Source organism: Rhamphochromis longiceps, linkage group LG15 (assembly GCF_057381845.1).
Source record: "Rhamphochromis longiceps isolate RC_006_pf linkage group LG15, R_longiceps_female_GT1.1, whole genome shotgun sequence".
Classification (NCBI taxonomy): domain Eukaryota; kingdom Metazoa; phylum Chordata; class Actinopteri; order Cichliformes; family Cichlidae; genus Rhamphochromis; species Rhamphochromis longiceps.
In genome coordinates, this window is record NC_140571.1 from 16,312,492 (window position 1) to 16,570,004 (window position 257,513).

General features: G+C 39.3%; 3 protein-coding genes across 11 annotated transcripts; 2 read left to right on the top strand and 1 right to left on the bottom strand.

Moving 5' to 3' along the window:
• Positions 1-74,667: 74,667 nt before the first annotated feature.
• Positions 74,668-120,755, top strand: LOC146652462 (disks large-associated protein 2-like). The gene is made up of 12 exons (XM_085382704.1): positions 74,668-75,864; positions 83,032-83,249; positions 85,263-85,416; positions 87,519-87,738; positions 95,773-95,817; positions 102,156-102,212; positions 111,019-111,377; positions 112,760-112,845; positions 112,932-113,338; positions 113,648-113,739; positions 115,125-115,277; positions 117,002-120,755. The coding sequence occupies exons 1-12, from the start codon at positions 74,668-74,670 to the stop codon at positions 117,215-117,217; spliced, it is 3,204 nt and encodes a 1,067-aa protein (XP_085238830.1). The 3' UTR covers positions 117,218-120,755.
• Positions 90,040-93,968, top strand: LOC146652463 (uncharacterized). The gene has a single exon (XM_085382423.1). It carries the CDS (start codon positions 90,748-90,750, stop codon positions 91,597-91,599), a length of 852 nt encoding a protein of 283 aa, XP_085238549.1. The 5' UTR covers positions 90,040-90,747; the 3' UTR covers positions 91,600-93,968.
• A 5,850-nt stretch (positions 120,756-126,605) lies between the features above and the next one.
• On the bottom strand, positions 126,606-233,214 carry ptprk (protein tyrosine phosphatase receptor type K). Of its 9 annotated transcripts, none has more exons than XM_085382848.1 (39): positions 232,893-233,214; positions 226,458-226,481; positions 189,405-189,527; positions 183,527-183,687; positions 182,225-182,276; positions 182,068-182,126; positions 177,096-177,177; positions 175,541-175,656; positions 174,448-174,622; positions 167,585-167,697; positions 166,780-166,960; positions 157,886-158,068; positions 156,967-157,086; positions 156,580-156,689; positions 156,269-156,470; positions 156,053-156,158; positions 155,840-155,912; positions 155,516-155,638; positions 155,114-155,188; positions 154,895-154,931; positions 149,062-149,197; positions 146,059-146,088; positions 143,188-143,348; positions 142,590-142,625; positions 139,574-139,761; positions 139,038-139,125; positions 138,089-138,165; positions 136,255-136,291; positions 136,018-136,115; positions 135,544-135,660; positions 135,125-135,279; positions 134,865-135,000; positions 133,582-133,731; positions 132,708-132,881; positions 131,075-131,206; positions 130,644-130,769; positions 130,019-130,182; positions 129,733-129,868; positions 126,606-129,565 (listed from the first exon to the last, which is right to left on the bottom strand). In XM_085382848.1, exons 1-39 carry the CDS (start codon positions 232,972-232,974, stop codon positions 129,512-129,514), a joined length of 4,392 nt encoding a protein of 1,463 aa, XP_085238974.1. In that variant the 5' UTR covers positions 232,975-233,214; the 3' UTR covers positions 126,606-129,511. The 9 variants fall into 9 exon arrangements, with proteins under 9 accessions (XP_085238974.1, XP_085238972.1, XP_085238973.1 ...); XM_085382846.1 differs by having other exon boundaries at positions 139,038-139,137; XM_085382847.1 differs by having other exon boundaries at positions 139,038-139,132; positions 139,572-139,761.
• Between the last annotated feature and the right edge of the window lie 24,299 nt (positions 233,215-257,513).

Consider the following 257,513-nt stretch of genomic DNA (forward strand, 5'->3'; position numbering starts at 1 on the left):
AAAATGGGATCCCATCAAACCTGAGAGCAACGAAATTACATGTGGCGAACGTGGTTAAAGTGCTGTTTTTTCGAGCAGTTTTAATTATGTTAAATAAGAACTTACGCAAATTTTAGATGAGATATCCGGGGCAGAGGTTGTGCAGTGATCCTTAAAGTATATATATATTTTTAAAGAACATAACCACGCACTATATTTAATTTAAGATGCCCCAGTGTGAAAAAAAACATGAGAAATTTAGTCTAAGATGCATTATCTTTCTGCACACCCCACAGAACCATCAACATCGAGAAAGAGAAATAAAGAAGCCAAAAACAATGAAGGTCTTCACTAACCAATAGTTTTGTAATGTAAGGTTAAATGCAGAAGCGCAAAAGGCAGAATAGAGGATTTTTTTTATGATTAGTGTTATTATTGTTGTTGTTATAGAGTCTGATTAGAAATATAGCGAACCCGCTAGAATTTCAGCACCATGGACAGGGCTCAATGAAGCCAATCGTCTCTGGCGTCCTCCAGTGTCCACATTTAGGAATGACAGGAGGAATTATTTTAAAAAGGCGATTAAGAGTGTTTTGACTCATGCCAGAGGGCCTTTTAAACTTTATAGGTATAAAAAAATTGGCTGAATTGGATTTGCTTAGTAAGAGTATGCAAGGACTTGAACAACGTGTGTTTTGTTTTAGCATAGTTATTATCTATGGGCCCACGGGGAGCTAATAATTTAGAGTAATCATGCCATATATGAAATATATACAAATTATCCTACTTTTTAATAAGTGTTGCAGTGTTTGTGGGGTTTTGTCATGATCTGTTACTCCTTAGACATCGATTGCTCCCATCTGCCACAAAATCTATGTTGAACAGATGTAACTTCTGTTCATTGTTTGAGTTGAGGCTGATTTGAAATGTGAGCATCAGTGAAATCATGCTGATCGTTGCAGAGTGCAAAGAGATTAAGAGACGCTCTTTGTAAATATATTCTGTCTGCCAGAGAAGTTAACTTGAAGGCTGGCGAAAGCAGAACTTTATAGATCTTTGGCTATAAGAGCTGATATGATATCTTACATCCCAGGAAGCGGCGAAATTAATAAGAAAGAAAGAAAGAAAGAAAGAAAGAGGTAAATGTGAGCGTGCTGAGAGATACCGACTATAAAGGTAAGGCTCAGGTGTGGATTGACTCCTGAATGTCAGTTTTGAGATGTTTTTAAGAGGAGATAAATGCTGAGTTTGAGCTTTGGCTCCACACTAGTGATAACAACCCCCTTCATGCAGTGTTGCCCAGTGACACAGCAGTCTCCCTGCAGGAGTTTGATTCACACCCAGTAACTTAAAGTTACCGTAGGAATGCACCTTCTTTTGAATTCCTCTCTCCTTAATTTATTTTTTATCTTTTGACTTAACCCTTTTCCCTTTAAAACCTTTTAAGCCTTTGCATTTTACAAAGTTTTGATGATCCAATAACCACAATAAAGAAATAAAACGACAGAGTAAAAAAATATGAAAATGATGCTACTCTCTTTTTCTTTGCGTCACACATATTTTAAACTACACAACACAATAAATAATTGGATTCCACAAACTATTTGGTTACTTATCATCAGTAATTTTGAACACTCCCCCCTTTGTATATACATTTTCTTTAAATGTGATATGACTGTCTACGTGTCTGGTGCATTTTACTTTTAAGTTTGCATTTAAAGTTTCGTGTCATTTCCCTCACATTAGAGGAAGACAAGAAGGCTTTTGTGGGTGCAGACTTTGTAAAAAATGGCGTCTGATATAGGCTGCCTCCATAAGAGCAGCTGCGCTTTCAGTGACCACAACATCAGTGCATTATAAGTCATCTCCCAAGAATGAATTCTGCCACCGCATCGGGACTTGCGTCGGACAAGAAAACACACAGCACAAGCCGCCTTCATCATGGGAAACTACGACAGATTCGCTGCAGATGTTTCCAACGAACAAGGCAATGAACATTTTCACGGATACCAGGGGACATGATCGCCGTCCACTTATTTATCTCCCGTTTACTATCGAAGAAGAAGTGACCTTCTCTGAGGCGGAAGATGTCAGCGCTGAAAAAGGTAAGAAGGAAGACGCGCATTGTCGTGTTTGTGCACGAACAGAGCCTGCCACGCAGCTTGTTTTTCTTCTTGTTCTTGTTGTTACTGAATGTGATTTCAGGTGCATCTAATGGAGGTTTTGGGGTTGTTGTTTTTTTTTGATCGTCTGAAGCCAGAGTGCCGCACCTGGCCGCGCAGACTGAAAGTGTACATTTCAGAAACTGCCAGAAGTTCTGCAAGGCGCGAATGAGTCACTGTGTGAGGGGTGTTTAACTTGTTAGGGTGTTCCTCTTTCCTACACCGATCAGTCAGTGGCACTCAATGATGCACCTTGTGGGTGAGGTGGTGTGGGAATTAGTATGTATGTGTTTGGAGGTGGTGGGAGGAGGGTGATGAGGGTGGGGTGGTGTTAGGGTGGATTTTATTCCCTTGGTGAAAAGCCATTGTGAATGGAGGGGACCCACAGCTCCTTCCTTCAAGTTTCTTCTGTCTATGTATGCCCACATGTTCCCATTGCTCCCCTCCATTCAGTCAATGTGTGTGCGTGGAGTGACTCAGCTGTAGTGTACTATATCTGTCATCCATCTTTTCATCTGTCACAGGTGTTACCATGGCTACTACAGACTCACTGCTGTCTTTTCTTTGAGAAGGACTCAGGTAAGTGGTGGGAGGGGTGATTAAGTCAGACCTAATGAGTACATGTCATCCACACTAAAAGGCAGTGCTTTTCATTTAACATGATGTACACTGGGTGTGTCTGAAGGTATGATACAGTAGTATAGTGCTCAAAGCTTCCTTGTTCTGTTCCTTTTTTGGCGGTATTCTTCATGTCAGCACCCCTTTATTCAAAAGATTGTTATTTACGTCTGCAGTGACATATTTGGAGGTATGAATCTGTTCTGGGACCCCTTTGCACTTCTAAGACACGAGAAGGAGTCATGGAGAGCAGCAGGAAGACCTCAGCACAGAACAGAGGAAGCATCAATAACAATAGACATGCAACTGATTAGGTTAGAAACACAAATGTCACTTGATAACAAACTGAAAGAGTGAACACATGTTACAGAAGGCCTGTCTGTTCAAACTTTCATCTCACACAAGCTCATACATCCACCCTCGTACACTCTCCAGAGTGTTAACACGCCATTTACAAGCAGTTAGATCATCATTGTGGCTCCACATAGAGCCAAAACATTCAGTGTCATTAGCAGACAGTGGTCACTAGGGATCCACTAAGACATTTTTTTTCACAATTTCCCAAATAGTGAGATCTCCTAGTTTGGCTTATAGCTGGAGTTGATCCCGGGTGTATGGTGGCTCACCAGTTCTTCTGCTTAGGTAGAGTTAAATGCAGAGAATGGGCTTTCCCTACGGTGATCAAAGATGGATATATTATCTAATTAACCATGTAATCAAATTCTTTTAATATATTTCCACTAATGTTCAAACATAGGCAATAAAATTCAGACCCCAGAGTTAACAGTTAATGTCAGTTTAGAGTAGTTTGCATTGTTGAGTGACCTGAGGTAGAAAAGTCCCAACTGGCTGCCACTACATCTCCAAGTTTTTTTTTTTTTCCAAGTTCAACTTTATTGTCACTTCAACCATATACAGTTTAAAAATACACAGTGAGGCGAAACAACGTTCCTCCAGGAACCAAGGTGCTACAAGACAAGTTAGTGCAAAAAAAAAAAAAAATATATATATATCTAGTAATAATATTGTGCAAAAGAGCATTTACAGGTTGGTGTGTGCGATGGTTTGGTGGTGTAGGTCAGTGTGTTTGCGCTTTGTGTTGGTTAGTCAGTCCAGTCTCAATGTTTTGAGGTATTTGAGTTAAGCTGAGTGATAATGTTAGTGTATGTGTGTGTGTGCGTGTTTATCAGTCAGTCCCTTTTTGCTGAGGAGACGGATGGCTTGTGGAAAAAAGCTGTTGCACAGTCTGGATGTGCGTGCCCGAATGCTTCGGTACCTTTTTCCAGATGGCAGGAGTGTAAAGAGTGTGTGAGAGGGGTGTGTCCGATCAGCCACAATGCTGGTGGCTTTGCGAATGCAGCGTGTGGTGTAGATGTCCTCAATAGAGGGTAGAGAGACCCCGATGATCTTCTCTGCTGTTCCCACTATCCGCTGTAGGGTCTTGCGGTCTGATATGGCACAGCTCCCAAACCAGACAGTGATGCAGCCGCTCAGGATGCTCTCAATAGTTCCTCTATAGAAGGTGGTCAAGATCGGTGGTGGAAGCCGGGCCTTTCTCAGTCTTCTCAGAAAGAAGAGACGCTGTTGGGCTTTCTTGTGCAGGGAGCTGGTGTTGAGGGACCAGCCGAGGTCCTTCTCCAGGTGTACACCCAGGAATTTGGTGCTGTCAACGATCTCCACAGAGGAGCCGTTGATGCTCAGCGGTGAGTGGTCGCCTCGTGTCCTCCTAAAGTCAACAACCATCTCTTTTGTCTTGTCAACATTCAGAGACAGGTTGTTGTCCTTACACCAGTCCGTTAGTCTCTGCACTTCCTCTCTGTACGCTGACTCGTCGTTCTTGCTAATGAGACCCACCACGGTCGTGTCATCAGCGAATTTAATGATGTGATTTGAACTGTGTGTTGCTACACAGTCATGAGTCAGCAGTGTGAACAGCAGAGGACTGAGCACACAGCCTTGTGGGGCCCCAGTGCTCAGTGTGGTGGTGCTGGAGGTGCAGTTCCCGATCCGTACTGACTGAGGCCTTCCGGTCAGAAAGTCCAGGATCCAGTTGCAGAGGGAGGTGTTCAGGCCTAACAGGCTCAGCTTTCCGATCAGTTGTTGGGGGATGATCGTGTTAAATGCTGAGCTGAAATCTATGTACAGCATTCGGACGTGTGAGTCCTTCTTGTCCAAGTGTGTCAGGGCAAGATGGAGTGCAGTGGAGATGGCGTCGTCCGTTGAGCGGTTATGGCGGTATGCAAATTGCATTGGGTCCAGTGAGGGGGGCAGCAGGGTCTTGATGTGTCTCATGACGAGCCGTTCGAAGCACTTCATGATGGTGGGTGTAAGTGCGATAGGGCGGTAGTCATTGAGACAGGACACAGAAGACTTCTTGGGCACGGGGACGATGGTGGTGGCCTTGAAGCACGTGGGGACAACGGCACTGCTCAGAGAGATGTTGAAGATGTCGGTGAGAACATTTGCCAGCTGATCAGCACATTCTCTGAGCACTCTGCCTGGGATGTTGTCTGGTCCATCTCAGCTAACAGAGGTTGAAAGGTCTTATAATGAAGCATTTTTTGTTTTCAATTTGAGAAAATCGCAGGAGAACCAAGGTTTGATTTTCTTCAAGGCAAACACAGAGGTAGATTGTCAGAGGGCAGTGGAAGGTAGAAAATTAGAGGTGGGTGTCATCAGCATCACAATGGAAACTGAGCTTAAATTTATAGAAAATAAAACCAATAGAAAGTAAATATTTGATAAATAGGAGAGTCCTCAGCATGTACGACAGAAAATTAAGAAAAACATTTAATGACCTTTTTAAATCCAACTTCTTTGTCAAGAAAACAAAGTTTAAGTTTGTGAATTAACTACTTGTTTTACTATTAGTATACAGGGTGGGCCATTTATATGGATACACCGTAATAAAATGGGAATGGTTGGTGATATTAAAGTCCTGTTTGTGGCACATTAGTATATGTGAGCGGGCAAACTCCTCAAGATGGGTGGTGACCATGGTGGCCATTTAGAAGTCGGCCATCTTGGATACAACTTTTGTTTTTTCAATAGGAAGAGGGCCATGTGACACATCAAACTTATTGGTAATGTCACAACAAAAACAATGGTGTGCTTGGTTTCAACGTAACTTTATTCTTTCATGAGTTATTTACAAGTTTCTCTTTGTTCACAGCCATTGACATGTTGAAGAGGTTAACATGTGAGGAGCGGATCGAAATTGTGTTGATATCTGGTGAACGCAGTAACCGGGTCATTGCAGCAGATTTCAATGCAAGACACCCTACGAGACCACCCATCTCCCAGGCTACAGTTAGCAAACTGCTTGCTAAGTTTCGTGAAACTGGTTCAGTGTTGGATTTGCCAAAATGTGGACGCAAGAAAACTGTCACTAATGAAGAAACATCAGTGGCTGTCCTAGCTTCATTCAGCAAGAGCCTACAGCGTAGCACTTGCCGCAGTCACTGGAGAGCGACATTAGTCGTTCGACGGATATTAGCTACTCACAAATGGCACCCTTACAAACTCCAGCTACTTTAGCATCTCAACGAGGATGACCCAGATCAGCGCACAGAATTCGCAGAATGAGCAAAACATAAATTGGAACAGGACCCTCAGTTCACGCAGAAGATTCTGTTCAGTGATGAGGCAAACTTTTATGTGAACGGTGAAGTTAACAAACAAAACCACCGCTATTGGTCTGACACTAACCCACATTGGATGTATCCCTCCAAGACTGTTGGAACAACAAAAGTGATGGTTTGGTGTGGTATATGGGGTACAATGATAGTGGGTCCATTCTTCATCAATGGAAACCTCAAGGCCACTGGATATTTGAAACTGCTACATGATGTGTTTCCCTCTTTATGCACTGAAGCTGGCACGTTCCCTGAGTTTTTCCAGCAGGATGGTGCACCACCACATTATGGGTGCCAGGTCCGAGCATTCCTAGATGAACTGTTTCCTGGAAAGTGGATTGGTCGTTGTGGGCCAGTTGAATGGCCCCCAAGGTCTCCCGATCTGACCCCCTTAGACTTTTATCTTTGGGGTCATCTGAAGGCAATTGTCTATGCTGTGAAGATACGAGATGGGCAGCACCTGAAACTACGGATACTGGACGCCTGTGCTGGCATTTCTCCTGCGGTGTTGCTATCAGTGTGGGAAGAGTGGGAGAAGAGGGTTGCACTGACAATCCAACACAATGGGCAGCACATTGAACACATTTTATAACTGGTCAGAAACTTGTAAATAACTCATGAAAGAATAAAGTTACGTTGAAACCAAGCACACCATTGTTTTTGTTGTGACATTACCAATAAGTTTGATGTGTCACATGGCCCTCTTCCTATTGAAAAAACAAAAGTTGTATCCAAGATGGCCGACTTCTAAATGGCCACCATGGTCACCACCCATCTTGAGGAGTTTGCCCCCTCACATATACTAATGTGCCACAAACAGGACTTTAATATCACCAACCATTCCCATTTTATTACAGTGTATCCATACAGGGAGTGCAGAATTATTAGGCAAGTTGCATTTTTGAGGAATAATTTTATTATTGAACAACAACCATGTTCTCAATGAACCCAAAAAACTCATTAATATCAAAGCTGAATGTTTTTGGAAGTAGTTTTTAGTTTGTTTTTAGTTTTAGCTATTTTAGGGGGATATCTGTGTGTGCAGGTGACTATTACTGTGCATAATTATTAGGCAACTTAACAAAAAACAAATATATACCCATTTCAATTATTTATTTTTACCAGTGAAACCAATATAACATCTCCACATTCACAAATATACATTTCTGACATTCAAAAACAAAACAAAAACAAATCAGCGACCAATATAGCCACCTTTCTTTGCAAGGACACTCAAAAGCCTGCCATCCATGGATTCTGTCAGTGTTTTGATCTGTTCACCATCAACATTGCGTGCAGCAGCAACCACAGCCTCCCAGACACTGTTCAGAGAGGTGTACTGTTTTCCCTCCTTGTAAATCTCACATTTGATGATGGACCATAGGTTCTCAATGGGGTTCAGATCAGGTGAACAAGGTGGCCATGTCATTAGTTTTCTTCTTTTATACCCTTTCTTGCCAGCCACGCTGTGGAGTACTTGGACGCGTGTGATGGAGCATTGTCCTGCATGAAAATCATGTTTTTCTTGAAGGATGCAGACTTCTTCCTGTACCACTGCTTGAAGAAGGTGTCTTCCAGGAACTGGCAGTAGGACTGGGAGTTCAGCTTGACTCCATCCTCAACCCGAAAAAGCCCCACAAGCTCATCTTTGATGATACCAACCCAAACCAGTACTCCACCTCCACCTTGCTGGCGTCTGAGTCGGACTGGAGCTCTCTGCCCTTTACCAATCCAGCCACGGGCCCATCCATCTGGCACATCAAGACTCACTCTCATTTCATCAGTCCATAAAACCTTAGAAAAACCAGTCTTGAGATATTTCTTGGCCCAGTCTTGACGTTTCAGCTTGTGTGTCTTGTTCAGTTGTGGTCGTCTTTCAGCCTTTCTTACCTTGGCCATGTCTCTGAGTATTGCACACCTTGTGCTTTTGGGCACTCCAGTGATGTTGCAGCTCTGAAATATGGCCAAACTGGTGGCAAGTGGCATCTTGGCAGCTGCACGCTTGACTTTTCTCAGTTCATGGGCAGTTATTTGGCGCCTTGGTTTTTCCACACGCTTCTTGCGACCCTGTTGACTATTTTGAATGAAACGCTTGATTGTTCGATGATCACGCTTCAGAAGCTTTGCAATTTTGAGACTGCTGCATCCCTCTGCAAGATATCTCACTATTTTTGACTTTTCTGAGCCTGTCAAGTCCTTCTTTTGACCCATTTTGCCAAAGGAAAGGAAGTTGCCTAATAATTATGCACACCTGATATAGGGTGTTGATGTCATTAGACCACACCCCTTCTCATTACAGAGATGCACATCACCTAATATGCTCAATTGGTAGTAGGCTTTCGAGCCTATACAGCTTGGAGTAAGACAACATGCATGAAGAGGATGATGTGGACAAAATACTCATTTGCCTAATAATTCTGTACTCCCTGTATAAATGGCCCACCCTGTAGTTCTTAACTAGTTCCAAAACTGTCCTGTGGTTCTAGTGCACACATGTGCATGCTGTTGTAAAATACAACCTCTGTCTGCATCCCACAATGACCTAATACCAAACATCTTCAATCATTCTAAAAGCGATTCTTCAAAGGGGATTTGTGTCTCCAGCTGGAATTGCACCAGCAACCAAATGAGCATGTGAACCACAACACATCTTTCATGAAAATAAAAATATTTGGCGTGGGAGCCCTAGCACAGTACAGAATGACTGAAAATCCCTGGTTTTACTCTCACCATTAGTAAACCATATAGAAATATATTGGTGCACACTCTATGGAGATCTGACTTGTTTTGCTTGCCACAAAACCGATATATTATCACTTAAAGTTTATATGGTGAGTTTATTAGCAAGGAGATGCCATTTTACAAATGCAGCAGACTGGAAGAAACATCTGTTTAGAAACACAATATCGACTTCATTAGTTCCACCAACAGAGATATATCCGTGTGTTTTATTGAAATTTTCTATGCTACATTCACAAGACTGGTGGTAATTGGTGCTTGGTTGGCAGGAGTTGGTCTACCATGGTTTTCTTTCTTGTTTTTTTTCTGAACCACAGTTGGGGATTGTGCTGATGAGCAAGGGAGACTGTTTAAAAACAGCAATGATCGCGCAATCAACTCAAAACAGTTAACTGAAAGACTGAAGTGGTGCGTTTGACACCAGGAGGATCACCTTCCACATTACATGAAACCATTTCATCCTTTCTTTTTGTAAAAATATCACTTTTTAAACCAAAATTGAATTCAAATGGCTCTTAAATGAGCTCAGTTGTTAGAACGGTCACCGCAAGTGACAAGGATTAATTGCTGCTTTCCTTTCTGTGTGCTGAGCCGACCTATTCTATTCCCATGGCGTCAAATACTGCCATTTCGTCAATGCCACCGGTGTCTCAGAGATGGGCACAAAGTGTCCTCTGGTGTATGTGCCAAGCCTCCCAAGACGTGCAACCAGCAGGCAGCGGTTTATGTCCTGCTTGAAAGCTTTGTTTGATTTACATGTTTTATTTTCAGTCGCTTTTTGGTTGCATTTATTTACATCATGAAAAATAAAACACCAAGGGCTCCTGACCATGCGTCTGTATGTGACATGCGCTTGAGCCAACTGCATATGCACCAAGGTCCTTAAAAAGAAGAGGCAGGAGGTAAAGACAACCAGCAAACCCTGGATAGTGTGGGGGAGGCGCTGAGAATTTGAAGATGGAGCAAAAAGGAGCTGGTTGTTAATTAGCTAAACTCTGCACGACTCCTTAAGTCGGCAGAGGTCAGGCACAGAGCACCATCCAAGGAAAAAGCACTCCAGGGGTCCTCTGCCTTTCTCTTGGATTTTGTTTTTTTTGGTATTGCAGATGATCAAATGTTGGCTCACATCAGCACAAATTTCAAATACTGTCACTACCCCTTCCTTTGATGCGTTTGAAGCCAAAGGCCAAGATGAAATTATTTATTTTTCACAGTGAGAGAAAGAAGATCATACTGAAGAAATGAGTTTGAGTATATTTATAGATTATAGACAAAGAATAAATTAGATGGCGTGTGAGTACAGTTCCTCTGGCCGTGGTCACGGCTGCTCTCACAGACTGAATAGAAAAGATGGCCTGATCAACACAGAGAGCACCTATTTGGTTGTGATGCTTCAACACTAACAATGCTACAAGTCCACACTGGTCAGTATGTGGCTGCCATACACAACAAATGGTACGTTACAGTAGCTTTAGATGGTGGGAACAAAGATATCTGTTTTGACTTTATTCTCAAAAAGATCAATAATATTTTTCTCAATGTGGCTCTAACACTGCTTCATATAGGATAATACGCTGACTGATTTATTTATTTTTAATTGAATGACCCAGGTGACACTTCCATCAGTGCTGTGCTGGTGTCAGTTTTACCTTGGTCTCTGTTTGCGAACAAGCCCACATTTTGACATAGCATCATGAAGTTTTCATAGTAGGAAAATCATGGCAGAATCTTGGGACTGCATCTCTAAACCATTAGTTATACGCTGTCCCATTGCCTCTGATGGCAGTGGTTCCACCTTTTGGCCCTTGGTACCTTTGACACCTTTGTGGTTTTTGTGTGCGGTGCTAGCATTGGCTATTCTGCACCTGCACCTTTCTTTTTTTTTTTGGTGGAACTGCAGGAAGCAGGTTATAGATTAGTCAGGTGGACCAACACCTCAATAATAATAAAAAAAGATTTGAACATTAGTTAAGTTGCTGCACAAAATTATTTACCGACCTAATGTCTGTTCTATGAGAGGACTAAATACAGAAGTTTAAATCTTTGTCAGTAGGGTAAAGCAGCAGGCACTGAGTGTCATACTACAGGTTAAGGAACCTTTTGTCTCATTTTAATCACACCTGACGGTCACACATATTGTTTTTAGGAAATGAACAGTCAGCCAGGATGGATTTCTACTCTTTTTTGAACTGTACTGGTCCTTTTTTTTATTATAGACTTCACGCAAAACATGCCCATCTGCTCTAAACAGCTGGTTATGCCAAATGGTGCGAATACTACTCAATGTGAATTTTAAATTGTTGGTTATAAATACAGCATATTAATAAAAAGGAAAGTGTTCTCATAATTCCCACGACACCACTATAAAAGTTCAGCACGTTTGTTGGCGTGTAACGGCCGGTGAGTGATCATTTTGAGGTCGGGTTTGACTGCTTTTACATGGAGTCGTTACCTTTTGTTTTCCTCATTAATACCGCAGGTGCAATTTGCTATAGTAGGTGTTCTCCTAATGTTTCAAATCATAAATGCTCTCATAGGAAAAAAAACACAAAGAAAAACAGAAAAAAAAATTAATGTATGAAGTTTTATTGCATTTAAAATACTTGAAAAATGATCAGGTATGTGTTAACCATCTTCTCAAATAGTCCTTTTACGTTACAAATGAGCTGACAGCGGAGTTTCAGCACAGCCACACATCAGAGATTATCTGCGAGTTAATCATGTGTAGGATCTTGCTGTGATGTTACAGGCTTTGTCAGCACAAAAGCTTGTGATGAAGGGAGTACAGATTCGAGGACATCTCTGCCTCTGTTTGATGTGCGTAACTTAAAGAACTGTTAAAGGATTTAAAACCTTTTTTGTTTCGTCTTTTTCTTCCTTTATCAGCCACCTGCAGAACTGGCTCTTGATCATGCCTTGGTCATCATTTTTTCAAGGTTGAGGCAGACTGTTAATGACTGTGCGCACCACATCGTTTTAAGGAATGTAAAGCAAGCAAGGGACCCATCGTGGGCAGTGATGCTGTTTATGACTTCTGGTCAGACAAAGAGCTCGTGCTTTAAAAATGAGCATGTTGAACATTTAACGTGTCTCTTTTAGTTCTGTGAGTCAGAACGGGATTAAACCACTAGGTGGGACTGTTTACTTTGATAAAATGCCCGACTACTGCTTTGACATGACTGCTGGTGTATTTCAAAAACCGTCCATTCCCACAATCCAGTGCAGACAGTGAGTGTTTTCTGTGTAAGCATAATCCCATATGCATGAGTAAATTTGTTAGTGCAAATGTGTTACTGTGTCTCTCTTTTATAAGTCGTCTACAAGCTGTAATAATCATTTAACTAAAGCAGCAGTTCCTTACAGTTGGGGTGAAATCACCACAGGAAAAAGTGTTTAATGCTTTTAGAAGCAAACTTATGACTTTATCAACCTGATGAATTAAGTTTTATGGCTTTTGCTGGTTTGCAGCATTAACCTCGGGGGTAAAAGCTAAAGGTTTGGGGTGCGTTATAATGCAGGGAACATTCCTCGTTAGATTTACTTTCATATTGCTCAGTTTGTTTCATCTAAGGGTTCCCTGTAATTGTAACTAATTTAGGTCTTTGTGTACACACTGATTTGGCAAACACTAATCTGTTTCAATTTGATTTTATGAATAAAACCACAGGTTTCGTAACTTGAGCGTGTTGGAATACTTAACATCTAACATTTCTAAATATACTGTAATAAGCATGTGGCCAGATTCAGCCTTGTTTGAGTTGCTGTCAGTCTGCACACACATGGAAAACTTTTTATCACAGCATTTTTGATTGAGCTCATAATTAGGGTTTTACATCTTTGTGTATTAAGCTTGCCTTTTTTTCTATCTGCACTGCTGCTTACATGTAATTTTTCATATGCATTGTGCGATCATGTTTATCTTGAGCGGCAGTTGGGCCTAAAATCAAGCTCATCCTTCCTCAGTCTGGATTTATTCATCTCTAAGGTTGTCTCTCAACCTTTGAAGCTACACTGTGCTGTAGGACAGAGAAAAGGCTGGCGAAGGAGGGAGGACGTGAGGGGAATGTGAGGGCGGCTGAACTTGGAGACGAAGTGCTCTGCTGGTTTTCAGAATGTGCAGCTTCAGTTCGGAACAGAGGTGAAGTCAGGACTTTGAAATGTGTGAGGCTGAGGTAATTTGGTCGGAGCTGGTGTCGCGTTGGCCTGAAGTGAAACCTTTAGTTTTGGCGTGTACCTCTCTGCAGCCTGTTCGCTTCCCTCTAACTTTCTCAATGGAGGGGATGCCAACTGAACACCTGCACATGGCATGAGAAACGTGTCTGATCTTCATGACGTATGCAGGGCCCCGGCAAGACCAGGAAACGACTCCCTCCTTTTTGGTCGGAAGAGTGATGTCATCGCAGGGAGAGCGTGAGGTTGGCTGCGGCTTTATTGAGCTTGGCATTTTATTACCAAGAGTACCAGACGTGTGACCACATGCACCAGTCCATGCGAGGACACAGACCTGGGAAGCTGAGAGCTTGATATCATGGCATTTGTGAACCGATATAAAGCCCTTTCAGAGGGAAAAGGAGAGTGAAGCAAAACCATAAAACAGAGAAACGCAGACAGATACCCAGAGGGGAAGAGGGACAGCATGAGTGTGAATGCTGATGGGGATAGCAACGCGTGGAGCAACAGAGCTGCAGAATCCTGAATCCAGCAGATGGAGACTCCGTGTCCTTGTTTTGTGGTGATCTGTGGAAGCAACATGCAGCTCGCGCCTCTGCCTCGCACTGCTGCAGTGGAGGAGTAAATGCGGAGCCCAGCACTGCTCCAGGTGATCCACAGCAGCCCAGCCCGGCAGACTGCTCCCTCCTCAGCCTTCCCTCTCCTCCTCCTTTTCCTCCTTCTCCTTTTCCACCTCCTCATCCTCTTCCTCCTCCACCACCTCCTCTTTTTCCTCCTCCTCCTCCTCTTCTTCCTCCTATGTCACTGCTCCATTCCTCTGAGGGCTTTGGAAAGAGATAAGAAAGGATCAGAAAAGCAGAGGAGAAATCCTGCTGTCCCCCCCTCCGTTCTCAGATGTGACACACCTCTGCCCGACTGTCCGCCGCTTCCCTGTCATCGTGTGAAGACGCGCCGCATATGTGCTCAAATGTCTCCGGAACATAGACTCACTACTAGGTAAGAAGACTGAGACTCATCCAGAGAAATGTTTCTTGCCCAATGTTTTCCTTTTGGTTTTTTTTGTTTTGCTTTTTCTCGAGACGTTTTCTGTGGAACTGTTCCAGCCCCGAGTGAGAGTGTGAATTTAACAGGTAGATGAGAAGTTATCACATCAGATCGGACAGAAAAGAAATCAAACGAGGCTCTCAAAGACAAATACATTTGTCTTCAGGTTTTAGGAAAAGCACCTCTTCCCCTCAGCAGTCACAGGGATCCATGCAGGTGTGTGTGTGTGTGTGTGTGTGTGTGTGTGTGTGTGTGTGTGTGTGTGTGTGTGTGTGTGTGTGTGTGTGTGTGTGTGTGTGTGTGTGTGTGTGTGTGTGTGTGTGTGTGTGTGTGACAGAATCCAACAGGGTGGCAGGGATTGCTCTTCAACCAGAGCCTTCTCGATGGGTAACAGGGGGATTATCATCTTTACAGTGTGGCCAAAAAGCTTTCTATCGATCTCCTTATGGCCACAAATGTCAGTAGAATCTGTGGCTTCAGCATAACTGACAGACTGTCTTTTTCAGTGGTACCAATAGTTGATCATTATGTAATCATTTTTATGGATACAGTTTGGCGATAGAGAGGGAAAAAAATCTCGTCATTTTCTGCATGTCTTAATCCCCCGTTTTTCATGGATGGGGATGAATTTCAGATGAAGAAAGCACTGAAAGGGGGAATTAGGGTACTGACAGGAGGGTGGAAGAGGACAGGAGGGGGGTGGAGGAGAATTTACTCCATCACTCTTTGATTTGGAAAAACTGCTGGCCAACAGCTGAATGGTGCAAGTCTTCAGTCTCTCAGTAACATGCTAGGTCTTACTCTGCAAAGCCCGAACCTGGAAGTGACCAAACAAGGCTTCATCGCATTCACCTTTCAAACACAGTGTCTTTGTAATATCATAATAAGAGATGGAGACCAGGTGATTCTGCAGCAATGTGTCCAAAACCTGCATTCTGCTGTGAGACAGAGCATCAGGACTCTGTGTGTGCGTGTCTGTGTGTTTGCGAGCTAAAACCTCTCACAGTGTCCTGCAGAAAACCTGTTTTGGATAAAAATACATGTGCATTTATTGCTAATTTATTTTTGGATGCAGAATCAAATCTTTCATCGCTGCATTTGGCACCATGAAACATCCTGTGCGGACATCTGTAGTCACACACATGTGCACAATCTGTACATATTATGTGCTCTCTTGCAATAAGCTCTCATTTCTCACACACTGTACACAGAGATAAACCTGTCGGCGCACTCCGACAGCTGTGCAGGATGAATCAGGTTGCTTTCTGGTGTAGCGAGGTGTCTGGCTGGCCATTTGTCATGCGTGGCATTGGGAGGATCCCAAAGGAGCAGAGTCTGAGCTTCTCTCAGCTCCCAAGCGGCTTTTCCCCCTCCTTTTGATTCTCCAGGAGATACACTAGCATCCTGAAATGCTTCATTTAGCCATAATAAGAGTGTCAAGCTCCACCAGCAGCCCCCAGAGGCTATAATGTAAATTACACATGTGAATATGAAAGTCTTGGACAGTCTCTGCCAGTTACTTCTTGATGGTAGAAGGAGTACTTTGACATTTTGGTTAATGGTTTTTTGGCTCTTGGTTATGAGTAAGTAGAAGATTGATCACTATAATGTCTTAACAGCAAATGTACAGATGAAGCTCACAGTCTATTGGCTTAGCTGAGCATAAGGACTGGAACCAACACATAAAAACTGACTGTTCCCTGGGCTGGACATGTAATAGTTATACCGGCCTCCTGCCAATTTGTCTCAGCCTTTCCCAACATCAGAAAATTTTCAGTTCCGTACATTAGCGGGCTTCACAGATGCTGTTAGGTTTACTTTGTTACTGCTGGACAGAGCCACACTAGAAGTTTTCCCATTTACTGCCTTTGCACTAAGCCAAAGTAACTAACTTCTCACTGTGGCGTTGGCATTTTAGATTGACCCTAGTGACATGAAAGTGAAAAAGTACTTTACCACAAAGTATAAAACTCAGGGTTTAGCACTCTGAGAGCATGGATGTGCTCACGAAATTTCTAATCCTGCTTGATAATGATACTGTTATGCAAGACTGAATTACAGATTCAGGTCAGGCGGTCAAAACATTAAAATTAATCCTATGTAGACCTCTTTTACAACTTTAGTCAGATTTCAAGGAAATTAAACTATTAAATGTGGAGATTCTTGAGTTTCATGTAGAATTTTGACTTTTGACCCAACAGCGTTGTTAAATCAGTTCTCATGTGATTACAAAAATGATTCGGAGTCTTTTTTGAAGACCAAAAATTTCCACGAATTTTGACATCGGGGGTTTTTGAGTTAGGAAACAAACACCTGGATGGGAAGACTGATTTTTCAATCATTTCAACCATAATCGGTTTAACAGTGCTCTTGACTGCTGACACCGGATGGTAATTCATATTTGGAGTGTTGAAACATCCTCTGAAGTCTCGTTTTTTTTTTTGTATTGCAAAGGCTTTTTGTAGCCTGGAAAGATTTTTTTTTTCTAAATTCTTGATTTAGGAGTTTTCTCCTACTCTTCTCTGCCGAGCACTTTCAGTTCTGAGCTATTTTAGGCTGTCTTGCAGGCACAATATGTTTAAGATTTACCCACACAGTTTTAATGGTGTTCAGATCAGGGGAACTGTGAGGGCTTTTCCAAAAGCTTCAGTTTGCTCTGCTCCATGATGGATTTTAGACGGACATTTTCACGTCTCTTTCTCTTTCAGCCACGGTTTCTTGGCCGACTGCACGACATTTGGATCCAGAATTTGTCAATATTTATTCTTCTTCTATACATGTAATGTTTCCAGTTCACCTGGTTTCCACACGTGTTATAGCTGACATGATATTCTTTTACTTCAAAGAATTCTGAATTCAAAATTAGTTTTGACTTGTTTTAAATGGGACCATCCAGAGCTTGCTTTGTGCAGAAGAAGACAATGGGGAGCAAAGGTTTCATGTAGGCCAGGGGTGTCGAGTTCTATTTCAGTAAAGGTCAAATTTGGGAAAGGGGGATTTCCCAATGTCAGATGATGTCAGATGTGGTGAGTTTAAGGGCCAGATATACAGCCAAGTGAAAAGGGAATTTTTTCTTAGCACTCTGTGTAGTTCTGTGAAAAACTAACTACATTCCGTAGCTTGTAGAATCACTTTTAGGAGCAATAATGTAAAGTAATTGTTTTCTCTACGATTTTATCAGTCTCTCACATCGAATTTAGGCCCACTCTTCTATACAGCATTACCTCAGTTCATTGAGGTTTGGGGGCATTTGTCTGGACTTTGTCTGCACCATTGCAGCACCTTCATTCTTTACTTTTTCAACCATTCTGCTGGAGATCTGCTGCTGTGCTTGGGATTGCTGTCCCGTTGCATGACCCAGTTCCAAACAAGTTTTAGCTGGCAGACGGACAGGGGTCACGTTTTGCTCTAGAATACTTCGGTACAGAGAGGAATTCATGGTTGACTCAAAAACAAGTTGCTCAGGTCCAGCAGCTGCAAAACAAGCCGAAATGATCACCTCCTCAGCACCTTTTCTCTTGACAGTTGCAATGAGGTATTTGTGCTGATGTGCTGGACTTGATTTTCTCCAAACTAAGCATTGTGCACTATTGCCAGACAGCTCATGTTTGGTCTTGTCTGTCCAAAGGACATTGTTCCAGAAGTCTTGGAATTTTATATAACTTTGCAAACTTAAATCTAACTGTCATGTTCTTTTTAGAAAGAGCATGTTAGCATTCTTACATTCATTTTGGTCCACATAAATAATTCAACAAGTCACCTAGCCATCATAAGGCCTAGACAAAAAACGAACTACAGTCATAGTTTTACTGGTAGGCTGAATGTCGACTATTGGCAGTATGAGGAAATTTAAAATGCATGATAAAGCATAAATACATAAAGGCAAAGTGATAAATCTTTCATCTTGTTCTTGCATTAATTTTTGAAAGTGTCACTGAATGTGTTTTACAGTCCTGAACATGACAAGTCAGTGTTTGTGTGAGGCAAAAAGTAAAAAAGCTTTGATCGTGTAATTTAGTACACAGTCTAGCCTTCTGGTGTAAAATCTGATCAACAAAATCTATGAACAAAAAAAAGCTGTTATTTGTTTTTGGGGGTTTTTGGAACCTGTCCTCTGATTTGCCAACGTGACTTTTCATCTTCATCACTTTAAGGGTTGGCTCATACGTCTTTTTTTTTTTTTTTTTTATAATGTAGCTGCATGCTGCTTATCAGTTCAGCGATTTTCAGTCTCTGTCTCTGCTGCTGTGTGGCTTCAAAATGATGATGCAAAGTATGTGAAATTGCTTCACGGTAAATGGATGCATTGGCCTTTCTTGCCTCTTCTTATACTCAATGAAGAAGTAGTAAGTTTAACACCTCTAGTTGATACTGCCTTCAGGATCAACATACTTCTTTTTCTGCCAAGTTTAGGTTCAGATACACATAACTGTTTAGTTTGGTGTATGCACAGGTTGTGTGGCTCTATACGAATTTGTCGAGGACTGAATTTAGCTCTGACCCTTGAGTTAGACACATAATGGTAGTTTGGACAGTGCAAATGACATGTTTTTATTGCCTTTCTCTGTTTTATATCAATCATTCCTTAGTAAATTCAAAAGAAGAGCCCATGGTTGCTGAGTCAGATGATTTATCAGCTCTCAGTCATCATCAGGTGACAATTATTCTGCTTCCAATTAAAAATCAATTAAGACTTAATGAGCTAATAAGTCGTGAGACTCCGCTTTTTCTCCAACTTTTGCAGCTATCACAATAAAGTTTTATTTTTCTGTTTGTGTAACAAAGTTTAACAAACAAAAACTGCACGTCAAAAATTCATTTTTAAAGTGTGTTTGGGTGCTGCGATTGCTCTTCAGTAAATTTCCCAAGTTGTGCCAAAAATATTGCGCACAACTGAATGGCTAATTTGTTTATCTACCCTCTTAGCTAGACGCACAGATCATGTTTTGTTTTTGGATTAAGCCGCAGTACATCTGGCAGTTGATGGTATCTTTTCTCTCGGTTTTGCTGCGGAGGTTTGGAGGTCAGAATGGAAAGATTAACCACCCATTAACTGACAAGCTGATTCATTGCTGGGTGCAGAGCAGGACAGCAACAAAAACACCGGCAAATTCTGTTAAATTTAAAGTGACAAGCTGCACATTCATTTTAAATTGATCTTTTATGTCTTCTTATCGGTGCTGCTGAACAGTCATTTCTGTGGCGCATCTGCATCGGCTGCATGATCGAGACATGACACGAGAGTCAAACTGGGATAGCTTAGATGACGCCACTTGAATTATTTTAACCTGCACAGCTTGATGTTTCTCTTGGTGACACAATTTACTTTGTTCATGGTGGTAAATCGAGTGTGTATTTAGACCCCATAGAGGCAATGTGAGTATATAAAAAACGCTGACAAGCCCTGCCACAACCTGTCCAGGTCCAGTTACAGATTGCCCTATGACAGCTGGGATAGGCTCCAGCCCCCCCGCTTCACTGAATTGGATAAGTGGGAGAAAATGGCAACAACAATATCATAGTTCCCTGAGTGGTTATCCCATTGTCCCCATTTCGAAACGCCTTTAAACTTGCACTGCAGTTTGCTTCGTAAGCATTTCCAGGCACTGACTTTAAGCAACGAGAGTAATTGCTGTTCTCAAGCCATGTGTTGTTAAACCTGCATCTGCCCATTTCTCTATATTAATGAGAGTGCTAGCTAGCAAGTCCCATTTTCTTCATCATCATCTTCAGGCTCTCCACCAGTGTACTGCAAACATGGCAGCTTGCCAGGGCTGAGCCTTGAGATTTCTTTTAATATTTTTAAGATGTTAACTGTTAAGTTAGTTAATGCATCCTAGCTGCTCTTTACCTCTTATAAAAACACAAACAATTGACAGCATTAATAATCGAAGCAAAAACAGCACCACTGTGCTGGAAAGTATTTAATATCCATCCACACAATAAATACATGTAACCCTCCTCCCACCCGCTAATATTTGGATACCAAATTAGCTTGATTACTTGGAGAATAAAGAGTATCTTCAGCACGTTTGTAACCATAGCTGTCCAAAACTACAAGTTCCCCTTGACTTTTGCTTAGTTTTAGCAACGGAAATTGTTCTTTTCTTCTTTTACTTTCTTTAGCAGTAAGAAGTGATTGTGCTGTTGACAACCACCTCAGGGAATAACACTTCCCCAGATTCACCAATTAACTTACTTCTTGATGACTCAGGATCAGGGTTCTTTTAGCAGCTTACCTATTTTAGAGCTCAGGCTGTTACAACACATCGTTCCTTTGTCTTGTGTCTTGTAGCACCTTGGTATTTTCTTCCAAATCATGTCTTCAGTGTAGTTGTAAAGTCCATCGTAACTAGACTGTTATCAAGATCTCTTTAACTGTCTGAGCAGCTGATATCAAGAGGAAACAGATGAAATGCAAAGAGGAAATAACTGTAAACCCAGGGTTTAAAATGATTGAATGCATGTGATTATCCACCCATATGAACATGCATTGCACATTTGTTAATAATAATACTCAATATGTGTGATTTAAAATGATATTGCCATGCAACATATATTTAAATTCATTGTGTTTAACTCATTAATCAATATGTGTTCTGTAATGTGACAGCATATTCAGAATGTTTATTATCAGAAAATAATAGACGATAGCAGAACTGTTTTAAGTGAGTAGAGTTCAGCAGCACACAATGGGAAGGCTAGAAGGAGTTGCAGATGGAGGAAGCAGTAAAAATGTATGGTCATATGTAGTTTCATCCAACTTCGAGCCCCAAACTCAAACAAAGAAAAGTAAAATGTCTTTGAGAAGGTGAAGCTGTCTTTTTTTAGCAGTCTTGCTCCAAAATTGACTTTTTCTCACCATCTTTTGTTTTATCTGTTGAACTCATGTCTGTCTTTACTCTTTTGCTGCTGTGGTGACCAACGACTGCCCTCGGGCATGATTAAAGTTTAATGTCAACTCTTTTTATCTTAACAGTTTCTGGGTACCGTGATGTGCAGTGCTGCAGTTAAACGAGGAGAGCCCAGGATGGAAATAACTAGAATCCAAGATCCCAGTTTTAATCCCTTCAAGTGGTGCCTGGTACAATACCATGTTAGGTAGCAAGTGAAGCTGCGTGGGCGTGTGAGTGAGTGGAAGAGTGAATATAGAGAGCGTTCAGAGGAGTGAGCTCGATATTAGCGGCAGAGATTGATACCATTGTTCTGAGAACGTGGAAATATGTAATTTCTTGGCCAGTTTTGACACAAAAATCAGGCATTTTCACGTCATAATAGGTCCCAATGCTTAGTATGCTGTCGTTTCATAAGCCCTGTGGCAAAAGATTGAATTTCCCTTTGCAGTTTTTGCCTAAATCTTGGTTTGCTCTTATTGAAGGCCTTCTCTGACCTAAAGTGAGAGCCAGTTTGACCCACTCTCAAGTTTTTTTTTTTTCTGTGTATTTTGGAGGCAGTAAATCATTAGAAATTCATTGTGTTTATGCGAATCGAGTCTCTCGTTTCTCGGTATTTTTAATGAGTGAGTCATCAATGCTTTTTGGATCTGGCTAAAAAATAATTTCCTTCCCTTTTCCATTTCAGCTGTCAGTGGCTGCACCAAATGCAGAAAGTAAAACGGTAAATATGAGCTGGTTGGAGGAGAAAATAAAATCAATTGGAAGCAATAATGACGGTAAACTAGAGTGAAAATCACATTATGTATCGATCAGCTTGAGGAGAAAATCTTTTGTTGAAGTCGAGTAAGAAATCCTCACATTTAGCAGGAGGAAACCCCTTCATTCAGGTGTGTGTTTTATTTAAAAGATGTTGCAATTAACAATTGAGTCATCCACCTGGTGTGTGTTGTGTGGTTTGGCTTCCATAATGAGGACTGGATTCATCTTCAGTCTCTGACAGTACGCCGAGCGGGATATGCTGCTCTCCAGCCTGTTTCCATGGAGATATTCGGGAGCTGTAGCTTCCCCCTCTTTTGCTGTACATTCCTCCAAACGGTGCTGCTTTATAAGAGGGATCTGGGCCAGTGTGTGTGTGTGTGTGGGATTTAACAGTGTGTTAACAGGCACACAGACACGTATGGTGCCATTGATGGATATACTTACGCTATTGTGGTAGTATTGAGTGTGTGTGTTTGTGTGTGTGTTGGTACCTCCAACAGTGTCATTGTACAGTGTGTCTGCAGGAGTTGTACTCTCTCTCCTGGTGTGTCATGCTAGTAGTAGCTGCTGTAGCGAATGTTCAAGTGTGTGTGTGTATGTCATAGTGAGTTATGGAGGCTGAATTATTCGACTTGCGTGTGTGTGTGTGTGTGTGTGTGTGTGTGTGTGTGTGTGAGAGAGAGAGAGAGTGACACTGTAGTGACTCAGACTGGTAGAAAGGGTGAGAGAGAAGAGTTGGATCAGTGGAGCGAGAGGGCAGAAGAGGTTAGCGAGAGAGAGAGAGAGACGGAGAAACAGAAGGTGAAAAGCTTTGCTGATCTAATGAATGCAGAAAATAATATATAGCCTCATTGACATAATCGTGCTGCAGTGTCTCGTTACTGTATGTGTAGGGCTGTAGGGCTGTTAAAGCCAGAAAAAACAAGGTGACAAAGGTGACAAGCGATTCCTGGCCAGACAAAGAGGCCACCACAGGGACAGAGCGTGTCGAAAATAGCTGCGAAAAGGATCTTTGTGTTTTGGCAGAATGATGCAGTGCAGACCTGAACAGAGAGTCCCTGCCGTATGGAGGCCAGGGCAATCCCTGTAACAACAGGATTTTTAATCCCGAAGCTCTGCCCTGTCAATGCTCTGCATGTGTCTCTTGGAGTAGTACGATCCACTCACTGATTCTTCGACCGTATCTGATAGTTTTTGCACGTTACCAATTAGTTTTGTGAGAAGAGCACTTACATAATCTGGCTTGGTTCTGTGTTAACTTGATTTTTTTTTTTTTATTAACAAGCTTGATCAGTTTCCTTGTGAAGCACTTGGTTGCAGCAGAACAATTAATTTCTTGTTTAACTGTTAGGTCTACACAGAGGGGGAAATAATTATTTGACCCCCTGCTGAATTTGTAAGTTTGCTCACTTATTGATATTCTGTCTCTCCATATTAAATTTTAACCCTAACAGTAAGATCACATCATTATTTGCCCCATCCCATAAGGTGCAATCAAAAAGGTTAGAAACAGACCAGGGACACACATTATTTGTATGGGACCTGTTGCGTGTTTCTTTTTTTTCTTGTCAAACAAACACATCATGGTCACTTTATTAGTTACTTACTAATACCAGGTTGGACCCCTTACATCGTAATTCTTCGTGGCGTGGATTTAACAAGGTGCTGTAAATGTTCCTCTTAGATTCTGGTTCACATTGAAATGCTGGAATCTCACAGTTCCCACAGATTTGTTTGCTGCACATCCAAGAAGTGAGTCTCCTGATCAACCACATGCCAAAGGTGCTCTACTGGATTGAGATCCGATGACTGGGCAAGCCATTTAAGTACAGTGAACTCACCACTATGTTCAAGAAAGCAGCTTGAGATGATAAGCACTGTGACATGGTGCATTATCTTGGTGACAATGTTGTGGTCATAAAGTGCTGGACAATACTCAGGTAGGTTGGTACTAAAGGGCCCAAGGTTTGAATCATTGATGTAAGGCAGCATGGAACTGTTCTCATCCTACTATCCAAATGTTGCATTGAGACTCATCAGACCAGGCAACATTTTTCTTCTTTTTATCAGTTTTTTTTTTTTCTTTGATCTTCTGTTGTCCAGTTTTGGTGAGCCTGTGCAAATTGCAGCCTGCTTCCTCTTCTTAGCTGGCAGGATTAGTACTCGGTGTGGTCTTATGGTGCTGTAGCCCATCTGCTTCAAAATTTGATGTAATCTCCCAATCAGAGATGCTCTTCTGCATACTTTGGTTATAATAAGGGATTATTGGAGTTATTGCTCCATTCTTATCACCTTGAGACACTTGGAAATTCTCTGATTTCTGGTATTAGCGAGGCTCAGATAACTGCCACTCAGTAGATAGTTTCCCTTTTCTGGACCATTCTCCGTAAATCCTATAGATGGTTGTGTATAAAAAAAAATGGATACATGAAGCAAATGTCCTCAATTTAATTTTTTTCTCTTATCAAAACGAAGCAGAATCAAATTGATTGACCTGTGTAATTTTAAACAATCTGCTTTCATGCATGAAACGGATCTGTGTGTTCCCCCTTGTATACACTCGCAGTCCCTGTGCATAGCATAATAGGATATGATGTGTGCAGGGATTGCCTGTAGAGTAGCCGGGTGGTAGCAGTGATCTTAGTCTATTACACTCAGGGGAACTCTTATAGGATCAGTTCGAGTCGGGCAAGAGAAAAGCTCTATGCGTGCGCGGACACTGCTGCTCACTGTGGCTCGATCCTTGCCAGTGCTGTGTTACCTGCCATGCGTTAATGGCCAGAGTGCTCTGACTCACGCTGGGCAGCGGAGCCTGCCAGGTGGTACTTGTCCACGCAGGGAATTTAGAGTGCTAATACTAATGTGCTAAGCCAGCGTCCGGTCAGGCCAAGGGGGAATCTGAGTGCCACAGATGATATAAAACACCGACAGGGCATGGCTAGGTGCACCGTTGAGATGGTTTACTCAGCTGGAAGCTCACATGCTTCCTGTCATGCTCGCTTTCTGCATCCTGTTCAGGAACATGTGAGCATATCTACAGGGACTCATTCACAGAACCACTCCACCTGCGTTCAGCTGTAACACCTGTGAAATGCATCTGCTTGTATAGAAAACAAAACGTTCGCCTTCATCCAAATGACTCTACTTTGCTGCCCAAACTTTATTTCTTCACTGATGAAGGGAAGTGTTTTCCTTGTGGACAGAAAGAAGAGATCCACAGTTTTTTTTTTCCTTTGAGCCTTACACACAAACACTTCTTCTTTTATTAAAATTGATTTCGAACGAAAAACATTCTTTTAGCTTTCAAATCCCTGAACAGTCACTAATCAGAGGGTTCTGCTCACTTGGAAAGAGTCTATGTAAGACGTATTTTGCTTGACTCTTGCGGGCTGCTGGCATGCAGCACCCACAGCTTGGCCTGATCAGCAGACCCTTGGCTCATCAGCACAACTTAAGCGTGGAAGTGGATTATTAATGGCGTTGAATATTCCACTTATAAGGGATCCATCAAGTGTCTTAAACATAATCTTTGAGTCCATTTAATCCTAGATACTTATTATTAAGATACAAATCTTTTGGTAGATCGTTTTGGGAGAAAAACATTTGAGCATGTTTGTGTGTCAGACTGCTTCATCTGCTCTTTAAAAGTCATTAATCAACAACAACAAAACATAAGCAGCAAACGTTTCCCATATGTGTGGGGGCATATGAAATAAACCCAATAATTTAGTTTAAAGCCTTTTAGCAGCATCAGCATTTGCTAATCATTTTAATTGCATGGGATTAGGAGATCTGTTTGTCACTGCAGAAAAGCAAAACAAAACACAAGAGACTTAAAGATTGTGGCCTGCGCTCTGATCTGTGGTGGCACACAAAGGTGAGAACACTGACAGCAAAGTCTAGCACCCCGCTGGTGGTGACAGTTTAATTTGAAACTAATTATGGAAAATTCTGGAGCTTGTCTTATTTTCTTTTTTTTTTCCCTTCCACATCAGCCCCGCTCAGGGAGTGAAAGTGTTGACATATGCCGTTCAAGGGTTTGGATCAGAAAGAAGACGAGTCTTAGTTTAGACATCTCTAAGCAGATTTTTAAAATATCGTTATAGACGCTGTAGAGATTGTCAGCGAGATCAGTGACGGCAAGGCTTCACTGTAGCACTGCAAAAAAAAAAGTTCTAAACACCAATCAAAGTGTCACTGGCGCTTTAATGTTTCAAAAGAGCCACAGATCTCTTTTGTTAAGTAAAAAAAGAGAGTTGAGATACCACCAGAGGGCAACTCCACCTCTGTCTTTGTGAAAATCGAGCAAAAATTCTCACATATTCCTAAAGAAAGGGTATAGATTTAGTCACAGAGGAGATTTGGCTGCCTACAGGGATTTTAAATTGACCACTTTGGAAATTAGTAGTGATGTGACGTTCTGTATCGAGGCTTCGAAGCGTGTGTCGAGTAATGGAGGGGGCGTTTCCGCGAAGCGCGTATCGAGGCTTGCTTCATTTATGGGAGGAGCTGAAAATGATGACGTCCGAAGCCTCGCTGCCCGGCTGTACCACGTGACTGGTTCAGGAAGCGGTTCGAACTTTGCCGCAAATAATCATTTTCCATACTGCCAGCATAAATATACACAGTATACTGCCATCACTACAATATAGATGTTTTACACACTCCTTTTGTTGTTGACATTTACAGGCTGTGTGCAAAATGCCACACTCTTCAAATTCATGCCAACTAATATTTTTACGTCCAGTAGGTGTCCTGCTAGAGCAAATGAAGCTTCAAGAAGCTTCGCGTTGGGGTGAACCAATTGGATGAAAAGCTTCAGTGCTTCATGAGGCTTCATCTGCCCATCACTAGAAATTAGGTGTGTGTGCTGAGAAGAGGGAGAGACGAGTGCACCTCTGCTCTTCATATCAATATTCTTTCAGCCCATTAAAAATAAAAATAAAAGCTCTCTGTTGTTCCGAATAAACAGAGAGTTTCTAAACTGGGATATAAAAGATGAATGTAGTCACTGTGGTGTTACCCACTGCTTAGTGCTGTTAAGTTATGAAGCCACAAGCGGAGTGCGATCGCCAACATCATTGCGGCGATGAAACCGGATGTGACGGGTGAATTAGAAACCGAAGGAGAGGACGCAGTTATGTGGCAGTGACTGGTCATTAAAAGGCAGGCATGGCTTACAGTACAGTACTGTGCAAAAGTCTTGCTATTAGTTTGAAACTTGGTATATCTTGGTACGGTGTGCAGTGCGTCCCCAAAAACTGTGTCACGGTCTGCGATGCAGACTGTGTGGAGGTGAGCATAAACCAGACGCGTGGAACAGAACTCGGTTTAAACAGATAGCGAGCCATTTTAAATGTCTAGTAGAAAAATACAAATCAAACAGGAGAAGGCCAACTAAGGAAAAGCAAACAAAACCTTGAACTGGATAAGTTAAACATGAAAACACAGTGAACATGAACCCTGGATTTGAGATGCATGGATTCCTGGAACATAAAACATGAAAAACAGAAGACCTGACAATGAACAAAGGGAGGCACAGGACTTAAATACACAGAAGGGTAACGAGGGAAGTGGAAACACATGGTGAACACAGCTGACACAACTGGACTTGACACAACAGGGTAGGCAAAACTTAGCAGACTGAACATGGAACATGAGACTGTCAAAATAAAACAGGAAACATAGCGAGACGTAGACTCTGACAACTTGGGAGAGGGAGACAAAGACATGACTAAGACACGCAAGGGACGACACTGGGGACACAACATAGACAACATAGTAGGGAAACAAGGACAGGGCAGGAGCCTAAACTGACAAGCACTAAACAGGGAAACAGAGAACTCAAAACATAGAACCAGCTGAATCCTAAACGATATAATTATATAAGTTAGAACATAATACAAAAAAAGGTACAACACCTCAAAATGCTGGGTCAAAATGATCCAGAACCATGACAATCAGTCATGGATCGGACTCCCCAGAGCCCACTCAACATTATTAAATCACTGCAGAATTCTGATCCTGCACTAATCCAGTACTTATGCCTGACTATTCTTTGTTAAGCCACTTAACACTGACCTGTGAATCATTTAAGCATGAAAAAGGTATCTAACTTAATGGTTAGCTGAGTTAAGTACGTGTCCATACACAACAGAGAACTTGGAAAAACATAGCAAAAAAACAATTTTAAGTTGAATCTTTGTTCTTGCTGCATGTCACAAAAACAAAATCAACTGTTCCTATTTCTTCAGTTGAAACTATTAAAAATGCCAAAGATAACAGTTTGATGTGCATAAAACAGTATTGCACCAACAAGGTGATTCTCAAAGATCTATTAGCCAAAAGCTTGTTATATCTCAGCATGGCATGCAGTTTGTCTTTAAAGAAGGCAAAAGAAAACGTGTCAGGCCTAAAAAACTATCTACAACCAATGAACTGGAAGTCAGGGACTTAAGAAATAGGAGAAAAATCCAGCAAAGACCTGATATAGGTTCTTTGGTTGATTCATCTACTGTTACAACTACTGTTAGTGGCTGTCGAGAAGCCATTCTTAAGGAAGGGAATATACAGTGCAGCATTATAAGCAATGGACCGGCCTCCTTAGAGCCCAGAGCTAAACATTATTTAGGGAGTGTGGAACAAAAGGTAGCCAACATTCAAAGAAAAGCTTTGCAATATCCTTGAAGAAGCCTGGAGAACTATTCTTGAATAACAATCACAGAAATGATTATAAAGCTTGATTAAGAGAATTCAGGAATCATGGTGGTCATACCAAATATTGACTTTCATGCTGGTTATAGTTGTAAAACCTCAGTTTTTGCATACTTTTTGTATAATGCATGCTTGAATATGTTACAATAGGTTGCTGCATCTGTTTCCTATTTTCCTATTAAAATGCAAATAAGTAAGGGGTGCTCAAGACTTTTCTAAATACTGTATATTCTACTTTAGCCTCCCTTTTGATTCCAAAGTGGGAATAATTTACTAAATGAACAGTGTTATAGTTTACTAAGTGAACCAACAAGCACAGTCATTTTCTCATAGGGTTGTACATTTTGGAACCACTGCAGCTGCCACCTACTGGCTATAAGACGTAATGCAGATCCAAGATCTTTTGCATTCACTTCACTAGTTAGACCTGGAAGCTATATCCATCTTTGAAAGCATTCAGTTTATTACCTCTGCCAACTAGGTAATTTTTTTTTTCAATCTCATTAGTTTTTCATCTCCAAAATTACAGAGCTCTTAAACACACAGTGGAGCCACGGACAAAGACGAGATCAACCATGCACTTAATTTATTGGCGGTTAATAGCAGATCAAGCAGGCTTTTTGCCCAATATTCAAATAAAATTACATTACAGTGTCACAGAAATCCATGGCTTTTTAAAAACTTTTTGTTTCTGAAAGATATTCCAATTGATGTTTGAAACGAGGTTTAGGAATTGTGTGAAAATTGTGATTTTTAAAAAAGTGTTATTGTACACACTGTAAAAGCAGGTTTTCTGAAATATATCAGCGAAGAACATGTTGGATCTCTGTATACAGGATCATCATACAGTGAGACCAGAAGCACTGAAGCACACTGAAACAAAGTTTTTATCTTTTGTTTTGTAAACTTCTTCATTAAAAAAATCTCCATAATTTAGTACAAGAACATTTTGTGTTGAGCCTAAAAATACGTTTTTGAATGTTTCCCCATTGTATCCTATCATTGTAGCCTTTTTATAATGCTGACAGGTAGTGCCACAGTAACATTAGACGTTTAAATGTTTCTCTTTCTTTTTATTTTGATAGGTATTGTTAAATGATGCAGGTACATGTAAGCTAACCAGCATGACATCAGGAGGTTCGTTCAGTCTCTGAGTGCTTTCCGCTAATGAGCTTCTCTCCAAGAAGCACAAAAACTGTCCAGTATGTTGAGCGCATATTCAGCCAGACACTGGTTCTATCTATTGTTTTTTGTGGCTCAGTTCCTGTGCCAGTATTCATTTGTTTAAAAAAAATAAAGAAAAGAAATGAAAATGCATGAGCAGGTGAACATAATAAAGTCTGAATCCATCATGTGAGCTGCTGCTGAAAACAAAGCCAACAGTGCTGTGGAATTGCTTTGGATGCTTTCACTCCACATCACATTACAGATAAGTTTTTCTTTTCTTTTTACAAGCATCAAAACAAATAAAAAATAATTTAAATGAATATCAAAGTTCCCTCAAGGCTTCTGATTTGACATTCACTCAGCCCATTGTGATGGGTTTTGTTCAGGCACAGCAGCAGCGCTAAAACCCAAGGCCCTCAGAAAATCAGGACAAAAGCTTGCCATTATGATTGCAGATGGGCATAATAAGAAATACTGTACTGTGGAAATGCCCAGTTTGTGCTTGTGTAATCTCCCACAGCAGCTTCTTTATTAAAATATTCTGTCACTGCAGTCTGTGCTCAGTGTCCTAAGAAGAAACAGCTTCTGTTGAATGTCAGACGGCTTTGACAAATTGCACTTGAGTGTGAGACCCACACTGATACTGGTGTGAGGCAAAAACACGGCCCATGGAAGCCTCTCAGCGGGGACGTCAAAGTGGACGCAAATATAGAACAAAGCGAAAGGAAGTAAAAGGGGTCAAGCTGCTTGAATGTTTTGAAAAAATGTCAAAGGAACACGAAGAATTATGTCCAATGCAGTTGGAATTACATGAAAGTTAAAAGCCAATTCAAAAGACTTGAGCTATATAGGTTGTATCCTCTTGTGATAACAACTCAACCTTTGTATGGTTGGGTTTAAATGATGGACAGTATGCCAGATTCCTTCTCTTTCACTAACAAGTTCCTACCTTAAAAACCACGTTTGAAATACTCAATTGTAGCCAGCAGCGACCTATCTAAAAATAAAACTGGTAATAGCCTATCACTGCAGAACGCAGTCTGGAGCCGAGGAGGGAATAAAATCATAGCTCATAGTGGAGAGTGGAAGACTACAGCTGGAACAACAAATTGGAGAGCAGAATTTCTTGTTGGATCCATGTGCTAATAATTAGATCTTACAGAGAGGATGTCTTGCAGCACAGTGGAAGTTATAAAAATTACAAATCTGAGCACCTGGCTAAGTCACTATCCATAATCCTATCATTTCCCTGTAGAATTATCCCCTGTAGATAATTCTGTGCACTGTGGGTCAAAATACGTTTTCTTCATTGTCCCTTTAAAAAAAGACGGTGGTCATTATCTGGGACGAATAAAATATGACTACATCTACTTGGAAATATTATTTTTATTATTATTGTTATTGTTCCCATTTTCCAGCTTGCAGAGCAGGCAACATGAGTGACTCACAGCAGTTCAAAAGCATGTTGTTATACCTAATCATTATCTGTACAATTGGTTTCAGTATGACACATTAAACTGCATGATCAGAGCTCTATGTGGGCTTACACAACAACTGCGCATACACACAGGCAGAAACACACTTGATCACTGACGGGCTGTAGATATTTGAGGAAGACAAATGTGGCTGAAGAAGACATCTTGTGCACATGAGCAGACACATTTGTTTTTAGATACTGATTAAGTCATGAGTAAGTACAGCAACAGTCATTTGGTAGCATGACTAACAGCATCACTTGGTAGCCTGTTTGATGTAGCCTGGTTAACTTTATTATTCATGCAATGTGCTTGGCAGGTGCAAACAAGTAGGAACGTCTATGGTGTTTGGACACTATTTTTTAACAGTGTCCAGTTACTTGTGAGCCTCTGACAAAGGAGAGACTACAAAAATGGCTGTTAATTCTAAGCAGTTAATGCAGCAACCTGAAAATACACATTTTAATCACATCTTGATTGCTTTGTTTGGTGGTTTACATGGTTACATTTGCAGAATATAAACCACCAGGATGTATCCCTGACCAACTGTAATTCAATGAAAACATTCGTATTTATAAAGGTGATTTCACAGTGTAAACCAAGTGCAAACAGACACATGTCAAAATACAGCACGTCCAGGTATGCTATAAAAATATCCAGGTATGCTTTTACTCTATTGGCAGTGTGCTTGGGATCATTATCGTGCTGAAAAATGACCCTATTTCAGATTCACAGTGGATCAAAATCTGATGGTAATTTACTGCATTTGTAATTTCATCATTTTTGACAAGATCCCCAACACCACCGGCTGAAATGTAGCTCCAAACCATGACAGAGCCTCCATTGTATTTTGCTTCCATACATATTGACGATGATTTGCACCAAATATTTCCTTAACAATGCCTTTGTGAGAGCCACTCTAAAGAAGGCTTTAGCAAACAGTAGATTGGTCAACTGAAGGGACAGATGCATCTCTCAGGTTTTGTGTCAGGTCTTTGCTTATATTTTAGGCCTGCTAATTCTTCTGTCCTCCACTTGTCTACTTTCCTCAATTTTTTTGAGGACACAGTGCACATCATGTCGAGAAATACCAGGTTTTCAGCTAACAGCTCATTGGGAATCACCTTGGCACACCTTGTTGGTGCAAAAATACAATTTAATGCCTGTCAAACTGTGTTAACTTTGGTATTCTTAATGAATTTAACTAATCAAATAAGAAAAATTGTGATTGTTGCGACAGGCCTGAAGATACAGTTTAAAACTTTGCTTTTATTTGCAGACTCAGTGGTGGTTCATCCCTTAAGATACGTGCTTTTTTATCACTGAATGATTCATATGTCACGATGAGTGGAAAAAATAGCCAATGCCAAGAAAAAAATCTATGAAAGACTTTCAGAACGAATGCCCACTATTGTTCAAAAACGAAAGTTCAAGTGCCAGAGGTGACTCAAGACTTTTGCACATCTTTAAGTTTGATACAGTGGTGGAATAGCACAATCCTTTTATGGATGTGGAAGAGGATGAACGGGTGGATGCTCTAACCTGTCAGTTAAAGCACCAGTGAAGCAGTGATACTAAGCTCTTTGGTTTTTCAAGCTTATTCGCTCACATACTGTATCTGTGTCCATCATGAATTCTGTATTTTATCGTGTCTCGCTCCACTTGACCTGTAAATTCTTCAGTCCTCCAATTTAAACATCTTCCCAAAGCTCTCATTTCTTCTTTGAGGAGCAAAGAGTGAGGATGCATACAGTAAATCATACAATTTATTGGCAACTTTAAACAACACGACAAACCACACTTTATTTACTTTGCATTTTTACTCAATACATTTTATTACTCAAGCTTTAGCAGGGACCACTGTTAGACTAAATTGCATTTTTCTGTGTGAATGTGCTCCCTGTGTCTTCCTGTGCTCTCTCTGGGTACTCTGGTATCCTCCCACAGTCCAAAAATATGCATGTTAGGTTAACAGGTGATTCTAAATTGGTGTGAATGTGAGTGTGAATGGTTGTCTGTCTCTCCATGTTAGCTCTGTGATAGACTGGTGACCCGTCCACCTTTCACCTTATAATAGCAGGGATTGGCTGCAGCCCACCTGTAACCATAAATTGGACAAGCTGTTGAGAAAATGGATCGGATGGATGGATGTCCTAAATCTAAGTTTAATGAAACAAGTGTTGTCTTCTGTACAAGCCATTAACCGTGCTTCTGTGATTTTTACATGAGAGTTTATTAGACTTTCTGGTCTAACTAGACCCCAAATAACCACTAGTTTAATAAATGAAGTCATTTGTGTTCATTTGCGTATACGTATATAGATTAAATAAAAATCTAAAAAATAAAGAAAAGTAGGTTTTTACTTACTGAATATGAAATGCCAGACTGTTTGCGCAGGTTAAACATGTGTTATGTTGGTGAATGTAACTACAGTAATTCACCGGTAGAAGTAATTCTACTATTAGGATTATCTGTACAAACACAAATGGTAATATACACAAGCATATAAGAACTGAGCATCGGTATCTGACGTCGTTTGAGATGACGTGTCGGAGGAAATTATATCTCATTTCTCACATTTGTTAAGATGTGGATAGCCTCCTCTGCCCTCTTTTCGGTGAAAATGTGAAGCCCCCTTTGCTCTCACTCACTGCTTGCTAAGCTGAGCTAAGTGCTGCTTTGAGATTAATACATCCGAGGCCTCTTTGCCAGATGATGTAATAATCGTGGTGGTTTGCTGTTGCCTAGATACACAGAAATAAAAAAAAAACTCAGCCAGGTCTTGCTGACTCTGTTACCAAGACCCCAAGGACCATTTTTGTGTATCAGCATAAAAGTGTCTCAGAATACCTGCCGCTCACTTTTGGAGCCCATGTAGGGAAACCATTTTTATAGTTAATAAAAAAGTCTGCTTTAATATGTTTGTGTCTAACAAAAGAAAAAGTATTTGTCTGTCTTCATATAATTTTCTTGAACTTGGAGTGTCAGTAGTAAAGTAGTAAACTCCCTAACCCTTTAGACACTTCTGTATTCCTCTCATATTCCCTTCACTCGCGCAGACGTCCCAGGGAGAGGGAACTCCAACAGCCTGCTGAGATGCAGGTCAGATAGTTTGTCTCAGTGTTTGTGTATGTGAGTGAGCTCGCACTACAGATCGAGGTGGTGACTAAGCCTTTGCTTCTGTAACAGTGTTGCATTAAGTGCATCTTCATTCTGTTTTTAGCTCAGCAGAGCCAAAGCTAATCCACTGGTTGCTATAGCGATAAAGTCTTTCAACACTGAAACTTTTTTTGTGCCTTCAAGCTACATGAAGATGATCTGATTGCCCTGGTTATTTAGCAGGAAAATGGAGTGTTGGATTTTGAGATGGATGACAAAAGAAAATGATTTTGTACTCTCTGGGCATTTCTCCACCTGCATTCTTGTTTGTACGTGCAGACCGACATGCCATGGGTTACAAAGCAGCTTAATCAAGGGTGCATTGCATGCTGGTTTGGAGGGAATCGGGGCTTGTATTGCAGCTGCAGCACACATTTCTACATGTACATCCTTAACAAAACTGAATTTTTTGGGGGTGAAGTGGTATAGTGATATACTCGCTAAAAATGAATAATTACATATACCTTAGAGCTTAGATTATTATACATAACTTACCATTTCTCTTTCTAAATAATAAATGTGAGAGTGACAATTTAATAAACTATAAATCCGTGCCTTCATTTAGCGATATTGACTACAAACTATATTTTTTTGCCTACTTAAAAAGCATAAATGGACCAGATTAGTACACCAATATCTTTATTTTGAGTCTGTTTTTTGGTATTTTACAAAGGTTTACCCATTTACTGTAAACTATAGTTCCAAAACGTTTAAAAAACAATTTCATTAAAAAAAAATGTACTTACAGAAATTATTCATAGCAGTAAAATTGCCTTCCTGATATATTTTAGGCCTCCCTTGTGCTGCCAAAACAGCTCTGACCCTTGGACACAGACCTCTGGGGGTGTTTGTGGGTTGTGGGATGAAGAACAGAAGAACATTGCTCAATCAGACAAGTATCTCTGGAGTTTAAGGGTCAGGTCATTCCGACTCCTTGTGATATTCCTTGATCTGTTCCTGAGGAGTTTTGGATGTTGGTTTGATGAAACAACTTCTATGAACATATTTGGGTCTTTAGAAAACTGTCATAGACATTAAATTGTTCTTGATAATAACTGGTATCTGCTTGTTGTGAAAGAGGGAAAAATAACACTAGGAGCACAACCACAGCCATGGAAACATTCCTATACAGCAAATTTCCATAATCCTTTTTCAACAAAGGACCACCCTCTTTTCTGCTGGATGAGTAATGATAGACCATCATTTTTCTACCATCTGCTGCTCTGGTGCCAGAGCTCTATGAGAGACTGGCTGTGACCTTGGGGAAAGGCTGGGCTGCGTGGGCCTGTCTGCATGACATGGACTCTCACTGCCAGCTGTCCATTAGCTCTGGAGAAACTGTGTGATGAGTCACTGATGCCTTGCCTACATCGCTGTAGATCTGGATGCTAGATTGGCTATCATTATGGATTTTAGTGGCTTAAAAAAGGCATTTCAAGTGGTTTCTGTCTCATTAGGCGGTGTGCGGCACTGAGAATGTGACATGGAGACGATTAGCTGTGATGTCAAAAAGGCCCAGCTGATGGCTCAGTCTCCAGTGGACTTTCAAAATTTAGCCATTGTCAGTGTGACAGCAGCAAAGTCTGACATTTTCAACACTGTCATGTGAAGAAGAGCTGAGCTGGTTTCTAAACTAAAAGTAGACAAATGCACTGCTATTTTTTCTATTTTCCTCACGCAGTAAAGCCAAAATCTTTCATTGCAAACTGCCACCCAGTTAAAAAAAGATATATAGCAGATGGGTATTATGAGGTGCTCCATGTATCAGTGCTGCATTCTTAAATTATGAAGCCACCTTCCTTCTGCTGTAGCTGCAATAATGTTTCACCGAGTGACCTTCATATCACATCATGTTTACAGAGGTTGAGTGGATTGGTCACACATGGATCCCATTCTGCCTTGATGCACTGGAGGTGATTAAAACTTGAATGTTATTCAAAAGCAGGCAGTTTAGAGCGTCGTAAACTAATCAAGCTACCTCCATTAGACCTGTGGGAATTGTGACAGCACTGGCAGAGCATTACCCTTAGTCTTGACAGAAGCCTTTCATGCCAATCCTGCAGCTTTCCACTCAGCTGCTGTGTCCTTTTCAGAACAATAGGGTCAATTCAAAATTGTACAACACTGGTGAGTAAGAAAGATAATTACAGAACATCAAAACAACCACTCATAAGGTATCACGTGACTGTGACAAACACTCGATGAATGAAACTTATTAGCCCTTGTGATTGAATTGCATTCCTGATCATACAGTCATGATGAACAGTTAATTTCCAACTCCATAGTTTTATTCTTGGACTACACGTAATTTACATTTATTACAGAATTATAGTTATTTATTATTATTATAGTTCTTGTCATTATACTGGGCCCTGTATGCAGCCCGTCCCCCTGTTCATCCACTCTCTGTAAATGAACCATTTTAGCTCCTATCCCTTTAAGTCAGCTTACTTTTGACCGGCTGCTTCTCGCAAACAAAATATTTGAGTTACAGGTGAGTGGGATATTTGTGTCCTTAGTACAAACATCGAGCGAAGATAAAAAAAAAAAAACAACATACCTGAAACTGAGCATTTATAGCTATCTGAAGCTTGAGCTTTATGCTCACAGTAACACTGACATCATTAATTGAGGTGTTGATTAAAGCAGTTTTGAGGGGACCTATCTATATCTTCCCTCTCAGTTAATGGATATTTTTATCATGAGATAGGTAAATGTCACTTTGAAGATAACATTTTCTTGAAGATGAAATCTATTTTGGATAACATTTGTTTCATTGGCAAACTAAAGTGCTGTGCGAAAGTCTTAGGCCTAATTTTTTCTTTCTTTTTATTTCCTAAAGCAGGGGTGCCCAATCCTAGTCCTCAAGAGCTACTGTCCTGCAGTTTTTAGATGCATCCCTAATGGTTTGATTACCTCTTAAGCATGCCATCAAGTTTGGCAAAGGCCTGATAACAAGCCATTCATTTGATTCAGGTGTGTCAAAACAAGGATGCATCTAAAACCTGCAGGACGGTAGCTCTAGAGGACTGGGATTGGACACCCCTGTCCTAAAGTATAAAGTGCTTTTGAGCAATTGTTAAGAACTACGACCTGAGAGATACATCTGGACCTTCAGCGGATCCATTTACTGTTCACTGAAGATTTCTCAGAATTGATCTCTGGCTGAAGGGTGGCTGTCAAGAAGCCGTTCTTAAGAAAGGGAAACAGAGAAAAAGCTGAGATATGTCAGATTACACAGGACCTGCACTGAAAATAGGTGTCAATAGGTCTGAATCCAAATTTTTTTAGTTCAAATCGCAAATAGTATGCATGAAGGAGGTCAGGAGATACAAAAGAGAGAGCCTAGAGCCATCTGGCAAACATGGTGGAGGCCGTGTCATCATCTGGGGAGCATTTCAGCCATTTGTGTTGAGAATCTTATGACATTATGAATGCAGTAAAGTACTGTCAGATTGGTGTTATGGTAAAAATATAGAGCATGCAAGCCCCATGGCTATATGTAGGCAGGTGTGACTTCATGTACCTAAGTGTGTTTTGATTTATTTACTGCCTGGGGTCAAAGTCTTATATTACATACTGCCTGAAGGCATATTTCATCCACTAGAGACTGAGATGGTTGTTTTCAGCAGTCGAACGCACACTGTGGTCACACTGACAGTCCAGACCCACACAAACAGTCTTATTCTTTCCACTTCTCACCTTTTGTTCTTGTCACTGTACAATCCAATATGGTGGAAACACCTTAAAAAAACAACAGGTGCCACCTTTAGAAAACAGTTGCATAACATCGATGTGGTTGTGATAGCGCTGTGTGTAATCTTATTGTCCAGTGCTGCCGTCTTCAAGCTTCCACGGTGTCTATTTTTCTTTTCTCAGGGGGAGAGGAGGGCTTCTCAGCTGACAGCCGGGGTCATCACACTTGTTCTTTTGCACTTTTATCTGGGTTGTTTCTGTGACAGGCTTGTATTTTCAAAATCTTGAAGATGAAGCCTACAGAGTAACACAGAGGGAAAAGACCCACACACACTACTGCTTTGCCCTTTGGGGTACGGGCAAATCTCAAACTTTTACACGTAAAGAAATGCTGTTTGATGTTTGAAGAAAAGAGATGTACGTTTATTTTTTCTGACAAATTCTAGTATGACGGTTTTAAGACAGTTGGAAGGATAAATGAAAATACAATGTAGAGCAAGGTGTGTTTGATCCTAAATGACTGCGCCACCCTTTATGGCACATTTAGCATGCTCTTATGGCTCATTAATGTGCCAGACAGCTCAGTGAACACCACAGCAGCATGTGGTTTAATTATCAGGGCGACCAGGATAATCTGTCAAGATGATTGATTTAGAAATGTGCTCCTCTTGCTGAATATATTTTGGTATTTGCGAGCTGTGAAATTTACAGTTAAATGTGCTGCTCCAGTATGCGTTGAGTTGCATTCATCCCTTCATATAATTTTCTCTGTCACACTTTCTGAAGTTACGGGTGCTTCGTTTTCCTTTTAAGGAGAAATGCAAAGTTGTGAGTGAGTCTTAAACTGTCTCCTGATCTGGTGTTGCTTGGCAACCACTCAGCATTTTAAAAAATACCCGTATCAAGAAAAGAAAAAAAAAAAAAAAAAAAAAAAAAGAGGTACGGTGAAGGCTAAGTTCCCTGAACTCCTGGTGTGGGTGTTTGAATACTGAATACATTATGCCTCTTACCACACACACAATGCAGCCCATCAGAGTCCTATTCTTGAGCCAATAACTGTGCCTCAGCTAGTCCGAGAAGAACTTCCTTTATACTGGCTGCAGAGACGAGAAGAAAAGAGCTTACGCACAGTTATAGTTTATCTTTTTTTGAGAAATTAATAGGCCAAGAGTTAGAATGTGTTGGCTTAAAAGTACAAGGGAGAAAAGCAACCTAGAGACCCATTGGTTATCGTCTGATGGTTCAGTCCCTGGGTAGAGATGGGCAATATTTTGGGGGTTTTCTTGTGGCCAGTGGAAATCCTGGCCATAACTGTGTTTATGTTTTTTTTTAATATATATATATATATATATATATATATATATATATATATATATATAAAAAAACACCCAGCACGCCCCTGCGGGCGGTTTATCCTTCAAGCTCGGGTCCTCTACCAGAGGCCTGGGAGCTTGAGGGTCCTGCGCAGTATCTTAGCTGTTCCCAGGACTGCGCTCTTCTGGACAGAGATCTCCGATGTTGTTCCTGGGATCTGCTGGAGCCACTCGCCTAGCTTGGGAGTCACCGCACCTAGTGCTCCGATTACCACGGGGACCACCGTTACCTTCACCCTCCACATCCTCTCGAGCTCTTCTCTGAGCCCTTGGTATTTCTCCAGCTTCTCGTGTTCCTTCTTCCTGATATTGCTGTCATTCGGAACCGCTACATCGATCACTACGGCCGTCTTCTTCTGTTTGTCTACCACCACTATGTCCGGTTGGTTAGCCACCACCATTTTGTCCGTCTGTATCTGGAAGTCCCACAGGATCTTAGCTCGGTCATTCTCCACCACCCTTGGGGGCATCTCCCATTTTGACCTCGGGACTTCCAGGTTATACTCGGCACAGATGTTCCTGTACACTATGCCGGCCACTTGGTTATGGCGTTCCATGTATGCCTTGCCTGCTAGCATCTTGCACCCTGCTGTTATGTGCTGGATTGTCTCTGGGGCATCTTTACACAGCCTGCACCTGGGGTCTTGCCTGGTGTGATAGACCCCAGCCTCTATGGATCTTGTGCTCAGAGCTTGTTCTTGTGCTGCCATGATTAGTGCCTCTGTGCTGTCTTTCAGTCCAGCTTTGTCCAGCCACTGGTAGGATTTCTGGATATCAGCCACCTCCTCTATCTGCCGGTGGTACATACCGTGCAGGGGCCTGTCCTTCCATGATGGTTCCTCGTCTCCCTCCTCTTTCTTGGGTTTCTGCTGCCTGAGGTATTCACTGAGCACTCGGTCAGTTGGGGCCATCTTCCCAATGTATTCTTGGATGTTCCTTGTCTCATCCTGGACTGTGGTGCTGACACTCACCAGGCCCCCCTCCTTCCGCTTAGCGTACAGCCTCAGGGTGCTGGACTTGGGGTGAAACCCTCCATGCATGGTAAGGAGCTTTCTTGTCTTTATGTCAGTGGCTTCTATCTCCTCCTTTGGCCAGCCTATTACCCCAGCAGGGTACCTGATCACGGGCAGGGCGTACGTGTTGATGGCCCGGATCTTGTTCTTACCATTCAGCTGACTCCTCAGGACTTGCCTGACCCTCTGCAGGTACTTGGTGGTTGCAGCCTTTCTAGCGGCCTCTTCATGGTTCCCATTTGCCTGCGGGATCCCCAGGTACTTGTAACTGTCCTCTATGTCTGCAATGTTGCCTTCTGGTAGTTCAATTCCCTCAGTTCTGACTACCTTCCCTCTCTTTGATACCATCCGACTACACTTCTCCAGTCCGAACGACATTCCAATGTCATTGCTGTATAGCCTGGTAATGGCTATTTTATTTATTTTTATATATATATATATATATATATATATATATATATATATATATATATATATATATATATATATATATATATATATATATATATATATATATTTTTTTTTTTTTTTTTTTTTTTTTTACAGGACTGCATAGAGTCGAGTGAAAACCTCCGTCTGACAACACAAGGCAACCCTTCTAGACCAGCCATACTTGTTCAGTCTTTTTCTAACTGTGCTGTTATGAACCATATAACATGCTGACTGAGGCCTGTGGAGTCTGACATGTGGCTCTTGGGTTTTTTGCAGTTTCTCTGAGTATCAGACAGTTTGACCTTGGGGGTGAATTTTCTGGGACATCCACTTCTGGAAAGACTCTGGCACTAACACATACCTCAATTTTCTTGACCAGTAAAAATCCTAAAACCTATTTTCTTTCACACAGGTGCTCGCACTTGCTGATAATCAGTTAATCAAGTGCATCTGATTAGCAGCACCTGGCTGCCACTTGGCCTCATAATTCCTCATTCTTGACAGGACTGCACAGTTTCCTGTGAAAATGTTCTTTCTCACAGGACTGCGAACCGTCTACCTACTTGAATCCAGTGCCTGTTCAAACATGATTGATTAATACCACTCAGTACAAACTGGCTGCAAAAAGAAATCAGAAAACTTCTGGTACAAAAATATTCTGCATATCTGTAGACAGATATCTATTTGAGAAGAAAAATGAAAAGATAAAAAATTACTAAAGAGAATCATTTAAACGCTGGATAGTATTGTACTGTATTAATATTTTGTTGATATTTCTAAGCACTTTGATAATCCTTTGATAAGTATGCCTGGGATTGGTTTTCTAAATAGTTGTGACTAACACATGTAGAGTGTGGGACCGAATGTATATTTAGCAGCTTGTATTTGACAAAGTGGATTAAGTAATTTATGTAAAAATTAGTATTCTTTATCCCAAGTCAATTTCATGGCTTTTTACTTAGATTTTAAGGAAGTAGCAAGTAAGTCAGCTCAGTGAGAAAGCTCCCATTTGGAATGATTGATTTGTCACATTTGGACACTTAGATATTGGCAGCTTGGCTCTGAGACTATCCCTCCTTGCACATAAGTTACATACAGAGCAATGAGTAAATTTTCCCCTGAGCCTACAAGATGGTGGGATGGTAGATGGGTAGAAACAGGAGGCAGTGATTCAGGGCAGCAGTGGCGTCAACAATGGGGGAGAGCTGGTAAATCTGCACCTTAAATAGAGCAACAAATTGGGAGGATGTGTTTGGTATATGACGTGAGGAGAGTGAGACATGTTGGTGTGCAGCTTGTGTTGACTGCCTGAATTAGTTTCCAAGCTTTAACTCCACTTATGCCAGCAAACTGCTTAACACGAGTGTTTAGGATACAGAATTCCTAAATATATAGCTGAACTTTACTTGGTCTTAATGGGTCCCATCCAGCGGACTACTGTCTTAGTTTTTCTTAAGTATTACGTGATGTAATTAAAAGGAGGACACCTATTTTGACTGTCCATAAAATATGGCTGCATTATTGATAACTTTGTTATTTGTCGTGAGGGAAATTTGCAAGAAGTCTCCATCAAAGCCAAATAACATGGTAATGGATTCAGAACAGCAGTCGATCTGCGTGTAACTGTAATTATCTCCACATCCTGCTTTTACTTTCATTAGCAGCCTGACTCCATAGTGTGCTGACTGTGAGACAGCCAAATGAGAACAAATTAATAAGACTCTGGAACTGTCCCAGCTCTACAGCTTACTGTGGAAAGGCACAGTTTAAATAGTGGAAAAAAATCATGCAACTGTGTTGTGTTTCTCTTCTCTGAAACACAATATTGAAGGATATGAGAAGCCTTTAATTAGAAGTTATTGGTAGAATTTCCCACTGTGCGTAGCTAGATCCACTGACAGGCAACAAAAAGGTATAATGTCAGCCTGGTAGAATGGTTTTAATTTGGCTTATACACCATTGTGATTCAATATCTAGGACTTGAAAGAAAACAAATAGCTTTTAGACATGCGTACTACATCCCACTCATTAAAAGGGCATGAAGGAACACCAGCACATTTTTACATTTTCTTTCAGCAGCTTAGTTTAACTAAGCTAAGTTTAACTGTTTATTTAATGATACAATTACAAAGAAAAAGTCAGCATTCTTTTGGATTTAAACCAAGAGACCTAGGCTACTGCAGAGGACTTTTTCTCCTCAATTAGAAACCCATTATTGTTTTTTTGTTTTTCTAAACAGCTGATTTAAAAACAACAACAACAACAGCAAAATGCCATTCAGTTTATATTGGTCTGTATTTCTTGGCTTCTTTATACCTTATTTCTAGACTTTATGCGTGTGTGTGAAAGAGTAAAGGGAAACGTGCAAGGACAGGAGTGTCACTCAGGTGTACTGTCAGTGAGAGAGTGCATATGCAGTCTTAAGCAGAGGGGAATTACCCAATTAAATAAGCGCTGTGGTGCCTTAATATTTATGCACATGGTGTCCAGCATCCTTGAGTAATTCTGATAAATCACTTGCCCTGCAGGAAAATCAATGTGCAACACAGACAACCCGTTAGCCCATAACAAATCCAGATATGGAAGTGGTGTTTTCCCTGTCAAAACCTGAGATGCAGAGTATCAATAATGCACGAGGCTCCTGTTTGTTTGTTTAATTCTGTAATTAAGTTAGCATTAACCTCACAGTATGGTGTCAATTAAGCATTTAATAGAACATGACATTCTAACTGACTTAGGTCAGCATGTAACACTGTAAAGACCAGGTATAATCAGGGGATTTAAAACAGCGCTCACTCATAATTGAACGAGAAAATGCCAAGACACCTGAGAAACAGCTTAAAGCTCCGCAAAAGCTTGCAGTGCAAGTCAGAACTGGGGCAGCAATAGAAGAATAGAAGAAATACAAAAAACAAGGTGAGACTTGGAAGCGTCAGATCTGCTGCTGTTCTAATTTTTTTTAAAACACAGGTATAATTATCCTGCTGCAGTGATGTGTAATTGTGGTTTTAGGCTACATTCTGCTGAAGATACTTTTATGAAATCTTCTTCATTGGTTAGAAAAAAAAAAAAAAACTGTGCAAAAATCTTGATCATCGATTATTTATTTATATTTTGCCAGAAAAATAGGAAATAGCTGCAGTAATATAAGATATAATTATTAATGTCAATGTTAAGTAGCAAATAAAAAAGTAAAATTTTCTGTAAATGGTGAAGTACAAGGACTGGACTAAAGCCTCAAGACATCTTTAACTTATAATAAAGCCTCACTAGTTGGAATCAAAATGTAAACAAATGAGAGGTGGCTCAAGCTCTAGTGGAAAATGAATTCTCCAAAAGGACTGTAAACATTGTTTTTCTAACACATTTTTGTCTTTAAAATTACATTTTTTGATACTTTGATCACTCCCTACCTTGTAAAGCGAGGTTGCAAGTGGATGAATGAAATCTGGCTATCTGCACGGTAAATGCAACTAAAGCATGCATTACGCAATCTTGGCCTTGTGTAGTTTCTGCCACTGAAAAAAGACAGATCGTGTACTAAGAATGAGAGCAAGGCTAGTTTTCATTCACATCTGAATTTCTCTCTAAAATGATGACACTTGGAAAGGTGCATCCATCACCCTTAGTAACATATTTCTGGTCTTTCTTTTTTCAGTGCCTATACACTGTGATATTTTACAAGTTTATGGGAGGTGGGTGCAATAAAATGTTTGACGTTTGAAGTGTGTGAGCTGATATGATAACTGGATGGTAAATTATAATGCTATTGCTGGTGTAACGATGCCTATGTGGAATACCAGTTGCAGGATTTAGCTGTTTTATGAGAGTTTGTATTGTGTTCCACATGTGCTACTTTGCGTCAGCAGAAACGTTGTTCTCACTGGATTTTGTTGCATTTCTGACCCAATTTTGAGAAGTGTCAAACTAGTTGTCTTGCAACAATGTTACCTTTTTCAGTCTAATAGCCAATTTATGCTTCAGTGGCAAATCTACATCATAACCTACAAAGTAATCACAAACCCTTCTAGCCTTATACCCTACCACGTAACCAAGAAATGTAACCACACGTCAGGTCGACACAGCCCTTAACTGCTCTGATTGGCCTGTTCAGTAACGTCATACCTGCTGTGCATTTCTGGCTGCTTTTTCGCCGCATTTTTTTAATTATCAGTCAGAGAATAACAGTCATGGCCTTAATATGAGGACTCACAAAAGTCTCCCGGCTCATGGAAGGAGAATGTTTAAATGACTATAATTTATGTGAGGGAATACACAAAGAAGTGGAAAATCCCGAGGGACAAAAACTGACCAGAACAAAGCACATGAAACATCGGGACATGATCGCCGTTAACAACATGATTGCAACAGCCCAAACATGAATGTGGACAGCAAAATAGGGTACGTCATAGATTCTACAAAGGTTCCACTGAAGTCTATATCAAGCATAAACCTACCATAATTTATGTTTTTACATGCAATGTTACCATGATTTTCCTGTTAGTGATAATTTGTTTGGGGCAACCCAAAAATGCGTAGCGAATTCTCCTCTTCATTAGTAAACCTCCTGTGGGATGAGACTTAAAATCAGAATTGATACATTTATATTCAGCGTGCTTATTTGAAATGCAAAATACTGGTTGCCACACCCTGTTTGTACTGAGATGTGTGCGCTTTGCTCCATGTGCCTTGATTAATGACAGCAATGTGTGTTTTTGCATATATTTACATTTAAAAAGAAACACCCTGATACACCACTCTAACTCATTAAACATTTAGGATAGTTGTAAGCAGTTCGTATTACTACTGTCTCTGTGTAATCTAACAGTGTGTATGTTCTGTAAATGCTTTTAGTTGAAAATGTCACGGTGATCGAGTGCTTTCTATTTGTGGATATTGCAATGAAGAATATCAGGAGTGAGATAGGACAGTCTGATGTGCGAGACTTCGTGTACATGTCCCACATGAGGCAGACTGCCAGCAAATTATTGTCGCCTGAACTCAGGATAAATCCCTCGATGATGCGCTCTTGTTGACTCCGCTGCACCATAGTAGCGAAAGTGCTATTCAGGGTATTCCCCAGTATCTAAGTATGTCACATGTTTAGGAGTTGGAGTTTATCTGCAGCATCGCATTGTCACAACCTGGAATGCAATCCAAAGAAATGTTTCAAGCAATTTCACCCTCACCCCCTCAGTCTCTTGCGTCACAGCCTTGAGAAAGGGACTCAAACAGAAAACGAATGTGTGATGTGATCAAACGAACTACAAGCGAAACCCCACTCGAAGAGCTTTTCCTTGCATTTGTCACATCTCAAATATTCCTTTTGCTTTCATGTCAGGAACAAGTGGGAATAGCTGCGTGACAAATAAATACAGTAATGCAAATAAATAATCTACAAGCTCTCTTTGCAAGACAACTGGAAAAGCATTGCAGTGAAAATAAAAACAGTGTTTCGGATTCATCCCGACCAAATAGTTTTAAAAACACACACACACACAACTTTAATCTGCTAAAAGAAAATGAAAAAGCAGGGAATTCATATTTTCTTCACTCTAAACTTTTCATAAAACTACGACACACTTGAGCAGAAAGACGATTAATTAGAGGTAATTAAACCTAATCAGCAGAGAAGCTCAAGCCTCCTTCCTGGTTGTAAGGTCCCTGGAAAATTGGTGGTGGTGGTGGTGGTGGTGGGGGGGGAAGCAGCATGATACATGTAAGCAAGAAAAAACATGGCAGCCATCAGAAGTCCTGAGTCCTATTTTAGCATAGCAAGTTTATGCAGTGCAATAGTTTAAAATAGATGTACTTTTAACTAGTGGCCATATTTGCACAGCATCAATATAAACATGTGACCATGCACTATATATATATATTGACAATTTAATCCCCTAGAAAGGTAATTTAAAAGGGGGCCAAGACACTTCTCTAAAATGATGGCACTTGTATTTTCTATTACTGAGCACCTTTTTAAAATTCATTATGAGGCTGTATTACCCAGAAAGTGGCGTACTATAATGATCTATAATGATTACTGCTAATTTATCTAATGATCTGAAGTGAACACCCCTTTGGAGCTCCAAAAAGAGTAACAAAAATGTGTTTTAGCAACTTTACTGATAATCATTTTTCCTTCCGCACTGATAAATAATTTTGTCTATTAAATGTCTGACATTTAATAAAACCAAATTCATCCAAGTAAAGATCCAAGTAAACGACTGAAACCACCACGTTTTCCTGTGCTGCAGGTATTTCTGCCAACTGATTCAGAGAAAATGAAAATCTGCATTGTAAATTATTTTTTACTTACAGTGTGACTCATCTATCTTGATCTTTTACATCCTGGGTGACGGACGGTAGCATGTTCTTCGTGGCTGTCAAATCGAGTCAGCCCTTAGAGCGATTAAAAGCGTTTGGGTCCTTTGAGTAGAATGGATAACGCTGAAGGTTTAAAGCCAACATGCAAGTCAAAGGACAACAGCCTCGAGCTCGATTCCCAGCTTATTTTTGCTATTTTTTTGGAGACTCCAGCTTAAAAAAAAAAAAGCACATTGCCTCTTACATAACAATGGAGATGGGCATTATGGTTTGCCAATTGCCATTATAAATGAAGTGCTTCTACAACCTCTTTAAAGCTTTTTCATTACTCGATTGGATTTTATTAATCTGCAGTGATATTTCTTGAAATACTCTCATTGCTGAGGACACTTAAAGCTGAATGCTGTGACTCACAGACATCCATGTAAGGCCAGTTTGAGGATTTTTATCGACCATTTCAAAATAAAAGACCAAAAAAACCTAAATTTTATTCTCTAACACGAGAAATTCAAAAGGACGTCAGAATAAAAGCAACACATCATCAAATGCAACTCAGTATGACAGACTGGTATGAACTGATTTACCTCTGTTCTGCGTCTTGGACACTTAAATGTTAAATCAATGCAAGACTTCTACCTCGTATAGAAAATGCATATTTATCCCAGCTTGACACTGAAAATCAATACATTACTTTCTCTACTAGCAGGCTGTGCACTGTGATGCTAATAATAGCAGGACCTAACAGCAGCATATTTGGCTTACTAAGCATAAAGTTGAATGTAATAATGTTTCTTGGTTAACAAATAAGTAAAAATAAATACATGCATAAATAACATAAAACCTGTTGCTATTGACTGTTAGAGGTTGATATGTCAGCATAGGTGAATCTGGAATCCACTGATGGACGTGTGAATAATTCCAAGAGACTAAATAAACTAACAGACAACAATAACACGGAACAGTACATTTTACTGCAGCTCGGCACAGTTTGTGTCAAATGCCCTGGAGCTATTACTCTTTACTGGATGCTGAAAGACTAAAGGGTAGCATCTGTGATTCTGGTGCTTATTTTATTGCCTGAGATTTAGGCTGTGATGAACCATGACACCCAAAAAATGTGGTTATAGTGGGGTTTCTCTCAAGGGGGCTCTCTTGTTTAGAGATTTGTAGTTTATTTTTTTTCAGTTGGTGGAAAGGGAAATTTGGGCAACAGTAAGAGAGATGAGGAGGAAATATAAAAGTGTTTTAATCAACAGACAAACCCTGAAAAATAGCTGCAGATAACCATAATTCCTAAACGTTAAAATTGGCTAATTAGTGCAAAATAAGTATGTGTTTTTCAAGACAAGAGCAGTCACAAAGTGCTTCATAGATGTGCAGCCACTTGCATCATATAATCTATGAATAGCCCTCCTCTACGGGGGGGAACTATCCATAGAGCATATCGTGTGAGGCTTTTTAATGCTGTTAAGTTGAGCATTTTAACATGGGACTCTATAGAGAAGGAGCAATTACTCGGCTCGAGGAAGAAAATGGATACGTATAATCTTACATTTACAAAGTATAGCAAAAAGACATTTGCAGGACAGGCTGGCCGGACACACCAATGAATCTTTTTGGATTCTTAAGTTACAGGCTCCCAAATACCATGTTTGTATTTTTTTAATGCATAGATATTCTCTGTGGTTGATGTTGCTGTTTATTTAACTTTTAATCAAATTTGATAAATATTGTAGGCTTTACTGTGTCGATGTCCCTTTGGACTCCTACAGCTCTCCAAGATTCCTCCTGTTGCTGGAGAATCACTTGTCGAAGATCCTAATCTTAATCTAAGTGGAAGCTTGCCATTGGTAGAATACCACTCTCATGCAATGAGAATAAAGTCATTAAAAATTTTATTTAAAAAGGTGGCGCAGTTGTCACTGTTCCCTACATTGTTACCAGGCAGAAAGTCCTGGGTTCTAATCTAATCTGCAGTCTTTCTTTGTTTGCTTGTTCTTCCCGTGTCCGTGTCGGTTCTCTCTGGGTACTCCAGTTTCCTCCCAAAGACAAGAACTGGGTTAGGTTAGTTGGTGATTGTAAACTAACCATAGTTGTGAATGTGATTGTGAATGTGTAAGTGTCTATGTAAGCACTGCAACTGATTGATGACCTATCCAGGGTTTACTACGTCTCTTGACCTAAAAAAAACTGGGATAGGCTATGGATGGAAGGAAGAGAGTGCCTTGGATTTCTTTGATGGGAATTATCTTGGTTTTGGAGCCATCCTTAAGTGGCCACCAGAGGAACTGCAGTATGTGACCTTTGTTTGTTTTGTACGTTGTTGTTTGATCTAAAGGCTAAAGGTTGACACTGAATATGCAGTCTGGCTGTGAATTGCAGACATTGTTGCGGTCCTGTTGCTTGCTATCTGTCTTCTCTATATCTATTCATATCTATATGGCTATCTAGCCCACAGCTTCCTCACCTCTTCTGTCAGGTCAACACCAATGGCAAACATGTATTTGAGTATATATGTTGGCAGCTACAGTGTGTGTGTTTTACCTCATGTACATCAAGGTATATCCACTTTGACGGCCACAGCAGAGCATCTGTCACAAAACCTGGGAGTCACAAGTTCCCATCAGCCAGCACTGTGACAGTTTGAACTGGCACCAGACTGACAGATGGAGCGACATGCAGAACAGCATTTTACTGCTTTGTACTAACAGAAAAGAGCTGAGATAAGATGGGTATATACAGGTTGTTTGAGCATAAGAAGAAATGATGAATGAAGGCAAATTTAGTGTTGGGATTAAGATTCCCATTCTGCTCCTTGGTTGCTGTACTTAGGAAATACATATTTGGGTTAGAATTAAAGTTAAGAGATAAAGAGTGTCTTTAGCAGTGATTCCTTTTCTCTAATTCTTTTTAGAGAATACTCACACTTTACATTCATGTAAATGCAATACACTGGTGTTAAATAATCAGAATAATAGCACAGATCGACAAATATGTCACTTTACATTTACTTTGATAGAATAATCACTAATTTACTAGTTAGTTCTATGTTAAGACTTTTTCTCTTGAATGTATATCAAATGAAAGTTTTTGTGCGTCTGGTTTTAAAAATAGAAAATATTAAACACAAATGTTTCTCAGGCTCGCTGTGCAGGCATCTTAACCACTGAGCATCTAGGTTGTCAAATTCATTTTTTTCATCCATTTTCTGCTGCTTATTGGAGTCTGTCTTACCGGGCTGGGTCTAAACAGAGATTCTCAGACTCCACCTCTCCTAGCTCCGTTTAAGGGTCATTGAGCAGCCAGCATAATCTCTCCAACATGTCCTAGATCAGTCCTGGGGTCTCCTCCCAGATGGACATGCTCGATACATTCCTCAGTCCTCCTCAGGAATATGCAGGCTGCCCAGATGTCAGAGTTTTCCACTCGCACTTGAAAGCAGCTTACATTTGTGAAACTACGCGGAAAAAGTTTCAAAACCACACACGCACACATGACTTTTTCTGTGCATATCAGCCAAACCATGCACAGCTTGTATAGTTGAGCAAAAAATATCTTTATTTCAATTCAATTCCGTTTTAATTGTTTAGCGCTAAATCACCACAAAGACCACATCAGGACATTTGTTCACACATCAAGTTTTTTTTACTGTGAAAATGATCAGTGATTATTCAGGTTTGGATGCGTTTATAGAATGGCTTTGTTCTCATATTGCTTTGTATAAGTATGTGGTTTGGAGCATGCATTTGTTAGTACTAAAAGATTACACACAAATAATTGCACACATTGGTAAATCTTCGTTTAACCTTATGGGTCATATCATACACATTTGCAACACTTGTGAGATCATTTTCACTCTATAGGGGAGAAAAAAACATTTTATTGATATATTATGTTGTTTTTATTATTCTGCTGTGTACAGTTTCCTTGAGTGTTCTGAAAGGCGCTTTCAGATAAAATGTATTATTATTATTATTATTATTAGTTGATGTTTTTAATATATTTTATGATATAAATATTAATTTATTTTCTCTTGTCTCTGTCTAAAATTGTTTTCAATGGATCCAAACATTCCTATTTGTAAGAAAAAAACCCCAGAACAATTACATTTTTTCTGTCTCCCCAAAAAACAAGTTCCCTCTTTGATTAGTCAGTGCTAAAAGATAAAAAGTACCCTTGCCCCTCGACAGGTTTTTCTACTAATTGGTGGCCATGTTCCCTGAAAATCTATTAAATTAAAAGGAAATAAACAATTTGAGATTACTCTTAAAGTTAATTCATCATTTGTCAAAATGTTAACCCTTCAGTATTTTTAAATTTCATCTAAATTCTTCCCTTTTAAATCACTCTGTTTGACTACACAAAGAGCCCTTCATCCCTGTGTCAAGAGATAGGTGGTTTCCACAGCAACGAGCTTTTATCCTAGCATCTCTAGAGCGGTAGATAAATGGTGCGACCTGGCCTGGACATCTCAACAACACCCTGCTGCGACCTTCACGACCTGATTGTAAATCTTTATTCTAATTAATTTAACACTAATGAGAATACTTATTACACTTTGAATAATTTAACCGCCATTAAAAGAAGAGTGCACACAATATGCTGTTTTGTTTATGGTTGTATGTTTGTAGCGATGAAGCACTAAAAGCTTTGAGCCACAAAAGTGTTTTTTGTTGCTAATCTACACTGCTATCATTATGTGAACAATCTGCCCTCTTAGGAAATGCTTTTGGGTTTCAACAGCCACTTCTTCCATTGTCAAATTTAAGAAGCACTGCTAGAGGGGCAGTCCAGCTGTTTAGTTTGCAGCACTTGCTCCTTTCATTATACAGTAGCTTAATTTTTCGTGGTATTGCTGCAGCATTATTTAATCTGTCTTCAGCCCAGACATGAGGAGGAGGGTCTGTCCTCCATATTTTATGTGCCTTGGATCTGGTTAGCCATCATGAAAGCTCAACTTTTCACACTGGCTGCTTGACAATCTGGTGCAGGCTGTACAGGTATCGGGGAGGAGTTGTCCCCCACTCCACACTTCATCCTTTCTCTTCCTCTCTCTCTCTGCTGCAGTAGACTCAAGACAGATGGAGCAGTACATGACAAACCAGCCTAATTAAGAGAGTGGTGGACCTTTGAATTCCCATACGTGGAAACCCTTTTCAGAACCGTGACAGAACAAGTTGGCAGCGGGGAAAGACGGAAAAAACATTTTTCAATTTGCATCACTCGTCTTTGTCCTCAGTGTGCTTGGCTTTAATGCAACCTAGAGGCCTTGAAAAACAGAGCTTGTAACAAATAGACCATTAAAATGTGTGCTTTCGATGGCACAGCGACTCAGGTCAATGCAGGACGGCAACATTAAAAACCTGATGAGCAACACGGTTGAATGCATTTACAAACACATGATTATTTATTATATCAACTTCCTTTTTTTAGTTGTTGGATTCAACAGCTCCTACAGATGGATAACATTTCATTAAGTAATCAAGTAAAATAGGGTGGAAAATAACACCCCATTTAAAATTCTGTGTAGCATTTATGTAAATTCTTTAAGGAAAAATGTGGAATTTTGTTACTGTGCCTTGTTTTAGGACAGACACAACAATACCTGAAATAAAATGCCAATTAAATTGATCATGAAAACACTCAGCTGATGAATCTTTAATGATAATTAGTTGTAGCCCTAGAAGAGTGTGTGTTGAGTAAAAATGTGTAGTGAAAATAGGGAAAGAATGAGTCTTTTATTTAACTGCATTTTCCTTCATTTTAATGCCCATGGCAAAAGTAAGGAACTTAAAGGCTTATTAAGTTCTTTCTTATGGCAATAACAACAGTTTGATCCCCACAGCCCAATAGTAAATTTTAATACATGAAAAGATTTGCTGTCAAGTTAGAGCAACACATCCTGTTGCATGAAATTCTGTATTAGTGTCACAGCACTAACAAATAGGAGATTGTTGTAAGGAGGTGCTTTATGAAGCTGGCATTTAAAACTGTCTTGTGTTCAATGTACTTATGGACATTTTTTTTAATATAGCTACTGGAAACAAAGAATATTGTCAAAATCCTTAGCAAAGTAGTTTTATGGATGACAATCAATTAGTTGGTCCTTCATAAAGCACATAAAACATCATGGAGTGATTTAATAATGCGATGAATTGTTAGGAATTGGAATAATATTTACAGATCATATTATTTCTTATTAATGTTAGACATAATCATAATGGATTGCATTTATATAGCGCTTTTCAAGACCCTCAAAGCGCTTTACAATTCCACTATTCATTCACTCACACATTCACACACTGGTGAAGCCAAGCTACAGTTGTAGCCACAGCTGCCTTGTACCCTGTGCCATATCGCGCCATCGGCCCCTATGGCCAGCACCAGTAGGCGGTAGGTGAAGTGTCTTTCCCAAGGACACAATGACTGAGACTGTCCGAGCTGGGGCTCGAACCAGCAACCTTCCGATTACAAGACGAACTGTCAACTCTTGAGCCACGATCGCTGACGATTAATATCGCTATGTCTCTTTTCGCTTTATGTGTGGGAAGACTGGATGACTACCTCAGCTGTGCCAGCTGTGTCAATCATTGTAAGCAATGCTGCTGTGGAGTAAATGTGAAAGGCTTACAGAGTGTTCTCACTTTGGTGCACACATGTGGCCACAAAGACCAGTGAGTGACACTGAGGGATAATATGCTCCTGTGTAGATGTACATGCTTCAGGCCAGAGTGAGCTGCAGCAAACGGATGCCTTTTACACACTGCACTGCACATCACTCACACGGATACTCTTTATTCAAGGCATATGCATGAAAAATGCTGTAAAAGCACTGCTGTTCTGTCACTGTAATGATACCAGACAAAGTGCGGTTTGGTCTAAGCAGGCATTGTGAATTAAACATTAAGGATGAAGATATATCTTGTGCTTTAATATTACCGTCCCTGCAGATATGATCACTGCAGTTTTCAGAGGGAACTCCATTTCCAGAATTCAATTTCTGGAAATGGAGTTCCATTTGTCCTGTCTTGCTGTGTTCTGTGTTGAGTTGTTGCTGTCAAACTGAGCCTGATATCCTCATCTTAGGTGTTTATTGGAGCTGAAACAGATGGTATATTTTTGAAAATGTCACAAAAGCTGGAGCAATTTCATGTGACGTGGGTAATTTAGGCATTTAGACGGTGACAAATATAAATCATAAAATTTAAGGTACTGCTACTATCTACTTTAGTGAACCGGGGAGAATGTCTAGGTGCTTTCTGACCAAAGGAAGGTTGTCTTAGTTTTTATAACCTTATTGCATGTTGACTTCATGGATAAAGGACACAGTGAACCATGGAGCAGTGAGTTAAAACTTTTAGCCTCATTAAAGAAGAATACTGATAAAAGTAAAGACATGTACTGTAATTGGTACTGTTTAGTATTATATTCTATCTTTACCCATTCCTAGATGTCACTGTGAGACCCTGCACATGAGAATGTAAAAAGAGCTGTGCCAGCCTTCAGGGTTATAGGTCCTCAATGAAAAATAAAGTTAGATAGCACTGATACTCTGAGTTAAGTCATTTGGACCTCCCGGGTGAATCACTGGGTACAGTCACCACAGCAAGTGTCAGGGCTCTGTGTGCGGGCAGGCGGAGAGGAGGATCCAAACGCAGGACTCAGACACAAACGTGAAACTCAAAACCTCAGCTTTATTGCTAGTATGAAAACAAAACCTGAAGTGAACACAGAATATGGAGAACAGAAACACACAGGCATAATCTGAGGGTACGACGCGACACTGAGCACAGGAAAACACAGGGCTAATATACACAGGGTGGTAATCAGCGAATGGGCAACAGGAGGGAGACACAGCTGGGAGAGATCAGGGTTAACGAGACGGGGGGAACCAAGCTGCACACACTAACATAAGACAAAGACTTTCACAATAAAACAGGACACATGAATTACTAAACAAGCATGCAGACTTTACACTGAGAGACAGACAGAGAATGACACATGGAACCTGAACTAAACTAAACGTGAGATATAACTGAGAACAAATCCTTAAGCACGGATAAATAGAAACAAGAAATAATCATCATCACTACGAGAATAAGAAAACAATCCATGAAGCAGAATTAAACCGAAATATAATAAACTCAAAATACTGGGTCCAACGGACCCAGAACCGTGACAGCAAGTACAGTTTTTTTCTTGGTCTTCAGCTTTCTCATTTCAGGGGATCACTGAATCCTCCAGTGTCCTCAGACTGGCCAACAATTACATTTCCCCTTTCTTTAATCTAGGAAACAATGACCTGAGTCAGTATTTAAGATCTTTGTTATACATTTTTTTAGTCAAATGAGAATAAAGCAATATTCCATTTGAATCTATTTCTGACTAACTGATTAAGGAGAAACTTTTGCTAAAGTCTATCAAATGTCTCAATATTCAAAACTCATATTCTTTTACACGGGGAAACTTCTGTATTAGTTACATACTGTAGTTTCCATGAAGATGTGTCAACATTTGGTATAAGACCTGAATGAGAACAGGCGTAATGCCAAACCTAAGCCTCCTACGCCATGTTTTGTTTTCTTTATCAGCTATAACTGGCCACTTCATTAGGTACACATATTCAACAGCTTGTTCCAGCAAATAACTAATCAGCCAATCACATACCTGCAGTTCATTACATTTAGGCATGTACATGTGGTCCAGATGGTCTGCTGCAGGTCAAAAACAAGTAACAGAATGAGAAAGAAAGACAAAGGTGGTTGTTGGTGCGAGGCAGACTGGTCTGAGTATGTCAGAAACAGTTACTGAGAATATACCAGAGTACATTTTTACAATATAAAAGTCTCACATTATAATACATGTTACAGCACACGCTAAACACACTTTTGGCACCTTAGAACCGATTGAGCATTGTTTTCACACACAGCCTGTATGAGTATTATTGCCAACCATGTCAACCCCTTTATGGCCATAGTGTACCAATCTTCTGGTGGTTGCTTCTAGCAGGATATCACTCCATGTCTCAAAGTTGATCATCTCAAGCTGGTTTCTTGAAATCAAAGGACTGTTTACCAGATCTCAATCCAGTAGAGCTCCTTTGGGATGTGGCGGTACAAGCGATTCGCTTTATGAGTACTCAGCCAGGAGTCCAGTCAAATACTGGCAAGGCATACAGAAAGTGGCTGGTGCAGTTTTATATTGCTTAAACGATGGGTTAGTACTTTATGTGAAAGGCATTCAGTCACTTATGCTATCTCACATGGCTATCTTAATCTGTTATTTATTTAATGTTGTTATATTTATAGCATACCTCAGACTGAAAAAGAGACTGTACCCAGAGGTGTGGACTCGAGTCACATGACTTGGACTCGAGTCAGACTCGAGTCATTAATTTTATGACTTTAGACTTGACTTGAAAAAATGTTCTAAGACTTGTGACTTGACTTAGACTTTTACACCAATGACTTGGGACTTGAATTGGACTTGAACCGGTTTACTTGAAAAGACTTGATATTTCACCCCAAATATAAAATTTAACATGCATATTATATAGAGATTGAAAATGTGACGTCATTCAGGGGTAAAACCGCAAAGGATTCTGGGAACTCGTGGCAAGCGGTACTAGCGCACGCAGGCTTTCAATTAAAATCAGTTATACAGCGATAAAAAGAAACACAAAAATGTCAAGAAGCTGTTGTATTATTAACTGCAATAGCCGGTCACATGACAGCCACGGGAAGCCGACGGGTAAAGAGATCGGTTGTTATCGGATTACGTCGTTGAAGAGAAATTGTTCGAGCCATGTTTCCGAAGTAACAAAGAGGCGACGGATGGCCTGGATTGCAGCCATTCAAAGATCAAATATAACGTCCCAGAACACCAGCTCACAGGTTAGTCTGCTCCAAGCATTTACACAAAGGTCAGTCTGCTGTTGTAGTTAACACGTCATTTTCACAACATAATTGGTGATATAGGTTACAAGCAAGTCTGGCGCTGAACAGAAATTGTCGCGCTATGCTCCTTTATTTATTGTGCATAAATAGTGAATTGTCCTGACACAATATTGCGTTTCGCTTCTGTTATTATGGTACATTGACAAAAACATATACTTTTATTCACAGGATAAAACAGGTTTTTTGTATCACTAATTGCCCAGTACGATTACAGCATACAGTATTATTGTCACTGCTACATTTCTGTAACTCGTACCAGAAATTATTTCCACTACTAATTAATTACCGTTGAGCTCAAAGGTCCTATTAATAAACGGTTAACGAATGTGTATTTATGACGACAATTTGTGAGACTGGTAAACTTATGATACGTACGATGGTCTTTACTTTCTACACGGTGCATTTCAAGGTCCTGCACCCATCCGTCGGTAAACTGTACCTGGGCTTGTTGCAGTGACCTGAAGTTACTAAACTTCATGAGTGTATGCGCTCACTCCAAGAACCGTATGATTATAAATATGCATATAAATATGCTAAGATGAGATAGCTGACTTCATCTAACTAGCAAATGTTGTCCAGGCTACGTTGGTGATACAGTTTTTTTTTAATGTGTATGATATTTTTGTCATGCGATTTTAAAGCTGGTCCTACAACCGCATCCAAGAATAACATGCAGCTTATCTCAGAACTGTCGGTGAAAATTATTCTTGGAGCTAGGTTTAATTGAGCTGCATTTTAAAGAGGTGCAATTTCACAATTTGTGTATATTTTCTAAGTTCACTATTTTGTCATGTGTTGAGAAAAACACAGATTTTAAAATTACATGGTCTAATATTTACATTTAGCATAACTGCAACATTATTTTTTCGTTGTTTTTTTTTAAAGACTCGAAAGGACTTGAAATTCAAAGTTTCAGACTTGTGACTTGACTCGGACTTTTACACCAGTGACTTGAGACTCGACTGTGACTTGCCTGACATTACTTGAGACTTGACTTGAGACTTGAGGATAAAGACTTGAGACTTACTTGAGACTTGCAAAACAATGACTTGGTCCCACCTCTGACTGTACCAGTGAATCTGACCTAATATAATGAGTTCTTTAAATGAATAATTTATATAATTTCTTCATTCATGTGGATAACTTATTACATTCCCAGTATACTGCATGTCTGTATGTATAAGAAAGTATTCAGAAGCACAGATGAACACTGAAAGAACAGTATGTTTCAGTTCCAAATAAGACCATATCTTTTGTGGCAAATCAAAGTAGTGTGGGAGGCTTTACAAGCTGCTGCACAGTGAGCAGTTATGGACTTTATATCCCTATTTGGCGTTTTCTTCCGTTTAAGAGTGTAGGGAAGAGACAGAGGCTGCGTCCAGGGTGTGTGGCATCACTACAACATCAGCCAGTGTCTGCCAGCTGAGGAGAGAACAGCAGCAGTGGGAGGGAGTGGGCGGATATCAAAAGGTGAAATGCAGACTCTGCTGCAAAGCTACATCAAGCTGAATACGATCTTATCTCACTTGCAAGCTTTAACACTCTTTACACTTAAATAATGTTCACTGTTATCCTCACATGTATTAGTAAAAGCACAATACTTTTATTTGCCGTATCGGTAAGAATGCAGGATTTAGTTTGGTAGTAATTTTTCATTTAGCTACAACTTCCTGGTGTAGAATTTAATTTACTCTTACAACTTTCTTCTTCATGATGAAAATTAAAATATTGCCAGGATATGAAAACTTGACAAAAAATCTCCTCACACAAAAAAATCATTATTTTTAAGGTTTGGTTTGTGTCAGCAGATGAGCTTGGAAGTTAGTAAGTTTATATGACGGATGTATAATATCTAAGCTCAAAGTATTTGTCCTTTCACATGATTTACAAAATCTGTATCTGACCAAATGTCAACTATCGTCTAGAAGTACTTTTCCAGGACTTTATGTTACAGTAATAAATTTGACATCTTTAATATGCTAGAAAAAAGTGCATAGCCATCTTATAATAATCATACTAATACTACTGCTGCTACTAATAATAATAATGATAATAATAATAAGAAGAAGAATAGCACGGAGCAGAATTTGGGCTTGTTCAGGTAATTTTAAGGTTAACCCTGGGTTTTTTGCATCACAAAGACAATTAGCTTCCTGGTACATTACCATGGTAACTTGGTGAAGACCTAACCAACACACATTCATACAGCACTTTTGGTGCTTTGGCCACCAAATATCTTGTCACTTGCCTAATAAGGCAATTAATTAAGCTATCAATTAATCTAGAGCTCTTAGTCTGAATTCTTTACAAGTTTATATATATATCAACTTGTGTATTTTGAAATACATATGTTTTCAAGATGGCTGTAATCAAACCACTATTTAAAAGCATTTAAAAAGCCTTAAAGACCAATTTTCCACTTATTTTTAAAGAGTAGTTGTAAAACAGTTCAGGTGATCTATATTTTTATACAATGATTGGAACACATAGTAGGTATTATAAGAACTGTGCTGCAATGGTTTGAATCATATCTATGCTACATTGCCTTGTGGGAAGGTGGCCTCCTATAATGGTGCCATACATTAACAAATGTTTGTAGAAACATGCCTACATGCTTGATTTTATATACATGTGGCTTTAGAAGTTATTGGAACACCTTAATTCAATGATCCGGATGGGTGAGTGAATACTTTTGGTAATATAGTGTATGACTTAATGTAGGGTCTTTACATTACAATATCAAGTCCCTTGAAAAGACTGTTGTTGTGATTTGGTGCCGTATAACTAAGGGCCAGTACCAGATAGTGCTAGATAAAGAAAGATTGTGTTAACAACAGAGTACAAGCTCATGTAGTAGAAGACAAAACTCGAGAGCTGTAAATACACCTCGATGTGACTACTGTTGCCTATTGGTGCCATATAAATGAAACTGAATTGAATTGATTGAACATAATAAGTCGACTATAAGCTTTAGCTTAACCTTTTTTTTTAACTAGATTTAAACACCAGTATTTTATGTTTCCTATTGTATTACTTGGCTGGACTGAGCTGTGTAATCTTACTGAGATCTGCCTGTTTGTGTGTTTGCTTTTTTGTCCACAAACTCCTCCAAGGGTTTTAGGGCTTGAGCAACCATAGCTGACACGCAGACACATTTTAGGCAAGGTTCCTGTCTTTGTCAGATATTATGACGTCATCATGTCGCCTATTAACTACCTGAGCGGCTTTTAATATTAATGCACCTAATACACCTTTTACACCTCATTGTGTCACTTTTATTTCAACAACATAACATCCAATATATCTACAAAAATCTGAATTATGCATGACATATTATTATGCCATCATCTTGCCCGGCAACCACGTAGTAACGGGCTGGAATAAACCTAATCTACATTTCCCTGTACAGTCACCCCAGGATTTAGATTTTATAAACTCTCTTGACGTTGTTTGATTGCTCTGTAATTAGCTGTTTAGAAACGAATCTTTCCCCCCAGATTAGTCTATCCAGTGATCAACTAATTCATTTCAAGTAGAGTCAATTCATAAGTCAGTTTTTTTTTAAAAAGGGACTATCGAGAAGCTATTCGAGTTTTCTCTTTCATTAGTGAGTAAGTGGTTAATTACAATGTCAGCGTAATGATATAAATGTACTTTAAGCTATCTTTACTGGATATATAGAAAGATCCAGGGTTATTTTTCTTATGTCCAGTATAACACTGATGTGGTATGGCCACAATAAAAATGCTTACTAGTCCACAAAGTAAAGGCAGGCACCAATTAAAGAAAGGGCATATACTGTCATTCCAAACAAACAATGTTTTCACAGTGTTATCCTGCGTTTATCAAGACTTGGCAGGTTGCTTGTTTTGCCTGAGAACAGACTGGCAACATCCTGAATATTTTTGAAAAACATGTCCTTTGGGGGCTATTTGTGAATGAGCCTAAAATGTGCAAGCAGCCGTTCTAAAAATGTAGAAGAAAAGTGTGCACCAACTAAAGTTTTGTGTTAAATTCACTCCAAGTGACTTTCAGCTCTACAAAACTCTAATCTTCATACTGAAAGTGGGTAACCTATTGAAGACTCCCAGGCAGACTGGGAGGTCAGTGACATGTGCCACCAATCTGTGAAGGTAGTACAGTTAAGTTAAGGAGTTCACATATCGCATAGCAACTTGGTGTAGTCAGACAACACAAACACAAATCTGCCCAAGGAGGCTTGTGTCATCCAATGTTTGCATCAGACTGCTCTGCAAGTTTTACTAATACATACTGTAGTGCCCAGTGCAGTTTTCTTTGTGCGGGGGAGGTGACATCAAGGCTGGGGATGCCGGCAGGCTCAAAAAACTGGTAAAGACAAAAAAAGTAGCTGTGTCATAGGGCTGACTCTAGATAGCCTACAGGCAGCAGCAAGGAGGAGGATCACTTCCTCAGGTTTATCTCGGACAATACCTCCCACTCACCATACAATGAGCTGATGCAGCATTGGAGCACCTTTAGCTTCCAGCTCTTTTGCCTCAGGTGAACGATGGGGTGTTTCAAGTGCTCATTTGATGACCACGCAATGCAGATTTCACAATAGCACCAATTTCAGGCACTAATTGAGTCCTGAAGCTTGGCCAAAAGCTAAACTCTTGGTGCTTATCTGGACTTTTTTACCCTATATGTTCTGTATTCTGTATTTTTTCCCCTTGTTTGTTATTTTCTGTCTCAACACATTCTGACATTTCTACACAGATTCTATCTTTAGATCTGCAGAACCCCTATTAAAGTTTTGCAGGCAGAATAAGTCAGGACAGGAGGTAAAGGAGCAATGTGGAGAAAACCAGCTGATTTAAAGTCATAGTATTTATAGTCACGGTATAAATGTCACTGAAACTGTTTTAATGTCATCAAAAATCATAGATCCAAATAAAAGCAGGGTGTCAGTTTTACATAGCTGACATACAAAGTACGAATACTTCAGGTAGTCATTGATTATTTTTTCATCCTCAATAGTACAGTAGGTTCCAAAAAATGCAAATACTCCCTCTTGGCTCTTTAAGAGCTTACAAGTCTATGAAACATTGATGAGAGCTTCCCTGTTTCACAGCTTATGCAACAGCTATTGTGCTGCATGATCAACAGGCAATTTCCTCTGTGCTTCTGTCAGCACCTGATGCAGCCTGTATTATCTTTTGTTTTTGTTTTTTTGAAAAAGATGCCACACATTGAGGGGGAAGATATTGGGGCCAGTGTGTAAGAGAATAACGGAGAGGGGAATGCCTCTGTGTTTTCTCTGCTCTCTGGGAAAGCATTGTGTTGCTGGTTAAAGCTCTGCTGCTATGCTGCAGTCAGCGCCTGGCCAGCATTTTTCCCAAGATGGTTGCATAACTTGGAATAAATGAGGCCTTCCTCCTCCACACCAATGCACAGCTAGCTAATGCCACAGGGAGAAACAAGGAGCAACAAGGAGTCAAACTGTAGAGTATGATTCATGGGCTATATATAATGTCACTAATACTTTATTAATCACTGCTGACCAGTTGCAGGAACCAAAATCTGATAAGAATTGCGCTGGGAGACACTTAAAAGAAGTGGAGGATCTATCGGTTTTGTGAGGAAAGAAAAGATGAGAGGTAAGTGTGTTAGCCTAACTATAGCCTAAAAATCCTCCATTAGTATTATATGAATCATGAGATTAAAACACAGTTACCTAGAATATTTTGGTTCCTGCAACTGGTCCGTCGGGTTATTGTCTCCCCAGAAACACTTGTGCTTTTGGAAATCTTTTATTTTCCTATTTCTGTTTTCGTTTTTCCTATTTCAGTTGTGTTTTGTGTGCTTTTGCAGTGTTTTTTTTTTTTTTTTGTTATTATTTGTTTGTTTTTATCTAACTGCCGTCAATAAATAATTAACAGAATATTTATTCTTACCTTACAAGTCCTCACCATGGCTAAAACAACCTCCAAAGGAAAAATAATGAAAGTAAGCACCCCTTTTCTGAGCCACCATTCTCTCCATGCATTACTCAAATTCTTGCGTATGTAATGTACAAATCCTCTTCTGGCTATTCCCTTCAGGGGAACCCAACACATCGAATGCCTCCATCAGACCCCATGTCATGAAATTCTTTTCTGTCAAACCAACTCTCTGCATATCCTTCTTCACTACATCCATGAATCTCCTAGGTCGTCTTCTTTCCCCTCTGCATAGCAACTCGATATTCCACATCCTTTGTACAATACTGTCACTATTGAAGAACAGAAAAAAAAGCAGCACAATCTAAAGCCTGAAACGTTGGCTCTTGATTTGGATCACCTGCATATACACTTACCTCATTATATGAAACTTTGGCCATGCTTAACGTCACCATTTACAACTGTACATAACAAGAATAATGAAATACATACTGGGTCCACATCAAGTCACTGTTGTTGATGAACGCAAAGTATGCAAAAAGCATATTTTTTAAGCACTTTGTCAACTCAGCAACCAATCGATATCGTCAACTTCAATGTACTGAATTCAGGAGATAGTGAGAGGGAACTTAAGGGGGACAACAGAGAGTTTTGATGGTGAAAATGAGAAAGAGAGAAACAGGAGAAGAGAGCGCTTTAACCACTACAGAGTAATTATTACATTAAAGTTGTACAGCGCTACATCTGCTGTTTTCTGTAGTCAACTCACCAAGCAGTGTATAACCTGTGCTGAAACACAGCATGAAAATAAAATATAAAAATAAATTGCATAACATGGCTGATTACACCCTCTGATGAATGGGAATGTTTTAGTGTTTTTCACTGTAGTTAGACCAATATTTAGAGCAAGGAAAGAACATAAATTGAATTATTTTAAAGTGTAATTTTATCCATTTATTGCTCTGCAACATTAAAATGGAGTTATTGGTACAAACATGCAGCGCAACAAATCCCAAGTCATGTAGTCCTGGGTATCCCTGGGCGAAAGGCATTTAAATTCTCAAAGCCTTACTATCCGGTTGTTCAGTGATGACGCGATGAATCCTACTTCCGGGTCTAAAGTAGTCTGCGTTTAATATGGCTTTTGTGTTGTTAACATGTTTAATGTTATGTATTTTCTTCTATTTGATCTCAAAAAGCTCCTAAAACAGTCAGTGATCCCTGTTGACCTCCCTCGGCTTTTATTACCGCTAATCATTTATTTAAGCTCAGTTTTTAAAACCTTAGGATGTAACTACAGCCCAGCCCATGCAGCAGTATATGAATGACTAACCTCGTATTGTGGATGGATTATCTCAGTTGTTCTCCTGGCTGAAGTTTGGTCCTTTTACAGCATCCTGCCATGCGATTACATTTGTTTCTGACCACCGAGAAAACTCACGTTAACTTTTATCGAGTGGGAAAAAAAGTTAGCTTGTTTATATTATGCTAACATAGCTATGTCGCTAGCGGTCACGTAGCACATCATTATATCAGAATCAGAATCAGAATCAGAATACTTTATTGATCCCTGGGGGAAATTATTTTTTGTTACAGTGCTCCATTTTAAACCAACATTAAGACAAGACAGACAATACGCTAACTAAGAATAGTACAATATATACATATATATACATACATACATACATAAGTCACTTATAAATAAATATTTGGAAAAGAAACATGTGTAGTTGTAGCAGCAAACAGTGTGTTAAGTGGATGCGTTGTACAGGGAGATGGCCACAGGCAGGAATGATTTCCTGTGTCGTTCAGTGGTGCTTTTCGGTAATCTCAGTCTCTCGCTGAATGAGCTCCTGTGACTGACCAACATGTCATGGAGTGGGTGGGAGGTGTTATCCAACATTGTCTTTATCTTGGACAGCATCCGCCTCTCCGACACCACCTTGAGGGAGTCCAGCTCCATCCCCACAACATTGCTGGCCTTACGGATCAGTTTATTAAGTCTGTTGGCATCTGCGACCCTCAGCCTGCTCCCCCAGCATGCAACAGCATAGAGGATCGCACTGGCCACCACAGACTCATAGAAAATCCTCAGCATTTTCTGGCAGATGTTGAAGGACCTCAGTCGCCTCAAAAAATAGAGACGACTCTGGCCCTTCCTGTAAAGTGCTGTGGTGTTTTTAGCCCAGTCCAGTTTATTGTCAATGTGTACTCCAAGGTATTTATAGTCCTCCACAATGTCAACACTGACCCCCTGGATTGAAACAGGGGTCAAGTGTTTCCTGGTCTTCCTGAAGTCCACGATCAGTTCCTTGGTCTTTGCCACGTTGAGCTGCAGATGATTCTGCTCACACCATGTGACAAAGGAGTCGACCACAGCCCGGTACTCTGTCTCATCATATAACAGCTAGCCCAACTTCAGTAACCCTACAAACGTCACTGCTGTTTAGTTTTCTGTCTTCATTTATGCTGGAAGTGATAAGAAAGCTGTACGTTTTAATTTGTTTCCAAAATCCCGCAGTCAGGACATGCTATATTGTATTTAGATAGAAGCTAGCGAGCTAACTCCCTGCTAACTTCTAACTCCGTTAAATGTCATAAATGCCGTTTTCATGGATGCCTGGATGTTAAACTCAATTGTTACACCTGGTAGAGCAGAACGCTGATCATTTTATTAAAGATGAAAGACTTTAGACAGTTTTTCAACTCTCAGTAATGCCATAGTGATCGTTTGATATATGGACCTGCAGCGGAGTTTAGACCCAGACACGGCTAGTGACGTCAGACTGAACAACCGGATAATGTGCAGTTCATTTTTTGTCTTTAAATGTGTGATTAAATTCATAGTTTAGTTTTTATTGCTAAACAAAACCAAACCACCCCAACTTGTAACAGAACACTGAACATAGTAGCCCACATGGCAAATCAAGTCGTAGAGTCACGCATCAAGAGTCTGTATCGCATTACATAGTAGGTCTTTTCCCCCCTCCTTGTGAGACTGGGATACACCCCAAACAACCTTGAAAATCCTATTACAGTTCCTGGGATTTTCAGCAGTGGTTGCCATGACAACTGTGCATTTTATTTCTGGCTCCTTTGAAATGGTGTGTGCGATCAGAGATCCCAAACGTTATGTAAGGCGATGTGCACTGTTCCAGACTGGGGTTTTCTGCTGCAGAGAAGTGTAAGTAATTAATTACAGGGGACTTGCATGCACTCAAGACATCGCCTCCCTGTTTACCTTACAGTTTTCAAATCGCACTGGTAAGATGTAGGCTGTAATTGTTATGCAGGAAGATAAGCTGAGGATGGAGACTATTAATAATGGTGCCCATTCTGACACAATTCGTGGAAGGTTTTGTACATTTAAGATGTCTTCCTGCAAGTTGATGGACTACAGCGCCATAAAAATTGTGAAGATCAAGATTTATGTGAATATTGGTAATGCCTTTGATGATAAAAGTTCTATAATTAACAGGGCAGAAAATAATAAATTATAATTTATGGTTTTACATGACCTCTTTTGCATTATGTTTGCATATAAACAAGTTGCTAATCACTTCAAGGAAGCAATTTTCTCGTCAATCTCACAAATATCAGCAGTGCACACATTTGCAAATGAAGGTTGAAGATAGACACTGGATATTTTGCAAATCACTCCATAGTAATTACCGGTTTATGAGCTTTATAACACTATCATATTCTGAACTGATCTTTTTTACTCTCAGATGCTAATCATCAGTGTTGGGCAAGTTACTTTGAAAAAGTAATTAATTATAGTTACTAGTTACTTCTTCAAAAAAGTAACTGAGTTAGTAACTGAGTTACAATATTCTAAAAGTCATTAATTACCGTATTTTCACAACCATAAGGCGCACTTAAAAGTCTTAGATTTTCTTCAAAAAGTGCGGCGCGCCCTATAGCGCAGTGCGCCCTGTGTGTTGTAAGGAGGACGTAGTAGAGAACACCATGAGAACGCTAAAGGGTGAAGTGTGTGCGTTGACTTTATTGCACATACCTGTATAAAAGAACAGGTATGTGCGTTATGCAGGACATCGTTGTTTTAACAACCCTGAAAATGGCAAAGAGACACGCTTACGAAGCACAGTTTAAACTGAAGGCCATCAGCTACGCGGAGGAACATGGAAATCGAGCAGCGGCGAGAGAATTTAAGATTAATGAATCGATGGTTCGCAAGTGGAGGAAGCTGGAAAACAAGCTCCGGCAGGTCAAGAAGACGCAGCTGAGTTTCCGCGGACATAAGGCGATCATCGAGCAAAGAACGAGCGGGAGAAGCGTTTCGACGGTCACCATTCGGCTAAAAGCAGTTTCACTTTCACTTTTTATGAAACGGTGCCATTTTTCCATCCGGACCAGAACTACGGTAGCGCAGCAACTTCCAGCGGATTATAAGGAAAAGCTGGCCATCTTCCGCTCCTACTGCAGCAAACACATCCAGCGATGGATGACCGATGGAGACCACAGTTTAACCAAGAGTGGAAACCAGCGCCGGGCGAGTTACGCCACAATTTGCCAATGGATTGTAGATGCTTGGGCTAACATGTCTGCTGGCACTGTTGTTCGAGCTTTCGCGAAAGCCGGCATCATTTCCGAGGAGCCGCACGGCACGGAAAGTGACTCTGACAGTGAAGAAAGTGAACCTGGCATGTTTGATGAAGATTTAGCGCAGCTGTTCAATTCAGACACAGAGGATGAGGACTTCGATGGGTTTGATTGATGATAAAAATGTGAGTACCAAACTTTGTTTTGCTCCTGCTTTATTTTTAAATACGCACACTTGTATGCTTGTGTGTTGTTGATGATGACGATTACTGGTAATAAAAATGTGAGTAAGGTACCGAACTCAGGTTTGCTCCCGCTTTATTTTTAAATACGCATACGGTACTTGTATGCGCCCTATGATCCAGTGCGCCTTATGTGTGTGTTAAATACAGTAATGGCACACATAACTGAGACTGCGCCTTTTAGCACAGTGCGTCTTATGGTCGTGAAAATACGGTACTTGAAAAGTAACTATTGCGTTACTTTAAAAAAACGTTTAACCCTCTGAGGTCCAGGGTATAATTGGCCATTTTTAACTACTTTTGATTTTCCCTCCACAGTTCACCTTTAAAAACTATTTACTTTGTCTTGTTTGGTATCATCCTTTTCAGCACAACCTCATGTGTCTGAATTTACAGTTATGTTTTCATTTTGACATACTGTATTAACACAATTGATCTAAAATCAGACAAAAAAACAAAATCAGAGTAGAAAAAGTTGTATTTTTTACTGTAACAACCACAAAAATATTTAATGAATCATATTTCATAACTTTAAATACAAATATAAATTGTCAATTTTAAAATCCTATGCACAAGTTTTGCAAACAGCAAAGTTATTTGCATCCATTTACCTTTTACCTTGATTTTTTAAATAAACATTTCAAACTATTTACAGAACAATCAGCTGTTCTGCATTCAATAAGATGCCACACAAATTATTTGTGCCACTCCAAAAAAGAATTTCTGTTCACTATAAAGGAAAACATCACAGCCTGATACCTGCAGGTCTGACAGCAGCAGGTGTATCACTCCTTTTTCTACCTGGAGACAGCAGTTGCCTCATTGTTCGGACACACAACACAAAACCAGAGGTGTGGACTCGAGTCACATGACTTGGACTCGAGTCAGACTCGAGTCATTAATTTTATGACTTTAGACTTGACTTGAAAAAATGTTCTAAGACTTGTGACTTGACTTGGACTTTTACACCAATGACCTGGGACTTGAATTGGACTTGAACCGGTTTACTTGAAAAGACTTGATATTTCACCCCAAATATAAAATTTAACATGCATATTATATAGAGATTGAAAATGTGACGTCATTCAGGGGTAAAACCGCAAAGGATTCTGGGAACTCGTGGCAAGAGGTACTAGCGCGCGCAGGCTTTCAATTGAAATCAGTTATACAGCGATAAAAAGAAACACAAAAATGTCAAGAAGCTGTTGTATTATTAACTGCAATAGCCGGTCACATGACAGCCACGGGAAGCCGACGGGTAAAGAGATCGGTTGTTATCGGATTACGTCGTTGAAGAGAAATTGTTCGAGCCATGTTTCCGAAGTAACAAAGAGGCGACTGGATTGCAGCCATTCAAAGATCAAATATAACGTCCCAGAACCCTCCAGCTCACAGGTTAGTCTGCTCCAAGCATTTACACGAAGGTCAGTCTGCTGTTGTAGTTAATGCGTCATTTTCATAACATAATTGGTGATATAGGTTACAAGCAAGTCTGGCGCTGAACAGAAATTGTCGCGCTATGCTCCTTTATTTATTGTGCATAAATAGTGAATTGTCCTGACACAATATTGCGTTTCGCTTCTGTTATTATGGTACATTGACAAAAACATATACTTTTATTCACAGGATAAAACAGTTTTTTTGTATCACTAATTGTCCAGTACAATTACAGCATACAGTATTATTGTCACTGCTACATTTCTGTAATGAACCAGAAATTATTTCCACTACTAATTAATTACCGTTGAGCTCAAAGGTTATATTAATAAACGGTTAAGGAATGTGTATTTATGACGACGATTTGTGAGAGTGGTAAACTTATGATACGTACGATGGTCTTTACTTTCTACACGGTGCATTTCAAGGTCCTGCACCCATCCGTCGGTAAACTGTACCTGGGCTTGTTGCAGTGACCTGAAGTTACTAAACTTCATGAGTGTATGCACTCACTCCAAGAACCGTATGATTATAAATATGCATATAAATATGCTACGATGAGATAGCTGACTTCATCTAACTAGCAAATGTTGGCCAGGCTACGTTGGTGATGCAGTTTTTTTTTTTAATATGTATGATATTTTTGTCATGCGATTTTAAAGCTGGTCCTACAACCGCATCCAAGAATAACATGCAGCTTATCTCAGAACTGTCGGTGAAAATTATTCTTGGAGCTAGGTTTAATTGAGCTGCATTTTAAAGAGGTACAATTTCACAATTTGTGTGTATTTTCTAAGTTCACTATTTTGTCATGTGTTGAGAAAAACACAGATTTAAAAATTACATGGTCTAACATTTACATTTAGCATAACTGCAACATGCTTTTTTCGTTGTTTTTTTTTTTAAAAGACTCGAAAGGACTTGAAATTCAAAATTTCAGACTTGTGACTTTACTCGGACTTTTACACCAGTGACTTGAGACTCGACTCTGACTTGCCTGACATTACTTGAGACTTGACTTGAGACTTGAGGATAAAGACTTGAGACTTACTTGAGACTTGCAAAACAATGACTTGGTCCCACCTCTGCACAAAACTATCCACAACACTACACACTAACTACACAAGACAACACATTAACTACACACTCCAAACACGCTAAACGTCACAAATCTCTCACATCTCAAAACTCGTTCTCTCTCTTTTTCTGCTGTCTTTCTCTCTCTCTCTCGCTCGCCGTCACTCCTAAAACTTCCCCTGTTGTTTTTTTATTTTTATTTTTTGCTCATACGCAGAGAGTGCTTACTGCGCTGTCGTTAGACAGTAAACATGGCGAAACAATTCATGAAAAAACACGAGTATATATTGTTTATCATGACTCTGGTTTTACGTGGCCTATCAACACAATTTAAAAACTGGTAAATCATCACCTTGTTGCTTTGTCTTTACGTGGTCATGTGATCGGCTTACCACGACTACTTTATTCTTCCTCAGTCAAACAGCAGCACTCATGCGATTGTTTTGCCCCCTTAGCTCCAGGTGTTTTGCCAAAAAGTAATCGTGATTACCGTCCGCAGGAGCGCGCGCAGCTGCTTAAAGCTGTAGCGCCCAGCTTACTTAGTAGTCAGCTACTTCCGTGCTTCTGTTTGTTGAAAAATAGTAACGGACCGTATTTTCTTGTTAGTAACTGTAACAGTGTTGTAACGATAGGAATAGTGATTAGTTAGATTACTCGTTACTGGAAAAAGTAACGCAGTTAGTAACACCAGTGGCGGTCCTAGCCAGTTTGGCGCCCTGGGCGAACACTCCCTCTGCCGCCCCCCCACCACCACCACCACCACACACACACACACAAAACGTATTAAGGATTGTACATTAACATAAAATTGTTGTACACACACACACACACACACACACACACACACACATATGAAGAGAGAGAGAGTATGCATAGTATGCAAACGGCTACCAAACAGCCATCATAATTTGTCATACAATGAGAACAGTACGCATCAACAACTGACAATGACTAATTAATATTAAAATCTGTAACATAATGTATTGTTTGGAGTTTAGTCTGTTACTGTTGCTATTTTTACCATTTCTTCTGTAACTCACATAATTTCCTTGGGGATTAATAAAGTGTTCTGATTCTGATTGTTTCAGGATGACCTGCCATTATCCAATGACACATCTGCTTACCTGCATCTTTTGCTCGTTTCTCTTCCTCTTCTTTTCTCTTTTTCTAAACTGAGGACCTGATGGCTTTGAACTTTTCTTGTCCATCTTCCATTGGTTTTAATTTTGCACTCCAGTATGAACACCCATCTCAACCCAAGGATCACCACAACATGATCTAACACACCTACACCTTAGTTCACAGATTCACTTTGTCTAGGGTGCATTTCTGAGATTTCACACAACCCAGGATTCAAATCATGAATACATAATGGGCTTGGATTTACAAGATTATAAATGAAATGTGCTCTATTTGGAAGCAGCAAGCCCCCCGTCCCCTTTTGACGGCTTGTGTGTGAGACTTTAAATCATCAAACTGTAAATTGTTATTGATCCCTTTACCCCTGGTCCTAAAGTGTATATTTATTTTCTGACTCTTCTTACATATATTTTTTGTTTGCTTGCACTGCTGTAACTGGAGCCTTGTCGTCTCGTCTCTCTATATCAGGGGTCCCCAATCCCAGTCCACGAGGGCCGGTGTCCCTGCAGGTTTTAGATCTCACCCTGGGTCAACACGCCTGAATCACATGATTAGTTCATTACCAGGCCTCTGGAGAACTGAAGACATGTTGAGAAGGTAATTTATCCATTTAAATCAGCTGTGATGGATCAAGGACACATCTAAAACCTGCAGGGACACCGGCCCTTGTGGACTCGGATTGGGGACCCCTGCTCTATATACTGGACTGTATGTAGCAGAGATGACAATAAAGTTTACTTTGACTTCAGCAGCAAGCAGGCGCACCGAGGGCTCTCGCGCTCACTTTTCGTGTATAGAATTTCGAAAAAAACATTAGTGCAGATTATAAGTCTGTATCATAATGTCTGGTGTTTTCGTGTTTGTTGGTTTATTTTTATTTTGTTTTACTTTGCGGGTTGTTTATTAGATGCTGCTCCAGCCGGTCAGAAAATCCCCCGCCGCCCTGCCCTCTCCTCTCTGCGCCGCAAGCAGCAGGTGCACCTCGTAAACGAAGGGCGCCCTTACTCCCAGCAAATTGGCGATAGAAAACCGATCGGTGTCTATGCCATTCCCAATATGCGCTGGCTGACGTCGGGGCAGCATGAGTACAAGCATTTTTTTTTTTTTTTTTTGTCGATGCCCGTGATGCCGCCCCCCACCAAGATGCCGCCCCGGGCAACCGCCCGTATCTAAAACCGCTACTGGCTGTTACTTGTAACGCCGTTATTCCCATCACCGCTAATCATATTATATTAACTACAGTGCAACATACAAACATTGTGTCCTCAAAGCTTTATCACTGAAAGAGTCTGTAAAACTATATTACGTACAGATTTACAAACAAAGTCTGAAAGTATAGCTGCAGAGAAAATTTGAGGGTTAAAACTTCAGAAACCTCTTAAAGTTAGGTTCAATCAGCCAGAATTAAAGCTGTGGATTTCAGGCTTGAGGAAAGTCTGTTTAAAAAAGCCAGACCAAAAATCTGCAAACTCTTTGATGAATATGGAATTTGGCATCATTACAATCAAAATTCAAAAGTAGTTGTTGCATTGCTTTTTCATGCAATGCAAATTCTAAAAATCCAATCTGTCTGTAAAAGGTCTGCACTTTTATTAACCTGAGCTACGTTTTACAAAGCACTTTATAATATGTTCTCATTCACCTACCTGTCATCCAGAGTAACCGGTGGTTCAGTGTCTTATCAAAGGATACTGTTAAACTGCTGAGCATCAAAAACCTTTGATGAATGGATAACCTGGTCTCACCCCTGAGCCTTTATTATACTTCTTTTACATTTTTTTGACTGTTGTACTACCAGTGGGATGATTTTGATCATTTTGCGGTTAAAGCAGTGATGCTGTGTAGACCCAGTTTAGTTCTAACTTTTTCTGTGTTTATGTATGGACCATGTGACCCACCTCCAACCTTATATATTGACTTAAGACCAAGCAAGACCAAGTTCTTGGAGGTATTTTATATTTTCTAAATCTGTCATAGAGACTGGGGACAAAACCACGAGACAGGAATTAGGATCTTGGACACTGTATGTGGACTTCTGAACTATTCCTGAGGTTCATATTATTATTTGACCAATGATAGAAGTGCAATAATCACTAACACTTTCTTTGATTAATTTATTTTTTGTGACAACAACCCTGCTTTTAACAGTGAATCAGCCCAAGCAGTTGCAGGAAGGATATGGGATGAGTTTAGGAACATAGTCTTCTTTTACAGACAAGTATTATATTGGATTAAATGAAGCAAGCTAGGTTTTTAACTTGACAACTTGACAATAATATCTAGTAAGGGATTACATTTGCTTTAGATTTCTTCACAATTTTTGTAAAAAACATTTTGAGAAAACAACTGGAGCCTTGATTCTGTAGAGTATAGTTATATAGAAGGAAACATCTGGTTAGTGCAGAAAATCTCTACTGTAATTTATGGTTATCTATCCATAAACCGTGTATTATTGAGTCTTCAGGTCCAACTGATAACAATGTCTCTGAAATAAATGCTTGTTCTCTTTATATATTCTAAAAAGCGAAACTCCTTTACTGACATCTACCTTTACGATGAAGAATAAAATCAGTTGCAAAAAAGGAGTGTATTTCAACATATATGCAGGAGATAATCAGTCATTTATGATGAATTATACATCACAAGTACATTTCCTATTTTTAAGCTTCAAAACCTCCAGGGTATTTTGTCATCTGTTCTTTTCAGATGCGATGAAATTTGACACACAAGTGCAACTTTTCATGTAGAACAAAAATATTTCATTAGCTTTTCTACTATATTAAAAGCAGTCATTACTGAGGTTAACTTAGGTTAGCGTCACATTACTGAAAGTGTCAATCAGTGTAAAAGTGTAAAAACCTATTGTGTAACATGGTCTGGCCTTTGTAGGAGTATTTACTTAATTAGAAGTGTTTTGGTACGGACTGGTCTAGATGTAAATTAGAATTGCAGGATGGTTGTGAAGCACCCCGTGAGAGTATTCGTCTGTCAGGTGTCACTATGCTCTCTCAATCTGACAGAATCTTTCTCTTCTTTTTCTCCTTCTCTGAAACAGACCAGAAGACTTCATCTTGGTCTCTGTCTCGAAAGTTCAATGAAGGCAGACGCCTCCCTCCATCCAGGAACATGAAGGGCTTATCGGGCAGCCGCTCCCAACATCAGATTCCTCTACCCCACGGCTTGGACTATGATCCCCACGTCCATGACATCCACACTCACCATGGCGCTGACTCCCGCCACCCATCCTACCTGCTCAGCCCCACAGAGAGCTGCCCTATGGACTTCCACCACCGCTACTCACCACGCAGCTCCATCCACTCCGACTGCATGATGATGTCCCCTGTCATGATGCCCCCAGCTGCTGCATCTGACCACATCTCCAGTAGCACCTTCCCCAGAATGCACTACAGCTCTCAGTATTATGACTCAGCCACACGGGACGACTGCGCTGCCATCACAGCCTCCGCCACATCCCCAGCTGTTGCGGCTGCAGCAGCTGCAGCAGCTGCCTCTTCCCACCATGCTGGCACCAAGAGCAACCGCCTTCCTGCTAATCTCCTGGACCAGTTTGAGAAACAACTGCCACTGCACCGTGACGGCTTCCACACTCTACAATACCAGCGCACCTCCACCACCACCGAGCAACGCAGTGAGAGTCCCGGCCGCATTCGACACCTTGTTCATTCAGTCCAAAAGCTCTTCACCAAGTCCCACTCCCTGGAGGGATCGTCCAAGATGAATGGCACAAAAGGTGACATTGTAGGAGGGGGTTATCACCATCATGGCCACCACTCCACAAAACACGGTAGCAAGAGGAGCAAGAGCAAAGAACGTAAGCACCGCTCTGGTGGCTGGTGGAGCTCAGATGACAACCTGGATAGTGACAGCACCTATCGCACACCCAGTGTCATGTCACGGCACCATGGGGAACATGTCGGCCACTACCACCCAGATTCCATGCACAGCCACCACTTTGGAGACCTGTCACTCAAGACCTCAAAGAGTAACAATGACGTCAAGTGCTCAGCGTGTGAGAGTATGGCCATGGGACCCGAGGGCAAGTTCATGAAGAGGAGCTCCTGGTCGACTCTAACAGTCAGCCAGGCCAAAGAGGCCTACAGGAAGTCATCGCTTAATTTAGAGAAACCCATGATGTACACGGACCTCAAGTCATCGCGGACATGTCATTACCTGCAGGTTAGTAGTACCTTTTTTTGGAAATATATGTCCTTAAAGTACAGACAAATTTGATTAGTGGCGTATTGTACTGAGCTACTGAAATACATGTTTTTGTGTGCATCGGTGTATATGCTATGGCTGGTACACAAACACTGATTTCATTCCATACCATGCAAACAATTCTGACTGGCATTGATCAGCTGCTAGTTTATGTCCACGTATAAGTCATCCTTTGCTTTCAGAATTAATGAAATCACAGAAGTTGTTTAATTTAGTTTGAAGCAATAACAGGATGTTTCCTTCCAAGTTTTGTGTTCTTCTAAATGTTTAATACTCAACTCTTTGGAAAAGGCCCACAAAAAATGTCTGAATATAGACTGAAAGGCCATTAAATGTGGAGATATTTGAAACGCCAACTATCAGATAATACAACAAACAATAACTAAGATCAATATCCACTCATCTCCGACACTGCCCTTCTCGATAAAATGCATTGATCGATTAGGAATCTAGACAGCAGGGTATTTGGAGTCTGCCTTTCTTTCTGTCATCCTCCAGAGGGCAATTACAGTGTCCACAAGTGTGAGAAGTCAATATATTTAACCAGGATTCCCTTTTGTGTGCTCACCTCAGGGAGCTATTGTCTATTAAGATATAGAGCTCGCCTGACTGAATCAATGTCATGGTGGAAAGCACTGAGAAGAACCACTGAGCTGAACTCCAGTGTAGGAAACACAAAGGCTGTGGTGTCTGCAAAAACAGCATATAGTGTGGCTTGAGTTGCTGTAGGAGCTGGTTCACCAGATTGGAAAGAGACATTACTTTATTCACAGATTTTATGCCCCATGCTTGCCTGTAACACTGTCACGAGTCACGAGACTAAAGTAAAGCAGTTAAGCTACAGATAGTGACTTCTTCTAAAACGGTCAAAAGTCAAGTATTCAGTGTTTCAGCGATCTTTGAGTTTCTTTTAATTTTTAATACTAAGCACTTAGCTAATGCTCTCATCCACAGTGACTCACAGGCTACAGCATTAGAATATTAAGCTCAAAGTCCTGCTTTAAGTAGCTTTTAATGAAGGTGACTTAAGAATTGGAAATAATGATAAAAACAGTGACATGGGTAACAGTTGTTTCTGAAATGCCAAACAGATTTCCAATGGGTCGTCATTAGCATTACGATGCTTGTTGTATGCACATCTTGGGAAAAGCTGGCCTGGACTTTGATCAATCATGTTATGAAATGCTTGACTGTAATGTGAAAGAGAACAGCTGAAGTGATTGGCCATTATTAAAGCTATGCTTCCATATTACAGTTGTGCTTGTATATCACTCAATCTTGAAAATAGACAACTCCTTTAAGCCACTTTCAATGACAGCCATTATGAGAAAGTTGCAAACTGAAATATGTGCTTGCACTATAATCAACAATTACCCATGTTTTTTTACTCATGACATCAAATTTGAAGCGGCACTCATATAAACCCATAAATAGTTCTACCGAGTACCATATGCATCCCCTTCATTCATTTTGATGCTGTGTGAAATGCACAGTTACACACAGATACGCAAACTGCAGTTATTTGTGTGTAATGGGTAGTCTCTGTCAATAGAGGGGCTCTCTCACTGGCATTTAACAAGCTTATATGTCAGCAGGCAGAGACCCTGCAGCTGCCACATGGGCACATTCAGCACTGAGCATGTCCATAATGAGAGCCTTATTCAGTGGAATCAATGAGCGGAGATCTGTAAAGGCGTTGTGGTGAATGCTCTTGGTGCCCATCTGATTTTATCTCTTTGATGTCTGGGTCCTTTAGGTCAATGTTCACTTGTGAGGAGGAGGACAGGCCTGCCTTAGGGAAGCTGACATAATCTTGTTTTAGCAAGTGTCACGTCTTCAGTCTGACCATCTAAGCCAACAAGGGTAGGGTGAAGCATATGTCAAAGAATATTAGAGGTTGAATCTACATATCATTTTAAGCCATTAAGAAAAATGCATACAGTGCTGTGCAAAAGTCTTGATTCACCTCTAGTTTCTTTACACTTCTTGTAATTTTTAAAAACAGTCTCGAGCAATAGATCTCCAGGTTTTCTTAAGGTCTTTGGAAAGTTTTCTTTGGACGTTGGTGGTTTTTTCACTCATTTTCAGTCCTGTCCTTGTAACTGACCACTTAACACTGACCTATGAATCGCTGAGACATAAAATGGACACCCGATTCCCGATGATGTGCCCTTAAAAACCTAATGAAACTGGAAAAGTGTAACGAAACAAGAAGTAGAAGGCAACAGAACAGTATCTGAAGGGCATGTCCTTAAGAAATAAGAAGAAATTCAGCAAAGACCTGACACAGGACCTGAGCGATGGACCCGGTCCTTCAATCTACTACTAACCATAGCCTCATCAGAAATGGTCTCAGTACAAGAAGGGCTCCTTCCCACCATATTTTTTAAAATCATAGTTATCCTGCTACCTTTGCATTTAAAAACCTTCAAATAGACTGCGTCCACTCTCACCATTTCAAAAGCCAAAAAATAACTGGCTTACTCAGGCACAAAATTACAGGACCCGCACATTTACGAGCTAGAAATTGTTCTACCACATCCAACAGGTCAGTGTTGTTTTTCACTAGATGCAGTTTCACATCTGGTACATGGCGTTATGGAATTACTTTCTGCATTGAGAAGATGTTTTATCCCAGGGTTATTTTTGTACAAAGTGCCCACAGTGTAGTAGTAACTAATGATGGTGTAAAGCAGCTCATCTGTCTAGCTGCCTCAGAGGCACAGCTGAACAAGTTCTTTCAGGTATGGCATCAAATGAACACAGAAATAAGGTAATGCTAATGAGGTAGTGCACTGCTTCCATGAGTGATGACTGCCTTGTTAACAGCAGCCCCAGACGATCAATGGTTGTGCATTAGGAGGAAAATGAATCTTTTACTTTATTGCTGTCTTTAAGGCTGATTAATTTAGTTTCCAGGCATTTTATTCTATGCATGTGGGAATGGAAAATGTATTAGCCTGTGTTACACTTTTTGCTGATGGGTCTTTTTTTTTTCCCATGTTAACTTATGAGGTTACGCAGGTTTGCAACGTACCTACTGCCTTCATTTTTTTAGATGATAATGCACAAAATGTTATCTTATATCACAATATTAGGTAACCGAACAATCATCTCTCGTTTTCCTACGTGCTGTTGTGGAGTTTAGTGCTGAGGCAGTGAGACATGCTGCGCAAAAGAAATTCATTGTGTTTTGGCTTCAAATCGTAGCATATGGTTTAAAAGATTCAGAACGCGTTTTATGTTGACTGCAAAAACAGTTGAGGAATACATCTGAGCAGAATACTTTACACTAAGGATGATGAAGCCCAGTTGGTTCTGCTTTTTACTATGTGCCACCTTCCATACAGAAGAAAAAAGCTTTATTTAAGTGCCTTATGCTGTTGAGTCCCTCACCTGTCGCCACTGAGCACAAGGGCTGTCGAGTAAGAGAGGATATTGGGTGCTAAAGAAAAAGATTATGAGGGGAAGAGATGAAGAGATGGGCAGCGAGAACAGACAGCGAGAATGGAAGTGATAGAGAAAGCATTATTCCACCTCCAGGAGAAAAAAAGGGGTGTGAGCCACTTTCTTTTCTGTGAGAGCAGTTCAGCACTTGTGGCAGAGAAACAGCCACACTGTATGACTGGCTAAAGTGAGTAACTGGCAGAGCATGAAGAACAGTCCTGCGCCTGGGCTTGTTGTTCCAGGAGCTAAGACTGGCCTGTCCACTGGGACTACTGCTAGCTGCACCACACACTAACACTGCTGTACTTGCTACATGCCTGATCAATACGCTGTTAGCAGAATCAGTGTGTGACACACAGAGATGGTAATGTGTTACTGTAATCCGATTACTTTTTCAAGTAACGAGTAAAGTAAGGGATTACTATTGCAAAAACGGTAATTAGATTACCGTTACTTTCCCGTAGGAACGCTGCGTTACTGCGTTACTAAAACCGTGATTTTTTTTTTGCGAGAATGTCTCATGACAGTGACGTACGCGAGTGCGACGGTCGTGACAACAGCTGTGTGCAGATCAACAATGGATCATATATCGAGTACGGGAGAGAGTATGAGCGTGCAGCGTTTAAAGCGTGGAAGTACTGACCTTATTTTGAGTTTGATTCCATAAAAAGTGACAAAAACATTAGCGTCCATTAGCATTGTGCGTGGGAAGTAAACATCTTTTTACAGCGAAAAAAACCCCTAAACTTCCAAGCAAGCTCCGAGTGCTACCACGTAATGGGAAATTCACAGATAAACTGCCGTATCCTTCCACTGACCGCTGCGGCACACCTGCACCAGGGTAAACCTCCGCCTACCCAACTCCTGCTTTACAGGTGAAAATAGAGCAAAAGGACCGCTAGTCTTTGATTTTATTTATTTTCTGCTGTGTTTTACTTGCATCTATTTGAAAGAGTGAGTGTAAACACAAAAAAAAATATTTTATGTGCTGGAATGTGCAGAAAATAGGTTTAAATGTTAAACAAATTTCTTCCAGTCAGAGAATGTTGCATATAATTAAATTTTTGCTTGATGCATAAAGTTAAAAGATTAAAATTAATAAAATTATAAAAGTTTTAAAATGAGACTTTTCCATTTGATTACATTTTGTATGATGGATTATGCAGAAAAAGTAGAATTGGGCTGAAAGATCTATCGCTTTATCACCTCTTCAGGTTGTAAATCGTGTTTTTAAAAAGTAACTAAGTAACTAAGTAATTAATTACTTTTGAAAATAAGTAATCAGTAAAGTAACGGGATTACTTTTTGGGGGAAGTAATCAGTAATTAGTTACTGAGTACTTTTTTCAAGTAACTTGACCAACACTGGTGACACATGGCCACTGTAGCTGTCCATCTTCATAAGAATTAAACCAGGGTGCAATTGAAGAACCCATGAACCTTGTTTTTAATAGTATCAATCTGATACTGTAAGCTCAAACATACACTGTGTATTCAACCCAACAATAACAGATAATCATTTTTGAAGAGTTGAACTCTATAATTTCTGTTCTATCAAAATCACTAAATCAGCGCAATTATTATGTGTAGACATCTGCAGCACTGCACAGCACAGTGTAGAGTAATTAGAACGGAATCACTTACTCACTATGCTAATCTTGATGCTGCTGTGTTAAGCAAAGTCCCTGTTTATTGTACTTATAATTGAAACACTGAAACCAATTTATGCTACATATATATAATGTTATGGCTATGAGCATCTAATACATACAGTCACATGAAAGAGTACAGCCTTGCTGCTTCCATAGAAATCAGGGGTGTACGGTAAGTAGCAGCCAAGTGCTGCTAATCGAATGCACTTAATTAACTGATCATCAGCAAGTGGGACCACCTTTGTTAAAGCAGAAGTTCTGCTGGTCTGGAGCATTCAGGTGTGTGTTAACACAATGGCATAATATTCCTAGCGGTGGATGTCCCCATGTTCCCAAGTGCACCAGCAAATCTACAGCATAATGATGGAAAAAGAAAAGAAACAAGGTGTTGCAATATTCTGGTTAAAATCCAGACCTCAGTCTGATTGAAATGCGGTGGCGGGACATTAAGAGAGCTGTACATAAGCATTTGCTTGCACTGAAGCAAAACTGTAAAGATGCGTCGGCCAAAATTCCTTCACAACGATGTGAGAGACTGATAAAGTCATACAGAATACAATTACTTCACCGATTACTGCTGCTAACGGTGGTGCCACAAGCTACTGGTTCATAGGGTGTAGTTTGTTTTTCACAGGACTGCATAGAATACTGTCAGCCTTTCTTTTTCACATGACTGTACATGAGTGTTCATTATTTTTGTCGTTTTTAATCACATTTGCCTTACAACTTATTCTGAGCTGCAGTATGCCAAAAGCTTATTTTGTGTTTATTTGGCTGACAGTCAAAGCTAATTGAAGAGCATGTATGTTTTTGTATTAGTAATACTACAGTGATGACAGTATGCTGACTTAAAAGTTACAGCCCAAGCCTCAGGGGTATGATTGGCTGCCTTTTCTGTGCGTGCATAAAAATACATACTGATTCCTTGCCAAATGTGTTCATTTGCTTCCCAAAAATCCTTTAAATATGGCCACATTTTGATTTGCATTATGAGCGATTTGCTAAAAAGGATGCTGAACCCTGTCCATTCAACTGAATGTTGACCGTGCGGATGTAAAGTGCCATTTTACTTTACTTCTAAGAAATGTGATAATGAATTTCACTCCGTAATTTAGTGATGGGCTGGGGAGTTTTGGGCTACCTAAACATTTATGAATGGAAAAAAAGCAGTGTGAACAAGCGTTTGCCCTCTTCCTGATTTCCTAGTTTTATTTGTCACACTTATGTGTTTCAGATCAAACAAACACATTTTAATATTAGACAAAGATAACCAGAGTAAATACAAAATGCAGTTTTTATGATTTAATTGATTAAGGGAAAAAAGTTGGTCCTGTGTGTAAAAGTAATTGCCCTTCTTGTTAAATCATGACTATTTCTCATATCTCTATATATGTTTATGTGGGGAAAAAATCCCAATATATGACCATGTTCAATGTCACTTAAATCACCTTTCTTCCTGAAGCTCAGTTTGAACTCCAATAGGACATTTCATGCCTAAATACACCGAACTGCACTGAGTTGGCTGATTGTATTTTTATGTTAACAAGCAGTTGAACAAGTCCACGTAACAAAGTAACCAGTTATTATTTCTTAATCAGCCCAAAATTAGGTACAGGTGGAGACCAACGTTTGTACACTGCTGTGAAACCACTTGGATAAATCTTTATAATTATTAAAAAATTTGCTTTATGTTACGGTCTCACAACTTTATATTTTCAATGATAACATCCTTGGCATCACTGTGATACACAATTCCTTTACTTGATTTTTCCATTTAGGTTAAAAAACACATAGCTGATACACTTTTCACACTTATATGGGTAATTTTCAAGCTGTATTTGCGAATATCTTTCATTTACACAACCCTGTCAAAGCTGTATATTTTGTACATGGCTAAATATTGCTATAGTACTCATCATCGTTTTATCACAGACTTGCAGGAATAACAAGTAATATCCTGGACTACTTCGACCTAATTGTTATAAATGTCTGTATTGTATTAAATGTAGGTGTGCCATCTTCCACAGGTGCCCCAAGATGAGTGGAGTGGATACCCAGGTGAGAAGGATGACGAGATCCCATGTCGGCGGATGCGAAGCAGTAGCTATGTTAAAGCAATGGGAGAGGTGGATGATGAAAGTGGGGACTCTGACACCAGCCCTAAGACCTCTCCACAAAAGACCATTCGGTCAGATGCTCTTGTCCTCAAATCAGCCATGCAGAGACCCCATTTAGACTCCCACAGGTAGGCCTGGTTGCCTAACGTATTGACTTAGTGTGCCCACGGCAATGCTGTGTATTCATTTAAATATTCCAGTTTTTATCATGGGTTCACTAAGGTCTTACTCAAAAAAAGGTAAGATGATGCACTGTGATTCATTTCCCTTTTATTTCACAAGTTTCAAATATTTACATGACAAAACCAACGCTCATCAATAGCAGTATCTCTGGTGTTGCTTCAGGGTCAACCAGTTGAGCTGCTTGGATTTCAGTGTTAATTGTTGCTTGGCTAGAATTTATTGGAGTCAACGCTGAGGACACAAGTTGTTTTTTTTTTCATACTTTTTTTCATACTTCAATACAAGTGGAAAGTTGGGAGTTTGCTGCTAACAAAATGTTGCTGCATGCTGTGTTTAGTTGGTGCTCAAAGCAAGAACATTCAGAGTCGTCTATATAAATAAACAGTCTCACTGCTCTGCCTACATGCTGTCAAAGTAAAATTGCTGTTTGTTAATGCTGCTTTTTGTTAAGCTGTCCCTGAGAGATATGACTAAATTGAACAGTCAGGTGATTTCAAGTGAAGTTACTTTGGAAAACAATAGTACCTTTGTTGGCTTGTATGGTTGGTGTGGTTGGCTCTTTTTTGGTCTTAGGCATTGCCTGCCAAGCACTGTATTTCTACAACTGTTTCATGGGTCAGCTGCAGCCGTGCTCTGGTGATTGCTGTGGCACCAACTGGTTTTGAGTTTGATATAAATTTCTGATATACCATACACAAACACTGCATCGCCGCATCACGCTATTGCTGACAATTCTGTCAAAAGAAGAAAGAAAGAGAGCCGGTTCAAATGCAGGAGAGGTGACACATGGAAGGGCATACGTTAAAGTTAACACTGCTTGATGAAAAGCCTTGGGGGAAGTGACGGGTTTGTTCTGTAACCCAGCCAAGTGTGGAGTATATATGTCTGTGTTTTGATCCTAGACAGACTTTGACAAAGGGAGAGCATGCAATCTCCACATAGAAAGGCCCCAGTCGACCTGTGGAGCCAAACCCAAGACCCTCCTGCACTACTGTGTTGCCTTCACAATTACAACAAACCTTAATTATTGACAGTTTTACCATTCACTTTCACTCTAATGTGATCTACTCATTAATATAAATGTGGTAAATAGTATTTTGTTAATTATTCTAATCAGGGTTAACATACAAATAACATGTTGCAAAAGGTTCTGCACTGGACAAATTGAGATTAATTATCCAGATGATTTGTGTGATGTTACTTTTTAAAGCACAGTGTACATCAGTTGGCTGTTTTAGAACAGATAGATTTCGCTTCTCAGGATCTTACCACCTCCATTTAATGATTTCCTAATGATCTCTCGCTGGTAAATGGTGACCATGTGTATCTTTTTCATGCTAAACCAGAACAACATACAGAGTGTTTTTTAATTGGCGTATTCGTGATGTCATTGCTCTACCTAAGCTAAAACACAGCTTTTCCCCCCAATTTATTGTTCTCTGTGACTGTTTGTTTTCAGGCACTGTGACTTTCAAACGCAGCCAAATTCTTGAAGCTAGGGAGCAGTCGTGAATCCGTCATCTCTACTGCCACTGAGTGCTAATTTTGTTACCATCATCTCAGTGGGGAACTGATCACTTTTGCTTTTGTCCACAAACAAAACAGCTCTTATGTTTTGTTTATCCTCTGGTGGAGAATGTAATAATCTCTTACTGTAACTCCATGCTGTCACTGTTTCCCTAATAAGAGCCACAGCCTAGCTATGCATGCTCTCTATGATTTTGGGATGAATGAACTACTGTTTTATCATGGAACTAGAGGATATTTAAAAATGAGAGGGGTGAGGGGGTATCATGTAGAAGTGAGAGGGTAGAAGTTCATTTTCATTTAATCACAAACAAGGCCGTGCCAACAGATGCTAACCAGCGGATTTATAAACTACAGTGTGTTCCAGATGTTACCTTTGTGGCTTTTGAACTGTGAAATCGTGTCTGTCCCTGCCCCCTGTCCTTGTTCAGCCAGGGCTACCACTTGCAAACCACAAGAGATATACAGCCCCACCCTAGTGTCACGCTGGACCCCGCCACCTTTCATCCCCCGCCCTTCCGCTCTCGCAACCAGAGCTACATGCGCGCCGTCAGCACCCTCAGTCAGGCTAGCTGCGTCAGCCAGGTGAGTCTCAAACACATGCATTACACAGAGGCAACACCTGGACACATCACTGAGAGCTTATATCAGTTTGTATGTAGTAGCACTGTGCTGAGGACAGCACAGAGGCACTAAGCACCCAAGGGAGGTCCCCTGATTATTAGATTGCAGAGCAGGGGTGTCAAACATAAGGCCCAGGAGCCAGAATCAGCTGGGCAAAGACTCCAATCCGGCCTACTAGATGTCTTTGGAAAATATGAAGGAGGGCTTGAATTATGGACTTTTCACTGTACTTTCATAAGTGTTACTACTACAATTAAGACCTCCCACTTGGTCATTAATACCACACTAAAGTCAATAAGTTGTAGATAAAAAAATAAACTTACATTCGCTATCTACTATTTACTGTAGACTAATGGGTCTATAGTGAGTTAACAAGAAACTTCTGTTTTATATTTACAGGGAAGTCTGGGAAATTAACTACTAGAATTTTTCCTGTGATTTCTTTCATTAACTACAGCACAATTTCTTTATTATGTACAAAAAGACACATGCTGTTGAATTAGACTTCTTTATCTAATATTAAGATACCTCAGGGATTAAATGTGTTGTTAAATCTCTTTACAATGACAGAAAGGGGCATTTCACTGGTCTGGCCCAATTAAGTTCAAAGTGGGCTTTGTGTGGCCCACAATGTAAAGCGAGTTTGACATCCCTGTTGTAGACAAAGCCTTGGCTATATCAGTCAAACGAAATTGGAATAACTTATTGCTTTTACTGTTTGGGTACAGATGATTTATCTGAAAGCTTATGTCCAGGCACAGTCCAACATGGTTTACAGTTTGTTTCTGAAGTGTTATCTGCTCATAAAAAAAATGTGAAATTACACATAATTATTAAATTAGGACATCAGTGTCACATCAGCAAGTTTGCATCTTGATATCTGGAACAGGCTACTGATACACAGTTAATGAGCCTAGTGTTGTTTTAGCATGCCAACTCGTTTGTTTTGGTTGACAGGGCTTTTTTGTCACCCTCGAGCAATACACTACAGTACTAGTGTAGGCCTGGAGATGAAATAAATACACGTTTTTGAACCAACATCATCATTCAAATAAATTCAAATTCAAATACCTTCTTCTCCTATGAATCTATACATTTGGATAAATTAAGTCCGTTTGGACCTCCATGGTGGCTTAAGATGTGGTTACTGCTGCAAGATCTGAGACACATCCACCATTGGACCTTCAATACGTACATGGAGTAACAATGAGGAGAGATTTTGGCTAAAACACAGGTTGAAAAATCAGTTTACACCCTTACGTGCTAACACCTAGTTTTCCATTACTGGAAAAGGTCTAATTAATAGCAAATCATTCCCGTTTTTAAATAGTAAAGGCTAAAGTAATAATGAAAAGGCAATATTATCTCAATAGTACATCAACATTTACAAAAAGTGTTAAATAATTCAAATATAAACAAAAGTATGCAGCCAACACAATTTGTATCACTAAAAGAAGAAGCTATTTTTATCTCTTCCCTCGTTCACAAGGAGTTTCCACAACAGGTAAACTCCACATGTTTGATTTGGCAGAGTTTTCGTGCCAGATGTCCTTCCTGACGCAGCCCCAAAGGGATTTGTGTCTCCTCGTAGGATTGAACTGGGGATCTATTGGTGGTTAGGCAAATGCTTTAACTACTACACTACAGAGACACGTTCAGCACTTAGCTGTAAAATAACATTTCCCTTTGATGAGTACATGATTTTCACATTAACAAATGAATCTTGTTACACAGAGCAGTTTATTGTACTTCTAAGCTCTTCCACGACTTATGAGATATCTTCCATCTGTTAGCATTCAGTATACTGTATAGAACATCTTTTGTGATCAATTTATTGCTTTATAACTCAAACTGGCTATTTTTCTTATTGTTTTTTTGTTGTCATCTGAATTTTTTTTCCCCCATTTGATCTGACATTTATTCAGTTTAAGGTCGAAACTGACAGCGGCGTTTCCTTATGCTAACACTCCTTCATATTTGCTGTGCAAAGGGGAAGAATCAAAGTGAGAAAGAGAAAGGAAGAGGAAAAATTAAGGACTGCTATTCCTGTTTTTGTCTCTCAGGTGAGTGAGACTGAGATCAATGGCCAGTTTGAGTCAGTTTGCGAGTCCGTTTTTAGTGAAGTAGAATCCCAGGCCATGGAGGCCTTGGACCTGCCTGGTTCGTTCCGCACTCGAAGCCACAGTTACCTCCGTGCAATTCAGGCTGGTTATTCCCAAGATGACGACTGCTTGCCTTCAATGACATCCTCCACTGTCACTTCAACTCTCAGATCCACAACAGGTAAAACAATCCCCCCCCTGAATAAGAGAGGGCTTAGATTACATATCTTCATATATCCTATACATGCGCACAAACTTGACATACCTAAATATGTACAGTGGGGAACCCTTGAGCTTCAGAGATGCCGGGCTGAATGATTCCAGTTATTTTCTTTGGAAGCTATGGTGTACGTGTGTTTGTTTTTTTGCCACTGCATACTCCCAGTTGTTTAGATGGACCTGCTTGTGTGTTACGTTGCATGAGTCATGCATCATTAGCCAAGCTTCTGATTGGTCAGTTGTGGTGTTGCCGAGCTTTAATCTAGGATAGGGGTGGGAGAGCTACATTTTAAACATTAAGATGGCAACACATGGCCATAGTACACAGTATAATAACACAGCACAGCCGCATTACATGGCATGCCTAAAAGGAACAGACCCGAACCAAAGCATGTTAAAGTGTGGTGTTATTTATGTATTATGAAAAGCGTGTGAGTTACTTAGGGAGGGGTGAAAAACAAAATGGGGCAGGGGAGCAGTAGGTCACTGATATACTTGTTTGAGAGGACACACTGGACAAAGCATTCACCTGTACTCCCCATTAGCACAAACTTTGTAACGGACATTGCAATTGGCTACATAAAATAAAAAAAATGTTAAAAAAAACCCCAAAACAAACAATTTAAGGTAAGTCAACAAGCTTTAGCAGCTAGTACATATGCACACCTACATGCTGGTTGCACAAAGAAACTACACTACACATGTTAGAGTTTGAAAGAAAAAAACTTTACTAACAGTATTGTTGTACTGTGTTGCATGAAACTTGAGTTAATGCTAACAAGTGTCCCAATGAATGATATGTCAATGTAAAAATGCAATAATTTCAAGGTTTTTTGTGACACAGTTCAAACAATATGTCCCTTTATTTAGCATTTCAGGTTCTTTGTGCAAGCACAGTCTTTCCGGTAACTCCCTCACTGAGTGTATTTGGTGTTTGCCTGCAAGAGTAAAGCTATGAACCCTATTGAAACATTTTTTTTCTCTAATTACATGCATTTTTTTAATATTATGGATTACCTGGATTTTTACTGTTTTTGTACACTTTTCTGTCAATTTAATATTGGAGACATTTGCAGTTTTATTCATTTTGTTGCCTTTGTTTTCTTGTTGAATCTGGACTTTTGTTTTTGTTTTTTATCCTTTCATTCTCAATTGGGTTTCCATCTACGATTTCTACGATGTGACAGAAGTACTGAGGACAAAGGAGTGTTCTCCAATCCCACCGTCTTATTTGCTTAACGCTATTCATTTAACTCTGCTCCAAATCTGTCAGCTCAACATGGGCGAAAACAAGCAGTTGACTGTACATTATGTTCTGAAATTGTATTACCAAGATTAGCATAATGCATCGATTACAACATGCAATATAAGACTGTAGCAGTTCAGAGAAAGGACTCCCTGGATGCTGATAAAATATACAGTACTGCCACCTCCCATACAACCCGTACTGTAAATATTACTTGTTTTTGGGATGCACTATAATTATGCGTGAATAGTGGCCATAAAATAAAATAAAATAAGAGAGAATCGCTTATTCATGGAATCCTGTTTTTATGTTAGTCTTCAGTACTAGATTATTACTATTATTATTAAACTGTAAGCAACTTATGACCCAAACCCTGAGGCTAGTGGGCCATTGAGTGGGGAAGGGACCCCATGGTGCTCCGTAGGGCAGACGAACAGCAAACCCCTCTCCATTTGACCATCCACCTCTTGAAGGATAACCAAGGGGAAAGAACAACTGGAGGCATCAGTGATGATTGTTGCAGGTATTTTAATGTTGACACGCATACATATATCTATGTATATGTGTGTTTTTGCACTGCCTTCTCAGTAAAAAATAGCAGATAAAGTTTATATGTAGTTGGTAGAAATATCGCCTTATGTTATCCCAAGTAGCAAACATGGTGTCAAACAACTCATAAAACCTCAGACATGTTGATTTATTTTTAGAGCACTGGTAATGCTGAATATTGATTACAGTGATGAATGTGATGCTGGCTTTTGTGAGTTGTTTACCACGTCTCTATTTTAAGTGTTCTTAGACCACATTGTAAGTGTAAATGTATGCGGTATGTTCTGCCCAGACTCTTCAGAATGTTTTCATGCTTCAGCATAAAATAGCAGTGAATGTTATCGCATTGCCACTGTCTCCAATCATTTGTGAGCGCAGCATCTACCTGTTGTACATGTGTGAACTTTTTTTCTTTTCTTTCATGAAAATCTGGCTTCTTTTCAAAAGGCCACTTGTGGCAGAGTCTAACTCTTGGCAGTGATTTTGTCAACTGTCTTGGACTGTGGGATTGCAGCCTCTCCCTGGTGCAGCCCTCACCGGGTTTGAATATTTCACATGGTCTAAATCAGCCACCTTGGACCTGATATGTTCAATAGGGTTCATATCTGCTTCTTGTGATTCTTCTACTCCCTTTGCATCTTTTCTTTTGCACAAAATTGCACAAATTTTAAGTAAGTCAGAAACATTTGACATGGTTTGAGAAAGGGTTCTCAGAAAAAAAATGAATCTATGATTTGATAATGATTGATGTATTTCATGTTTAATTCCACTCTTTGTTGTGCTGTGCAGTGAAAAGATGGAAAGAAGCCTTGAGATGACTGAGAAGGCAGTGTAAAAACATTGTGAAAAGCCTGCAGTATGTGAGTTAGGTCATAATCGTTGCCTTTGTGGAGTAAGAGAACTGAAAAGCACATTTCAGTAAAGGTGCATTTTTAAGCAGGTTTTGGCTGACCGATATTCACCTACATCTTAGCCGTGCACATTTCTAATGCTTGTGGTGGGTGCAGACGCGTTACTTAACGTTAAACCTGTCAAACCAAATGGGAAATCAATAGATCAGAGCTTGTACATCTTTGGAACTTTCCACTCACATACTGTATGTTTTCCATAGATATGTGTTATACTGTAGATCAGAATCCCAGTCAAATCCCACTCCAGCTGTTCTTTTCACCCTGAATGTCCTTCTGTTTGCATATTCACATTTTTCTTCCAGAGGGATATGATGTATTGGATGGAACATCCTTACTAAATGATGACATGATCGAGGATGATGATGGTGCTAGCTCCTCTGCCTATGCGGAGCTCGAGAGGCTAGAGAGAGAAACTGCTGCTGCACGCAGCCAGCACAGTACTAGCTCCACGGTAACAGCCATCTCGATCCCACCGGCACCTCCACCTTCATACAGGGTCCCTACCGCCTCACCAATAGCCACCTCTGAGCAACCGGTTCCTCAGGCCATTCAGGCCTTTAAGGAGTCTGCTAACATGGTCGCTGCCTTCAACATGCAGTGGAAGGATGAAATCTCTGCAATGCGCTACGAACTAGCAGAGCTGCGCAGAGATGTCTGTGGGGAATTAAAAACTTTCAACAGCAACTTCTTCAACTTTACTCAGTGCTACAACATGTGGACTTTGTGCCGGGAGCCCTGCAGCGACAGCACCACACAAACAGATGACAGAGTTTCCATAGGAATTCAAGCAGGCTCAAGCTGGTCTGTACGACAAAACACAGAGGACAAGTCAGTGATGTGCCAACCCGAGCCAGCACCCTTCAGTATCATGGATTTGATGGACCCACCTCGAATTGAGATTATAGAGGGAACTCCTGAAAGCACGCCAGAGGGGTCAGGCAGCCCCGCCAGCCCACTTCCAATAGAGGATTTCCCATGGGAGATCAACAAAAAGCAAAAGGCTCATAAGCAGCCAGACACAACTGGCCACACAGGTGGTCACAGAAGCGCCAGTCTAGAACTGTGGAGCAGGAAGTACACCAGTGGGCCCATGTCATACCTTTCTATGTCATTTTAGCCATACATACATGTAATTGGAAAATGAAATAAGGAAAACGGGCTGAAAACCTGAAAATTCAGAAAAGGGGAGCAGAACCATGCTGTTATTAGATGTCCCTTTACGCTATGCAGACACAGAGTCTGTCATCTCTTGAACAGGTTTCACTATTGTTCAAGCAATCTTTTAACAAGTGTCTTGCTTAGCCATCGAACAAAGTAATTATTTTGTTTCACACCAGAATGAGGTGACATCATAATCTGAGGGAGAATGTGACTGATATTCAGATCCTCAAGTGCCAACGAGTGCAGCATCATCTTCCCTCCGCTGTCTTAAATACTCAAAAAAGCCAATTTAAGTAATCATGATTGGAAATTTGAGGTATATTTAACTATATAACTCAACTATCAGCCAATGTGAGGTGACTCATATCTCAGTCTGTTTCTGCACATGAATTTGAATAGCTCATGTTCATTCCAGTTTCTCTTCATGTAGAAACATTCTCTTAAGCACCTGAAAAAATACTGTGAATAACTTTATAAACCCTAGTTTTTTAATGAATGCATTAAAGATGAATACATTATTTAAGGATATATTGATATATAATTTATGTTTCAGTTATCGTGATCAAAGCATTCCTTTGCCATTGCCTTCTTCCATTTTGTAGCCAGTTCCAGTTGAAATGGGCATTTTTCTTTTTAATTTCCAACATATGAGCATATTTTCAGTGGTGAACTGATGAACCACGCAGCATAAAGATCAAACAGTAGTTTAGGAAACAGCAGGTAGTGGTGAAAACAATCTGTCATAACCCTCATAAATTGTTTAAAAGTCCTATTCTCTGGAACACTGTATGGATTGCACTGTCTCAAAGCTCTGAGGACCTAGTCCCTGACCAGAATTGTTTACGATAAATTATTCTGATTGACTATGAAGTCAAACAGCCAGCAAAGCGTAAAACAGTAAAGGGGAATTCACAGAAATTATCAAGTTTGAATGTACTGGCTTCAACTCATTCCTGCACAAACTGCATTTATGTTGAAACTCTGTATATGTATATAAATGTATCATTTTGTAAATAGAGAAACTTATATTCAATACTTGTACTGTTTGCAGTTACAAACATACTGTGTTCTGAAAGCGCTGAGAGGGGTTAAAGTAGTAACTGGGTTTCTAAACCAAACACACGTTTACCAGTCTTCAATGTCCATCTTTATTTGTTTCATCCTGTTCATCACCCCACTGTTTTTTGCACATCATGATGAAGTCAGAAGTTCATAACAGTGTTTCACCTGTTGTTTTAAGTGAATGTTCTTCAACTGTTATGAAAAATGTCTTAACTAGTCACATTTATTTTATTTTAGCTCTAAAAAAACATATATTTGATCTAAATCCTATCATATTTCTCCAGTGATAAAATGCTGAGGCTGTTCATCACTATAACAGAGAAACACTGGTCCCTGTAAGTAGACAATCAGAGCCACTGAGGGCCTCTACCTCTTCGATATGTCCCCAGAGGTGCAGTATAGTGCCACTGAATGTACTAACACCGCCTCACTAGTGATGGCTTAGCTGGGCTCCTGTCAAGCCCTAATGGGTGGGAGCCCAGAATCATCTGCTCTATTTGGCTAACTGCTCATTCTGCCTCTTACTTATAAAATAATAGTTGCTCATTAGCCACTGATATTGCCCTCATCCCCTCCATTGTCACATTATACCTGCAAGGCATACCAAAGTTAATACTGAAAGGTGTGGAAAAAGAGTCCAACAGCAAACAAGTTTGACAGGACTTATCTTTGGACTGCAGCACAGGACCACCGGAAGCCTATATGTATCAAACCCCGACTGAAATGTGAACCTTCAGCAAGGACTTTAAATAAAGAAGAGGCATCATCTCTCAATTTATAAAGAGAGTGGTTCTTCTTCCTGTTTTGCACGACCCACAAAATCAATATTCACAGAATAAAGCGGCATTTTGATAAGCTGACAGTTGTACAAAGGTGAATCAGAATTAATGTTGAAGCCACAAAAGGAGGAAGGCAGACATTTCCTTTTGAGTTTCTGCTGTAGGAGTATCCTACACCTGTTTCAGCAAGCTGTTAAACCTGAGCTCAAACACCTGACTAAATTTCAATCTGTAGATGGGGATGTTTGACAACAAGTCCAAAGTTGTGGTTTTATTAGGACATATACGGATAAGCTCAAGTGTATTGCTATGATTGTCTACTATTTGCAATACTGATTATACATTTTAAAACATTGTAACTTATTTAATTTAGCTTTAACCTAAACATAAGACGTTGAAATTTTCATTACAGACCATTACAGGTTGGGTTAGCATAATTAAATCATAAAATCATAAAAGATTACAGTGAAAGGCTTATGACTGTGACAACATTTAGCCTATAATCATTTTAGTATGAAGTGTATATATATATATATATATATATATATATATATATATATATATATATATATATATATATATATATATATATATAATGTGTATATATATGCATGCTTTTGAATGCTTAAGAGGGGACTGCAGTGGCATTCTCTTACATTGTTTCCCATTGTTTGGGGAATGTAAACTAATTTAAAAGGTGCTGAAGACTGGCCAATCGTGACGTCTCCAATCTGCGTTCATTCATTCTATGCAAGTCCTTTGTTTCTTGTTGTATGTAGCTACATTTTAACAGTTTTAGATATGAACGTTTATGTTGAGCCTTCATGCCGGTCATCAATTTCGGAAATGGAATCACATTTTCAGAAAATATTGGTGACTCTTTGGAAAAAAAAACGTTCTTATTTCTGCATGAGCCATGGGCAACGCTAAGGTTTCCTTAAGTGTTGGCTGCAAAAAAGTTGTTTCATCCACATTTCTACTAATTTAGCCTGTATGTACCTAAGAATCTACGATTTTTGGGGGGGAGGGGATGAGATTCCAGCTATGTAGTAGCATCTACATGTTTTGTGACACTGCATACAAAAAACTGAATAATCATATAACAATTTTACCAAATACAGCCAAATTAGAAAATAGGCCTCCAATAATATATTTGGAAATGCTGTACAAATGCTTAACATTCTTCTCGATCTATATACAACTAAACTGCAAACTCATGACTGATTGATGCCAGGGAATGCACCAAATTTTTTTAAATATAAGTTTAATCCAGTCATTCATTTTCATTTTATTACTTTGCTCAAAGATATTACCCTTCCCTTGAAGCAAGTTGAAATGTAGCAAAAATACAGATCTAAATAATATTTTCAAATCATATATGTGAAGGATATACATATTAAAAAAACAGACTGAAGATGAAATAGACAAAGGGTATTTGCAATTATTTTTTATCATGCAACCATATTTTCTGTAATGAAATATATAACTATTTGTAAGAAATTCTGTCTACAGTATCTAATATGTTTCAATATGTAGTCAATTTTGCCATTAGTTTTTGTTTACATTTCCTTGTCATCCAGAGATATGATGCAACAACTGTGCCAACTCTGTGAAGTCCAGTTAATGGGACAGGGGTTTTTGGATGGAATCTGATCTCACCTGAACCTGTAACACTGCTTCAATATAAATCTTTTTCTATCCCTGTGTTCTCTTCCTGCATTTATTTATGGTGTCTTGGAGAAAACAAGCTAATTTTCAGGGATCTCAGACTGCATTGTTAAGTGAATACGATTTTGTCAAATTAAAAAAGAAAAAAAAGAAAGCATTCTTTTTAAATGATAGTTTAGCCTGCACTTGTTAGCTTATGCTTATTTTGTTAAATGAATGAAAACTGTGTGATACGTTTTTTCCTCTTTTATTTTTGCTTATTGTGGTGTTTCTTGTGATTATTTATTTCAAACTTTTATTGGCCTTATGTATTTTTCATAAATTGATATAAAACAATGGATTGAAATGTTTATGATGTTTATGATAATTCAAAATGGAAAAATAGGGATCATAGCTTTACAGTGGCGTTCAAAGATGCGACTGACCTCACGGCACTGATAGCATTTTTTTGTGTCCAAAATCTATATACTCTTCAACACACTGCAAATACACAACACAAGCCTGGCACAGTGTCTTTTACTTTGACCCTCTCAATATGTCTTGCTTTTCTACTAAGCTATCACCTTTTTTGTTTTTGTTTGTTTGTTTGTTTTCCTTTTTTGTCGTTTCCCCCATTTTAGGCCTCCGTAGCTTAGCTGGGGGGCGTAGAGAGTACGGTAGGTCTGGTAGGGAACCGCTTTATTCTATCTTTTTTGTATGTTTTTCATACATTTTGTCTGTCATTAACATTTTCACTTGATAAAAATGAGATATCATAAGTTAAATATGCCATCATGTATAAGTATGTATAATACATTTCATTGTTTTCATCTGTTTCAAAATTGAGTTCAATTTTATATTAAGATTTTATAGCAGTTCTGGATCTTTTTCAAAAAAAGAAAAAAAGTTTGACATATAACAAAAAATACCCACATGTTGGCCTAGTGTTAGCCACTGGCAATTTTGAACAATATACTTTTAAAATCTTTTCTGCACAACTGCCTCCTAATTTAACTGAGATGTGCATGAAGCCTTTTAACAAAGACCATAATTAATTTTTTGTTCATTTCTTTTAATATTATAGTTCTGTTTAAATTCATTAGTTTTAGCAGTGATTCACCCTCTTGCTTTAACCATTGTATATATTTTTCTTTATGAAAACCGAGGGGAGTAAAATCAGCACACACTGTGTTTAAGGCAGGTTCTGACCAGCATAACAGCTTTCTTCTACAAACCACCACAAATCAATGCTTAATATACCTTTGTTAATGTGTAGTAAAGTCACTTGTTTTTAGCAGTTGCTTTAGGATTAGTTTTAAGAGAAAGATAGACACTATTTCCATTTTAAATGGGGTGGTGTAAATGGTATTTTATAGCATTCTACCGTCTCACATCATGGTAGAAGATTTGGGTATTTTGGACACTGATATGTTTATTTTTAAATATACCAGAAAGTGGATTTTTTTTCAAGCAGGCTACAAATCATGTAAAACTTGTAATCGGGGGCTCTCAGTAGATAAATTAACTTATGAGTAATCTTAAACTCTCTGTTCGTAGTGAGATGACTAGATATACTGTAGCAAACCTAGAACATGTTAGCCCACTAACAGTCATATCCTATAGTTACTTCTCAGTTTCTGTGAAACAAATCTTTTGATAAACCACAGGCCTGTACTACAAAGCAGGATTTGGACTTATCCAGGTAGCTTCTGAGTTAACCCTGGGTTTCTGCTATTATAAAGTTAGGGGTATATCCCCATGGTAACTAATTCTGCAGACCTAAGATGCTCTGGAGCAGGTTCTGTTTAAGATTACAGATTAAAAGCTATGAAGTCACCACTAACCAATAACCAAGGAACTTTATTCCTTGCTTTTTCCGGTTTGGGTCAAATTATTTTCTTTTTTTTAAACTTTTGTTCTATAAGCATTAATATGCAATCCGATAACAGGGTGCATTTTTGGACTCATGGATTTATTATAACAGAATTAATACTGTATATAGTCTAAGCCTATGCTTGAATTGCATAATGTCAAGCCTTTACTCCTATAGTTGAACCTCATCAGGACTGCAGCTGAAAAAATGCATATTTGCAGACTTTCCTTATTGGGTTCAGATAGATAACCTATATTGATATAGCCAATTAGACTCTCATACTGGTCATTTGTCTGCAATAACTTTGTTACTTTAGATCTATTTGTGTATTTAACCTCTTCATATTTTTCCAATAATAGTGTTATCTTCTTTTGAAAAGTCTGTTGTTCTGCTGCCAGTTTACCTAGCCATGTTTATCACTGGTCATATATACAATTGTAGCTAGACTGATAAACCCTGGGTCAACTTATTGACCTTTTTACTGATGTTAGGGTAAGTGAAGCCAGCTAACATACCCTGGGTATGTTTATCTTGCTTCATAGTACAGCGTCCAGGATAGGCCTACTTACGTTTTAGATGGAGTGCTATTGAATTCCCAACATTAGTCCAGCATGTTGTCTTTGCACACTCAAAATATACTAACCTAATCTCAGGAAACCCTTTTCTAATTTTTATCATGTTGGTCTTTGTTTTTGACAACACCTTTGAGCTTACAGTGTACAAGTAACTTTACTTTGGTTTTAACAGCCGGGGGTGTGTGTGTTTATTACACTGAAAAAAAGTGGTAGTTTAGGCCATTGATTTGTATTGGTTTGTTCTGAAATACTCATACATACAAGGTTAATCCACCTTGCATCCATGGGGGCATCACCACTGTATGTATATATGTATGTGGCAATGAACAACATGTTTGTTTTATTGTAAAAGAAAGGGCTACACAAATTTAAATTTAAACATTTTGTAAACCCAATAGAATCATCTGCAATTGACCTCTACACACCGTCAGGTATAACTAGTTGTCCTATGTCAAATCATCCATTCAGTCATCCATTTACCAATCAATCCACTCCATCTTTTCAAAACACCAGTGTCATATTCAGGTTTAAACACAGGACAAGAGTATAGGGCCTGAATAGGAACAAGGAAAAGAAAATTCTCTATTTCTCTTTTTCCTTGTTGCTTTTGCCAGACACAGTTATTTATTTTGGCTCAGTCAAAGTTTAGGGAACAAACTTTAGGGAAAAAAAGTTGTATACTACATGCTATATGTATGCTGTTACGTAAAACAGAAAATACTTTTTGCTAGTTTTCCATATAAAGTATGCGCTTGTCTCTAATTTCTTAGGAAATCTTTTTGATTGCAACAAAATTACTCAGATAACAGAAACACCAAAGTTCCATTTTTATCATTATCCTTGTCAAACTGAAGTGAAACTAGACATTAACTCTCTCTATAGCTAGAGTTAAATAAAACACAGCAACACGGAAGATTTCACCTTCATTTTGTTACATCCGCAGCCCCCATGCTCATGTACACAGCTCGTCAGTCATTGCATATCATTAACCCACAACCCTGATCTGAGTAAGAACAGCATCTTACCAGCCTCTTTGCCAGTCTGAGTCCACAACTATGGCAAGAACAGCCTCTGGCACAAATGGCGGGAGTCGGACGGAGCGGAGACACTGTCAGAACTTTTCCCAACGGTTTTTCTGAAATTTAAGTGTTGAACACAAAGAAGCAAAAGGTTTGAGAGGTCTGGCTGAAAAGCACGAGAGTGGAGGTCTGTTATATTTTTTGCACCAAAATTATTGTTATGGAATAGTATTGGGTTGCACTTTACATAAAGTCCATGTAAGTACAAAAGGTTTCTCTTTTATTTTCCCTAATTGTGCCGATATAATCAATTGGGAATCTGCACCACATATGCAAAATATGCTAATTTCAAATGTTTTAATTTAATTGTAATTGTAAAGTAGTGATAAGTGTTTTTTATGTGTGCCCATGTACTTGCACTTCATGTAAAGTGTGACTAAAACTCATGAGATCAAATGCAAACAGAAACGCATTTGGTCATAGGGTGATCGTAACCATTTCGTGTGAAATTTTAAAAATGCCAAAAGTGAAACTTCAAAAAGATCCATATGCTGAAATACAACATGCAATGTTTTTTACTACATCAGTCAAAGCCAGTCTTCACATTAAGAATGAGAATAGGAGACTGCTTTACTTTTTAGTCTAAACATGTTCTTTGTCTGGCTGTCTCAGCACATCTCATCTTACTTCCTTACTGTCTAAACATCATTTTGGTAGTGTAAGTAAATAGTCTGGATTGGCTAATTCAGCAGTCTAATTTCAATTTGCTGACCTTACAGAAAGAACTACTTCAATATGAAATAATATGAAAACCATTAACTGAAATAATCCAAAAATATTTGACTGCATCCTGGATTTTTTAATATGGCTTGCTTATTCATATTTATGGTGATGATTTATGCTCTGTGTGTCTTCTAATTATGTGTAATATGAAAAGGTAGAGATTTAGATAATGCATGTTACAGTGAATGTTTTTATGCATTAATAACTTGCCTACTGACTTAAAAGTTAACGCAGACCTGATAAGTACCAGAGGTGTGGACTCGAGTCACATGACTTGGACTCGAGTCAGACTCGAGTCATTAATTTTATGACTTTAGACTTGACTTGAAAAAATGTTCTAAGACTTGTGACTTGACTTGGACTTTTACACCAATGACCTGGGACTTGAATTGGACTTGAACCGGTTTACTTGAAAAGACTTGATATTTCACCCCAAATATAAAATTTAACATGCATATTATATAGAGATTGAAAATGTGACGTCATTCAGGGGTAAAACCGCAAAGGATTCTGGGAACTCGTGGCAAGAGGTACTAGCGCGCGCAGGCTTTCAATTGAAATCAGTTATACAGCGATAAAAAGAAACACAAAAATGTCAAGAAGCTGTTGTATTATTAACTGCAATAGCCGGTCGCATGACAGCCACGGGAAGCCGACGGGTAAAGAGATCGGTTGTTATTGGATTACGTCGTTGAAGAGAAATTGTTCAAGCCATGTTTCCGAAGTAACAAAGAGGCGACGGATGGCCTGGATTGCAGCCATTCAAAGACCAAATATAACGTCCCAGAACACTCCAGCTCACAGGTTAATCTGCTCCAAGCATTTACACAAAGGTCAGTCTGCTGTTGTAGTTAACACGTCATTTTCATAACATAATTGGTGATATAGGTTACAAGCAAGTCTGGTGCTGAACAGAAATTGTCGCGCTATGCTCCTTTATTTATTGTGCATAAATAGTGAATTGTCCTGACACAATATTGCGTTTCGCTTCTGTTATTATGGTACATTGACAAAAACATATACTTTTATTCACAGGATAAAACAGTTTTTTTGTATCACTAATTGCCCAGTACGATTACAGCATACAGTATTATTGTCACTGCTACATTTCTGTAATGAACCAGAAATTATTTCCACTACTAATTAATTACCGTTGAGCTCAAAGGTTATATTAATAAACGGTTAACGAATGTGTATTTATGAAGACGATTTGTGAGACTGGTAAACTTACCTTTGTTCGTACGATGGTCTTTACTTTCTACACGGTGCATTTCAAGGTCCTGCACCCATCCGTCGGTAAACTGTACCTGGGCTTGTTGCAGTGACCTGAAGTTACTAAACTTCATGAGTGTATGCACTCACTCCAAGAACCGTATGATTATAAATATGCATATAAATATGCTACGATGAGATAGCTGACTTCATCTAACTAGCAAATGTTGGCCAGGCTACGTTGGTGATGCAGTTTTTTTTAATATGTATGATATTTTTGTCATGCGATTTTAAAGCTGGTCCTACAACCGCATCCAAGAATAACATGCAGCTTATCTCAGAACTGTCGGTGAAAATTATTCTTGGAGCTAGGTTTAATTGAGCTGCATTTTAAAGAGGTACAATTTCACAATTTGTGTGTATTTTCTAAGTTCACTATTTTGTCATGTGTTGAGAAAAACACAGATTTAAAAATTACATGGTCTAACATTTACATTTAGCATAACTGCAACATGCTTTTTTCGTGTTTTTTTTTTTAAAAGACTCGAAAGGACTTGAAATTCAAAATTTCAGACTTGTGACTTTACTCGGACTTTTACACCAGTGACTTGAGACTCGACTCTGACTTGCCTGACATTACTTGAGACTTGACTTGAGACTTGAGGATAAAGACTTGAGACTTACTTGAGACTTGCAAAACAATGACTTGGTCCCACCTCTGATAAGTACTGACAGATCACGAGATCCTGAGAAATGGTTAGGATATTCAGGCAACACTGATGGGCAAAATTCCTAATAGCCTAGATATTTATTGACTCTTTGAAAGTTTTTCAGCCTAATTTTACTAAAATAAATATAGCTTAATGGCTTTTTGTTTAGCCTCGTCAGATCATCATTTGCCATTCTTTTTTCATTTTAAAATGTACAAAGATGTTTTTATAAAATATTGGCAGATGGAACAGAACAAAGTCTATCCTAATATACTCTCACTCTTCTCTGACAATAAAAGCCTTGTTATCAGACACAAGGTTTTGACTCCTCAAAGGAATACTGCCTATGAGCATTGCCCATTAAACTGTGTTTAAGTTGTGCCAGTGTCATTAGAACGTCTGCATTTTGAGACAGAAACACAGTCAGTGTCTTAGAGTTGAGCAAATATGAGCATTTAAATGTGTTTTCTTTATAATGTGAAGCGTTAAGTTCATTACAGCAGGACTGTTAATGTAAATTACTCATAAGAAATGATTGCAAAACAAATGCATTTAGATCTATTGGGAAAAACAAAAGCACTGATGTAAACTGAGCATACCTGTGTTTCTCTCTCTTATCACCTGTAAATGATTGAATTAAGGATTGCATAAACTAAGACAATATATCCTGTAAACAATTTTCAATAATTCTTAGTCTGTTATGGTAGATATATATATATATATATATATATATATATATATATATATATATATATATATATATATATATATCTAAGATGATTTACTGTTGAGCATTACTGTGTTCCTACCCTGCATCTTTTCTGCCTAACCAGTGTTGCTTGCTCCTTACAGGGATTCAGTTTCGTCTCCCTACTTCCTGCAGCGTGGATCGTGCTCAGCCACCTCCAGGTACCAGTCCATCTCCATACTCTTCTTTCCCTCCATACTAACACTTATTTTTGCAGACATGCATTTCAGTCGCAGCCATAAATCCATGGGCAAAGCAAAGGAGTGATGTCATTTTTGCGAAAAAAAAAAAAAAAAGGAAAATCAGGTGAGGACCAGGTATCTGAAACAGGCTGAGAAACACAGCAGTACATCATCAAAAGGGTTGAGCAGTGTGAGACACGGTCAACTGTCAACATCCACAGGAGGTTTAAAATATGAATGAAAAAAAAAAGTGGAGTGTTGGCAAAACAGCTGCTTCACTCTCACAGATGCTAATCTGAAAGTGCTGCTGAGCCTGCATCTGCTAAACTTGCCTGTTTTATAAGACCAGACATGGTTAGAGCTGCCATACCCTCTTAATCACGGCAAGGGCGCCTCCAGAATTTTTTCACAGTGGTGGCTATATGGGGGCCACTAAAAATATTGGGGTAGCACCGGACGCAGCAGTAGGGGTGACAATGGGAAATCGTTAGGGACATAATGACAAAAATTGTATACATAGGAATAAAGCACAAGTTCATGTTGAAACTCTTTGAAAGGTGTCTTCCTCTCTTGTGCTCACATTTATTAAAATCATTACCAACACAGGACAGTCTTGCCGCGGGGGGCACTGGGAGGGAGGCAGCAAATTTTGGGGGTGGCCAGTTTATTTTTAATGTTAAAGTGACACATTAGAGCCATGAAACTTTAAACTGGCTGCGCTTCATTTGTGATGTTAGTAAGGTACAGCTTGGACAAACATATTTCCCAGCGCAGAATCAATATGGCACAAAAAAGGGCTCCAAATATAATATATATTTTTTTTAAATGATTAGAACGTGGTAGCCTAAGATGATTTTAAATCAAAACCCTGAACATAACCTGCTTCGACCAGGTTGTGTGTTCAGCTTGAATTTACCACACACTGATTTAGCCAGGTAAAAATAGAGATACTTTCAGGACACAGGGAAATCTGATTATCTCCAACCCATTAATCTCACTTTGTAGTATTGCACTCTGGTCTGCAACCCTGTAAATGTCATGATAGTAGCAGAGGTTTCAGAGGTTAGGGATTGATTCACTTTTCAGACCTACATTTCATGAGTGCTAACAATGAAAAATAACCTCAGTCAGCCTTGAAGTAAATGAATAAATAATCAGTCCCTATCCATGATTTTTAACATTCAAAAAACTGTTGGCATGGACTATGATCGAAAACAAATATTTCCATTATATTGCATTAAATAACCTAACAAACGCATTCCTAATTTTGTATTAAAAGTATAACTAAATGTAATATTTTGTTCAGGCCTGAATTTGTTACTTATTTAAATTGTTAATTATCAATAATCAGGTATGTAGTATTGTACAGGTTATGCTTATGATCACTACTTTGAATCTAGAATTCAAATATGTCGGTCCTTTCTGATTCATTTGCAACTTATTTAATTAATTGCACGTCAAAGCTGTTATAAATTAATTTCCCGACTGACCAATCAATTAATTAGGGGAACAGTTTTTGTAACACTGCACCTCAAGCAATCTGAGGAGCTACGTCATGCACACTGTTAATTCTCCAGTGCAGATGAAGAATTTAGAAAAGGCAATAGAAACTAACTATAGAGATTGTGGTGATGATATGTAGGCTACATTGGTTTGTTTGTGGTTAAATGCAGAGACAAATCTTTGCTGTTGATGTGTCAAAATTCCTGTTCTGAATGGAAAAGCTACCTGGGTCTTCACTGTTTATTTGTAATACTACGAATGTTGTACATTTAAGCAGAGGAGCAACACAATTTTATGCCATGGCACTCAGGTCTATTTAGTCTTGGCTGCACCTACAGCGTGTGGGTTTATTTGCTGAAGTGCCCAGTGCAGCAGTGCTGAGCCAAACAATCAAATTCAAACACAGCCAGGCACAACTGACTAAACAAAAGACATGATACTTCCCTGGACTATATTAGCCAAATTTTTAACAAAAGCTGAGTATTTAGAAGAGAAACCCACTGTCACTGCCTCTAGGTAGGGGATTTATTGTGTTCAAGGACTCCTACTGGTTCTCAGTATTACTGCGTGGGACAGAGGATAAGATTAAGTTGAGAAAAACTAAAACTCTGACTTCCTGTAGTACATAAAAAAAAAATGTGACAAGACTTGTGAATGCAGAGCCACACTGATTATTGAGGCTTCTCTGTCAGTGCCAGCCTCAGATTTCCACCCTCCTCTTCCTTAGAGCTCGAGGTTGTTCCTTCCAGCCTGTTGATGAGTCACACCAAATTCATAACTGTTCTGGAAAAGTCACAGCATAATTTTACAGTTTCCTCCATGGTTCCAACCCAAACTGCTGTGTTACAGTGAACAAGTGAATTAAACAAAGAACTTTGGTATATGTTACTGAAGGAGTTGAGATTGTTCTAACTCTGTTGAATAGTATGCTTGTGTAAGAAAAGATAAGACTTCTGTAGAGGTGTTTTATATTCAGCGCTGTCACATTTTGTCATAGTACACAATGACTCCCCACTTTAACCAGAGATTAGATCCAGAAACTCTACTGCAGTTACCTAACTTGTCAAATCACCACGCTATTATAAATGTCTTTTGTTGTGGCAGTGTCTGCACAAGGAGGGTTCCTGTTCTTACAGATTAAGAGCAGGAAGAAGTATCTAGACCCAGTATTAAGTTAAATGGCATTTGTGCTATATAAAATCGACTAACTGCAAAACAAAAAGGATCTGTAGGTTTATGCTTTTGTGTGCTTGTGATTGGAAGGACTTTGCTTAACCTCTTCAGGATCTGTAATTCCTTGATTGATGTGACGAAACTGTTAACAACAACATAAAACACAGATGTATTCACTGCAAGGGGATGAGTATGAAGGATGAGCCTGGTGTCAAAGTATATGTATAAAAAGTAGAATTTGCTATATTTTGTTTAAGAAGTCGCATATCCTGCAGGGTGATAGGGTCCTTGGGAGTATACCCAAAATGCACTTTTTGTAGTTTTCACAGTGAAATTATAAGAAAACAGATAAAACATCCAGAATGCCAATGTTTTTTACTGTTACTCCATGTCACAGACATGGAATTGGTGTGTTTCTAGTGTTGAAATGAAAAACTGCATAATAATAATGGTCAAATCTGATTAAAGAAAATATTGCCATGAACAAAAATATTTTGCCTTTAGATGGATGTCAAATTGACTTGATTGCAGTTCATGTAGACACTAACTGCAAACTGTAAATTAATGTAAGCATACCATAAAATGCAACCTTAATGTAGTACTTTAAGGTAGCATTTTATAGTATTCAGGTAAAGATTTTCAGGGCTTCATTAAATATACTAAATTAATTGCTTGTTATCAGCTCATTCTAAGGGGGCCAGGTGGGCAGGACTGTTTGACTGTTAATAGAGTGACTTCACTTGTAAATGTATTCTTATTCTGAATTCAAATTGTCAGTTCAGTTCAGTACATACAGTCCTGTGAAATGAGAGATTTTACAGGGTCTACGAAGTCTTATGAAAAACTACATCCACCCTTACTCTGTCCATAGTAATTAAGAGGGTAAGTAGCAGTCAGGTGCTGCTATTTGAATGCATTTGATTATTGCTCATCAGCAGGTGTGACCAGTTGTAAATTTTGGCAGTTTGCTGGTGTAAAGCATTGTGCTGTGTGTTAAGGCAAAGCCACAATCTGGGAATGATCATCCCAGTAAATTCACCCAAAGGTCAGACTGGGTAGAGCTCAGAAAAACACAATGCTACATCTTGAGTTGGAGATGAAAACCCTGTCTCTCTAAAAAGAACATGGCAGCGTGGATCTGGACAATCCACAGGACTTCTGGGGCAATGTCCTTCGGACAGATGTTTGGTCATAATATGCCACATTTGGCAAAAACAGCATATGAGCACACAAACCTCATACCAACTGTCAATTATGGTGGTGGAGTAGTTATAATTTAGGCTTGTTTTGCCTTGGCACCTTGCAGTCACTAAGTTGACCATAAACTCCTCTGTTGCAATGACCAGGTCAAAATTCAGACCTCAACCTGATAGAAATGCTGAGCATAAAGAGAGCTGAGTATAATCAAATCCACACAAACCTCAATGAATTGAAGCAACGTTGTTAAGAAAAGTGGGCCGAAAGTCCTCCACAACATTGTGAGAGACTGATGAAATCATACAGAAAATTATTATTTCAAGTAATTGATGTTGAAGATGACTGTAAAAGTTATTGAATCATGGGATGTACTTCGTTTTTCACAGAACTGCTAGATTCCTGTGAAAACCTTTTTTTCACATGACTGCAGGTGAAAAAAATAAGCACTTGTCAGTGGGTTTTACAGGACTATAGCATTATGCTTCACAGGTGAATGCCTCTCACAGATATTCCAACTGAAAAACAACTCTTATAATGATATTACTAAAATAAGGAAATTCATAAAACATACATACAGTACATGTCAGAGACACACGTAAAATTTCATTCATAAAATTTCCAGACTAACAGATGGAAAACATGGAAAGTACAGTACAGTCTACATTGGGGACATCTGGTGTCCAGTAGGTGTTACAGCAATATGTTGTGATTCCCCCTCCCCACACTGAAGTAGGACAATACTCTCAGAAGCCTATTAAGTGGTGACAGTGTAAGTAGAGTCAGCAAATTAAATGTCTTCACTAAACAACGTTAACCTAAGCAAATTATTCAATAATTTTGTCCAGTGCATAACTGTAAATGTGAGGGCAACAAATCTGTTTCCAAATGTCAGTTCATTCAGACAATCATGATGTACATGAATGAACTGCAGCATAGCTGTGTAGTGCTGACTCAACTTACAGGCTAATTTCTTTTTCATTACACTGTTGTGGGTGTACAGTCATTACATCTGCAGCAAACTATATGATTGCTCAGTTATTTGGTTATTCAAAAACAACACAGTGGTCATTCCTACTCTTACAAGAATGTTGGAGACTCGGTGAAGACCACCATTGGGCAAAATTAACAGCTTTGATAACTTTAAATGTACTTTTGCATTTAGAGACTGTAACACAAACAAAAATGCAGATTTATTCTAACAACTTCCTCAATGCATTAGCATTTTTTGTCTTTAGTAGGTCTGTAATAGGGTTGGGAAAATGAACATTATTCAACATATACAGTAGTATTGCTTGCTTTTGTGCTAGGTTATTGATGCAAATATTTTCTGTTACAGACAGGCAGACTCTCTCTTACAAGACTGTATGCTTTCTTTTTAATGTAAATCATTCCAAAATGAATACAGTTAAACTGAAATGAAGTTGCAATACAGCTGAAGAAACAGAAGGAAACACGATGTGAAGAACAAACCAGAGAGCTAATTGTGTTGTGAGTTAGCCGCTGATTCCTAGTCTGTACACAACAGCTGTAACAAATAAAAGAAGGTAGTTATGGTAGCTGACCTCAACTAGCAATGTAGTTAATCAATTTAATTTGAACTCCAAAAGGAGTGACTAAACCATACTTCACTAAAAATGTAGAAAATAACAACTTTCACCAAACGAGAGTAGGTTATAGGATCGTTGCTGCACATCCGCCTTTACTTGACAGGTTTTAGCTTACTAACCAAAAGCAGATGCAGTGGATTTAAATGACAAAATAAATGTCAGACACTTACATGATTTTTGCAGTTTATAATTCCAGCACAACATCCAGCATTTTCCCTTTTTCCCCTCGTCTCCATAATTTTCCTTGTTCCTTTCACTGCTATCAAGGCTGCTAGCTTGTTTACTGGCTCTTAGCTGTGGCTAGCTTTAGCTTTACCCACTTTACCTTTGTTAGCCTCTTTAAATTTCCATGTTTACTGGGGTTTTGCTGTTATGAATCTTTTCATGGTGGAGCCCTCCACCAGGAGCTGATAATGAAGAGGTGATGACGAGGTGATTGTTACATTATTTGTTTATGCATTACTTATTTATTCATCCTTTTGATTACATTTAAATGCAATGTTCCATTTTTACATTATACAATCAAACTGATCTCAAGATTCAGTCTTAAGTCAGTTTGTTTCATTGGAAATGTCTACTTTGCAGTATAGAAGAAAGAAAGTATACTTTATTGATCCCCTTGAGGAAATTCCTCTCTGCATTTAACCCATTCACTCAGTGAAGCAGTGGGCAGCCATTGGGCGCCCGGGGAGCAGTGTGTAGGGACAGTACCTTGCTCAGGGGTACCGCAGGGTAGCCGTTCAGCAGATTTGAACCACTGTATGAGTGGCCCATTTTTGCTAAATAGTTGGCCCAGTTGACTTAAACACTGCTCATATGAAATAATGTGGAAGAGCTGATGTTTCAAACAGTGTCCCTGTTAAGTGACGGCTGTGTGCAGACAGGAATAGGACCCAAGGTGCAGACTCCAGAGACAAACTTAAACCGAAACAGCTTTAATGTTGATCTCAAACATAACATAACTGGGAAAAATCAAAATAAACTAACACCGGCGGACTGACAAAACACACAGCAAAATAAACGGTAGATCACGGCACAGACACAGAGAAACACAGGGCTTAAATACACAGAGGGAGCAATCAGGGAATGAGTAACAGGAGGGAAACACAGCTGGGGCAAATCAGGCCTAACGAGACAAAGGAAGCAAAACCAGACACATTAACATGAGACATGGACTTTCAAAGTAAAACAGGAAACATAACAGAGACTGAACAAAAGACACAGACTCACATGCAGTCACTACAACAGAGGGAACAGAGACGTGGGACCAGGGCAGACAGGGGAGACAGCAACTAAGGATTACACAGACAGAAAACCAGAACACTAAAACTCTAACCAAACCCCACCCAGAGAACCTTAACTAAGAATAATCCAAAAACCCGTAAAGCAAAGCTAGAATATAATGAAATAACAAAATCAAAGAACCAAAAACACAAAACACTGGGTCAACGACCTAGGGACCCTAACAGTCCCAAGTGATTTACCAAAAAGTTACCTGTAGTAGCGCTGTATATATAAATACATACATTTAGGATTGATGTACAAGAAATAAAATGGGATTTGCTTCACATATCTTTGAAAATATCGTGAGGAAAATAAGAATTAAACATTTGACTTGGTCTAGCTGGTAATAATAGATATTATAGATGAGATTAGTGAAGACTGTTGATCTATTTAAGTTCATAGTCTTACTATTAAAGGCTACTGTGTAAACGATCTGTACTTTATATTTATTTAACTTCCTTCTAATGTAGTGTTATGTTCAGTTGTTGGATTAAAAAGAAATCTTCAAAAATAAACAGCCAATGAGCATCTTTAATATTTTATTTAAAAATCTAATTAACGAACTGACTTGAAAATGATACATTGGCGACATAATTGTGCCAGTAAACAAATACAGACAGTAGAGTAGAGACATTCAGACATTTGTATCATTCAGCTTGTTTCTGGTACCAAGCAATCTGTGACATTTTCAGCTTCTTTCAGTAAGTCAAACAAATCCAGGATGCAAAAATAGAAAGCTTTGAGTTGCATGCTGTCTGAGTCACTGTGCTCTTTATATTTTGGTACTCACCTGCTGTGTCTTACAGAACTCCAGTTGGAAGGAAGTCAAATCTGTGACTAGGTTTGGTTGAACAGGTTTCTGTGTGGCTTTTTATTACATATTGCATGTAATTACCTGCAATCAAAAGTTGATTGTGTAATTTTGCTATGTTAGAAACAGTCTGCACCTTTCTATGTCAGTGTAGAGTCAACATCTGAAGCTTGCTATGAAATTCCTGCAGTATGCTACTGAAGACTAGCATATTTTTCTATGTGTGCCTGAGTGGGAGATGTTCAAAGTGCATCAAAAGCGCTGCAGAGGTGAATGAGTGATGCTTCAAATGGGGCACAATGGCTTTTTCTCGATATAGCTTATAATTATTCAAGCTGTGATTTTCTCAGTCTTAATCTAGTCAGTGGTTGATTTAGGGCTTTGTTTGGTGGTAAAAAAAATACCAGTTTCGAGGGCCCATTAAACTCAAGCTTAATTTATGGAGCAACCTTTGGATTTAGGCTTTAATTAACTAGGGTTTTACAGATAGATGCCATTATAAAATTAAGGAACATGATTACTCTCTGGTATGTATAAAACAATATATAATTAAAGAAAGATTTCACTAATAGATCCAGTCAGGCTAAAGTAGGTAACTGTAGGGAGTTTCATAGTACTTCTACTTGAATTGTATTACTAAAACAAAAACCAGAGCATCCAATTAATAAAATGTAAAATGTATATATGCAAACAAATCGATAGTATCTACATTTACCATGGAGATCATACTTGAAAGAGGATATTATATATATTTAACTAAATTGAACTATGCTTTTTCTGCCAAGACTATTTTCCTACAAATTGAATGGCATCAAAATTTCTATGCTGAACAACTAAATCTTAGGTGTTTTAATATGCCTTTGCAAAGCAAGTGAAATTGGTATGTTTCCAATTCTGCAGTGAGGTCCATCTGGATGGATTACCATCAAATTCTCATTTGCACTTGAAAGACCAAAAATCTTCCCATAATCCTTCATTGTACTTTCCAATAAACACAGACATATTACAAAGCTGCTGATGCTTTCTACCTTAATGACATTTCCCTCCCTTTAAGTGCCCTAATGCCTAATCTCTCATCAAGCTATGAAGCTTCTCTATCACACACTCGTCAGCTTTGGCCACATTTATCATTCTCATGTTATTTTTTGTTTTTATCCTCTACCCTTGTCTTGCCTTGTCCTCGTCCTCTCATCTTGCTTGTGCTATCCAGCGGTATCATATCCTCCCAGTTACAAGAAGACTCCACCTCCTGTGCCCCCGCGCACCACCACCAAGCCTCTTATCTCTGTAACAGCCCAGAGCAGTACAGAGTCCACCCAAGATGCCTACCATGAGGGCAGGCATCCACGGGGTGGTCTGTGGACCACAGACAGTCTCGGCCGTCCCATCTACAGCTCCATGGACAGCCTGGACAGCACCAAGGCGGTTACCATGGCCATGGAGTCAGCAGCAAGCAAGAGGCATGCATCGTTAGGCAGCCACACCTCGGTCCAGACATGCGACAAAGCAGTGCTGGTGTCCAAGGCTGAGGAGTACCTCAAAACCCCACGTTCCTCTATTGGGATACAGGTAACAACATAACCGCGGGCCACTCACTTCCTCTTTCGCCTCTATTGCTAAACCCCACCTCCCTCCACTCCCCTGATTACACCAAGTGCCAGGAAGGTCCCATTTGTCTTCTTTTGTTCTGTCCTGGCTGAAAGGCTACTTCTCATTTTGATAAACAGATCGCCAATGTGAATCAGACATTCAGTATAATCTCCACTCTTTGCTCTTAATCGTATAAACTTGGGTCATGATTCAGAGAATGAAAATTACGATGGCATTTTGGCTTCTATGATTTTTGTCAAAATGTATAAATAACTGATCTTTTTTAATACATCTCTGGGCACAGAGACATTAAAATGCTGAACTGACAAACTACAAGTGTCCGCACTAGTTCAATGTGTCATTTTTCTTTCATTGTGACTAATACCCAAATGTGCATGGCTATGGAGTCTTGTTGACCTTTACATATGTCAAGACTACCGAGGGCTTATTAAAAGAACCCAGCAGCAAGGATAAATTGGTGATTTATGTTTTTCACCTCTTGAACACACCTTCACTACCGGCTGAGGTAGCTCCCATCATGTTACTGCTTAAACAAGGAGGTCTGCTGTGAGATAAAGAAGGTCTCTGTTTTATGTACTGTCTGGCTTAGCTCGCCCTGAAGGCAAGTGTCCACATTCCACTCCATTGCAAGAATTCCTTTGCAGACTGTATTTATTTTGGACCTGTGGGCATTTCCACATATTTTCTATGAAAATGTGTCTACCAGGACTCTAATGTAAACTAGATGATTTTCTATTGCATAGTTTGTTGCTCAAGAAGTGCCAAACTCCTGGATAAAATTCAACTTTTTCTGGGACCTGTGCAAATTTCTAGGGGTAACCAATTTTATCACATAGATCATGTACTGTAATTACAAACAGGTCATATATATCCCTATGGTGCTTTTTGTATCAGAAATTAGGCACATTTGAGCTCTAAGTTCTACTTATGGCACTTTTATGGCATTTATGACTCAGTTACAGTTCTGGCAAATGTTGTGTGGGTCAAATATGGCAAGAAAGTCATGGCGTGGCAGGTGTTTTGTAGGCCAGAGATATACCAAATCCCACAGCACACCTGACATTTAGATTGTGTAAAATGACTCTTAAGTCAGGCTTACACTGAGTCAATGCCATCAAGCTCAGTGTGGTAAATAGAAAACTGCAGATCTGAATCAGCCGATCAATCAATGATAATGTAAATTGATAATGTAAAGCTACTCTTACACGTAAGTTGGGTTTTTTTATACTTGGCAGTATGTAACAAACATCTCAATGTCAAACTTCTTTTAGGTGCTAAAAATGTGCATCTGTACTTTGGCGTGTCTGTAAATTTCAGTGTTCTCTTGTTGCATTTATCAGGTGGAAACTGTGACAGACTCTGAGACTGACACTAAAGGCCTTCCTCAGTTCCATTCTATAGGGATCCAGGTGGAGGATAAAAAACGGTATGTAGTAGAGATGAAGGAAAGTGTCACAGTGCATTTTTTAAAATCTCAGTTAGAGTCTTTACATTTCATTGTGTTCCTGGTAGGCATGGGAGGTTCAAGCGCTCCAACAGTGTGACCACTGCAGTGCAAGCAGACATGGAGTTGGAGGGATTTCCCTCCATGGAGGATAAAGGTTTGCAGTTCGGTGGTGCCTTCGGCCGCCACTCTGAGCCCAGCACGCCAACACAGTATGGAGCGATCCGTACGGTGCGCACACAGGGCCTTTTCAGTTACAGGGAGGACTACCGGCCTTCCAGTGGGCCACCCAGCCCGCAGCCTGAACCCTGGCTGGTTGAACCCAGCCTGGAGAGCACCGACACAGGCCGAGTAACCCCCCTCCGCAGGGACGGCAGCTGGTTTATGCAGCTCCTTCACAACGAGACCAAGCGGTTGGAGGCATGGTGCAAAGAGATGGAGGCAGAGGCAGAGGAGCATGACCTGTCAGAGGAGAGTGAGTGTACTGATGGAAAGGACACTTTTGTCAAATCCAGTGCTTTTGTTGCGGGATTTCAATGCTTTCATGACATTTACTCTTTGAATGTTCTTTTTGCAGACTTTATAGCAGTATAGCCAAGCCGAACATTCTCAGTAATAGCTGTCATTGAAAATGAGAATACTGAATCGTGACAGGCATTTTGTGAGCAGATTGGATTCTTGTGAATGACCGAAAGATATTGCTCACCATGTTGGCTTTTGCCAAGCTGTCTGTAATAAAGCACTCTCTCTTTCTCCCTCTCTCTGTGCTTGTGTACGTGTCCAGTCCTAGGAAAAATCCGAAGTGCAGTTGGGAGTGCTCAGTTATTAATGTCTCAAAAGTTTCAGCAGTTTTACTGGCTATGCCAGCAGAATCTGGTGAGTACTGCATGTCTTTCAGACAAAATCCCTGTTTCAACATGCTGTACAAAAACACGCAAAAGGTCAGGGGTAAACTTGTTGATTGGCTCCTTTTTCTCAGCGCTTTGAGAAGGCGCTTGGCCTGACGCTGCACTTGTGTGCTTTCCAGAAATAGACCACAGAGATCGATAGCGAAGCAGTCTCTCTGCAGCTATTGACCCCGCAGTAAACGAAAGGGGAATTCCAATAGGAAGCAGCACCTGTGTTGAGGCTATCCATTAATGCACAGAGACAGCAGTCTGAATGGGAACTCAGAGTTTTAGTAATGGACTGCCACGCTGTCTCACTGTTTAGCCATCATGTCACGTCTGCTGGAAACTCATACCTTTTCTAATGCAGACTTTACAGAGTCAGCATATATCAAAAGATTGCAGAATCGTAAATGGGGATGTTTCTGCAGATACACAAAGAGGCAGCCTGAAACTTAATCACCTCTTTATAAAACGTAGATAATTAAAACAAAAATGTAAATGAAATGCAAAACCTTGTGGAGGTGGCTGAAATCACCTCTCTCACTGCCTTCTGCTGGGGGGTTTTTTTGTCTCTTAACTCACTGTGTTGCTCTTCTTTAGATGATTTTGGGCCACTCTCTCTCCCTCTCTCCCCTCAGATAATAGGATGATGAATTAAGTCTAACATTGGTAGTGACAAGCTTTAGATTGCCCTGAGCTTTCAGACGTGTCTGAATGGGAGAATGGATCTGTTTCACCTGCTGGATGGAGGAAGAACTGCATTTTGTATCTATAAAAAGCTCTGAATTTGCTTTTGAAGTTTGGCTTGACAGACCTTTTCTTGATGTCAGCGCACACTCATTCTCTGTGTGGTGTCTGAAGTAATGAGGCTCTATCTGCTTAATTTTGTGAGCTGTGATGTGCAAGCAACATCCAGATGTGCATATATGTAGAAATACAGCAGCAGTGTGTACCAGGTTTCTCTTTAACATGAAATGTAATCTTCTTAGATAATAATTACATTACGGTACTGTCCGAACACAGAAACTAAATCTCTCTGGAAAAACACTCAGGCAGGCAAAATCGATGCTGTTACAAAAAGAAAAACACAACAATTTTGTAACAGTGTATCTCTTTGCTTCCGTGTCTTCAGCATTCTGCACATATGCGACTTGTTTATCACAGTAATCGCTTAAGCAAATAATGGAGAAAAAACAATTCTCAAAAACTGCCAGCTGAGGTCATGAGCCAATGTTGGTGCTATACTGCCACACAGTGGTCAAAGTGGTGAGGTTCAAGTGTAGCTTTGAGTAACGGCAAGTCCCAGAAACAAGGTGGACTTTTGAACACTGGATTTGATGCACATCTTTATAAGCCCCTCCGTCTCTTTAGGACCCCAGTGCCATGCCCAGACCCACATCTCAGGACCTGGCTGGATTCTGGGACCTTTTGCAACTTTCCATCGATGACGTCACTGCCAAGTTTGATGAGCTGCAGCAGATCAAGAGCAACCAGTGGCAGCTGGTGGAGAGCCCAGAGAAGAAGGTTAAACCATTTGCTCTTTTCCTATGCTTCCACACACTTATAATAACAAGTCATAATGGGCTCCAGATGAACTCACTCAGCTTTAGAGGAAACTACACCAACAGCATTTCTGTTCCATTTTTAGACCCTGGACCAGCAGGAGGTTACAAAGCATAACAAAGGAGGCGGCACAAGTTAGATTAGAAAGCTAGTGGCATCCTCTAAAAGTGACTTACATTTTCATATTATCACTGAGTATCTGGTTCAGGGTGTTAAAGTAAAATTGAATGGCTCTTAAGCTTTTAGTAATTTCATCCAAGTTGCTTGTGAAAAATTTATCAGCTCCTAATGTTAATGGGGAAAAACACTTGGTGTGAGTTTCCTTAATGTCAGACTAAATCACAGGCAGTTTTCACACAGCATTTAAACACACAAATTACTTTGACTTTTTATCACAACATCTGCACCGGATAGTTACTGGCTTTTTCAGGAACACGATAGATCAAAGCCACTTTTATTTTGAAAGCTCTAACACCGTCGGACAAGCATAAAGCAAAAGTTTTCCTCCGACAGGTGCACAAAGCACAGGAGCAAATATGCAAAACAAAATCCAAGGCGTGAATAATGATCGTGGTGACATAAAAGGCATTTTAGTCATTAAACCATCCAGTTAAAGCACTTTCACCACACCATAAGTGAAAGCGCACTTACACGAGTGGCGCGCTCATAGACGAAAGAGCCGCATTTGGAAGCACATTTAAATGGTAATGTGTTTTTAGAGATCGACAGCATCCTTCAGGGCACTTGGATAATTATCTTCATGCTTGCGAGGAGTTGTTTACCTCCAGCAGTTAATAGACACGTTGCAATCTCTATGACGCCGAACCCTAGCGGTGACACAGATGCTCTGCCTTTTCACCTTCGAGGCAGGCTCCATTTAAACTAACACCGGCTTCCCAAACAGCCGCAAAAAGTTCACCCTGCAATCAGACTGTGTATCAGTGCGATTAAATGTTCAAAGGTGAAGATTTTCGATGACACAATCAGTATGAGTTTCCAGATTTTGTGTATTTGTGCAGCTTATGGACCGCAAGAGGCAGATTTTTGCATTTTTAAGCATCCAGCAGCAGTGAGTAATTAATGAGTAATTCTGCTGATGAATTTTCATTTTGTAGCCAATGCTGTTGGTGTAAACGACTTCTCTTCTCGAGTTAGACAACACGCTGTGATACCGGACTCTTTCCAATTTAAATTTGCTCAGATATCAAGAGTCTATATATTAAAGCCAAATTTAGCCCGAAATCAAGTCTTCATAGTGAATAAAGGTGCTTTAAGCATTTAATTAATTGGCCCCATATTAATCAACATTTATCATCTCTGCCCAATTTCATTCTACATTTGTCCACTGTGGCAGTCTTTTATCTGCTAGTTAATATTAACTTTTCCTCATAACTCTCAATTACAAGTTCTTGCTCTGAGCTCAATAAGAAACCCCTTTGTGTTTTTCCATAATGCAATCACGTACAACAAGCAAACTAAATAAAAAGTATACATTTTCATGTTTTGGGTTGTTTTTTTTATTTATAATCTGATTTTTTTTCTGTTTTCTTTGCACAGTTTACTTCCACGTCCCAGCAGAAAATACCATAATAAATATCAGTTACTGGGCTGTTATCTTGTTTAGTACATATTAAGAAGCCTACTGTGAACCAACTTCCAGTTGTTATGTCATTCTGTGTCTTAAGGAGCGGAAGTGGCCACCCCCTCTGCCAAAAAGGTCAGCCAAGGGGCGTGGCGGTGTGATGCGGGAACGCTCTCTGGACCTTCAGGACCGCCAGCGACAGGAAGCCCGCAGACGCCTCATGGCTGCCAAAAGAGCAGCTTCTTTCAGACAGAACTCGGCCACAGAGAGGGCAGACAGCATCGAGATCTACATCCCTGAAGCCCAGACGCGGCTTTGAGGTCCACGGATTCATCCTCAGCTCCCCTCGTGCACCTCCACTCGACACCAGCACGTGGCGCCACATTCAGCCCCCTTGTGCTGTCAACTATTGTCGCTGCTCATTCATGTTTCCATCTGTTGTAATACCCTGGGTTGTCTCTACTGAATCTACACTAAGCAAATATTTCACCTGTAGAAACCAAAAGTGTCTCCAGAACAGTAAAAACTGGACAACAGATCATTTCCCTCTTGTTTTTTTGGTCATTTGTTTGGCTAATGATGATCTTGGGCCAGCTGAATTGGTGATGACAGTATGGTGTTTATGCACGGATGTGGATATTTAAAATAAGAACAACAACAGCAAAAAAAAAAAATTAAAATCAGTTACATTTCTGCCACTTGGAGCGGCTAAAACAGAAATTTGCTTAGTGTAGTTTTAAGACCACAGGGGATTTTTTTTTTCGCCCCCACGAGTTCTGCACCATGACGATTAGTTTATAAAGCCTAAAACAAACATTCATCCTTACTACACCACATCACTGTTTTTTTTTATTTTCCACACCAGCATTTTCTTATACCTCTTTTCCACTTATACAGTGCCAGTGCCAGTTCTGCCTCGGTGCCTTTTGAGAACCAGCCCACATTTTGACAGGTCTGAAAAAACGGCCACTACATCATAGAAGTCACAGCAACAGAAAAGCCTTTGTGGATTGCATATGCCAATTATTGGTGGATTTAATGCAGTAGCCCCCTCCCATAGCCACCGATGGTTCCAGCTTTGGGACAGGCAATTTTACGGCACCTCTGCTTCTTTGGAAATGGACGGAACCAGCTGAAGATTAGGCACCTGGACTGGGCGGGTGGAAAAGGGGTACTAGACTTTTCCATCGTTCCCATTCTTGCACTGTGTTGAGGGTGATGTTATACAGCACTTGCCACATTTAAAAGAAAACACAAAAGTGCAACTTTTTTCTCACCAGCAACAGTGGTCTTGGGCTAAAGCAACCTGTGCGGGGGTGGTTTCCCATAATGATGTCACTTAGCGCGATTGACGAGCCTCTGAAAATCTGTAACTGCTGAAAGAAATGCAGGGGAAGTCATTTCTTCAACGCTTCCCATTAAATTTGAAGTCGGAATAGATGGAGAGTAACAAAAGTTTTGATAGGGTGTTTGGGACCCTTCATATCGATCCAACAATACTTTTCCATGTTTAATCAGGCATGCTGCAGCTGCTGCCCAGTGTTGCTGACTGAGATCTAAAAATATGACTAAAACTCCATCATTTCCACATCCATTCATGTTCATCAAGACTAGACAATTCTACGACATGTAGGTTATTTGCTGCTGGATGCATTTCCATTGCAGAAAAAATATGAATTATTAACAAAACAGAGTTTTACATGGCCCGAAAGAGGTGACTGTATCAAAAAAAAAAAAAAAAAATGCATTTTGCACCTTATAATATACATGTTTGTATTTCCAAGGGAAATGTAGTTTATGAAGCTCATGCGATATTGTTGCAGTTGAATTGCAAGGACAGATATGGAAAATTTACTACAGAATTTCATACAGTATTACTCTATAGGTCATAGAAATTGCACCTTTTTGTCATATTGTTTCTTTTTTTTCTTCTTAATGGCATTACTGCCATCGCGTAAGGAAATATTGTAATTTTAACACTTTTACTTCTACTTGCAGTATCTATCATATGACCAACGTCACAATCTACAGTAAACATTTAGTATTTCTAGTTAAACCTGTTGTTGGTTGATTTGACAATGTATCTGTCCTAATGACTAAAAGGTGTTCTTTAGCTAACAAACCATTTCTCATAACTCACTGCATCTGACCTTTTTACCAAGTGGCGCATAATGAAAGCCCTTCTGTTCTTATTTTGATCTGCTCACATAGTCTAGGAAAGACAGGTGCAAATGACACTTTAACAATATTCAGTTACTATAGTAAATGGTGCTGCTTTTTACTCTAAAACTGTTGTCCTTTACCCAGTCCTATGTGCACGCACACACACACACACACTCAAGGACTTTTTAAACAGAGATTTATTAATATGGTGCCCACCGTCTCTCCGATGACTTGTGGTAGATTGTGACTTTAGAAACGATCATCTTTGCAATGCTCTTGCCCTCAGTGATGTAAATGTGGAGAAGGTACGATGGCTTAAGTTCCTTTCGAAACTGCAAAGAGGTCAGGGATATCTGTTTATCGCATGGGAGAGATTACAGGCTTTGACATTCCACCAACCTCAAGCTAAAATCTAATACCGTATGCCCGCCTTGAGCCAAGGGCATACTGCTATAGCTGAAAGTACATAATAATACGCGTCCATATTTTATACTCCCTGACACCTGCGATGCAAGCCCATTCATCCTCATTTGCCAATCTGAACCCCAACTAATGAATACGAATGTTGTTATGGCCACAGGAATGGCACTCAGTAGGGGAGAGCAGTCTGTGTACCATCAGTACTTCTGGGAGGCAGTGAAACATGCTTGTTGTGAGGGATTGTGGGTGTACATCAGTGCTAGAAGACCCTACCTTACCAGATGGCCTTAACCAAAACAGTCGTGAATGTACAGCCTCCGATGATGCAAAAAATAAATAAATAAATATAAAAATAAGATGAAATTCCAACTAAATTGGACAGGGCTGAAGTCACTCTCAAACCTTTTACTTTTTTATTGTATATTTGCTCATCTCAAATCGTTTTTTTTTTTCTACTTAATGTGACTGATTTAAAGACGAAACAGGGTGTGATAAAATAACAGGAGACACAGAGAGAATTACATCCTCCTACGCTTTTATCAAATTTACGATATCACAAATGTAGTTCACAGTTATTCCAGAAGTGTGAAGTATTGCTGAAAGAAAAGCGCACACTTATCTGTGAAAACTGAAATCGTAGTAGAGCCACTTCACACATGAATGAATATTATAAATTAAGTAAAATAGGATTTAATGAAAGCAGGATGTTTAAAGTAGGCAGATTTATATAGAAAGTAACTGTTTCGCATTTAAACTGAGTAATAAAGGTAATCTGCCATCCAGCTCCTTGTTATCCACATTTGAGTTCAGTGATTTAGTTGATCTAAATGCATATATGTCCCTGCAGGCTGTGTGTCCCACTGTAGAACAAAGAAGAAGGTACAGTAATTTCATCCAAAAGACGACAAGGACTTGGCTTTAATTTCCGAGGAATCAATACAATTTACAGCCAATAATAACACACAGCTTTTAGTGTATTGCAAGAGGGAGGATCCAGTACGTCCTGACTGGTCAGATTTATTTTCCCCTTTTCAAAGAGGAAATCGTTTTTTCATTCATATCCATTTATTTGGGGCTTTTCTTTTTTAATTCATACCGTTCTGTAGTGTTTTTTTTTTGGGGTTTTCAGAGCAGTTGGTTGGTGGAAAGGTGTGGTCTGTCTTTAATTTATTGATGCTATACAGGCTGCAGTTTTCATCCAGCCCGTATTATCACACAGAAACCTTTTCTTTAGCCTCCTTGCTTGGGTTGCATTTGAACATTTTGTCCATTTTTCACATAATATTACAATTTACTACTTTATAATCATTCATACAATTTACCATCTTAGCGTTCATTGCCGTATGCATATAATACACGGTTAAGCGCTTCAATGAACACGTATATTCTCAATTATTACCCCCAAATCTAAGAACTGTGGTGATTTTGTTCATCACTCTTCATTTATTTCGTCTTGGGGGGCTGTCTCCATTTCCATCCTTTAATATCATTTCCCTAGCATCTTCACTCAGTTTTGGTCTGTAGGTTTGGTCTGTTGGTTTAGAAATATGAAAGTCCTCATTTATTTCACTGGTTCCTCCCTAAGTTGCGCCCTTGGAATGATTGGCGACCGTTTCTCTGAATTATGACAACCGTTGATGGGCTATTTTAACAATCCAGCTGCTCTTCCACCTGACTGAAAGTCATGCAAATCAAGTCTACTTCCCACAGACTGAATACTGTGATACCATCTTATGTAGTACTTGATGATATTTAAAGAACTACCTATTGAAAAGAAGCTTTTTTATTTTTATTTGTTGTCCTTTTGTAGCTTTGAGTTACTGTTGCTTGCGGGCTTTTCAACCAGTAAGCTTGAGTAAAATCTACAAAATGACTTTGACGCTTTCTGAACTCGCCACCTTAAAAGAATGGCTTAAAAAAAAAAACAGGATTCAGAGTAACGGCCACACGCCATGAATGGGAGGGATGTTTTTGCACCAACTGCATGTCAGGAAGGCTAACGTCAGAAACAAAGATGTCCTCAAGAGTCGCAGGGATGTTAATATAATATATTGTGACAATAACGGCACACATGGTCAGAAATTTAGCTAAAGTGTGTGCTATTGTGGAATAATGCAGGGCTATTGTGTAAACATGGTACCATTTACCCTTCATTTGCATACCATTTCCAATGAAACACATAATATTTGTCTTTCACGTCTCCCAGTTTTTCCCATCATGCTATGAGGGGCTTAGAAGTCTGGCAACTATGTATATGACAAATCCTCAGGTGCCTTAAAGTTTGATTCACATAGGACTGAGTGAATGTTTTTGGGTTGAAGTATGGAAAAAAAGACTGCAACCTGCAAAGGACTGCACCACTAAGAGTGCAAGTTTGTCTGAAATACCTTTACAAGGGCTGGATACCGGGCTGGGTCGGGCTGCAGAATTTCAAATGGATTTACATTTATATTTGACTGATTTAGAGGTCCTATTGTAATAAACTTCAGCACAATAAAGTCTAGAGGGTATCAAAGGAGGATTTGCTATTTTGTTTTCCACATTTTCTTTGACAAAGATTCATAGTGACTCGTTTTTATGACATGAGATGAAAAACACACACAAATTGCAGAGAACCAGTGGATATGACAGTGTAAATGCTACACGTCAGAGTGTATGTCACATCCATTTCTGCTAATCATAAAAGATTACTTATTTAATAAGGTCTTTCTTTTAATTCCTCCTAGCTGTGATATTGTAATCTTGGGATGTTTCTGCCATTCTTGGCATTTACGTCTACAGAATCGGGAGACTGACAAAACTTGACCAGCCAAAAAAAAAAGGGCAATAGTGTTTTCATACAATGACAGGCAGGCTCACCTACAGCTATTTACCTCATGGTTTAGTGTTTTAGCAAACATGGTTTTAGTAGGAGTAGTTGTGATCTCCACAGGAACACTTTGTCACGCCTGTGTACTATGCAGCAGTATTTCTGTGGGGCGGCAGAGCTTGCAGGCCCTGGTGCAGATCATCTTTCCTTCGCAGAGAGCCGAAAGCACCACGTTCATTGAGCTGTGCACCGCAGGAGCTAAAACACCACGCTGTCATCGCCATCCAGATCCTTTACAGCTCACTCCTCATGACTCAGTTTAGGATTTCTTTCATGCTGATTTCAAAATAATATAGTGTAAACAGAAAGTCGACTAACTTTCAGCAACGCTCTAAAAAAAGATTCACGTGAACATGACGAGTCAGAGTTACTTTGTCGGGGTCACGTTTCCCTGTTTAGTCGCTATTCAAGATAGCTGTTATGCTTTACAGCCTCCATATTTTAGCCTGACATCATATAACAGCTGTCCTGAAGTTAAACCTCAGAGAAGTCTGTATAGGTGCTGAATCAACCAACGCTTCTCCTTGTACTTTTATTTTTCCTGAATTTGCTTTTTTATTTACTTTTTTTTTTGGTTGTTGTTTTATTCTGACAATCAGCAAACACCAAAAGCATCAAAATGCACACACGCATACACACTACAACAGCAGTGTCATTGTATATCCTCAAGATAGCGCCCTGAGTTGCCCTTCTTCATATCTTGGGGATCTTTAAAGTCTCTTTGGACTCCATTTAAAATATCGTTCAATTTTTCTTTTCTCCTTGTTTCCGATACAGTTGCACTGCAAAGATGTCTTTCTATTGCTTGCTCTCTCTTCTCGTAAAACCACGTGACTTTCGATGACATCAGAGCGTCGCCCTGTTGTCGCAAGCCAAACAACCGTCGAGTCACTGTTGAGCACGTTTCACGTCATGCTCCCACGTGTGAGAGTGTGTCTGCTCTTCAAGCAATAAGCCTTATTTAAATATTAGGGATAACTTTTCATTATCTTCTTTAGATTTTTTGACACATCTGTGGGAAGTCGTAGGGGTTTCGGTTCAGCAGCAACCGGCCTGACACTGAGGAAATACACTTTAATGTAGAAAAGTTGACCTTACCACTTTCATTCGTGTCTCCTTTGAAGATGCGAGCAGTTGCTTAGCTTGACCACATAGACTCGAAACAGAGGAAAGAACCTGTGCATGTGAAAAAATAGACTAAAACATCAAACTACAAATATTTGCTATGTTGGTTTGGAATATGACAAGATGTCTTTAGGGGTGCTTGCATTAAGATTTTATGACCTTTAGAGAGACACGGATTGTCTGTTCCCCACAGTCTTTATGCTAAGATAAGCTATCTGCTACCTTCATGCTACCTATCTGCAACTGCAACGAAATAGCTAAAACTGATTCATTCAGAGATCACTCAGAACATTGATTTAAATCCAAAGTGATATAGGTGCTCAACAACCTTGCATTTATATAAGAGCAGAATCAGAATGCAACCAGGGGAGTCGCGTTAACTCAGTGGTGTAGACTGACCTTTTATCTCGGTATTTATAAATTTCACATCAATTGTTTGCAAACCCTCCCCAATCCATCTGACAATCAGTCTGAGTCAAATTGCAGCTGTTTGGAGACTGGCTGCCTCCCGCCAGGCAATCACCTTGCGGTCAGTTGTGAGTAAGAGTGCAACTTCTTGTAGTCAATCTCCGAATACAAAAAAAGAATCAACGCAATCAGTGAGAAAACTAGGAGGATGTTGTCCTGTTTTCCTCTATAGTGACTGAGCTGTTCTACAAACTTGAGAGTGGTACCGTGCTTTTCATCAAACTCTCTTAAACAGTCTAATAATGAATGTCTAAGGCAGCCTTAAAGGTTACGTATTTCCTCTTATGTCATTCAGGTTGTTTTTATTGCTCATTTCAGTGTAACCTCAGTGCCCATCTGTATTATGGGTATGAGTCATAATAAATCATCTGATCAGCTCTAAATATAGACACTTTCAAATTTGTACATTGTCCTAATAGGGTTTTGTTTTGTTGAGTTTCTTTACATTTATGTTGTTTGTTTGTTTCTTTTTTTAGTGTCTCATGTTTTATGAGGAGAGAGAACAGTCACTTTTGTTTGCCTTTGGTGGAGAAATGTCTTGTATTGTGGCTGTGGGTAGAAAACATTTTTTTAAAAAAAGGCCTCTCATGGGTTTTTGGAAAGTGACATGAGAAAAATTTCATAGCATAAAAAGGTTTGTGGTTAGCTTAAAACTATTTTGAAATTGTTAGATATATCAATAATGAGGATAAATATAATGCCAAATATTCAGTATTTGTACAGAAATATACATATATAAATATATATAATATATGCCTAATTTAAATGGAACTATTTTCCACTCTTGACCATATTTTTGTTGTTTAATGTTTCTTTGTCAACATTATTTTATAAGCTCTTCAGATAGCATGCAGGATAGTGAAAATGAATGTATTATTTAGTGTTTCATTGCTGGTCAGTATTACAGCATTCTACAGATCAGTTTGTGTTTGTAGGATTAATTTAAGCTGAATATTTCATTTCTAGACTTTTGTTTATCTATAAATGACTTGTAAACTTTCTTTTATAAATGCAAGGTTTCGAAACAGTTTCAACAGTTTATATCATTTTATTATTTCCCTGCTTATCAATGTGGTTCAGTATACTTTGCCTCTTCTCAGTACTGCTATCAACCATCTGTTGTAAATAATTATGCAAATTAAACTTTTTGAAGAAAACAGCATAGTTGTAAGAGTGCTTTGAGATCTCTCTATGTGTATCAGATGGAGAGGGTGCAGTTGTAGCACAGGTATGTGGCATTTTAGCTCAAAAATCCCACATGGGGTTGTTTATGAAGCAATACAATACAGTTTGCTGGCTAAATATCATGGAAATACGCATCATGCTCCCAGCTTAGTCGCACCTTTTTTGGGTATTGGAAGGTTTGAGCAGTACAGCACCTGCCTGTTCCTGTGCTGCCCAAGCAGTTCCACCTTTAGCTTAAATCATAAAACTTTTTTATCTAAGAAGTATAATGAAAGAGAAGGAACAAAGCACTAAGTAATGTGGGTGGTGGATGTTGAAAAGTAAACATAAAGAATGTTTTTATACTAAATCCTCCTATGGTGCTCCAAGTTGACTTAATTTTGACATATTTTGTCTTTTGTTCATCCAGTGAAAAGTGATTTAAGCTCAAGTCATGAGTAAGTGGCTAAAAAAAAAAAAAGCAAAGTTTAACGTGCCAAAAACTGCAGTTCCTCTACTGGCCATTTGCTGCTGGCTCTAAGAGCACGTCAATTCCTATAGACTCCACACTATTTCTTTTTAGTACATGACAATGCTACAATATTTTTTGTAGATATAAACTACAGCTTACTATCAAAATAAATGATATAAAATTAAAGTGATAAGACCATAAATGCCACAAGTGAGTAATTTTAGCCCACTGGTAAGTGGCTGCTATGGGCAACATGACAACATCATAATACCTTGTATAGCTATGAGGCTTCAGGAGCTCAAGCTCATCAATGATTAGTGTGCCGTCTCTGCTGGGGTACAGCATAAAATTTTAATCACTTGGAAAACAAACAAACAAAAGAACAAGAACTGGGTGCACAAACGAGTGGCAACTTGCTAAGAGACTTTGAACCAAATAATAGTGTGCTTATGTGCCGAGTTTGATCACGTAGCAAGAGTTTACAGACAGACAGACAACAGTTTTGTGTATTATAAGTTAACTCCATCCATTTGAGTTGACCATGTTGACCAACCTCCCAACAAGAAACTGGACCTCTTGACATTATTGTGGAACAAATAATACGGCCTGCTTTGTGGTCCAAGACGTTTGTGTGTCAGTTTTGATGAACAAAATTAAGTTATTTTATTAATCTTTCATAATTTTATCAGTCTGTTTCTTAGCACTAATTAGCGGGTATGTGTATGTTCAATTTTCTGCATACAATTTATGCATGCAGCCTTCTAACAAAGCCCACTAACCACTCTGGTGGCAGCCAAAGTATGAATACTGAGGCTTCAAAAGCTGAAGTACAACAGGTGATGTCACAGTAGCCAAGTTTCTGTTTTATATTCAGGAAGAGTGTAGTCATCAAACAGGGCTAATCAAAATGGAAGGTGTGCAGGGGGACTATAAGCACTTAGGTACCTTACAGGTAATAAATGAAATGTCTACAGGTTGGTCTGAATGTATCAGAAGCTGATAATGGTTGAATAAATACAACAACTCTCCAAACACGTCACTTTTAATTAAAGAAGTGGTCTTTATTACAGCAAATAAGCCAAACATTACAGACAAGAATAATTATGAACCATGAATATCAACTCTATAGTCAGACTGGCCTCTCATCCAGACACCAGCTTCAGGGCCATTATTTCAGATTTAAAGAGGAGGAGTCATTGGCCTCTTAAGAAGATTTGTTTCTTAGTTTTCCTTTAAGTGTGTAGTTAAGAGGCTTTACATATTGTGTTCACTTTCTGCTCTCACTGATTTATGCATGTAGCAAAATCCATTGTCGCTAAACATAAAATATGACTGGATTACTATTACACCATGCTCTTCTCTCTCCCTTCTTTGGATCAGACCAAAAATCAGAAGTAACAAAACTGAAGGCTGATGTTCCACCAACAGAATAATGTTCTGTATTCAGTGAAATCTTATATCTATATCTTTATCTTTTTAAAACACCATCTGTCAATACTTGAATTTGAATCCTCCAAAACAAGAGTACAATCTGTATCTTTTTTTATCTACACCAGAACAAATGTTCTGACATTGCATCCATTATCTAAATCTCCACTGTTCACCCAACAATAGAGCCTTTTAGAGCACTCTATTTACAATAACATCCTCATGAGTAGGGCTGCTCTTGCTCCATCAAAGTGGAACATCTGACATGTTATTTACAATAAAGTTCTTTTTTTCTGACTCAGTTTGTTCACAAACAGAAATACATCTGATATTCTGTAAGCTTGTAAAGCCTCACAAAGAAGCATTCTGATGAGTAAAAACACAATGAATCATGGTCCAAAAGGTATTCGGGACACTGTTCGTTCATGAGAACGCATTCAACAAAGCCCTGGGTGCGATCTAAGATGCTGTAAAAATGCTTGTAGCGACAAGAAAATTCAAATGATTAGGCACAATAAAATTTTTTGTATCACAGTCCTGCGTGTTTCACTCACTAAGCCCGTTTATGCATCACTGAGTCAGTGTGTATCCCGGGATAATGGTGAGCAGGATACGAGGATGAAGATAAACAGCTTATCCCGACTAAGACGTTAAGAGGGATAGGCGCTATTATCCAAAATACTCTTTGCATATAAATGCACTGAATTTCTACTGACCACAGACAGCGCAATGGGCTCATACACAAATAAACCACAGTAACATCACAGAGATTCAAGAAGTGAAAACAAAGACAATACTATTGAATTCCACCTAAATACTGAAAAACTACTTCTAAAGCTTTAATATACAGCTTCAATCAGGGGTTCTTAAACTCTTCTTCATGGACCCAAATTGGGCAGATGTAATCTGTTACCTTGGGACCCATTAGGGGCCTCGATAAATCACACTAATACTCTCAAGACTCCAGAGGAAACAGACTTGCAGCCCATTTTGCGTCCCCGTGTGCGGTTTAAGAAACGCTGGTGGGCGAACATGGAATGGAAAATGATTGTTCTTACAAGCAATGCAAGTAAACAAACAATAAATACAAACAATGTGCTTTATCCGTATAGACATATTTACACAAAGTCTTTGGCTTATGAAGAAACATCAGCTACAAAATAATAATATTACAACAAAGAGAAGAGTGTTGGCCACCAGTGCACAAAACAAATGAAGCCTGGGGTCAGGTCACTTCCAATTCTATTCAAGCCATACTGTCAATGGAAACTGTCAGTTAATCTTGCCATCAAAGAATGTGTGATTTCAGTCTTTTCTATGGGCAAATAGGCAGATTTTTTGCCATGTCCAAAATCTCTTTATAATTGCAGTTTGTTTGTTTGTTTTTCCATTTATGTACAGGCTGAATTGAAAGTGCATTGGGCCCAGCCCTGAAAAGAACATGATTCCGCTAATGTCACAGTCTAATGTACAATGCAGACTGCAAAAGTCTAACCAGTAGGTAGGTACATGATACTACAAAAGAAAAGTGATACATAACACACGTTTTAAAACAAAAAGCATAACATAATGTTTGTCAAGTTGCAGCTAAATGAATATTATTTAAAAAAATCTAAAAGTCTAATAATCCCGATGTAAACTTCCTGTTTTTCTTTTGTTTCCTGGTCCTGGTTTTCTTTTGTTTCAAGACTGTGAAACAAGCCTTTCACAGTGTTGTTTTTACTTTATTTAATAAGGACAAAATTATTATTCTTTTTTTCTGTTTTCCAAAAATAATAAACTGCGTGTAACCAATGTTAATAGGTTCATACTTGTTCATAACAATGTACTGACTCAATGTTCGCTAAAGTCATTTGAAAGGTGTGCGGAGCAGAAACAGAACCATTCACAGAGTTTCTCCGGACGTTAACTTTCAGTTGTTCACTTGCTCTCATACAAAAGTGTTGGCTGTATATACTACAAATATCACCATGATGAGACGCCCAATACAGTTAAATTAGTCAGAAATTAGCACGAGAGCAGGAATGTCGGGCCACTGAAAACTTTAGCTTGCAGTTTATCAAAAGCTGCTTGCAAGGGAGCGAGCAAGCGAGAGAGAGAGAGAGACATCTACAGTAGATAGGAAGTACTGCAGCTGAAACAGCACAAAGCATCAAGTCCATGGGAGGTGGCTGTGGTGAGAGGCTAAATGTTTTAAATGGGGCCCGAAGCATACAGGGGCCCGCTGGCACTCAAAAAGCTGTACAATAAGCAGAAAGGAGTGAAAGGAGTAACATCTCCTCCTCCCCATCGCATTTCCTGTTAAAAGTCTAAGCATTTCCCTTTGTTTAACAACCTGTACAAGGAGCCCGTTTCGCTTGCGCCTTTTGTAGAGATGCAAGATGGATGCTACACAACGGCCGCCACAAAGATCGAGACCAAGCAAAGCAAAGGATCAAACACACAAGATGTGAACAGATGTTCTCCGACTCTTCTTCTCCTCATTCTGCTCTTCTGTCCTTCACTTAGGACGACTCGATGAACTCCAATGCCAGGTCGTAGCAGAACCGATACTGTTCCTGCAAACAGACACATACACACACATACACCCTTAACTAAACATATGCACTATCACACATTCACTGTTTGACTAAAGTTTGTATTATTATGTGTATAATAGTAATAACAGCATAATGCATTCATGAGCTCTTTCTCACTTTGCAGAAAGTGTTTATGGTTAACTCACCGGAGTATCCACCATGTTAGGTTTGCTATTCCTCAAGGTCTTTACAGCGTGGAAAACATCAACCACACTCTGTCTCTTTGCCATCTCGCACACGATACTGCTGGCACAGAACACTCCACTACGCCCACCTCCATTTCTACAAACAAACATAACAGAATACACGATGATACGTCGCAAAAAGCACAATTTAATATTTCATTTGGGGTTTTTCCAACTCTTGTGCAGGGCTGATGCTTTTAATTTCAATGGTAAAAGAAGAGAAACTCTTTGATTTGTGTGCACTCACAGGCAGTGCACAATGGTTCTTCCCTCTCCCTCCTCCCCTTCACGCTGCCACTGGTCAACCTGAAGGATCAGTTTGAGGAAAGAGCGTTTGGACGCGGGGACTTCTCTGTGCCCCGACCATCCCAGGTACTGGAAATGACGAACCATCAAATAGCCTTCCTGAGGCTGGAATAAGAGACAGAATCAGAAAAACTGATTAAGCCATGTCAAAAACTGCAGATCCTCAAATGGACGCTTGAGGCTAGCGCCAAAAACGAGTCAATCCTGATAGGCACCAATGTTGAAATGTCAGGCCAAACTATTAGAGGAGTTTTAAAACCTTTGGCTCAGTGTCAGACCCACAGGTGATATCACATGCTCACATCCATCTTTTACACTGTAAATAGGTATATATTTTTCCAGCTAATGTTCCCAGTATGTATTTTTTCAGGTAATTGGTTATATGAATTTTAATGACTATAGTGCGTTTTAACATGCTGTATTTTTGTATGGCTATTTAAAACAAGTCGCCTTGAAAATGACACCTTGTATGAGATTGATTCAATGAGATTTACCTGTATAAATAAAGGTGAAATAAAACAATAAATAAATAATAATAGAAACGTAGTATGATTCTGACTGCCCACCCTAGTGAGGTTGCAGACTCTGAAGAGCCGGCTGATAACATCACATTCCATTGAGCAGGACATACATTCCACCTGGACGGGACCGTAACGCAGCATGCCCTCCTCTGGCCAGTACTGAGGACAACCCTGAGAGAGAACAATTACACCATTTAGAAAAACACTGGAACAATTTCAGAAAAAATAGAGACAAATGCAAAAAACAAAAAAAAAAATCCCTGACAATTTTTTGTCCAGACAAAAAATTCTTAAAATGAAATGTGCTTACAAATTTTGGTTAAGAATGTTGGATGTGTGCAGGATTGTTTTCTTCCATCTTTCCTTTACAAGTTTATTAGCTCTAAATAAGCTAATCTTATATAATAAATCCATGATTACTGTAAAAAAGACACAATGCTATGCTAAGAAACACAGCAGAACTTTATGTAAAATACCTGAGCCAGGTCAATCTCATTTAGCATCACCAGACTGGTACATCCATAGTCGTAAACTAGGCGCCAAAAGTCTTTGACAGTGTTGGGCAAAGGATGCTGGGTAACGATGAATGCAGCAGGCTGTCTGTAGCTCTAAAGAGAAGGAGAGAGACAACAAAAGCGATCACCGACAAAGAAGACACTCTTAATGATTCAATCAAGCATTATTAAACTGTGCGTTATTGTTTTTTATTTTTTTATTTTGACTGTCCCACAGTATGTTTCTTTCTCACGTGTGCACATTAAAACACAAACAGCAGAGTAGAGCTGCACAGTATGTGAGACATGGGAAAGCAAGCATAGTTAAAAGGTGACTTTGGTTTGATGATCATGCAGTGGGTCTATTAACTGTGAGGGTTGGGAACATGCACAAGACTACACATAGAGCAAAAACTACATTTGATGGGGTCAGTTAACTTTTTTTTCAGTTAGCTCAGGAAGACAAACTTCTTCAAAGTTCACATAAAAAAAGAATCAAGAACTAACTGGTCTGAATGTGAACTGAACCCACTTTGGCTTAAATGAAAATGTACAGCCAAATGTGTGACGCAGGTGTGACTGCTTGGCGACAGAGAATCTAATGTGAGGGCCGGGCACGGGTTTAGGATTTAGGGTGTGGATGTCGTTCACAAAAATGAATCTGGTGGCAGAACAACACTGAAGCCATGAAACAAATCCAGTATTGGAGACTTGAAGTAAAATCCCATTACCTGGAACTCTTCTGACAGCTTGGTTAGAGAGAGGCCAGAGGTGAGTAACTAAACTTTAAGGTAAACGCCTAAAACTTGACTGAACTCTAGAAATTTTACAGTATTTTGTCCAACAGCTTTGTTGGAGAGAAGCCAGGTTTGTTCCCACAACATGCAAATGTTCACACATTATCAGGAAATTACTCACATACCTACAGCCCACCTCTTACTATCTTTTTCTCACTATATCTTTACTCACAAACCTGATAATAACCTTCTAATGACCTTACCTTAAAACCTTACCTCAAAATTTCTACCTACTCAATGACTTTCTTTTCAAGTCACGGTAAATGGGCAACGCGTTGAGGCAATGTCAACAGTTGCAAACATAAACAACGTTTGAATGGTGGCCAGAGAAAAGCTAGTCGTCTTTTTAGAGGCTGGATTTGTCTCTAGCCTTCTGCTGCTAAAACCACAAACACAGCATCACACAAAGAAGGAAGGGAGTCTGTGTGTGTGTGTGTGTGTGTGTGTGTGTGTGTGTGTGTGTGTGTGTGTGTGTGTGTGTGTGTGTGTGTGTGTGTGTGTGTGTGTTTTATGTTAGTAAGTTTAAGTGTTGTGTGATATTTTTATCTTCATCATCATTTCAATGTACCTTCATAAAAGTCTGTATCATTTTCAACAAAAATGTGACCGCAGTTTGGGACACCGAGTGTTAAATCTAGTCTTTATATAATTGGCATTAAATATACAGAAATTGTGGTAAGAGTAACACATCAGCCGGTTCTGCTGAAAGTCTTTTTGCACATGTACACACAGTGTGAAATGTCCCAAACTACTCTTGCTTGATGTGTTGAAAATAACACAATCTTCCAGTGTGTTCCAGTAACACATTATTGACTTACATCCATCAGAGCAGCATTGATGTAGTTGCTGCTTTCTCCATCTATTGTGATGAGGAAGGGAAGGCATCTATCTGGAGGAAGGCCATCCATAAAGCGGTTCTTATCTTGGTTTCTAGGCAACAACGCAATGCTGCAGTCTTCTGGCTGTGGCTGAGGAGTCACTGAGTTTAATGTCTGGACAGAGAGAGAAATGTATGATGTACGTTAATTAAAAGTGTCAAAAGATTCAAAGAAGGGCTCCATGAAGATAGAAATAGACCCAAAAGCCAAGCTGGTGGGAAAGAAAAACTTGTGTGCATTAAAAATATTTGGTTTCTGGAAGTCACAAGTCACAAGGTTCAGCACTGCAGAGAAAGAATTTGATGAGTTTGAGTATCCAGAAACTCCACATAATTATATTTTTTGTGTGTTAAAACCCATTCTTTACATCCAGGAGTAGCAGATGACAACAGCAAGTGGTTCCTCTTGATGTAATAATACACAGCAAATGTCTTAATGCCCATATTGTAAAAAGAATTACACAGCAGAACGGGTTAGAGGAGATTTCATTTTAGGACATGAAGTAGGAATTGTTAAAGTTTTGATTACTGAGTTCCATTTAATATTTCAGTACTAGTTTGTGGGTTTTATTAGTATGTTTTTTAACCATTAGTGAGGTGACCTTTCTTGACAGCAGCTATAATTGTCAGTGTTAGGAAGATTTAGTCTGCTGCGATGCCAGGAACAGAACAGAACAATTGTAAATGAAGAGCGCTCTCAGACTCTGAAGACTCTGAAGAGCCCTCTGTGCTGCTTTACCACAGGCTGACACTGGCCTACACGCTCCACTTTGAAAGCTCTGGGCGCAAAGTAACAGATTACAGTTTGATTTTACCTGGAACTCATCCTTCAGATGGGAAGAGTTGGTCTGGGAGTCGATGCGGATCAGCTCATAATAAGCTGCTTTGAACTCGCAGACCGGTATGGCTGTTTCTCCACAAAGACAAGCCTCTAGTATGGCGTCGTGAATGAATATGTACTGCTCCTGAAGACATATATTATAATACACATATTATCACATATTCTGCACATTCATATTTCAACATTAGAAAAATAAGAAATACAGCTTTGTATAAGACAAACAAGTGATGCACACACTGTGAGTGAGTGAAGACTGATGAGAGGTGGAGGGATGGATGACGTGATGACTCTTGGTTAGGTGTACTTCACCTGTGAGTCAGTCCATACTGGCAGTTGTGTTTTTAGATCTTTCAAGCAAGTGACGCCAACTTCAATTCAATGATGAGACACAGACTGACCTGCTTTGGTGAACGGCTGTGAATGTACTTTGTTACAATGGGTCTTATAAGCTGTTAAATTGTTACTCTGTTACCGGCCAATAGTGCAGAATACTTAAGTTGGACATGAAATGTGTCCATGAAAGATTGCATCGACCTGCATTCTGTTAGTCACCAGCCTTCAAGTATGACAAAGAATTTAATAAACTTTTAAAAGTTTGCTTTATGCTCTGACCTACAGGCTGTTCTGAACCATGAAGCTTGAAATTACTTTTGCCCCATTGTTACTGCACTGCTTGATAGTTTATATATATGATCTGAATTACTATTTGTGGTCTTTTTAATAGGAAAAACATTACAAAAATATTAATTTAAAGAATAATAACCACTAAAGTCAAAGAAGGATCCTCTTTGTTTGGATGCATATACATATATATTATCTATATTCTGTTTAGAACTAACTCATTTATGCTTCTATTATTCTGCAATTATTATTCTATGTATTAAAAAATGTTTAACAACCACAAATTCAGGCAAATCGGATACACCCATGCAGTGACAGATGAATGTGCTTCCTCAGAGAACAGTTCAACGTGATAGTGATTTTTTTTTTTACTAACACAAGAGGGCTCCAGAGTAAGCTTTAAATATGAAAATTATGTATGACTTTTACTTATTGTCAGTGTTACATTCACAGAAGTGAAAGCTGACGAATTGAACTTAATGAGGTGATATTTTCATGCATGCATGGAAAATAGGTAACTACATAAAACCTTGTCACCTCAGCCCGTACCATGCTGATGGCTGAGTTTGAAGTCAAGCTTTACCTACGTCTATATTAAAAATGTGGATGCAGATGGAGGATGGGTAATGCAGTCACCTCAGTCTGTACCATGTTGATCCTCCTGGAGCGAAGAGCCTTCACACAGTTGTAGATGTCGACCACTCCTTCTCTCTCTGCCATGTCCAACATGATGTCAATGACTATGAAACATCCTGTGCGCCCTGCTCCAGCACTGCAGACAGAAAGTGAAGCACACAAATTTTAACTTTATAGATCTTTCTCTATGTCCGTCATTGGGAGAGAAAACATTTTGTTTTGACTATGAATGTTTATTTTCTAATAATTCATTTTTATACCTGCAGTGGACCACAATTGGCCCAGCAGAAGGTGGATTAGACATTTTAACTCTGCGGATGAAGGAAAGAAGTCCTGTGGCATGATATGGAACTCCATGATCAGGCCAGCCTGTGAAGTGGAACTGCTTGACTTCGCGGACCTCATTGAAACCACGCTGAGTAAAGACAAAAAAAACATCTTTAAGTAAAATTTCATGAAATGTGTTTATTCTATAAACACCTTTTCTAGATATGTCTCAAACTTATTAACTGGTTTTGTTGAAGCTACAAGGAGGACGATAAACAAAACCAAGTCTGTGTCAACAGCTAGAGGTGCAGCTACACCTCTACCTGAGTTTTTTGCATAAATTACATCAAAGCAAAATGCAAAATGAATACAAAATATTAATTTTTGCTAGATTATAACAAGTTTTACTCACCCTCTCCAGTGTAAATGTGCGAACCACATATTCAGCGAGTGGTTCAACCTCCACAAAAGTCACCTTGAAGTCTCCATACACCTCAGCATCATCTGGCCAGTATTTATAGCACTTAACCTAGAAAGAAAAAAAGCCATGAAAAAATAAAGACAAGCTTGAATCAAGGAGCAAATATAGCTTTTTTTTGCATAATGATATTTAATATGATGCCAATATGAAAAATGCCACTTTTAAACCAAATATGTTATACATAATTTAGAGAGTATATTTTACAGGATTGTTGACAGAGACATCACACTAACATTCTTGCAATTTTCCTACCTAACTGTAAATATACAGGTATTTGCAATAGCACTGCAGTGGACATTGCTGAATTTAAAAAAAATGAGATTTGGATAGTTTTGACTAAGTAATAGTAATTTTAATAAAGTTACCAACTGAAATTAACTGAGTGTAGAAAAACGAGCAACTTACCCTTCCAACCTCCACCAGATTGGTTACCATCACAATACAGGCTGACTGTTCCTGCCAAACCATCCTCCAGAAGTCATACACTGTCTCATGAACAGGACCTACGCATAGATGCAGAGTATACTTACACTTTATTCTGCTGTAAGTACGGTTACAATTTGTGATTAAATAGTTGCTATGCTATAAAACAGCAGTAATGCAGAATTCCTGCATGTAATTGAGTGTGGTGCAGCATCTTACCCTGTGTAGCAATGTAGTGACTTGGTCTTTGGTACCCCTGCAAACAGAACACCACAGTCCTTAATATGAGCTGAAAACATAATCGTGTCAAATTCTAAAACCTTTTATCACGGCTGGAAATGATAACTTTCTACACTAAACTACCTTACTACCTCACTTTCATCTACAACAGGAGAAAACTTCTGACAGACTGATGAAATTCGTTTTTAGCTGACTCCATACTTGAGTTGCACTGCATACTGTTGAATTCATGTTAAAATGTGCAAAGTTGGTCATCTCACCATTTTTCCTTTCCACTTAAAAACTACTACTTGACATCTACAACAACTGCCAGGTGTGCCGTGGGCTATGACAACCACTTATTAAGTTGTCATTAAAGCAATTAAGACACAAGTGGTGAATATGCATATGCAAATTGACACCAAACAGTGAGATGCAAAGATGGTGGTTGGTGGCCAAGATGAAGTGCGATCAGTCATGCAAAGGATGCCCCAGCATCTCAAAATGGATACACATCATGTCTTGATGCATAAGGACTGGTTCATGGATGTACAGGTGAGCAGGTGTAATTGTTCAGGGGCATTTATGAACAAGACCACAGTGATACTTACATCCCTGTACAGCCAAATCTATAGCCCAAGCCACAGGCAGAAAGAACGAGTGGAAGAAAGAAAGAAAGAAAGAAAGAAAGCACAACAATGTCAGTGAGTGTCAATCAGAAAAAAGAAAAGCTGCATTGACATAATGGAAGTTTGATCAGGACATGCAGAAAAAAAATGTGATCTAAAACTCCAAATTAGACTAAATAGAGAGGACACTCCCTAATGGAATTTGACCATCTTCCATGGAGAGCACAATAGAACCAAAAAGACTCAGAAAGCTGGCATATCACAATCTCATTTAACCACCATCACATACTGATGTTCCAGCTTTCTCCGTCTTTTGGGTGCAGTTCAAATTGTGTGACAGCTGCCTTTGTTGTGCCAACAAAGATTAGGGAGTGCCCACTCTATTCATTCTAATTCTAGCTTAATGTGAGTGGTAGAATGCATGCAAGAGTTTTAATGACAGTAAATTATAATACAGTGGAGCTTATGATAAGCATACTAGCATTAAAAAAGCACAATGTGAGTCGTAGTGACTGGTGTGCAGATGATTGTTGAGAGATGACAGAAAATGGATGAACTGATGAAGACTGTGTCGTGGGTGAATGCAGAAACAATAGGCAAGTAATAGATGAAGCAAAAGATGGAAAATTAATTGTATATAGATGTATAAGGCAGCTGAATAGGTTTGTCGAACAGTTAAAAGTGACTCAAGTCAAGAAAAATGCTAGAAATTAAGCTACCCTTAGAATCTGATTAGCTTAGCTTAGCTTAAAAAACTACTCAAATGCACAAAACTGCTGGGTCCATCCAACAGTAACAAAACCTGCTGACCATCACCTCTAAAGCTCACTAACTAGCACTGTCAGTTCTTAAAGTCACTCCTTTAAATGGATTTCTTTCTGGTCTCCTGGAAAACGAGTTTGCTAAATCCAAATGATGACTTAAAATCCGTTATGTTGTACATATAAATCAGATAACTTATTCAGTTCTGGACGGACAGGTGAATTGATGGGGACACTTGAAAGAAAGACAACAAGACCGACACCTGAGACAGACACATGTACTGCATGTATGATGTGTTTTCTGCATGGCTGGATGCATAAAATGGTATGATGAATGACTGGTAGACGCAATCAAGGTATAGAGGCCTGACATACGAGCGAGGGAGTGTGGTTTCGTTGGTTTCGTTGGGAGCCAATAGTAGCATTCGATGCGTTTCCACTTACATCGATGTAGTTGGCGTTGATGTAGTCGGAGGACGGGTCGTCTTCTATGGGCTGCAGAATAACCCTTGAATGGTCATCTAAGAAAACAGTGTGTGAGAGAGCAGCAGAAACAGACAGGTAAGAAAGGTGATTTGCTGTTAAAGAATTTTTATTTCAAGGTTTTCATGGTTTGCTGTTTTTCTGAATTTCGTGTTTTGGCTTTCTATTTTTTTATTCAGTGTGTAGTTGGGATTTAATAAAATAATTTAACAAGGTGTTCGGTTCGGACGGAGTCACACAGACTAGTCTAGAGACAACTTGGCAAAAATCTGTATTTCCCAATCGGATGGTGAGTCAGAGGTTGTTTTTAGTCGGTAGGTTTACAGTTCTGTATCAAAACCTTGCGATTTCTTTGGTTGCTAGCAGATTGCTACACAGTAATCCGTACTTTGCAAGAAAACACTTGTCTGCCAATCCTCGCTAACTACTCAATGAATGGAAGTGAAACTGTGAAGGAAGGTGGAAGATTTTTGGTGCAGCAACCTCTTTGTATTGCTTTATTCATTATTTTACATGATAATACAAACAACAGATTATATGTAACGTTCTATATACAAATAAATCATGCCAATAAAATTACAACAGCTGTCAATAAGCATGGTTACGTATGTATGCAAGTAAGTAGCATGAGACCCTTTTGTGACTCAATTTTTCTGAGTCTGGGGACTCAAGGAACACAAGGAAAACTCTTAGAGTCAAGGCAGAGGCTGAAGAGGTGATTGAGCTTTTGAAGATGTTGCTCATTGATTCTTTTGTTGTTGCTTACAAAGGTGGTTTTTCTTTGGTCCTGTCTTGATTTTAAACCTTTAATTCTGCAGGCTGTACACTTACTTCTGCTCCCAATTTCTTCTTCTCTTCTTCCTGTAAAGCTCTATGACTTAAAATGCAGTAACGCAGATGTCTTGCTTACATGCTATGATATTCCCGTAGCGGTTTTTGGTACGATTCTGCTCCTTCTTGGCCACGTCCCAGGAGGCCGACTGGCCCTCAAAGAAGCTCTGTATCACCAACAACACACGAAGTAATAAAAATACAATTAGATGTCATGGATCCTTAAAAATAACACTTCTGTACTATTGCATATATCTGAGAGGAAAGTGGTACTTAGGTGCTTTTCGACTTTTGTTCGACTGGTTTGATTCAACTAGCAAATTCTTATTAGACATTAAAATAAAATGACCATAAAAATGGCTTGTGTCTCATTGATTGTTCAGTCGATGGAGCAGAAGGTACCCTCAAATTAAGAGGCAATTTAGACCTGGTAGTCATTTTTTCATTTTAATGTGAGGCCAAAACATTAAATAGAGCAGTATTGATTTTAGAAATAATACTTCTGTGTCAGCCTCCACATTAAAATACATCATTTCCTGCTACTAATAATACTTTTGCCTCTTCTGTAATTAATATTACAAGCTCTAGTGTCAACAGTACAGATAATAATCTTACTTCATATTCCTCCTTGAAGCCATAGCTGTCAGATGTTTTCATTAGGTTGATGTGCTGCAGGAGATCGGCCACTCTGATGGCTGGGTGGAGCTGTCCTGTCTGATAAGGAGACTCAGTTCCTTCACAGTGATACCGAGGAACATCTAGAAGCCTGCTGTTCTCGGCTGCAGAGCCAGTGTGGTTCTCATCTACAACAGGAGACAAAATAAGGTACGGTTAATTGATAATTCGCAAAATATCTTCCCTTCATTTTATTTTATCTTCATTAATATTTTATTTTATGACCCCTATAATGGGTAACATAGATACCAAAACATGTAAACTCTTATTTGTACCTTGAAACGGCACGTGTGGAAAGATACTTGTACTGATCTATACAAACGCAACAAGCTTTCCCAATCTTCCCAAATCTGTACCAGTTTCTACCTTACAAAAAGAAAACAGTGCATTTCCTCAAACCAAACCAAACATTTGCCACTTTGTTTTCTCAGTTTATACTCACCTGTGATTGGAACTACATGTCAAAGCAGCAGGAAAAGAAAAGAGCAAAAAGGGCTAGTCAGACTGCAGGATAAGTGGATTTGTTAGCGAGACTAAAGGTTAGTTTAACAGTTTGGATTTGTTTATAAGGACTTTCCACGATGGATGAAATGGATACAGAGAATTTTTAGATGATGTCGTACAAAAAGGACCAAAAATTGCCACAAGATGCAGAAACTGAAAAACATGAGGAATATCTTAAAATGAATTGTGAGGTGGATGTTCACTGCAATGTCATTTAGTTCACAATAAACAACCACGTTCACAGCAGATTAAAACATTTGTTGCATTCTGCTGTTCTAAACCTTTCAAACACACTGCAAATATATTTAAAGAAGTAAAACATCTGTTTTTTAAATGTGGAATAAAATAACTAACTCAATCCCCAATAAGCAATCAAGAGCTATAGGAGTGCTTCCCAAAACTGTCTCTGTGGTGTAGTAGTTAACACCTTACATGCAAAAGATCCCTGGTTTGAGACTGGGAGGCAAGACAGACCCAGCCACGGAGGGTCACAAGCCTCCATAAGTAGGAAGGATGCCAAATAAAACAAGTGGATCCATCTGCTGTAGTGGGCAAAAGGGAGCAGCTGAAAATACACGTAAGTGATTCCCAAAGTGTGTTTTTCTGCCCACTTTGTGCACGTCAAGATGTGGGCCATATATGGTGAGAGGTTAAATTGAACTAATATTATAAGCCCATGTGAGTTATTTATTAGTTTTTATTTATTGTTATTGTTTTTATTTGTTTATATGGCCTGTTTTTAATCAGGAATGTCCCCTTTATCTCATCAGTGGTGGAGGAAAGGTTCAAATGGAGCAGTGACCAGCAGGTGGCAAAGCAAAGCTTTTAAGCTTGTACACTACAACCAAATCACTAGGTCGATATCACATCTTTGTAATGAGAAAAGAGGAAATGTTGTAAACTGATGAGAGTTTTTATAGAAGGTTTAGATTAACATCAAAGATTTTCACACTGGGCTTTTTATACTCCAGGAATGGTTGTGGTATATTGCAGAAATTTAGAGGTATATTTTACATGTGTGAGTACCGCCCCTCTGATTTAATTTTATTTGGATTTTGAAACTTGTACATTTTAGGAGGTAGTTCATTTGGAGGTTATAACTGGGGTTAAACAGTTGCAGAACTTCAAAGTGCGCTGTGGTTAAAATGTGACTTGACAGTTGTAATGTACAGACTGACAGGTTAAATAATGCAGTAGCTCAGGGTTGGAGCAGAAGCGGCTGATTTCATCTTCACCGCTGTTTATTAACTGACACTGTTTATTTCATCCAACGGATGCTTTTCTCTGCTCTGAGGACATGTTAGCTCATTACTGATTGTTAAAGGTTTGTTAAGCCCTCGTCACGGCAATTAACAGTAAACTTGACCCGACACCGCCTCTTAATTTGTTACTTCCTGCTAGTTCTTCTTCCTCTGTGAAGTGATTGGCCAAGACAGATTGTAACTGCAGCCTTCACTCCAAATTAGAGGCTATGGAACAGTTAATTAACACAGTTTGGTGGCACTGTGGTTTGTGAACCCCTTAAGGGTATTTCAGAACTCCACATCATGCTGCAGTGTCAACACTAGACTCAACTACAGATAAACACATTGCACTGCAACATTGAAGCTAGAGAAACATCCAACTAGCCAAAAGCTACATATTTCACGATTCAGACACTCAGAGCAGGGTTTCAGCACAAAACAAGTCCAGGGAATAACACAGATGGTAGATACTCAAGTAGACTTCTAGATCCATTGCACAGAAAAACTTCTGCCAGAGAGACAAGGCTGCAGGCACTAAGTTGTTCAGTGTTGTCACAGATTTAATCAGCAGTCATTTTGCTGTGGCAACATGACAAATTGTCTTCCTCCTTTTAAGCCTTCTTTTCTGTCATTTTTGGGAGACAAAATGGCACGGCTTAAAACAACTCAAAACTGTGGAAATAATGAGGTCTCTAAGGGAGAATGATGGCAATTACTGTGAATATCAATAACTCGCAGCAGGAAACAGAAACCATGGCTGGAATCGGGAATGACTGAACCAAAGGGAAAACGCAGGATGACAGATGAAGTGCTTAGCTGTTGGAGGTTTTTTTTTACACCAGACATGTTCTACACAGAGAGTTGGCAGAAAAATATAAAAGATGAACATAAAGCTTTGCCAACTTCACATATTCTAATCTGTTATACCTCTTTAAATTTTCCTTGATTTGTTTTTGGTCATTTTTTTTTTTGTCTTTTGAGTATTAAAAACCTAATGCTCCAGAAACATCCAAGAAAGGCATACTTTTGTCAAAGGTCACTATAACATACGTTTGACTATATCCAACAGCTCTAACTATAGACTTCAGTTATGGACACAAAACAGACGGGATAATACGTGCTAGGGTTACAAGCGCAGGGTCTAATTGATGATGGTAGGTGATCACTAGAGGTGATACATGTGACATATCCAACACTAGAAGTCTCACCTAACACAGCAGTGGGAACCAGAGGATCGTTGGGCACTGCAGGAGGAAACACGGCCAGGAAACATATTAAAATTTCAGATTTACTAAAGCATAGATGAGGACAACTGAGACAAATCACAAATTCTGGCAAGACCTTACTATTTTCATCATTTTTTTTCTCATCGCTGTCATGTATGAGTTCTACATTTATGCTGTCCTGTTTTCACTGTGAGCTGTTGTGAATTGACTTATAGACAGAACCTTAACTAGCAATGATTTAGATATGACTTTGGTCCATCATTTAAGTCTTTTTCCAGGCAAAACAAAATGCAGGTTAGATCCTTGTTTGGCAAACAAATGACTAATTATTTTTCTGCTTATTGTTATAAAAGTGACAATTGAATAAAAAATACTTGATTGCTAAAATTTTAACTAATTGCATTAATAATTGTTTGTTGCAGCTTCTGAACAGGAGCTTGGCTGTTGATAAAAATAACCCTGATCTTTGCAAAGATTCATCTCTAATTAGTGTGGACAGAAGATGGATAGGAAAACAGAATGTAAGAGCCATTTAATTAAGGGTTTTTTTGTTTGTAAAACCTTGATTTTATGAACCTACATCTGTTGTTGTAGTTGTGAGAGTCCATAAATGTCACAGCCATGGGGTCCTCGCCATGCAGAGTGCTCTGGTCAGCATAGCTGCGGTCCATAGCATTCACCATGTGTGTCATTTCCTGCCGTGTTGTTCCAATGGCATCTTTACGTTTTTTTGCCAGTTTCCTGTTAGAGGGAGATAGACAGACAGTCAGGAATTGTGAAAAACAAATACACAAACATGAGGAAGCCTGAAGCCACAGCAAGAACGAGAGAATCTAGCAGCTGGATCACTTTTTGGCTGGGGCTGCTGACTCAAGATGCAGAGTTTGAAACCAACAATAAGGAAATGGGAGAAGAGAAGAAAGGCAGGGAGAAAAAAAAGAGAAGAAGGAAAGAGAAGAGAACAAGCAAGGAAGGTAGAGGAGAGGCTTTTTTGTATATGGCAGCATTTAACAGGCTCAGCAAAAGGAGCAAAGGGAAAATACTGCAGCATCTAATTCAAACCAAGGAAGATCTTTTTTTGTAGCTTACAGCTGTCAGATGAAAGCCTCTAAACTTTACCGTTCCCTCCATTTTTACTTGTATGAACCTATTTTACTAGGACTATAATAATAGAAACTAATTACATATTTTTTCAAATTGTATGAATTCTTTGGTTTTCATCTGACAGCAAAGTTCAGGTGAATCCCACTAAAACAGAAGCAAGGTTTGAGCTAGAATGCACAGAACCCTTAAGGAAAACCATTTACCAACCAACAGTTATCACCATGTAAATAGTAGAACTTGAACTAGTCGTGTCACAAATAGTCAGTTATGAAGGGTGGGACACTGATTTTCAATCTCTTATGCAGCTTTACCAGCTGCTGTGAATTTTAGAATTAAAATGTTTTGCTTTCACAATTTGAAAAACAAACAAACAATCAGAGTAATGAGAAATTACTTTTTATCATCAGTCTGGTACCTGATTAAATAGATATCAAGATCAAATCATTTTCATATTTAATCTTTCGGTGTTTTCAACATACAAAGTTGCAGGGAAACACTTTTAAGGACTTATTATGTCGAGCATGACACATCATGCAGGAACATTATGTACCCAGAGCCGTAGATGCACATCAGTTAAGACAACAGCTCTTAGTTATTACATTTCTGTGCGGTATACAAGAAAATCTCTACAGCTGAAACACAGAGAGCCTGTAGGCAGAGGCAATAACATCGTGTGCATTTTATTGGCTACCAATCAGTTTTTGATTGCTGTCAAACTGATGCAATGTACAGCTCTGACTGATAGAAAGCATGCTGTTTATTGTGCATATTTTACCTCTTGACCCCAACTTACACCATCTCCACCTCTGAGATCACACACACACACTCAGTAGAAACATAGATTGAACTATTGACCAAATGTATCTACTTGTGTGTGTGTGTTTGTCATAGAATTACAATATTTGCAAACTATATAAACCACCACATGCTGAGTACTTTCTCAATATGTTGTATATATAAGAAGAAAGGAGAGTGAGAAAGAAAAAGAAAGGTGAAGCTGAGACCGGACCTAGAATGGATCTACTTTTTCTTTTTAACATTGTCATTATTTTCTGATATTCACACTTGAACTGCGAATTAATTTGAAGTTCTGTATGAATTCATAAAAATGCATGAATGTCTAATGAACTCGCCTAATTACTAAAATTGCAAATGAATTCCAAGACACCAGGCAGAATGTCTTCACTGATGAGGAACACGTCCAACTTCTTAAGGTGCACTGGAATAAATGGATGGCTTAGACTAGCTATGTTAGGAAAAAAGGAGACACTGTAGAACCAAAATTTTGTTCCTGATAATGTGTTTTAATAGATGTAATATTAGAAAACTGCTACTTAATGGTAAACAGTAAAAAGCAGTGGTTGTAGCAAGTTCAAAAAAATCAGCAAAGCAGTCATCCTAGTTTAGAAAGAAATGTTTCATTAAACTACTCCACGGGAACGTTAAGGTACAGTCCTGCATTGATACTCAGCACATCTTGATTTTTAGTCTGGTGATTGTGAATAAAAAGAAGCAATGAGAGTGAATTAAAATATCTGAGGCAGTACAAATAATTGATTCATGATCCATCTTGGTCAGAGCCCATAATGGCCTGGGTAGAGAAAGACGTAAACCAAAAAAGAAGAAAAAACCATCATAAGAACAACCCACACAAAATCATAGACCACGTATCCCAAATAGGAAACCAACTAGTTCAGATCCACTGACGAGAGAGAGAGAGACACTGAACATGTGCAGCAGAGCTTTACCATGATACCTGTGACTTGATGGGCGGATGGATGATCACATGACTACATGCACACAAAGAGCTACAAGTCACAAGTGCAGCATTCTTTTTTCAAATAACACGCTCAGGCCTGTGCCGTCCCACTCTGGCCTGCTTGGGTCTGGTTTATGGCCAACTTTGGCCTTCTTAAGCCTGCTTCAGAGCAACTTTGGAGCATGTAGAGGACACCAGGGCTGAGATCAATTCACTCTCAGTTCAGTCCTTCAAATAAATTCTTGCACTCATTCATTGCTTGGACTTTTTAGACAGGAAATCATCAACATTCTCTTGGTAAAAACAAAAAAAAGAAAGACAATTTCGATATTTTGAAAATATCAAAATCATTTAAACAAGAAGGAATTAATTGAAATCCTGAACAGATTGACATGAAAGTGAACTGACCCCCTCCCTGGTGAGGCGTCAATGAGGATGACTTTGGCTGGTTGGTCAGAGCTGAAAATGTGTTTTGTCTTGAAAAAAGTATACTGCATCTTTAAAAATAACAACAACTAGCCACTAATAATTCGCCCAATAAGATAACAGCAGCTGGATGAGCTGGTTGTTGATTGGTTGTTTACTTACAGGTAATAAGAGTATGAATAGTAGGTCCTCCTGGGGTTGTGAGCCAATCAGAAAGCAAAGAGTGAGACACAAGGGAATATGCAAATTAGGACAAAACTGTCCTGTCTCAACCAGTAACAACAAAAACAGAAGAAAACACCCTTTGATTGCTAAAACTTGAGGGTCATGCAAGGGGTGCCATATTAGCTAAAGTACCTATTTCTTATTAAGAAAAAAAAAGAACCAAAGGCTAACGCTAAATAAATAGTACAAAACAAGCTACGAAACTTGAATAACAACTCACCAATATCAACCTATCACCATGCAGCCTTTCTTTTCTCTTTTCTTTATTTTTTGTGCCATTTAAAAATATTCATGCAGTATTTTAAAACTTTACTTTTTACTCTAACCCGATGGCCCGATTAGAGATTTAACCCTAATCAGCCAATGATCTTTTTTTACGCACTCCTACAAAATGAAAACTAACACAAAGCTATCCAATCTGTAAAACCAGGCAGCTCGCTTCCTGTAAAGCAAGCATGATGTCACTGCAATGTCATCATGTCCCACTATTTTAAAGATGCAGTATTATTGTTCAAAGTCGTAAAGGTTTAATGACAATGAAGATTGATCTCCCCAGAAACCTTTATGGAAGAGAAAACTATTAAATTAAAAAAAAAAATCACAAAAATCTAGAGCACTAATGATGCATAACTCGTCAAACTTCCAGTAGAAATGTGTGTAAAAATACCAGAATGAACATGTCACTTTAAGTTGTTGCCACAAATTATTTGTGTGTGTTGTAAATGGGAAGTAAATGGGACCTCAGTGTGCTGTCTTTGTGTTGTGATTCAAGCTGCTAAAACATACAGGAGCTCTTGCACTCCTTGTATAAACAGCCTTATTTTATACTATCAAGCATATTTATGTGAAATGCATAACTCCACATTAAGCTTCAAAGCCCCAACAATACCACATACTAAATCCAATCCAATACTCAAGGGATGAAAAAAGTTAAATGAGTAACAGCAATCAAGCCATTGAGTGCACACAGTGTTTCAAATACTGTTAGATGTGACAAAAATAAACACCCCGCAAAACACAGTGGTAGTAGCTCCTGCAAAACACATTTCAAATGGACCATCTACCCTACACTTTAAGCTCAGCTCCTCTGATCATCACTTACAATTGCACTTTCACACTAAAGCTGCAGCATGGACGCTGGCTCGCATTAATTCATTACGCAAATTAGAAGAAAAATATGGAGGTCAGGAGCCACAAGAGCAAAGTTCTCTGATGATGAGAGATCATTACTGGCTGTGATTTAATGTCTGTAATTGTTTTTGATTTGCTGAGTGTAATTATGATTGGTTGTAACTGAGAGACTCTTCCTGGTTGCTCTCTTAAGGCTTGTGCCAAGATGTAGTCCTTCAATTTTTTTCAGAGGAAAGCAAAATCTCCTGAGACGTTTTCTTAAATTGAGGATGAGTCATAATAACTAATAGGTAAGCCAAACGATTAATGTGAATAGTTTTACTGAATTTTCAGGGTCTCTGTTAGTGGAAATTAATTATTCTTAATTATTTCTAATTATTCTTTTTCAAGTGTGCACTCCCTCAACTATTGTAAGTAAAAAGTTAAAATCGCAGAAAAAACAAATTTTTTTTAGGAATTGTTAATTATTACATGCATGCTGGCGCATTTACATAAATTATAAATGCAGATGCAAACACATACACATGAGCACACATTCTCCCAAAAGTAGTCAGACAAAATTTAGCCTAATGGAGCTTCACAGTGGATCCAAGACTAAGAAGGTTATATTAAAACGCTGTTTCTTGTCACTGCTTTTCCAACTTTCCAACACTGTTAACGAAATGGTAAAAATCACATTCAGGGATTCATTTATTTCATTAAGGTTCTGATTATCGTCATATTTTACTAGTTTTCAAAAATGTCTTGAGATTATACTATGACTGCAGCAATACTGATGTTGTTGTATACATATGTTTTACTCGTAGTGAATGTGGAAAAGTGGGACTAAAACCATGATATTTCATAAACGCAAGGCAGCTATACATGCATATTCCATGAATACGTCTGTGCATTTTCTCTGTATTTTCTACAAAATCTATCAGAGCTTTATTCTAACTTCTGTCTTCATCTACTGTAAAGATGTACCTATTGTAAAGCATGCTCAGGCTGTAACTGTCACTATCCACCACATAGTGGAGCTCTGCACCAAATTAACAATACAGGCCAAACTGCTACACCGACACATCTCTGGTCTCTGATTCTTATCAGAGCTATTGTGCTGTACAAGTAAAAGGTTAGATATTGTATGAATCCGTTTACATTTCCCTTAAAATAACAGCACAACTATAAATGCACAAAACCATTTCAGCAAGCATCTTTTCTTCAGCCTGCTTCACCAAAATCTCCACCTTTGTGCAGAACGGACCTAAGCTTTGCTGCTTCTAAACTGACAAACATGATACTGTTTTGATGATTTTGATGAGTTCATTTAAGCGGTTATGATAAAGCAGATACATAATTTCATTTTATATTTACTTAAGATCTTTTGATTGACATTTTCTTTCACTCTACCTTTTCCTACTTTCACTTGAGAAAACAGCTGTAATGTGCAAGAACACAATACATTCAGCTCTGACATTTCTTGTACCAGATCATCAAAAACTAAGACAGCATATTTTAAACATAAAACATTTGGGGGGTTTTCACAAGCCTTTAGCCATTTGGTGGGAAATTAAACTTCAGAAAGCGATTGAACTGGTTCTGAGGGGAGATCAACATTTATGGTGGATGGATGGAAGATGGTGTTACTACAGCAAATACTGGACCAACACACAACAAGAGAATGAACTAAGAGCATATTTGTGTGTGTATGTGTGTGCACGCATGCAAGTTGGTGTGTGCATTCAATGTTGGTCTTGTAAATATTTACCCTCTTTAATAATCTTCATTGAGCTGCTTTAGTGAGTATTGTTTGCAGTTGTCACTCACCTCTTCTTAACCAGCAGAATGGCTACCAGCACCAGCAGTATGAAAACGAGAACACCAGCACTAATTCCAGCGATTTTCACCACCCGATCCGTCTGCTTAGCAGGGTCGGGAATGACTTCTGGTTCCTCTGTGGCACCTAAGAAAGATGATGACAAAAGACATCAACAAGATGGGAACACAGTAACTACTAAAGGGAAAAAGCATTAAAATCACTGTCCAGTAAGAACACACTTGGGATTATTTGTGCATTCCTGGAAGTTTCAAGGAAAACTGAGTTTTCAAATTGTAGGAGAAATAAATAAATAAATAAAACCTCGAAATGTTGCAAAAAAAGGAAAATTTAAATTGCAACGGTATTTAAAGAGAGTTTTAGAGTTTACTGGACAGTAGAGATTAAAAGTATGTTTATTTTTAACTGTTTATTAGCTAACCAGCTCCTGACCAGTTGATATTCTTCCTAGAGACCGGGGTACATATGTTTAAAAAAATGTCTAGTTTCCACCGAAGTAAACGTTTTTAAAAACGAAAATGTTGTGGTCAGGCTCACTAATATTCAAACTCTTTGGAGGTTTTTAGCAGATACACCTGTGGTATCACTTTGAAGCTCCTACATCGTGGATGTCCATGCTGACCACCCAACCACCTGGTGGTGTGATGATAGTACCTCGTCAGCTTTTTACGACTGAGGGGTAAAAAATAAAGAAGAGGGGAGAAAAGCGCCAACGACTCCTATGTTATGAATTTCGATGTTGCATATTTTGCCCACCAGAGGACTCTTTTAAACCTCCCAGTTGGCAACATTGAACCCCGCAAACACAACAACCCACTGATCTGCGCGGAGTTGGGCAGAGCATAAGATGAATAATCTACAACTTGGTCTAACAGCAAATCAAGATTATCTTAGTAACAACTTGTTATCTTAGTAAGGACATATAAATAACTATAATTCGGACTCTTGTGAAAAGCTCCTTTTTGTTTTCAAAACAGCATTCTGAAGAATTAACTAGCCAAATAACACGATCAACCATTTAAGATTTCCAAGAATATACAGCTTTTTCAAACCTAGTCACATCTCTAAACTTATTACTCTGTTGCACTGACTGTAAGGCATATTTAAAAAAGCCCACGTCGCTTCAGGCTAGGAACGTATACCATCTAAGGAAATATGGTTGTTTTTCTCTTAGGCTGCCTTCACATCAGACAAAATCTAGGTGATTAATTACTAAGGTTCAATTATCCCTGTGCTAAAGTTCAGGCAAATATCAGGCCTCTAAATATGCCTTGTAAAGAAAAGTTAAACAGCTGCTAGCACAAATGCCATGGCAACTGTCATTCGAACTGTAAATATAATCAAATATTTCATTTTGGGGGTAATCTGGGTCGCATATTTAAGTACTTAAATCAACAGAAATTTCTTCATTAATATGGTTGCTATGTAATAATGAAACAAAGAGATTGCTTCTACAGCTTGAACTGTATTTGAACATTTTCAGAGCAGGTGTTTTAAAATCGATTCAAGACCAAAAAAAAAAAGGCTATAAAAAGAGATGCATTTCTTGTTGAACTTAAAAATACAATCCTGTAAAAAAAGCAGTGGTAGAGAATCAGTGGAAGCTGACAATGGCCTATACCAGCTGGGTCAACTGAGCTAAAAGCACTCACCTTACACTCACCTTACACAGACATCGGCTTCTCATTTATTTAGTCGCATTATACATGATGGCAAACGTACTACACCGAACTAAATCATCAATCAAATCTGACTCCCAGCAGCAATATTCAAACATTCAAAATAAACATCCCTATAAATGTACACTATAGTAATGAAAATAACCAACTGAATGTCTATGTGTCTTCTCTGCTGCCTCTTTGGCATCACGGTCTCTTTAGAAAATGCTTTTAAAATGCAATTTAACTGTAGCTGTCCAGTGTTTCTGCACCAATGTCACCATATATTGCTTGTAGCCGAACTCATTTCTGCTTCTGATGACTTCAGAGAATTGACTGAACTCCCTGATTTTGTCTGTTTTGGAAAATAATTCACCAGTGACGTTTCAAGCGGAGTGTAGGCTGCAGGGCTTAAATGCTGTTGATCATGGACAGAAAGTCAACAGAAAGACAGAGAGCATCTGTTTTCAGGCTCCCAAGCTCTACTTAGTTGATGTCATCAGAACAGTTCATACTGCAGCGTAAGAACATTATCATGTCTTATGATAATCCAAATAATCCAACTCAGTGACATATGCACAAAATTCAACATAATGCAATACATGCATCAAACAACAACCCACTTCCATTATCAACATAATAAAAATAACACACAAGAATAAAACATTTTTAGTAATGCCTTGACTTCCACAGCCCCACATCAGTCTTAGCACCAAACCAATTAATTCCTAATGTCACTCAACCTAAAGTAAATAGGGTCTATTTTGAGGTCTATTTTCATTGGTGGAAAAATACCTATTTGGTGCTTCAGTGAGTTTTTACAGCATCGGGATGGTGTTTGTGTGATCAATCCAAAATAAAATAAAATACCCAAAGCAGTGAGGGATCATTGTTGCTCACTAATGTGATTTTAATAGTTTTTGAGCCTGGGCAGCAGAGCTCCATCACACAGAAAGACTAGAAGAGCCAAGGCCAACGCCCTCCCTCCATCACAATTATCAAAAAAAGCAACCCAGACCTGCACCAAAACGTAATGGATTCTTCCTTCATCTGTTATGTTTTATGAAATTTGGACTAGTAGTTTTTGTGTAATTTTGCTGACAGATGAACAAACAAACAGAAACAGCATACCTCTATCTCAGCTCTCTGTCCGGGCAGAGGGATGAGATAAATCAAGCTTTTACTATGCAGCCAATACTTACTAGGTTTATTTATGGTAAAAAGTAAAAATCAAGATATTTGAAAACAGAGAATGCTTAAACTGATTATGCAGAAAACTAAGTGTAAAGTTTTATGTTGTTTATATAGCTTAACCACAGCTTGGCATAATGACATTATATTGTCTTTTTTTCTAATTTTGTGATTTTTCTTTTTTTGCACTTCTATACCAGCAAATAAAGGGCACTGCTGAGTAGCTACAAAATCTGTTCATCATCTTAGTGCTGATGTACGAAGGCCAAACTTTATTTTAGATGACTTCCACATGGAACGTCTCACTTCATATAACTATCCAACCAAGAGACTATTAGAAGATCACACAGATAAAATATGTCCAAACAAGACACACCAAAACAACAACAATAATCCTTTAAGGGTTCTCAGCCTAACCTCATAATGTCTGCGGAAGCTCTTAATGTGTGTAAAAATGATTCAGGTCAGTACACTAACACTCACAACTTGCCTGCACACAGGCGCACAAAACGCCCTGCGGCAGGAATGACAATACACAATACCCCAAATGACCTACTATGACCACCATCACTTAATCCTCCCTCCCGGATGCATGGTTGAATGCACATAAACACACATGCAGAGAGACGGAGAGAGTAAAGAAGACACAGTGGTCTGACCTCTCGATCCATTAGTGTGTTGGTCTCTCTTATTATAAAAATCTGAAATCCCCTCTAAAGTCGTTCGGCTTCACTCAGACCTCCCTAGGCTAGAAAGACAGTGTCATTTTATTTTAGCAGCTTTTGGGCAGAGTGACCACCTGTTCAAGAAACTGCAACCACCAGCAATTCTTGAAGTATATGACCCTGCAGAGTTAGTGATTTCACACATTTTTGCCTATTTTAGTGTGCAAACGTCCCACCTATGAGACAACTTTCTCACCCTGTACTCTTTGACGTAAGGAGAACAAAAGTGAACTTGTATTATTTGTAGGGCTTTCTTGATGAAGAGGCATTTTTTATTTTACTCCAAAGAAATCCAATTTTAATAAACCTGACACTTGGAAAAGCACCACACGCCACAGAATTTAAAGTCTGAGCTAGTTTGGAATGCCCTCTCTCAATGGGTCCACATATAAATACTTAATCAACTTAACTTAACCAGCAATGATGATTCATTCTATGATCATTAAGGCTGATTGTCCTCAAAATGATGTCACTTTTATTGAGTAGCTTTATGAGGTGTCTGCACTTGAAGGTCAAAGAAGAGAAGTTCAGAAAGGCATTACACTCCACCTTGCTTTCTTGCTACAATAATGCACATTGTGCAAGAAAAAGGACGTAACTCATGAACTGATTCTATTTCCGATCTTATTAGTTTTCTGCGATATCTGATGTAAACCTTCTACTTATCACAAGTTTTCATACTGATATTAAAAAGTACACCAAAATAACAAAAACACTAGAATAATCTATGGAGATTAATGAAGCTTGTAATTGCTTGAGAGCATCACCTTAACTACACAATAATAATACTACTAAGTTTCTGCCATGCTTTAAGGAATTATGTTCTGCTTTAATCTTTAATAAAGCAATAAAATGAAGATTAGTGAACTAATAATTATTTCCTCTTAAAATTGCTGTATCACTACATTTGTGTTGTCATAAAAACAAGAAAAAACTGGTGTGAAATAATTATAGGGCAGTTATAGTTTTAGCAAAAGTGGGAACATTTTGTATTCATTTAAATTTTACCTTGTAGTTCTACATTACAAGTCGAATAAACACTGAAATGCCTGCGCAGTCATTTGAAGCTCAACTCTGCTGGTTACACAACAGTGTGAGGATGTCAGTTTCATTCAAAATATAATGTGTTTATCCTTATTCCTACTCCACACAGATAAACTCTGATCCATCAGCCGCATTTCTAAAAATCTTTCCTCAAAATAGTGTGTGTGCATTTTTGTGCACATGCGCTTATGTGTGTAGTGCCCGGGGATTAACTCCACACCGTTTAAAACCATCTGATAATCTATTAACATGGCAAAAACCTGGTAAAGACCCGACATTTAGACTCAGTGCGCACCAACACACATTTCTTTCAATGCCATGCACAAGCGCAATACTGTTTTCTGTAATGCTCTTAAACCAGAAACAATTTCCATTTGACAAACCTCCATGGGAATAAAGGGCAGACCAGAGGAAAAACACAATAATAAACTGATTAAGGCTGGAATAAGCAAATTTTTTTGGTATCATTGGACCAAAGAAACCTTTTAGCATATTGTGGGAAATAAATTCGTGCACCTCCCCTCCACTCCGATTTCACTCTCTATAAAGGCTGGCTTGTAACAAGAGACTTTGGCCATTCACAGCTGGTCCCTTTAGATCAGATCAGAGTAGTTTAAAAAACAAAAAAAACTATGTAATGGGAATAAGAGCTTCATTGGACTCATGTGAGTATTTTCAGCTGGGAAAGTGGGATTTTAATTCCATGTGAATTCCAAAGTCAGCAATGACTCACTTTAAAACAGAAGTGTAAGAAGTATGTGAATGGGTCCGTGCTTGTCTGGTGGGAGGAGGATAGAACAAAATAGCAGAGCTGCAAGAGCTGCATTCCCCTTAGATTTATGCCAAACCCTTGAAGGGGACCTATTACACTCCAACACTTTACTCTTGGACTCTACTACACCAACATTACATTGTTCGAAATCCAAATATTCCACATTTCTCTAATGCTGGGACCTGGCATATCCCCTTAGTTCGTCTGTTCTTACACTGCAGTATGAACTATTCTGATGCGATGACATCAGCTAAGTAGAGCTGAAGCTCCTATTCCTTAAAGACCACCCTCTTTTTAGGCCAACTTTCTTCTGCCCAGGAGTTGCAGGATTTTTTTTGTCTTTTTTTGACAAAATATTTTGAAAATATTTTTAGCATTGAAGCTGTTCCTAAGAGTTAAATTAAGATACTGTTAAGGTCAAATGGGTTCTTACGTTTAGCTGCCAGCCTCAGACACTGTGTCTTTGTTTCCTGTGGAAAAAAAGACAGAAGGAAGAAACCTTAGTTCCACTAACACACTACAACACGAACCTTGCTCTTAGCGTTTAATATTAAATACTGTACATAATGAGTGTACAGAAGCTGCAACATAATGTAAGTCTATGAGTGCGCCTTTTTGAACCTCATTCAAAAAAATTAAATACACAGCCTACCCTCTCTGTACTGCTGACAGCTTGAAGATAAATGTTGTAGTTCTTCCTTGGAGCCAGAGGTGGATTCCAGAAACCCTGAGGAAAAGAAAGAAGGATCAGTTCACACATGTCTACGATACATTTACAGATTTACAACAAGCAATTTTACTTTTACACTTGGCTGAGAAGGATATCGATATGTAAACATTCAAATTATGTAGCCTTTAAAAAGTATTGCATACAATTTCTATGAACTTTAAGTCGTATCGTTTTTAAAAATAAAACCTCCTGCATAACAGCAACTGCCTTCTAGCTCCAGTGAATGTGTTGTGCTGCCATTTACTTCTGTATTTCAGAATTTTTGATAAACACATCTTTTCAAGGCATTACATACATACGGTTTTGTTCAGATTAAAGACTTGCCTGATACGTCTTGTTGTCTCCCACAGTAAAGGGAAGTGGTTCAGGCAGGCTGCTGGGGGACAACTGGGCAGCATAATAATAAGGGGATCCACCGCTAGATGCACTGTGGTAAGAAACTGGGACCTGGAGAAGATGAAGATACGTCTATAAATGTAACTTCAATTAAATGTAAATAAAAAGAGGTATTTTAATAGCAGAGTCAACAAAGCCCATTAATGGAAATTTATTGTTATTTTTTATTCAACTTCAACCATTTACGCTTATAAGAAAAGCTGTAAAAGGGGCATGGGTTTTCAAACATACGTAAAAAGGATTAATAACCACCTGATAACAGTCAGACGAAGCCTGACGGCGTGTCCGCTGAGGATTCACTTCTTCCACCACAATCTGGTACGCACTGTAGACATAGAGACAATATGAGTACAGATGTAATTTTGGTTGTTGTTATTTTACTAACACACACATGATTAGTGAAAAGCCTTTGACTGCTTTTGTCATGTGATCTATCCAGTTTAACAGATAACAGAAGTGCTGTACCTTATGGGTGCTCCCTTAGCCTGGGCAGGTTTGAGCAGGACAGTGATAGTTGTTGCAGTTTCATTCAGGAAGGCCTCTTGACCATCGTACTCGTCTATTGTCGGAGCTGAAAAGAGAATATGAGGCTGCATAAGTGTAGCTCTAACCTCTTGCTGTCTAAATGTGATATTAAAAAATTTTGAGTCAACAGCACATATTAAAATGTATTTTTTCCACCTGAAATATTAGTTGTCACATTGAGCGTGGTTGCAGGACCAAACCCTTTAGAGGTCGATGCTCGTATAGACAGCTGGTATGTGACACCTGGGTGGAGCTGAGAAAACATGTGATGGGAGGCGTTTGAAGGCAGTGACACTGTGAGCCCTGGTCGTTGCAGAGGCACCGAAGGGTCAAACGAATGCACGCCACTGTAGCTGATCTGAGTTGGAGTAGAGAAAGCGAAACCATTTTTTTTTTTATTTGTTTATATTTTTCCAAAGGATTGCTGTGTTAAGTTTGGCCTCTACAACAGCTGCTAATGATAGTACCTCATACTGTATAATGACTCCATTGGGTTCCGTTGGTTCCTTCCAGGAAAGACTTATTGTTTCTTCAGATGGAGTAGCTTTAAGTGACTGACTGGGAACTGGACCAGGAACTGTTAACACACATAAATTCATGCAGTTCTAATAAAATCAACAGTATAATGTTCTGCAAATGAGAAACCAACTGCTAAACAGAAATACACAGATTGAGAACAGGCAGCAGTGACATTCCCAACACATGCAGAAACGAGTTACAGATACTAAAAACACCCTTTGTACAAAACTCCATCCCTTATTGAAAAGTTTGCTTCATAAAAAAATACATAAAATGGATAAAAACATTTGAAATGGGGAAAAGAATAAAAAAAAGGTGTGATATGTGTATCGTACCATCTTCATCGGTTTGTATGATGGTCTCATCACTCTCTTTCCGTCCCTCCGGATTAGTGAGAATCATTTTCAGGCTGACGTTGGTGTAGGGCGGCAGGTTCCCCACCAGGTGGCGTGGTGCTAAGAACAAAAATGGGGTCAACATAAACACACTGCAGAGTAAAATGTCATAACATTTGCAATGTATTTAGGATCAAAACCAATTTTTCTCACTCAGTAATCTGCTGCTGATTTTATAATGGTCTATGTAATGTAAAATCAGAACTTAGTGTTTTTAAATGTATTGTTAGGTGTGAGTACCGGTAATAGTGTGAGAGCTAAAGGCAGTTTACCACTTGTTTGCTTTCACTGTAAAGCCTTATATTTCAAACGAAGGAACAAGAGAGCTGTTGTCATCTGTCTTGAACCTAAATATGTAATTGATTATGTAAATATTGGCTATCACATTTCTGTCAGTCAGCTACTACATTTATTGACTAACGGATCAATAGCTGAGCAGGTCAAACTGAGTGTATGAGAGACATGACTTCAACCAATAATTAATTATTCACTTTTCAGGGAATGATTCCAACTACTGTACCTACAACCTATGTCCATTCCAATATTCTTCAACATCAGTGCTTCTGATATTATGTCTGGCTTCAAAATGAAGTGGTTGTCAATACTAGTGTCAAGCTCACTGTGAATAAATGATCCACTCAAATTTGAAATCTCGCTGAAAGCAGACACCTTTTTATTATACTAAATTTCAGCACTTTTAGGGTTGTTACTTTATCAAGTCTTTTTGTACTTCTTTACCCATGTCACAATGAATAAAAAGCAATGTAACACTAGAAAACACCACGACTTCAAATCCTGCATCAATGTCAGTAGCACAGTACGGTAGCACCTTTAAGGTAGGAAGAAAAGTAAGTAGTACCTTTAGGGTCCATGTCCAAACAGTCAGCTTTGCTACGATCGTTGGCAGTCATGTAATGGTAACAGATGGTAACGTTAAAGGTGTGACAGCGGGTGATGTTGTAACCCAGCGATTCCCAGTCCACTGCGATCAAACGCGACCTGGTCTCAGCAATCTTCAGCCTTTTAGGAGTTCGCATAGGTTCTACAAAATAAGAGAAGAAAGAAGATCTGTGATCTATACATGTTGATATAGATCTATATTTTTTCCGATACTGCAACACTCTAATTGCATCCAACATTTGAGGAAGCTTTTGAACTACTGCATTTCCATGAAGTAACTATGTTGCCAAAATGACCAAGAGCTCTGTGTCAACATTTTTCCTCACTGGACTTTACAAAAACCTATTTCTTCACCACCCTTGTCAATCAACTATTTCTCAAAAGCAATAGCTTCCATAAGGACACGTCGTTTTTTTCTGTCTTTTATGTGTATTCAGACTGTTATTGTCAATATAATCAACTTTCCCTCCTCGGTGCCCAGGGCTTTAATTACCTTAACTGGCTCATTTAGCTGGATCAATAATCCCACAGTGCCCACACACACACACACACACACACACACACACACACACACACACACACACACACACACACACACACACACACACACACACACACACACACAGCCACAGAAGAGACTATAATCACAAGGCTGTGCTATTCCTCCTCTACATTCTGCATGCAAGAGTCCTGCCTGTGAGTCCACTATATATATGCCAGGGAGTACATTTAAATACATATATTTCTACCTGCTTTCTGCTGCATTCACCTTAAAAGCCTACCTCAGATACAGGAAATAGCATTCAAGCTATGTGGCTATCAATCCACAAGATATTGCTTTCCTTTGGAAAACAGAAGTAAGGTAATATCTTTAAGCGCCACCAATTGCTGTCAAAGAGTTATTTCTCCTTCTAACTAGAGAAGATATCCATCAGTCAAGGCAGATTCCAGAGGATGTAACAGTCTATTGAAATGCCTCTGCCACTCTACCATCTTCCAGAGTAAAGCATGATAAATATTTTTGAACTGAAGCACAATATAGCTAGCAGCTTGGTGTATCCTCAGGCACATTGCCATAGATCTAAATCACTAATAATATGTCACTAATAATTTATTTATTACTAATAATTTATTATATAAATAGACTTTTAATCCTAATGGGTCAACCACTTGAGAAAGGCGGTGAAATACAGTACACTTCCATGTTGCAACACTCTTCAAGTATCTTATCCAAATGCTTGCTATTTTTGATTAATTTGGTAAATTCAGGGACTTTCTGTTCTGGATATTTTAATCAGTTTAAAAAGTTCTCGATGTTATAATCAAAATTATCTTTCTAATCAGGCTCAGTACTTCCAATACTTAAGAAATGCCTTGATTAACTCTGATATTGATTGGATGCATTGGTCTTTGACATCGCCAGAGTGAAATACATTACTGGGAAACAAAGACAAACTTAATGAAAAGCTTTGTTCTTCGTCAAAAATTGAATTCACGTTGATAAGTCTATCACCTGTTGATGTTTTATTCCTCTTTTATCCAGTCTAGCTGTAACCCACCTGATTCCTTATGTCCTCCCAAGATTTTTTAATAAAAACGGCTCACCTTAAATAGAGACGCACGTCTCTCCCCAACCCCTCCTTGTCTTGCTCTGTGTTTTTCCCTGGGTCTTCCTCTTTCAGAGGAGACTACACAAGGACACAAACTTGTCGCTTCTTCTGACAACCCATTATCTGCCTGTCACTCACACACACACACATGCACGGAAGCTCACAGGCACCTACACACACACACACACCCACTCACACTTTAGATTGTGACTGAATCAAGATTAAATCTGGGCAGAGCATTTATAGGTGTGTTTGTGTGTGCGTGTGTGTTCATCTCAGTAAAACTTCTCATAATAACAATTCATTGTCAAGGACAAACACACAACTCTTACATACACTCAACAACACAAAATGCAGTCATGCTAATGTTTGCGTAATCCTCTAAACATAAATATGTCACTAATAATGTGACAAACAGATGGACAGAAAATGAGGAATAGAAGAAGACACAGGGGAAGAAAGGCTGTGCAGGTAATTGTCTGCTGAGAAAATATTATTGCTGAACAGCGTGTGTGTTAATAGCTGAGGGGTCGGAGCATTTCATTTTTGCTTCAACCTGTTATTGGATGGTTGACATTTAAATAGAGCAAGACAGAGACCACTGGTTTCTCTGCCTGTCTCTCGCTTTGTTTCGCTGTCTTCCTCACTTGTCTCATTCTCTTCTCTGTGTGTCTCTCTCCCTGTTCAAATCAATAGTTGTGATCCTCACTATAAAACAAGCTATTATGACACACAGGTGCATAGACACACGCACACACATGCTCACAGTTAGGGCAGTGTAATAAATTACATTGATTTCAGGGTCTCTTGATGCTAACACTGCTTCACAGTAAGACAGTCTTCCACGTGGAATTAAAACAAAATATATGACTGGCTGCCTGTCACACAAACACACATGCACACAGTGTCATATTTCCATCACTTCAGGGGGCATTACATTCATTTCCTGGAGACTTGCCCTAACCTACCATCATAACCAGTTACCCAACCCTAACATTAGGCCCTATAATTTCAAGATTTATTATACTGGGACTTTGTGTCCCCAAATGGGAGGTGGTTCCCCACAATGTGAATGTGTAAACAAATTTATGTGTCTTTAACACCCACACGCACCATGACTTTTTTGAAAACCCATTACCCTATTGACTTATATTGTATTGCTGCTTATCTCTATTTATAGTGGAAGCAGGTAGGGAAAGAAAGAGAGAAAGAATGAAAAAAGAAAGAAAGAATAGTGGCAGAACAGAGCAATATATGGACAAAAATGAAACTGGGTTTGAAGAAAGCGAGGAACAGATAAAGGTAGCAGAGAGAGAAAAGGGAAACGGAGACAAGAGACAGAAAGAGAGAAACAGAGGTGGAACGGGGAACGACGATAACTCGTCTGGAATACAGCCAGAGTCAAGCGGGACCAGGTCCAATGGCAAACCACAGAGGCTGCCTTGTCCCTTTCCCCCTCCTTTTGGTAGACAGACAAACGGCTGGATTCATGTTGGAACTAAAAGGCTTTGTTCTCTACAGATGCAGCTTTGAAAACAACAACAATACCAATAAACACTAACAATAACACCAACGACAGAAAGCTTCATATCAGCAGAATCCAGAGGTTGGAATTAAAAAATGGAAAACAAAAGCAAAGGAAATGAAACTAAATGAAACAGAACTATGCTAAAGGCAACCAAACCATGTCCCTCAACATGAGGTATTATGAAGAGCCAACAAACACAGCCATAAAACCATTGTGAGAGGAGATGAAGCTGAAGAAAAAGCAGAAGAAAAGAGGAGAGGAGGGGCTGGAAAAGAAAAGGTTGACAGGAGATGCAGCTAAAGCCAAGTTAATCTGTCCAATTAGTTCCTGGTAATCCTTCCACTGTCATAAGTAAGACAAATGAAACTCCATCCATTTATTCTGTCTCTAACTCTAATTTCTCTCTGCATGTGTGCTTCTCTTTCTAGGCCACATTTAAGTACTTAAAAGGTTCAAATTTGCCCTCCAACATGTTTTCAATTTGCACTTGGAAGCTACATGGATTTTGAGAGGCTAATTATGAAAGCAGCAATTAAGTCCAAAAAACACTATCCATACAGTGCCGTGCGAGTTGTTTCAAATTATGAGGCTGAGAAAAATAAATGGAAATCCAGCTCGTGTCTGATGATTAAAAAGACATGCATGAGTTAAATTCAAAAGCAATTCAAACATAAACGCGAAGCAAAGAGGGAGGAGTCCACAAATGTCTTTTAAAGGGTAAAGTTGGCTCTGTTCTTTATTCTTCTTATTACCCATAAAACTCAACATTACTAATACCAATAACACCTCTTAGTACGTTCACCTTTTGGCTTTTAAACAGTTCGAACATTAGTGTGGTGTGGAATTGACTCAGATCAAACTACAAAGCACATGCTCGTGGAAATGAGGCCATCCAACTTGCAGGATTCATTAATAGGTAATTAGTTGGTTTTATACTTTTCACAGAAATGGTTTCACAGAAACAGCAACCAGAACCTCAGTGATGTAGTATCTCCTCCGTCTCACAATCCATATGGGTCACAAATGTGACCTTGACATTCACCTTGTTTGGCTGCACTACAATCTGGCCAACACTCCAGGAGGAGTGCCCTTAAACTTGCACAGTTTAGGTGATCATAAAGGAGCAGTGATTCTGGTTAATTGCAGATGCACTGCACGAGCATGAGCACACGCTAAAAGTTTAATTTAATTCACCAGACCTGCTTATCAAGAGTCCAATCATATTAACTCATACAAAATAGAGATGATGACAGTACACTTTAAAAAGCAGTGTATTTTAAAGTGTCACATTATTGCAACAAAATGTCAAAAATGGAATAAAATCGCCTTTCATGCAGTGTTTTAGCTCATATTTTCACTGTTTTGCCACAGCGCACAGAACATGTTGCATTTTTTTTATGAATTTCATTAAATTAAATTTAAAAAATGTCTTCTGAGCATGTGACATTTTTGGTTTAGGAACTACAGAATCTCATGGCGGTTGCAAAGCACTTTGCTGAAATCTATCCATGAAAAACTGACCCCTGCAAATAAGAGACCCTCCGTTAGATTAAAAAAAAAAACCCATTTGCCAGACGAATGTGGACCCACACAGACAGAACATTACTGTAAAACTGACATGCACAGCAAAACACGCTCTGTCGCTAAATCTGTTGGCTGCTCTTTCAAGAGACTGACACTTAAAAGTGTTGTACTGCTGGTGTGTGTGTCTGTGTGTGTGCATATTCACATATAAAAAGAAGTACATATGACATAGTGTGTGTGATTCCCTGCAGCATCTGTGTTTGTGTGTCTGGAAATGTGTTTTGTGATTCTATTCTTCCATAAATCCAAGCGATGCTGAGCTTGTGCAACATATGAGAAATACTGTGACTCTCTTGAACTGCGTGTGTGCTCAAGCCTCAGCAACTACGATTTGTCTGTGTGTGTGTGTGTGTGTGTGTGTGTGTGTGTGTGTGTGTGTGTGTGTGTGTGTGTGTGTCTAACCTCCCATGACCAAGAGGTTTTCAGCAGAAAATTCAGGATTTGGATTAAAAGCTACTTCATCACCTTCTTCTGTCACACACACACACGCACGACGCACACTCACTAACCCTTCAGTTCAAGTTGATTATATTTCACCCTTCAGACAAGAGCAATACATCACCACAGAAGAAAAATCGAGAAGAGTTGGAGAAGAGAGACAGAGAGAGCGTGAGAAAGAAGCGGGGACAGAGGAGAAAAAAATGTAAACGGAAGAGATGAAAAGAGACGTGAGGACAAAAGAAGAGAGGAAAGGAGGAGATGAAATCCTTCCTGTTATCATATCAATTGCTCAGCAGTGTGTGTGATGTCTGCTCAGTTTTTTATTAACTATATTGGTTTTTTAATTAAACAGTGTTTCGTGTGGTGGCACGCTTGGGCTGATGCCTGATGCTTGTGTGTGTGTGTGTGTGCATGTCTTCATCATATTGTATTAAACTAAATATTCAGTAAACTACAGGTGGTGGGATCAGACAAACCTAACCAAACAGAAAAAGCAAAGGAGTCATTACCATTTAAATAACATTCCTACCCCGTGCCTGTGTGTGTGCCTCACTCTAACAACAAACACAAACACACACAATCCAACTCCAAGGGTGTGTGCACATTTGCATGTGTGTGTGGATAATCTCAGTTACGCTGGAAACACAAAGGGAGAAGGTGGGGAGATTTAACTAAAAACATCAGCATATTATTCAAAATATAAGTAACGGTGCCAAATCATACACTGTATATAAAAGGTGCGACTGTGACCTCACATACTGATTTGTGGACGACCATTAATTTTCAATTCAATTCGATTTTATTTATATCGTGCCAAAGCACAACAGCAGTCACCTCGTGGCACTTCATACGGTAAGGTAGACCCCCTACAATAATAGAGAGAACCCAAAAAATCAGATGATATGGTGTGATTGAAGCTAGACTGCAGTGGGAAAGAAAACCTGGCAGAACCAGGATCAGTTGGGGCAGCCATCTGCCAGGACAGGTTGGATCAGAAAGCGAGTCAGAAAATTATAACAGATATTTTGAATGTCACCATTTTATTTTGTTTTTTTGAGTGATCTACGTAAGGACAGTGTGTGCTGGTACTGTTTGACTTGCCACACTCTAAATCATATTGTCTTTTTTACTCAAAAGTAGACTTTAATTTACAAAATTACACTATTTTGCATTAAATAAGACCTGCAACTTGTAACAGAAAGCATAAACTAGTCATAAAAGACTATGGAATGAATTTATTTGACTGTATATTAGCGAGATGACTTTTGTGAAACCTCAATTTATACAGTGACAAAAGTAATATTTTGTTTTTGTGCAGAACCACATTACTTTTCTTTATAATTGTAACACAGGAATTTGACCTCTTCGCTGGCCTTGACACTGAAAGTACTCGCCTAATGTCTTTCTTAATATCAGATTCCACTCTATGGCTCTCATAAAAAGTATTTTTCATATCCCTGTTTCTCTCATTAAAGGAGCATTTCTAAATTGCCAGCTTTAGTTTCTCAGCTGAACTGGAGAAAATTGTTCATGCATTTGTCTCAGCGCACCTAGATTGCTGTAATGCTCTATATACTGGATAAATAATCTCTTACACACCTCCAAGCTATACAAAAAGCCATTGCCAGACTACTAACTCGTTCTACTAGGTGAGATCAAATTGCTTATTTTATACTTTCCACATTGGTTCCCAGTAGATTTTAGAATTCATTTTAAAATTCTTGTATATGGAACATAAATGGACAAGCTGCAGATTTTTTTTTGATTTTTTTTATCTCAGAGTCTTATTAAACACACTTCTGCTCACAGTCTTTGGTAGCTAGTTGTTCCACATACGAAACTGAGAACTGGGAAGACACAGAGCCTTTCAGTTTGTGGCAGCTAGGCTTTGGATCATTCTCTCACTCAACTTCATTTAGCTGATTCTGTGGACTTCTTTACAAATCTGTTAAAAACGTAGTTGTTTACAATGCTTTCTGTTGGGATTATTTGGTGTACAGAAAATGTAACATCCACAGCAAAGATTAAATACCAGTCAGAAGCATGCTAGCTAAGCTTAAAGGCTGAAAACATGTGAGAACAGCCTGCATGCATCTGTCCAAAGGTAATCTACCTATCAGCAAACAAAAGTGGCTCATCTTTTAGTTCCCTGGTCAATGAAAAGGTCTTCAGTATTAGATCTCTCGTTTCATCCAACTAATCTAATTGATCTGAGGAATGTTTGTTCATAAGGACATTTGCTGCACTGCTACTGTCTGAAATGCATTTGATGAATAACTACATGCCAGGAAGTCCTTCTAAAAATCATAAAATATTAATGCCTTAATATCAAACATCATAATACACTACAGTTTTTTACAGTCAGGAAAACAGAAAATAAATCAGATGTACAGGATTCATTTTTTTCTTTAGTCTCTAAATTCATAATCGCATTTTCTAGATTTGGCCTGTTATCATCATATTACGTAGATTACAATGAGTTTACGTCTTTACCAGCAATGTGTTCCAGCATGAATGAGGAGAAGAAGATTAATTTCCTCTTCCTGTCAAACAGGAAACTGTTCAATACACGAGTCGCCTGAACAAGTCTATGACTTCCTCTCTGTCAATAAACAGACACCACATACGTGCAGATCCATTCATTGTTAAACACACACACACACACACACACACACACACACACACACACACACACACACACACACACACACACACACACACACACACACACACACACACACACACACACAGGTTGGCACACATCAGTCAGACCTTGTGGTTATGAGTTTTCATCTCTCTTTCATTTTTATTCTCCAGTTTCATCATTCTCTCGCCTCTTGCACTCTCTCGCCCCACTCTCATTCTCTCTTCTCTTTCTTTTCCAGCCTTATTGTTTTTCATCATCTCTCCATCGCTCCCTTATTCTGTTTCTCATTCAAGCTCATTGCTTTTATTTCTGTCTCTTTCTCTCTCATATCAACCCTCTCTCTCGCTCCTGCTCCGTCTCTCTCCCTCAGGCTAGCTGTGTTTATATTTCAGTCGTTTATTTCTACAAATGTCAGACAGTGTTTCTGCCCTCCGTCTATTGATCCACAGAGAGCGAAAGATGGGGAGAGAGAAGCAGGGAGAAAGGGGGGAAAGGCAGTGAAAAAGAACGAAGCAGAAAGAAAGCTATAGAGAAGGCACAAAGGGAGGTATGAAAGAGGAAGAGTAGCAGAGAGAAAGCAGGAATGAGGTGACAGAAGTATAGAAAAAAACAGTATAAAAAGTGATAGAAAGTGCAGAGAGCCTCCAGTGTTATAATCACTCTTTTGCGCAGATCACTGAGCAACCAAGAACTGACTCAGGCTCTCCCCTCCTTTCTTCTCCAATTCCACCCCTCGCTACACCTCTCCTCTTCCTGCCTGTTCATTGTACAAATATCACCCTACCAACTAAAATATATATACCAAGACAAAAAGAACAGTAGATGGACAGATCGATAAATAATAAGACAAGCAGAAAAAAGCCTGTGTGATCAAGAGGGACCAATTAAGTAATGCCATCTGTGACTTCTTGCTAAACCTGGCTGATCTTCTTTTAGGAGAACATACATAAGGAAGGACTCTATTGACAAGGCAAAGTCTCTAATCACAAAATCAATACATTGAATCCTAACTCTTCTATGTTAACATATTGCAGCTGTCCTACCTGCACATTTGGTCCGAGTAATGAGCGGCGGACCAGGTTTCCCGGTACCTCCCTCTCCTGGTCTGGTCAGTAAGACCCTGATCTCATACTCTGTGTCTGGGTCAAGATGCCATAACTTGTAGTTAGGAGAGTTCACAGCATGAGTCTCTGTCCAGCTGCCAGATGTCATACGGTACTCAACCTATTAGAAAGAATAGAAAGTATTAATCCGAACATCAATATTAATGTCAGTGTCATATGATAATCTCTGGAATACAAAGGTTTCCTCCATGACCAGATACCATGCTTCTGCTTATGACTTATAACCTTGTGAAAATATGCAAATGACAACTTGTAATCATGTTTTTCCTTATTTTCTTTCATATGCTGGTAAATTGCTGGATGTACATACTAAGCATGGCAAAGAAGAAATCAAGAAAAATAATCCCTGTGAACCAGACGCTTGTCTCCATTTTTAGACAATTTTCTATGATGTAAGTGAAGGTGGATATCCACAACAATGTTCTCTCAGTCACATGACTGGTGTGAGCACAGAAACAAACCTATAGTTTAAGTGTTTTATTTGCAAGAGGCAGACAATCAGAAGAAAGCTTAGAGGTCAGCTTTCTTCATATAAGCTAAATCGGAATTATTCATGTGACTTAGAAGCCACCTGTTTTCCTGTAAGATTATAAATGGTAATTGTTATGGTCTTTGTTAAAGGTTTGTTAAGTAATTACATAATTTGTTAAGTTTGCATGACTACAATGCCCCAATTTACAATGTTAAAATGTTAAAAACATCCAGTACTTCAAGACTAACACACCTCCTTTAGTATTATAGGTCCATCTCCAAATATGGAGTTAGCATTGAGCTGAATTAGTAGATAAGTGGGACCGACACCGAGCAGCTGAGGTGGTGCAATTGGGTGCGGAGGCTCTGGGGAGAGAAAACAAAGAACAAGAACATGTAAGTTGGTTTTGCAAAAACAAGGTCACTTTAGGGTGGCAGCAAACATAATAAAGTCAATCTGATAAAATACCTCATTAGTGGTCACATGATCTTTGTGAACTCAAACATTTTAAACAGAATACCTGCCAGCTATGACAACTGTCTAGGGTCTAGGTCTTGTAGCCACGACACCCACTCACAACACGAGCTACGTGAGCATCATGGCTAATTAAATGGTTTAAGATGCTTCATAGGGCTGCTTAGATCCCATGTCCTTTTACTAAGAATAAAATCATAATAATAAAGTTTACACTCTACACATGACAAGCCTTTTACCTTCCTGAATTAAAAATACAGACTAAGCCCTTTTCTGATGTGAAATGTGTGCTTTTCTTACTTCTTCTGTTAAAATCAAATGGATTTTTGGTCCATGAGAAAGAATTTGTGTAAAAAATGCTAATTCAAATATGACAGAACATCTTCGCTACCACAAGACTGTGAATCTACTATGTTAAAGCAACAGCATGAGCAGTTCCCCCCTCTGCTTTTTTGTTCTATAATCTAAATCTCAAAGCTTGTACTGGCAAGATGCAATACTGAAAACTAAAGCGACATCCCTCACTTTCCATTCGATCTACCAAAAGAACCCTCCCAGTAAAAAATGCACATAAGTTGCTAACATTCCTATCTCTCCCTCTGTTTTGACAAGGTTGTTTGCTATGCATCACCATCACCCGAGCATCAGCCACCAACAGGCCCTGACTTAGGGGACTGATATTTACCCATCACTCCCCAATATCTCTGTGCAAATGTTTTCTGCAGGACTAAGACGATTAGAGCCTAGAGGCCAAACTCTGTTCTACTTGTCAGATGGCTTTTGGAATTCAAGTCCTTATTCAGACTGAAATCTATGCATTATATAAGCATCCGAAAAATTTAGAGACATCTCAAAGGGGATCTGGTTACCATTATTAAGTTTGCTTATTTGCCCAAACATTCAGCTCATCAACTACCCCTTTGTTAGGTGTAACGATTAATTACCTTACAGTATCATTTCATACTGTAAAATAAGAAAAAAAGTACAATTGACTAAATAACGGCAATTAAGTTTTAAATATTATGCACAGTATGTAGTTTTACTAGACGTATGTCCCTGTAACACGGCCACAAAGTGCTTGGTGAATAAATGATGTGTTTTTACATAATGTGATGGATGCACGATGGTTTCAGGGCCAGCCAGATCCCAGATAACTGTCACACATCTGTGACTGACAGGCTGAAAACACATACAACCTTTAAACACAGTGCATCAAAGTTTGATCTACTTGACACATCTACACACACACACACACACACACACACACACACACACACACACACACACACACACACACACACACACACACACACAGATCAACACATGAATTAATCACTCTCCTCACACACATGCACTGTGATCTGTCTCGCATGCAGTAAATCATAAAGATTTTTATCTTTCTCAGACACACCACCAGCTTCAATCACACCATATCAAAGCAAGTACTGTATTATCTAAATTAAATGTGTGTGCCTGTGTGTTACGGTGTATGTTGCTCCATTAACAGTTATATTTCACATTACTGTCACCTGTTTTTTTTTTTTTCTTTGTGTGCCTGCGTTGTCATTTTTGTGTGTACTGAATGTGGCTGTCAGAGAGGTGCGCACGGGGAAGCAGCGCTTTAGCAACAGATGAAACACTGAAGTTTGACAGCATGCGCACACGTGCAAACGCAGACACAGGCACAGGCAGGCCAATGAAGCTGAATCCAGATAATGAATGCTGAAGTTACTTCAGAAAACCACCAACGTCAACGGCATGTCATCCCGCAATGCCATCAAATAAGCAAAGTAAACAACCCGATGATAAATAAGCAGATGAAGAAATGAAGCAGATTCACAATGATGCATTTTTAAAGGGCACAAAACAGTAGGTTTATTTATTTTTTTAGCTTGTGTGTTAGCTTGAATGCGTGTTTGAATGTTGCTTAAAATCTACTGAATATCTAACAAATAAATAATACACATAAAAATGAAACAGTAAGAAATGTAACTGGGTCATTATGAGACTCCAGAGGAAAAAAAACAAAAGCTGGAACAAGCTCAAACTTTACATTTTCTCCTTGTTTTGTTCTATCACTTGTCATTCGTGCAACTGACCTAAAAAATATAACAAATCATCAATGGTGTTATTCCAATATTTTGCGGTGGAATTGCTGTCACTATCTTTTTTATTATTAATCACATGTGTGAACCCTCTCATCGTTCTCAGGTTTTTGGGTCGAATGTAAATGAAAATAAGGAAACAAATGAACACTGGGAAAGCTTCAAATGTATATGCTGATTCTGACCTACACTGCCTCTGTGATTAATTTCTTTATATTGTCATTCATTTTCTTCCGATATGGAAAAGAGCAAGCAATCAGAAGCTATTATGAAAGATGTTTTGGTAGGTTCTGTGCTTTTGTGGTTTGTAATGTGGTGACAGAGACAGTCAGACTAATATAAGAAAGAATATAAGAGAGAGTTTTCATTGGTGACCGGAGCCCACCAGGAATGTCCTTTGTTTTCCATCGTCAGCAAATTCAAATTCAAATTCAAATTTTATTTGTCACGTACACAGTCATACACAGTACGATATGTAGTGAAATGCTTGGACAACTGCTCGTGACCTAAAGAGAACAAAAAAGGAAAAGGCTATGAATAAGATAGGAAATAAATATGAAAAATTAAAAAGGGTAAATTTAACTAGGAAGGAATAAAATATAAATTAAGGTTAAAAATGAAATAACTGTACAACACAAATTAGAATGAAGGGTAAATTTAACTGGGAAGAATAAGATAAAGATAAATATATAAATTAAAGTTGAAAATAAAATAACTGTACAACAAAATACACAATACACAATACACAATATAGAACTATATAAGAGCAACCTTGTCAATAAAGTTTAGCTTTCACAAACCTTTGCTGACATCACTAGGGAGCTCACTGGAGGTCATGTGACCTACAGAACTACAGAAGTGTGCATGAGCGTGCAAGTGTGTGTGTATTTCAGCTGCATTAACAACAGTCCAGTGGTAGTAGTTTTGGTTTTCTATAGTTTTATATAATGCCTGAAGCTCCACCTGTCAGTCTAACTTAAGAGTGTGCGACTGGCGACAAGAGAAAAAGGGACATTTTAGAGGTGGACCACTATAGCTTAAACCAACTGCAGGAATTCAAGCAACTTGTGTGTGCACATAAGTCTGATACATGTTTGTGTTTGTGTGTGTGACAGTAATATTGCAGGAGATTTTTAGGCCATGGGTTGTGTGTAATGCAAGCTGGCATGGTGATGTATGTGTGTGGTGATGATGCACTCTGTCACCAAAGGAACCAGAGGGCAAGGCTTTATTAGAGCTCGCCTCTGACCAAACCAAAAGTGACACGCACATACATATACACACCCAAACACACAGTCAGACTCTCTCATACCTCTCGTGCTGTTTATCTACAGTAAAACTTGTAAAGGCAGAGCTTCTGCTTGCCAGCATCCATCCATCAGGTCTTAAAATTTTGGGCTTTGGGCTATTGAACCTTAGTACTGTTTTGGTACACAAGGAAATGTATATGTAACGCTGAATTTTAAAACTGGCCTCTGGATATTTGATCAGATCTTGTATATTTGTTTGGAAAAGCAAGCGACCCAGGGATGCTGAGTTGACTGTTATATTGAGAGAAAACCAGCAAGTAATCTTGAGAGAAGCTACAGCTTGTGTGAGTGACGTGTACTTCTTTCTAAAAACCAAGTATCTATTGATCGCTTATTAAAGTTTTACAAACGAATAATAAACAAATCCCTATATAATGTGACAGTATTTTATTCATCTGGATTTTGGCCAAGCTGCAACTCTTGAGTTAAACCCCACAAATTAAAACTGTATAAATGGTTAAAGGTATTATGAGGGCGGTTTTAAGGGGCAGGTCGGCTTTGATAGTCTGTCACTGGAGTAGATGTCCAAGCTGTGTGCTCAAGTGTACAAAGAGCCCACCTCAGGAGTCTGTGCTCTAGGTTCTTTAATGGAAGCTCTGTTGTTTATATTGCATGATATTTAGCAGTTAGCAGTTATCTGTGTCTGAGCAACACCCATGTAGCCTGTGTTTACTAAATAGGCTTGGTAGTTAGCTAGTAACTTAGCCGTCATATGCTTTTATATTTCAACAAAAGGGAAGAGAGGCGGAAATGTACATATAAGAAATATCTTGGAATCCCCTGTCACACCTCTCAAGCTCCCAAGACACACCTCTGTTTAAAGAAATGTGATTCTTTTCTTTCATCCTGACAGCCTCCCCACATGATAATGGCACATCTTTGTCATCTACATGTTATAAATATCAATAGACTATTCCTGTGAGTAACCTTAGTGGGGCAATTTCACATCCCACAGTGAGCCACTTTAAGGCTTTGAAGATGAAACCTGGGTTATTTTTTATGTATATCATATTTTGGCACATCCATATGAGTTCTCCCTTTTCCCGTTTTCCTATAATCTATATAGATGATTCCTCAAGTAATAGCCCATTCCCAGCAGTTCGCCTGCTAGCTTAAATTTCACAATAAATAAATATTAAATATCAAAATATTCAGAGCGAAAATATTAGCAATGCAGCAACACTGTCCATATTCATGGTTGTCAGTGTCCTGCAGGAGCCTCAATTATCCAACAAGCAGACTTTTCAAAAAGTGAAATAAACATATTCTCTGTTTCTTTGATTTCTCTCTGGTTCTCTTCTCACATCTGATATTACCAATAAATAAACATGAGGCTCTTCTCCTCCCACATTCATACATGCAGTCCTTATTATTTTATTGTGACATCTTTCTAACGACCAGATTCAAGATCAATATTCATAATCACCAAAATTCCTCAAACGTCCAACAGTATCGTTCCTACTGATTGTTAAAAAAAACCAAAAACACTGGCTGGTTATGAAAGACACAGCGTTCTCAGTGCACCGTCTTGAACCTGAATCTATTTTCATACATGTAGATTGGTTCCTTTCATGTTCGGACACATATCTCCTGCTGTGCGAGTTTCTCATCTCATTCCTCTTTCCCTTCTCGCAATCAAAAAAAGATGTTCACAATAAATAAACATTAGCCACTTACGTTTTCCTACTAAATCAGCAATGTCCTGAAGATCTCCTTCCATTACTGCCTGATAATCCTCATCAATAAATAAATAAAAATCTGTTTATATCTAGTGATTTTTAGCCTCACAATAGCAGGGTTAGGGTCAAGTGACACAGAGAGTTGAACCTCTATGCCAGAGAGTGTAAGAGCACCTTTATCTGAGGTACGCCATCTAATATTCATGGCGCTCGTTCCTGCTTTGATTTCTTATTTCTTTCTGCTCTGACATCTCCTATGCAGAATAATAAACATGACTCTGCTCTGCTGTTTACATATTCACACATATTCTTGATTCTGATATGGATATTCTTTGGATAATGAGCTATTTACATTTAACTTTTCTCCACCAACTCCTCTCTTCTCTTTGCTCTTCCTTCCACCTCCCCACCCTACCCACTCCACCCCCCTTCTGTCACTCCCATATCATTCTTTCTGAATCTCTTTCGCCTTTACCCACCCCAATCTGCCCCCTCCACCCCCACCCCACCCCCCGTGTGTCTCTCTGAGAGATGAATTGAATATGTAAGCTATTGGATGTGAATGAATAAAGCATCCCATCTCAAACACACATTGGTGACACCTTATTAACCACATGTCAGATGCACATGACAGCTGCAGCGCGCGCACACACACACACACACACACACACACACACACACACACACACACACACACACACACACACACACACACACACACACACAAATACACAGATTCGATTCGCGTACACTCAGACACAGCACGCCCATGCTGGCATAGACAACAATTGAGCTATCTCATCCTCATATAAGCATCTACACACACAGACGGAGCATTTGCACCCACATTCAAACACAAGCGTAGCACACATAGATCTACATACCCTCCCTCATTAGCCTATATTGTGACTTTCATTTTATCAGTCAGTCACAGTGAAACACAAAGTTGATCATAACAAAAAAAACACACAAACACACAGAGAGGTCAAGAAAACAGCTAGCCAGGGTACATGGAAGCACGTAGGATGTAACTCAGCATTAACCTTTTAATTACAGAGTTAGTCTATTATTAAATCACTCTTTCATATGATAAGACATCCTCTATATCAGGGCTGGACTATTAATTTTCATAAGGGGCAACATCATGAACTAAATATTTTGCCCTTAAATGAAGCTTTAGTCCAAAATCACTCGTTATTTACTTCGTGCTGCACTGGAGTCACTGTTGACTGTCCAAATTAACATCACTGAATTAAACTTAATTACTTAGCTAATGATAAAATATGCTATTGGCAGCTGTGATTTAAGCTAACAAATTTGATAAATGGATCAAGCTCCTGTGAATCCTGATTTTGTTTACTTCTGTCTGACTTTGTTGACACACTGTATTAAAATTTAATACATTGGGAACTTTCATTGTACATCCAAGAACTCTTCAAAAAAGCTTATATATATAAATATACTACTATCAGATTTTTAAAAAAGCAGCAAAGAAGTTGACAGAAAATCTATTAAATAACCTTGAAAATGTTTTTCAAAATCCTCACCTCTGACGATAAGCGCAGCAAAGTTGGACACCCCAGAGCCGCGCTCTGACTGGGTGACACAGCGATACAGATCTTGATCTTGATTAGTGACTTCTTTGAGGTGGAAGGAGGCAGCAAACCGTCTGTGGTTGATGTTTTTGGTCAGAGCCACTGGAATATCTTCTCCATTTCTCCTCTACAGACAAACACACACAGACAGACAGATCAGGTGTTGCAGCGGGTATGAAGGGTTAAATGCCTTGCTCAAGGTCAGCCAGCACTGACCACAGACACGTGCGCACACACACGTGTGTGTACACACTCTCATCCCCCTCTGCTTCGCTGACAGCAGGTTTGAAGGTCATGACTACAATAGAACCATAATGAAATCAGCAGCTATTAAACTCTTAATCATGTTAGCTGCTAGATGTATGGCCTGAAGTCAGTCAGTGTGACTGTGACTGCGTGAGTGTGTACTTGTGTGTTTGCGCAGTTGACACTTTATAATTGGACATACAAGTCCTAAGGGTGTCACATTCAGTACACTCTTTGTGTTGTTAAGTAAATAAAGCTATATACTGCATATTTATATTATTTTACAAGGAACTGCTCGCATTAATCAGCACAAGAATGCAATGACAGATTTAGCAAGGCCTTGCTCATTTTCATTTGTACTGCAACTTTATGAAGACAGAGTCATATAATGAAGGGAAAGTCTGTCCCAATTACAGAAAACATGCTCTTAGTTGAGTCCAGTGGTATAAATTTTCTCTTAACTTATCAAGCCTTTCTGGCTTTAAAGTTGACTTTCTTAAATATGTTTTTAACTGTCATATTCTGTAAAAATAAATAAGTAAATAAATGAAATCCATTCAATAATGTTGTATTTGGGTACACTAAAATGAATACCACTGTTAGATGTGACAAAACAGGCTGTTTTTGGATCTGGACTTGAAAGGCTGCGAATATTATTGCAATTTAAATACTGCTAGTTAAATAACCCCATAATCATAATTAATCGTTTAGATCTGGTCTTGCTACAAATGCCTTGTAGAACTTGTTGGTGTAATAACAGCACACCACACACGTTTTGCAAATGTTTTCTTGGTTGTACCTGTAGCCAGAGTTTATTGTTCGAGGTGTCTCGCCCCGTGGCGATACACTGAAAAGTGGCATTTTGTCCAGCGTTCACCTCCACATCCCCAAGGCGCAGGAAATGAGGCGATTTATCTGCAGGAAATGAGGTCAAACAAAGAGGCGAATCAGATTAGGTTTACAGCGAGAATATATGTATTTGTGCTTTAAAATGTTTTGATTTTATTCCTCTCTTTAAAATGGAAATGAGGTGACAAAACGGTCACCTTATCACAAACACACAATACATTTCAGGACGATGGGCCACCCTGAGGAATATGTTCATTTTTGTCATTATTATGTTTTACTGGACCACAGCACAGTACTGACTTGCCATTGCCAGGTAACAATAATGCCACCTTCACTACATGTGACTTGACATAGCTTCCAGTTCTTAAATACCATGCTAAGATAATGAAGTAAGCCTTTTTAGACCCTGAAGATGCAGTTCAGCCGTGACATCTTTATTCTGGGGATGTGATTGCAATCATAGATAGCAGCTCCTATGGTGAATGAAAACACACACACACGGACACACGCTCACAAACACACAAGCTCACACATGCACGCATGTGAACATGTGCACACACACACAAACCCGTGTGTCCAGAAATGCAGCTGTGAGAATGAATGCTTCCACTGTGGAGACTAAGTACTAATTCCTTTTTAAATACTTGCTCCTTCCTATTAAGGGCCCCGCTGCTCTGCCTTTAAAACACCAGGGATCCTTTTTTCCCTCCCATATTTTACAAGATTTCACGTCCAAGTGTAGAAATGTGTTTCTGACTCATATCGACAACTTGTGACAGAGACAGGGACCACAGGGACACCACGACCCCACAAACTCTACAAGGGTTCACGACACTTTATTTTTATGACTTATAATCAATAGAATCCATTAAGAAACAGAATTGTCCTGGAAGATTTCAGTGCTTCTGCTAGATAGATAACAAAAACAGCTGTAATAGTTGCCTCTCCAGGAACATGCCTATGGCTTTAGATTAACGGACGACCCTTCTGTTAACAGTTTGTCGTCACAACACTTTTTTTCTAGCCTCTAGTGGTAAGGAAACACTCAAGCAAAGAAGAGAGGAAGACTTGAGACGTACTGAGAATTTAAAAAGGATCGCAGCCCTCATCTCTTTCCTGTCAGTACAGAGACAAGAAAGCTACTGTTCACTCTGTGTGTGTGTGCACGCATCTGTGTGTGCTTGTGGGTTAAAGAGAAAGAGCTGAGTGGTCAGAATCTTCTCTCTCCATGATTGCCCTAATACTGTCTCATTTCCCGCTTCACTCTCTCCTATTCCCCTCTTTCTCTCTGTGTTTCCTCCACTCTCCTTTTTTTATTTCTCTCATTTTTCTCTACGACTTGCCTTTCTCCTCTTGCCACATCCCTCCTCTCTTGTGTCACCTTCCCACTTATCTACCCATTCAAGTGCAACAGAAACCATCCCAGGTACAGTCTAATTAGTGGCCAAAGCTATCAGCGTCTATCCAGCGAACTAGGACTAATTGCTGGCATGCTAATGACTCACCGCATGGGTAGCTGAGCACCTGAATGTCGTCTATGGCGATGAAGCCGGCTTTGCTGTCCGAAACCTCAGCTTCAAATATGACCTGAGAGAAGAGAGATAGAGGAGATTTACCTATTGCTCTCCCAATTGCAGTTTAAACAGTTAATATTAACACTGAGATGAAGATATCCTGAAATAACATCTTTTTAATGTGCTAATTAATAAATTTTCATACAATTAGCATGCACAATTACTGACAACAGCATTTACAAGTAGCACACAAAATGCTTGAGCTTGAAACCTTGAAGAAGTTGAATTTGCAAATGTAACAATTTGTGCACATAAACCGTGTATCAAAAACAGAAAATACAACAACAGGAAAAACAAAGTCAAAGCCTGAGAGAAAAGTAATCTACAAATGCTCTGTTTGCAAATCACAAGCCCCTTATGGTTATGAAATCAACTCTTTAGTACTGTTACCAGATCACAAATTGTTTTGATGCATCCTAAGTGCAGTGGAAGCTGCAAAGTGAGACTATTGCCATTTCAATTTGTTGTGAATATGAACAATTCAATCTTAAAACAGGCTGAAAGTCACCGACAGCAGCTGGTGATGTGCTTTAAACTGGATAAATTCAAAACCGCCACCCTGAATGCCGCTGGATTTATACATTCTGCCCAACACGGCAGGGAGGATAAATGAGATACTTCCTTATGGATCATAGTAATCTCTTTGGGTACACAAAAATGGCTGCTAAAGAAATTATAGTATATACTGAAATCCAGTGTGGTAAGTCAGATAGCAAAGGGCTATGACCTCTCTGTTTGTTCTTTTTTCCCCATGCCTATTTTTGCTTTCCTTTCCTTTCCTACATCTGTCTGTTTTCCTTATGTTGTCAAACATCTGTGCATGTAACACATGATGAGAACTTCAGCAAAGGATGAAAAAAAAACCCCAAAATAAATACATGAAATTCAATTTTCTTTTAGCTATGATAATAGTGTTGGCCTTGGGAGTTAAATTCAGTAAATCCATTGTACTGACATCCATGTTCCCCACAGGATAATTCCTAATTTCATTTTTGTGCTACCAGCAGGTAAATGATTGATAAATACTTCAAACACACAGAGTCACACATTAGAGGCATGGGAGGCTGCCATTAGCTGCCTTTCTACTGCATGAACAGCTCCCCGATCAGCCATTTAAGCCTTTTTCTTCATAGTGTTGGAAGATCCACAATACTTTAAACGTTATGTAATATTTGCAACAATTTTGACTGTGATGCCAAAAGCTATGACTAACCAATCTGTAAGACCAAAATCCTTTGCTGCTTGTTTTTTTTAAAGGAGTTTAATCAACGAGTATGTATGTAATGCACTTTTAGTTTCCCTAGAAAAGCTTCCAAAAAACCATTACTTCATGGTATAGGCCGCCTTAAAAGTGCTGGATAGTTGAAAACAGCTCATTGTTAAGGGTAGAACTAAAATGTGATTTGAGTACCATGACCTGGTGAAGGTAGTGAAAGTTTCAGCGTTATGGGAATGGCCTCGGATGAACTGGAAAAACAAACCTGTCGTGCTTGTTTTGATTCCCTTGGGGAATGGAAACGCACAGTGTTTGTTAATCCACCAGGACTTTACAAAGTATTTAAATGTAAGCTGATAATTGGGCAAAATAGATTATATATAACTTTAAAATATAATGGGTGACCATTGGGTGACCATTATAAATCTGATGAAAATAAAAAAAACAATCTGTGGACATTCTTGCCGTGAACTAATTTCTCATGTGTTAGTATGATTGCTTGGAAGAAATAAGCAATCATGGCTGAGTAGGCAAATTACCTGCTTAACACTAAATAACACTGGCAAGCTAAATTTGTAGATTTTAAGTGGAGTCATAACAGTCAACAGGTGCTTCAACCTCCCTGCAGCTCACTAAGGATCTGAATTAGGAAAATCCACCTCATCGTAATCTCTCTCTTCTTCACTTCCTCCTCCTTGTCCATACGTTAGCCTTCCCAAGCCTTTTTCCCCTTTCTCTATTTCTCGCTTGCTGTCTGTTTTCTAACAGTGTTTATTTAGAAAGGAGCACCTAATGAACAGAAGAGAAGGGACAGGAGGAGAAAAGAGGAGGTAGCCATCAAAAAGAGAGGCAGAGGGAGAAAGAGAGCAAGGCAGTGAGCAGTTGTTGTCATTCATCACCTGTAAAAGGAAATCTGCCGTGAACTGTTTACCCACAGCTTATCATCTCCTGCTTGTCACACTCTCCCCCTCTCGGTCTCCCTGCCCTACCAATCTATCTTGTCTCTCTCTCCTATCATCTTTCACTCATAGCTCACTGCGGAGCCCAGCAGAAAGACATCAGCTGACTTTTAATACCTTCATCTCCGTCTTTCCTGTCTGCCAAGCTTTCCTGTCTGCCTGCCTCCTATACACCTGCATGTAGGTGCATGTATAAAAACATATAAACCAATGTTTTATGTTTATGCTTCAAGTCATTGAGGACGAACTCGGGTCACCACTCTGGGCAATGAATGTTCCCCAAATAAAGTGAATAAAATGAATCTTCTCAAATTATCTTAATACTTTTTCTTCTTACATAGCCTAAAGGAAATCTATTTAATATAGACATAATACTTAAATGAAATGTGTGGCTTAGGGCTGGCTCTTTACCAGCCTGCTATTCAAAAGTGAGATTAAAAAATCTTTAACAACCTTTCTGAATTTGCAGTGAGTGGAATCTAACCCACAGTATAGTCTGAGGTTTGTCTGTGGACATTTAGCTGAACAAATTATATCTTGGTTATGAACTTGTTTGAACCTGACAGAGAATGAAAGACTGAGTACACAAGGTCTGCCCATTGGTGTCCAATTAAATTTTAGCATTTAGGAACTTTAAAAGCAAGAAACTTGACATCAAACTTTTAAACATTTTCAAATCTCAGGCCAACTCTTTTGGCAGTGAAGCAAGTCTCTGCAGTCAAATCAAAGATTATAATCAATTTTTTGAGCTGGTCTTAAATCTACACTCTGCTAATGTTTGTGTACTCATGAGTGTGGTATTGAAAGGATTTTCATCATGCCCAGGGACATGTGGCTTGGGTGCAAGTCATTTTACCTTCTTGTAAAAGTTAATTGTCTACCATAAAGCCATTTGAATTCATATTCTTATATTGGATTGCGGTCACCTCTGATACATACAGGGGGTCAAACACTCACTATCTGACCAATCCAATCAGTGTAGAGCAGGTTTATTGCTTTCTGAAATGTTAAAGCCTACATCATTACTCCAGAGTACGTCACTCAGATACAGTTTATGCATGCATGGCCATTGAATCAAACATGTTTAACCTCCTAGGACCTGGCGTCCACATATGTGGACATCACATTTTGGGTTATTTAGACCAAAATACTCAATTTTGCTCTACAAGGGCCTGATATCCACTTATGAGGACATTATACTGCTACTGTTCTATCAAAATTTTAAACGAATGTCCTCATATGTGGCTCTGATTTTTCATAAAAACAAAAATAAGGTAAAAAAAAAATCTGGTAATTCTTTGTTTTTACATTCATTGGGCCCCAATATACCCAAATATCAAAGAGAAATTAAAAATGCATGCTGTGGAAGAGTTCGGGTCTTAGGAGGTTAAAGCTGCAGGGAAGGAACATTTTCATGTGACTTTATAGCCCAAAGATTAATAAATGTAAATTGTGTTTGGGCACTGTTTCTGTATATATATCATATGAATTAACGCATAAGGTAATTTAAGTTCCTGTGAGAAAATGAGTCTTAAAATATCTTGTTTTGTCTGACCAAGAGCTCAAAACTCAAGATTTACTGTCACGTTTAAAAAAAGATAAATAAAAACAAAACACATCACTTAAACCACCAATCCTTGGAATATATTTTTACTCTGATATCAAACTGTCACCAGATATTATTATCTTTATATAAAGTTCTTTCTTCACTGCATTGTGGAGATCTAGAAACGGTTAAGATTGTTAAGTTTTCAGTTGAAATAAAGAGCCAAGAAAGACAAAATGTTTAAGAGGACTACAAGGTCTTCTTAAACTGTGCTATGTGGCTTTGTCTGCATTTCATACGTGCATCTGTTGTTGCATGCGACAGGTCTTCCCCTGGTGAAACGAGTCTCATTACAGCTGAAGCTAAAGTGCTAACAGAGAAACATGTTCCAACATGATAAAATAGCTTCATACTCTGAAATCCAATAACCTGTTTCCCAGCCTCAAAACCTATATAATCCTTGGCAAACCTGGATGATTATGTTCCAATTAAAACATGTTGACACACGAGTTTCATGCTGGTGATCTCCGCTGGGGGGGACTGGGCTCCAGATGGGCCATTTGGAGGATGTTCTTACACTTTGCTTTATAGTAATATTACACAGTCCTCTGGCTGTGTGTGTTAACATGATCAGTGTGTGTATGGAGCTACAACGCTCAGCCTGTAATGTACACACATGTCTGAACACCACCCAACGACGCGCACAGATCAAGTTGACTGACATAAATTAAGAAAAAGGAAGAGACAAATATGCACATAAGATCAGTATAATGCAACCTACAACAATATTCCTGCAATAGATTTTCCTATGTGAATCTCATGTTCAGGGTCAAGTCAGACAGCTGCTCATTAAAAACACATAAACAAGACCATAGGGCAATAACAACAATGTCAGTGTCCAGCATGGCGACACACCCCTATGCGTGCAAACACGTGTACACATAAACACACACCCGGCTGGTCTTTCTAAGTGTCTTTCTAGCCTAATCGCCACCTCCTGAGCCTCAGTCAACACAAATAAATCAGCTGCCTGCCTCACAGCACGTGTATGTGTTTGCCTTTATTTGTGTGTGTCTGTGTGACATCTGCGTTTTCACATCAGTTTGACAGAAAGTAAAGAACTATGCATGATAGTGGGATGTTCTAACTGTGTAGTTGCTGTTTGTTATTTTACCGATTTACCTGATATTGATTAGGCCAGAACGTGGAAACGGCAAGTTCAGCTCTCAGCCACTCTTTACCTGGACAACGACATCAGGATCAAAATAAGCCATTATAAGCAATAATGCATAAACGCTGAATTGAATCAGATTAAGCACTGCTGTGAGCTAGTCTTTACCGGTGTAGGACGTCACATTCCATATAGGGTTAGCCAAGGGACCCTTGTTCACCTAGAAATCAAACAGAACCACAATCAGTCACAAAATAGTTTACACAAAAATGAACCTATAAGCATGCAGTGCACTGCAATTCATGATTTATCCACAGAGGCCCCTTTTACATTCCAGTCAGGCATCTTTTTCTTGGTTTATTACAGCTCACCTGGCTCTAGCCAGGAAATTCCAAAGAAACTACAATCTAATCTTAATGTGTTTTCTAAGAACATTCACACACAGAAAAAAGAAAAGAATAGGATCAGGAGACAGAGGTGTTATGGAAATAACTGTGGAATAGACTGTCAAAGCACCAGATATGTGAATGTACTTCTCCATATTATTTAAATAAAACAAATAACAATGTTATTTTGAAATAAACGTGAGACTGCATGTGTGTTGCTTTAAAAATCATGTTTAATTGTGAAATGAAAGTGTTGGTTAAAGCAAGGCAATCAGCAGCCTCTATTGCATGTTAGCTGCAATAATTGCGGGGATGTTTCATAAAACTAAAACCAAGAATTTCCAATAAATCTAGTATTCTTTTGCTTTGTTTTCTTCTGTCCTGTTTTGTTTTAAATGGAGAGGCTTTGGTCACCATCTGCTTTTGTGACAAACAAACTCCTTTAATTAATTTAGAATAATGCAATCCAGCTTGGGCTCTATAATATGTAGCCTCAGAGAATGTACACTGCTGTATAGTGGCTGGTGGAGGTGTACATTTGGTCTTGATTCAGCTGGTTTGTTTACTAATTAGAAAAATCCAAATAAATATAACCGTCAGTTAATTGAGGTCTACTATGTTTTTCTGTTTTCTGGTACATATTAACTCTACATAGCTGGGCATAAACATGGCCAAAGTTGCAAATAATGATGTCACCATATGTACAGGTAATCCATGTGAGCTAACAGCTCTGTCCCTGAGTTACTTTAAACTAGCAGTTTTGCTAGCACTTTATTTTTTACTCTTATATCTGGATGATGTCAGAGAGGGCTTACAACATCAACGGGCTCTCTCAGGTACACATCTGCCGTTAAAACTTATTATGAGGGCCAGTAATGCTCAGATAGTTTCAGATCCCAGCTAAAACAACGGGCTGCGCCAAGACCCAGTATAAGATAAAAAAGGATTATTTTAAACTGTGAATCATGCAAAGTCGCACTGGCTCAGAAATAATAAGAGGTAGTTGGGAATGAGCATCATGGGGTCCCTTAAGACAATTAACTACTACATATCCAATCTACTCTACTAGATCGGATCTCAGTACCTTCACCAGGACGTTGAGCGTGCCAGGGCTGGAGCCATCGGGGCTACTGAGGAGATAGTTGAAGTCGATACAGTGAGTATCATTCTCCTTCATGACTGGCAGCTGAAACCTGGCTTTTTCTCCAACATCATACTGCGAGACGTCAACATACATGTAGGAACCTGCGTGAAAGGAAAGAAACATAGGACTTTAACCACAGTTGGAAAGCAAACAATGCAGCAATTTTAAATCTGACCGGATCAAGAGCAATGAATTGCTCATTTTGTTTGCAGCTGCGTGTGCTTGTGCCAACACATACCTTCAAAAATTCAGTGCTTGAACAGACTAGCAAGGATGCCCTCTGAGGGGCTAGTTAGTGTGTAGACAGTGAAACTATGACTGCATTTGCCAAAGAGTGGGCTGTATGTACCTACATGAGCATCCAACCGCTTCTGTACAAGGTTATAACAGTCTAAAGTATTTAGAAACTTTAAAATAATATTTTGCACTGTTTTTTGTTTGTTCTAATAATACTCCCCTGTAGAAGTTACCTTCTACTCAGCAGTCCTTTTAGAAATAACGGAGAAACTGCAGCAGTACATTCAGCTGAACGAGTCTATAAAAGTGACCTGGCACAAGGTTGGAAACAAATAATAATAATTGGAAGATGTGCAACAATTGGAATGACGCATAAAGAGGGAACTAAATGTCTGCAGCTTCTTCACAAGAAACCAGAGCAATACCTGGAAGAAGAATGGATAAATGATGCACCACTTTTTAATATACATAAGTGACTAGACAATGCTTTTATGGCAGAAAACAAACTCTGCTGTATCCCCATTTGAGGAACTGGAACCTCCAAATTGTCACAATAGATTTCGCACTCTGATTTCATGATTAGTGGTTGATTTGATTTCCTAGCAGTTCTCTGGGCGATGCTTCTCTGTTTTCACTTCTGTTGTTTACTTTATTCTGGCCCCTTCAACACCGAATTCACACACAAATCAGTTACTTTTGTTATGCTAACACAATGGCACACTGGAGAAATGTTTAATTCTCTACAACATCAGCAAGCCAAGAATAAATATACTTCAGGTACTTCGCTAGCCTACTGAGTACTATACCATGACAGCATGATACACCATTACAGCTGACTGAAGGGAATAATCTGGCTGTACCAACAGGACAGACAAACTGTCCTTCCAGATGTTCTAGTAATCAGCTCAGACCCGAACCAGATGTTGATGCAATGAAATATGATAAAATGTGATCCTGCTCTGCATGATGTTTAATCTCACAATCTCACATTAGCTCATCACAAATTCAGAGAAACGATCCCATGGTAACGATTAAGTCTAATTCCTTGAAACGTATATTGTTATATTTGTTTTGAATATGCAATTCGTATTAATCACCTATGAAGAAAAATGTATATTATCATAAATTGGATATCTTTGGGTTTGAAATACTTGGCTATTGAAATTAATTCATTTGCAGATGTAATCCTAAATAGAATAGAATAGAATAGAATAGAATAGAATAGAATAGAATAGGACAGTATAGAATTAAATACAATTAAATAAAGTCAAATTGGATAAAACCCTACATTCTATAAAATGCCCCTGGTTAATTGTATTTGCATATTAGACTATACATAATATGTACTATATAATGGTTTCTAGACAATAGCGCTTATCACTTATTGTTTAGCTAATCTACTGTGAGAAAACACATCTCTCTGCAGAATGGAGCAGAACATAACAGGCTTTGAACGGATGCACACAAACATGTGGAGACACGGACATGTGTGCGCACATGCATACACATGCACACACATGCACATCAGCTTCTCAGTACCCCAGTTATCGTTTTGGCTGTTCTTTTCTTTTTATCTCTGCGCTTTTTTCTGCCATGCAGGTATTAGAATAATCTCACTTCTTGGTTCTGAATGTCACAAACAAAACCCAAAATGACTCCAGCCAAACTGGACTACAGCCAATCAGACTGGAAACAAAACAAGGCCGGCACCGATTTCCTCTCTATCTAAATCTGCTGCAAAATGAACATATAATGGACATCACTCCCTTTATTTTGTTTTTTTCATTTGTGCCACTGACGCTAAGATGGTGACTTGAAAAAAAGAGCCTTTAAGATGGCTGCCAAGATGATGTGCCAGCTAAAAATACTCCTATCAGTCAGAGACCCAGATATTTCACAACACAAACAATGTTGCAAAATATAACCTTTAGCACTTCAGCTAATCAAAGCGCTGCTTGCTACAAAAATATAACAGGAAAAGGATTTAGTATAGGTTGAAAACAGCTGAGTAATATGTGACAACAGTGTCTGTTTACTGAAATAATTCCAACATATATTTTAGAAACCACATGAATATCAGTCGATTACACCAGAACAATGACAAGACCTAACCTGGCACAAAAGCTGCATTTGAAAACATGAGTAATAATGAAAGACTCACTGCACACAAAACTGATGCTACACCGCTACACCCATGCTAAGCAAGCACCTTATGATGCCAAGAACATCTGACACTTGAGGTTTGTTTTTAAAATGGCTGATTCTTTTGAATGGCTAAAGTCTAAAATGGCCGGTAAAAGGGTAATGACACAAGATAATTAAAGATGAGACTAAAATACCGCTGTGATAGCCTTGAGCCCCAGATATGTCGCAACAAGAACAACAGTAGCAGGGCAGACTGGGGACAGTATTCTCCAGCAAAACAATAACAGCTAGCTGCTGGAATAACAGCTAATGGGGTATTTTCATTTTTAGCATTTTAAGGCGCCAATCAAGATGCGTGAGATGTCAAATACCCTTCCACAGTAACACATGCTCTTCATTCATAGGAAGGAAGATCACTGCACAGACTACAGATTATGTAGCCTGGAGTCAAACATGGAGTTAATTTCATTTTTTCTTTTCACTTCAAGACACAGCTTGCATCTCCAGAGGCCATGCTCAGTTTTCTATACATATAAGCAACAGTGGAAATTACATTTCCACTCCCTTTTCTGACTATAATTCATTATTTTACTGACACCTTATGCATTGCCTTATAATTCTGAAATTTAATTAGCACTTCTATCTTAATTTGTTGCTTTAAAAATGTCCCCATATTGTTATAATTTTTAATTAAACTGCATACTACTTTTGTGAAGGTTAACACTCACGTCTTGTAGGAACTGTGTCATAAAGGTTGGATTTATTGGTCATTTTAAGTATTTTATAACGGTGTTGCTGCCTTCTTCATTATTTGATCATTATTAAAACATTTAGTGCACATGAGACCAGCTTTGGTGCATTTTAAATGCCTCCCCTCCTTATTAGATAGCACACACTGATAAACATGAGAGACATGGAGAGAATGGCATGCCAAATAGGTTTTGAGTGGTACTGGCTGACAACATTATGAGTCAAGAGTATCTGCTTTAGTCCACTGAGCCACAGGGCCCCTGCCCATGAATGTTCAACTGGCACAATGCACATTGCCAGAGTAGCTTGTAGACCCTGCCATGGTGACTAGTGCCAACAGTGACCCCCGGAGACATTACATAGAAGAGTTTTATCTCTTATTACAAACACTGCCAAACTGTCCCTGCAATGTCAGTACTGCCATAAGCACAAATGGTGATTAGCAACTGGCACAAATCATTGTGGGTTATAAGGAACAAAAGTATCATTTTTGTCACTGCTATAACTCTAAAAGGATTCTGTGTAACTCCCCTAGTAGATGACTCCTTTTATTCTGCCCTTACCTTTGACAAAATAAACCCCCTGATGTACTAATCAGTGAAAAAAGTCACTCCCAAAGCTCTTTGGGAACTCTTAACAACTCCCCAAATAATGGGATTGGTATTCCTTTGTTTTCAGGGGTCAGAACCCAAAAGACTTTAATGCCACTCCTCTTAAATCAAGCCATGCCCTCAGGGAGATTGTAGTTAGCCAGACCAGAGTATTAAATTACTGGTGGCTAGGATAGCTTGAGAAAACTATTCTAATAATAGACATTACTAAAGTTTCCCTGGGCATGGCACTTAAGCAACCAACTCAACCCCTCACCCATTTCCCTTAACTCCTTCCAAAAAGAAACCTAGCCAAGTGCTGCATCTGTAATCCCCTCTAGCAACCTCGTTTTCCATCCACTGCACCACTGTTCCACACCCCACTGGCATTATTAACACATCAAATGTCAGTTCATGCTCCCATACCTTTAGGCAAGGCTCTGAACCTCCCCTTTAGCAACCAACATCTCCAAACCATTAACCTGCTCTGCCATCCCCATGCCCCTGCTCGTTCCACTAGCTTCAACAGCCATTAATGCTATGTTAATTGCAGCCATTACCTCTGCACTCTTAGGCAAGGTATTTAACCTCTTCAGGCTGCCAACGCTGCCCTCTCAGCACAGTGACACCACTTGGTATTAATAATGCTAAATGATAGACTTTGGCTTTGTACCACTGGGCACCACACTCTTGTGTCAGTGCTTAATTACATGCAAGACCACACATGCACGACACACAAAGTGGGTCTTTGTGTGTGAAAATTGTAAAAAGTCGACTTTTAAATGAACCTTTCTCTAAATGTCAGCGAGCCTGGGTTGTCATGAAGATAAGTCTGAGAGATAAATACCAGCACTGCATTGTCATGGAAACAAAATCCTAATCTTCCACAACAGAGGAAGAGGAGAGGTCAGAGGAAAGAAGTGGTAAGAGAAGAGGGTGAAAAGAATCAAGGTAACGTGAGATCAAAAAGACAAGGAAAGGAAAGGAGAAACAATGCTGAGAAGCAAACTATGTTTGTGGTGCTACACTGCAACACAGTTTCCTTAATGTGGTTAGGTTCATACTTCCACTTGACATTCTTACTCTGTGGTTTTTTGTAAAGCTAGTTACCATTTCAACATTGCATAGCTGGTTACTGTTATAACATTTTGGTTTTAACATTGTAAAGCAGGCAACCTTCCCTGTTCCCTGCCGTTGATTAATGACCTCATATTCTGTTAATTAGACCCTCAGCCCTGAGGCAGAAAGATTTAATTTCCCCTTCATCATCATCATGAAGAAAAAAAACAACTGATTAGAGAGGAGAGGAGAGGAGAGGAGAGGAAAAAGCACCAAGAACTTGTACAGTGATATATACATATTCCATTAAAGTAAAAGTCAGTCAATCAGCTCCTACTTCAGCCAGAGTACAAAACTAGTATTATCAGCAAAATAAACTTAAAGCATCAAAATGAAAGTATGTGATCTGCAGAACACCGATGCATCAATATGTAAGAAGCATTTTGCTGCGGCAGCTGCCCGAGGTAGAGCTAGTTTTATACTGCATACGCTTCGGTCATTTAGTCCAGTTATTCCCAGCCTAGGGGCTGACCCCCTCCAAAAGGGAGCAAACTACATCTGCAGGCTCATGGAATGATTAATTGAGAGGGGAAAAAGCTGCTCTGCAAAATTATTTTTGCTTTTTTGAAATATTGGGTAATTCTGCATCAGAATTAGGCTTGTATAGTTGTTTAAATGAAACCACCTGAGAAAATTAGACAAAAAATGTAGCTGCTAACAACTCAGTGAAACATTTTTTAGGGGAAAGCAACCAAAAAAAAACAACAACCAAAAGTTGCAAACCGCTGTTCATAGTTCAGCATATACACGATGTGATTATCAGAAGTTGACGGATATAGTTGGGATATAGCAGAGCAGTAATAATCCTGCATAATAAATGTGCTGCAGTAATAAGAAGAAATTACATCTAAAAAATGGTGAAACTCGAAAAAGAGCTCAAGCACTTCAAACTGCATTAAACAATAAGCTGCTTTCCACACTTTGAGGTGATGAAGTAGGAGATGACAAACATGAGGGGAAAGGAATTTGAGCTTCACCTTGTGGCAGGTGTGGTGAGACATATGGCAATTCCTGGGTGTTGATGTGCGTCCAGTCAAAGTCATCGTAAGGATCTTGTTGGTAGTCACACTGAGAGAAGCCCTCATCAAATGTACAACTTCCTGCAGAAAAGAGAAACAACAAAACGTAGTTAAATTTACAAAAAGACAAAGATGAAGTTTGTTGCCTTGACTGAGTAAGCGAACACATTTTTTTAAACTTGACTTTGAGTCATGTTTCAAACCTTTCTTTTGTGCTTTTTTATATGTGTGCGGTTGTCTCAGCTCATTAAAAAACCACCAAAGTCTGAGCTCCGACACTTATCACTCAGGGCCACTTAGGATCACCTCTGACTCAGCCAGCAGAGCCTTCAGCTGATCATCTGAGCCCATCGCCACAGCCTTGGGACAACCATGTGTGAGCTGACCGCCTCTGGCTCCGCCTAAACAGGAAGTTGCTCTAACACAGATAGACATCACTTGTCCCTGACAGCTAACTGAACCAATCAACTTAAAATGATATGCAGTTTGTTCTGGCTATATTGCTGATAGGAACAGCATTCAGGCTACTACTTGCTATCTGATTCATTGGCCTAGCAGTTATGCGCAGCTTGTGTTAATAAAATGGCCAGAAGAGACATGGCTAAGAAAAGCCAAAATGCCATCTGATTCAAGTCTCTGGTAGTTAGTGGTCACAGAGACGTGTCCTTTATGCCCTTTTTTTTATTTCCCACTGTTGAGATGGATAAAGTCTACTATGAAAAATGAAATCACAATACATTTATTAAGTTAGACATCTATATTCACGTTAACTTATGATGAAACGAAACTGTTTGTAATTAAAATGTTAGTAGGCGCTCGGAAACAAATACTGTAGCATTTAAAAAGATCTTAAATATCATTTATAAAAAGCAGCCACTGTTTGCCTTGATTATCACTTGACAATGACTTTGTTTAGGCAAGATTTAACCTTATTTTAAAACCTCAATTTCATGAAGTATAATAGCATATTTATATTCAAATCACTATACTACAAAATAAATACACAAAGGAAGAAGGAATGAGTGAGCAAGCCACCATGAAGCACTATCAGCAACCAGGACTGCCAGCTACATAAATCTCCTAGCCTTCAGTTAGCGGTACAGCTTTGCTACCTGTGTCCTAGAGCAAACTGTGGTGGCTGTGATGGAGAGCAGAACGACAGGCCCTCAGATACCCCACTGATCTGAGCTCCCGCTACAGAGGCATACCAAGAGGTGACAGCCGCCGCCGGAGGAGAAACAAGTTAACATCAAACTAAGCGACTGTCTTCAACTGCTGGCTGCACGGCTGGATGTGACTCACAGCCTTGGCGAGGCACTGGATCACATTCCTCTCGGCATCATTCTTTAAACCAACCTCTCTTCGTGCAGTTCAGTTCACTCCCATTCAGTTCAATTAAGTCTTTGTCATGGCAAGTCACCTCCGGTCACTGTGCAAAAACATGCAGGGACATGTGCACACACAGCACAATAAAAAAAAAACTACTACTACTATACATTAAATTAGATATAGAAACTCTTTGTTGTCGTGCACAGCATTTGTGTGTTTGTTTGTGTAAAACTCCTGTCTTCCGCAGTGTGCGAGTCAGTTTGCATCTTGCTGTCATGTAACTTTCTCTGCATGTGTTAAAAATGTGTTTTTACGTGCATGGAAGTATCCCACATCTACAAACCTGCATGCATTCAAACCGAACACTGAACAAATAAAGAACTAAACACCCAGTGCCATACATCACACATAACAAGTTACACAAATGGACTGGAGAAGAAGAAAATGTTGATCTGTAAAGCGAAGTGTAAGTGTGTTTGCTGTCCCTGACTGCCTCCATACAGTGTGGTCTGGAAAATAACTTCCTGTTTTATCAAAACTGAGTGACAAAAATCAGAAACACAGCTTCTTTCCCGCAGTTTCTTTGTGTAGTTATTACTCTATACTATGTATCTCAGTAATTCTTTTGACTGGAAACTACAATGAATAAATGAAATCTGTGTAATAGCTTGTTTTGTCAGTTTTCTATATATCATACACTGCTACGTTGTGACACTGCAGATGCACTTAGCCTTGGTTTACCTGCTACAGCGTTTGTGTAGCCCTTCTTTTATTCACTGACACTACAGAGAACGTACAATAGCAGCTTTATTCAGGTTCTTCTGTGGAATTTCTACCTTTGAGTACAGAAGCATTTGATTTAAACAAGCTGTGTTTTAAATGTGTTTCATGAGTTTTTAATTGTGTACACATAAATGCCCAGCATTCCACTCGGCTCTGATACAAGCCGTGGTACAAGAGGTATTTTACCTTGGCTTAGCAGTGAAGAAAAAATGTCCTAGTTTTAAATTCAGCTTTACAGGCCATATTAAATCAACATTTTCAGTTGGAGAGCACTTCTCTGTCCTTGTTTGCACACCTCTGAAAGATATTCACTCACTCACACGCACACGAGACGGTAACATACTAAACAAAATGTCTGTTTTTGTGTGTACGCGCTGAAAAGGGGCCTGCAAAAACTAAATATGTGCGAAAGTGTCTGCACATACACAAACCTCACGCTAACCCGCCCACGTTCTCAGTTAACACTTCTCCCTTTCCTAAATGTCCTGCCAACCTAAACCAACACACACATCAGCAGACACATGCATCTGACAGCAAATCCTTGTTGCCAATAATGAGATGAGCAGACTTTGAACTACTCTTTTGCCTCAGCTGAAACACTCAGCAGCAAAATGATGAGCCATGTTTTGCTCAAATGTTGTAGGGACTTGAGCCAATCTGTTTTTTTATACTTTAACGTAATGTCAAATGTCAAGAATTACTGACCTCTATTTTGTGTTTGGTGTGCTCTGCTAGTGGTAAATGCTGAAATTAAACATGCAGTAATTGATTTCTTGGGTAATAAGGGCAGCATAGCATCAACTTTTAAATTGATGTGGTAACTTGTTAGTGAACAGATGCATGTTTACCCTTCAGTAGATAGTTAGCAACATCATCATTTATTCCGAGTCGACTTCTGGCCCCCTGATGAATGTAAATTTGATATTCACTCTCCTTTTTAGTTCTGACTTTGGTTAGCATTTCCCTCTGGGAAATCTCTGGCTTCTTAGCTGCTAAAAGTATTTTCAGCTAGCCGCTACTTCTGCTTGTCTGCCTTTTGTTGCTGAGCAGTTTGTGAATGTTGGGTGTTTACGGCATCTTCAGATGAAACAGCTGAATCTCGTGACCAAAAACAAAGCAATGAGTTCACTCAGAGTGAAAACAAAACAGCTGAGCTGCTGACTGGAAAACCAAAACAAGCTCAAAGACAGAAGATGAGGGGAGCAGAAATATATGGATCGCTGGCTTTGTCACAAATAATGACCAGCTTTCACGTTCTCATCATTACTGCTCGGTCCCCAAATATTGTCCTCCTTTTTTTGTACATCATATTGTTTCCTCTTCTATTTGAGTCTATGGCAGCTCTTAGAACTGTATCATAAAACAACTGAAAGGCACTGTTGCCATCTTGGATTGTGAAATCGAGGATTGGCGAGTTCTCTGGAACACCACACATGCCAAATTTAAAGAAGCTATGACCTCAATTTCTGACATTTTGGATCCTTAGCTATAATGAATTATATGAAATACTTCATATTAAATATTGAAATATTAATTTTTTCCCACAGGTAATTATTTTTTCCAGTCTTTGCCTCTGATTAAGAATGAAAAAAAAAAATTAATCCCAAGCTTAAGACATGCCACCTTCCATAATTCTCAGTTTTCTTTTCAAGCTTCTCTAAAAGCTTTTCCCAGCCTTTACCAGGACTGCAAAAATAATCTTCAGGAAGGGCCTGACAAAAAAATTAAGAGATTGATTTTGTACTTTTCAAAACCCTTTGCTTTTTACACACTGCAGTGTTGTCAACATATATATATATATATATATATATATATATATATATATATATATATATATATATATATATATATATATATATACATATATATATATAAGTTGAACAAAGGGTGCCCTGTAATAACTGTGATTAGTGTTTTACGTGTTGACATGATCTGATCACGTTGACCTGGCAGCTGTAAAACAGCTTACAATGAATATAATTGTTATGATTAGAAATACTGTGTGTGCTTCTGTCTTACTACTACACTCTGTATGTGTTTGCTCGATAAAACTGTGTAACTATTTTGACAATTTTCAAAGTACATGTATATGCATGAGTTTGTGTCCAGATGGGTCATTATTGCCACCCTCTCCTCCATTCACAAGGACACGGAGAGAGCAAGAGAACCCAACTGCATGCTAATCACTTTATAATCAGCTTCTGTGATTGGCTGCCTCGCTAATGAAATAATGGTGACTCATTTGCATAATAAAATAATTAGAAGGACTTGATAAAGGCTCAAGGGCAGAGAGAGAAACAAAACCACACACACCTACACACAGAGATACACAGAGGCAGAGGGAAATGGGACAGCCACTATCTAAAAGACCGTTGAATGGCATCAGACAACTATGGAAGCCCGTTTCCGCCACTAAAAAAAAAAAAAAAAGCTAGTATCCATAACTCGAAATTTCGAGATAATAACTCGAAATTTCGAGAAAATAACTCGAAATTTCGAGTTACTTTTCTCAAAATTTCGAGTTAGCTCTGTCAATCAAAAATATACGTGAATGAGGTCGCTTTCTTGTTACCCGGAAGCATATGGCGCAGGACCGCGCACTCAAAAACGGATCCCAACAAATTAAAGTATGTTTGCTGATAGTAACACCATGTGATTCAGCTAATAACACATCATTTGTGAAGCCAGGCTGAAAACACTCAGCAATCTGTGCATTCACGACTGGATGTAATACCGGTAGCTTAGCTGTAGCATTTGTAGCTGAGGGCTTCAGCTTCCGGGTAACATGGAAATGACGTCATTCACGTAGATTACTGATTGGCAGCGCTAACTCGAAATTTCGAGTTGCTTTTCTCAAAATTTTGAGTTAATATGTCGAAATTTCGAGATAATAACTCGAAATTTCGAGATAATAACTTGAAATTTCGAGAAAATAACTCGAAATTTCAAGAAAATAACTCAAAATTTTGAGTTATGGATCCTTTTTTTTTTTTTTTTAGTGGCGGAAACGGGCTTCCATAGACAACATCTGCCACCGTCACTCAAAATCATTTTGTGGTGATTTGCATTGACCTCCACCTCTATAAGGTGAATCAGACAAAAGTCCTTTGACCAAAACTGTTTGAAAACACGTGTGCAGGCAGACCCCAGGGGGTCCCTTGAAAGGAAGAGGCCCATTTCTCAATTACTAGTTAAGATCGAGATTATTAGCTGGCATTGGCAAAAACGTGAAACAATAGACAGTTTGATTAGCTTTTGCTTTAATTTGATCTACCCGATCTGCAGAATAGGCAGTATTAAATCATATCTAACGGCTAAAGTCTGCTCAGATAAAAGTCTCAGGGACATGTTTAAATCAAATGAAGGTCTGAGATGTTTTTTTTAATATGTTCTCAAGATAATTCAGGAAATCTTGTTATGACAAAAGAAACCAAGAGAGAAATGATTATCAAATCAGTCAATACGAGTGTCCTTGTAACAAATTTATCCTCAGCTGACAAAGTTTCTCTGAAAAATGTGAGAATTTAACAGTGCAGGGTGGCCTTGGTTTTATTTAATAGTGTCAATTCAATAAACAACTAGAAAGTTGTTGTTATCAGTTGTTATAAAAGGCTGCATGATACAAAAACTAACTATGTGGTCTGAAATGTCTAACTAAATGTTTGCGGATTTTCAATGCCACTGAACATTGGGCTATGTTGCAATTTCTACAAAAGTCTTACAGACAGGTTTTGTTTGACTTCTGTCTCTATGGATGGATGTCTGAATCTTACTATGCAAAAATCTCTGTATATCTGCCAGCTCCTCAGATACGATCAGAAGATCAGAAGTTGAGCAATTAAAACTGGCACAAAGATACAGCTTACATATTATAACACCTTCCTATTTCCTAACAGCCATGTAGCAATGAGGGAAAATGAACCATCTCTAGTGTTTATGTACCGGCAACACCTCTTAAAAGCATTTTATCAGTGCCATTACAATACCACGTCATTTAGCAAGTACTGAATGCACTCATTTTATGTACTTAATATAAAGTAGTGAACTACACATATGTTGCTCTTATATTAGGAAGTTTCTAAAACTTGGCAGTGTTAATTTTGTAAAGAAATGAGGACTTAACCACAATTAAAGACAAAACAACAGTACAATAAATGCCATTGTTCATGTACAGATATAAGGTTTAAGGTCTGTCACATCACATAGTATCATATCAGGATCTACATAAGGCTGGTTTTACGTGCAGAGTTCTGCATGCAAGGTATGCACTTTGTTTCTATCTTCTTACCTGTTTTATATTTCAGCGGATCAGAGGGCCATAACATCGCTACAGATCAGGTGACCCTCTGATCACAAGCTGAAATAAAGCAACATAAATCTGCTCAGGAATGTATAGGACTTAGAAGTTCAAGTGGTATCTTGGCTCTCACTAAGACAAACAATATACATTCTTTCTCCAATGTACGTGCAACAGAAGTCTTGATTCTCCCTCTCACTACTAAGTCTGTCTAGTATTTATCAGAAGAGCTCTGTTTCTGTCTGCAGGGATAGATATTATCACCAGAGAGGAGATAATACAACATGAGTGAAAGAGGGTGAAACAGAGGGAAAGGGTATAAAGATATGAAGGGAAGTTGAAGAGACAAGCTCAAAAAGAAACAGAGAAATTAATTTGGCGGAAATCACACCAGCCCTATTCAGAAGAGAAGAGAAGAGAAGAGAAGAGAAGAGAAGAGAAGAGAAGAGAAGAGAACTGTCTATTCGACAAATGGAAATTATTATTTTCAAGGACAATAATTACATTTACATCATTAAAAACCAATTCCAACCACCAGTAATCCTGTTTCCCACCAAATCATCACAATTTTGGCTTAGTCCAGTTAATAATTACATTAGCTCACCCGAATCTATAATCACATGTGGCTTTGTGGCACATTTCATACCAATGAATCACTACAGTGCTTTCAGTTTTTAGCTCTAATGTGCCAGAGAAGCTGAAGTAAAAGGAGGAATTAATGCAAAAGAGGCAGCATACCATCTATGTTGTAGTGTTATACAAAAAACCCTTTATAACATGTTTTTGGTATTCCACTATGATAAAGTATATTCCTGTTTGTTGCTTTTAATCTGTGTGCACTGTGCAGCCCTGATGCTTACCACCTCAAGGACACTAATAAAGTTGTACCTTATCATTTACTTTCTGTGTGTCTTCTCTACTTTTTTTGTTCTCTCGCTGCCTCTTGTTCTCTCTCACCCTCTCTGAGAATAGGTGAAATTAGCCTGAAATGATACAAGGTGACATCAGAGAGACTGACACACACACACACACACACCACACACACACTGGCTCGTCACGGTTCAGTGGCCCTTGCAGCGCAGCGCGACGCCATCAAAGCCGAGACCCATATACACACACCTCGACTGTTAAACATACACAGTGGCACGCGCAATCGCTCACGCAAACGCGCACGACTTGTGTAGCAACACACAGGCATGTGCACACCGTCACACACAGCCCGACACTCGTGCATGCACAAACTCAGAGCAGTAGTTTAATTGGAAGTGCTGAAGGCTGAAGAATTTCTCCTTCATCTCACAATGCTGTAATTGAATCTGAGACGTGTGTGTGAGTGCGTGTGCATGTGTGTGTAGGTGTGTGCGTGTAGTTGGGTGTCTGTGTGTGTTCAGCTGATTCAGGAGTTTCCTTTGACAGTAACAGTAAAACAGAAATGTGTATTTTTCCTTCTGTGAGGAGCAGGTCTGTCCTTCCAACCCTGACTATCTTCTCCTCCCCCCCAAACCCCTCCTTTCTTGGGGTTAACGCTAGCATTCAGCTCAAATTCAAACCCAAGCAGTTTTCAAAAAGCCACATTATTTCCCACAAACTGATGATTTGGTCAGCTGGTGAAAGGCAAGCACAACCTTCACGGCATGATGTGCGGATGGAATATATTTTCGGCAAAAGTAAATATAACCTCTAGAGCCAAATGCTAATTTAGAGTTGTATTCTGTAAAACGCTTTCTGCATTTTGAGTGCTTTTTGTGTAAAGTTGTTATTACAGAGACTTTTGCTGGTGAATGAGCCTCTCACTGCTGTGCCGTGAGACAAAGGAAGTTCAATTTGTTCCTGAAAACACTCCTCTGCTTGGACAAGTGCAAACAAAAAGAACTATCAGCACACAATGAGGCATGAACAACGTACTAATGACCTGCCATCGCAGTATCACTGTTACACAGCATAATAGGAAAAGGAACAGAGTAACTTTTTTTTTTTTTAATATAGTTGCCCTTTATTAAGGAAATCATTTGGTTCCACATGGCAACCTTATCATTAAAAAGCTTCAGTCTCAAAAGGAAAATACTCTGCTGCTCTTTTTCTGTGATGTTGAATCACACTGTCTGGAAACGCTTTTATTATTGCCCTGGGGCAAGCAGGTACACACTTGATATGAATTAAAGGATGTCAAGTCTAATCTCGACATGTGTATACGTGTATGTGACGGTGTGCTGTTTGGGCAGTAATTGGAGACTAGAGATTTTACTCAAAAGTCAACTTAATTGATGTTTTTATGCCAAAATTACTGTTTTGGTTTTTAAGATTTTGTCTCATCTTAAATGTATTTTCTATTTCCTTCTGAAAATATTTGTTGGCATTCACCTGTGACAACATGGTTATGTTTTGAACTGTTGGTCAGATATTTTTCAGTCGTTTTTGAGCTCTTTAATATTGAGTGATTAATCAAGAAAAAACCTGCAGCACACTCACATGGAAGAAGCTGGAGCAAATAATGTCTTCTTGATTATTCATGCAATCATTTGAGCACTAGAAGACTTTCATTACAGATTATTAAACTGCTTTTTTTTCAATCAACATGTTCATTATTACGTTTGAGACACCATAAAATAATGAATAATACTTATCGCAACTTCCCAAGACAACATAGTTGGGTTTTTGGGGCGTTTTTTGGGCCTGGCCAACATCTGAAAACCGAATATGCTGTCATATATAGACCGCAAAAGTAAGCAGTCCTTAATCACTGCAGAGATTTGTGCCAAAGTCAAAATAGTGCAGGTAACTGTCTTCTGCATTCAAAGCTAGTAAGTAATTGTTTACTGGCTCCTGCATGTTCTAATCAGGTACCAATATCGCATTTCCAATAAAGAGAATGTCACTGACATGAATTCTTTTAAAAAACCCTGAAAACATTCTGGTCAGATTCCCCCGAGAATTTCCGTAGTTGATTTTTGAAAGCAGCTTTAGGTCTGAATCCCTCATGATGGCAACATGATACCTGCACCTTAAGTAAAACACACTTCTTTGAGAATATCTTTTTTTCTTTTTCTGGGCAGTACAGTGTATGTGTGTGTGTGTCTGCATCTAGCTGTTCGCACTGTTAGCTGGGGTCGAAGTCTTCCACAGACACTATCTTTATGATATTCACCTCCCTCCTGGCTCTCCTGCGCTCTCAGTCTTAGGCTCTGTGTCTATCTCAGCATCGTTAATCTCTATTCCTATTCAAATGCTGACATTTAAAGTAACTTCACATGCTGATTGACTGGCTGGCAGATAAGGCAGGAGAAGGAGAGGGCAGGAGCGAAGGTGGGGGATGATAGAGACGGAGCAGAGAGCTCGTCGTTCACCGGAAAAAATTGGGAAATCCTCCTCACCTCTTTTTTACCTCCCTCCCTCTTCACGTCTCCCTGTCTGTGAATGAGTTCACTCATAAGCCCAGAAGAGAGTCAGATTTCACTCGTTCTCATGAAAGCTAACCCATCCCCTCCTTTTTGTGTGTTTGTTCACCCATTTACTTCTCCCCACACCCACTACTCCATTTACTGTCTCCCTGTCCACCCCTTTCTTTCCGTCTCTTTCTGGCAGTGTTTTGTACACGAGGTGCCCATTTAACAATTTGATTAAAAAAAATATAGTGCTCTGGGAACACTGACACACTTCAGCTTTTTGTCAAACATGACCGGTCAACTTTTTTTTCCTCTTTTGTAGCAATAGGAAGTTCTGAAAAACCGACTGAGAAGCTTTACGACTGGCAATTAAGTGCTAGGATGACTCTAGACATTGGTATCCAATAATGTCACAAAGAAACTAACCCATAAACCATCGGCACAATCAGATCCCACATCAGCGTGTGTCAGTCTGAATGAGTCATCATTAAACTTTTAGTCTGCGTTGAGCTCAGTTTAGACTTTAAAGTACAGCTCGAAGTTTTTCTTTTGAGTAAGATCCTCACACAACAAGTCTCAACTGGTTCCCTCTCTCCACCCTTCACCACACACTTGACCTCAAACATGCTGACTGGATGATTCACTGTAGACACTAAGCCTGCATAAACTTTAACCAAATTATGACTCAAAGTGGGGAAAAATTCGGAAGGCAATTAATAATTTATTGCAGCACTCCACACCAAGTTTCTAAACATGATGCGAGTGATCTGTTATTCATAAGATCTAATGACTACTAGGTTTTACTATACTATACAGCTCAATGACACTTCTCAATGAGACTGAGCCTAGATGGACATTTCCCATCGAGTTATACAAAAGGAGGCTGAAATGAAAAGGAATCAATAGCGGACAGAATGGGGTCAGAATGATTGCTGGCAGTCGGTCAGCTGCATTTGGGCAGAGCACAAGCAACTCTGCACCTGTATGTATCCACATGCCACCAGAGCCAGCAAACCGTCATTACAGTGTGCCACTAAAGCATTCATGACGTTACCTGATAACTAACTGATGAATTACCAGGAGAATACAATCAAATAATGCTTTAGCCACTGTAGGTGATTTGAATGGCCCAATCACAGGGGTGGGCAGGATGCAGTTTGTTTTTAAGCCAATCAGGGCACAGCTGAGGTTTTGGACTGGAAAGCAGGTCTGGTGTGGATGAGATAAGAGCAGAACAAACACACATTAAACACCAACCCCCACAGACATGCACACACATATACACATACTCTAACAGGGACACACGATAACTAAATCCAGATGGTGAAGGAAATTTAGTAAAAACAAAAGTGAAGTACATGGAAGAAGACTGCCAAAGAAGGGAAGAGGTAAAGAAGTGGACAAGTAGGAAGAGAAGGAAACTCAACTGTGAGTTGAGAAAAAAACACCCAGAGCTATAAGCAGGTTAATCTAAAGCAGCTAGCTTAGCAAGTCAGCACTGTGGATGGTGACACACTGAACTGCCTGGCTGACTTCCCCAATTGTCCAGCAAGCTGGTTCAAACGCTTGCTGACTGATTTACTGACTGACTGACTGGCGGGTCGGATTTAGCCTATCCTACGTTTGTGCAGCAGAAGCACTTCTGTTGTTCAGCCTGTCGGACAAAAAGCAGTTCTACCCACGACACACAAAGAACAACCTGAAACAGCACTAATACTGGAGAGACCGGCAGAGATGGAGAGAAAGAAAAAGACAGACAAACAAATAAACACTTTTAAAAAAAGCTTCTAAAATATCCAGCTTCAAAGGAGAAAAAAAGGCGCCTAAAATAACAATTGGAAAAATGTTTCTGGGACTTCTGAAACCAATAAAAATCAGATATGAAAAAAAATCTCATATAGAAAAAAATAATGTGTCAAAAAATCTCTTTTATCTGTGCTTGTGACACAGTTCTGTCGAACAACAAAAGATGCCTAACGATAGCATTTACTGTCCTGGAGGAAATTTACTTTTCAGTGCCAGCACAGAGAAAGAGCACATTACACAGCAGTGGAAACCATAGAGACCCAAACAAAGGGAAGACATACAATTGGGAATAACATGCTAACAGGCCAGACAACTACCAAAGCACCTAGTTCTGAGACTAAAACACATTTTACACATTTCTGTTTGTGTGTCGAGATGGCTGTGCTGAGGCTAAAAACTGATATGTGAGAATGTTATCAGGTCCACAGCTGTATGCCACAACTGTCAAAGCCATGTGTACAGATGTAAATCAACACAGACTAATATTTACAGCATGGGATGCGCAGTCATCAGTATGTTTATGTCAAGAGACAGGTGTATATTAAAGGGGAATTCTGTTTAGCGCAGCCTGAGAGTTATTTTGAAAGATGGCCTCATAGACAACAACAACAATCAAATACAGAAGCATCTTAATACTGATACTTGTTTAAAACAAACCTCATCTCTGGACAAACGTATGCATAGCATCAAGAGATAATCTGCAAAGGTATGTAAACTGTCCGTTGCACCCACAAGGGAACATTTAAAGACCAAAGATGTGTTTCAAATACAACCGGTAATACTTGCAATAGTTGTGTGCACAGTTTAACAGGTTCACCCAGTTTTGATGTCCAGTTTCTAAATAAAGAGTAAATTGTTTGCTACTTTACAGTCTTTTGGATCAGCTATGACTCACGGACATCTGTGCTAAGCTGGGTTTAGCACCAACGAAAAACAACTTCCTGCCTCAATCACAACCTTGTTCAGCCCTAAGCTTAGGGTGCTTTACACCTGTGCTGTTTAGTCTGTTTACAATCAACTCTGATTTAGTTTCCCAATGGTGCGTTTGCAGATATGTGCATGGTAACTGCATTCAAGTGTGGACTTAAACAGTCACACAGAGACCCACTGAAGGACCAGTAACAAACCAATTCCAGAATGATTTGTTTATGGTGAGAAAGTGATCTGACCCAGGTACCAAGGGAGTTGCACATTTGAGCTAAACACTTTAAGCCAGATACGCTTTGCGTTCTGAGAGGCAGCAGAGTATGACAGATATACAGAGTATACAGACTGGCCATAAACACATGTTGAGAGTACACAACTAGCTGTGAAATGAATGTCAATTGTCCATGTTAGGCAACAGTCCAGAACACCACCTTCTTCCTGCAATTAATTTTGTTACTCTGAGGGACATGAGGTTTGTAGTCACGCGTTTTGGTTCGCTTTGAGTTATCTCTGTGTGAAAGGAAACCAAATCATGGGAAAAAGCTACAAGTTTACAAACTCCTCAACTGATTCAGCGTAAATGAACTACAGGTTAAACTCTGTGGTTCATCTTTGACACAAGTTGATGTTGTGTGCACAACCAACATGCCTGGTTCCAGCTATACTGAATGTAAACATTTCAGAATAATTCTCTTCTATTTGTTGTTTAACTTCAATAATTACAGTGTACCATTAGGTAACCATGCTCAAATCTCAGCAGTTATTTTTGTGAGGATGCTTGGACGCTTCAGGATTTACCAAGATCGAGATCACTTTTGCAAGAGTGGAAAAAAATCATCTCACTGCAGTGACAAGAATGAAAAAAATACACATTATTTAGAATTTCAAGTAAAACTTGAAGTTTATTTAATATGGAAAAAGGGAATTAACTCAAGTAAGAAAGTGTGTGTAGAAACTAGTTGTTGTAACTTAATAAATTATGGTCAAGACCACAATATTAATACCAGTTGTAGTAAACCAGTAAACCTTTTATTTATTTATTTTTACAATTAATTTATCAATATTTTGAACTTTTACTCTTCAAAGTAGAAAAAAGTAAACTGGTAATATAATAACACTACAACTTTTTCTCTTTCCCCCTCCATCCTTCATAAACATCCAATGACAGTCACAGGCTGAGGAGAACAATGTGCATGAATATGAGTGTGTATGCTGTCACCTTCAGCTGTGAAATGTGGTCAAACCTTACTTAGGGGCTGAAAAAATAAAGACAGAAAAAAGTGACAAAGCGAGAGAGAGAGAGAGAGAGAGGGGAAAATGCATGTTAAAGAGACCTCCACTTCTCCTGCGGGTTCACAGCATGCGCCTATGCATGTGTGTGTGTGTGTGTGTGTATGTGTGTGAGTGAGAGAGAGAGAGAGAGAGAGAGAGAGAGAGAGGAGTTTTAGAGAAAGTCATGTAGAAACATTATCGGTCGTGTACTTTGTGCTTTTGATAAAAGATTTAAAGATGGGCTACATTTGGAAGCCATTTAGAGGAAAATATACATTCACCTTGATTCAACTACTCACCAGAGTCTAGTTATGCAAAACCTTATGTTTCTGTCATTGTGTGTATGTGTGATTATGTGTGTCTTGGAGCAAAGGAGTAGCTCCTGGGAGTGAGAGGCCAGTTACCTACATGGGAGTGTCATTTTAATAGACAAATGAGTGTGCGCATGTGTGTGGCCACTGTTAAATGGCAAAGCCCTAAAAAGCAAGTGAGTCCAACCAGTTTCTGACTCATATTCAGGTTACAGAGCAGTGCCTCAGGCTTACTCAGGCTTCGGCACGTGCACGCACACACACACAGACAGATACACGCACACACTTAGACACCAGACACCATTGTTAAATGTGTTCCTTCTCGTGTTTCTTGGACAAATAAATGGGCTGGTTTGAGACTTTGTGGTCAAACAGACTATTGGAAGCTTGCTGGTTGCATATACCTACACACACACACACACACACACACACACACACACACACACACACACACACACACACACACACACACACACACACACACACACATAACTACACAAAAAGATGACTGAACACCATGACCTGCAGTTCATTGGAAACTAGAGACTTTCCTTTAGAAAAAGGAAAGGCCTTGAATTTCAGAGCAGAGCCTATCCTTTAACACACTCACATAAATTCAACATTGAGATTGAAAAGCAAAATAAAAATAAGAATCCCATCAACTAAAAACAGCACAAAGCTGGAAGCCTGTTATCAAAATCAAACTATTGACATGTTAGCTATAAAGTCCCAAATTAAGAAAACAAAATCTCTTAAAGAAAGTTTATTATTAAAAAAAAGACAATTTACATTAAGAACTAGCAGGGCCAATCCACATAAAGTAACATTATTTTCTAAATATAGGGTCTGAGGAGAGGTATACTGTATACTGCACAGCCCTGGAGACAAAACTGGAAATGCAGTATTGTGCCTATATAACTGAACCTGACTTCTCTTGACTACAACAGACTCATACTGAGAAAAGGACTTCCTGCACTGTTAGTAGATATACTTGTATCCTGTCAGTGTTGTACAGATATCACCACCACTTTTACTGCAACTGACAACAAACGCTGGCTTTTGCAAGCAGAAAATGTTCCCTGACCTTGACAGAAAGACTGACCATTGATTTGGGGACAGCGGTGCATGAATGACTCTCTGGCAGCCTTCAGGAAATTGTGACGTAAAAATAAAAGGCGATTTTTGAGTTAGTTTGAGAAAAAATTGAGCTACATACATGACCTTGAAAGCAGTCCAAAATTTTGACTATTTGTAAACAGTTCAAACTAATGCAAAAATAAATTGAATGACTGTCACTAAATAGGTCTACAGAAAGAAAAGCTGAGAAACTTTCAAGAAATTCTGAAAAGATTACAAAAAATACTGCCTCAAGAATATTGGCCATGAAGCTGACCCCATAACGTCCATTTCATGGTATGTATGTATGTGTGTGTGTGTGTGTGAGGGGATGTGGTTTATTGCTCTAGGGCATCACACCCTGTTTTATCAAGCATGGACTCACTCTAAGATGGACCCTTTAATGTCAAAGCCATGGGAGGAGACATGTAAGAGGGCATCAGTGAAGCATGCACGCCCATCCCCAAGGCCCAAGACCTAGACACGATGATGCAAAGGCTACACAACAGCAGTGCATAATCTACTCTTCAGAGTAACATTGATTACTTCCATAACATTTACTTATGCACCACAGGAAGCCTATACTCTAACAACACTAGCCTGCATTCCTGTCACGTTCCTTCCCAGAAGAAATTAATTGAGGAATTTGATTCTAAATGTGAGCTTTGACTGAAAAATATTGGCACGACGGTGTCAATTTAAACTAAGACTGTAATACTCTACTGAGTCTTGCTGGTATATTTATTTTTATATGAACCCCTACAGGCGAACCAGAGGTCAATATTAAGCGCAGAACTGGATGTAGCTGTTAATGAATTACAAATTTACTCAAAGATATGTAAACAATTCCTTAACTTATGGCAAAATTCAGAGGTATTTTGTTACAATATTGCTAAATAAGACATTATATAGCAATTGTGTAATATTTCTATTAGTTTAAAAGGTTAAAAGTGAAGCTACATTGTTTTCATTTCATCCCCTTTTTCAGACTGAACGGATAAATGTGTTTGTTTAAAAAAATTGATCTTCAAGAGAACCCTTTTGGGACTGAAGAGCATTTTTTTTTAATTTTCAGGATATTACCGTGCACCACAGTAAATTATTTCCATGAGAGCAGATCACCTGCTGTAGTCCAAGCAGTGGAGTTGGATCCTCTCAGACCACAAGATGAGAGACTCACTAGTGAAGCAGCTGAATGACATTGAGGATCTCTGCCACAGCAATCTGACCAGCATGCAATTACAGACACACTGGGAAACCATAGAGACCAGAGATGGATACAGTGGGCCAGAACTAGTAGGTATGTGCCTACTGAACTTTCAAAATAAAAGTCTACTTTTCAAGAAGAAAATTGCGGATGAATGAAAAAAATGCTAAAATGTTTGGCCAAATATATTTTGGCAGCCATTAATAACAATGAAGTCTATGTGTGAAAAACACTGATATTGTTAAGGAAGCACCAATTATGGAGAAAGATTTGCGTTCCAATTGGCACAAGAGTCTGTAATTGCTTATGATCATCCATGTGCAAGTGTTGCCCTACATCTTTTAAACTTTCCCACAATACTGTCCTTTTTCTGTTTCCTCTCCATCACACATATAAGCTTTCTTCCTTTTGTTTAATATACATGCACACACATTCACAGACTCGCTCCCTTTGTGGCACGTACACCACAATGTGTGCCAAGTAATTAATGCTGTTTGTGTTTGTTCTGTGAACAGTTTGGAAACTTGATAATGGAAAACAAGTGCAGACTGGCCACATTTCTCCTTATATATCCATCTATATCTTTCCATTCTTCCCGCCTCCTCTTGATCACATACACACAAACACACACACACACACACACACACTATCACTTTCCTTCACCTCCTCCCTCCATGTCAGGGCCATCGCTCATGGCAGCCAGGCAGAAAATGCTGGTTCCTCTCTGGTTTGTCGCACAAGGAAACCATTGGTTGTTATACAAGGACCCAACAATCATTGCTCTGTTTGGTTGTTAACTTGCGTCTCAGCTGAACACACATGCACACACACACAAACTCGGTCAAACTCCTTTTTTGTGACGCAAACACACAGTGCAGTCTTTTTCTTGCTCATGTTAATGTAAGTAATCAAAGTGGACAAGGGGCTTTGTAATGCTGAGAGAGCAAGAGGAGAGGAGAGAGAGAGACAGCAAGAGAACAGAAGAGAGAGCAAGGGGTCATCTCCTTTTACTGTCCACTCCTCTCTGCCTCCTGTCCTGCCGAAAAGGAGGACGATGAGGATAGCGATGCAGACAGAAGAAATGTAGATGTGATGAAAGTGAGGATCAAACTGGTATCCCACTTTTCCAGCATTACAAGCCCAATATCTCCAAACTGGAATTAGGCAATCACAAAATGTTTGTTTCAGAATAAACAAATTCCTTGTTGATGCACAGTGTGTACCCTTTACTGATCATTTACACCATAAAATCCCAGAGATGGACTGTAATTTTCCCAAATCACTGCACAACATTACTGCAAAAAGCATCAACTAGCAGACGCCTGCAGTGCCGTCCTTTGATTTACGGTGGATCCACATCCACCAGTAAAACATACAGAATGTGCTTTTAAACACACACAAAAACACACATTTACAGGATAATTGGATGGGATACTGTTTTTGGCAGGTGAGCCGACTGATCTGGCTGTTTTGGATGTTTCCTCTTACCATCTCTGCTGCTTCAATAGAAAAAGAGGCAACCAGAAACTATGTGATTGTGTGCGTGAGGACTTGGGTATTATTATGCCATGCCCATAGGAGCAAAGATCCGTACAATCAGGCCCTAAAATGTGTGCATGTGTGCCTCCACATGTCTTTGTGAATGCATGTGTGTGTGTGTTTGATGTTAAGCCAAGGGTGTTGTGTAAAATTCACTCAAACAAACAACTTGAAGAGTGAAAAACAGCTTCCTTGGACCAAATGTGTAGCCACAGGCAATGTGGCTATGCGGAGTGCGTGCATGTGTGTCTATGTGTGTATATGTGTGTGTGTTGGCCTGAGGCAGCGTGCGTGTGTGTGGAGTGGATTGCTTCATGCCTGGACGAACATGAAAGGTAGAAAGAGAGCGAGAGAGCATGCCCACACACATACGCAGACTGCAAACAGGAAAAGCCTTTTGCCATAGTTATGGATGTATGAAAAAATACAGACAATTGAATGCACCCATCTCCTTTCAGTCCAAACCCAAAGGATGCAACTGCACAAACACACATGATTATGAATAGAGGGTTTTTTGGTATTTTCTAAGGCGAGGGAGGTGAAAGTAGAGGATTATTAGCATCTTATCCCTTTGGGTTTAGATTGTTGTTTTGTGGGGGATAAGAACAAAAAGAAATGTTTTCTTTTTTTAACGTAATTTAGTATTAGTTCATTTTAACTTATTTTTAGGCCAATGATGGGAATATCCTTTTTGACCTAATTCATGATGCTAACACTGTGGTACTGTTTGTCAATGAACAATAACGGCATATAAGATAAAATAAATAACAAGTAGATATTATTTTATACATGCAATCATAAGTCCCTGGAGTTGAAGAGGACGTATTTAGATTGATGTTTCTGTATGCAGAAAGCAGCAAACCCACACATGAAAAGAAAAAAAATGAAAATATCTGACTATTTGTGTAAAAAACAAACAAAAGATTTACTAATTCTGTCTATTTCTCATCGGATTCAATTCAGTTCGATTCAGTTCAATTTATTTACATAGCTCCAAATCACAACAACAGTTGCCTCAAGGCACTTTATATTGTAAGGCAAAGACCTTGCAGTAATACAAATCTGATGTCATTATACTTTTTCGATTGTAAGCAGAGCTGTAATGGTAACAAGTATCAACTTTAAACTAAAAGTAGTCGTGGTTAGCCCTTCCAAAGCGCACCAATAGTTGGCGTGTATCTGCTCACACTGATCTTTAGAATATTAAATGGGCAAATCTGTCTGTAACAGCAGAAAGGCTGAATTGAGCACATTCCTCCATGCAGTCTGGGGCTGATTTCATTATAGATAAATCAGATTCATCTATTCAATCTCTCTTTCTTTCTATCTGTCAGTCCCTTTCCATTTCTCTCCCTTTCTTTCCCTCTATGTGTTTCTTTTCCCAATTTTAGCTCCCTCTGCCTCTCTTTTTAGAGCCTTCTCATTACTTTTTACTCTGTCTTTCTCAATTTCTGTCACTCCCTGTATCACTCTCGTTATCTGTGTAATATAATAAGTATGCACACAGATGAGGAGGAGGAAAGAGAGAAGAGACGAGAGTAAAAAGTAGTGGAGAGAAACGGGGAGGGTGTGTGTGGGGGGGGGGGGGGGGGGGGGAGGGGGGGGGATAAAAAAAAAAGAAGAGCCGTGTTAAAAAGCTGAGTCCACCAGAGCAGTCACAACAAATTCATCTCTCCCGCTCTCTCCATTCTTTCTTTCTCTCGCTTGCTCTTTGATACAAGCTGGCCTCAGTAATACAATAAAGAAGTTGGCTCAGCTCTGTGCGTCTGCATGCATGACAGTGTGTGTGTGTGTGTGTGTGTGTGTGTGTGTGTGTGTGTGTGTGTGTGTGTGTGTGTGTGCGTGTAAGGTAGACGACACCTCTTACTCCCAACTCTCTGTCTCATCATTGCAGCTGTTCCACAGAGGTGTGTTTCAATATATCACCCTGACACGCACACATACACACACAGACACAGTCCCTGCTTAATAAGCGGTATTCAGAGCTCCTGGGTTTATAGAAGCTGAAACTGCACTCCTGCACAAAACTGAAGCCTTTCTGACTTTCCTTCAGTACACATTCATTTCTCTCTTTATGCCATTCCTTTTGCTTATTCATCCTTTCCTTTGTTTCCGTTTCTTTCTTCCATTTGCTTTTATTTCCCCTTTGGTTACTTTTTTTTTTACTGAGATTTGTGGTTTTCTTCTTATTAATTTATTCTCTTTTTTTTAGAACTTCATTTCTTAACTTGAACCCTGACATTTCTTCAATGAGTCTTCATCTTTGAAGCAAACAGCCCATTAAATAACATGACACAAATAGATCTTAGCCTTTTGTACACATAAATGTACATCAATGATTCATTCAATGACCATCCCGTAACCAGAAAGAAAAGAAAAGAAATCAAACATGCCTAAACATAATGAGTAAAGCCCATGTATGGAAATTTCCACAACTGCTTTTAAAACTACCGTTTAAAAGCAATTCATTTGACCTAAACTACATAAACAATTTCTGTGCAATTTACTTCTTACTTGACTAAAAGAAAATGGATTGGCAGTCCCTTCTTATTCTTCTTCACCAAAAAAATTTATAAAATTACGTGTTGGTAACATTTTATGGTAATTTTGTTCATTTAACCTCAGTATAAAAATCACACTGAATGTGAATCTGTAAGCAGTCCAGTGACTTTCAAATATGGATGGAGAAATTAAAACAGAAAAGAGACAAGAAAAAGGAGCCAGAGAAGAAAAGTGGACACCTGGATGAGTCCTGAGGCTCTGCGGGAAGGAGGGAAGGAATCAAGAAGGAGGGAGGATGGGCAGAAGGGTGGGCAGTTTCTTTCAGCTGTTCCTTCTTAAGGGTGTGTACGTGCCGATGTGTGTGTGTCTGTGTGTGTCTATGGTCCATATGCGCATTAGTGCTGGAGGAGTTGAACAGGGGGTCATACCAGATGGACACACACACAGATGACAGATTCCACCCACTAGCATCATGTAACCACAGTTCGGTCACTCTCCTGCATGCATGGAAATAATACATAATTCTCACTTTTAAAGTCACATATGAGCAGAATGTGTTTTGGCAGAGGAAACTAAAGTAAGACTTTCCGTCAAATATAGCTACATTACTGTGATTTGTTGGTCTTTGTCCAAACTGTGCTTGTGACACATTTACTTCAAAACTTCACTTAGACAATTTGTTGTTATCAACCTGTGCATCAAAGCAGCTGCTCTGTCTCTGGCTGCAGATGCGACACACCTGCTCTAACGTCGATGGCTGGGATGAGGCCAGAAATGCAACATTTAAGTTTTAACTCACACAACAGTGAAGATGTGTGTTTGGTGTTTTTTGTAATCTGGTTTCATTTTGAAGGGAAAAAAAGAATTGGTGTTGGTCCACCTCTAAGTTTAAACATTAATTGTCCTCATTTGGTCCCAATTGTTGCTGATTAAAGAAAGTAAAGCTGAAACCTTAAAACTGGTACCACGTAGAGTTAGTTCTGCTGCTGGTCGGGTCTACACAGAACCATTTTTGTTACAGTTTTTTACAGACGCTAGGACACATTTCTCAATACTTAGGTCACGTTTGCAAAACTCCTCACACAGTGAGCACAACAGAAGTCTATGTGGGCTAAACTGAGGACCAGTTATCATTGTTTTGGCACAAAATGCATTCAATGACTACATCTCTCAAATTTCATGAATTATCTTCTCACTCAGACACAACAACTGCCAAAAATCTTTGTACGTAAAGGACATTTTGCATGTGCTTACATACTGTTTTCAAAACTGTTAAACTTATGGCCAAAACAATAACACAATGAAAAATTTAAAAAGACAGCAAAATCCAACAGCAATATTTTATTGATACATATTTTAAATCTAAAAATGCAGTTTAACCAGCCACAGCTGATTCTCATTGTAGATGAACATCTACACAGGTGTTACTCCTTCAATTTTTCAACTCCTTCAATTCTGGCATGCCAGAAGATTCTTTCCTAGGTGTATTGCCCTAGATGACATAAGATGTGATGTGGATGAGAACCTGTGGCCAAATAGAGAAGACCGAGTAGAATAGCATTACTATTGTATGTGTATCAGTGGATGGTGTGTATACAAATTCTTGTATTTTGGGATTACTTAGTGCAAAAATAATAAAAATACATAAACAAATATTAACGAATTCTGCATGATGTCTGATTCATTCCAGTAACATATATTGAAATTATAAACAGAGATGTGTCCTTGTTTTACACAAGAAAACACTGTGTAATGCTACATGTTGTTAGTGTTTTTTAGGTCTTTGTTTTGTGGGTGACAAAGTGTGTTTGTCGGCTGTCAACCTTTGCTAGTGTTCTGGAAGAATGAGTTTATTTGAGACCTGAATAAAGTGTTTTAGTGGTTGTAGTGCATTTTGAATGTGAAATGAACTGCTTTGCCAAGCTGACGGTCAGTTAGGAGAATTGTGTGAAGAGTTTTGCAAAAGTGACCTAAGTATTGAGAAATGTGTCCTAGCGTCTGTAAAAAACTGTAAGAGTTGATCCCACAAACCTCTCAGAGACAAATTACGTCTATTGACCCCGATCAACCTTTGCCTCGCCACACAGCCACAAAAACTCACAAACACAGACTCTCCCTCACTCTCTTTCTCTTTCACACACACACAAATACACTTCACTTAATATCCTGAGCGCTTCAGTCTCCACTCCATTCCTCATCCAGTGAACCAGCTCTTTGTGTGTGTTTTTACTCCTCTCTTTCTTTGTGTTAGGGTGTAAGGTTAAATGATGGCCATTAAGATTCATCTCTGAGTTCACTACCAGCAAACCAAATACCCTCTGACACACACACAGACAAACATGCACACAAACACATAAGCAGATGAGGGTGGTCAGAGTGCACCAATTGTCTCTCCTCTTCTGTTTGTCTCTCGCCTGTCATTTAGGCCAATTGAAATCACTGAATGCATAATGAATTGCAGTAATTGTAGCACTAAAGCAGGGCTGGAAAATTTGTTCACTTTGTCACTTCTTCTTATTGGCTTTAAATTCCAAGTTTATAGAGTGATTTTGGGCCTGTGTAAATCACCATAAATCACTTTCTTGTACAGCTGACCGTTTCTCGGCAGATCTGTTGTGGCATGCTGTCGACACATTTCACAAGATTCACTCTGTTTGCTCTCCTGCTGCCTCCCAGGACAGATGAACGAAAAAGAGAAGGATGAGGACGAGAGGGTTACAGATCGAGGGGACGACGAGAGATGAATAAAGTGATGATTGAAGTCATTCCATCTTCACACCTACAGATTGGAAATCACCAGGCAATTTCCTACTTTCACTTTGTTTATCACACAAAAAGCGTGTGTGTGTGTGTGTGTGTGTGTGTGTGTGTGTGTGTGTGTGTGTGTGTGTGCGCAAGCACCAGTATGTGTAAGCGTGTTATTCGCATCTCAGTTAATCCTTTTCTCCCTGACAAATTCACTGACTGACTAACAAGGAACTAACTGACAAACTGCCTCATTTTCTTCAATCTGAACTTTTGCACACACACTTAAAACACAAACACACTGCGTGATGACTGAGTGGACCCTGTGTCAATCCCAGCATGCCTCTCTGCTCCGAGGCAGGAGATTCTGTCATCAGCACAGTGACTGTCAGAACGCATCATCGGCGGCCTTGGCAACTAATTAAGACCTGCCTGTCAGGCCTGTGGTCCGTGTGCATGTTTGTGTGTGTGTGTGTGCGTGCGTGTGTGTGTGTGTGTGTGTGTGTGTGTGTGTGTGTGTGGAAACATATACCAATGGACAAAAACATGAGTGTAATTAACTACCTGTCATAAACACACACGAGCGCACACACGCTTTATAGCCAGAGCTACTATATCTGCCAGCAGGCATCAACGTACACAGTGTGTTACTCACCAAGACTCACCAGTCATTAGTCACAGAAAAAACACAAACAAAAATTCCAACAGAGACTTACTCATGCATGAAATTCAATGGTTTTATGCATTTTTTTTTATTATAGCCTCCTATTTTCCAATGAGGTCCCTACAGATGCATGAAAATTCATCAGAATGCATTGTAGCAAATACTAGCAGTGAAGGAAATATGAATTCAAATCCAGAATCAAGTTGTTGAAACACTAAAACTTGTACTTAAAAGTTTATTTACAATATTAAGGGCGAATGAATGAAAAAAAAAAAACAGAACAAAATCCCTGTGTGTGTCAAAGCATGCAGTATTCTTACTTTGATGCTTTAATATGTACAGCCACAGTCACAAAGGTTGCTGGCTGTCATCAAGTTATATCAGTCACATAGAGGGTGCTGCACCAAAAACCTCCTTGAAGCTGCTTTGATCAGCAGAAGAGTGGCACAGTCACCCATAATTTGCATTGAAGAAATGAGCATGGAGGATAAATCATGTTGGTTGTAGCAACTATTTACTTTGTAGGCAACCATTTTTGATTTGCTTTGCACTTTTTCAAGTATCACTATCACTTGGCAAGGATTGTGTGAGTGTTTTCATACAAGTTGACATATTCCAGTGCAAACTCTGGGCAACATCAGTGACCAATTAGCATCTATGGAGGCAATGGAGGTTTTTGGTTCAGAACTGTATACCCCATTGCAAACAATTTCACATGATGGCTGCTAGCAACCACTAAGGAAGTGCATGTGTTTCCTTAGTGATTGACTGCCAGGATCTCTAGGCCTGGGTGACTGAAGTCTAAGAAGTATTTCAACATTGTAGTTGGTCAAGATTTTTTTAATTTAATTTAATTTTTAGGATTTTTAAAAAAATAGTTTTTAACATCTTCAGATAAATCCAGTGAAATGTAATTAACCAGGAGTTGCATGAAATGAAAACACTCATTTTAAAATGATGGGCAGAGTACTTTTTGTCCTTGATCTCTCTTTACTCTCTTAAAAGTGACTAATACTTTACAGTCCCATTAGCTAAACAACATTGAAATCATGTTTCAGGCAATTGTTCACCCCTTACACACAGTAATAGCAGTGAGTGCTGAATTCATCCTCACGACATTAAGCAGTGATGCAAGTTCACTGACTGAAAACTGTGTGTGTGTGTGTGTGTGTGTGTGTGTGTGTGTGTGTGTGTGTGTGTGTGTGTGTGTGTGTGTGTGTACAGTCAGTAATGAGGTGTGACTAGTGTGTGTCAGTGAAAGTTGACTGATCAGCGTAATGAGCAACAGAACATAGAGGGAAAAAGATGGCAGACAGGACGAGGAGAAAGTCATGAGATGCAACAAAAATGAGTAGGAGGATATATTAATTTCTTTTTCATATTGACTGATTACACATCTAAAGGCTGTCGGTGTCTCTGCAAGTTGTTTTTGATACTGCTGGAAACGTGACAGGACAGACCAAAAATATAAAAGCACTTAAGGGAGAGGCCTTTTTTTTCTGGCTTAAAAGGAAAAGATGTCAATTTAAATTCAGGTTGAAGTTACACTGTATGTTTTCTCCTTAATTTCTAGCCGTTTCAGGTATAATTGAATAATGTATTAAATCTTTGAACAACTGCACAATATATGAGTCAAAACAATTATTTTTATTGGTATAAACTCGAATGCTGGGCAATTCTACAAATGCACTGTAGCTGTATGTACACTTGCTTCAGTAAGATGACTTTTAATAGAAAAACTGACATTTGGTAGGTGTTGCACTGTCTGAGTCACACTGTATTTGCTTACCAGGTGAACTTTATTAAATTAAAATGGGTTTCTCCACTCAGACAAGTGCTTACATAAAGTTAATTGTTACTTGTTTACATAAATGACAAATTACTTGTTGACTTTGAGAAAATATGACCCATTTAGAGAGAAGATTAAAACAGATAATGGGTCACTGCTAAAAAATCTAATCTGACGCTTGATCAAAACATTAATAATATAACCTGTAAATCATGCATCACAAATATCGACCAACAAACCTTGGAACAGAATTTTTTACATAGATATTTTTACAAGTAATGGATGTCCAGTTGCTTAAATAGATGCAAATAATCTAGTCTTTACTTAGAGGACTTTAAACACACACAATGTGCAGTTCCCCAGATCTCTCTGTAGCAGTTATAAAACATCATTTTTGCACTTGATTTTAATCTGTGAATTGGACTAACGGATCCCAGGTATGCAGGTGTGACAGAGGCTGTTTTTACCTGTGTATATTTGTGCTTCAAGCTGACTAACCAGAAGTTGGTCATCAGTCAAGCTCTAGATTTATTTATAAATGCATTGCAAGTAATACTGAATGTTCCATTTACAGGCTGTTTCAGCTGTTGACATTTGTAAAAGGGTGCAGAACAAAACAGGACAAGGCCACCATGTCCTGCTTTAAAGACATATTTTCTTTTTAGGATACATTATCGTGCATCTCTATGTGCGTCATTTACATTTAGCACTTCCCACTTGTTCCACTAAATCCTAAATCCAGACATCTAAATCCACGTTTAAACACAGTCTTAGACTACTTTATCTAGTCTGCCTTCCTCTCTATCGGCCTGGTTAAATCGAAACAGCTACAGCCAAAACCAGGCCTCCTGAAAGATAAACAGGCTGATTTCAGAGCAGAAACCTACCAATCACAGTATTGCACAGTAATCCAACCAGTTAGAAAAGTAAATACACACAGATAGACAAAGACACACATGAAAGAGGAACAAAGGCCAACTCTCAAAGCTCTGCCTCCATCTGTGAGAAAATGGGTTAACAACTTGTAGTTGTCCACTTTGTGCTGGTCAAAGAGAAGCCTAACTCCTGCAGTAAATGAGAAAGCAGGTCAGTGCATTCTGTTCCCTTTTCCAAAGATGCAGTGAGTATTGAACCCAAACAGGTCGCAGACAGAAGTTGCATTGCAGAACAAGCCCGGACAAAGAAAATCCTACATACAGAATTGCATCTTATCAAACCAGCATAACTTTCTCTCTCTTCGCTGGTCTCTCTCTCCTGTTATCAGCAGATACGGAGGAGGTATGAAAGAGTGCAGCTGCAAGTGTTTGTTGTGTCAGTCTGCTCTGGTCTACTCCGCTCGTGTGTAGTTGCTTATCATACTTCAAACAGCTTTTGCTCCTTCTCCCACACACTTTTCTCCGGCCACTCTCTTCTGTATCATGTACTCCCATTTCTTTCTTTTCCATTTCATGAAGGATTATAACCCAAGTCTGTGTCACAGGTCGGGGCCTGTAACGTGTATCTAAACAGCTTTTATCATCATTATAATCTGTCACACCAATCTGCTCTTTTCTTTTCTCTTTTTGCCAAATTGAAAAACAGATCTCTGTATATCTGCAAGGTATACCGGTCCTTAAGCATCTGTTATTTCCCAGCAAACTGTAAAATGGTAACAAATTGGAACTTTGCAAACGTTAACAGCCATGGAAAAAACAGACCGGCAGCAATGCAGCCATGGTTTATAGTGGTGACATTCAGGAGGGACCTCATCATGGTATTCAATTTGTATTTACAGGTCTCGTGATTTTAAGGCGATCCAATTCAGTGCATGAAAACTCAAAATGAAGTACCACAGTTCACGGTTAGATCTTTTAATGAATTCATTTCATTCTTTCATTTTATCTCTTACACTCGTGGACGATGTCTAACAATACAAGCCAGCAGATTTTCAGGGCTCCAAATAATGAGAGCTTTCTAAAATAAAGGAAAATGGTATTATATTTTCAAGATATGTTAAGCTGCATCGTTTCACTGAATTAATACAATCTGGTATCACAGCAGCCAAGAAAAATGATTTACAGTTCTCGGAGGAGAGCACTTGTCATAACAGCCACAGTTAATGAAAGACAAAACATAGCCTACTGTTGAGCCCACTCTTTGTTCACAGTGTCATTTAGAAAGAGCTTCTAATTTGTTCTCACATGTAGGTGGAGTTTCTGCACTGTTCTGTGGTGCGTTGGTTGCAGGCAACATCAGACTGTTTTTCAGATTTTACTCTGAGAAAAACGGGCAATATGATTAATGTGAGTCATAATCTCGGGAATGCATGGAGAAGATGAGTACTGTGCAGTACACTTTACATGCTGAATACCCATCTCTGGTGTAAAATCATCCCACAAATATGAAAAACAGGCCAAATATTTTGTGAAGGATATGCTTAACCTCTTCATATATAGATATGAGCGTATAGCCATGATTATGAAGCATTAAAATCTCGATGGATCAAATTAGAAATATTTGATTTTATACACATTTTTTAAATGAGTATAACATAATTACCTAAAATATGCCTCTGGGATTTAAACTCAAATTACAAGTTGTGTGTGTGCGTGTTGCCGCACAACATGAGTCTATGCCTGACTCACTAAGGTTTATGGGTTTAAGATATATAATGTAATATTTTAATTAAACTATTGCAGATATGCAGTCCATACTAAATCGAATTCAATAAACGTTCTATATCTTTGTGTTAAATCAAGCAATCGTATTGCGATTCATACTGCACTTCACGTGTGCTTTTGTGTTCAAACACTAAAAACAGAAGGCATCAAAAGATCTAAAAAAAATCTCTTACAATCTGCAACAATTTAGTAACTTACAGTCAGTAACTTTTTTAAAAAGCAAAACATGACTGTGCTTTGTCTATTTGAACTTCAGTTGAGCTTAAATGGAATCCGGCATCTTTGAAGTGCAAGAACACAACAAAGAACAAAAAGACATGTAGACTTTACTGATTATATAAGAGCTGCTGATACAACTACAGCTCTCCAACAACTGTACAGTATCACATAAGATGGCAATTTAATATACTAAATATTCAGCCTATCTATATCCGTGAGTTAAGTCATGAACATATTCATGCAAAGAACGTAAAATCGTCCACTGATATTACAAATGCACGTATAACCTAGAAACCCTCAAGAAAATCTCAAGTATTCATAAATTCATAAAATAGCGACTTTTGTAATGAAAATTGGTCTGACATTTAAGCATTTCTTTGTGGTGGAGAACAAGAGAATTAAATTGGATCTGTTATGTGTGAAAACAACGTCCCACTGGACAAATACTGTAAAGCAGGTTCCAGTCTGATATTAGCAATAAAAGACAGATCCTTTAAGAGCAGATTATTTCGTTATAAGCCTACATAAAGTGAAATCCGTACCATGACCCGCTTTATTAAGTCCACACATCGATAAGCTTTAACGTCAACAGCTCAACGACACTGTTTAGGATTAAATAATCATGTTAAGTTTACATACGCAGCCAGAAGTGTATTTACTATGACCTGCAGTCATGCTCCTTCTGTTTCATTCCCTCTCACATTTCTGCTGCTACGATTAAAGTCGCTCTCCCCTCTTTTAGTTTCTCTTGCTCTCTCTGGACCACTAACCTTGATTCACTGCTTTACTCGACTCTGCCTCAGGCTAGGACATATACACATACACACACTGAACATAGAGACATGTACAGACAGGCAGATTTACAAGCATTCATACAGCCGTATAGACTAAATGGGAGATATACACATGTACTTGACCATGGTAAAGTAGAAGCGGTTAGTTTGGGGCCAGCGTGAGGGGAAAGTGCGGCTAACCGAAACCACATGTGGCTGACTCGCTCTCTCGCTGCGTCCAGAGGTATGTGAGGCTTTGGAGCGTGTGTGTGTGTGCATGTAACTGTGTGACGGTGTGTGATAGAGAGCAAACATTAGAAGAAGAGGCACAGAGGCAGAGTGAGCTCATTTCTTGACTTTAACCTTTATTTGTCCAGGGAACAGCTGCATTTAGCAGACATGTAGTTCTGTAGTAAGACTACATTCACACAGCAGCACACGGAGGAGTTGTCCCACTTTAAGTATGCTTTTTACTCTTGACCCCTGCAGCAGTGCCACAATCAGTGAGGTTAAGCTCTTTGTTCAAAGGCAAACCTGCCACAGTTCCTGCACAGTCACATCCTAAACCTGAAAAAATCCAGTTTGAAAGAACTCTCCCCAAAATACTCTTTTAAAATGTTTTTTTTTCTCTGACAACCACAAAGAAGGACTGACCCTCTTCTGCTTCAGCTGATTAGATTTCAGCCAGTTACACAGATTCTCCATAAAGAATGTCTGTTTGTTTCAGATCAGCCTCCTAGCCAATGAAACTGCTTAAAAATGACTGCAAATGTATAATCACTGCATTTTGAGCAAGAGTTTGTATGTCACACTTTGTAGAGAAGTATGCAAAAAGAAAGTAGCAACACGAGTGTTTTTTTGGCCAACAATCAAATATGCACAAACTCAATCAGCTCCACAAAAATGATTAATTTGGTTGACTTTGTCCCGTGCATGAACTTGAATGAAGTTGAACAGGAAGAAAACAAATCCACAAAGACTACATGGAATCTCAGGGAAAACATGTTAAAAATAAACGAGGGTGTCAAGTACTGTATCCAACTGATGAATCCCGAGCACACAACGTAAAGAAAGTCATGAGTTTTTTTATTCAACAAATCCATGTAAACCGCAAAACATCAGCATACACAAATGATCGTGCACAGACAGCTGTAGTTCTGTATCAAACCTGCACTTAGCTTCACTTTGTAGTGAGGAACTAACCCTACAAGACAAAGCAATGCTGTGTGTTAACATACAGTTGTGTGCATGTGCGCATGTGTGTGTGTGTCTGCGTCCCTGAGGTTGAGTGTAAGAGACAGTTTATGTCATGGGGAGGTAGTTCTGTATCTGCTAACCGTTACTCCAACAAGACAGCTCGCTTAACTCACACACACACACACACACACACACACACACACACACACACACACACACACACACACACACACACACACACACACAAGTTTTATACACACACACACACACACTTTATTTACCTTTGGCCCAACACAGACATAGTGACAGTTAACCTAGCCACTTAATACAAACGGACAGTTTCTTCTACAAGGACTTATATTTAGAGTGTGTGTGTGTGTGTGTGTGTGTGTGTGTGTGTGTGTGTGTGTGTGTGTGTGTGTGTGTGTGTGTGTGTGTGTGTGTGTGTGTGAGCTTGAGTCAGAGTAAATCTGGCTGAACTGAAAACAGAGAGGAGAGAAAACACTAACAAAAGCATTCCAGAAAGTGGGTGAGAGAGATAGTGAGACACAGAAAAAGAAGGAGAGCGAGAGAGAGACCTTGAGAATGTTTCGTGGCAGCATAACACTGTAAAGAAGAATCTGTACTTCAACTTTTGAGCCATCAGATAAAACCATAGATACATCTTATACATCGGCAATATAAACTGACAAAGTGTGCAAAGTTGCTGTTTGGGGTTTTTAGCTAAAAGCTGAAAAGAAAACATTTACAAGTCTGTATATGTTATGTAGAACAGGAGAGAGGAGAGAAAATGCATTTGCCATTTCATTCTTTTTTCATTGCACAAATGATCTTAACTTAGCTGTCTATCAGACAAATGAGCTCCCATTTAGCCTAGACTGGGGATTTTTTCTTTGTTTTTGCTGCTTTATATGGTGAGAAATGAAACATGCTTGTGCCTTTAATGTTCGGGAAAATCAATATAAAGATGAATATGCAAAACACGGGCCTTTTTTAACTATTTCTTGACAGGTGTAAGTGATTTTAACAATGTGTGGAGTTTTTAAGACAAGGTTGACAAGTGAAGTGAAATGTTGAAACAGCATTTTTGATGCGAAAATCACTTAATTCGCTTTAAACTGACTCCAAAAATATCATTTTACCTTTATTTTCCAATCAGTCCAGTATTGTTCAAGTGTTTAAGTAAGGATAACTACATAACAACTGAAATTTCCATCTTAAATAGAATCCACACACTTTATCCCATGTAATACAACACCATTTGGTCTGGATTTGGAAATCCCACCCTTTCTCTTGTTATGGGGGAAACATGGGAACTGGAAAAGTAGGGAGGAGGAGAGATGGGAGAGAGGGGGGTAAAGAAGGGGGCATTAGATTAGAAGTCAGGGGTAGGGAAAGAAAGTGTGTGTGTATGTGTGTCGGGGGGGGCGGGGGGGGGGGGGGGGGGGGGGGGGGCAGAGAGGGGGTAGGGTTTGATAAACGTTGTGTTACTCTGTTTAGGTTAGTGGGCCATAAATTCCAAAGGGGGTAGGGAGGTAAATGAAGCTTTAGGATAGAGTTTACGGATAGAGGCTTACTTGGAAATGCTCCGTGAGAACAGGCGAGAGAGCTTGTTTGACTAAACTGATTGAGTTTGTTCTGACTTCACCAGACACGGTGGAGTCTGCATAGTATCCGCATCGCAGCGGAGTGCGTATATGTGTATGTGAGGGAACATCAGCTTAAATAAGAATTTCAGGGCATCTTCCCAATGAAAACCTTGCATGTCCTATTTTGGAGCTCTTCATTTTGTGTTGCTCTGAAGCTGTCCGTTGGGAATTTCACTGCACTACCTTTTCTTTTTTATCTCTTCCAGCGAAAGGCCACATTATTTGTTCTGAGAGGTAAAGTTCTGTAATCGAATCAGCAGAACTCATGATCAGAGGTTGCCACAGATGAATCGGCGCTGCTCACTTGTGCTCAAACACTAACAAATGCCTGGGGGAGTAACGGTCTCAATGGATGTTTTAAGCCTGCAATATATGGAAACCGTGGAAAAACTATTGTTTAGTTTCATGAATGCATACATATAAATCTCAAAAGGTTGGCCTTTAGGAGGTTGAAACTCAGCAGGCAGCCCTGGCTCCTCTCAGTTATAGCTGTTGGAGTTGCTGCATAGCTTAATTTTGATATACGACACTAATACAGTGCTATGTTTACAGATTCTAATCCCTGAAAAGTATGCATTTAAATTGTAATTGCTCATAGAAGATTTTTGTGAAGAGCACAGTTTAGTGTGCCTTCATTATGGTTGATTTTATGGGTACTGTAACAGAACCCGGTGCTAAATTGTGAAAGACCAAAGTACAGAAAAGCTCCAACATTTCAGTTCTGCTCTTCGCAATAGAAGCTGCATTAGGCAGGGTCAGCTTTCTCTTTGATATGCTGAAGAACAGTGCAGAAGATACACAGATGCACTGCTATTAGTGTCAATGGTGGAGAGAATTAAACATTCGAAAGTGTGGTTACACTTTACTAGAGTCAGTGCTGACAATGCTCACTGCCACAGCAACAAGTGGCAGAAACATGAGCAATCTGGCAACTATAAAAGTATATTACAATACAAAGGTTCCGAAATTCAAATCTTTAGAGATGGGAATGTATTGATTGGTTTTTTGATTCTGATATCCATCAAGTGATACCCAGTCTGCACCCATGAGTACATTGGTTTCGCTTGCTATATTTATACACCCTCTTCATGAAAAGTCCTTTCAAAATGTGACATGTCTGATGGAAGAGCAGGGTTGTGAAAAGGTATGAAAGCCACAGATTTACTGTATTACATGTCAGAAGCTAGGAAAAACATGTCCATCACTAGGCAACATCTTTGCAGTGCAACTAACATTCGCAAAATCCAAAGACATTCAATTTACAAAGCAAAGAAATCAGCAAACCCTCACTTTTAAGATGGTAAAAATTGGTCATTTTAGCTTGTTAAAAAGCTTAAACAACCACAACGTAATAAATTTTTCTGTCATTTCATTTGATATTTATTCATTGCTTACCGGTAATTAAATGTTTCATCATTTCTATTTAACTTAATTTGTCTGCCCTTGGGCTCAGATTTCTGCAGAATATCTTTCTAAACAAGATAGCGAAAGCATTATGACTGCAGACATTAAAGGGTTGGGAGACACCTACTTATCGCCCACTTAATTGCAGAGTTTGATTTTCCTTATACAAATGAAGTTTTATACAGTAGTTTTAGAATAATTTCCTTTAAAGAGTAATGATAACGGGTGTATGTAAAATATGTAAAGAGTAAATATTAGCATATCACTTTATCACAGGCGATATTTTGAAAAACAAGGCTAACACGACCCAGCTAGAAAACTGACAGACAGACAGATGTTCAACATTTAAATGTCTCTCTTCAGACTCCCACACACAGTCTGTCTGTTAGCATGATTGACTGTATGATGTGTATACGCAGTCACTGTCACGCTGACCATGTGTCTACAGTCATCTGCAGTAAGGAGAGACACACACAGGCTGGCAGGCAGACAGACAGACTAAATGTCAGATTAGAGTGGCAGACAGACAGATTTGACAGGGGAAAAAAAACATTGTGTACCACTATTTGGAGGGAAAAAAATAGCTCGGGAATATCTCCCGGAAGATTGAAATCTCTGTTCACACAGAGGAGCGGCAGTGTGGGGATGTGAAGATACATGGTCAGGGATGGAGATGACAATCTTAATGGACTGGTCGTCTATCTGTAAGCCACTGATTCACACACAAACATGTAAGGGAAGGTTTAAATATCTCAAAAGCCTTCTCCAACTTCTGATTTGAAATCAGCTTACAGAAGGGAGGAGAATTATTGGAAATGAATTTGAGGACAGTGAAAACATGTCTCTATAATTTTAGGACATATTGTTAAAATGATTGTAGCAGAGTATCCCGTAGGATTTTACCTAGAGATAATACACACAGATAAGCAATAAGCCTTTCATGGAATATTGCACATTGACGGCTTATGACTACTTTTGTGTGCATTTGTGTGTTCCTGTGTGTGCATTCATGACAGATGTCTTCATAACTGGAATAATAGAAACCACTTCTGCCAGGCCCCAGAGCTACACAGGCACATACACACAGGAGCCCTTTGGCTATCCCATCCACCTGAAGGTTGGCATATTCATGCATAACACACACAAAGTTGGGCTGTCACATCTACTCAAAGTACAGGTTAACTGCGGCCTTAAGCAAAGTCTGTCTCATTAAATATACTTTGTTTACATAGCTTAAGTTTTTCTTATAAAGCATAAAAGATAACAAAACTACTTTACATTTTTTAGGGAAGATAACTAACTGTTGTATAAACTAACACTAAGAAGTAAGAGAGGTTGAGAACTTAAAATGTGCCAGATTAAGACCATGGGTTACACTTTAACCGAGAGTCATCGGGAAATCCCAGACTCAGTGGGTTGACTGGATCATTAAACATTTACTGAACATGAAAGGCGGGAACTGGTCACTGTGACAAGAGGAACAGTGGAGATTTGCTGTAAAGTTTCCACCCCAAAGTGAAACATGCCATAATCAGTTTGTAACCTTATAACTGTACTTCAGTGCCACCTATATACTTATAATTAAGAGTTAGTTAATGAACAATCCTTTCTTTAAAGACCCTTGCCTTGCCAAAAACCACCTCCAAAATTTAAATGAGTCTTCTTGGGAAATGGGAAAAGGTGCTTCATACAGGAGTGACCCTGAAAAGCAAAAAACCAAACCATGACAAGCTTGAATATGTTACTATATGCATTTCATTACAAAGGACTCTGACTTTGAATTATTACTACCATTAACAATATAATATAATATATAATACAATATAATAACAGAGCACAACTATGATCTGAGCCTAAGGCCTACAGACTTTGCCTTCATGTTGCCAGGAAGTTTAAAGTGAGCAACAATAAAGATTACATTAGAAAAGAGCATTTAATTTCTAATGTAATCAGTTTTGTTGCTAGAGGATAAATACATTCCTGAAAAGTGAAAACAAATACAAAGCATCATGTCTCACAATCAAGACTCTCTGTTATTTGTGCCAAAAATTGTATTTATATAATGTTTGCACAATCGAGTGAGGACCCTGAAAAGGGTCTGATACTAAAATCACGATTGATTAGACACTTGTTTGCAAAAGTATCGATACCAACAATGTTATCTTCACCTCACACAGCAACATACAGGCACACCTGAACAGCAGCACATCAAAACTTGGCAAAGCATCTGACACCTGAGAGGAGAGGTCAGTAAAGCTCCCATTTCAGCAACATTCAAGTATTAAACAGTATATCGTAAATGTTAAATGCTAACACTATTATGACAACACAACCATTACCTCACCTCCAATAAACCAGCAGTTTACTAATCCGTTATAACAAATATTCTTCACTTGGGGCCTAAGTTCAGTGAAATCTACAAAATTCTGCCAGAGTAGATGTAGAATCTGCCAAAACCATTTAAAAAAACTTGTACTCCTTAATATGATTTGACAGTATTTCTACCCCACTGGGCATCCGATTGGTCTCTATTATTTTTATACTGAATAACGTCTGCATTGGAACATAGCATTCCTACGTTAGTTTTCAGGGATTGATTAAAGTGGCACTCTACAAAATGATCTATCTATCTATCTGCAGTGTGAAGAGTGTGTAGCATATCTTACAAACTTGTAACCTTCACAACCAAAGGACAACTCCCTTATTAAGAAGAGAAGAGAAGAGAAGAGAAGGGTGTGTTTAGCTACTGAAGGAACAAAGTTACTCAGAGCTCTTTTATTAAAAAGCAGGCTCAACTAAACAAATAGCACCTGGAAACTTCAAACCTCCCGACAGCTGTCTAGCTACACAGACAGACAAGCACAGGAAGAGAGACACAGAGACAAATGGCACATAGATTAACTGACAACCAGGTTGGCAGAGTCACAAAGACGGGTGACAGCATACCAGTACAAGAGTGCTTCAAATATTTAATCGATTCAGGATTGTCACTGTAGAAATTTTTTAACAAGCAAAATAACACTAGACATGAGCTGAAGGTTTATGAAACATTGAAACTATCTGACATTGAATCAAATGGTTCAGAGTTCTTCAAACATGTTCATACTGAGGAAGGTCCAAATACTACTACAGTACTTTAATGCTGGCTTATCAAGGTCAGGAAAATAAAAACCCAAAGAAAGCTCTACTGCCATGTCAAGGTGAGTTTGATTAAATACGCTAAAATAATTGACAAGCACTTAGCCCATGATTAGTAAATGGGATGATTAGTAATGTAGCTAAAAGATGGGATGACAATGGATGACAAAACAAAGCAACATCACTACAACTAATGTCTACACAATGAAAAGGGAACCCTGCGTTAAGGTGGAGCTATGGGGGAGTTACGACAACATTAAAACCATGAAAGATGAAGCTCGGCTGGCGACTCGTAACTCACCCTTCTCAGCGCGCCCCATGTGAGCTGGATCCAATAGAAGCAAAGCAGAGAATAACAGCACAGAATTAGGTTGGAAAGCATGCACGGGTTCACAAACACAAAAGAGATTTTCATTACATGTTGTTCTGACAGCAATTTTCTCACTTTACGCGTTTTTCTGGTCTATTCTGGATAAACTTCTGCTTTTATCTAACTAAACAAAATATATATATTCAAGAAAAGCAAGAATGAAGTAATCCAATATTGACCCATGACTTTCTTCAGCTTTGCATCCACCCTGTTCAACAGCAGCAGCAACAAAATCAATGCTTTCAGGAATCATATATAAGCAGCTACACTCCAACAATGATTTGTAACCTTAATAACACAGTTGAATGCAATCTGTTTAAAAAATGCAAAGGAAAGAACAAGTCTGAACTAACACAAGTTCACACAAACTTTAAACTTTATCCAAAACACACCCAACCTCTGCCTTCACCCTCTTATTCAACTAATCCCCATGAACTCCAAAAGTCAAGACTGTCTTCACCTGCTACCACTTGCACCAATCTCTCACTCCTTTATGCACATGCACACACAAGTCATATCTCTGTTGCATATATCATTATCACTACACACTAAAATGCACAACTGGTGCTGAGGCTGCTCATCTGGCTGTGTGAGTGTGAGGCAAAGGGTGTGTGCTTGTGCATGCACTGTAATGTAATTAATCAGCTGTGAGTGTTGATTACTTAATCTGTCATTAGCCAGCCATGTGTATAAGGGTGAGTGAATGTGTGTGTGTGTGTGTGTGTGTGTGTGTGTGTGTGTGTGTGTGTGTGTGTGTGTGTGTGTGTGTGTGTGTGTGTGTGTGTGTGTGTGTGTGTGTGTGTGTCAGGCAGCAGCATTTTTCAAGGCCCCCTTGTACCAACAGCTGTGACCAGAGCCAAACAGGGCAGAGCAGAGATTGATGATACAGGACTAGCATCATCATTCATCAGGGATGTGATGTTTCAGGGATTTGGGATGTGTGTTGAATGTGCTGCCTGTCTTGGTTTCCAGTGGAGCGCTATCACTTTCTTGGTTCGCTTTCTTTGCTTGATTGGTGATTTAAACCCATCACGACCTAGTATTTAAGACTCAATCCTCTTTATGACATTATTTAATCTACTGTAGGTTTTCTCTGAGTACTCCAGTTTACTCCAACAGCCCCAAAACACGTGTGTTAGGTGAATTGGCAATTCTAAATTGGCCGTGGCGTGAATGTGATCATGAATGGTTGTCTTTTCTATAGTCTCTTTTTCAGTAGTACCTACTCAGCTCAGCTCAACTTAACTCGGTTTTCAGAGTTTTCCTTTATGTGGTAGTACCTGATGCCAAAAACATCAAGCCAAAAAAGTGACGTCAACAGACTGCATGCCACTGATTGGCCACGGAGTGGCTGGATGACTCACGAGGCGGAGTCCTTTACAAGAAACCTGCCATTTTTGAGACCCAGCAACAAGGGAAATCGCTATAAACCACCGCCGTGGTTGAATGACAAAGTGCAGACATTTACCATCGGTTTAGCAGCAGGAGTACCATCGTCTCAATGTCCTGAACTTTTGGTTCACGTTGCTATAAAAACACCTCCCTCATTGAGGTGCTACTCAAATGTAATGGAAAACGACGGAAACAGAGTCAAGTCAAATCAACTTGAGCAGCTGAGTAGCTGTTAATGGAAAGTAGACTGGCAACATATCCAAGGATATGCTACCTGACCAGCATGTCATACAATACAATACAATGTAAATATACAGTTTTTGCCAATACAAACTGTTTATGTCACAAATTATTGTGTGGGATTATATTTGTCATCTTAAACAGACATAGTTGTGGAGGTTTTGCGTTATGAAGTTCTAAAAATGGATAAGAAGTGTAGAAAGTTAGTGACACTAATCAGTAACCAGTCTCTATTTTCATCTGCTTATTATTGCATTATGAACACCACAGATAACAACTGATATAGCCCACGACTGCAGTCAAAAGTTTGTATTTTCAAAAAATACAAACTTTCCTTTTAAAGTCACTTCTTTGTGTTTTAAGTTGAGCAAAGTCTAACTCAGTATCCACCCTCTTTGCAGTTATTTCACTTTGAAATTATGGCATCATCACTACAAGCTGCAGAATTTCTTTGGCATTTTATGGTCTGCGGTTGCTGCTTTGCTGCTAGTCTCTCTCTGTTTATATACCCCTTTGGTCACAGTGGATCAGAGAAGAAAAATATACTCATTAAAAAAACAAAACAAAACAAGAAATCAAATGCCATCCTCTTTTGGGAAGCAATGAGTCAATCAGTGTGCAAAACACACAAACATTTCCCGCACTTCCACATACAGAGCATTAAAAAAGGAAAAAACAACTTTGTTCATATATTTTGATTCTGCCTGTGTAATAATAGTTGTGTTAAACTGTTAAACTGTACAGTTACATTTTCAACTTGTTTTAGGTAAAGTACAGCATTTTGTGAAACTTCAGTTCTTGACGAAGAACAAATTTTTACATCAAAACAACGTACCTTTCCAAAGCAGAAAGGGAGCTTCAGTGAGAGTCATTTCAAAGTAAAGAAACCTGCCACGATTTATCAGTGCAAATAGCGCTCTGTTTATTTTGCACGCTGTCACATCCTCTTGAATACGTCTGCATAAACTCATGTAAACAAGAATTTCTTTATATTTTATTTTGCAAAAGTGCCCAAAACTTTCACCCACTGTACACACTTAACCCTCAAACTCATTTATGCTCACGCACACACACACACACACGCACACAGTCTAATGAGGGATTAGCTAATGAATTCTCTCAGCAGATTAATTACATTTTACAGACTTCCTCCCCAAACAGCTGAAGAAATGAGCCAGCCACTTTCAAAGCAATGGATTTTGTAAAATCTATCACTAAATTGAAATCCGTAGAAACAGATTAGCTCTAAGCAAAGGGACGTTTCATTTGTGGAGAAGACATTAAGATGGATCTGAAGGACTGCAGACTGAGGCATTACTTTTAACGAGAAATAAATAAAAAAGCCTTTGATTTGGCGCCATTTTACATGGCATGAGTAGAATGAGGAGGCATTTTCACATGAATCGAAATGAGAAGCAAACATTTCAGATGCTCGTCTTTTGTACCACTGTACTCCGGAGGGCTTAAAAGCATCGGCCTCCCTCCTTCTCTGTAAGCGACAGCAAAACACATGAATTGACACACACGTTTGCACCACACACATACACGAGACATGACAGACACACACAGTGATTCACACGCATACACACACACACACACACACACACACACACACACACACACACACACACACACACACTCCCTTCTGCCGTTTTCACAGTCTCTTGAGTGGAGGAGATGCCCACGGCCAAAAACCAATGGTTTCTTATTTGTCCCCCTCCTCTTCTCTTTCTCACTGTCCTTCCATTTCTTTCACCTTTCTCTATTAAAACACACAATTTTATTTCATCTCCTAAATGGGGCGGAAAAGTAATTATAATTAAACTAACTTGGTTCTAATGTTCGAAATACTAAAATAATTTGCAATTCTAATTAAACCAGCTCAGATGCTGTGTTCAGTGGCACTGGCAGCCTTTTAATTCGTCTGGAGACAGTGATGGAAAACAATTATTTCACTTCATTAAGATTAAAGACGCCTAAAATCTGTGTCACAACTCGATCAGAGAGGAGACAGATTTAGAAAGTTGTAAAATTAACATAAACTCGGTTACTGACTTTGTAAAGACAGCTTGTTCAGATTTATTACACTGACTTTGTAAGTGATTAGCCAAAACAAAACTGTGTATAAAAAATGATAAGAAGAGGCAAGAGACAGGCAGATTTAGAGAAATGCTTTAACTTGCAGTTTGACTTTCTAATTGGGAAACTAGAATAGATTAAAAAACTGAAAGGAGACAAATTTAGTGAGAATGCATCTCAGCGCGGACTGAAAATGACTTCTTTAGTGCTTAATGGATGGTTTTAAAAACTTGCCACAAATATTTCTTGTCCTTGTCAGTGATATGAGTGTAGCACCCAAACACACATTTCCTTCATTACTAACTTTTGGTCTTATAATTATTGCTTTTTCTCAGTGCCAAGTCATAATGGCTGTATTAGTTATCAGCCTGCAAACCTTATCTGCATCACTGGCTGGAGATTTTATTAAACCGGTGCATAAAAATGCTGCCAGTGATAAGTTTACACAAGCTGAACGGTGTTAACTTAAATGTTACCTAAATTTTTTGTATGGTTAGCTGGTACAGAAAATACATGGAGACATATGAATGTTTAGTAAAAAGTGTGCCTGTTAATTTTCCCTGTACTGATTTGCTACAATTATTCTCACATTTGCATGCTTTTATCACTAAATATGTGGCTCTTTTTCTACAACAAAGCCAAAGTTCTCCTTCCGATCCCCTTTTCCACGCTAATGATAGCCCACGTCTCTGTGAAGCGGCATCCAGTCACTAGTATTTACTTGCAAATTAACAGCACTTAAATTCCCAAAGAGGCCTCAGAGAAATTCCACACATTTGTTACCCAGAGGACCAAATGACAATGGGGGGGTATGGGGGGGGCGGGTATAGGGTGGGAAAGAGGAGGGGTGGAGGCAATAAAACCTCCCCAGATGAAGCTGGAATTAATGTGTAATATTAATGCAAATCATTAACAGGGCTATTGTGAACACTGGAGCGTAAAATTGTGATTTTATGTGTGGCGCGTGATGTGTTCTTTGCTGTAACTTTAATGTATGGTTGTGATTTTGGAGGTCAGCTTTCAAACAGCTGTGTGAGCCTCTCCTGCCTCTCTGCGCGTCGGAGATGAGAGTGGAGCAACGGCTGAATGCGGAAATAAAACGCAAACAGGTACGAGATCGAGCGATTACAATGAGAACGTAAGGAGTTTGGTTTCTCGGAGCTCGAGGAGTCGTTTGTTTGTTTTGTAACAGCGGATAACTTCCGCGAGTTCATTTAGGCGACTTGCAAAAGCATCGTCCCAAACGTGGCGAGCAGCACTGTTGCAGCGTTTTTCCTGTGCATACGTGTTTCTGCAGGCGAGACGGACAAAAGAGCTTCAAAGGCTCACTGCGCTGCGGGTTACTGTTTAAACTCAAGTCCCGAAGTCAAGCAGAGGGGTGGTCTTCCAACGCATCCCCCGCAAAACGAGGTTTAAAGTATCGCACTCTGCGCGTGACCGTTTTGATGGGAAGTTTCGGGCAATTCGCAAAAATCACGCGTAACTTGATGAATGTGGTAACCAGAAACCAGTTACCGAAAAAGTATCTCAGTCTGATCTCTTCACTCACGCAATGCCAAAAAGCAATACCCCTCTTTATCAACATGCGATCGACGTGCAGACTGTATTCCCAACCATTAGGTTTGATTGCATGCAGCGAGAATAAAGTTGGAGATGAAGCGGCTCATTTGGTTTGCAAAGCGCCAGCAGCTCGTGGCGCTCGCAAACCCAACTGTCCGCTGGCTGGAACAAAAGAGCAACGCTCCTTTAGAAAGTACTTTTAACACATCACAGAGCGCAGGGTGATATTAAATAAAAAGCTCGCAAGCATTTAAGGACGATAAAGATCAAAACAAACCAATCCATCATGCAATTAAGGTGACACATTAGCGTGTCACGAGATGGAAAAACAGCAAAGTGCACCAGGCTTTTAATAAAGGTTGTACAAATCAACGCTGTCTTGCTACATAAATATTATTATACAGTGATGTCCGGGCACACAGGAACTTTTTTTTCTCCATTCATGCGCTGCGAGACTGCACTGCTTCACGGCCAAGCTCGGCTCTGCTTGAAATCTACAGGAATAAACGATGCTCAGCGCAAAAAATGTGAAATCTTTCCACTTTAATCCTACTTGCTCATAACTGCAAATGTATGCAATGCTTCCTTTTATTCGTAAATCAGAGGCATAGTAACTCTCGGGTCTGAAGACCTGCGATGCGAAGAGCCAAGCAGAAATGCAGCAACTTAAGTTTTAGGCATTTAAGATAAGAGTTGGCGATCCAGGTTATGAGTGAGATTACTTGTTCATATAAGAGAGCGCAAACAAGGCTTTAAATGGGCTGCATTCAAAGCGTCGCACACAGGCGACTTGCGTGCGACGAAGTGAGCATTTCACATTTTAACAATGTCAAAAAGGCATCTCCACCTCATGAAAATTACCATTTCCACGTCCGCCGACATTTAAAAAGCCCACATATGTGATAAAACAGGCGATACGGTGCATTTTCAACACCGAGGCTAACTTTTCTCGCACACCTAAACACACCTGTCTGGAATTTATGAGCTTAAACCAACGAGGAAAAAGAAATTGTCGCCTAAACTTTTTCTCCTAACACACGACACAACACAAACCACTTCAAACTGTCGTGTTTTTCTTCTTCTTTTTCCTCTTACCTGTCGGTATTTGGCCAGAGACGTTACCAACTATCGAACAGAGAAGCAGGAGTCCCAGGAATACAGAGAAGAGTGTATCCATGTTTAAAGCCGTGGCCGTGCGAGAGTCTGTAACAGTTTCTCCCCCCCTGAAAGTTTTTTTTCTTTTTTCTCCGTCTCCAGTCTTCTTTATCTATTTCTTCAGCGGGTTATTATTCCTCCTGTTGTGATGAATTCAGCGGCCCCATTCTCTTTTTTCTCTCTCTCCCCGTTTTCTCTCTTTTCGCTTCCTACGGGCTCTCGCGGACTCCACACTTTGTTTCACGCGGAGTGCAGTGAGGGAGCGCGAGGGAGAGAGAGAGAGAGGCAGGGAGGGCGAGCTCAGCAGAGAAAATGTGTGACGTCACAAATCGGGAGTTTATTGAAAAATAAAAAAATAAGGAATTAATAGAAACGATGTAACAACAGCACCCTGGTTTTCTATTATTTTCTATTATTTTATAAGTAATTAGCATATGCAGATTGAGGGTTTTTTTTTTTTTTACTTTATAGTATTATGTTATAACTCTGCAGTATTGGTGACATGTTTATGACCCCCATGCCATTAAGCTACGATTAAATTTTAGATTAAAAAAGAAAGAAAATTAACTTGATTTATCATCTACTTGACCTTTTATGTTCTTTCTGGCAAACTCTCTGGCTCGCTCTCTTTCTCTCTCTCTCTCTCTCTCTCTCTCGCTCACACACACACACACACACACACACACACACACACACACACACACACACACACACACACACACACACACACACACACACACACACACACACACAGAGAGAGAGAGAGAGAGAGCGAGAGAGAGAGGGGACGGTGCATTAATTTTCCCGGAGTCGTGCCCTAATCCTAAAACTAAGGTCTCTAACCTTAAACCGAGTCTTCAGCCTTCTTTTTGTCCCAACAGATGAGTCGGGTCCTCTCAATTGGACTGCGCAAACAGATTAGGTCTGCACAACATGAGTAACGCCAGTACCAACACACACAGAGTCATAACAATGTCAAGCATGTTTCCCACTGCCTTATTTAAATACTTTTATGTAATCTAGCTGTTGCTTTTATTTTCATTTTAACTAGAACTGATCTGACTACAAGTGAAGAAAAGAACTGAAGGAGTGGAGAGAAAAAAGAGAGCGCAATGTCTTGCAATATATTTAATTCCTTACTGCTAAGTTATTTGTCATTATCAAAAGTCATTGTTTCATTACAGCCTTCTCTAAGTAAGTACTTTTTTGCATTAAATTGCTAAAATACTAAAAAAGAAAAAGAAAAAAAAACACACAGTGGGAAAATGAACCTTTGTGTTGTTTAAAAACAAACAAACATGTTATGGTCATAAAAACAATGATAAATCTCAAAATAAACAGCCCTGATACAAAAATATGCATAATTCCCTGCACAAAACAGGACGCCTGTCCAACACAGGTCTCTTCAAACTGCTTCCACCTCCAAAGAAAACCATCCAAATAAAGGAAAATAAACAGAATAAGAGGAGAGTAAAAATGAAGGAGCAAAGAAGCACAATATATATCAAAGTGCTCGTGTTATATTGAAAGACATTTACAGTGCAGAAAGATTAACCAAATTAGAGTTCTGCAGTACAAAAACCATCCTCCAAAGACAGAAACCAGAGCGGTAAAGACTTGAATGTGCAAAGTCATCAAGATGTACAGCCAGGAGCTGCTTCCATTTGATTTAAAGGAGGCCTTGTGGACAGTTGGTGGACTATGACCGAAAGTGAACTCTTTTTTTTTTTTTTGAGCTGAGAACCTTTTTGTCAAAGAAAATTACTGCAACATCCTTGATGACCTTTTACATCTCCTACTTCACTCCACAAAAGTGCACCACCACTAAAAGAAAAAGTGTATTTATCAAATTTTACTTATATGCAACTGTATGCTAGTGTTTCCGGTTTCTGTGTGCCACAGTTTGACTTGAAAACATATCATTTACCCACACTTCACCAACAGCCAAGAGTTGGTGACAGTATGTCAGAGTGAGGCTGGATAACATCATGACAGACCTGTCAAAAAGACAAAATAGATGTGATTTGGTACACAACTGAAGTAAAAAATAAAAATATGTGGCGTGGTTGGAAATGTATGAGCAGGGAACAGGTGTGCATCCTCTCTGTGTGTTTTGTCTCTCTTAGTGCCACATCTCCCACATGAAAGGTGTGAAGAATCTCCTTTCCCAAGTTTCAGCCTGCGTGAGACGGGAATATTCACATAGGCATCCCCTGGTTTCTGCAGAGAAAATAGATGTAGTGCCGAGTGTTGCTGTGCTGGTAATTACATGTTTCTTCTTACTGTCGTAACTGTAAACTGTGGCTAGCTAGCCTATTGTCCTGTATGTAAACCTGTGTATCTGTCACCAAATATCACTTTTAGATTCAAATCTCAACTTGCTAATGTTGCAAAGTGTTTGTACCCTGCCATTATACGTAGATGGCCGTGTATTCTCACTACTGCGCTCACTGAAATTGCAGGTTGCAGGTTGTTCATTGCAGTTATTCGCTTGAACACAGTTCTGTCATGCCATATTTTTGCGGTATACACTGATGCAAAAAGCTCTTGCATTTGCGGTGTTTGTATACAGCATGGGTGGAAATCATTATCGCATATGCGTACTCTCTGCGATTTCGCATGGACACAACTCTATATGCAGCTGCATTCTAATGTTTACTGACTCTAAGCTGTATTTATAGATAAACAGATCTTTTGTGCATTGCAACACACACCATGACAGATATGTGATATTAAAAGTGGATACTTTTTCATAAGGATTTGTGCCAAAGCTCATATTTCACAGTGTACTATACACTCTGATGTGCTGTGGATTTTAAGATGCTTCTCTCCAGTCATTGTTTTTAGTTATTTATTTATTTATTTTTTATCCCTCACATCAACCGAAGTAACGGTGATGCATTTCAGGTGACAAAAGATAGCATACAAAACATGGCATGTAGTCATCGTTGTGTAATAGTACACTGCTAGACTGAAAGTTAGTCTACAAAGGAAAATACACTATGCTGGAAATGGACAGCAAGCATAAATAGATTTTTTATTTTGAAGCACTCCATGACCCCTTTCGATCTCCATGCAGGTACATTGTTCCTGTGCCGGCAATTTTAAGCAATCTAACCTGTCACAGCACTCACTGGAGCTCAATGGTAGCTCAGTGCAATTTTAGGACCAAATGTACCATCTAGTATCTGTTGTATGATGGATTGCACAAGAGGCCCATGTGCCTTTTAGCTCAGCAGACAGGAACATCTACTCGACAATTCTTCAAAACCATATTCCACATGGGAATATATATATATATATATATATATATATAAAAAAAAAAAACACCCAGCACGCCCCTGCGGGCGGTTTATCCTTCAAGCTCGGGTCCTCTACCAGAGGCCTGGGAGCTTGAGGGTCCTGCGCAGTATCTTAGCTGTTCCCAGGACTGCGCTCTTCTGGACAGAGATCTCCGATGTTGTTCCTGGGATCTGCTGGAGCCACTCGCCTAGCTTGGGAGTCACCGCACCTAGTGCTCCGATTACCACGGGGACCACCGTTACCTTCACCCTCCACATCCTCTCGAGCTCTTCTCTGAGCCCTTGGTATTTCTCCAGCTTCTCGTGTTCCTTCTTCCTGATATTGCTGTCATTCGGAACCGCTACATCGATCACTACGGCCGTCTTCTTCTGTTTGTCTACCACCACTATGTCCGGTTGGTTAGCCACCACCATTTTGTCCGTCTGTATCTGGAAGTCCCACAGGATCTTAGCTCGGTCATTCTCCACCACCCTTGGGGGCATCTCCCATTTTGACCTCGGGACTTCCAGGTTATACTCGGCACAGATGTTCCTGTACACTATGCCGGCCACTTGGTTATGGCGTTCCATGTATGCCTTGCCTGCTAGCATCTTGCACCCTGCTGTTATGTGCTGGATTGTCTCTGGGGCATCTTTACACAGCCTGCACCTGGGGTCTTGCCTGGTGTGATAGACCCCAGCCTCTATGGATCTTGTGCTCAGAGCTTGTTCTTGTGCTGCCATGATTAGTGCCTCTGTGCTGTCTTTCAGTCCAGCTTTGTCCAGCCACTGGTAGGATTTCTGGATATCAGCCACCTCCTCTATCTGCCGGTGGTACATACCGTGCAGGGGCCTGTCCTTCCATGATGGTTCCTCGTCTCCCTCCTCTTTCTTGGGTTTCTGCTGCCTGAGGTATTCACTGAGCACTCGGTCAGTTGGGGCCATCTTCCCAATGTATTCTTGGATGTTCGTTGTCTCATCCTGGACTGTGGTGCTGACACTCACCAGTCCCCGGCCCCCTTCCTTCCGCTTAGCGTACAGCCTCAGGGTGCTGGACTTGGGGTGAAACCCTCCATGCATGGTAAGGAGCTTTCTTGTCTTTATGTCAGTGGCTTCTATCTCCTCCTTTGGCCAGCCTATTACCCCAGCAGGGTACCTGATCACGGGCAGGGCGTACGTGTTGATGGCCCGGATCTTGTTCTTACCATTCAGCTGACTCCTCAGGACTTGCCTGACCCTCTGCAGGTACTTGGTGGTTGCAGCTTTTCTAGCGGCCTCTTCATGGTTCCCATTTGCCTGCGGGATCCCCAAGTACTTGTAACTGTCCTCTATGTCTGCAATGTTGCCTTCTGGTAGTTCAATCCCCTCAGTTCTGACTACCTTCCCTCTCTTTGTTACCATCCGACTACACTTCTCCAGTCCGAACGACATTCCAATGTCATTGCTGTATAGCCTGGTAGTGTGGATCAGTGAATCGATGTCTCGTTCACTCTTGGCATACAGCTTGATGTCATCCATGTACAGGAGGTGGCTGACATATATATATATATATATATATATATATATATATATATATATATATATATATATATATATATATATATATAATATATACACACATGTGCATTTGGGTAAAGTCTATTATGGTAAAGGTCTGGGTAAAGTTAATAGATGGGATGCAAAGTCAAATCTCTACTCCACAACTCAGTACGCACCCATAGTCAAACCGCTCCCTGTGGATGTGGCAACACAATGACCCTGAAAATGCCATCTTCAGGGTCCCAGGTTCTTGTTTTCAAGGTTTTGAGCTTTAGATTCCTCTTTGCTTTTGTGATCTTTTCTTGCATTTCCTCTGGTCCGCAGTGTCTGCTTTGTCTTCTCTGTTTGTAAGAGATGCCATCGTACTACTTTTGATGTCCTGCTTTATTTTTGAACCAATTTTCTGACTGGGTCATCTGTGTTTTCCCTCCTGTCTAACAGTCTCACCTGCCTTATTGTTGCCACCTGTGCTTTGCATCCACCTTTTTCTTTCGCTGATTTTTTTATGCTTTCTGTTCTCATTTTGAATTCCTGATTTTTGGGATTTATATTACTTTTTGAACTTTGAAACAATTAAGAGGGTTTTTTTCCCCCATCTGTCTTCTTGCCTAGTTTACCGTCATATTGCCTGAAGTCCCCAGAGTCAGTGTTAGTACTTGTCTTTGAGGATGCATTGCAGTCTTCTCCTCCTCCTCTCCTCAGAAAGAAACTTCAGCATCAGCACTGGTAAAGGTGTAGAAAAAGTTGAAAGACACAGCAAAGAAATCATAGTTTTTCTTCTTTTTCTGAAACATCTCATCTTTTCAAACTGTTGCAGCATCTCGCTCTGTAAATTCTGGGACTTGATATATAATTAAAATGGTAAAGATTGGCACAATCATGAATTCACGTGCACTAGGGTCTCAAAATTTAAAAGTCCACAAAAAAGCCAAAACAACACCAAAGACACATCAACATCGTTTGGCACACATCACATTTTGCAAGAGCAGCAACTGCTAGCATAAACCGAGCATTAGCGTTTTGCTTTAGGTCTGTTCCACCATCATCCCTCTGCTACCTGATATAAATAATACGTTGAAGTGTTTAATAGAGTTGTGCTTCTATGTGATGCTCATATTGGAAATTCTAGTCTTACAAATTCTAAAAATTAGTTTAAAATACTGTGTATAAGAAATAAACTTTACTTTTCTATATATTTTTTAAATATACCTTTAGGAGGTTTTAGTCTTTATTATTGGGATATATTGGAGAGAAGACAGGAAAGCTGGGAGAAAGACCAGGTGAAGACACAGTAAATGGCCTTTACTTGCATTCAAACTCATACAAATGTTGATTCTGGCACTTTTACCGTGTAGTTATTTTATTATAAACTAATGAGGCTCATTCAGCCAAGCTTTACGTTTACTGTTGATTAGCCATTTTTATCGTACTAACACGCTAAACATGATACCCTTTAAAGATGAGCGTGTTGACTTCATCACCGTGTGCACATTCGCATTTCACTCAAACACCACTGTATGAAACACCAACCTCGCAGAGGTGCCAGCATGGCTCAGAGACTTGTTTCCTCACAGAACGATGTACGGTGTACACTCATCTCTGGGTCTTTTCTTGTGTCTCTCTGGCTACTGCTGGACTGACAGCTTTGTGATTTTCTTACTATTATATATCTGCCTGTAAAGGCAGGACAGCTCTGTTCTTCACTGCCTGCCCGTTGTTTGTTTTATTGAAGACAGACCAAAAAAGTCGAGACAGGCTCCGGGTTGTCTTCTTGGTGTGTGTGAATTTTAAAAGATTGAAACAGAATGGAAATGTGAAATCAATAAGGTTTCACCTGAAAACCCCTAGCTGCCCTTCAAACAGTCACTATACTCTATAATCTGAATTTGCTGACAGTGATAACAGCTTTTTTTCATCTTTCCAGCAGTGGTTTTATTCAATTTTAACACAATACAGCCATAAATCAGCACATCTTACATTTATAAAATGATCAGGCTGTAAACATCGAAGTTTACCGGAAGCCCACACACACGGACCAGTACCTCCTCTTTGACTCCCATCACTCTTTGGAACACAAACTTGGAGTAATTAGAACCCTACATCACCGGGCAGAACATGTTCCCTCTAAGCCTGAAGGAAAAAAGAAGGAACACACACATGTAAAGGAAGCACTCAAAACGTGCGGCTATCCTAAATGGGCGTTCTTAAAGTCAGCAAAGAGGCACAGAAAAGAAGACCAGACACCAGCGAGGGAGGATAAGAAGGACAGACGCAACAACATTGTCATCCCCTATGTAGCCGGTGTATCAGAGAAACTCAGGAGAGTTTTCTCCAAGCATGACATCCCAGTGACCCAGCAACACGCTCAGACAGAAACTGGTTCACCCGAAAGACAAAACGCCAAAACACAAACTTAACAATGTGGTGTATGCTGTACAGTGCAGCGAGGAATGCTCAGACCTCTACATTGGAGAGACCAAACAGCCACTTCACAAGCGCATGGCACAACACAGAAGAGCCACCTCCACAGGACAAGACTCAGCAGTCCATCTGCATCTTAAGGATAAAGGACACTCTTTCGAGGATGCCAATGTTCACATTTTGGACAGAGAGGACAGATGGTTTGAAAGAGGAGTGAAAGAAGCCATCTATGTCCACTGTGAGCGACCATCTTTGAACAGAGGCGGGGGTTTACGACACCAACTCTCTGCCATCTATAATCCAGTTTTGAGATCCCTTCCCAGACGCCTTAACGCCCACTCACATCCTGGGCCATCTGACCTCAGGAATTCGCATGATAAGGTGGGGCCAGGTTTCACAATGAACACACCTGAAACTCTGGCTGATTGGGACCCACACCCAGTTTCACACCTTGGCTCAGGCGATTAGAGGATCATCAGGGGGTCCTTTTGTCCCTCTGTGGGGGGATACTCCCACTAGGTTTATATCTGGGACTCTCCACCATTTGACCTTAGAACTGAAGAAGCTTCTCGGATGAGAGGTGAAACGTCTTCAAGCAACTTAAAGAAGTCCAGACGCTTTTCTTTGCAAGCTCCTTTGATCAGGCTGTATTACAACAACCAAAAACAAACAGACAAACAACATAAGCCCCCCAATGCTCCTCATTTTAACAAATGACATTCTAATCTAAAAGCGATACTAAGCTGCAAGGTGCATACATTCATAAGATGACCGAGCAAAAAAAACCATATTCATTCTTCTGCTCCAAACTGCAGCTTTGCTGAAAGAAAACAGGAGAGGAAGATTGGAGATAAAGAGTTAAGGACTACTCCTTCAACTTGCTTCATCCAGATTCTTGATGAAGTGATGAAGGGCATCCATATGTTTTGAAAAGGTCAGCTTTTTAGCTTTTACAATGTATCTGTAAGGGTAATGATAGCAACATTTATTTTATCCACTGGTTGGTGCATGATCTGTGACCGGACTTCCATGACAAAGCAATACTTTCAAACTGTCAAACTGAGATGCATAAAAGTTCCCTAATTTTTGATTATAATAGCTTTTTTCCAGGTAGAGTCTCATCAGGAAAAGTATTGGATCCATCAAGATAGAGAGAATTTGTTTTAATGACCAATCCTACCTAATCTCAGAACTTTTTCATTTCCCTCCCCTACCACACACAATGACATAATGAAACTTTAAACAGTTATCTGGTATAAGTTTGTATTTTATTTATTCAATTCCACCAGTGTCACATATATCTGCAATAATCTTTTGCATTGGATTCATTTGAGATAAGTGCTAATCAATTTAGTCTGAGCATTTATTGTGAGCACTAGCACAAGTATTAAGTGTAGACTGACATGAATTAACACAGACAACCTTACTTAAATATATTTCTTTCATATTAAAGCATCAGCTGTTTTCTATAAACGGTGACTATGAACAGAAGTAGGTTAAACAGTGATGAGAGTCACATAAACAGTCAAAAATCTTTAAAACTATACACTTAAAATACATTTAGCTGATGTTGGACATGACCAGTGGTTATTTCTGAGTTTGGGTGGCGTGAAAGACGAAAAGAAAAAAAAGAAAAGGAAAAGGAAAAGAAGGAGAACAAAAAAGATGTACCAAGCAGGAATCAAGGTCAATTCGTCTGATTTTTTTTCCTTTTTTTTTGCTTTCATCCATTCACAGTGTGAACAGAAACAGGAATTTATTATTTATACATTTTTTTCTCATTTGCAACCTTCAATCTTTCACGGTGAATATGCTAAAAGTCTTTCAACATTTGAATCCAACATAAAGAAAAACAAACTTGCTGAACTGAATTTAAGAAGGACACAGCACATGATGTTCCCGGGGTTTTGTCCTTTGATATATAATAAATAATTTGCAAAAGACATGGGGACAGCGATAAGAACATCCGACAAAACATATGAAGCACAGAGAAGCCTTGATAGAGCAACATTCAAAGGAGGTCATGACAAAGAGTTAAATAAATATATAAATAAAGTTCAGCTAAAGTGTTAATAAAAAAAAAAGATACACAGAAAAACAACCACGGGGCATGACATGGTTAAAATATAAAAGCAACTATTTAAATAGAGTGACTACGGAAACAGCAGTAATAATGAATTTTCTTATGATGCTTAGCGAACAAAACATACCAACACTGTTGTTTTGTAAAAATATGTTACATTGACATTAATTTGGAGTCTTGTTTCTTTTTGCTTAATGAAGATGAACAATGTCATCCTCTACCATGGTCATATTAGTTCCTTTGTTATTCTCATCCAAACAAGGAAAATGTCTGTAGTACAAGTTTCAGTCATGTGAAAAAGAATCCTGCAGAAAGTACATCCTTACAGCTTCCACAGGAATTGAAAGGGTAGCAGCAGGTTCTGCTAATCAAATGCATTTCATTAATTGATCATAAGAAAGTGCAACACACTCTATAAAAGCATGATCTTTGGCAATTTGCAAATCTGGAGAATTCAAGTGTGTGTTAACACAATGCCACAATCTTCCCAGGAGTGGAAATCCCAGCAAATTCTCCTCAAGGTCAGACTGTGCAATGCTCAGTAAAACTGCACTGTTAAAATAAAACATAATATTCCAGCAGCTGGGGCGCCAAAATACTACCGTAAAATAACAGAAAATAACTTCCTCATAAAAATACGGTTATTTCCAGTAATGACAATACAGTTTGTTGCGCTAATTTTACATGGGATCTGCCTTTTCAAGTGATTTTAAACATTAAATTAGGAACATGTTAATGTGATTAAACAATGAAATTATCTATAAATAGGGAAAAAAAACCAAATCTTAAAAAAACAGTAATATTCCGGCAGCTGGGGCGCCAAAATACTACCGTAAAATAACAGAAAATAACTTTCTCATGAAAATACGGTTATTTTCAGTAATGAAAATAGAGTTTGTTGCGCTAATTTTACATGGGATTCTGCCTTTTCCAAGTGCTTTTAGACATTAAATTAGGAACATTTTAACGTGATCAAACAATGAAATTACCTATAAACAAGATCAATGAATGTGGCAATATGAATCATAATACGTAAATGTACAGAAATATACAGTTAACAGTTGGTTTAAATAATAATGGATTGCATGTCCTGGGACAGACTGACAGAGGCGAGGCTGCCATATCGCACCATCGGCCCCTCTGGCCATCATCAGTAGGTGAAGAGTCTTGACCACGGACACAATACCGAGCCGGGGCTCGAACACTATTTTTTGGAACAGTGTGCATAAAACCCAAGTGCTACATCTCATACTCTACAAGCCTCAGATAGCATGCTAAATGCTAGCTATAATTAGAAAAATGCTGAACAAATATGGTTTGTTTGGAATTGTTTCCAGTAGACACCCTTTTCTGTCTAAAGAAACACCATGGCAGTTTGGCTTAGGTCGAAAAAGTTGCATCTGAACAAACCACAAGACTTCTACAACAATGTTCTTTGGACAGACAAGACCAAAGTGCAGACGTTTGGCCTTAACGCACAGCTCCATGATTGGAGAAAACCAGATACACCATATCAGCACAAGCACTTCATATCAAATGTCAAGTAGAGCGGTGGAGATGTGATGATTCAAGCTTATTTTGCAGCCACAGGACCTGGGCACCTTGCAGTCTTAAGTATTCTACAGTCAAATGTGAGGCCATCTGTCCCACAGCTAAAGCTCGGCCTAAATTGGGTCAGGCAACAAAACAATGATCCCAAGCACAGCAGCAAAGCCACAACAGAATGGCTGAAAAATAAACGAATCAGGGTGTTGCAATGGCCCAGTCATTGCAACACCATCAACTCCAGTCCTCAACCAAAAAGAAAAGCTGTGCTGGCACTTTAAAAGAGCTTTGCATAAACAAATGCCCACTAACCTCAATTACCTGAAGCAATGTTGTAAAGAAGAGTGGGTCAAAATTGCTCCACAATAATGTTCACAGGACTGCACAAAGTCCCATGAAGGCTTTCTTTTTCACATGATTGTAGCTGCTCATTACCTTTGTCTGCCTGTTCGATTCTGAGACGGCAGCATGTGAGTAGATTTGTCAGAACATGGTGATAACAGTGCTGGTTGCAGGTGGAAATTAGTTGTAAGGGCAAATTGAAATGAAAACAACGTTGTTCTCACTTAGTTGTCTGGTTAACTGTTGGTTTAAAAAAGTCATTTGCACAGGTTTTAACAAAGCTGTTTGGCGAAGTTGTTAAGAATGTGCATGGCGGAAAGGGCAAATTCACACACACACACACACACACACACACACACACACACACACACACACACACACACACACACACACACACACACACACACACACACACACACTGACTTGGAAACATAGCTGAAAGCCAGTTTTTCAGCTCATCATTCAGCACGTGGTAACACAGGTTATTGTGTTCACTGGAGTGGACAGATATTGCAGAGTTGTTCAGCAGCTAGCTGAATGGAACTTGGTCTGTATGCAGCATGAACCAGCACACTGTCAAAAGAAGACTATAAAATATTACTATTGTTTTTTTTAAACACTACAATCTGTGGTTTTGATTTGCTACATGGAGCAAACAGAATATTTTCAAAGGGCAGTACTTTTGTAGCTTTAAACCAGAATGTGGTTACACAGAATTAATCTCTGTCATCTTTGCTGGGGGTGATATTCTCCCGTTAAGCTGATGCAGTGTGCAGTTTATATGTGTTTCCTGGGAACTAAACTATGGAGCTCATCAGTCATTGTAGAGGGGAAAAACATATTCTGAGCCCACAAAATTGAGTCCACATGATAAAATTTGTGTTAATGTTTTTTTTGGTTTTTTTTAGATGGGCTTAACTGGCCCTGATTTTTTACCACGTTACTAATTTGGTGCATGTGTGAAAAGTATTATACTGTCAGTATTTTGGATACTTCCTAAAATATCACACATCATTTTTTCAGGGACACTTGGGCCCTCCTGCTCCCCTGTAGTTTGCAATCTGGCTTCAGGGTAAAAGTCTGGTACGCTGTGCTGCTTTGTGAATATATACATGCATCTCACGTGCACAAATTAACAGACATGGGAAATAATTAATCAAAGAACCTCTTGTGCACATGCGATGACAATCTGTGTGCTAAATTTGGTGCTATTATTTCCCCATGGAGCCCATATGTGTTTTATAATATTCCATGCATTTACTGTAAATCTGCACATTTGATTTGTTTATACTGTGCAGAAGATGGGATAGGAAATGATTTCCTGTAACAGACACAAATAAGCTTGATATTATTTGACCAGCTGTAGATGATCTAACTCTGAAGTTTAGCCAGAAAGTCAGTCCACATTATGGAGGCCTTGTTGGAAGCATCTGAATGTTTTCTTCCATATTTATATTCTGCATCTCTCTGCCAATTTATGTCCATGCCTACAAAAGCCATATGACAAAAGACACAGCCAAGAACGTTAAATTTAACTTCGAACATAAAGTCCTTGTGATATTGTTGTTGATCAAGTCGTATAAGTAGCTTTCTGAAAAGCTACAATTTTCCCTACTTTTTTTTTTGAACCCGTTTTTTATATGCTGTTGTGAAAAATGTTCTGACTTCTAAGCAGCTCTAATAACTTGGCCTATTCACGTGCACTTTTCACATTTCTGTTAGCCTGTCCACTCAGCCACAAGGGAGTAGGGGTTAGTCCACACTTCAGCTCCAGTCATTTTTTTTCCTCCCATTGCTCACAGATTCAGCCAAAGCACACACATTTGGCGGTGTTCTCAACCAGAGACTGGCTCTGCTAAAAGCTAAAAAGCAGTGAACTTGATTTAAAATGATAATTTGCATCATCACTGGTAGATGCTCTCATTTTTACTGTCATCTATTTTGATTAGTTTAATAAAAACATGTGCAGGAAACTCTTGTGTCTATTATCTGGCTACAGATAGATGTGAAATAAAAGGATTACTTTTAAGAGATGTGCTTATGAGTGAAATAACTCCAGTATGGAGTCTTAATGGACCAGCAGTGTGTGTGTGTGTTTGTGTCTGTATGGTCTATAGGACTGGCACTGCCCACTTGTCTAGTCTACTGTTACCATGACAATCCCTACATTGCACCAAGCCAACACCATATGGTTGCTATGGTAACGTCCCCCCCTTTTTTTGGCTGTTTCCATGAGCCAGGTGTATCTGCCAGCTGGTAACGACAGGTGGATGGTGGGAGTGAGTGTGTATGTGTGTTTCTCTTTTAGAGGAGACAAACCAAGAACACAGAGCCTTCAGAAGAGACAAATCTCTAAAGAACCAAGCAGAAGCCTGCGCGTTTACTAATTCCTAAATACGAACACTGATAATTGTCCATTCATTAGTTGTTAAGCTCTATTTGAGTCCACAGCAGTTTTACCTTTATTGATAGTCCATCTGAGGACTCGGACCAGTAGTTCCGCTTAGCTGAGAAAGTCCGAGAAATATCCTGAAATTCTCTCGGCATTACTTTCGAATGTGCTAGATTTTAATTCAAAAAATGACAGTAATGCGTACAAGTGGTTACATTGGCTGTCATGTGCCATTTGCATGCTGTGTTATAATGATTGGCTTATTCCTGGCTGTGTACCAGCAACCATTGGTTAAAGTGGGAATGATCCAGAACAGCATTTTGGGACATTTGATTAATAGGTAGTTTAATGTTTATTGCTGTTGAATGAGTTAATTTTTCGAGCGCTGCAGCCTAGTGTTGCTTCTTGTGATGGCATGAAGATAGGAGATACCTGCTCAGTAGTTAGGGGTGGCTGTAGCTCAGGAGGTAGAGCTGCCAAGTATCCTTGGGCAAGATACTAACCCCAAATTGCTCTCCGATGCGTCCATCAGAGTATGAATGTATATAAATGGAATCTAGGAAGCACTAAGAAACGTAGAAGATAGTCCTTGTGTGAATGGGTGTGATTTTTATAAAGTGATTCTTTTTGACTCACTAAATCGCATTTAGTTTGAATGCATATTGTAGATAGTTTAACCTTGACACTTACTAGTGCTGCTCTTTTAATGTTGCTGATGGGATTAATATTTAATGTTCATGTATGTATTTAGTAAGGGGGATAAGTTTTTTTCAGCAGAATACTTGTAGCTGCCCACCATCTTTGGGAAGCCCCTCAAACAGCAGACAATTCAGTAATTTACTTCTATATCCTCTGACAGAAACATGGGTTTGTTTACATTCATTGTTAAACACCAAGTGCATTGTCTGTACTCTTGAGGCCTCACCAATGTTTTTAATCTATTTTTTTCCTTCATAATGCAAAGTCATTTTTGTGTATTTTAAATTGTACACTAAACCTTTTCAATCAGTGTTTGCTTGTAGTCCACTGGCTTTGGTAGTTAATTGTTAAGCTCCTGGAAGGAGTGGCAGTAATGTGCGTATAAATAGCCTGTGTGTTTAGTAAATGTGTGTCCACAGCAAACAGTTGTTTTTCCACCAGGATAGCATTGATCCTTAGTGTTACTAATGGTCAAAACGCTACAGGGTACTCTTAATTGGCCAACCTACTTGTGTCACACTTTTTCACTATGCTTCTTAAGGGAGCTGGGTGTGTGTATTTGCTGGAAAGTGTTATACAAGTCAAAAGATTGTTACATATCTACATTGCTGAAATAGCTTTTCACACTGTTGATCAACCAGTTTACATACCCATCTTTAGCTATCAGTGAAACTGTTCTGTGGAATCTTGCAATAGCTGCTGCTTTTCACTATTTAAAAAAGCCACGCCTGTCAGGGTCCTGGGTCTGAGCAACCCAGGATCCCTGAGCAGTTATGAATTATATTATTATTATTATATGTATTTTGGTGTTGCTGCTGCTCTTCTCCATGCTTGTAGATGTGAGTGTGTGTGTGTGTGTGTGTCTGCGGGTATGCTTGGAGGATGGAGCTCAGCCACCTGCAGGCCTGAGGGGTGTGGCCCTGCGGAAGGACTGGCCACACCCGAAGTCACACACCTGCTGCTGATCAGGCCTCGTCGGGGGAGCTACTTAGGAGAGAGTTGGAGCTCCCACCGACGCGGGATCATTTCCTTGAGACTCCACGTTAGTCGTCCCATTGAATTGAGTTAATGTGTGTAAGTGTATGCCCGCGGTTATTTGTGTCCTGACGGCTGCGTCTATTGTTTCCCGCAGGAGGAGCGTGGAAGGCACGAAGAGCAGCGAGCACCGGGGGGTGCTGACACGGGAGCGGAGAGCACAGAGACACGAACTATTCACGCAGAGACACGACACGGGAGTCTGGGAGAACACGGGGATTTATTGTTGTTTTTGTTCCACTCTGTAAATAAACACACTGCTTGAACTTTGAGCTCCGCGCCTGGGTCCTCCTTCCCCACATCCCCACGGTCTGCCCTCCAGACCGTGACAACGCCATACTTAATAAGCTGTTACTATTTAAAACCCTTCAAAATGATTCTTTGTTCATTTAAAGTGTTAATACAAAGTATTTTCTTATTGTTCCAGGAAGTCAATAGACAAAATTTCAGAGGTCTGTCAATGAACAATATTCGTCTGAAGAGTAGCAGAACTAATGAATTAACGATGACGACTTTACTAGCTAATATTAACGTTACTTTTGGCTAAAGAGATCTTGTTTTTAGAACTGCATGCTCTTATATTAGCTTTAGATACATCATATACCAAAGAAACATCTCAAAAGTAAGACAAAATATAATAAATACTTTTTGAATAAAAAGAGTAAGAATAGCAGAGCTGACAATAAAGTGATATAAAATGGAAATAAATGTACCTTGAATTTTTTTTACTAAAGCAGTGTTTGAGTCAAGTAAGTGAGTTTGTGGTTCATTTGTAAGGACATATTTTATATATGTTAATATGTTTATTGTTTGACCTATTACCTTGTTAAATTGACGCTAGCCTCATGAATTACATTAGCTAAAGTAATTAGCTAACTAATGTTAGCTAACACTAGCTAACTGTTATTTACTAGCTAAAGATAACATTACTTTTGGCTAAAGAGATCTTGTTTTTAGATCTGCATGCTTTCAGCTTTAGATACATCACATACCAAAGAAACATCTCAATTTTCTTGAGCAAAAGTAAGACAAATTAGAATAAATACTTTTGTCTCTTGTTGCTAATGTTAAGGTTGCAAGTCAATAGCAGCTTCCTACGCTAGACTGTCTCATTGTGGCCTTCGTTGCCCACATCCTTGGTAGGATGCAGTCTCTAAATTGGGCTAGATCTAGTGATGTAGTGCGAATGCCAGTTAATGATAGCAAAAGCTGAAACTGCAGCACTACAGAAGTAGCTGTGCATATAGAAGAGGATGGAAGAAAAAAAATCGATTCTTTTTAGAATGGATGGATGATTATAAGTAGCAAATCTTTTGTGTGTGTTGCGGTGAGACTTGATTTCTCCACATTTTGTCTTACTACCTCTACCTGCCAACTTATAAATTAGAAATTTTTACAATGTCATACAGCAGGGGAAAAAGCTTAAATGTTTGATTAACTATAATGCTATAAAGTATATTAATTATGAATGCATGCATTGTTTTTACAGTGACACAAACAAACAAAATCCATATACTAATAGGAGATGATGACTTACTCGTCAGAAAGAATCAACTTAAACCTTTATTCTTCAAATATGCTTTTTATTACTGAAGTATAAAAATATCAGGGTTTTTTTTTCTTCTATGCAGTAACACTAATGGGACAGAAGTGGTCACAAACAAACTTTTTGTCAAACGATTAAACTGCACATCAACTTATCTTCTTGAGGAAGTGTGCAAAGAAAATTGATTTCTTGGCTTGTGATTATTCAATTATTATTTATCTTATTATTATGCGCGCATTTGTTATTCTGTAATGACTGCTACTGCAGTGGAGATCCGATGACAACAGTAATATTTTTTAAGTGAATGACACAAATTATGTATTATGTGGCGTATGAAGAATGGGGAAGACCTAAAGTCGGGGTCATAAGGTTTACGAATGACATTCACAGCAAGCCGGAAAGGACAGAGAACATTAAAAATGACTCCCAAGCTTAGGAGCTTGTTCTTGCCAAAAGAGAAAAGTTTGTGTGTCTCGCTGCTTTCACTAGTGTGTGTGTGTGTCTCAGTTTGTTACTGTAGATGTGTGCACTTACATGTATCTGTGTGATGTTGGTGTGTGTGTGTGTCGTCGCCCTGAGAGGAGAGGAGGTAAATTCATGTCAGAATGTTTTTGCCACAGGCATGGTAATTATGGCAGTTTTTAATAACTGTGCTTTATAATCATTTAGCACTGATGTTGCACACACACACACACACACACACACACACACACACACACACACACACACACACACACACAGAAACACACACACACATCTCTTGAGGCACTAATGAATTTAGATGTGATAGGCACTGAAGCTGAACTTCAGGATGGGGGGGTGGGACAGAGAAAGATGGATGGATAAATCACGTGGAAGGCCGAGAGATAGAGAGGTGGGGAAACTTTGCTTTCAGTGTGACAAAATAACAATTTCTGCATGAAAACATTGCGCCGCTTTGATTATTTTTCATCGCGTTTACATCATGTTTAAATTTAAATGATTAATTGAAATGATTAGCGTTCGTGAAAGCACGAGTGAACACAGTTGTGGCTGAAAACGGTCGTACTCTGTAGTTATTGACATATTTGGTTTGGAATAAATTACATTCTACAAATGATAACACTAGTGATGCTGGGCAGAGGTGATGATGACTAATCCAGTGATTTCTAAATGTCCAGCGATCCATTTTCCAAAGTGGGTTCAATGATAATGTTATGCTTTACTTAATTTGCGTCCAGTCCTCTTTGCTTTCATTTTCTTGTTTAGACCATGACTTTTTGACATCAATGACAAATCTGATAAAACAAGATTTTAGAAAGAAATTGAATGTCTCAATTAACTGCTAACAACGCACAGATACAGACTACAAGCCAAAGCTACTTGATTTTAAGGTAGAAATCACTAAAATAATCCTTGTTTGTGCAATTCAATGCATTAAGCCAGCGGTCCCCAACCTTTTTTGCCTCACAGACCAGTGTGAGTACAAGAAAATAATTATTATAATATGATGTGTTAAATTTGTTTAGATCAGAGGAATAAGGAAGGATTTGTCTGTGTTTTAGTTTGGCTTAGTTGTAGGCCTGAGAATGTGTGTACTTGTTTAGAGAGAAAGGAATTTATGGACACTGGGGGTCTGCCTGCCATAGAAGGAGACAGGAAGCTACAGTTGGTGGTTGCTGATGCTTGTACTTTTAATAAAACTCATAATTGTTATAAACTTAGAAGTAGGTTTGTAGGAGACTCTCCACCTTATCTGTAAATGTAAGACAACAAGAGGCCAATGCAGTGTTGCCAACTTAGCGACTTTGTCGCTATATTTAGCGAGTTTTCAGACCCCTTAGACCGTCTAAAAAAAGACGTGAAAGTGTGTATCGCTTTTACTCTCAACAAGCAGTGGGTGCTGTAACGCAGTCAGTTCTTCTTTTACTCTTTTACTCTTATGCTGTTTTGTGGATCACAAGGTTTAAAACTACTTATAAACACACACACACAAAGTAACTCCACCAGAGTGCCTATTTCGGGTCACTTTTGCCGGTCCAAGCCCGGGTAAAGGAGCAAGTTTGGAATTGTGACATTAAAAAAAACAATAATTGCTAAAAGAAATTTAATTTGTAGTTCTAAATAAATTCTAAATGCATTTAGGACGTTTTTTACTCACTTTATGTCTCTTCCACGATGTTATTTCTCTCTCCAACAACATAGGTTACAATTAGATTAGCATGACCAATTATGCAAGTTAGGCGATGACGTCATTTAGCGACTTCTAGCGACTTTTAGGACAACCAATAGCGATTTTCCTTACTGAGGAGTTGGCAACACTGGGCCAATGGCCCAGTGGATGCAGAGTGGGGGTCTCAGTGTTTGTAATATTTTAACTGTGTTTTCTATGTTGTGTAGAGAAATTTGGTGTAGCTTGGGTGAGATTACTTTTATGACCGTCAGGAAGTCACGTACGCAGAGACACACACACACACAGCGCTTAAACTTACACTCACACATCCACACACACACTCACTCACGTGCACTCACATAGACATACGGGTACGCGCACACACAGGCACTCACGTGCTTGTGCATACACACAGACACAGAGTTTGCAGGACACCATGGGGGTTTTATGATGGGGTCGCTTCTACAAAACTGTGTTTCACAGACAAAGAAGTGAAGATCTGCAGAGGGACACCGGCCTTGCACGTCTTCCCTTCTAGAAGATGCATGCTTAAATGAAGATGAATAAAGATGAATAAAGGATTTGTGAAATGACTACTGAGTTCCGGTGCCGTCTCTGGATGCTTCGAGGAATCCGGTCGTTAAGTGATGACATGACGAATCCTACTTCCGGGCCTAAAGTAGTCTGCGTTTAATATGGCTTTTGTGTTGTTAACCAGTGTTGGTCAAGTTACTTGAAAAAAGTAATCAGTAACTAATTACTGATTACTCCCCCCAAAAAGTAATCCCGTTACTTTACTGATTACTTATTTTCAAAAGTAATTAATTACTTAGTTACTTAGTTACTTTTTAAAAACACGATTTACAACCTGAAGAGGTGATAAAGCAATAGATCTTTCAGCCCAATTCTACTTTTTCTGCATAATCCATCATACAAAATGTAATCAAATGGAAAAGTCTCTTTTTTTAAACTTGTTTTATCAGTTTTAATCTTTTAACTTTATGCATCAAGCAAAAATTTAATTATATGCAACATTTTCTGACTTGAATAAATTAGTTTAACATTTAAACCTATTTTCTGCACATTCCAGCACATAAAATAAAATATTTTTTGTGTTTACACTCACTCTTTCAAATAGATGCAAGTAAAACACAGCAGAAAATAAATAAAGTCAAAGACTCAGCGGTCCTGTTACTCTATTTTCACCTGTAAAGCAGGACTGGGGGTAGTCGGAGGTTTACCCTGGTGCAGGTGTGCTGCGGTCAGTTGAAGAATCCGCGAGTTTCTCTGTGAGTTTCCCATTACGTCATAGCGCACTCAGTGCTTGCTTGGAAGTTTAGGGGTTTTTTTCGCTGTAAAAAGTTTTCTTCCCACGCACAACGGACGCTAATGTTTTTGTCACTTTTTATGGAATCAAACTCAAAATAAGGTCAGTACTTCCACCCTTTAAACGCTGCACGCTCATACTCTCTCCCACAATCGATATGTGATCCATTGTTGATCTGCACACAGCTGTTGTCACCAACGGCGCACTTGCTTACGTCACTGTCATGAGACATTCTCGCAAAAAAATTAATAACGCAGCGTTCCTACGGGAAAGTAACGGTAATCTAATTACCGATTTTGCAATAGTAATCCCTTACTTTACTCGTTACTTGAAAAAAGTAATCAGATTACAGGCGTTACTGCCCATCTCTGTTGTTAACATGTTTAATGTTATGCATTTTCAGTCACAAACAGTGACAGTCAGTGATCACTGTTGACCTCCCTCAGCTTTTATTACCACTAATCATTTATTTAAGCTCAGTTTTTAAAACGTTAGGATGTAACTACAGCCCAGCCCATGCAGCAGTATATGAATGACTAACCTCGTATTGAGGATGGATTATCTCAGTTGTTCTCCTGGCTGAAGTTTGGTCCTTTTACAGCATCCTGCCATGCGATTACATTTGTTCCTGACCACCGAGAACACTCACGTTAACTTTTATTGAGTGGAAAAAAAGTTAGCTTGTTTATATTATGCTAACATAGCTGTGTCGCTAGGTCACATAGCACATCATTATATACCAGCTAGCCAAACTTCAGTAACCCTACAAACGTCACTGCTGTTTAGTTTTCTGTCTTCATTTATGTTGGAAGTGATAACAGAGCTGTACGTTTTAATTTGTTTCCAAAACCCCGCAGTCAGGACATGCTATATTGTATTTAGATAGAAGCTAGCGAGCTAACTTCCTGCTAACTTCTAACTCCGTTAAATGTCATAAATTCCGTTTTCATGGATGCCTGGATGTTAAACTCAATTGTTACACCTGGTAGAGCAGAACGCTGATCATTTTATTAAAGATGAAAGACTTATGCTTAATTTTTTGTGATTTAAAAAACTGCTGACTTGTCTACTCACCAAAAAGTCAAGAATTTGAGTTTTCATTGCATCTCTTTCACTGTTCTTTCAGCCTAAGAAAAGGACGCGAAAGCTCTTTAGATAAATAAACCAGCCTCCTCTCTTCTCCTCTCCTCATAGGCTTCGACAGGTACTGAGTGTGGCAGAGCTGAGTGAATTGGTTGCTGAGATGGGTCATTAGCTTTTCGCCCTTGCCATCGATCTGAGGCAGAAGAGACGTGGGAGAAAGGGAACGATAGACGGAGCGAGAGAGAGAGACAGGAGCACGGTTGGGCCTTTAAACTGAGACGATTGGAAAGAATGAAACACTGAATGAAGTGACTGCAACAGAACGGGCCAGGTTAAATGGATTAAACTGTCCAGATTGCTTTGTTTTAACTTAATGTCGCAGGATCCGTAAGTGAGTCTGATAAGGCCGCCATTTTATGCCCTGTCATGCATGACACCGTGGACAGTTTATTAATGGAATGGGAGAAATCCATAAAACCAGCAAAGAGGATTATTTTGGGCTTAGTTATCCAGACCAGTTAATCTACTGATCAGAATTAACAAACTACCACAAAAGGGGAACTCTGAATGTTTTTTTTATTTCTTATTTAAACCTTAATTTTAATATCTTTTTGACATCGGCTTTAAGTTTGGCAGCGTTAGTCCATCACATCTGTGCAGATTACCATTTTCTGATCACTAATCCCAGACTTTGTTAATTCCATGAAATTTCGTCAGGTCATTTTTAACAGTTTAAAGAGCCTAATTTCTAAGTTGTGTTGGATCTTATGATCCACAACAACAGATATGATGAAACATCTAAAGGTCATTTAAAGAAGTACACATAAACCATAGAATATCTCTTCAAAAATGACAATCCAGCTTCTGAATTCACACTAATAACAAAACTGAGTGTTTTAAAAAATAATGTACTGAATTAAATCTTAAATAGGTTAATGGGAAACATGAAATTGCCCATAGGTGTGAATGCGGGAGTGAATGTGAGTGCGATTGGTTGTCTCCAGTCTATGCGTTAGCCCTGCGACAGACTGGCGACCTGTCCTGGGTGTACCCTGCCTGTTGCTATGAGACAGCTGGGGCTCCAGCACCCCTCGTGACCCTGAAAAGGATAAGCAGAAGCGAATTGATGGATGAATTAAATCTATTAAAATGCTACTCATACTAATAAGAAAGGAGTGAGTCAATAAAACCAGCCCGGGCTAGTGAAACTGATAACAAAAAAAAAAAAAAAGTTGTTGTAGTTGCCACCAGCAGTTTAAACTAGAGGTCCCTAACCTGTGTACACCATGCCAAAAGTATAAATAGTCCTTCATTGGCGCATGAAAAGTATACCCTTTCTCTTTTCTCCCAGCAACAGTGACTTGCCTTCGTGTATGCTCTGCGTGTGTCATGTGCATGGTGTCTGATCACGGGGAAGACAGTGTAGAAGAAGGAGGAAACATCCACTCTTGGTGGTGCTGGACAACTTGGGCAGAGGTCTGAACTCTGTCGTTGCCGTGCTGTCCTCCTCAGTTTGCATCGGTGCTGATGCTGACTTCTGATGCTGTGCGAATGCCGCATTTCTCTTCTTGCCCCTGTCAGTGCTCAAAGAAATGCCAGCGTTCCATGGCCTCCCTCGAATTAAGGTTAATTTTCTCTGCACGTTTTGCCGCTGTGCTTCTCAGGTCACTCTGCCGTCTCTCTCACCCCATCCTGCTCTGCCGTGCCTCTTTTAAAGAGTGGACTGAGCAGGTGTGATTGATTTTGCATCGTTTGGGGCAGTTGTGGTTTGGATGCAAAACACTGAATAACAATTTTTAAAATAAAAGTATGCAAAGATTACAATAAAATAATATCATGCAAAATTTAAAACAATCAAAATCCACCAATAACATCACACAATAAAACACATGGCAAAACGTGACCTCCACCTGGTGACAACGTGAACGTGCTGTTTAATTCTATTAAATTCTTTTGCTTTTAGCATTAACGCTCATTTCGTACCTTAAGTGGCCATAGGAGCAACTTTAATTTCAGAGAGTGTGTTGACTTCATTTTTTAGCTGTTTGCCATGAACACTCTGGTATTGCCTAAACCTATCCTAACCTAACCAAGTACCTATTGTAGCACAGAGTTGCTTGCATGGCTGTGGACTGTATGCACTTTTCCCTCTACTTCCTCCTCCACCTTTCCTCCTGCCAGAGCATCATGAGTTTTCCTTCCCTTTGCCAGCACCCTGTAATTATCCTCGAAGATGTGCTGCGTTTGTGTTTCTCTTCACAATTCTTAAATGCAGCTTTACCGCATCTATTTAGGAGCGTAGGTGGAAATTGCCTGGATTCGACTACGGTATATGGTAAAAATCCCTCAATCCCATCCGCTCATCCCCTCCACCGTCTTTACAATCTTAATGATCTGTGACATCACCACCTCGCCGTTCTAACGGACTGTGACATCACTGTAGTTGTGTTTATTGATTAAAATGCTGGCAGCCTTCAGGAAGTTGAAATAAGATTCAATCCAATCAGGCTCTACTTAATAGCATTAGTAGCTGCTATTGGCTGACTGGTTGCTCAGTAACCTGATTAGTACTAAAGCAGTTTGATGCTAATGAGATTTGGTCTTATTGGTGTCTGATTAAATCAGATCATGAATGTGTGTGTACACACACACACACGCACACACTTGCAAATACAAACACATATGCATACATTTAAGCATATATCATATTCATATGCTCATTAACAAAACAGGCATATAGGATATACTGCACACACAAGCACATACCCATATTATGATTATGTCACTAGGCAACACTTGAACAGAAAACCCCCTGATGAGTCAAAAACAGATCGGGAATGATGGTAGAAAAGGCTGGAGAGAGGATAAAGAACAGAATGAGGAGTAGCACTTCTCAGTAATAACCCAAAGGTGAGTCCTGGTGTGTTTACAATCTCCCAAATTATTCTGTTAAAGCTGCTGATTTTGAGGCATGACAGGAACAGAAAGAACGGGTTGTGTGATTTAGAGCTTCTCAGAATCCGGGTTCTGCTCTAAAAACCAACAACTGACGTGAGAAACTCCATCAATCCTCTGGAACTGTTCCACTTAGAGAGCAAACACTAAGAGGTTAGACA

Coding starts and splice junctions, on each gene's coding strand:
- ptprk (XM_085382846.1), bottom strand. CDS start 232,974: ATGGATACACTCTTCTCTGTATTCCTGGGACTCCTGCTTCTCTGTTCG. Junction 183,688..189,404: donor CTCACCACACCTGCCACAAG/GTGAAGCTCAAA, acceptor CCTTTCACGCAG/GTTCCTACATGTATGTTGAC. Junction 136,116..136,254: donor TCACTACATTGCTACACAGG/GTAAGATGCTGC, acceptor ATCTATGCGTAG/GTCCTGTTCATGAGACAGTG.
- LOC146652462 (XM_085382704.1), top strand. CDS start 74,668: ATGCTCTCTCAATCTGACAGAATCTTTCTCTTCTTTTTCTCCTTCTCT. Junction 85,417..87,518: donor AGGCTAGCTGCGTCAGCCAG/GTGAGTCTCAAA, acceptor TTTGTCTCTCAG/GTGAGTGAGACTGAGATCAA. Junction 113,339..113,647: donor GCATGACCTGTCAGAGGAGA/GTGAGTGTACTG, acceptor GTACGTGTCCAG/TCCTAGGAAAAATCCGAAGT.
- LOC146652463 (XM_085382423.1), top strand. CDS start 90,748: ATGTCCTTCTGTTTGCATATTCACATTTTTCTTCCAGAGGGATATGAT.